The sequence below is a fragment of the Pseudonaja textilis genome, chromosome 3 (assembly GCF_049901715.1).
Source record: "Pseudonaja textilis isolate UNSWEBS1 chromosome 3, rPseTex1.2, whole genome shotgun sequence".
Classification (NCBI taxonomy): Eukaryota; Metazoa; Chordata; class Lepidosauria; order Squamata; family Elapidae; genus Pseudonaja; species Pseudonaja textilis.
In genome coordinates this window covers 129323714-129586897 of record NC_141992.1, presented here as the reverse complement: position 1 = coordinate 129586897, position 263184 = coordinate 129323714, and the positions used below count along the sequence as shown (strand labels likewise).

Below are 263184 nucleotides of genomic sequence, written 5' to 3'. Positions count from 1 at the left end.
TACTACTGCTATTCCAACTTCTACTTGTGAGTCCAACTACTGGAGAAATTTTGGCTGATTTACTTCCACACAAGTGTACACACATCCTTCCCAGCGCCCTCAGTTGTGTCTCAGCACAACTTTTATAGTCAAGGTTTCTGTGCTGCTTGGGAGAGGGTTTAAAGAGGCAGGACACAGATGCAGTGGTGAGATACAATTTTTTTTACTACCAGTTTTGTGGGCGTGGCTTGGTGGACGTGGCAGAAGGATACTGTAGTCAGAGGTGATATTTGCCAGTTCTCCAAACTACTCAAAATGTTGGCTACCGGTTCTCCAGAACTGGTCAGAACCTGCTGAATACCACCTCTGAACAGCTGCCCAGGTTTTGGCACCCTGCCTTCTTACAATCATCATGACTTGCAACCCTAATGGTCAGGCTCCATTGTGGTCATGAGGCAAGGAGGCAAGGCTCAGGCCTCCCACTCCACCTCCACCCCTGCTTTATTGCCAAATCAAGATTTACACAAATGCGCTCAAAATGTTTTAAGAACATACACTCAGAAAGAAATGTGGTGAATAAACAAAAGAGATTCAGTTAGAAATAATTAAAATACATATCAACTTAATTTTACTACTTATTTATTGCAGGGGTCGCCAACCTTTTGGACCTCAGGGACCACCAAACTCATAATTTAAATCCCACGGACCAGAGACCCTGGGAAAATCCCCCCAAAAGTCTGCAAGAAACTTCCCCACCCCGTTTTCCTCCGGATCAATCATTCTTTATTTGGGATCGCAGGATACTGTCTCCAGCTCCGTTCTCGGGGGAGACTTTTGGTTTCATGCAAAGAAAGCAGCAGAAGCAGCAAAAGCCTTTCTTTCTCTCTCCCAAACTTCACCAGAAATGAGTCTTTGCTGGTGCAGCCTCTTGGAGCAGGATGCCTTGCAGGGTCCCAGAGTCATTTCTGGTGAGTTTGGGGGAGAGAAAGAAAGACTTTTGCTGCTTTCCTTGCGTGCAGCCAAAAGCAGAAGCGGAAAGAAGCAGCCAGGTGGCCAGGCGAGGCACGTGGGGCAAGGTCCCCCCTCTGCCCTTTCCCGCCTCCCCTCACTACCTCATGTTCACAATGCAAGTGACGCAAGTCTTGTGTTCCCATGGGCCACGTGGGCAGCACAGCCTTGTGTTCACGTGCAGCTGGATTAATTGCTTTGGGGGGTGCTTTGGAGATGACATTTCTCTGCAGACCACCAAAATTTTCTCGCGGGCCACCAGTGGACCATGGCCCACTGGTTGGCAACGATTGATTTAGTGCATCAAAATGCACCTCATCTTTGTATCATTCATATGAATCTGATCTTATATTTAGTACAAGATTGAATTCTGTAATATCTTTTCCTTTCTGAGTGCCACTGAACAACTTTATACTGATTTATAATACTCAAGTTCAAAGGAATGTTTTAAGTCACTTATGAAGCTAATTTCTTCTAGGATACATTTCTTGAAAATTATGTATTCCTAATTTTCCACATAATCACTTCAATATTATAATGCCAGTGTTATCTCAGTCTTCCTACCATTTATATCTTGTGAATTTGATTCATAAAAATTTCCCATGGCAACAATAAATAGAGTCCGCTACTGTCCATTGTTCTCCAGTGTAGTGTCTGTACAACACCTCTATTTGTAAAAGAAAAGTCCACAAAAGAGAGTATATTTGACAAAGGTGTGAATAAAACATGCATTGTATCAAGGAAGGCTCTTGAGAGTTCTTTGGACTGCAAAATCAAATCAGTCAAACCTAAAGGAAATTGCCCGTGACTGGTTTTTGGAAGGGCAGATACTGAAGCTGAAGCTTTGGCCACCAAATAAGAAGAGAGGATTCATTGGAAAAGGCCCAGATGTTGGGAAAGATGGAAGGCAAAAGGAGAAGAAGACGGGATGAGATAGATAGTGTCATTGACGGAATGAACATGAATTTGGTCAAACTCCAGGAAACAGTGGAGATGAGGAGGCCTGGTATACTATGGTCACAAAGAGTTGGACACAAATTAGCAACTGAACAACATCAAGGAAATAGGAAATTTTCCTTTAAAATTGCATTGAGGAAAATAAACATTTCCTAGAGGTTTCACTAAAAATAGACATTGGGAAAAAGCATTAAAACCCACATATGTAACTAATATTTCATTATGTTTCATTATGTTACAGAAAACAGCAGACAACAAATGGAAAGAGATTAAGACTGAAAAGAAAACCCATTTAAAAAACCATTCTGATGAAACAGAACAGTGTCTTGAAGATTAACATAGAACACACACACACACATCCTAAAAGCAGATAATGGAAAGAGACTGGAGAACTGCCGATCTTTGGAATAGCTTTCCAAACTAGGTAGCTCATCTGACCTAATATAACAGCACATTCCAATGTTTCTCTTGATTATTATAAAGATGATTTACAGGTAGACCTTGACTTACAATCATTTGTTTACTGACTGCTTAAAATTAAAACGGCAGTGAAAAAAAAATGACAATGACCATTTTCATACAACCTTTGAAACATCCCATGGTCACATGATCAAAATCCAGATGCTTGGCAACAGGCATGTATTTATGACAGTTGCATGTCCTGGGCTCATGTGATTACCTTTTGAAACATTCTGACAAGGAAAGTCAATGGGGAAGCCAGATTCACTTAACAACTGTGTTAGTAACTGTGATTCACTTAACAACCATGACAAGAAAGGTTGTAAAATGATGCAAAACTCAACTGTTTTGATTAGCAAAGGAAATTTTGGGCTGAATTGTGGTTATAAGTTGAGGACTACTTATATACATTTTACTTACGTATTATAAAAACACCAACACTGCTTATATGTATTCAACTTAAGCGCTTCCAAGAAACAGAATCCATACTGGATTCCAATGGGACAGTATATGCATCTTGGGTTTTTTTTTATTGGTATATATTTAACATTAGAACCATTATATTTAACATTTTATTCTGTATCATGAAATAGATTCTTTGATCTGTCCTCATATCAGTACAATAGGCTTGTAGTACACAGTAAACGATAGTATCCTCAAATCTATTTTATGCCTTTTTGTTTCCTCCAACATTGAAAATAAATTACGTACAAAACACAGACATCACTAGGTGTGAATCTGTATCCTTTATTCAAGATTTCATTCATTTCTTTTCATTCCATCTTCCTAATAAATGAAGTCTAATTTCCATTCAAAATTAGAGAAGTAGCAGAATGACATTGTGCCATATTTGAGTAACCCTAACCCTATTCTGTTACTCTTAATCTTACATCACTTCTATAGGTAATTAATTAATTCAATAGAAGTCCTCAGCTTATATCTTTTTGCAATAATGACCATTTGAAGTTACGCCATTGCTGAAAAAAGTAACTTACAACTGACCCTCACATGACAGACTCCTGGTGGTCATGTGATCCAAATTTGAGTGCTTGGCCACCAGCATGTATTTACAATAGTTGCAGCATCCCAGGGTCCCATGATCACCACTCGAAATCCTCCAAGCCTGCTTCCGACAAGCCAAGTCAATAGAGGAAGTCAAATTCGCTTAACGGCCATGGGGATTCCCTTAACAACTGCAGCAAAAGGTTCATAAAGTTGAACATGGATCACTTAACAACCGTCTCGTTTAGCAGCAGAAGTTCTGGGCCCAATTGTGGTTGTAAATTGAGGGCTACTTGTAGATGAGAAAGGTGAAAAGTTGCAGATAAAGCCAGGGGAAAGCTGAACTTTTGACTCTTTGGTACTCATCCATCAAAATTGTTGGAATAATTACTAGCACCCAACAAGTTTTGGAAATATTGAGATAATACACAGCTGGTGAGTATAAAGGGAAAACTGGTAAAATATTACCGTGTTTCTCCAACAATACGACCTCCCCCAATAGGAAGACCCAGCATGTTTTCTAGGCATAAAATGAAATTAAGCCCCTCCCCCCCAAATTTAGGCCTATTTTAAAACATGCAAAATGGGGGAAAGGGCAGGGGGACTTGTCGTTAGGAGCGCCCCGCGGGCAGCAATTCCTCGCCACCAGCTGCTCCTAATGGGCGATCATGGCAGAGCGCAGAGAGCTCCCTACTCCTGCCAAGCACCTTTGTGGCAGACCCAAGACCTTCAGCACCCGCCGCTGTTGATTTCCCTTCTGCTCATGCCGCTGCTGCGTTTGGAGCTGCCACTTCCATGTTTGGAGCACCACTGCTGTTTGGAGCTGCCGCTTCTGCATTTGGAGCTGCTGCTGCGTTTGGAGCTGCCGCTTCCACGTTTGGAGCACTGCCGCTGTTTGGAGCACCACCATTTGGAGAGCCGCTGCCACTCCAAACACGGCGCAGCTCCAAACGCAGAAGTGGCAGCTCCAAACATGACGGTGGTGCTCCAAATGGCGGCGGCACTCCAAATGGTAGCGGCACTCCAAACACGGAAGCGGAGCTCCAAACGTGATGGCAGAATGGGCAGAAGGGAAAGCAACAGCGACGGGTGCTAAAGGTCTTGGGTCTGCAGGAAAGGTGTTTGGTGGGAGTAGGGAGCTCCCTGCACTTCGCCATGATCACCCATTAGGAGTGGCTGGTGGCGAGGCTACCCGCAGGGCGCTCTAGATGAGGATGCAAGGGGGGGAATTAAGTCACTCCTGAAAAGACAGCCTAGCCGTTTTTCCGGGGCTCAAAAAAATATAAGACCCTGCCTTATTTTATGAGAAACATGGTATTAGTGGGTTGTTGTTGTTTTTACAAAATTAGAATTTTAGCAAATAAAAGTATCATAAACATTGTCTAAAATTGACTTCATTTCATAAAAATTATTACTGTAGTTTTACACATTTTAAAAGAAACACTGCATACAGCAGCATGTCATTAATGTCAAGAGATGTCCCTCGAGACTTTGGAGCCTTAGTATTCCAGAATCAATACAGAACAATATAATTCCAGCCTCAATACAATCCAAAGGACTGTATTCCATGCCTCAGATATGGATTAAGGTCATTTGATGATATTAAATGAACCAGTCACCTTTTCTGAGTATAACAGGAGGTGTCAAACTGGATTTCATTAAGAACCACATCAGGATTGTGTTTGACGGGGGGCAGGGGACATGGCCAGCTCGACATCACTCGTGTCGGGGTCGCCTGTGGTGGTCCGAGTACTCTGCTAGTGAAAACGGGCTTCTGAGGTCCATTTTTGGTTGCAACGGCTTCCTGTAACCCTCTTGTCAGTGAAAATGGCACTCAGGAGTCCCGCATGCAGCCTTTGTGAACTCCGTTTTCAGCTGCAACGGCCTCCCGCAACCCCCTGCCAGCGAAAATGAAGCTCTTTTTTCACTGGCAGAGGCACTGTGAGCCGCCCCTTTGCTGTTTCCAGATCAGCTTTGCGGGCCAGATCTGAGCAATCCATGGGCCATATCTGTCTCACAGGCCTTGAATTTGACACCCTTGGTGTATATTGTTCTGGAATGACTGGGAACAATGCTAATGCTAGATTGTTGTTAAGTTACTTTTCTAAAATAGACAAGCCCACCTTCTCTGCCTGTCTTGAGAAAAAGTGCTCACGAGCAGTCAATCTTCTTTCACACCATTAATGAGAATATGGGGGGAGGAGTTGTGGGCACACACAAAGTGCTAAGTTTTATTGTTTAATTTGGAATCATGAGCTTCATAGTGATTCAAACACTGAATGATGGGGCTGTTCTATAAGTACAACTCACAACTTGCTACTCATTCAGTGGCAAACTTTTTAAAAAAGATGACACAACCCATGCAGGAGTGTATGGTGCCATGAAGTCTTACTGAGACCAAGAGCAACTGCAATTTCCTTTCGAAAAATGTAAGTTCTTGGACAAACATTGAAAGGATGAATATGAAATATTTAAAATGAAAAAGAGAGAGGCAGAAATCTTATCTGCAATGTGAGGATAGACAAAACTAACTTCTGTTTTCCTGAACTTTCATCTGTATTTTCTGCAGTAAAGGTTAAGGCAGCTGTGTTAACATTACCACTGTACATAAACAGAAGCTACCATTCTAAAAACAAATTCTATGGACGAGTCTTAGGCAGCATGTGTCAATTCCATAGGAACATCATCCTTGGCATCCGGAAGAACAGCAACGACACAACGCATCTCATCTCTGAATCCCAATACACTACCCTTTTCCTGGAAAACCAAAATATTCCACATAGCCTTAATTCAATTGTCTCCTCTACTGTTTTTATATTGGAGCAAAGAACCCCCTTTTAATCCAGTAGTCGGCAATCTGACATCTCAGCAACCAACAGAAGGCTTCCTTTGCTTAATTAGCGCTATCTGCATCTGCTTTCCAGATCACGGTTCAGTGAATGGTAGTTGTGTCAGTTCTTTTGACTGAATATCAATAACCAGCATTCGTCTGCATCAATGCACCATTTCCTTTAAGAATATCCTGGCTTCCCTTCCTCTTGTACAGGCTGTGAGGCTTCATGAGAGGTGTGCTTCTTCTGGCTTTCACAATTCTCTTGACCAATCGGCCCAAAAGTCCTTTTGTATCCTTCTACGGTGCTTTGAGGTTCTCCAGATTCCATGCTGTAACACATATTGATTTCAGCGCATTTTTCTTTATACTGGTCAGCATTGCCTGCAAATGTCTCACAGCGGTTTAAGTTTTCCTCTTGCACTGGGTTCCCCAGGCTGTCGTCACTGGATCCAGGAGTCATCGACCCTTCCTGGGAGTTCTGACTAACATAGACAAAAATAATTTCACCCTTAAAATTCATGACTTGTCCACTTGAAATGAATGTAGAGTTCCCGTTTCCTGTCACATTTCCTAAAAGGGGCCAAAGCAGAGGGAAATAGGTGCAGACATAATTAATAGGACAGTAAGAGAACTGCAACTAGTCAATATTACAAGGACGGACATAGTTTTGTGCAAAAATAAAAACTGGTATCCCAAGGCAACATCAACTAGAGGTAAAATACTGTCTTGTTTACATTTCTGAAAACAAATTCTCATTCAAATTACTCCAGCAGATTAATGGGGATACCCTTTGAAAATAGCCAAAATGGGACATTTTAAACATATACCCAGACCACAAGTACTATAAATAAATACTACCTGTATTTGGTACTTTAACACTACCAAAGCATCTAATCAGAATTAAGATATTGGCAGTATACTACAGGTTTGCACATTCTACCAATTAGCATTATTTTGGCATCTGGTTTGCATAAATTGCACTTAAGCCATAATATCCTTACTTTAGGTTTAGTTCAAACTAAGCTGGTGTGAACCCTGCAAGTCAGTTATAGTTTATGGTTTGGTTTGTTGTATAAGTTCAGCTAATTGTGATTTAGCCAATTATCCATGGCTTAATATAATGAGTTATGTTTAGATTGGATAATTTATCATATAATTAGAGTCTATTTTATTCCCATGATAACAAACATTAAGAGCAGAACACAGGATAGACACAACATGCTAAGACATTGTCTTTTGTCTTAATTTAGTATATTTTATGAAGGCAGTCGCTGTGTGCATTCTGGCAACTCTAAAAAGACCATAGAAATATTTTTTGAGGTCTACCTCTCTACCAATTATCTCCAAATACCTGACACATTCAACATATTAAAAAAACGCATCAGTGTGTTCATTTGTTTAGCTTAGAAAAGAGCATTATTGGTGGGGAACACTTGAGCACCCTGATCATTTAACCACAATTAAGACATTGATTAGTTTTACATTTCTGCACCAGACTCTACTGACCCCATGTCAGGAAAAAAACTTAGGAACAATTCCTCCCCTGCTTCTTGATGAAGTGTACATTTCCATTAGCTGTAGAAAAAAAGGAGGTGATGCCCATATTTTAAAAATACAGAAAATATTTTACAACATTTTCCAAGTCAATCTCTTAGAGAAACATTTACTTTTCGTATGATAAATAGGGGCGGCTGCTGTGATTTTTCTCATCAACTTCTGATTAATAATTTAGAATGGTGTGCAGAACCAAATAAATGATGGACTCTTGGTCCAAAATAACCAGGGTGTGAAGCAGGGGTGGGATTCAAAATTTTTAACAACTGGTTCTGTGGGCCTGGCTTAGGTGGTAGGCATGGCTTAGGTGGTCATATGACTGGGTGGACATGGCTTGGTGGTCATGTTATTGGCGGGGTGTGGCGAACTCAATATCACTCACATCGAGGCACGCATCTCCTCGCCTGGCCTCTCATGACTGTGGAGATGCTGCAACAGTCATAAGTATGAAAAATGGTCATAAGTCACTTTTTTCAGTGCCATTGTAACTTTGAATGGTCACTCCACACAAGCAAAGTACCAGCAAAGGAAGGAAAAAAAAACTCCAGAGAAGTTCCTGAGACAGGAGGTCTAGTCCTGTCAAGAATGTAATAAGGGTTAAGGGAGAGGCAGTTTCCGTAAGCAACACCAGAATGTTTCCTTCCTGCCTTCCTTACAGGATTAGGCCAGTAATTTCTTCTAACAACCGGTTCTCTGAACTGCTTAGAATGTTAACAACCGGTTCTAGCAAATAGGTGCGAACTGGTAGAATCCCACCCCTGATGTGAAGTAGAGCAAGGAAAATTCTGAAAATGCAAGAAAATTTCCAGGCCTCATCCAATATTATATGAATGTTGTGTTCACTGCATGAGAGACTCGCCCATCTGCTTTTGAGATTCCTCCAAAAATTTGAATTAAATTTGGAGAGTATGCAGATGTTGAAGACGGAAGGGTATTCTACTGATGGATCCCACTGAATGCAATGCTTGGAAAACACTGGGATTGAGTCTGCAAGTGGTCCTTGTTTAATGCATACTTGTTCAGTGTCTGAACTTACGCTGGTACTGAACAGTGTTACCTTATGACCAGTCTTTGTACTTATATCAATTGCTGTGTTCCCATGATCACATGGTTGAGATCCAGGGGCTTGGCACCTGGCTCGCAATTACAAGAAAAGTTAAGGGGCGGGCCATACGGAAGTTCTCACAATTACAAGACAAGTTAAGCCATCAGGAAGTCCCAAATGGCAGCCCACTTAACAGTCCATGTGATTTCACTTAACAATAGCAACTAGAAGTGCCAGACTCTCCATTGCTAAGTTACGTGGCATCATGCATGACCATTGCATCACCTAGCAACAAAAATTCTGTCCCAATTATCCTCATTATACAGGTCAAAGACCTGTAAGTACATATGTTGATAGTTAATACTTGTTTAGTCTTATAGAACTCATCCTTTGTTTCTAAGTGCAATTTCAAGATGCTGGTTGTTACCTATAAAGCCTTACCTGGCATACAGCCTGGTTTGTTGAGCAGCCAGCTGTCTCTTAGATCATTGGTCCCTAACCCCCATGCCACAGCCCACTACCGGGCCGTTGGCCTGTTCGAAACTGGGCCTCAGGAGAGATGGTCAAATGTGAGTGGAGATTCACGTGCAAGCACAAGTGCCCTTTGCATAAGTGTCCTCTGCTCATGCGAGTGAGCCAAGTGCCTGCCACTCACGTGAGTTGAGCTTTGTATGTGAGCGCAAGCATCCTCCACTCACTCGTGAAGCTCCATCTGCATGAGGGCACATGTGCCCACCACTCATACAAATGGAGCTGCGTGCGTGTACCTGGCCTGCCATTCACACTCCCCTCCCCCTGCTGGGCTGAGCTGCCAAGCTGGAAAGGTTGGGGGACCCCTGTCCTGTAACATCTGCCTGCCAATCTGATCCTGCAGGAATGGCGCTCTCCAGGTTCTTTCGATTAAACACTGTCATCTATCAAGACCCTGGCAGTGTGCCTTCTTTATAGCACCACCTGCTGCCTGGAATGAATTTTTCCCAAGTTTAATGAATTGTCGTGGTTATCATTGTGAATATTCCATATTTTGTTTTACAGGATAACTGTCAAGGGACAGAAAATAATTATTCATCAAATCATCCTGAACATATTGTCCAAGTGATTGTATACAACCATTTTCTCTACACTGACATTAAAGTACAGTGCCTACTATTATAGCTAATAGCTTGTCAACTGTAAATGATGAGGACTGTCGCCCAGCATATTTGGAAAATGTACAATATAGTATAAAGGATGCCATTAAAAAGTATGACTAATATTTTCATCTCCTTTAGTTGTACCTCTCGATTTGTAACTGGAGGTTCACTGGGAATGTTTTTTTTTCCCTTTTAACCATCACCACAACATTGGCTAGCCAGCTAGCTTGACCAAGGTAAAGAGTGCCAAAAAGCATACTTTGTTTGCTGGGTGGAGAAAAACCACTGGCACCAGAATATAATCACACTGGGTCTAAGTCATTTCCAAAATCCCAGAGAAAAAATAAATGTTCTTGCCTTATTTAAATGATCTTGAAAATTAACTGCTAGATTAACATGCAGAACCAACCTTACTATGAAGCAATATGAAGTAATTGCTTTAAATACGATTTTCCACTTTTCTGCCTCTACCTTACATTCTTATACTGTATTCTCAAAAATGAATAAAGAACAGATATAATTTCAATGTTCAGATATGTATAGATCGAAGGTCCACAATGCTTTCATTTGACTTGCCTTTCTTCTTCGTCTTCTGCACTGACCCCCAGAATTATATATACTGCTATATCTACATAGTCTTGACTTCAATATAGAAATTGTTTGCTGTAGATTTAATTTCCCAACATAATCTACAGAACTGAGATCTGTTAGTCTCCCATACAAATAACTAACAAAAACTTGTCTTTATTAAGTTTTTTTTCAAGATAAGGTGGGTGCTGCAATCTGGTCTGTAGATGCTTAATAATATCTACCCCTCATTAACAATAAAAGTGGGCAGCGTGGTGGCTCAGTGGTTAAGACACTGGGCTTGCTGGCTGGAAACAGCAGCCCAAGTTTAAGACCTGAGTGCCACACAATGTGTGAACTCCTGTCCTCGACCCAGCTCCTACATACCTAGCAATTTGAAAGCATGCAAATGTAAGTAGATAGAAAGGTACCACTTCGGTGGAAAGATAACAGTACTACGTGAAATGTAACAATGTTCTCGGATGTCATGCTGGCCACATGACCATGGAAATGTTTTCAGACAGCACTGGCTCAATAGCCTTGAAATGCAGGTGTGCTCCGCCCCCTACAGTCAGCCATGGCCAGCGGAGTAAAATCCTCAGGGACTTCTTTACCTTTTTTTTACAAACAACAAAGTGGGCTTCATATATAGAGGGCTTACCAGATGCTGCTGGTGGATCTGAAACATTGTAGTTTGACTCAGATGTTCTTTTTGTATTCTGTTCCTTTCCGTCAGATGAGTCACTTTGGTCTCCGACATTGTTTGCTGACCCATTTTGGTCTCCCAGAGAAGATTCCATACCACAGGTGCCTAGCAGAGCAGATCCATTTTCTTTTAAGGAATCTGTGGCATTGTCCAGTTTGTTAGGAGGTTGTCTACAAGGTGATCTGGCAAAGCTATGCTTTTCTTCAGACATCAGTAGGGAAGTACCTGTATCTTCATAATCAACATCTCTCATCTTGGCACAAGTGGAATGATTACAAGAACTCTGCAGGTATTTATGTGAGGAAGCATGAATAGGGTCCATTGCACATGATGTGTCCAAGCAACAGCAGTGCACCAATTCCTCCAGCTTTTCGGTTCCTGTGAAGAAGTAATTCAAGCTATCATTCTCTCCCACTTCTAGCGGTTCAGAGAAGGGTGATGCTGGTTTGCTATCAGATTGACTGACTAAAGGTAAGTAATGCTGCCCATTGGATACTTTGTCCGTGTATTCATCTTCCATAGGCATCTGTCTAAAGTGGCCGTCCTCTGAAATGGTAGTTAGAAACAATGCTGGGAAATTTTCTCTTGATCCATAAAGTATTTGATCCGGACCATCTTTTTCACTCAGGAGATGATCACATGGGTGATGTACCTCATCCGGAAAGCCATATTGGTCGAGATCCAGCAAATAAGTCTCTCCCAAAAGCTGAATGCCAGCAGGATGCGCTACATTTGTGTTTACAAATGTATCACAAGAAGAATCCTGCAAAGAAAAAAAATATATAGTTTCCTATAGTAGTAGTGATAATCTGTTAAGTAAACCCAGCAAACTGCAGACCAATTGCAATAATTTAAAAAGAAAATTCTATGGCTTAAAACCAAGGGAGTCTTTGTGGTTCTGTTTCTTATACTTTCATCATTTCCTTTTGACCTTATGTCAACCAAGCTGTTTTACAAATTACAACTTTATTTCATCACTTAAGAGTTCTCCAACACACAAAGATATCAGAAGAGAGCAGCCAAGAAAAAACATGAAAAGGTATAAACATTCATAAAGCCTTACAATTTACCTTTTTCCCTTTTATTTGTTGGCATATTTCCTGAGCCCAGTATTGTAAATCTGCTGGAAGGAAATATAGAGAAAAGTATTCAGTTAGATTCTAGAATTTTAGCAGAATATTAATGAACCACAAATGCAACCATATATATTATGGCTAGCTGTATAAAAAAAAATCTTTACAAAAACACTTATAAACATTCAATACTTAAAAATAGGATCGACCTATTTATTCACAGTGAGCTATCAGATTGAGACATATTAGCATACTATATAACATTAAATTTTGATCACAGAGTGAAGCGTACTTAAAGCCTTTCAATAGACTTGTACACTTGCTGTAATTGTGTTCACTGACAAGAGTAAGTGAAAAAGATGGCACACATATGCACAAATTAGTTTGCATAATAGCTCATTCTTAAATATTGTCAATTTGTTTTTAAATATACTTTGCTAAAAATAGTTTGCTTTTCGAAGGGTTTGTGGTAAAATGTGAGTTGCAAAGTGATTCCCAATGCCCCGCTTCACTCTACAAATGGAAGATGTGTCTATCTCGACAATCTATCCATGACTAAAACAGAACATTCCATATCAGTTGGGTCTTTGTTCCATATCATGTGCCATCAATTTATGACTGACTTGCTAATGACTTAGCTGTATGTGGGTGATTGGTTGGCTAGTCTGTTGCAAGGAATATCACATGAATTACCAAAAGAACAATTGTATATATATATATAGTACTAGGAAGAGTTTAAAAAAAACAATTGAAGTAACACTAATCATGAGTTTACTGAGAAATGTATTCTATGGATTTGGTTAAAAAAAATATTTGGTCAACAAACTGCTTGCTTTTTATGTGGAAGAATGCATTTGTTTTTGCTGAAATAATGTCATATACAAATTCAATTATTAGACAAAAAAGTTAATATGTCCACTGTCTGCAAATAAAAATATCTTTCTCTTGCTCTAAAATTCTAAATGATACATACAAAGTTATTAAATTCACAAACTACTATGCCTTAATTTTGTCTAGGAGCTACTACCTAGTGCCCTTCCTTTCATTTAGAGGATTCTTCCCAGAGAGCAGAAGCCACTTAACCTTGACTGACACTCAATGCTGAAATTGAATTGTTTCAGGTTGGTCCATAGCTTTAAACCAGCGCCCAATTCAGATGTGAAGCCATTTTGTCCAACTGTATGTAGTTGCATCAAACCAGCCTCAAAATCCTATTTTCAGCTTCAAAAAAAAATCTATTGATTATGAGTGTGACGAAGACAAATAACCCTGTTACAGCAATTTCTTATAAGGAGTCCTATTATTTCAGTGGAGGAAGTGCAATTAGTTGCAATTAAATCTTCCTTTGAAACAGACATAAATGTTTGTGTGCCTGTCAGCCACCCTTCTAGAGCCTGACACACAAGATGATATAAACGTGAAAATCAACACACTGCGCAATACTTTCATAATTGCAGAGTAGATCGGGGTTACACAATTGGCAGCCATATGTGTCCTCCTCCCAATTTTTCATGCAACACAGACATTATTAAATACATAGGCAGTAATCACAATCAACTCTATTTAATTTAAATTCTAACTTAAATATATCAAACTTGGATTTTGTCCTGCCTGCAGCAACTTCTTTGCTCTGCCCTCACTTTTCCAGTTGCAGCTGCCAAAATACCACACAAAAGCCAAGTGTGACCTCCAGCCTAGAAAACATTGCCTGCTTCTGCATACCCTTGGATCACATGGGTACATTTGTGAAAACTGAAATGGATGTCCAAAACTTAGAACTTAAACGATATATAAAAACAAAAAAGTAAAAAAGTAATCTGGCTTTTATAATAACCAAATTAAGAGATTTAAATAAAAATGTCTGTTAACTGTAGTTTTACAATAAGGTAAGAAGTTGTTAGGTGTTACATACCTGTCAGTAATTTTCCTTTACTTCGATAATATACAGTAAGGATAATTACACCAGCCAAGGCAATGAGGAGGAATGGAACAATCAACACATAAAATAATTTCTTGTTTTCTGGAAAATGACAATGAATTATAAAAGCTTAGACTCAGGAAATATAATTTTGGACCAGTTTATTTAAAAAAAATACAACCCTGCTTTTTAGTCAAATGCTACAGGGAAACATTGTAGTGGTTGACTGTTAAATTTCACTATCTTTCATTATTGAAAATAGAAACATCATAGGGCAAATTAGAAGCTGGTTATAGTTTACAGCAGTGGTCGCCAACCAGTGGGCCGGGGACCGCTGGTGCTCCGCAGAGAAATGCCACCCCAAAGCACCCCCAAAACAATTAATCCAGGCTGCGTTGGAATACAAGGTTGTGCCATCCACATGGCCTGTGGGAACAGAAGGCTTGCATTGTGAACAACAAAAGATAGTGAGGGGAGGGAGAAAAGGACGGAGGGAGGGAACTTGCTCCACGTGCCTCTCCTAGCCACCGAGCAGCTTCTTTCCGCTTCTTTCTTCTTCTGCTTTTGGCTGCATGCAAGGAAAGCAGCAAAAGTCTTTCTTTCTCTCCCCCAAACTCCGCCAGAAATGAGTCTTTGGGACCCTGCAAGGCATCCTGCTCCAAGAGGCTGCACTGGTGCGACAAGTCTCACAAAGACTCATTTCTGGTGGAATTTGGTGGAGAAAAAGAAAGACTTCTGCTGCTTCTGCTGCTTTCCTTGCATGAAGCCAAAAGTCCCCCCCCCCCCAAGAACGGAGCTGGTATCCTGCAATCCAAAAAAAAGAATGATTGATTGGTAGGAAAATTGGGTGAGGAATTTTCCTGCAGACTTTTTTAGGGATTTTCTCAGGATCTCTGGTCCGCAGGACTTAAAATTATGAGTTTGGTGGTCCCTGAGGTCCAAAAGGTTGGCGATCCTTGGTTTATAGTATGTGCAATTTTCAATCTATGCTTACACTATTTGTGTCCTCTGAGATAACACGCACATACATACACACACACACATGCTGTGGGCATCCAAGATTAATTTTTGGCCATGAATTTTCATGCTGGGAAAAACAAACATAATGTTAAGATAGTTTGAAGGTATTGTGCCTGGCCTTACTCATTTTGGAGTAAGTCTATACTACGATCTGTCCCAAACCATTCAGCTATAATTCCAGAAATGGGTCCAAGTTGTTGTTGACCATTTGTTGAGAGTACAACACATCTGAGAGCATAAGGGGCAAAAAAACAAGAGTAGCCTCTGTCCTATATGCACATATTTTAGCCTAGTGGTTTTCAATCTAGCTGGTTCTGTGAAGTAGCCTAAAAGATACTGAGTCTTTACTGATAGTCCATGCTTAATGATGGCAATTAGGATCAGAATTGCCAAGCAACACAGCCAGAAAGTACAATTATGTGCGGTTATGTGACTGCACCACTTAGTGGCAACAGTTCCAGCACTTCCTATTGTTGTCATTAACCAAATTCCATGCCTTCATTAAGGGTGTTATCATGTGGTCATCTTTTGTAATCAGCCAGCTTCCCCACTGACTAGCTTGTTGGAAGCTAGAGTTTTGAGCCGGTCACCAAGAGCCTGGATCTCAATCATGTGACTGCAGGGATATGGTAAGAGCACCAATTATGAGGACTGGCTGTAAATACCACTCGTTCAATGCTGTTTTAACTTTAAACAGTCACTGAACAAGCAGTTGTTAAATGAAGATTATCTGTAACTGCATCTTTAAAACTTACAAATGATAAACACAAGAACAGAATGGATAATAACATATGTCTTTCTTTGAAAAACTGAAGTTTTTACTTTATATCACAGCGGGACACAGATTTTCTCTACACTGCTAAATGGCATTTAAGATATGAATTTTGGGAACCAGTGTATTAGCTAATAAATTTGTGGCTTATGTCTATGCACTTTAACTTGATTAAGTGTTTCCCTTTTTAGGCCTCTTGTATTCTGGTTAAACTAGAACTGGGCAACCTGTAAACCCAGCCTCAATTTTGTTAACTCAGAGATTACCCTTGGATTATGTTGTCAAAAACTGGCAGGAAAAAAATATCAATTTCTGATAACAGGGTTTCTTTATTTTGTATCTTTAAATCTTTGCAAACAAATATCTATGGGCAAATATCCACTATTTCAAGCTGCCCACAACAATAATCTGTTGAGATTCCAATGACCTTACTGTGAAGGTCTTTGTCAAGCGTGAAAGGTCAAGTCCACACCTGAAAGTCCAATTAAACTGATTTAATGCTAAAGTCTATACATAGGAATCTTTTCAACTAATGGTTAACACTTGTTTGGAGTTAGATAAGAATTCAAAGAATTCAAAGAGTCTGCTTGTGGGCTATATAGAAATTCTGGGCTGGCCCCTTTTTAAACTTCACCTCCAGGTTCTGCCACTCCTTCTCCTACATCTTTATCTGTTCCTCTCCATCTAGTTTATCCATTTTATTCCTCTTCTTCAACTTCCCTCAACTTTGCCAAACAGATATTATTTTTCTCTGTTGTTTGCGGACATCCCATACTCAGACTCTCTGAGTTATGTTTGCTTATTTTTCCAGGCTGGGTATTTTCAGTGTTTGTGTCAGATAATCCTGTAGCTACCAAAGACTGACCATGCTGGTCGGCTCTGAAGCACACTACAGGTAATCCTATATACTCAGAAAGTCTTCCTGGCTGATAATGCTGCAGTATCCAAATTCCATCAAGCTGATAGTGCTGCAGTATCCAAACTGACAAGCCCAGAGCATCCTTGGCCTATCCTGAAGGTTGTTCAGGATGGGATGTATATAGCAGGCAATCTGCAAATCCTCTAACCTGGAAGCATTTCAACCTGCTTCCACGATACTGGAATTTTATTTATTTGGATTGAATAGCTACCCAACTCCAATGGACTCTTACCAGCAGTGAAACCCTACCAGGAGCTCCTGCTCCTGCTAACATCACTGATAGCATTATTGAAGCTATTGAGTAGTTCACCATATCATGAGATGCAGCCAAAATATAGGGTAACTTTATACCAGAAAATCTTAAAATAATATTACTGTGCAGCTAGCGCTTTTGTATTTACCATCTTCTGAATGTGTTTTCTCTTGTATCTTACAAACTGCATCAGACCAGCTACTCCCAGGAATCTTGTCTTCAGTACCCAAAGCTGTGCAACTAAATTAAATAAAATGGAAAGTGATAAATCATATTGCTTTTGGATGAGACATGAGAATAAAGTAATGTACGTTTTGCAGAAACAACTTCTTCTTCAGCCTCAATCACAATAATACACGGGCAAACAACTACTCCAAACTCAAGGTAAACCGGTCCAAACTCAACTGCAGAAAATACAACTTCAGCAACAGAATGGTCAACGTCTGGAACGCTCTACCCGACTCTGTTGTTACAGCCTCAATACCTCACAGCTTCAACTTCAAACTGTCTACTGTGGACCTCACTCCATTCCTAAGAGGTCCTTAAAGGGGGCATGCATAAGCGCACCAGCGTGCCTGCCGTCCCTGTCTTACTGTCCCCATTTATCTGTATTTACTCCCTTTGTTACTATATTCATACTTATACTTGTTATCTTGTACACGTTTGACAAACAAGCAAACAAACAAATAATAGCATAAAGAGGTAGCGAGGCGATGCTTAGGCTGTAATTACAAAATCTTAGAAGCCTGATTATACTTTACTTCCCCTCCCTTCTATATCCCAGTGAACTAGGGAGAATCCTACATGATATTTTCCAAATACTATCTTTAGAGAATGTTTTAACCCCCTTGATAATTCTTCCCTATTTCCCCCAGAGTCACCTGGACTCTCTACAACCTCTCCCATAATTCCCCACCATGTGGGAATGGTACAGTATATTAGGCTATCTGATCTGGAGAGAAGCAGGCTGCAGAACACTGTCATTGATATTATGACAAAAGAGGAAAAAGAAAGCCAATTTCATGTATAATATCTAATATCTAATGAAGCTCATAACTAAATTTATAAATATTTTTTCCTACACTGTTTAGTCCTGTTAGTCTCATATGGGACTCTGAGAATTAATGATCAGTAAGGAGGTCTGCTGGTTTTCTACAGCAAGCCATTTGCATACATAGATTTAACACTATGCCAGAATTTTTAAAGCAAGTTTTGTTGAACCAGGTTATCATGACATATCACAGTGACATTATGCCATAACAGATGGGTTTACAATAAAGCATTATGGTGATCTCTAATCGCTACTTGGTAGAAACAATTTTAAAAAGTACTTTAATTTTTTTTTAGGGTAGCTCCGTTTGCGCAAGTGGCGTGCACACAATCCTGTTGCTCACTTAAATGGAGTATGCATGTGTGCTTGCCCACTGTTTGTGCAAATGAGGATGTGCATGCACGTACAAACTCACTGGCAGTTTCTGTGGCCTGGTTGCACTCACAGCTCATTAGTCGGCCACAGCCCACAGGTTGGAGGCTCCTGGGTTAAATGGCCTTTTCATAATTAAATGAACAATTAATTTTTCAGTTTATTCAATTCATTTTAACTAAAAAGAAAAAGAAGGAATGGAAGAAAAATGAATTTCCTTAATTTCAAAGAGTAGACAATATTCCCACTTCCTTTTTTGTTTCACGATCTATTTCTCATTTTCCTATTGCTGTGTTTCTCAACCTCAGCAATTTTAAAATATGTGGACTTTATCTCCCAGAATTCCCTAGTCAGCACGTTAACCAAGGAACTCTGGGAGATGAAGTCCATATATGTTTAACGTGCTGAAGTAGAGAAACACTGCCCTTCTGCAAGTCTCAATTTTACATAAAACACAAATACTTATGGATTACTGCTGAGAAAAGATGGAAATGCAGCCATTATTACAAAATTAAAATAATTTTAATATACATCTATTCATGTCACTAAATATACATGATCAGGCAAATGAAGATTTATAGATTGTAATGTTCAGAGACTAATAACTGGCAATGACAAATTATTTCATTTTCTACAACCAACATCAGTGTTTCTAAATACAATTCAACACCGACATCCAAAGATGTCCTTTGTGTCTTTGTTAGAGCACTGTTAAATGTATATGAAACTTACTTTGTCCAGGCTTTGCATGCATCAGTTGCAGAGGAGACATTAGAAAAATAACCAGTGGGACAAGGTACGCACACTGTATTCTTATCTTGCTGTACTGTGAAAGTATAACAACACACTGAGCAGAGCACCACTTCTCTGAAAAACACCACTTGAAAACAATGTGCTGATAATATTTAGGATACATTTTTGCACACACAGAAGTGTTACAATTTGGAACACTTTGGCCTTTTTGGCTATTTATTTATTGGATAAAATATAACACTGGTTTTTAAATGTAACTTTCAAGGCATTGGAAACAAGCACACTGATTATTTTTGCTTATAAGGAGGTTCATATACATATAGATATACACCTACACTTTCATGCTGTTATAATACCAAGAATGTGCTAAATAACCAACATGTTTATTATTTCTACACACTATTCCACCCATGATAAAACTGTTAACTAACAATAAGTCAAAATAATATTTTTTTAAAATAACATTATAAAATTAATTGAGGCATATCACCCAGGACTGAAATTTACCCCAATTTCAGTGGCATAATTTTAAGTATCTAATATTCAGCAATGTTGGAGAGAAAACTTCACTCCAAGAAGTTTCATTCTCAGGACACTTCCACTGTCAATCCAGCTCATCAGTAGTACATTCAGCAGGGTTGACTAATAAAATAAAACTTGAAGAAATGTTAATTGAAAACTTACTAGGAAATTTCACTCCAGAACCAGGAGAGCATTTTGTGTTTCGCCGACAACAATCACAGTCTCTGTTCCAATGGTAGCCAGCAGTACAGGCACATTGTCTTTTGAATGTGCTGTTTCCTGGAATCACTTCTATTAAAGCTCTTCCTTTAAATGCAAAAAAGGGGGAAAACAGGTGGAAATTAAAGTTTAAGTCATGTATTCTCAACCTACTTGACATAAAGTTTGTATCATAACAGACACACAACTGAGCATTCTTTTCAAGTGAGGCAATGTTACTACTTGCATAATGTACAGATTCCTGATTCATGACAGATTCTGAATGCTGCCTGTTGCAATTCAAACGATAGGGAAACAAGTAAATATGTGGTAATTGGTGAGAATTGAAGAGACTTTTATGGAAAAACTGAGTGTTCATGATTTATTGCAAAAAAATAGTCTAGAATTCAATGTCACAGTCAATCATGATGTTGCTCAATGTTGTTGGAGGTTATAAGGGTCACACAAGACATCTTTTTACAGAGGCTAAAGGGATTATTTAAATGGAGATGTCCCTTTTTTTGTAGGATTTCAAATAGGGTGCCTAAATGAACTCAAGTAACATCCACCTTTTGCTTGCCTTTCTAAGAAAGGCACCCTTACCTAATAAAAAAAAAATCACAATATAGTTATAGTCCTGTATTTTAAAGCTGATAAAGTGTCCTTGAATTAAGGGCTGATGAAGAACATTCTAAGCAGGGATCCCCTACTCCTGCTCCATGGCCACGGCATTCCAGAAACCAAGCCGTGCAAACAAGTGAAGCCCCATCCGCAGGATGCAGGCAGCACACATAACCATGCCGTCTCCGGTCCGTGGAAAAACCTCTCTCCATGGAACCGGTCCCTGATGCTCAAAAGACAAAGGTATTCTTTCTTTTTTGTTTTGCTGTATGTTTTGCTTTAATGAGATGTATGTGTCTATGCTCAGCTTGTGGCATGCTTGTGTCTTTGTATTGAATATTTCACCATCAGCTCAAATCAATCCATTTCAGGATGATTTGAAGAGAATCTTTTGGAAAAACCGAACGTTTACTGCAGAAAAAATGGTCTAGAATTGAATGTCACAGCTGAGCATGATGTTATTCAATGTTGTAGGAGGTTATACAGGTCTCTTCACTGAAGGTTATGTGTTGTACTTTAGAATAGAATAGTATAGAATAGAATAGCATACTTTGTTGGCCAGGTGTGATTGGACACACAAGGGATTTGTCTTAGTGCAAATGCTTTCCGTGTACATAAAAGACATTCATCAAGAATCATCAGGTACAACACTTAATAGTTATAGGGTACAATAAGCAATCAAATCATACTAGGAAACAGTCAATATAAATCGTAAGGATACAAGCAACAAAGTTATAGTCATACAGTCACAAATGGGAGGGGATGGGTGATAAGGAGTGATGAGAAGATTAATAGTAATAGTAATGCAGACTTTGTAAATAGTTGGGACATTGTTGAGGGGATTTTTTGTTTAGCAGGGTGATGGCGTCCTTGTGTCTAGTTGTTCTGGTGTGCAGTGCTCTATAGTGTCATTTTGAGGGTAGGATTTGAAACAGTTTATGTCCAAGATGTGAGGGGTCTTTAAATATTTTCACAGACCTCTTTTTGACTCATGCAGTATACCGCTCCTCGACTGAAGGCAGGTTGGTAGTAATTGTTTTTTCCACAGTCCTCATTATTCTATGGAGGTTGTGTCTGTTTTGTTGGGTTGCAGAATCAATAATTCCTCTGTAGAACTGTATCAGCAGCTCCTTGAGCAGTTTGAGCTTTCAGAGTTGGCGCAAGAAAACATTCTTCGTTGTGCTTTTTTATGACATTTTTGATGTTAGGTGCCCATTTTAGGCCTTGTGATATGGTAGAACCTAGAAATTTGAAGGTCTCTACTGTTGATACTGTGTTGTCTAGTGTTGTAATAGGTGGTAGTATGGGAGGGTTTCTCCTAAAGTCTACCATCATTTCTACAGTTTTGAGTGTGTTCAGTTCCAGATTGTTCAGGTCACACCACGAGGCAAGTTGTATGCGGATTCATCGTTGTCTTGAATAAGAGCAATCATTGTTGTATCATCTGCAAACTTCAGTATTTTAACAGATGGATCGTTTGAGATCTAGTCATTGGTATATAGGAAGAAGTGGAGAAAACACACAGCCTTGGGGGCCCCCTGTGCTAATTGTACAGGTATCAGGAGTGATTCTGCCTAGCTTAACCTGCTGCTTCTTTACCATGCTGGTCCAGTACAGACTGATAGGTGTTTTCAACTACTCAGTCAAGGGTTAAGAGAATGTAACTGACCTAAACTCAGGATTGGAATCTGGGTTCAAAGATAAGATCTAAACTTTGATGTTTGAACTCCATCTTGATTATGTTATTTATCTCAGACCTCATCAATTTGCCTTCTGGGATATTTGTGTTTTGCCAATCTTGCTTATGGCAAGATTCTTGTCATCTAATCAGCCATTTTGTGAGAGTTGTCCTGACATCCTAACATTCCTGAGCGATTTTGATTAAAGCTCAAAGAGATTTTGGAACCTCTGTCCAAAACCTCTGCACATCTCTGTTTTCCAACTGTTCCTGTCCTGCCACCTCTACCAACTCAAAATACAAGTCTTCATCTGTTCTCCTAAAATTCATCTTCCTGACAAATGAGAAGCAATATAACAGTCCATGTGTTCCCCTTACCCCTATCGCATATTTTATGAAGAAAGCACTTTTCCTCTTCATTCCAGATGTCCATATATTCATTTGAGCCACAAGGTTTGCATACAGTCTCTGAAAAGGCAGTGCATTTTTTGGCCATGTACTTTCCTGAGAAGATTAACAGAAAAGAGTGATTAAATGTTAAATACTTCAGAATTAGCAATATTGGCTCTCTCAGGCCTATATGCATCGTCTCAGTGGAGTCAGCACATGGGAAAACATGGCCAATTACGACTGAATAAGTGGGCTGAACAATCAAAACACATTATAATGCCATCACTTTAGATGCTTATTACATTATCAGAATCAAACACTTGCTTAATCGGATTGATTTAACAACAGAATTGGACAATCCATAGTGAAGCATGTAGTTAGCTTGGATATGAGGTACTAAACAATCGCTGTCTATCTAGAACATAGGATTTCAAGATGTTTTTAATGTATAATCTCCCTGCCTTATGCACAAGAACTTATACAGTAGATTGTTCAGTTATTGTTTTCCATTTGTAATACAGGTAGTCCTCGACTTACAACAGTTCACTTAGTGACCATTCAAAGTTGCAACAGCACTGAAAAAGTGACTTATGACCATTTTTCACACTTATAACTGCTGCTGCATCCTCACAGTCATGTGATCAAAATTCAGATGCTTTGCAACTGATGCATATTTATGATGGTTGCAACGTCCCGGAACTATGCAATCAGTTTTTTTGCTTCTGACAAACAATGTCAGTGGAAAAGCCAGATTCACTTAACAACCATGTTACTAATTTAACAACTACAGTGATTCACTAAACGACTGCGGCAAGAAAAGTAGTAAAATGGGTCAAAGCTCACTTAACAAATGTTTCACTTAGCAACATAAATTTGGGGCTCAATTGCGGTTGTAAGTTGAGGACTACCTGTATTCCCACATTTTCCCATTATTTGTATTTCAAAAATTCAGAGAAAAGGAAGAAATAAGCACACAATGGCTTTTCACATTATAAGAGAATCTGCCTGGAAGCACCACAAGTCTTTCAAGTTCTTCCTTGAAGGCATCTTCTGGTTGGTTTTAAATGCTGAAGCTATGATTCATTCTCTTTAAATAGCTTCTGTGATTCAGAAGCACTGTGTGTTCTGAGCACGATCACTTAGGAGGAAATTGTCCAAAATGAGCTGAATTCAGAATACTTCTTGCTAAACTGATTTACCCTTTGAGACTCAAGGTTTTCCCAACTGCTGTGTAGAACCAGTGGTGGGATTCAATTTTTTTTACTACCGGTTCTGTGGGCGTGGCTTGGTGGGCATGGCAGGGGAAGGATACTGTAAAATCTCCAGTCAGAGGTGGAATTTGCCGGTTCTCCGAACTGCTCAAAATTTCCCCTACTGGTTCTCCAGAACTGGTCAGAACCTGCTGAATACCACCTCTGTGTAGAACCCATCTTCCTAAGTATCAGTGTGGGATACATGGCATTGATAAATCAACCAATGCAGGATACACAGTTGAGGGTATAATGCGCAAACACAGTTCAGAGTAGCCTCTACATCTTCCTTCAAATAATACAAGCTATTTTGAAATTTTAATTGTTTTAACCAGGAATACAAATCTCTGTTAGTTATCTCAATAGGTAAACATTCTACAATTTCCTTTTTCAAATCACCCTACCAGATTCAATCTGCATATAACAAGATAATAATGAGCTGGTTATTATACAGATTCCTAATTTTATGTGGAAAAAATTGTCTGAATGTGAGTGCAAAATTTATGGGCTCAGGATTCTATTTTTCCCTCAAGTGGAGCTCTGCCCATACTCAAATTACCTCAAAGATTTCACTTTACTATATTGAAATGGAAAGGATTACACACTCCTATAGTAATCCTACTAACTACATTTAATTAATTTTAAATGTATACTGGTAATCCTCAACATACGACCATAATTGAGTTTGGAATTTTGGTCCTAAGTAATTATGGTCATCGATGACCTGGCACAAAATTACAACTGTTCTTGGAATCATTAAGCAAATCACGTGGTTATTTGATGAGCCATGTAGTCATTAAGCGAATCCAGTATATCCAATGGGTGTTTTTACTGGAAAACAGCAAAAAACATCATAAATTGGGATAATGTGACTGCAAGACTCTGCAATCAGTTATAAATGCAAGATAGTTGCAAGTGTCTGATATGTGACCACCTTACGTGTGTATGTTTGTTTGTGTGAAGATATCATAACTTCAAGGACAAGTCATAAGTAGTTGTTTTCAAAATCTGTGGTAATTTCAAACAATTGTTATACAACAGCTCGTTAAGTTAGGACAGCCTGTAACTCACTCTTTGAATCTTTGCTCCATAGCTTGGCATTTAAAACCCAAGTATGTGTTTTAGCCTCAAAATGTTTGCACAGTTCTGCTCTTGAGAGACCTAAAAAGTGTTATAAGAATGCAGTTTACCCTCTCCCTAATAAGAGACCAGATCTTTTTTAAAAAACAAAATAATGAGATTATTCTTTTACTTAAAAATCAATTTTGACTTAAGTGTGAAAAGAATGCTGTTAGCGCACTACCTGGTTCACATTTGGTGCAGCATCGGCCAGAATATTCATACTGTTGCTCACTGCTACAGGAAGGCTTGACTTGTAAGTACAACTGGAGGATAGAACAGAACAGTAAGAATACCTTAGTTGCTTTTAGTTTAAGACATCTTTCAAGGATACCCAAGTTTTATTTCCGATTGTGTTTAAAATATACATTTATATCATTACAATGACATCTATCTCCGTTAATTTGGTACTCTTCAGGTATGTTGTACAATATCTTCCACCATATTCCCAACTAGGAGAATGGATGTTATAAATCAACATTTTAGAACAGCATAAATTTAAAAATAGCTGTACAGATAGTCCTTGTGTAGCAACTGCCTCGTACAGCAACAGTTTGTAGTTAAATGATATTAAAAACATTTGCAACCAACGGTCATCTTTATGATCTTCACATCTTTCTGTCACATATTTGCCAAGTTACCTTTTTCTGAGCTGCTTTTCTTAGGCAGGGGTCTCCAACCTTGGCAATTTTAAGACTTGTGGACTTCAACTCCCAGAATTAATCCTGGGAATTGAAGTTCACATATCTTAAAGTTGCCGGGGTTGGAGACCCTTGTTCTTAGGAGAATAGTGCTTCCCTAAAAAAGTCTTCACAACAAGTTAGTAAGCTCAGCAATGTGACCATAATTAGTTGATTGGAACCCTCCAACTGCTTGTAGCTGCTGCTTGGAATTGACAAAACCTTAATAAGTTTCACACTAAAGGTTTTTGTTGGTCTCCTAAGCCAAGTGCACAATTCTTTTATTGACCAAGTGTGATTGGACACACAAGGAATTTGTCTTCAGTGCATAAACTCTCAGTGTACATAAAATTACATTCATCAAGAATCATAAGATACAACACTTAGTGATAGCCATAGGATACTAAATAAGCAATCAAATACTAGTGCATTCCTTTCAATGTGTATTCTCCCAAATGTGTGTCTGCTTTATACTGTTGTAACCCCTTCCTTTCCTCTGAATGCAAATACAAAAATCAATCATCTTGCTAGTTATTTAGAATTAGTATTCTAAATGGTGGAGAGTGGAGCAGTTGAGCTCTGGAAACCCTCCCTGCCATTTACCCAACAATTTGGGTTTGTATCCTTCTGACACTGTAAAGCAAAGGAAAGCTGAAATAAAATTGTAAGCACGCTTGTAGTCCTGTGATTTTTTTTTAAATAAAGTTTTATTTGGGTTTTCACACATACAAAATACAAGTAAAAAATCTTTTTTGAAAATAACATGGTCCCAGGTTGATCTTCTTTATACAGACACAAAACTCAATTTCATGCTCCTTTTTGTATTCTATTCCATATCTTATACTATTCTACATTTTCTATATAGCTTTTCCCCTCTTTTAATTTTCTCAATTTTATTTTGATTATCGCATCTCAATTCAAATCATTATATTTATACTTTTGTCTGTTCTGTTTCAATTTCATATTATCTTTTCTCATTAAACAAGTTTTCTCCTGTGGTTACTAATTGGAGTATGACACCTTTATATCTTTTAATTACATCCATTCAACTCTTATTTAAACTTCAATATATACCTTAAGGTTATGACCTTCAATATAATACAAAATACATAACTTCCAATCAAATTCTGCTTGGTACATTCTTATAATGCACACTATATTCTTTTTTTTAAAAAAAGATTGTAAATATATGTAATTATAAACCCTCATTTCGTTCCAGTTCAGTTCTATCATTAATAATCATTAAAATCTTAACATCTTTTACACTTCTTTTCAATTAAATATCGTACTTCCTTAAAAACACATATAATCTCCATAATTAATTTTTCCCTTATTTCTCTTCAGATATGTTTTATAAATCATTAAATATACCTTTTATTACATTTATTGACAAGCATTCCACTGAATTACGATAACTATTTTATCAGACATTTTAATCATATTTTCATATTTTCTAAAATTATTTCTGTTTCTAATATAACCATACTATCTTATGTACCTTTGCAGAATCCCTTTTTTCATTAAATTTTCACCCATTATCTCTAAATAGGCCCTGTTTCTCTGTATTTTGTTTCTGTCCTTTATGACTTATTTTCCTTTCTTCCCTCTCATCTTCTCCCTCCCCTTTTTATCCCCTTGTCTCTCTATTTCTAATTCTTTCTTCTGCATTTTCCTCTTCTGTTGCTTTCTGATTTTATACTTATTTTTCACTCTATTTTGGGTGGGGGAGTTGTTTTTCCCAATCTTAAACTTTCCATTTTCTTTCCTCCCTTTCCTTCCCCCCCCCATCTAAGATTACTTGTTCATTAAAGATGGCTTCTTCTTTGTCGCAATCTTCTTGTTCTGCAGGCATTTCTTCTTGTTTCTCATAATTCCAAATCTCCATTTCTAAAAACTGAAATACGAAGCCAAAAGAACCTCTCCCTTCTTGTGCATCTTCTTTGTACTTTTTAAGTTCCATTTTCAGTTCTTCTAAAAGTGGAGCCATTTTAAACAGTTTTAAACAACCACCCGATTGATTTTAGTCATTCAAAACAATAACCAAGAATCCAGAAATCATCAAGTAATCCAGACAGTCCCGAGTTATATCTTCTTATTTCTTTTTTGACTTTCTCTTCCTGGGGATTTTGTTGCAATATTTCAGTTAGAATGTATCTTTTGGAAGTCTTGTTGAGATTTTGCTGTAAGTTCTTTTTTAATTCCAGGCAGTCTCCTCCCTTCCAGATCCTGCCCTTTTATTCTTTTTCTCTCCTTTCCTGTTTTCAAAAGCTGTTAATTATCCAGAAATCTTTATTATCCCTTTGACTTTTTATTTTCAGCATTAAATGCCTATTGATGTCACAGTGGATTTTTTTCCAATTTCTTACTTAAGTCTCTTAGCTGTCAGTTTAGGAAAAGGAGAAAAATACAAAAACAAATCTTTTCCCTTTTCTCTCTCCTTCGCAGCTTAAAAATCTTCTTAGGGAACAATGTTATTGTTTTTTAATAGTTTCAATTCCAGCGTACCTTATTTGTTGCTTTTGCTGTTTCACCCAGTCAACCAAAACTTTTCTCCTCTTATTTTCCTCCTGCACATTCTTTTCCGGTCGAGTTCTTCTTTGTGGTGGCCATTTCTGACCACCGCTGCAATCGCCTTCAGGAAAGGGAGTAATGGCCAGCTGGGGAAGAGAGATGCGGCTTTCCTCAACCCTGCAGGCAGTCTCCCCGCTATTCACCACCTCTACGGGGTGGCTTAGCCCCAAAGCCAGCCGGCTTGGGGAGCTCCAGCGGCTAGCACGGATCGAAGCCTCGCAGAGACAAGGTTTCGGTCTGTCACTGGGGAAGCTCAAACCGGAAGTCTTAGTCCGGCGATATTTTTACTTAGCAACTGAATTGTCAGTTCCAATTCTGGTTGCTAAACTAAAGGACTACCTTTATATGAATATATATAACTGATGACTTGTAACTGCTTTTGGACCTATTTTCTGCCTTTATGTTTAGGTTTACCATATCTGGATGGCTAAAATACTAGATGGCAGCAAAGAGAAACATCAAATTCTTTGCTGCCATTTACAGGTCATCCAAATTTTTGCAACTGGATTTATCTCCTCTTTGACTCCCATTCCTTCTAGGCAGCTATTTTAGGTAGTTCCATATAAAATGATAATATTAAGGCAAACTGTTTGCATTAAGAAAAGTAATATAAGTGCATAATGAATATGGAGATGTCAAACTAATAGCAAGAGCATATGAAGAATGAGCAGAAAAGGACATCACAACCCAACTGTGTCACAACCCAACTGTGGCTGTCCAAGATAGATTAAAGACTTTAAAAACCTATAGGGGTTTTAAAAAGTAGCATTTTCCAGAATATATATTTGTTTTATCTTCATATGTCTTTAGTCAATCGCATTTTGAAATATTACACAAAAACTCGAATTACCACTTTCCTGGGCATATATGGCAGATGCTTCTTTTATAGGCACATATCTTTTTATATAAATTATGTTGACACTGGGGGTGGGGTGGGGTGGGAAATATAAAAGAAGCTTCTTCTGATAGTTCCTGGTTAAACTTCCAACTTATAGTTGAGTAACTTCCAACACATCAGTTCTTTGTAAGTAAACTAAATCAGTATTAATACATGCTTCATAGAGTTTCATTTCATCAGAAGATAATGAAAGTGAGATGGGGAAATTCCCAATTCTCAGCAGTTATAATCTGCTCCCTCCTAACTATGATAAGCAATGAACTATACTTTTGTGATACTTTGCAGTAGTAGTTTGGCACTGTTTGAACAACTTACTCAAATAGTCACACCATCAATGTACCTGGACTTGATTAAAAACTAATGCACTAATGTAATCAACAAATAAGGCAACTCCTTAGCAAAATTTATAACATAACAAAATAGGTCTAATTTTACTGAAGCTTTGGCAGGAAGTCTTTTATGTAAGCATTTTATTCAGGAAAGGGGAGAGTTACAAAACTGAGCCCCTCTGCAGTTTCCCATACAGAAGGGCCTCCACAATCTCAGGAGGCTCTCTCAAAAATAATAATTCCAGATCTCAAATCTAGGAACATAATTGAAGTTAGTATAATCATTCCTATTCCTCCTCCCTATGCACCTCAATGCTCCGCTACTGGAGATTGTCCAGCAAACGCTGGACAGCCAATTACCTGAGATGGTATGAAAATCCCTTCCTGGGCCCTATGATTTGCAGTGTAGAATTGGAGCTTGGTGAAGCGTGATTTCAAATAATGAAATGATACAACCATGTCATGATATCATACTGTAGAGGTAGTCCTCAATTTACAATTGGTCATTTAGTGACCATTCAAAGTCACAGTGGGACTGAAAAAAGTGGCTTATGACTGTTTTCGCTTACAACCATTGCAGCATCCCCATGGTGGTGTGATCAAAATTTGAATGCTTGGCAACTGACTCACATTTACGACGGTTTCAGTGTCCCACAGTCATGTGATCACCTTGTGACAAGCAAAGTCAATGGGAAGTCAGATTCATTGAGCAACCATGTTACTAACTTAAGAACTGCCATGATTCACTTAACAACTCTGGCAACAAACCCGTAAAATGGGGCAAAACTCACTTAACAAATGTTCTCGCTTAGCAACAGAAGTATTAGGTTCAATTGTGCCCATAAGTCGAGGACTATCTGTAACTATATAATTTCTAAAACAGTTAGCTAGACAAAGGAGTTATTATGAAGAAAAATAGACAAAGGACTCAAAGCAATTGATATATTTTTATTCTGATGAGATTACCTATGAAATGTTTGCAAAAAAATTACCAAGCTCAGATAGAACTAAGGATCCCATATTTTATTATTTGTAATTAAACTCAGCTCAATTTCTAAAGAACAAATGGCAGAGAACAGCCATTTTTCTGATTTGTGTTCCTTTCTGGTGCTGCCCATCACTACAACTATCACAATGTCTTGCATGATGTAGATTTGTGAGTAATTAAAATATCCCATAGGTCCTGTTCAAGTAAACTAACTTTGTATGAGTAAGTATAACTACCGTATATTATAGCACCTTCTGTCAAGTCACCTAAATGTTTTGATTTTGTTCACATCACCAAAACACATGAAATTGCTTATGTGGCTTTGGCCATTGTGGTTTATTCAATAATCTTGATAATTAAGGACAGGTAGAACTTTGAATGACTAGGAAACTGAGCTTCAGCCTCCTCCAAACAGCTCTAAGGAGTGAAAATAATTTAATATAAAATGTTAATTGTCTAGTATTCTTGTTAATAATATGTCCAAACTCTCGATTTAAATAACACTGATTTTTAAAAATAATAATTTCAATGCAACAATTCAGCAGAAAAGGGGCTAAGGAAACATATGCTATCATGGAGATTCGATCCAACATAAATCTATTAAAGCTATATCAATAGGACAAAGTCTGTGACCCATTACCATGTGGTGACATTATTATTCTGGATATCTCAATTGATTTACCACTGTTAATATTAATTAAGCATATGCCACGTCTCTTATGCAATAGATTATTTGCAATAAGATATGCAAATATCCTAGGGGAAATTTTACAACAAAGTCAGAAAAATAGCAATAAAACAATAATATCTTCAGTACAAGGTTCATCATATCCAGGCAAATGGGAAGCTGTCACAAATAGCTGCGGCAGCCACAGAGACAACATGTCTCCAAATTCTCAAAAGATGACAATATTAAGAGTAAGGACCTGGAGCACCCACCTATCCAACTTAAGAGATACTCTTAAGGGACAGGAAGTCCTGCAATATGCACACTTTTTTTTTTACTCAAGCACCTGGTACTTACAAAGTTTGCATTCATAAAATGTGATTTGAAATAAAATCATGCTTTGTTCAGTCTGAAAGTTCCTCTTTATCACAGAGATTTAACAAAGACGTAGAGGTAAACAAGGGCAAAGTCCTTTACTTTAAGGAACAATTTGTAAAATGCCAAAGAAAACAGAGTCAAATTGTAAAGAGTAGCAGGAAACCTACACACACTCAAACCAGTTCCTTTTTTTTCTTTCTTTCTTTTTTAGTATCATAGTAACTCATAAATCGATTCTCCAAACTTTTGTAACAAAAGGAAGTCTTGTTGCTACACGTTTTAAACTACTCTCTACCTTCTTTGAAGATGAATGTTTCTATAAAGAATTCGTTTACTTCCTTGATAGCCAGTCCACAATAAAGCGATATAGTCTTTTTATCGCTTTATTGTGGACTGGCTATCAAGGAAGTAAATATATTATGATGTACAAGCAGACACCCCCTCCCCCCAAAAAACCCTACCTTGCCCCTTACTTATCTTGATGAATTTATTGGTAGACTTTTAATGCTTTATAGTATAACACAGTACATAAGTACACTAATGCATTGCAATATAAGTATTTATAACCAGGATAAAGTTGCATTTAATTCAGTGGGACTTATCTCCAGCTTCAGCATGCACAAAATTGTAGTTTTCACTTCTAAGTCAGATGTATTTTTTCCTCTACAAGAAATCCGTCACTTCAGCTATATTTAACAGTAGATATATTTAATAATAAACAAACCAGAAGCATTTTAGCAATGCTAGTGAAAATAATATAATGGTTCTCCTAGAGTTCCCTCTATTTGTGCGGTCTGGCATCCCTTCTCCCCTCATATTAATTTACTTTACTATTTTACACACACACACACACACACACACACCACTTTGGGACATGCATCTAGCAACAGGCCCCTGGACATAGTATAAAATGTTTCAAATGAATAAAAAACAGCCAAAAGTAAAATGGATAAATTGGTATCAGATGATGTAGAAATTAGATGAAATACATAAAACATGCATTGATTAATCATATTTTTTATTACCATAGAAGAAATTTCCCCAAAGAGTATACTCTTGTAAAATGTTCCTTTTAAGTGGGTTACACTCATACTTCCACATGGGGTATATATTTGCAAGATCTGTCGGTCAGAATCCTGGCTAGCAGAGATCAATTAGAAAAATCCTAACTTTATACTCAATACTATTCTTTCCCCGTTGTCCGGTACTGTTGTAAAAATACATAAAGAAGTCAGTACAATAGGAAATGACTGTATCAGCAGAATCCAACTAACTACATTTGAAAGGATTTTTCAAAAATATTTTAAAAATTATGAAAAATTATTGTCATGTGACAAGCAAAGACATTTTGGAGTAAGACCCATATTTTAATACAGAAAATTCTTAAAATAAAGATAAAGATGAAACCAGAAACTTTTCTTTTGGGTTTAGTGGAAAAAGACTTGGGGAAAATTTTTTGGAACTTTGATCTTACAGTTTATGTTGACATCAACAAGGCTACTATACCCACAAAAATGGGATGACATTTCGATTCCCACCTTGGACAAATGCCTACAGAAGCTGATGGAGTTGGCAGAAACAGTTAAATTGACTGTTTTGATCAAAGAAAAGAATATAAGTACTTTTAGTGCTACATGGAGACCGCTTCTGGACTTTGTGCTTGAGGTGGAAAACAAATGAAACGTTGACTTTGGTTTTTATTAGACTGATCAGTAAAGAGATAAAGTTTTAATAGAAATGGCTAATTTATATTATTATGGAAAACTAAAAAGTTGGGGTTCGATGTTAAATGCTTTATTTTACTGCAGCAGAGAGAATCAGTATTCAATGCTTCTTTTTTTCTTTTTCTCCCTCCCCCCTTCACTTCTCTTCCCCCTTCTCCCCCTCACTGTCTTCCTATTTGGTTTGGCATTTTTGCATTTTATTCTATGATCTAATTAAAAGTTTAAAGAGAAAAAAATAGTTAAAAATTATTAGTCAATGTCACTTAAATTGTGCATCCACAGGCCACTAAACTTACTTTTCGCTCAGTTGATTGTGAGCAAGGCACATTTTTGATAGAGGATAGAGTTGCACTATTCCTCCTTTTTTTTTTAAAGGGAAATAAAACCTGACCAAGCAATCTAGGGAATTTCCATGGGTGTTTTGATGGACCTATGTGAGCCAATAATGTTGCAGATTATTTTTTTTATAATACTAAGATCATTTAAAAAGCTGTTTGTTTCAACTCCACCTGTTGTGCAAAGTAACCATATCAATTTGAAGTCAGCAAGACACAACCTGCTGTGATAAGCTGTTGTAAGTACCAGATGGAGTATAAAAACCTGGCACCTTTAAAGCATACAATTAGCTGTTCAGATGGATCACGGTTTTCAATTTTGTCATTAGACAGTAAAGGCCATGAGTTTTGACTTTTTTATTTTAATAAGATCTTGGTGGAAGACTCTTAATTACACTAGATATCAGCAATTAACCAATGGACCCTAATAATCAGCCCAGGTAGCTTGATTGTAGAATGAAAAGCTATTTTTGTTATTCATTGGTCTTTATAAAATATTTATATAAATATAATATTTATTCAAAGAGCAGTACACTGTTGGGGTAATATAATCCTCTTCCTATCTATCTGAACAAGAACGGTATCAATAGATGAATATCATTACATGTAGTCCTCAACTTATGACCACAACTGAGCCCAAAATGTATGTTAAGTGAGTTTTGCCCCATTCTACAACCTTTCTTGCCAAAGTTGTTAGGTGAATCACTGCAGTTGTTAAATTAGTAACATGGTTGTTAAGTGAATCTGGCTTTTCCATTGATATTGTTTGTCAGAAGGTCACAAAAAGGGATCACATGACCCCGGGTCACAGCAAAGGTCATAAGTATGAATCAGTTGTCCAGCACTTGAATTTTGATCACAAGATCCTGGGGATGCTACAAAGGTCATAACTAACTTTGAATGGTCACTAAATGAACTGTTGTAAGTCGAGGATTACCTGTACTCTTTTTTTATTACAGGTGATATACAGTGGTCTTGCTCAAACTATGGCATGCAGTTATGATGCCACCAAGCTCCAATTGCAAAGTTGGATCTTGAACTCAAGTGGATGAGCAGAATGACAGTTTTTTTACCGTTCCTCCACCATCAATAACTTTTTAATCAGTTTAAATTTTTAGTGTGTGTATATCCAAAACAGAAGTGAAACTTGGTGGAGTTAATTTTGGGGAGATAATTTTAGTTTTCCTAGGAAGTTCCATTTTCAAGCCAAAGGATTTTCTTTCTGTTCACTGAACTTCATCTCTCTCTCTCTCTCTCTCTCTCTCCCTCCCTCTTTTAAAAAGGCAGTAATTGCTGGGAAAGAATAGCTATTTATTCCATTATAATATTTATTCCATGCTCTGTTAAAGAATTGAGGAGACATGCACAACTACCACATATACTTGCATATAAGCCAAACCTTGATTTTAAACCCAAATACATGAAAAATGTGCTACCTGTGGAAAAGCTGACCCTCACCATTTTTCTATGTTTTTTTTTCATAATTTCAGAAGAAATTTCCCATCTGCAGATAAGCGAAGCCCTATTTTTGGGTGTGTGTGTGTGTGTGTTATTCTTGGTTTATTTGCATGTACAGGTAATTCAGTTTGTTTAGTGACCCTTTGAAGTTATAATGGCACTGAAAAAAGTGACTTGTGACAATTTTTCACACTTATGACCATTGCAGCATCCCCCATGGTCACATGATCAAAATTTGGATGGTTGGCAACTGACTCATATTTATGCTGGTTGCAGTGTCCTGGGGTCATGTGATTACCTTTTATGAGCTTCTGACAAGCAAGGTCAATGGGGAAGCCAGATTCACTTAACAACCATGTTACTAACTTAACAATCACAGTGTTTCACTTAACAACTGTGACAGGAAAGGTCATAAAATGGGGCAAAATTCACTTAAGAAATATCTCACTTAGCAACAAAAAATTTGGGCTCCGCTGTAGTCGTAAATCAAGGACAATGTGATGACCCAGGGTGGGATACAAAATAAACAGTCACATAAACAGTCCCTTTTATTCCTTCACTTTGCTTCAAAGCTCCAAATATCTTGACTGGAGACAAAAAACTCTTCCACAAGCAGTTATGGAAAGGAGGAAATGCTGTTTAAATTAAAAATGCTTGTAAATCATAAAGAGTAAAACAACAAAAACCGCACTGAAACAATTAAAGGAACTAGGCAAGATAAGGGCTTGAAGACATCCACAGATATCGGAACACACACTGGGAAGGACGCCAAACTCAGAGAAGAATGACAAACTAGAGATATTTCCACGCTTTGCTTCCAACACTGGCCCATACGCATGTCTGTCCTTTTAACCAGTTCTCACAACTGCAGCCCATGAAGAGGATCAAGGCCCTTTCCTCCCCTATAGATCATGACATTCCTGTCTCTCCCTTATCCTCTCCTCCCTGCGTGCCCTAGGATGGAGAGGGGATGGGCCTGGGTCTTCGTCTGACTGCCCAGCCGGCCTCTGCCCTTCCCCAGCCTCCTCCACAATCTCTGGAGTCACACTTCCACTCCCTGTTGGCTGTTTCTCCTCTCCCACAGAGTCAGTCTCCAACAGGGGCATGACAGATTACCTGTATATACAATATTTCTCAAAGACTACAAAACAATGGATTATGCTTAAATTTTTAAACAAAACTGAGAAGTTCAAGTCTGGATGACTACTACATGATAGCAAAGGCCACAACTCCTTCCTACCATCTGGTTGCTGCTTGGATTGTTGCTGCTTAGATGTAGTATCCTTCTGATTGCATATTGCATCACTAAAGGACCTTTCTTCAATCCAGATAATTGTTTTGTAGCCATTTTAGTTTTTATTTAACTTAAAGTAGAAGAACAAATGTAGGAAGTCTGCTGTAGCAAATCATCTTGAAATGCACATTGCTAGGACAGTAACTTAATCACCTTTACAATAGTAAATCTGGTATCGCAGATTAAAGAAAAGCCCACCTTTTTTTCCTTATGTTTCATGCCCCTATAAATTTTATTTTCATATATCTTACATTTATGAATTATATTCATTTAATAAGACTGAAAAATGTAGCACTAGCAGGTAAGAATTGCCTATTAAGAAAAAGAACCTGAAACATAAAATATTAATTGTATTCAGTCACTACTTAATCAATATTAACTGTAATTAACCATTTGCCTAATTGAAGTACCCAAGGGTAGAAACTGTGTTCTGTTTATTTCATCCAAAATCCATATGGTCATGAACCCTTAAAAACTCAGGAGCTGGCTTAATTTAAATAAAACATTTCATTTTCTCAGATATGACCTAAAAGAGACTCTGCTGCTCCACATATTCACTTCCAGGTCTATAATTCAAAACAATTCTTAAACCATGAAGGAAATGGTTTTCATGATGTCAACTTTCCAATGAAGCTTTTTTAACCACATCACAAATTTCCATCCCATAAAGCAAATATACAATTAGGAAATGCAACAAGCTAAAGCAAAACGAAAAAAAAAATCATTACTTCTCTTTTTTTTTTTAAAAAAAAAAAAAGAGGGATGTGAAAACTTTAAAATGTGAGGAAATCAATGCACCGGGAGTTGTCTTCGTATAATACCCAATAAAGATAGAGAAGCTCATAATTAAATAATTTAAATAAATGGTCAAGGCAAAGTTTCCCTGTTCAGTCATATCCGACTATAGGGGGTGATGTTCATCTCCATTTCTTTGCTGAGGGAACTAATGTTATCTGAGGATATTTCCATGGTCATGTACCCAGGAAGATGATTCACTGAGGCACAAAGAATAGAGTTATCTTCTCACTGAAGTGGTACCTATTTACCTACTCGCATTTACATGCTTTTGAACGGCTAGAGGAGGAGGAGCTGAGGCAAGAAAAGAAGCTCACTCCATCATGCAGCATTCAGGTCTTGAACCTGGGGCCAAGCTCAGTGTCTTTAACTGGTGAGCCACTTAAATCATCTAACTATCTGTAGTTAACTGAAAAGTTTAAAAAATGAGTATGCTTCAAGTTCAATTTTTTAAAGGAAAATTAAGCACATGCTTCTGCCTTTAGTGGAATAAATATATTTCAACTACTATATGGATATACAGGATTAAATGCTATAGCGCTAAAGAAACATAGCATAAAAACTCTCATTTCTTTTAAATCCAGTTTGTTAAATGTCATAGTGATCATGATTCACATAAAAAATTAAGAATGTTTACAAGCTGAGCTCACATATTTTGTTAAGCCAAATACAAAGACCATAATGAATCCAGCTTTTGATTAAAGAGCAAGCCCACTCATTGAACTGTGATTTGTTAATAAGTAAGCATGTGTAGAATGTCTTAACTTTTAGACAAAACTTCTATCCATGCTTGCTTATTAAGAAACCCCACTGCATCTATAATTTACTTAATGATAAGTGGTGATTAGGTAGCTTCTTTTAGCACAGATAAATCTCACTTGTACACAAGGCGATAGTGGATGTTAGGAAACTCATTTATTCTAAAATTATAGTTGACTGCTACAGTTCATGTTAATTTGCAGAAATTTTAAGTTGTAGAAGCAAAGGTATCAATGATTTTAAAAGAATATTTAGTTAAGTTTTTAGCAGTACCATTGTTAATTTTTATGATTAAATAAGCAGCTTGATATTTCATTCAGTTGTATGAGCCCGTCAAATTGAGAGCCACTTTGGTCTAGTGGTTAAGGCACCAGGCTAGAAACCAGAAAACTGAGATTTCCCACCTTGGGTACAAATCCTGACAGGTGACTTTGGGCTATTTTTGGTTGATCTGAAAAAAGTGGATCCTGCAGTTGTGTGAAAACACTAGGGAAGAGAGACTCTCACTTAATTCAGGAATAATAATATTGCAATCAGAAAAAAATTGTAGAGACAAACTGATATACAAACATTTTATTCCCATGGAACCATCCTGGTGTTTACAGCAGTAGAGCCAGTACAATGTTCCCCTTGTATCTCAAACCTATCTGGAACTTTTGTTTGCATTTCTGATTTTCTTTCTCAGCCTTTTTCAGTTCCATTGTCTTTTTCCTAATAATATTTCTAGTCACTGAATTTTCACTTAATCTGTGGGATTAAGTGAAAATTCTGTTTGGGAGCTGGAGTGAGCATCTTCCATCTTTATGCTTTAACCTTGCAAATATAAATTTCATTTAACTCTGTATGTGTACACACACACCCAAAATGTATAGTCATGTATACATGTATGCATGTCCATGAAAATCCATACAGAAGAAAAAAAATTACTGGCAATTACTTTATTCAGAACAAAAAGGTGGAGCAATTGTCCACTGGCAGATTATGATACCCTGCAGTCCAGACTATTTGCAAATATTACCAAGATAACTTAGTCTGGACAGGACTTTCTTAAACTGGTTTAGACTCAAGTCAGCATGAACACAAGCCAGAAGCAAGTTCAACCACAAGTGCAGCTAGACCCTCCCTTAGAGCACTCTGATTGCCATAGAGTTGACTGGGGCTACCAACCATGGGAAGATGGGCCTATGTGTGGCACAGGGATCGATACTTCCTCTCCTCTTATTTAACATCTACATGAAGCCAAATGCCAGCATGGAGTTAGGTGTCAATAGGCTGAACAAAAAATGTGGTGGAGATTCTGCCCATTGCCTGGAGCTCTAAGGACATGGGGTCAATCCTAGCAAGAGAGAGTAAGCTTTGGATGAAGAAGCTTTCCAATTCCAGCCACTCTTTGTTTTTGGTCTTTAATAGAGTTGCGCAGAGCTGGTTTGCAATCTGGGGACCTCTGGAATACTCACTCATGCCTTAGTCACTTCACAGTTGGATTATGCCATTGCATTCTACATTGATTGTCCTTGAAAGCCATCCAGAAACTTCAAGTGGCCCAGGTATGAGAGACATGTGGTTTGTACATTTAATATCTCTGCTCCATGACCTGCATTGATACTGGTTTGTTTCTAGGTGCAATTCAAGCTGCTGGCTACCAACTTTGAAGACCTTCATGTTTCAGGGTCAAGATATCTGTGGGACTGATACCTCCTTCTCTGTGTGGTATTTGCTGTCATTTGAGATCTAGAAGAATAGGTTCCCTATAGATTCTGACTCTTTGGAAATGCCATCTGCAAGGATCCCATAGTTAAGCCTCAAGAGTTACTGCACCAATTCTCAGGAACAGATTCACTCAATATCACACATGCCCCACTCCTGTTAATTTTCTGTAATGCAACAAACACCTGGTTGCTTCAGGACAACTTCAATGTTTGAAAATATGTTCTTCTTTTTAGAAATTGAAGGGATATGAGTTATGACTGTCCTCCGATATTTGAGTATTCTGTATAAATACTCAGTATTTGGATATTCTATATTACATGTTTGCTGTTGTTTAGTTTTTAACCTTTTTTTAATCAAAGGTTATCCATTCAGCTGGCTTTGTGCCTAAGGAAGGACTAGAACTCTCTGTCTTTTGGTTTCTAGCCTGGTGCCCTAACCATTGGTGCATTATACTATTATGTGCAGGATGAAAAAAATATTTTAAATGCTCTAAAAAAATAAGCTTTCTGATTTTAGAAAAATTGCTAATTATTCGTATACTGCTAATAGTAGTAGGAGCAATAGCTTCACTGTTATGTTATATATTTATTACATCATCAAAACTGTGTTGGCAGCAGAGGTCTAATCTACATTTAAAAAATAGCCAGTCCAGAGAAAAACATCATCCTTACATAATTCTATACCACAATATTATTAATACAAAATATTTCTTCACATGCTTTGCTTTACTGGTACCTTCATTTTTGCACTATGATTTTTTTAAAAAAATATGTGACTGCTTACCTTTTTGAATTAATGTATTTTTTCTCCCTTCCCTTTTCCAAAAGTGCAATTATAACACATGGAATGAATAACAATATTGTTCTTTACACTATCTGTCTATAAAAAAGAATAAGGAACTTGTTGTCAGGATGTGGTTGAATCCTAAGATTTAGTAAGACTCAGGGAGGAAGTAGTGACTTGAATTGCTGACAGTACATACAACTGTAATAATTAATACGAAAACATTTCGGGAAGGCATAAATTTTGGTGCTCTTATATATTCAACATCAAACAAATAAAAGAAATAAATCTTACCTCATGCATTCCCCTCTTAATTATCAGGAGGCAAAGCATTATGCAAAAATAAAAAAACACACAAAACCTAGTATGATTTGTGGAAACAACAAAAAGATTAGGATTTCCAGTCATTTTCTCTTCTTAATCTAATGGAAAAAAAAAAGGGGGGGGGAGCATATTGTACTTCATGTTTCATCCTTGACCCTGAAATCAAAAAAGTATAATGTGGAGATATTCATTAAGATTTTTCTGCTTGTCATCTCATCTCAGTTAATTGTAAAGCCAAGATAACTAACACTGACTGGTCTTGGAACTAACGTGTAAGAGAACAGGTTATGGGGCTTAGTGACATACTCTATTACACATTATTTACTCTTTCTCTCACAGATATTACAACGGCTGTTGCATGTTTTTCGCTATTTGGCACAATGCAACTGCAACAATTACGTCTACAGTATTGCACCTTAATTATATTATCATTAACTGTAGCTTGATCGTAAGGCTTGATTAATGCAGTATGGGGAATGGAATTTAAAAGATTGGAGTCCTTTTCTGTCACTCTAAAGACCCATAGATTAATGTCGATGTTCTATTGTGGATTGTTCCATTCTATATTGCATATTTGTGTGTGTGTGTGTGTGGGGGGGGAGATATTAAAGCTTTACCAAAAGAATGAACTCCATTGCAAAAGGTGCATTTTGATTGCACATTAATGGATTCAATCAACAGTTTCAGAAATAATATGGAAAGTGTCAGATTTATAATTTTAGTTTTAAATGTTAAGTCTTCTCTTAATAATTAGAGAATACTTGTATAATTTATTAGTTCACTGAACTCTGAATCTGGAGAACACTTTCAAACTATTATTAATCACATTGCAAGTTAATGAATTACTAACTTTTCTAGACTTTTAATTGTTTTCCTTATTAGCTTTCACAACTCTTAATTAATATTATATCGTTATATCACACATACACACACAGAGTAATGCATACAAATTGAATGCTTATTATATATCTGTATTTTATGCATATGGAAAGACTAAATATAAATCAGTGATAAAGTAAAATGGAAAACAGATTATTATAGCATAATACCGGTACATACCAATGAATACAGAATAAAAATAATTGAATTATGGCTTTTCAATTCATATATGGATAAAATAAAATAAACAACAGGACTTATTTGAGATGATGGTTTTAACATAAGGGGGAGCCCAAAGTATTAAAACAGGGTCCCCAAACTTGGCAGCTATGCTGGCTAGAGAATTCTGGGAGTTGAAATCCAAAAGTTTGGAGACATCTGTATTAAAATAATAGAGATGTACCAAGATCCAGGTTCAAAGGCAAAATGTAACTCAGAATGTACCTGGTAACAGATGTATTTAAAGTGGCTGTATCTTTTCCTGGGCACATGTACATGCCCTCTGCTGGTGGCACACAATTCCCAGAAAAAAATGTTTTGGGTTTACGATGTTCTCAACACATTCACAGATGCTCCGGATCATACTTTGCCTTTCAAATATATTTAGAAAACAGTGTAATTATAAGGAATAGTAATTATAATGAATTTTTAAGAGTCCCAAAGTGAAATGTTGGGATCTTGATATTTATTGAACTTGCTTTTCTTCTTGTAGACTTATCATTACTAAACATCATTAAAACATCATCAAAATACTGTCAATGTTAGCTAGAACGGCAAGCAAATATCTGTAAGAAAAACACACAGCTCAAGGAACACCAACCCTGCCATATCCTTGAGTCTTCAAAGCACTTCATACACATTATATGGACTTTCTAGAACAATATATATTGGTCCAGTATTGATTCTTGGGAGGGTAAGAAATACTACTAAGATATATTACAAGTAGGTGGCTGTATATGATTTATAGTTATTGGCTATGTTAATAAGAAAGGTAAAATTGAACACAATTACTTCCTCATCCATAGCACGTTCTATACTAGGAGTATAGTACTACTATGTACTGTATTTGACTTATTCTACACTTAAGAAGCACAAAAGCATTTAATAATGTATATGCTTGACCTTTCTAGAAGAATAACATAGATTTCTTCAAAAATTTCTTGAAGATTATCACATTTAACTCAGAGCAGCTCAAACTTCTTGAACATTTTAAAATATTTTAAAAAAAACAAAACATTTTTTTAAAAAGATTGCACTTTAGCTGAGAATAATGGAGTCAAACCTCAGTGGGAATGAAACAAGAGACTCACCCATACACACACACACATGTATATATATATATATATAAAACATCTTAATGTTTAAATACAGAGTAGTTTACAGGGTAGCTTCTCAAGGGAAGTGGTGAAAGCCACAACACCAGAGATTTTTCCAGCTGGAAATCTGTTCCTAAAGACTGACAGAGGTCAAAACCACTGCTGGGTGAACTATACAAACTGTTCCCAGTGAAGGTTTGAAAACACAAACATGAGTACTGTACAGTAAGCAGATAGTCGTGCTTTGTACGCATACTAATACACTATTTTTCAGCACATGCAAACTACATTCTACAATACTCTAATCTTCCACTATAAAGCTTTACTGGGTGCACATATCCTGAGAAAGATGGCAAGGAATGGCTTGTTTTTCAAAATTTACTGAAGTAAGAATACTAGCATGAGATTTTACCATGAGAGTTGAAGGAAATTGGAAACATTAAAAAGAATGTTCCTTTTTAAAAAAAAAACTCTGAAGCTTATTATGCTATTCTTTGCAGAATATATGTCCCTGCTGAAGAGGGCTTTTGATTTGCTGGAATATATCTGTACTTAGTTTGTTCATTTCAGTTCTAATCCTTGATTCCCCCTGTGTACCTGAAGAAAGAGGAAGTCCAGCCAGAAGAAATGATTTCTTCCTCTCCACCCCCACTTCTACTACAACTCATCTATCATTACAATAACTGGAAGAAGGTCCAACTTGTGCATTCAAATTAATTCCTTTAAACTTAGTGGCCTGGTTCACATACTTTGCTGAACTACAGTTTCTTAAATAATCCATAATCAATTGCTTTCATGTGCACAACATGCTTAACCACAAGTGATGGATGGCAAACCCTTGTGGCAAGGTTTGTACAACATGTGAGGCTGAACCGAAGACAAAATTACAGTTTAGTACAGTGTAGTGCAACTATCGAGTAGAGCTTGTTTCACAAAATATTTGTGTAGGATACCAGCACTAATACAATGCAACAGTGAACTGATTGTAGATGAAGTTAGCAGAGATCGGTTGGAATCAATGGGAAAAGTTAATAATTACTATAATTATAATTTTCAGCCCCATTAATGTCACTAGGAATTAAAGACAATTAATTATCCACTTCTACCCCACCTCTGAGGATCTATGCAAAAAACAAGACAGGATTTCAGTGAGAGCATTCCAAGTGAATGTCTATGAAGATTCTCACTCATCCAAGTCATACATGGTTGTTCCAAAGGTGCTTTTTCAAGAGGCCGCTGGATTTTTTGGTTTGTCCTTGACGACGTTTCACTTCTCATCCAAGAAGAAGTGAAACGTCTTCAAAGAAAAACCAGAAAGTCCAGTTGCCTCTGGAAAAAGCACCTTTGGGATTCCAAGTGAATGCATTAATACAACTGAACCGTTAAGCCCGCTGTTACTTGCACCATTTACAGGTACAGCCCATCCTTGGTGCCAATATAAAAGACCCCCCCACCCCAAATCTGCTGTGTGGCGGAGGCGTGGGGGGCGGCTGTTCCCGGAAAGGAAAATATCTATATACGATCGCTAGGAGTCTAAAACGACCCGACGGCACATAATCGATCTTAATCAATGTAAAGAAAGACCCACGCTCGCAATCACAAATGCACAGAGAGGTCAGAGAATGAAGCGACCTATATGCGTGTGGTTTAGCTTTCGAAACGGACGGTCACCGAATAAAACCAACCCAGCGGGAAGCTCGCTCGAGGAGGTGCGAGGAAGACCCCCCCGCGCGCCTCCCCTCGCATCTCGCCGCAGCCTTACCTGCACGCCAGGTACGACAGTGGTGAAAAGAAGCGCTAGCCAGCAGCTCCGCGGAATTGCCATAGTCGGTGGAATCACCGGGGCTGAGCCGAAAACAAATTTCCCCGCAAGCCCAGGCGTCGAGCCACTTCTTCCCTGGCTCGAGCGCCAGCCCGGAGTGAAGAGCAGAAGGCGGGGAGGGAAAGCCCGCCTCTTCGGCTTCGGCGGCTCATGCGGTTTTCCTGAGGGCGGAGGGCGGGCTTTTCCCTGTCAGGTGCCATATAGATTTCTTTAGTGCTCCGCCTCGTGAGGGGGAATGCTGTATGCTTCCTGCCTCCGCGCCAGTGAGGTTGCTTCGTTCAAAGCGGACTTTGCTTCGCATAGAATAAATCCTTCCATTCCCTACCAGTCAGAGCTGAAGAAGCTTCTTGGATGAGAAGCAAAATGTCTTCAAAGAAAAAATAGAAAGTCCAGTTGCCTCGTGAAAAAGCACATTTGGGACCACCATGACCTGGATGACTGAGAAATCTGCATAGACACTTTGCTTCACTAGTAGCCTAACTGGCTCCGACTGAGCTTTCCCTTCTTTCAAAATAAAGTAAAGAATACAAGGTAGTCCCGATTGACCAGCACAATTGAGTCCAACGTTTCTGTTGATAAGTGAGGCAGTTGTTAAAGGAGCCTTTGCCCCATTTTATGACCTTTCTTGCCACAGGTGTTGAGTGAATTGCTGCCTAAGCTAGTAACACAGTTTCTTGCCACAGTTTGTTAAGTAAATCTGACTTCCCCACTGACTTAGCTTGTCAGAAGGTCGTAAAAGGGGATCTTGTAACCAACCCCAGGACATTGCGACCATCATAAATACGAGCCAGTTGCTAAATGTCTGAATTTTGATCACATGACCATTGACGCTGCAATGGTCGTATGAAAAATGGTTGTCACTTTTTTCCACTGCCATTGTAACTTTGAATGGTCACTAAGTGAGCTGTTGTAAGTTGAGGACTACCTTTATGGCCACCATACATTCTGCAATTCTGTTACTGCGCTTTGCCTTTCCACTATTTCCACTTCTGCCCTCCAATTCAGGACTGCCTCTGCCAATAAAATGGCCTATTGTGACATTTATCCATTTGTTGATGAAGTCCGACTAGTTGGTGTTCTTTCTCAAACACAACAAGAATTAAACAGTCTCTAGCAGTTGTCTATGCATTATTTCCTGAAGTAATTTTCTTTATTATTTTGGATCTTTAAAAGATTTTTGTTTCTTTCCAGTTAGGGACGGGTAGATTTTGCTTTTTTATGAGAACTAGTGGTAAAGAAGAGGGAAGGTTGTCATTTGCAAGGTACTGTATGAAGGTCTCTGCTGGCCTTAATGCCCTTTATTAGATAACTAAGAATTCCAAATTATTTAAAGCAGTCGTTGATTATATCCATGAGTGAGAGGATGAAGGATCTGAGTGGGAGAATATGCAGCTCAGGTTGTGGTAATTGTTTCCGCATGAAGACTTTTAGTAAATAGTCTATATTCTGTGGATTATTAATGTTTCAAGCATATCCCATTTAGGTTGATAGCTACGCATGCACACACACACAGAAGATACATATTCAATTCTTACAATTTTTTTTTAGGTTAGATGCTTCTTTTACAAGACATATTAATTTATTTGGTACTTGGGATAAAGTATGAGCATTTTCTGACTCAAGCAACATCTGTTCTTCCAATGCAGTTCCCAGAATTTTAGTTTAAACAATGTTAATGTCTTCCTCTTTTTTTTACATACTCATATGATTCCGCAATTTAAACATATTAGTTGCTCAACCTTAATGCTCATTTTGAATTAGAGTTGTATACCCTTAATTTTTTTTAGATTACTGACTGTAGATACTTTAATATTTTTCCATGTTTAATTTCAATATTCTAAAAGTGTAATCGTACCGTTGTACATTGCGCTTTTCACATTAATTGCAAATTGCCAATGAAAACCTTGGAGCTTACTTAGTTTTGATAACAGAATCCATGCATGGAGTATGATAACCTGTTGGAGTAAATCTATATTAACAGGCTTCTGTGGGAGATGGATTGAGATTCATTTTTTGTAGTGTTTGCCCCGACAAATGTTCACACGAGGACAGTAGGACAGGGAAGCTATGCAATCTTGGAGGTAGGCTAGTGTTATGAGTCCACTGCTTTAACATAGACCTTTGTCATGATTAATATCAATAGCCTGTTTTATTTTTAGAATAGAATAGAATTCTTTATTGGGCAAGTGTGGTTGGAAACACAAGGAATTTGTCTTGGTGCAAGTACTCTCAGTATACATAAAAGAAAAGATACATTCGTCAAGAGTCAAGAATCATAAGGTACAACACTTAATAATAGTCATAGGGTACCATAAGCAATCAAATCATACTAGGAAACAGTCAATATAAATCGTAAGGATACAAGCGATAGTTACAGTCATACAGTCACAAGTGGGAGGGGATGAGTGATAAGGAGTGATGAGAAGATTAACCGTAATAGTAGTGCACACTTTGTAATAGTTGAACAGTGTTGAAGGAATTATTTGTTTAGCAGAGTGATGGCTTTCAGGAAAAATCTGTTCTTGTGTCTAGTTGTTCTGGTGTACAGTGCTCTATAGCTTCGTTTTGAGGGAAGGAGTTGAAACAGTTTATGTCCAGGAAGTGAGGGGTCTGTAAATATTTTCAGAGTCCTCTTATCTTTATATTGTTAAGGAAATAACCTTGAGCAGAACTAAGAAAGCATACAATTGAGGTACCACCTGTAAAATATCCTTACCTTAAATATAAAGGTAAAGATATTATTACAAACACTAATACCTTGATTTAAAGATAAAAATAAATTCTGACCAACAGAAGCCATTTAGTTCGTCAAATAATGTTGAATTCTGGGATCTGACTACAACTTGCATCAATTTGTTATTTTGTCCAATTGATTCTAATTTTCATAATACTTTTTGCTTCTCTTAAAGCAATGCATTTTTCTATTCAACAGATTTACAGTGTTAAATATATCTTTTTCTGAGATATGTGAAAATCACTAAGGACTAAACAATATAAAATGCAGAATAAAGCACCATTAATCTTGTATTTATTATTAAGCCTATTCTTTGGAAACAACATTCTGTGGCTAAACTATATTCTATATCCTGTAACCTTCTGGAGAAATGTGACATAACAGTTGTTTGTATCTTAACAGTTGTCTTAGAAAGTTTTTTTTACTGCCTTTTGCAGTTAGGTTTTTCTTCACTCATCAATTTTTCAAATTGTGGGAGGAAAAGGAAGTTATTTGAAAGCTTAAATTTACCATTTGATAATTCTTTCTGCTTTTAGAAAAATCATAGCTACTGTTTTAAAATATTATCAGGTGCTTGTGACTATAAAATATTAGTGGCAGAGACCCTTGACATTAGAATTGTGATTCCTTTCCCCAACTTTCAAGTGTATTATTAGTATTATAAAATTAAATGTAAACTATCTTGCCTGCAAAATACTTCACTTGCTGAGCTTGTGAATATTAATGTAATTTTTCAGAGGCAAAATTATGTGAGAATATTTTAAACAATTTTAAGAAAATATTTGTATGAAAACAGTGCTGGTCTTGCTGAAAAAATACTTTACCTCATTGCCAGCCAATTGATTATATACAGTTAAATTGGTGTTAACTCAATAACCACATAGATAAATTTTCTCCAGGAGGATCTATCTTGAACTTGGTCCTTCAGGTCTTCTATATAGTGTATCCATTGAGTCCATCCACCTTGCAGATCATCTTTTTTCTTCTCTTTCCTTTCACTTTCTCTAGCATTACAGACTTTCCCAAAATATAGAATTGCTTAAAGTGTGCAAAATATGATAATTTGATCTTGGTCATTGTGCCTCAAGTGAGGAAACTCTGAGTGGATATGTTCTATGAACCATTTTCTTGGTTATTCATAGTATACTCAGACAAGTCCTCCAATATTCTTTTTGTTTCTTCAAAGTTCTTTTTTTGTTTCTGTACAGTGGTACGAGGAAAATTATTGCCTGCATGCCCTCCGAGGTTTCTTCCAATTTTGTTATTCTGTTATATTATCTGATTGTTCTAAGTATATACATAACCAGGCATCTAAAAACTTTTCCCAAGCTATTAAGTGCTAGTCTGCATCATATTTCTTGAACAGTTTTCTGAACTCTTAATAGTTGACCCTATAATGCAGATGCTATTTATCACTTCAGTGTCTTCATTTTCAAGTCTAAGGATGGTTGCTATAATATTTTGTTAAATTTATTTGCCACTATCTTACCATGGGCTACTCTTGGAAGCTTACAACAATAAAGACAGAAATGAAAAGAGTGTAAACAAAAGTAAAGTAGTAGAATAAAATAAACAATGAAAAGAACACGATAATACATCCATATGATAACAAAAAGATGGATGAGTGGAGAGCAGAAAGCCAGGAGCAAGAGGTGGTGGTGGAATCTGTTATCAATCCAGCAGCCATCTTCAGCCTGGAATTCCCCCATCTAGTTTCCAGGATAACCGGCAGAACCAGATCTTCAGACACTTGTTGAAGGACAGGAGAGAGGAGGAGATCTTACCTTTTATTAGAGATTACCTTATACTAGTTGTCATTTGTTTGGTCTTTGTATTTAATTTTGGATTAACTTCTCACTCTGCTCCTTATTAAAGCTTGCAAATCCTTTGCATTTTTCAGTTGTCAAGGTAGTGTCATTAGCATATAGTGCAGATTATTGAAGTTTCTTCCTTCAATTTTAAAACCATGCTCAAGTTCTTTCAATCCAGTTGCCCTCAATATATACAGCATTCTCCACATATGTTGAATAAATTAGAAGAGAGTATACCTTGCCTCACTCATTTGCTAGTCTGGAGACAGTCTACACCACCATGTTCTGTTTATTCTATGGGCTTCCTGAGCTGTGTATGTTTTACCATTGCCAGCTGCACACCACAGTACTAAAAAAAGAAACTGTCACCTATTTGAAAAATGCAAAATATTAAATTCTCCTCCAACTGCAGCTAACTCACCTGTGAAATGAGCGCTCCTTAGAGACTTGAATATTTTTGCAATCTACTTTTGAATATTTGGCATAAAAATGGGTTGATATTGCATAAGACACCATGACACTTAGTACACATATACTGTAACTTTCAATTTGAACAGAAATGCTTAGATATTAAACATTAACTAGAATTAATATTTGCTCAGACTTTCTTCAATAGTCATGCAGAACTTCAATGATTATGACTTTTGGCAGAAAAAAAAATCTCTTTGACATCCAGAAAGAAAATGCTACCCTGGGTAGAATATACTCTGCTTGAAAGACAAGTTTCAATTTTATGCAGTACTGTTTACAAAGCCGTATTTCAGTCTTCTACCTACAGCAGTGATCTTTGAACTAGCAGATGTTACTGAGTTATAAAACCCTCGTCATGGTTATGGAAACTGCAGCTGCCTCACCTCTAACGTGTCTCAACAGTCATTGTTTTCTACGGTCTCTCATACTGTTGCCTTCATTGTGTGTACATGTGCGTGAGATAACTTAAGTTGGAGCTGCCTTAAGCTGTTCTTAGCTGTAAAAATAATGTTTTTCACCTTATCTCAACATCAGATTTGCAATGGATACAAGCAACAGTCCACCATTTTGTCAATGGAAGTCAGTTTACCTCTGGGGAGCAAAGTGTGGATATGTTTGGCACCCATTGACTCCATTGGGTGCTGGTGCAAGCACATCATTTTGCCTCTGGTCTCTAGGCATGATCTTCTAGGCCAGTTCTGCTTTGGTTATGGAAGGGAGCCAGTTCTTTCAAACTTCCTCCTCTTGTGCCTACTTATCTCTGCACCAATCTAGTGCTTAAGAAACCTAGATCAACCTCTCTTTATTCTGGTTCACAGAACTGTGAACAACTTTCTATGTGTTTTCAACTGATAAAATAATTAGGTGCTCCATGTATGCAGAACACTTGTGCAAAACCAGAATGAATTTTGACCGATGTCTAAGCCCACTTTAAGTACATGTCAAAACTTTCTTCCACACTAGGTCTTCCCATGTTGAAAAGAGGACTGAAGTTTTATCACAGCTGGTTACTTTGGGTAGGAGGAAAAGTAAATAAACGTAGAACGTGGTTGTCAAACTCAAGGCCTGGGGGCCAGATCCACCCCACAGGGTGCTTAGATCTGGCCTGTGGGGCTGCCCTGGAAATAGTGAAGGACCAGTTCATGGTTCCTCTGCCAGCAAAAACGCATGCGATCCTCAGGAGCCCAGTTTTCACTGGCAGAGGGTTGCGGGAGGCCATCTAAGCTGAAAACGGAACTCAGATCAAACACAATGTTGCCTGATGTTGCCCTCAATGAAATCGAGTTTGACATCCCTGACCTAGAGGCATCCAGCAATGTCTATTGTTAATGTGCCTTTTGCATTATAGGGATAGCATTATTTGCCAGTAGGACAAGGATTATTAGTAGGGTAGCCATATTTATGCTGGAATAATATTACATATTACATTTATAGGCCATCCAACTCCAAGCAATCCATATATATGGTTTTCCAGGTTGGAAATCCTGACATCTGAAGTATGTAAGAGAGGTTTTCGCTAATCGACTTGATGAACAGAACAAATAATTCTATCCCTCATGTGGCCGAGTATACTTGTTACTGCAGTGCTGTGAATGAAAACCTATAGTTAAATGGGATTAGGCAGTAGCTGCAAAGAGAAATTTCAGCAATTTTTATACTTTAAAAAGATGTATTTATATAATGGACTGCATTATTTAGAAAAATAAAAATGATTGTACTCGATTAAAAAAATATTGTTACGTGAATATTAAATGCTCAAATATTAAATGTCAACACCCTCAAAACAAATGCCAAATCACTTAGAATTGCATAAATAAACCTCCAAAACAAGTATGCAAAACATTTTATTTAATTCAAGAAAGAACAGGAGAGTTAGCCACTTGTACTTCTTCTGGAATGCCCCAGCATTTCATTATCAGATGGTCTCCTAAAACAGCATTTGCAATACAGTTAGTACAACTGGCAGATAGTGAGGTGAATACGCATTCATCATTCATCCTCATCGGACTTCAAAATGGGTATATTTGCAATTTTAATGCAAGATGGATTCTTTTCCAAGTGGATTCTCTCTTCTGATGAAGATATATTGGGAATGTAAAAATACTCCAGATGCAATCCAGTCTAGTACAGTGAAAAACTGATGACATATGCATATGCACTTTTTTTAGACAAGTTTTAATTAATATTTTTCTACTTCTCAGCACAGAAATCCCGAAGTATATAAGGCAAGCTTTCCCAACCTACTACCTATCACAGAATCTGGAATGCAACTTTTATCAGCTCTATCCAGAATTAATTTTGGGCACTGGTGGATGGAAGTAATGAGAATTTTAATCTAGCAATGGGCTAAGGATATTTGTGATATTTCTTTCCAAGATTAATTATTGAAGTGTGTTAATCACAATTAATTTAAAAAAAGCAATAACAGAAAAGCTATTCCTTTGCCTTGAAATAACAGCGAGCTCGATCTTGATAATGTCTATAACAAATTTACTGATACTTATACTAGGATTCTACAAGTGTTTCAGGTCTGTTTGTCACTACCCCAGATTTAACACAAAAGTAATAATTTCACTAAAATAGGCACAGCATTAGGTAACATCTTCTTTTTATTTTTGAAAATAATGTGTATGTGCATGCATATTTACAAAATCTGTAGTATGGAGAAAATGCAAAAAGGGTTGAAAGCTGTATAGTGGACCAGATTTTGCATCTGGATATTTATAGAGCTATGAAACAATGGGTGGGCTTAGATTAATTCACCACTGAAAAATGCTACAAGGATAGCAGATCATTACAGTTGCAATTTTAAAAATATCAGAATGTTAAGAGGATATGGAATTTCATTTAAAATTTAATAAATTATTGCTTTCAGTCATTTCTGTGCTACTTGGGGCATTGGATGACACATTTTATTTCATCCTTGCCCTGCAAGATTTAAAACCCAAGTTAAACAAAATGCTAGCCAATCTCTTTACCACTACAACCAGTCCTTTTGCCCAATATCCTATAAATATGTTTACCTTATGTAGTGCCCAGAATGTTTTATGTCAATTATTTTTTGGAGGGGTATTTAAGTAGATGTTATTTTAGCAAGGACACACTTCAAACACAGGGTTGTTGTATGCAGAAACATGATGTTGGCTTGAAGCAATTATGTAGAGCAGTATCACTTAAAAGTTTATTCTAAGAAGGCAATATTAGACTCATTCATATGAAAGAAACCTTCATTGAAATCAGTATGGCTTTCATCAAGGTACATATGATTAAGTTTGCACTATTTATTTCTCCTCCCCTTCCCGCTATAAACTGCCTTGCAGAACGGTTAATACTAAGCTGTTTTATACATATTGAAAATGCCAATACATGTTTGAGAGACATTTTAAAAAATCTGCTGTATTCATCTGTTTTGGAATATAGTGTAGTACTAGTAGTGCAAGGAATTCCGTGGTACATTATATCCTCCATTCACTTCTGTAATTCAAATATACAATAACTTACAAAAACAATCCAGGAATCAGTGCTGGTGGCTCTTACCTTTCATTTTAGAAACATTAAAAAAGCTCTGCATTACCCCTCTTATAACTTAAATACATAAGTAATCTCCACTTTTATTACTTTATAACCGTGACTTCAAATTTACATTATTTTAAGTACCATCATAACAGTTCCATGTATAATACAGATATCAGCCAAGAACCCATCAGGAAATTAAAAAAACCCACTATATATAAAAAATGCTGGAAAGACAAGAACACAGGACAGAGACTTGATACAGACTTCAGTTTTATAATCAACCACATTTTGCCCCAAATTAACAAATATGTAGCAATATTCAAGAGCAGTGCAAATATCTTTGTAGATTAGAGTAAAATTATACTACAAGAACATAATATGGAAAATAAAAAGACAAGTACTTCAAGTACAAGGAACAAGTCTTAATGAGGTCTCTCAGTATTAATGTTCTTTAATTCTTAATTCCAATTTACTTCTTCCTCTGGAATACATTAGCCAGCATGGCACCTGAAGTGGTTAACTGGCCCATTTTATTCAGAAACTTGGTCTTGGTATCTTCACTCACAAGGCTTGCTGCAATTGACATAGAACTAGGGAGAAAGAAAAGTAAGTTGATCTATAACACTGTCGATTACAATCTAAAGTAGTTGGGCAGAAAACATCCTCTGACACTTTGAAAAGAGACTTTGAAAAACTGCTCCCTAAGACAGCAGTATTAAACAGAAGATCTGATTTAGAATAGAGTAGGATAACAGAATTGGAAGGGGCCTTGGAGGTCTTCTAATCCAACCCCTGCTCAAGCAGGAGACCCTATACCATTTGATACAAATGGTTGTCCAATCTCTTCTTAAAAACTTCCAGTGTTGTAACATTCACAACATTCTGGAGGCAAGTTATTCCACTGATTAATTGTTCTAACTGTCAGAAAATTTCTTTAGTTCTAGGTTGCTTCTCTCCTTGATTAGTTTCCGTATATTGCTTCTTGTCCTACCCTCAGGTGCTTTGGAGAATAGCTTGACTCCCTCTTCTTTGTGGCAGGCCCTGAGATATTGGAATACCGCTATCATATCTGCCCTAATCCTTCTTTTCATTAAACTAGATATGCTCATTATCTAATTTGGTATAAGATATTTATTTATCCCAAATAAGTTTTTTAAATTGTAATCAAAATAATTTGTCATTATAATAGAATGATTGTTTCCAAACTTGAAAGATTTTTTTCCCAAGATGCAAAACTCAGCTGCCAATTAAGGGTATATGTTGCTTCAGTAGGAAATTCAAACCCTCTGTGGAATGATACCATTGAGTAACAAGATAGAATAAAATTCTGGAACTCAACCTGTTTTTAGTTAAAATTTATCCATAAAACTGCATTTCTGGCATGTAGTTGTAGATATTAAGAATAAGATCTGAAGAGGAAAGGGGAATGACAGATTAATTCTCAGAACAGTGTTATCAGTTGTTCCAGGATCTCTTAAGAATAGTTGTTCCAGGTACCAAGAAACAAATTATTTTTTCCCAACAAACTTGGGTTTCCCATTACATCCCTTGGAAATCAAACCAAAAGGCAAAAGGACTACTTCTTATTTCTTTCTTATTTTTTTATTACTACTGGGATTTATACAACGTTTTAATAAAGTGATGTGAATGACTGACTTTATTTTATAACTGTTTTTCAATTTTCTTCCACTATATTAGCCAATGTCTTTTCAGAAAAGAATAAAAATTACTAAATGAATACAAATGTTCTGCTTTGATAACAATGCTTTATCAATAGTGTTGCCCATATAATTTGGGCCTTGTATAAAAATAAAAGCCTTACCCTTGTGGTTCTTGAGCGCTCCTATTTTCCACTTTCTGTTCACATTCTTTTATCATGGAATTTAAAATTACCTAAGATGTAGCAAAAGACAAATGTTCAGAACAAAGGTAAGATTTATGCCAGTTCATGTTATCTAAATGGATACAGTCAAACTTGAGAGGTACATTAGACTTCAATATTTTTGGTAATATATTAAGAGTGAATGTTCTACAACCCAACAAGACAGATACAACCTCCAGAGAGTAATTAGGACTGCAGAAAAAACAATTACTACCAACCTGCCTTCAATCGAGGACCTGTATACTACATGAGTCAAAAAGAGGGATGTGAAAATATTTACAGACCCCTCACATCCTGGACATAAACTGTTTCAACTCCTTCCATCCAAACGACGCTATAGAGCACTGCACACCAGAACTTGACTCAAGGACAGTTTTTCCCCAAACGCCATCACTCTGCTAAACAAATAATTCTCTCAACACTATCAAACTGTTTATTAAGTCTGCATTACTATTACTATTAATCCTCCCATCCTTTCTTTCACCCATCGTCTCCCACTTATGATTATGACTGTAACATTTCTGCTTGTATCCTAATGATTTTTATTGACTGTTTCCTAGTATGATTTGATTGCTTATTGTACCATATGACTATTAAGTATTGTACCTTATGATTCTTGACTCTTGACAAATGTATCTTTTACGTGCACTGAGAGCATATACACCAAGACAAATTCTTTGTGTGTCCAATCACACTTGGCCAATAAAGAATTCTATTCTATTCTATTCTATTCTATTCTATTCTATTCTATTCTATTCTATTCTATTCTATTCTATTCTATCCTATCCTATCCTATCCTATTCTATGAAATATTGATGGCACAATGCTTAAAATTAATGAAAACTGAAATTATGGTATACTTCATTACTAGTGAGATCAAAAAAATGATATATTTTATTTTACGTAATAATTTAAGCTCATGGATTATATTTTTAGCATTAATTTAATACTTGCATTTCACCTTAAAATTATTTCTAATTTGGCAGTGTTATGCTAATAATATAGATTTTTTATGTCATTATAAACATTAAAAATAAAATTGAAGCTCATACATTTACCTCATGCTCCGGCGAGAGAGCTTCCATGTCATTTCTTAAACATCTGAGTCCAGGTAAGAAATGACTGATCATTAACTCTTCTGAAATAACTAAAATGTAAAGCAGTTAAGGTCTGACAGAAAAAAAAATGGCTTGCAATCTCCTTCATCTCAAGTCAAAACTGGAACATAATGTGCAAAAACCACAGTATGTTTAGTTAACTACAAAGGGTTAACTCTGAATGTTACTAGTTTTAACTTTTTTTCAAACAACATAAAACAAAGAGAAATAAACTAGTTCTAAGTATTGTATTGAATTTAGTTATAATTAAGACTTAATTTATTTACAAAACAAACAAAAACCAACTTCCCCCAAAACCCTTCATCCCTAGCCAATGACTGGCTAGCCAATGACACAATCTATGAATACAACCCTGATAAATCAAAATACACTGGAAAGCAAAATAACATAAAATCATAAATTTAAATGAAACAAGTAGTAGCCCTGTTAGTAAACACGACAGACTTTGAAAATAACCCTCTTTCTAAATATAAATAGGTGGGGGGCACTCTAACCTTGGGGAATGAGGTATTCCAGAGTTGAGTTCAACAGTCAGGGGTTTTCCCTTTCCTGAAGAAAGGGACTGGGAGGGATTTTGTCTTGACCTGAAGGCACGGGACAACCAGACTCTATTCAGAGAACACAGTATTACAGATAAATCAAACTTAAAGGGCTTTAAAAACTTTAACCAGCATTTTGTATTTTACAGAGAAGCAAACTATTGGCTAACTTGTACTCAAGAGTACAAATGTATTTTGCTGACTTTGCAGTCCTGACATTTCTCATCTGCGGCATTTTCCAGCAAATGAAATTTCTTAGTAGTCTTCAAAGACAAAAAGAGGATGGGTGAAAATATGTGATAGCTCTCCTATTATCAATATCTCTCCATCTATTCCTTTTTTTATGCTTAGTTCTGCTTTTATCTTTTTTTTAAATAATTATTTTATTATTGTTTTAGGTCTATAAAATGACTGTTTTATATTTATTGTTTTATGTTGCTCAATCTCGCTTTCCACGAGATGAAAAACCATAAAAAATTAATCAACAATTTTAAGTGGGGGGAAAAAAGAAAAGGGGGGAAAGAGAGTGAAAGGTTTAAGACTAGAAAAAACAACCAAAAAGGAGAAGAATTTTAAAGATAAGTATAATATTAGAAAGCAACAGAAGAGGGGATTACAGATGAGAGAGTTAGAAGTAGAGAGACGAGGAGGTAAAAAGGGGAGGGGGAAGAAGAGGGGGAAGAAGGCAAGGAAAAGAAGCTGTAAAAGACAGAAACAAGAAATGGAGAAACAGGGAAAAGATATAAGGATTTTAACCATAAGTTTGTTTAGAGATAATGGGTGAAATTTTAATTGCAAAAGGGATTCTGCAAAGGTACATAAGATAGCATTGTTATATTAACAGAAATAATTTTAGAAAATATGATTAAAATGATGGATAAAATATTTACTGTAAGGTAGTTGAATGTTTGGTAATAAATAAATGAATTAAAATGATTGAGAGAATTAAATGGGAACATTTTTAATTATTGGTAATGATTTATAAAAATATAAGTGAGAAATATGAAAAAAAAAAGAATTAACTATGGAAAGTTCATAAGTGTTCCCAAGGAAGTATGATATTCAATTAAAAAGAAATGTTAAAGATGTTAAGATTTTAATGCATATTAATTGATAGAATTGAATTGGAATGTGTTTATATATATATATATATATATATATATATATATATATATATATATATATATATTTTTTTTCTTTTTAAGAATATAGTATGTATTTTAAGAATGTATCAAGCAGAATTCGACTGGAAGTTATGTACTATATTGAATGCTATAATCTTAAAGGTATACATTGAAGCTTAAATAAGAGTTTGAATGGATAAAATTAAAACATATAAAGGTGTCATACTTCAATTGGTAACTACAGAGAAAATTTTTTTAATAAGAAAAGATAATATGAAATTGAAACAGGACAGACAAAAGTATAAATATAATGATTTGAATTGAGATAATTAAAATAAAGTTGAAAAAAAATTAAAAGCGGGGAAAAACTGTGTAGAAAATATAAAATGGTAATAAGATATGGAATAGAATATAAAAATGAGCATGAAATTGAGTTTGGTGTCTGTATGAAGAAGTGATAACCTGGGACCATGCTATTTTCAAAAAAGATGTTTTATTTGTATTTTGTTTTTGTGAAAACCCAAATAAATTTTCAAAAATAAAAAAAATAAAAATAAAATTCCGTAAATAAAATAATTCCACGTAGAATGTATGGCAGTCATATAATATAGAAATAATTAAAAGGACTGTAAGATATGATTTCTTATGCATATTCTTTTAAATATTAGTTAAAATACTGCAATTAAAGAATAACTAAAATGTTTTCAACCAATTTCTTAATTCAACCTGCTGAGCTTCTTTACCTCAGATTTTAGACAATATTGCTACTCTATTCCACAATGTTTATCATTTCTATTACTGGGGGTATAGCTCAAACTTTGGTCACTTGTGTTTTTTCTCTTATCCAGAGTACACTTTGGGCACAGTAGGGAAGAAGGGAGAACCTATAATCACTTATTGTTAAGAGTCCACTAAAAAAGAGATGGCTTACATTCTTATATCTACCTTCTGAAACTACAGAGTTCACTTGAACAATATTGATATGGTGTAATTTATTTTTTTAACACAAATTATTCTTTCTTTTTTAATTTACTTTTCTTAAAGTTGCATTTCTATACTCAAGACTTTTATAGTCTTGGACACTTCCTCAGTATGCCTTTAACTTTCTTATTCAAATGCCAAGCACCATTCTGAATGTCAATGAAGGCCAGCCAGCCATAGCTCTTATCTCAGCCAGCCATAGCTCTTTCCAGCCAGCCAACGCAGAAGCAGCAAAAATCATACTGTAGTCTGCCTTTCATTTCATGGCAATAGCTTTTTATTGATGGAAAGAAAAGACATTGTATGGGGAGCAGCAAAATGTTCCTCTGCTTAGCAGAAAACTATACGAGCTTGGTTTCCTAGAGGGAGAGAAGGATCCTAGTGATAGGAAGAGGGATGAGTTGGGAGATTATCTCTAATAGCTGCCTCTCCCTCTAGCTCCAAAGGAAGAGATGAAACTGAGCTTACTTTCACTGAACTCTTAAAGCACTATGGCATCATTGGTCTTTGATCTATATGTGTGAAAAGACCTCAATGACAGTATGCATTCAAAATCAATATCCATAAAATGCTGGTCACATTTTGTACTCAGCTGAAGTTTAGAAATACAACATTCTGCCAGAAAGGGACAACAGCTTTTTTGATGTCACAAATTTCAGAGCCAAGGAGGCTATGGAGTACAAATTCTTTTCAACTATTGGGTGGGACAGTTAAGAATGTCCTTAGTTTTCAAGTGGATCAGTTTCAGAAGGTGGAAAAGTATCTCCATTCAGAAGAGCCTGTGTACCACTTTTGACTCTAAAGGGAAGGAACTCTTATTTTTGCCACTGCAATGTAGGTGTTTTTGTGCAATTATTAAAAGTTGTTTAATACTCTGCTAGAAAGTTCCCTGAAGATGGGCTCCAGCATGAGTCCGAAAGCTCAGAAGACAAAACCTCTGGTCCCAGTGACTGACCCAGATTGGATCCTGCAACATTATCTTGGGACACATATATTTGCCTTCATTCATAAAACCTGTTTAATTTGTCTGCTTTTAATATTCTCAGCAAAACCTGATGGAAACATTACACTCAATATTACAATTTGTGAAGAGACGGGAGTATTTTTCAATAGTTTGTACAAATATCAAATTATAATTTCAAATCAAATAAGGATACAACAGCAGGAGAGTGCGCTATAGGCTTCAAAGAGATGCGTAGCTATGTCCAGTCGTTTTGAGTCTGCAGATTGCTGATTATTAACCAAGGCAAGTTTATGCAAATGTGGAAGAACAACTGGAAAGAGGAATATTTGGAAAAAAATGATAATAACATTACCAAAGTGTGAAAGCATAAACTATAATTGTTCACAAACTGAAAAAGAGATGTCTTTATGTTTGTTATTCAAACTCACATTCATCTCTAAATCTTGGCTCAGCATTTGGACCGACTCTTCCAAAGGTTTTTATTATTTCTGTGTGTAGAGAGTGTTGGTCTTGGTATTGGGGATCTTCCAGGAAAGAGGCCAACTGCATTTTGACTCTTTCCAAAAGCTTAAAAGTAAACATAATTTATAAGATATGAAAACTTTATTGGAGAAATAAGTAAAAATTAATAACACTCAAAAGTAAATAACTTTTAATATTTTACTTGTTAAAACTTTTCACTTTTAACATTTTACTTGTTACTTGACTTTAATATTATCAGATTTGTTAAAAAAAATCCTAACATTAATACTTTTATCTCTTAATCAAACCTCATCCTCAACATCTCCTTTGTAGAAAATCCTTCTCTAAAATGTATGCACTTTAAAAAAATGATGCTGAATAAAGTCTCCTGAATGCCCATTTTCAAATTTCTAGATTCCATTAACCCCAACAAAACATCAATATGTAATTAACTCCATAGTACAAATATGTATTTATGTATTTAAAATAACCTATTACTACTTATTCAGCACACAGCTATGACTCAGTACAAATGTTCAGTTCCATTTCCTCTACTATGTTATTTTAGAAAATAAGGAACAGTCTGAAATTATACAAATGCAAACTCTGCTATATTTTTTCACCGTTAGAAACAGCTTTATTTGTTAATTCGCAAGTTTTTGAAAATATGGGCTTCCCATTCAATGATTTTTTTTGCTGAGCATGTTATGAAATGAAATTTAAGAATGAAAAAATGTAAGAATAAAAAATAACATTTCTTGTTATATATAGTTTTTACTATAGCTTTTTATTATATTAAAATATGTTAGGCTTCATACATCCAAACAAAAAAAGCAAAGCGAGACTTAGTCTATGTAACCATGCAAAAATCCTCCTCCTCGACTGCATAATACGGCAGAGCATTTAAAAGAAATCTCTCTCTTCCAAGTTAACTTTATCAAAAATAGGCTGGAAGTTCACATTCTTTGGTCGTTCTATTTTTTCCTTCTATATTATGTATATTATTAGCCTATAAGCCTGAATATAAAGAGTGGCTTTGAAAAAGCACAACAGCAATTCTGGACACATGCAGTAATAATTACAATATTTTTTATTTTCATTTATTTGCAATGACAGAATTTGGTGCCCTTTCTTTACTATTTCAAGATTTTAATAACTCTATTATACATAGGCTAATCTTTTTATCATGAAAACAAGATTTGAAAAAATAACCAGATAGCAAGGAGTTTGCACCAGGGGTGGGATTCAACGGGTGTTACTACCGGTTCGGTGACTACGTTTAGTAAAGAATAAGCTTCAGATCAATCCTAGCACGACTTAAGTGACTTTGGGTTTTATGGCCACATGGAGCCAGTTTTCCATCTTTGCTTCTGAACGTAGCTGTACAATATCAAACAGAACTAGTGTACAATGGGGGGCTCGGGCCCTCATGAACCCAGGAGTCCTATTTGAAGGGCAAGTGATAGCCATAGCCAGGAGGGAACTCTTTCCTGGACTTTCATGGTCGCTCATGCCCTAGTCACCTCCTGAATGGATTATTGTAATGTTTTCTACATGGGGCTGTCCTTGAAGATTATTGAGAAGCTATAACTGGTCCAGAATGTGGCAGTTTAGGGAGCTATAGGCATTGATGTGCCATGTTACACCTCTGCTCCATAAGCTGCACCAGCTCGCAGGGTTTGTGGCTGGAATTCAAAATGCTGGTAGTCACCTATGAAACCCTTCATGGCATGGGGATGGATTATTGATATGTCCCTCATTAGTTCTAGTTATCCTACTAAGTCTGAAATGTGGGCATGGAACACTATTCCCATGAGGATTAGATTTGTTTCAACCCTGCTGGCTTTCAGCAAGCCCTGAAGCCCAAGATGTACTTAAGAGCATGGTATTATTGTTAATTGGGTTTATGACCATTAAAGGTTTTTATACTTTTGCTCTTGCTTTTTATTGCTTTTAATGTGTTGGTAGCTGCCCAAAGTTGATATGCAAGATGGGTGACTATAGAAATCAGCTAATTAAATGAATACTTACTGCTCCAAGCAGGCCACCAAACAGTTTGTGAACAATGCAGAGTGTGATTGGGATGAAGATTAGAGTACATGAAATCATCATCACATATAATTTCCCCCTTTTTAATTATGTACTCCATTTACAACTTAGTCTTAGAGGGATTCCATCAAGAGCTGAAGTATGAGGAGGCGAATTATGTGATGGGTGCTGAGTACAGGCAAAAGAAGATAAAGACAAAATCTCTTTGGTGTACAGCAAAATGGAGGCAAGGACCTTGCTATCTTGATTGTGTCTCCATCAGTGGGATAAAACTGCATGTATGCAGCTACTTCTTGCTTAAGCGACTGCCTTGTACTGTGAACATTTGCAGTTACAACAGTGATAAAAAAATAATTTTATGACTAATTTTTGCATTTATGAGCTGAAGTAGGATTGTAAGCAACCACTTAGCAATCACTTTGCCATGGCAAATTGTGGTTGCAAAACAAAGAGTACCTGTATTGCACATTGTTGTAAATAACTTTCTGGAATGAAAAGTTGCTCATTTTAATTAAAACTTTAACCAATCCAGATATCTTGAAAACATTCTTCTTTTTAACAGAGTTCAAATAATTAGTGATTACAAACTGGGAATATCCTAGTACGATACACAGAAATCTTACCTCTCTCTGAGTGACTGTTTCCATGATGGTCCCAAAAGCAGGAATTGTGGCTATTCTTACAGAGCTAGGAGCAAAACAAAGCAAAACAGATACTCGGCTCTTAACAGTAAAATAAATGTTTAATTAAAAATAGAATAATTTTGAAGGTATTAATTGCTAGCAGTGACAGGAATTAGACCAGGAAGTAGTATCAAAATTAAAAAAAAAATAGAGAGAAAGACACAGAAAGATTAATTCAAGGTCACATTCAGAAACTCACAATTCAGGATCACTGGACAAGGTAACAAGGGCCGGAGCAACCCGCTTGTCAACTAAGGCTTCACGCATGCCTCGAAGAGTCAGCTGTAAACCAGTCAACATGCAATAAAAATGGTTTTAAACTGGAAGGATAACTAAGTTAGCTGTGACTGAGGATGGGCAGGCAGAATCACCAGTCTTTCTAAGTTTAGTCACCCACACGGGGCATTAAAATAAGTAAGGACTCTTCTCATGCTTTAACATTTACTGGCAGTCATGTATTAGTGAAATTAGCATCCCTCTTCAGCATGGAAGAAACAAACAGCAGTATGATAACATCTGAAACATATTCAGACACTTTATTATTTAACTATAAAAGTTGTAATAGTTTTGTTTCAGAAAGAATTAAGTTTAAGGTTGCATTATTCTTCCAACTATTTTACTAGTTAGAATTTCGAATAAGTTTGAGCTTGCTTATAAGAATAAAGTACTTAGTCTTTTAGTTGTTAAAGATATTGAGTATATTTAATACTTAGTAATTTTTTTTTTAAAAAAAGTTGAATATTAACAAATGCATTCTGGTGGTTTATTTCTTGACAAGTTGTAAGAGGGAGCTAGTTGTAGAAGACAGTTGGGGAAACTTACATTTCAGGGTCACTGGAGAGAGTAATGAGAGCAGGAACCACTCTCTGAGCTACCAGAGTTTCATGTACCCCCTTCACCAACAGCTGAGTGGGCAGAGCAGAGGGGTTTATCACAGGTGATGCGCGGAAAAAGTGAGCACAGTATCATGGGAAGAACAGCGTAACCAAGAGGAAGAGAAACACAAAAGGCAAACCAAAATTAGAAGCAAGTACAGCTACGCTAAAGTGCTCTTTTAATATAACTAGGCAGAAGGCAAGATGAAAGTGTTAAGTGGCCCAAGCAGGCAACAGTGACCAACTACAGAGCTGTTAAGACAACAAAAGATCCTGACAGTATCCTGAATGTTAGTGTTTACATTTCAAAGTAATGTTTGAAGTTTATAAAGGTCCATTATGGCTACCTTGCTATAGCTCCACAAAAAAAATGGAGTTATTCTGAAACATAGGAATGTATCATGTTCATTAAATGAAAAAACAAACAAACCCTAAGAACAGATAACTAAGAACTCCAAAACAGTTCTTGTGATTTGTGAGCATAAACTGAGCTCTATTAAAAGATAAACATGTCGGTAAACATGTAGAAAATGGCAACAAATTCTGTTAGGGTTGGCCTGGGGCTGGCATTTGAGCATGAAAACCTGACTCAGCAAACTCAGGTGTGTTGGAATATTTTAATCCCAGAAGCAAACCATCCTGCTCTGAAAAAGTATATAACCTTGATTTTAATTGTCTGTGTTTCTATATGAAGAATGTGTATAGCGTCAGGGATTCTGTAAGGTATAATTGTAAAGGATAGGAGGTTGGGAAACATTTTATTGGAAATCCAAACAATGCACGATTCTGATTTCTAATCATTAAGAGTATTTCATCAGCTTTTTTTAAAAAAATAAAAGTTTTTAATCCTAACCATGGCTTTTAATTACTTAGTACATGTATACCTAAGATAAAAAGAACATAAAAAAGAAGCTTGAGCTAATAATAAGAAGATAATGAGAGCCTAGATTCTCATTTTAGAAGGTATTTTGATTTTAAGATATAACAGTAGGATTTATTGATAGAAAGCCACAATGGTTACTTGTCTTGTTATAAACCAGGGGTGGGCTGACTTCAGTCTTGTACAGTTTTTGCTTTTATATTATAACATTTGTGTAGAACCTTAACATATTTTAATTTAAAAAACAAGAGTACAATTTCAGGATATCTAGTAACTAAAAGTATAATTAATTTACATTAATAGAACTTGAATCGGTACTCTTGCATAAAATTATAAATGCCTGGCTATACCAGATAATGAGCTACTTAGTCCTGCAATCTATGTAAAACTTTAAACACTCAGCAGGTAATAGGTAATAGAGAATCAATGCCCACCCATGGTTTTAACTTATGTACTACAACAGAGATTCAAGTTGATGTCCTTACTGTGCATGGATAGTGTTCAAACCAGGATCAAATCTAGATCAACACACAGCACTCAAGATTATGTTCAATTTAATATTAATGCATGACATGCAAGCACACACAAACATACAGAGCAAAACGGAAAACTAAGTCAAAAACAGCATGTTAGTTTAGACCAACATCAAACACTTGCACTTTGCCACTACCCAATTAAACCTTTATATAACCATATTAGAGCTAGTTATAGATGTATGTTGTTGCTATTTCAGCTGAATTATAAAAAGAAATACATCTGGCATAGGAATTAGCACTTATAACACAATTAAAAAAAAAAGTAAACTAGAAAAATTTATTGGCACATTTAGCCATTTTCTCCATTTGACAATTGTCATTAAAAAAAAAGGTTAGGTGAGGAAAGAGTCTCACAAAATAATAATGCAGACTAGCCTCTGGGTGTATTTGAAAACATAAATACAATTCAAGTAAAGGTTGAGTTCCCAATACTCTCAAATGAGGCCAACTTATTATGAGAAAAATATGTGGCAAAACAAAATAAATCCTGTTTTTAACCTTATATGCTTTGTCACTTGCACTATTTTTTAAGATTTAAATGGCCTTTAGAAGCCTCTTATGTGCAAGCAACACATTGCTAACATTTCTATTTAATTTCTTATCTTGAACTGTATTGCTATAAATTCTTAAAATTAAGATCTTTGTGCCTGTAGGGAAAATGGCCAAGATGGCCCATATGTATTGATCAGGGTAAAAAGATTTATTTTAAAACATGAAAATGCTCCAAACAGTCATATCTATTCATTAAAGGCATGGCCTTATCTTCCCATTAGAATTTTCAAGGTACTACTAAAGTGACATTGGTAAAAACTGAGGAGTAACTTAAAACAAGTGGATAATCTGATACAAAGCTGAAAACTAGTATCTCCATTTTGCAGCTTGAACAGTTTGCTGCATGGTTAGATCAGGAACCATACGTGAATTTTTTTTTAACCCCCTTTCTTTCAGTTCTGGCTACCAGCAATATCAAGCAAAACAAGAAAAGCATGCTGTACTTTTCCTTATTTAATATTTATTTTTAATCACAATACAGGCAATTTCAGATGTTGTCATTAGAAGCAATTGTACATTTTTATAGCTACTGTCCAGTTCACAAAGTATTTACAATTGATGGCTGGTTTGAACACTGAATTCAGCACTGAAATGATTTCTCAGAGCTAACAGAAATTTTTAAGCAAGCAATGCACCAATTCAGGTCGGAAATAAAAATCTAATTTGGTCTGTTCCCCTGAAATGTTTCACAAAAACATGTAACATAGCAATACTTTAGAAAAAGAAATCAATGATGAAAAATTCATTTCAAACTATAGGATTAACATCCTGCTCCATCACACAGTCCACAACTACTTTAAAATACTTTAGAACAGAGTATAATATTAAAATGTACTTTTAGGAATCTAAATATATTAGATCAGATAAATTATTATTTTCCCTGACAATATTTTTTAACATAACCGGTATCCTCTTTAAAAATGGATGTATTCTGAAGCCCCATACCATATCCTCTTGACTGTAAGGCTACACCTCTGTCTCACATCTAGAGTCTTTGAGAAAAAAGGAATTAAATGGTGATAGGCACAGGGAAGGGTAACCAATATTTCTGGAGGGAATAGAATTAGTAATATCTAAAATATGTTTAATAAACACTTACCTCAAACATTCTGGCAGCTGTACATCGAACAAGTGCTGAAGTATGGACAACTCCGTACCATAATACAGTTAGCAGCAATTCATGGTATGCTGGGTTTGCCCTGAGAACACAAAACAATAAGATCTGAGCTATAAATTGCAATTTGCTTTCAAACAACTCTACTTATTTTGCACTTTCCTTCTCTCCTCAAATATTTTCTCAAATTTCTCAGCTAACCTGAATCAGTCTGAACAAAAGCAAAGTGCCTGCAGTTATTCATGTTTAACCACATTTATCCCCAAAAGTGTATTTTTAGAGTAGGAGCACTTTAGAGCAAACATTTGACTATCCCAAATGTTACCATTTACAGATAGTTCTTGACTTACAACAGTTCACTTAGTGACAGTTCAAAGTTACAATGACACTGAAAAAAATGACATGACCATTTTTCACACTTATGACCATTGCAGCATTCCCATAGTCATGTGATTTATATTTGGATGCTTGACAGCTGGTTCACATTTATCATGGTTGCAGTGTCCCTGGGTTATGTGATCATCTTTTGCTGACAAGCAAATTCAATGAGGAAGCTAGATTCAGTTAACAAACCTGTTACCCACTTAACAATTGCAGTGATTCACTTAACAACTGTGCCAACAAAACCCATAAAATGGGGCAAAACTCACTTAACAAGTGTTCTCACTTAGCAACAAAAATGTTGGGTTCAATTGTGGTTGTAAGTTGAGGACTAGCTGTATACTGTATGGACTACATGAACAAGGAGAGTTCAAATATTGGTGTCATGTAGCAGGTTGATCTGACACTGCAAATTTCCAACGATATTTTCAGTATCTTTTTAAATTAAATATATATATTTGTACTAATTACCAAATTGGTTTATTATGGTTCTGAAGCTAACATATAAGCTTTTTCTCCAACTAATTACAAGATAATCTGATAATATTGCTACTGTATGTCAGAGCACTAAAGACTGTAAGACACTGCCATTTTTTGATGGAAAAATGTCACAAAACGTAACAGCATTCCTGTCCCGTAGACACATAGATTATAGCTTTATAATGCTATAATGCAAATGTTTAAGAACAGAATTCCAAAATCTTTGATATTAAATTCTTATATCTGAAGTTGTATATAAACAATTGCCCCTTTATACCAGTTTGAAGAATATACATTACCCTAATTCCACAAAAGATGCTTTTAGGCTATCAAGGGGAGCGTGAGATAATGAAAGCATAGTCATGACATCTTCTAAAAACCCTACTAACAGCTTGCGATCTTCTTCCTGAAAGTAAAGGTTTAAAAACATAAATTTAAATTTTGTGTCATATTATCAGAAACTGGATCATATTAAGATCTTAACTATAGGAAACCTATTAATATTTTGGGACCCATGGCTCAACTGTGCCCTTTGATCAGGAGATACTGTCCTGACTCTCAGCACTTTGTTCTAAAATGGGATAGGATGTCTATTCCCTGTCATGTAATACCAAATCATTAGTCAGAGAACTACAACCAATGAAATCAGTATTTTTACTGAATCATCAGTTAAATAAATATAGATTATAATAACTATATCCTTAAAGTGTGAAAACATGTACAACGCATGCAAACTAGCAACTACTACATGCTATGAACAACAATAATTATGCATCTACTGTTCTTTCTCAAGGCATATTCCTACAATACTGAATACTTCATTTTGACTTAGATTCTTCTGCTATATTTGTCATTCTAGCCAACCTTAATTTTTAGTTAAGTTTTGAAATTGTATACAGATTTGGCCACTTCTCTATTAAAATGAAAATATGAAATAATGATCGAACCCTCCCTGCAGCTTATATCAAATTCCAAAGTTCACAATTAAACAAACAGGGATTATTGTATGCTTGTATAACTAATGGCTTGATCTAATTCTGTTCCTTTTACTAAAAGAAATACTGAAAATATTAATGCATTCATTTTATAATACTGAAAATAGTGATACTTTATTGGAGTACTGGTGAAATCTAACTTTGCATGATAAAAAGTTAAATATAACTTTTCAAGGTTTTTTCCCTTGAATTAGAAGGGGAAAGGACTTTGGTGGTAATAACATTGTATATTTTTTAAAGAAATGAAGTCCCTATTAGAAAATAACAAGTTTTCTATTCCAGTCATCTGCATTCACCGCCCCACCACCCAAAATCTCTTGACATTTAGAGTTGACATTTTTGATAGGTGAGATGGAGTGTGCAAGGTTAATAAAGGCAAAAAAATGGAGGAAAAATTTTATTCAGAAGTAGCCATAGAAGGAAGGTGAAATTTCTTTCTATACACTTTTGGAAGTAATATAATTTAGGATCTAAGGAAAAGCGGAAGTATTCTTTGACTTAACGTTTTTTTTATTTAGAAATTTTAAATAAAGATAATTATTGTCTTTTCCATGTCTTTTCCATAATTTCATAATTGAAGAACAGGTTTTACCTGGATATAACATGTAAGTACACCTGTTGCGTAAATAGGAACTGTGGCTTTTGTTAGTACTCCATTCCCTGCTGCAGCATCTGAAATTAAGAAAAGTCTAGAAGTTATTTATGGTGCTCAAGTTGATACACATTTATCACCTTTTCATCAGTACCTGTCAAAATCTTATCTAAATCGGTCAACTTATCATAGAAACCTTCCATTTTAGAATCTTTATCAAACCTTGAATGTATTTGCGCATATGAAAACCAATTCATCTTTATACCTTGTTCCTCTAGTTTTTGTACAGATTTGAGTTCACCCTTTTCATTCAATATTTTTGTATATTATAGGATAAGTAAATGCTTCAACAGTCGATAACCAGACTGTAATTTTCAAATAACATTGTCTTATAATCTTCTCCCAGTTTAACCACAGAGACTCCTTTATATAATGTCTTCTAAAATACCCGTGTTTTAGTTCCTTTATACCATAAAAAAAGCATGCCACACCAACAACAAATCATGTCCTTCTAATGTCAACAATCTAGTATTTCTTAATGTTATCCATAGTACAACTCCCAATTAGGCAAACCAAATCCTCCTCTAATTCTAGCATCTTGCAAAAGTTTCAACTTTATTCTCACTTTCTTACCTTGCCATATATATTTCAACACAATTTTATTTAGATCTTCAAAGTAGTCTTTTCCAAGCCTAATTAGAATTGTTTGAAAAAAATATAAAATTCTGGGCAATATATTCATCTTGATTGTTAAAATTCTCCCTATTAGTGACAGTTGTAAATTTTCCCATTTCGCCAGATCTAGCGCTATCTGCTGTTTAAGTTTGATATAATTATTCTCTTTTAATGTACTACATCTTGCTGTCAAATATATCCCCAAGTACTTGATCTTATTCGTGACCTGAATTTTCAACAGGTCTGCCAGTTCTTCCTTTTGTCTTAATATCATATTCTTTGTCAAGATCTTTGTCTTATCTTTATTTATTTTCAAACCAGCCACCTTTCCATATGCCTCTATCTTTTCTATCAATTTTGATGTTGTTTCTAAAGAGTCTTCTAAGATGAAAACCAGATCATCTACAAATGCTTGCAGCTTAAATTCTTCCTTTTTGATTTTCATTCCTTTTATATTCTTTTCATCTCTAATATTTCTGTTTAACACTTCCAAAATTAACACAAACAACAAAGGTGATAGTGGGCACCCTTGTCTTGTTCCTTTTCTTATATTGATAGAGTCTGTCACTTCTCCCTCTATCATTACCTTTGCCGTTTGCTTATAGTATATAGCTTCTATTGCTTGAATAAATTTTCTAGCAAAACCCATCTGTTCCAATAGTAATAACATGAATCGCCAATTCACGTTATCAAATGCTTTCTGTGCATCTAGAAATATCAGAGCCATTTGTTTTTCAGGATGTGCCTCGTAGTATTCCAAGGTATCCAAGATTACTCTCATATTGTCTTTAATTTGTCTCTTTGGCAGAAATCCATTTTGATCAGGATGGATAAAATTATTTAAATATTTTTTAAGTCTTTCTGCCAATATTGAAGCAAAAATTTTATAATCTGCATTTAGTAGAGAAATGGGTCTATTGTAATGGGTCGGCCTCCTCTTTTGGAATAAGTGTAATATAGGCTTCTGACCATGATTTAGGTATCTTCTTCTTAACATAATTTCATTTATAACTTCTAGCAATGGAAGATTCAACGATTCTTGTAATGTTTTATAAAATTCTGCCGGAAGTCCATCTGGGGCTGGTGCCTTTCCATTATTTTGCTTCTTCAGTGCTTCAGTTAACTCCATCATCGTTATATTGCTTTCTAACATTTTTTCAGTCTCTTTAGGTATCTGAGGTAAATAAGCATTCTGTAAGTACTGTTTAACTCTTTCCTCATCAATATTCTCTTGCGTATATAATTTCCCATAGAAGTCTCGAATGATTTCCTTCTTCTCTTTACTACCATGGCAAACTTGGCCTTGGTCATCTATTAATTGCAATATTTTCCTTGATTCTTTCTCCTTTCTCAATTTGTATGCTAACCATCTACCTGGTTTGCATCTTCAAAGTAGTTCTGTTTAGCACCTCTAATTTTCTGTGCTAATTCTTCTTTTTCTATTTGACCCATTTTGTGTTTAATTATATCCATTTTTAGCTTGATGTCCTTTTTCTGTGGCATTTTCTGTAGCTCTTTTTCAAGTCTTTTATGCTCATCCTCTAAGGCCTTAGAGGCTAGTCTTTTCATAGTATTCCTTTTCCTTGTATAGTCTATTATCAAGCCTCTAACATATGCCTTCATTGTATCCCATACATTCCGAATAGATGTATCTTCTTTTTTGTTTTCTCTAAAGAAAAAAGCCAATTCTTTCTCCATCCACTGTGTGAAGTCTTTTTCCTTTAAAATAGTATTATTTAACGTCCATCTAGATCTTCATTTTTGTCTTTTCCATTTAATTGTCATTGGATTGTGATCTGCCCAAGTACTTGTTTCAATATTTATTTCTTGAATATTAGTTATTAATTCTGTTGACATCCATATCATATCTATTCTGGACCATGATAAGTGTCTATTTGAATAGAAGATGTATTGTTTAGTTTTAGCATTTCTTTCTCTCCATGTATCTTTTTAGTGCATTTCATCTACCATTTAAAAAAAAGATTTAGGGAGAGTCTTTCTGTTTTGCTTTATTGTTTTCTGTGCTGTATAGTCCAATTTATTGTCTAAAATTCCATTAAAATCTCCCATCATAACTATATTAGCATAGTCCAGTTCGATTATTTTCTTATGTAATTTTTTTGTAGAATTCTTCTTGTTTGTCATTTGGAGTATAAATTGCAATCAGGAGTGTTTTCATATTATTGTCCATTATTTCCACCATTAGTATTCTTCCATCATCATCAGTATAAATCAATTTTGCTGGGGTGGTCTCTTTGATATATAAAACCACTCCTCTTTGCTTACATTGTGTCAAGGAAGTAAATATTTTCCCTAATCTTGGCTGTACCAACAATTGTTCATATTGTTTTTTAATATGTACTTCTTGTAGACAAATTATATCAAATTTTAATTTCTCTAATTTGTGAAAGGTTTTCGTTCTTTTAACGGCTGAGTTAAGTCCATTTATATTAATTGTAATCAATTTTTTCTCTTCCATGGTTATATTTTATAGTTAGGTTTAGCAGCTCTTGTAGATCTTAGTTCACGTTGTTCTTTGGCTTCCACCTTTCCACCTACTGCGCCTTCTTCTTTTTCAGTCGCCATTTGGCAGTCCTCTTGGAATTCAATTAGTGAGATCTTTTTTGCTGCCTCTTCCTCTTTCCTTCCAAAAAATTCTGTATAAAATAATTACACTTTCACAATTGAGTCAATTCTATGTCTCTGTTCTTCCCATGTGAACATTAAACCTTCTGGAATCAGCCATCTATAATTCACCTCTTTTTAAAGTAGCATTTTAGTCAGGAATCGGTATTCTCTTCTCATCTCTCTCACTCTTCTGGGTATTTGTTTCAAGACCACAATCTCCTTGTCTTTGTATTTCAATGTTTTCTCTTTTCCCCCTTGCAATATTTGCGTTTTAATGGCTTTCTTTGTAAATCTAATGTGAACTTCTCTTGGTAATCTATTTCTCATCGCATATCTTGTGAAAACTCGATAAACCTCATCTATTCCATCCATCATCTTCTCTTCAGTTATTTCCAAAGCTTCAGCCAGTATTTCTATCATTATCTCAGCTAAGTTTTGTCCTTTTTTTTCCTCTTTGTTTTGAAATCTAAGATAGAATTCTGATCTATCCATCTCCCATCTCAACATACCGCTTTTATCTTGTTCAACCACCGTTAATCTATTATCAATATCTCCAATCTTCTTATATCTTTGTTTATCTTCTTCTTCAATTTTTTGGAATCTCTCATCATACTTCAACATCATTTGTTGGAGTTTCTCCACTTTTTCAGCAGTTTTCCCTGTTCTTTGTTCAATGTTCTCTGTTCTTTGTTCAATGTTCTCTATTCTCTTTTCAATATTCTCTGATCTTGCTTGAATATTTTGAATTCCTTGCATAATTATCTGCAGAGTCACTTTTTCTTGTTCTTTTTCTTGCTTTAACATTGTCTGTATTGAACATTGTCCTCTGGATGGTGGAGAGGAAGAAGCAGAAGTTGAAGAACCAGGAGCTGTAAATTTCCTAGCCATTTTAAGCAATTCAAAATCTTCAGGTTCTTCTAAACCTTAATCCAATTGTGAAGTAACCAATTATAATTCAAAATAAAAATAGTAGAAAAATGAAGTCCAGTAATAATGATTTTAAAAAAAGAAAAAAAAGGGAGGACAAAATTTCTTCAGGTTCTTGTATACCTTAATCCAATCAATAGTTAGATGAAGAAAAAGGCCTAAGGGGAAAAAAAAAAGGAAAAGGAAAAATTCTTCAGGTTCTTCAACACCTTAATCCAATTGAAAGGTCTCAAATAGAAAAGAGTGCATGAAAATAAACCAGAAAGGTAGATGAAAAAACAAAAATACCAGGAAAGGAAAAAAAAAGGCTTTTAAGGCTTTCCCTTTAAAATAAAAAGCAAATGTAGAGATTGGGCTTCCAAAGAAAAAAAGAAAGACAAAGAGAAGCTCCAACAAAGCCAAAAACCCATATAGTTATTACAAGAGAAAAAGATAAAATGAAATACAATAAAGCTGGTGAGGAGGAATAGCACAACTTAGAAAATGTAAAAAAGGGCACACTGCACTTTGTTTAATTATCCAAGGCTCTTATTATAGCTCTCTTCAAAAACTTATCACCTTTTTCCCCTCCTAGATTTCAACACCAGACTCCAGCTTGATAGAAACCCAGAAGAGCACCTGCAATAATACTCTCCCATGCTCTTCCCTCTATCTTATCAAATAGCAATGTCCTTGAAAAAGAGTCTCAGTTCTTTCTTTCTCAGCTTTGTCTGCTCACAGGGAAATAAAATATTTTCAAGCCTCTAGTTGGCAGTGTTACAAAGTTTCTTTGCTCTCACTTTCCCCCTCCTTTTCCGAGTAAGATATAATAAGAATTAAAAAAAGAAAGAAAAAGATATTTTTAAAAAAGAAATAACTAAAGGGAGCCTCTAGCTTAAAATATTACAAATCAAAAAGGAGAAAAAAAATAGATGTAAACAAAAAAACCAGTCCAGTTTCAAAATACAAGATCGTGTATAGAAAATCCAGCAATGAACAAAACATTACTTTGACATTCCTGTTTAAAATTGCCGCTTAATCACTTCTGTCAAGACTTTTACAGATTTTTTCTTTTCCTTAGGGTGTCCTTTCAGATCTTAGAATAAAAAAAAAGTTCTCACCAAACCGGCACACTCTCTCTTTCTATTCTCTTCCGTTTCGGAGCTGTCCCAACTTCAGCAGCTTTAATGGCTGCCTCTTTGCCACTGGCAAGAAGAGCTTCTCCTGGATCTACCAGGGACTTTGCGGTATCCCTGGGATCAACAGGATGCGCTCTTCACTTTCACCGTCTCTTCGGGACGGTTTAGATCCAATAGGACCGTTCAGGATCAAAGATATCGGCAGCGATCTCAGTCCTCCAAGATCGCATGCCGTATCGTCATGCCAGCTCCGCCCTCCAAAAGAGCACTGGGGTGGGGTGGGGTGCTGCTGCTGCAAAAAAGGAGTCATGTCCACACAGTCATATGGCCACGACCACAGAACTGATAATAAAAATATAGCAGGGATACATCCCACCCCTGCTATATTTCCCTTCTTGTTGATGAAGTGGCTCTTTATCAAAGCAATGAAATGACTGATCAATATGACCTCAACCCATAAAATAAAGGATTTATAATGAAATGTTTCCTGTATGTAGTATGTTTGATGTATTTGTTACTTTTTCTTTTTTTTATATATTAAAACAATAACTTTTTTCAAAGTTCTTTCAGGCACTTAGTTATACTTTACCTTTTAAAAATAAGTTGAATTATGTTTCAAAATCTTATTTATAAAATGGTCTTGATATTTCTTTCCAATTAAGCATTTAAGAACAAATTTATAGGAAAAATATACCTACCAATGTTTTCCTCAGATAGCCGTAAAATTTCCTGGAATTGTGGTTTTACCTAAAACATGGAACAGAAATCAAAGCCACCACTTTACTTTTCTTCAAAATTGTAAAGCATAATGAAATAATTGGATGTTAAATAAGATTGCTTAAGGAATCCTTTAAAATATTTGTATCTATATTTCCCTCATACATTAATTAAGCATTAAGGACGCTGGAAGAAAGGCTCTAGAAAAATGAAACACATTTTATTTTATATTTGTCTTTTTCATTTTTTTGACCTAGAAATTAACAGTTATTCATTTGGAAATGGTCTTTCAAAAACATTTGCTATTTTACCTGAGCCATTGTTATTTAAATCTTGGAAGACAATGGCTGATATGTACAGGTAAGATATTAGCTGGAAAAGCTAATTTGTAAGTAACAGCGCTATTAATAAATGTAAGGATATAAAAAAATTAACCCGTCACCATTTTGTTTAATAGGGAAAGGATACTTTTTTTTGACAGTCAGGTGATACAAACAGAATGTATAGAACTCACAGTGTTAACAGTATCACCAGCCTCTCCGTTTTACACATCATGCTGTAACATTAGCCAAAAACTGATTGCAGGAAGTCTTTGAGTATAGATTTACACAACTAAGCTTCCATGAGCGCTTCAACTGAATGTAGCTTTGGGGGTTGCCTAGAAGCTTTTATGCGTAGAATTCTACATAGCAGCTTTGCAGCATGCATGTGTGGGAGTGCCGGAAACCGGAAGAGCAGTTCCCTGGTGCTCCCGTGTGCGCGAAGATCAGCTGGCCAGTGTGCATGTGCACACCAGAACCCGGAAGAGCAACAGGCAACGGCTGGCGTACCCGGAGAGATGGCTCTGCATGCCACTTCCGGCACGTGTGCCATAGGTTCGCCATCACTGACCTAGATGTAGCATTGGTTATGTTATATTGCACAGAAAAAAAATGTTTCTGTGGAATCTTTGCTGCTCTTTGAGGTTGGCTGTTTGCTAGCAGATATTTCATTTCCCAACTAGGTGACATCTTCAATGCAAGTAAGTTTGGCATTTGCTCCTTGTCTACATACAATAGTTTGCCCTCCAGGTTTTGATAAATCAGCCATCATTAGACACATAGAAATTAACCATATTTACATATCATACAAAAGAAACAATAAAAAGACCAGAATACGTTCTTTTCAGCAGCCAACTTTGAGATAATCAGGACCTATCTAGGAGAAAACCATATATTTACCAACACTGACAGGGAAAGCTACTACACTGATGATGTTACGTAGTTGAGGAATGAAACATCTGCAAGCAAACATCAGAGTCAGAGAACCCTGAGCTACATATATTTTCTTCTAATGGTATTTTATCTCCAAAGTATTATGTCAACAACTTTGTTTTTAGAGAAACAATTTTCTCTGCAACCGGGTTCAAAACTAGGAAAAGGAAAATAAATTGAGGAATGAAACATCCACAAGCAAACATCAAGGTCAGAGAGCCTCAAGGACTCCACAATTCAACCCTAAGCTGCATACATTTTCTTCTAATGGAATTTTTCCTCCAAACTTTGTTTATAGAAAAACAGTTTTCTCTGCAACCTGATTCAAAACTAGCAAGAGGAAAATAGAAAAACGTTTTCTGTTACTGATTATTGCTTTTAGAAGTGAAGTGTTACATTAACATATGAAATCATAGGCAATCACATTCAGAAAATTTTAAGAACATTTGTTCAGCTGCTGCTGCTATTTTAGTACCATGTACTGAAATATTTGGCAAGCATAGTTTTTTGAAAAGTTATCCCTGCAAGGGAGAAATTATTCTGCCTTTCCTCAAAGATCTGGATAAGAATGGAAGCCATTGAAAAATTCCCTATCTTTTATCTAAATGATGTGTGAGCCTCTTTCACCAAGGTTGTTAGTAGGTAGAGTATTGGTGCCTTAATATGCATTTCAATTAGTGTAACCTAATCTGACAATCTAAACTTTCTGGCAAATTGCATCTATTGGATTTTAATTACCTACTTTGTGTTTAAATGGATAATTGCACAGTACAGTGGAAAAATGTGCTGGCAGACACATTTTCTAATGGTGGTAAAACAAAAGCATTTAAGGTCTACATGCTACAATAGAAAAAGCATAATTAACAAGAAAAGATTATTAATAGATAAGGAAACATTAGGCAAAACCATGATAAGATTATACCTTTGTATTGGTGAAAATTTTTCCAAATGTTCGGCAAAGTCGCCAGAAAAACCTTGAGAATTCATGAACACATGCTGTTGAAGCTACATTGATTTTACCAACAATTTCAATAAGTTGAGGCAACCTGAAAAATCAAGTTTAAGATTAATGTAAGCAAGCTGATTCTTCTTCAGGAAGACTCTGCTGTTCTTGGTGTTTAGGCCCAAACAAGTTATTTTATTTTTATTTACAATTTTAATGTGATTACAAATATAAACTTGTATTATTCAAGCTTTCTAAAATTAACTAAGATATATCACAACTCTTTTTTAAATTTTATCGGTTTTTAAAAACAAACATAAACAAACAAAACATAAAAACATCAAGCTGTCTTCCATAGGTGTACATACAGTGTGCCGGTTGGTTTACAAATTGTTTTGTGCTTCCATTTTGTAGTCTTCAATTACAATTACATTACATATAATCTCATATTGTCAATCAAAAACTAAATACCTTAGTATCATTGTTAATCAATCATTTGACTATACTTTTATTCATTCATGTTTTACAAGATAACCATAATTTGCTTAATTTATTGTATAACAGTTCATATTATCATCCCAAATCTATCCTAAAATCATTTTGTAGTTATAATAAAAAAGAAGTACATCTTTATATAATTATTATTTTCTAGAAATCTACATATTTCATTACTGTACTTTATTGTCTAACCATTGATAGAAAAGATCCCAAATTTTATAAAATTGTTTATCCTCTTGTTCTCTAATTTCAAATGTCAATCTACTCATTTCAGCACATTCCAATATTTTCTTAATGATTTCCTCATGTGATGGTATCTTCTCATTTTTCCAGTTTTTAGCAAAAACAATCCTAGCCGCTGTTAATACATTTACAATCAAGTATTTCAAATCTTTACTATATATTTCAGGTAAAATTCCCAATAAAAATATCTCTGGTTTCAAGTCTATATGTTTTTTCATCATTTTCTCCAACCACATGTGGATTTTAGTCCAGTATTTTTTAGCATCCGCACAAGTCTACCACATATGGTAATATGAACCAGGTGTCTGATGACATTTCCAACATTTTCCGGATTTATTCTTGAACATTCTTGCTATTCTTGTCGGGGGGAAATGCCACCTGTAAAACATCTTATACAAATTTTCTTTATATGCTGTTGACATTGTCATTTTATAATTTTGAGACCACAATTTTTGCCATTTCTCTAAATCAATCCCATATCCAAAATTCTTCCCCCAAGCAATCATAGTTTCTTTAACTTGTTCTTCTTCTAGTTTAATTTCTAATAGATATCCATACAATTTTTTAATCAGCTTTTCATCAGTATCTGTCAAAATCTTATCTAAGTCAGTCAGTTTATCATAGAAACCTTCTGCTTTAGAATCTTTATCATACTTTGAATGTATTTGCGCATATGAAAACCAATTCATCTTTATACCTTGTTCCTCTAGTTTTTGTATAGATTTAAGTTCACTCTTTTCATTCAATATTTCACCATATCTAACTGTTTGTTCCTTTTTGTATATTATAGGATACGAGAATGCTTCAATAGTCGATAACCAGACTGGGATTTTCAAATAACATTGTCTTTTAATCTTCTCCCAGTTTAACCACAGAGACTCCCGTATATAATGTCTTCTAAAATACCCGTGTTTTAGTTCCTTTATACCATAAAAAAGCATGCCACCCCAACAACAAATCATGTCCTTCTTCTTTTTTCTCATTCAGAGCATATATTGCAATCAGGAGTGTTTTCATATTATTGTCCATTATTTCCACCATTAGTATTCTTCCATTATCATCAGTATAAATCAATTTTGCTGGGGTGCTCTCTTTGATATATAAAACCACTCCTCTTTGCTTACATTGTGTCAAGGAAGTAAATATTTTCCCTAATTTTGGCTGTACCAACAATTGTTCATATTGTTTTTTTAATATGTACTTCTTGTAGACAAATTATATCAAATTTTAATTTCTCCAATTTATGAAAGGTTTTCCTTCTTTTAACGGCTGAGTTGAGTCCATTTATATTAATTGTAATCATTTTTTTCTCTTTCATGGTTATATTTTATAATTAGGTTTGGCACCTCTCGTAGATCTTAATTCACGTTGTTCTTTGGCTTCTACCTTTCCACCTACTGTGCCTTCTTCTTTTTCAGTTGCCATTTGACAGTCCTCTTGAAATTCAATTAATGAGATCTCTTTTTCTGCCTCTTCCTCTTTCCTTCCAAAAAATTCTATATAAAATAATTCCGCTTTCTCAATTGAGTCAATTCTTTGCCTCTGTTCTTGCCATGTGAACATTAAACCTTCTGGAATCAACCATCTATACTTCACCTCTTTTTTGAGTAGCATTTTAGTCAAGAATCGGTATTCTCTTCTCATCTCTCTCACTCTTCTGCGTATTTGTTTCAAGACCACAATCTCCTTGTCTTTGTATTTCAATGCTTTCTCCTTTGCCACTTGCAGTATTTGCGTCTTAATGGCTTTCTTTGTAAATCTAATGTGAACTTCCATTGGTAGGCTATTTCTCATCACATATCTTGTGAAAACTCGATAAACCTCATCTATTCCATCCATCATCTTCTCTTGAGTTATTTCCAAGGCTTCAGCCAGTATTTCTATCATTATCTCAGCTAAGTTTGTCCCTTTTCTTCCTCTTTGTTTTGAAATCTAAGATAGAATTCTGATCTATCCATCTCCCATCTCAACATGCCACTGTTGTCTTGTTCAACCACCGTTAATCTAGTGTCCATATCTCCAATCTTCTTGTCTCTTTGTTTATCTTCTTCTTCAATTTTTTGGAATCTCTCATCATACTTCAACATCATTTGTTGGAGTTTCTCCACTTTTTCATCGGTTTTCCCTATTCTTTGTCTGTATTGAACGTTGTCCTCCAGATGGTGGAGAGGAAGAAGTAGAAGTTAAAGAGCCAGGAGCTGTGAATTTCCTACTCATTTTAGGCAATTCAAAATCTTCAGGTTCTTCTAAACCTTAATCCAATTGTGAAATAACCAATTGTAGTTCAAAATAAAAACAGTAAAAAAAAAACCCAGGCCAGTAATAATAATAAAAAAAAAGAAAAAAAAAGAGAGGACAAAATTTCTTCAAGTTCTTGTATACCTTAATCCAATCAAAAATAAGATAAAGAAAAGAGCTTTAAAAAAGGAGAAAAAGAGAAAAAAGAAAAAGGAAAAATTCTTCAGGTTCTTCAATACCTTAATCCAATTGAAAGGTCTCAGATAGAAAAAAATGCATAAAAATAAACCAAAAAAAGTAGATAAAAAAACAAAAATACCAGGGAAGGAAAAAAAATACTTTTAAGGCTTTCCCTTTAAAATCAAAAGCAAACGTAGAGGTTGGACTTCCAAAAAAAAAAGAAGAGAAAAAAAACAAAGGCAAGTTCCAACCCAAACAATTATTACAAAGAAGGAGATAAAAAAAATGCAATAAAGCTGGTGAGAAAGGATAGTACAACTTAGAAAAAGTAAAAAGAGCACACTGTACTTTATTTAATTATCCAAGGCTCTTATTATAGCTGTCTTCTCCAAAAACCTATCACCTTCCCCCCCCACTACATTTCAACACCAGACTCCAGCTGTTGATAGAAACCCAGAAGAGCACCTGCAATAATACTCTCTCATGCTCTTCTCTCTATCTTATCAAATAGCGATGTCCTTGAAAAAGAGTCTCAGTTTTTTCCTTCTCAGCTTTGTCTGGTCACAGGGAAAAAAAATATTTTCAAGCTTCTAGTTGGCAGTGTTACAAAGTTTCTTTGCTCTCACTTTTCCCCCTCCTTTTCCGAGCAGAATATAATGGGAGTTAATAAAAAGAAGAAAAAAAGATATATATTTTTTTAAAAATGAATTAACTAAAGGGAGTCTCTAGCCTAAAATGTTACAAGTCAAAAAGGAGAAGAAAATAAATAGATATGAACAAGAAAACCAGTCCAGTTTCAAGATACAAGATAGTATAAAAAAAAATCCAGCAGTGAGAAAAAAAACCCAAAGCGTTACTTTGACACTCCTGTTTAAAATCGCCGCTTAGTCACTTCTGTCAAAACTTTTACAGATTCTTTCTTTCCTTTAGGAGCTGTCCCAACTTCAGCAGTTTTAATGACTGCCTCTTTGGTGCTGGCAAGAAGAGCTTCTCCTGGATCTAACAGGGACTTTGCGGTGTCCCTGGGATCGGCAGGATGTGCTCTTCACTTTCACCGTCTCTTCGGGACGGTTTAGGTCCAATTGGATCATCCAGGAGCAAAGATATCGGCAGCAATCTCAGACCTCCAAGATTGCATGCTGTATCGTCACGATGCCAGCTCCGCGCCAAGATATATCACAACTCTTAATGACAACATTTTGTATACATTTTTGCATAGAACCATAATGGAATCTGGAAATTCCGGCATTAGTGACAATGGTTGTAAGCTGAGACACCTATATGACCAATCCAATTGAGTGAATGCTGTGGTTGTAAAGTGAATAACACAATCGTTAAGCAAATCCATTCGTTTCTATTATAAAATATTATAAATTGAAGTCATGTGACTATGGAATGTTGTAACTGGCTGTAAATGTGAACCAGTTGCCAAACAACTCAAATGCAGTCATATGAATTCCAGAAGGGAACTCCAGAATGGCTATAAAAACCTTTTGGGGAGGCTTTGAATTTTTACTAAGTGGCTGGTCATTAAGCAAGCACTACCTGTAGTGATAACATGATAACATTACAGGGCAATGCACATCACCAGGAGTCAACTATGAGAATGTGATCAATACTAAACAGACTGTCAGCGTTTTGGTCAGCCTGAAATCCAGCTATGGGCCTGTCAGCGTTTTGGTCAGCTGGAAATCTAGCTATGGGCCTGTGCTGCATATTTTCTGCATGGTATTTTAAATTTTATTTTAAATTTAAAATATTTTAATTTTTAAGTATATTTTAAATTTACACATTTTAATTTTTTTAATTTAAAATGTTCTGAGTTCAGAATTGTTACGTTTGAAACTCAGTATGAGAATACTAAGTGTTCTGGCCATTCCAGAAACATCCACAGCTTTAAACATTAATTTAACATTTAGTTTGCAGCATTTCTAGAATGGTCAGAGCAGTGTTGAAAAATGTCTACCAATGTTGAGACACCTCCTCTGAATCTAAAAGTAATGTTCCTGAATTAAGAGATTTAAATATGAAAAAGTTTTGCATGTTACCTGTAGTCATCTGAAAATGCTGAAACAGATTATAGTGTAAATTTTGAAAGAAAGACATTAAAAATATTATTTAAAAACAAAATTATCAAATGGAACAAAACAAGGAGAACTCACAGTTGATTGACAACCCATAGTAAGGTATCCCATCCTGTGGTACCCTCATGTTCTAACTGGTAATCATAAAGCTGCAACAATACAGCTAGTTGTTCACGACTTCCGATTATAGTGGCCACATCCTGTAGAGGTGATACAGGTCTTGGGAACCTTGTTACTGAAAGCAAGCAACCAAAATATTTATAATTAAAAAATAAAACAGGCTCTAGTTAAATTGATAATTAAAATAAATCCAGGACACAAGAAACAATATTTATATTGTGTTGGGTATATGGATACACCAACTAGGTTTGGGTGAATAAATATATAAACCTAAGTTTAATATGTTTGTAGCTTTAAGCACCAAACTGCAATGTAATTAGATAATTAAGGGTGCGGTTGCAAGCTGCAATAAAAGGCAGTGAGAGAAACGTAACACTTCCTGGTCTCTGGTCGCTGGTCTCTGCTGCCTGCTGTTTACTCCTGTATGAGACGTCTGCTTGTTGGCTACTGTGCTGGATACCGTTTCTACTGAACAAAAGGACTGTTTACTTGGTGAGCTGATATCCTGTGCATACTCAGCGTTGTCTTCGAGAGAAAGGTATCGGGAGTAGAAGATATTTCAACAAGCAGATAAAGACATTGTACTGACTAGTTAATGGACTAGGTTACTGGATGGATATATTGGATAATGACATATGGACTGATTGACACTGCTTAAACTCTGTGTGAATTAAACAACTATTTAAAACTACAAACAGTGTTTTTGTATCCAGTGTGTGTATACTCTTGGGCCCAGCCTCTCTCTCATTTGGCTGCCTGGCTTGACTGCTGCTGTGCACTGTGCTTGGGGGTTTGTCCCTAAACACTAACATTGGTTATGGGCCCAGTGAGCACAGTCTAACTAACCAGGTTATAGCAGAGGTTGGTGTGAGTTGCACATTACTGTACAAACTGTTTGTTGAATAGTTATTTATCTGAAGAGCAATGGCACAAGTAAATTTGCCAAGTCTGTCCATGATATCCAGACTAGATGGAACAAACTATGTTTCATGGTCAATGAAATGTAGTTTACTTCTACGAAGAGAAGGTTTGTGGGACATAATAAAAAACCCACCAGATGTATCTAACTTAGATCCTAATGTTGAAGAGGATGCCAAAAAGATACAAGACTATAAACGAAAGAATGAGCAGGCTTTATGCATCATAGGACTGACTCTCTCAGACCAGCAACTCATTCATATCCGTGGAGAGGAAAATGCTGCAAACTGCTGGGAGAGTCTCAGGAAGATTTATGTTCGAGACAGTGTAGGAGCTCATATCAATCTTACATGGAAGCTGTTTAGAACACATCTTGAGAAGAATGGAGACATGTTAACTCATTTAAACTGTATGAAAAGCATTTTTCGGGAATTACAAGAAAAAGAGCTTATATTTAATGAGTTGCAACAAGTATACATCATACTGTCTTCTTTGGATCGAACCTATGATGATTTTGTGACTGCTTTAGAAGTATTGCCAAAAGACAGTTTATCAGTAACTGAGATTACCGGCAGGCTATTAGAAGAAGCCAGAAGAAGGTTTGAACGTGACCAGCTGAGAGAAGATAAGCCTAATAAAGAAGAGAAATTATCTTCAAAGCTTGTAAGAAACCAGCTATGTAAAGTAAAGCATCCGGAGGAAGAGAATTTATCTTCGACGGCATACACAATTAAAAAGTGTTTTAATTGTGGAGGCAGAGGACATTTGGCAAGATTCTGCAGAAAAGGAAAAAGTCAGAATGTAAAAAAGCCAAAGAAATCCTTTGAACTAGCCACGTTTAGCAACTGTGATGTGAAGAATGATTTATGGGTGGTGGACAGTGGTGCATCCCACTGCATCACGAGAGATAAGACAAAGTTTATAAAAATGTCTACAAGCTCTCAACATATATCACTCGCGAATGGCTGGCACCTCAAGGCCAAGGGTGAAGGTATTGCATATTGTCCATGTTTAAACCAGAATATAAAAATGTTGTATGTACCACAGTTAAAGATGAACTTACTTTCTGTAAGAATATTAGACAAACTAGGTTATGTAATTACATTTAAGAATAATAAGTGCATAATTGAAAGAGATAACAAAAGGGTAACTGCAGCTTTAAATGGAGCATTGTATGTCTTACATGATAGTAAGAAAGGGGAGGCACAGACTGTATTTAACAATATAAAGCCTCATAATGAATGTATCCATTTATTGCATAGGGGTTTGGGGCATGTAAATTTTAAAATGCTAAAACGTACAGTAGAGTTATCTGAAGGAATAAGGTTAAAACCTTGTGATAAATATTTGCGTTGTAATGTCTGCTGTGAAGATAAGAGTAAAATATTGCCTGCAAATAGGCTAAATGGTTTCAAAACGAAAGAACCTTTAGAAGTAGTATTTGCAGACATTATAGGTCCAAAGAAACCCAGTATGGGGGGTGCTCGATATATACTGAGCATTATGGACCATTACTCTAGATATGGGTTTTGCTACCTAATGAAAAGCAAAACTGAAACATATCAACATTTCTTCAACTGGTTAAAGTTTGCAGAAAGAAAGACTAAACGGCAACTAATAACCCTGGTGACAGATAATGGTACGGAATTTGTTAATAGCAAATTCCAGAATAGATTAAAGGTAGCTGGAATAGAGCACAAGAAATCTGCACCATACAGACCACAACACAACGCATTTATAGAGAGAAGAGGCCAAACACTACAGGCAATGGTTAGAACAATGTTAACTGATTCTGGATTACCTGATTATGTGTGGGGGGAGGCTGCAATGTGTGCTAATAACATATTGAACAACGTTGTTAACACAACTACTGGTGAAATACCATTCACCATGTGGCATGGCAGGAAGCCTGATCTGAGTTACCTGCACACATTTGGTGCACCAGCATGGGTGCATATCCCTACACAACTCAGGCGTAAAGGGCAACACAGAGCTAAACAATTTTTCTTCGTTGGTTACCAAGCTAACCATAGGGCATATAGATTTTGGGAGAAAGGCACATCTAAGGTGTTATGTAGTGCCAATGCCCAATTTCTAGAGCACGTAGGATGGGATAAGTTAGAACAGGATAACAATAAAGAAGTGATTATTGAATCCTATAGAAATCCCATTAAGAATCCCTGTAACTTTAAGAATAAAGTAAAGAGAGAAATACAGGAAGAAATTGTGCCTATAGAGGAAGAAATAGAACCAATAGCTGAGCAAGATGAGGAACATGAACAGGTAGTAACTCAAAAAAGTCCTCATACAAGCCCTGTAATTCCCAGAAGAACTACACGAATATCTAGACCGCCTGATAGATACCAGGCTAACACAGTGTGCCAGGTAAATAAAGTCCCAAATACTGTGGATGAAATTAAAAAGTATCCTTCTAAAGATAAGGAAAGTTGGTATGCAGCAATGAATAAGGAATTGAAATCCTTGAAGGATATGAAAGTATATGAAAATGTGAGATTACCTATTGATATAAAACCCATTGGCTGCAAATGGATTTTTAAGATAAAAACTGATAAGGATGGAAATATAATCCATAAGGCAAGATTAGTAGCCCAAGGTTTTAGACAAAGTGCCAATGACTATGATGAGGTATTTGCACCTAGTCTTAAAGCAGCAACGTTAAGGGCAGCCTTAGTGTGGGCAGCAAGCAAGAAATATATTGTTAACCATTTAGATGTGGAAACTGCTTACTTGCACGCCCCACTAAGACATACTGTATATATGAAAAAGCCTAGTGGATTTAAAGGTGAAAATAATAATGATTGTTGGTTGTTAAAGAAGAGCCTCTATGGTCTTAAACAATCGGGCTATGAATGGAACCAGTATATTGTAAAGGAACTGAACAATATAGGGTTTAAAGCTGGTTTAGCCGATCCATGTCTGTTTAAGAGGGAGACAAATGGGAAAATATCATTATTATTATTGTTTACTGATGATATTGCCTTGATTACTGAGACTAATGATGAAGCAAATAAAATAATTGCATCATTAGGTAAGAAAATAAAAATCAAGCAATTAGGGGAGATAAAGAAATATCTAGGTTTGAATATACTGAAAACACAGAAAGGTTTTAAGATATCTCAGGAAGATAAGATATCTAAATTGCTAATAGATTATAAGATGGAACTTTGTAAGCCTGCAAAGACTCCAATGAGTCAGGATATTTGCAAAATGGATGCTCAAAGTCCCAAGTTTGATAAGGCAATATATCAATCTTTGATTGGTAGCTTATCATACATTAGCAATTGGTCAAGGCCAGATATAGCTTATAGTATTAATAAACTGGCACGGCATAATAATGATCCGCTTCAATGTCATTGGAATGCATTGAAGAGAATCTTAAGATATCTTAAAGAAACATTACACTATGCACTGTATCTAGAACCAAAAGGTGATCTCATATTGAGTGCTTATGCAGATGCTAGCTTTGCATCAGAAAGAGACACAACAAAGTCGACTTCAGGAACAGCCATAATGCTGGGTAAGACATTAATAGGTTGGAAGTCAATTAGACAACAGCATATAAGTTTGTCTACTATGGAGGCAGAATTCTCCTGTTTATCGCTATTATGTACTGAGTTAATCATGTATAAACAAATGATGAATGATATGGGTATAACTGTAAATTATCCTATAATTGTACATGAAGATAATCAGGCAGCAATTCAAATGGCCACAAATATTGCACTAAAAACTAGGAGCAAGCATACAGATTTAAGGTATCTAAACGTTAGACAATCTGTAAAGAGTAAAATGATACAGCTGGAGTACTGCATGTCGGAGGACAATATAGCTGATAATTTTACTAAAGCCCAAGGTGCCATTAAGCACCTAGAGAGTTGTGAAAAGTATGGGTTTAGATTGTAAGGGTATTATATATTTATATCACCCAAAAGGGGAGAATGTTGGGTATATGGATACACCAACTAGGTTTGGGTGAATAAATATATAAACCTAAGTTTAATATGTTTGTAGCTTTAAGCACCAAACTGCAATGTAATTAGATAATTAAGGGTGCGGTTGCAAGCTGCAATAAAAGGCAGTGAGAGAAACGTAACACTTCCTGGTCTCTGGTCGCTGGTCTCTCTGCTGCCTGCTGTTTACTCCTGTATGAGACGTCTGCTTGTTGGCTACTGTGCTGGATACCGTTTCTACTGAACAAAAGGACTGTTTACTTGGTGAGCTGATATCCTGTGCATACTCAGCGTTGTCTTCGAGAGAAAGGTATCGGGAGTAGAAGATATTTCAACAAGCAGATAAAGACATTGTACTGACTAGTTAATGGACTAGGTTACTGGATGGATATATTGGATAATGACATATGGACTGATTGACACTGCTTAAACTCTGTGTGAATTAAACAACTATTTAAAACTACAAACAGTGTTTTTGTATCCAGTGTGTGTATACTCTTGGGCCCAGCCTCTCTCTCATTTGGCTGCCTGGCTTGACTGCTGCTGTGCACTGTGCTTGGGGGTTTGTCCCCAAACACTAACATATTGTAACGGAGAAAATCACATGTATGTATCCATGCAATCTCTAGAAATGAGCTCAAAAATTTATCTTCTGATAACATTGGAACAAGCTAACTTTTATTGTCACTTCTCTGTCTACACAATGGCACACATTAAAAGGAAATTCCAGTGCCTGCTCTCAAAGAATACACCCCCCCCGCCCTGTATATACACATACACATATACTGTATGTATGTGTGTGTGTATATATATATATACACACACACATACATACATACACACACACACATATACTGTATATGTGTGTGTATATATACATATATACATATTTGTTTTCTTAAGTTTTCGCACACACGCAAATATATATTATATCATATAAATATAAAAAACATATTATTTCCCAAAGAAGCATTAAAATGTCTAAACTAAACAGAAACAAAAATGGTTGAACAATTCCAACAACTACACCAGCATTTCTATGGTATCTTATTTCTAAATAAAGCTTTACAGAAAATACTGAAGCAGGTACCTTCTATATGTGGGACTTCTCCCTGAAGCTTAGCTTTGTTTGTAAAGGGGGCATCTTGCAACACCAATGCAAAAAGAGAAGGTATCAAGGATTGTAAAGCAGAAAGATACATGTGGAGTTTATGTTCATCCAGTCCATGTTCACTTTCCTGTAACATATGCCAGAAATCTAAATTACAACTTGCCTTTTTTTTTTACTACATAGCCACTCAACAGCATTTCCTAAAAAGCATGTGTGTGTGTGTGTGTTTGTGTGTGTGTGAATGTATATGTATAGTTGATCAGTCAGACCTTTATTATGATTAATAACCAGAACTCCACTTAAAGAAGGTAAAAATGAAAAGTAACAAAAGAAGATAAAAATAATCAATACAACTTGTATTGTTTCTAAAACCAAAATAGATTTTACAAACAATACAAGAAATTTTGACCACTTTCAAAGAAACTCAACCATACTGATTTGCTAACAACCGTATAAAAAATAAACTGAATGACCTGGAAATTTAGTCATTAGGGAAAATATAAAATATGTGTTTTTATAAAATGGGAAGTACAATATAAGGATCATATTTTCAACTGCCACGTAGTTAGGACACTCGTTTGATAAATCAGGCAAGCACAGATTTCAGACCCGAGTGCTGCACAGCACGGTAGGTTATGTGGTTAGGTATGTGCTGGGTTGACAATCGGCAAGCATGCATTTGACGACCCAAGTGCTTCTGCATGGTGGAGTGAGCTCCTGTCAATTCATTCCAGTTGTTGCTGACCTAGCAGTTTTAAAGTGAGTAATCACAAGTAGATAGATAGGTACCACTTTGGTGGGCATATTAACAGGATCATGAAAGGAGCCCCAAACCGGGCATCCCCTGGGCAATGGTGATGTGGCAAATTCTTTTATTCCAGAAGTGTCTCAGTGCTTCCAACAAGAAAGCAGCAGCAGTTTTCAACTTCCCCTTTGCCACAAGGACAGAATCTTAAAAGAATAACAGATTTTCCTGAATTTCCTTCATGGATAGCTGTTGCAAGTGTGTCAAAGTGACATGACTGTTTTTCACACTTATGAGTGTTGCAACAACTCCATGGTCATGTGATCAAAATGTGGATGCTTGGCAATGGTCTGTATTTACTATATGACAGTTGCAGTGTCCCAGGGTCATGTGACCATTTTGTGACTTTATGACAAGCAAAGTCAGTGAAGAAGCCAGATTCACTTAACAACTATGTTACTAACTTAACAATTGAAGTGATTCACTAACAACTAAGGCAAGAAGGGTTGTGAATTGGAGCAAAACTCACTTGACAATTACCCTGCTAACAGAAATGTTGGGCCCAATTGTGATCGTAAGTTGACAACTACCTGTATTTATATTTCCACTACTTTTACATACATCACAAATTACAGTACAAAGTTAAATAGGCAACTCAAAGGTCTTAAGATAAATGTTTAGCAGAATAATAAGGAAGATGGATGATGGTCCTGTTCACAACCAAATATATCAACACATCTTTGCCTTGAAGTAAAAGGCACCAAAACTATTTGGTTTATATTAAAACTTCTTGTCTTTCACAAATGATAAAAAATATCTGATTTTTTATATATTTTATGTATTTACCTTGAGTAATTTTTCAATTTTACTAAGCAATGTAGGTATAAGATGCAACTGTAAATTTCCTAATTCTGTAGTCCAAGCAGCATAAGCTGGTAAGAATACTTGATGAGTTGCACTAACCACTCGTTCTGAGGGATCACCCAATGCTGAGAGTAATAGTTCAAATCCCTGGCAATACATGGAAAAACACATGTATGAATGTTACTTAGTTTAAATACATAACATAATGAAATACCAGTAGAATTTTATGTACATTTTAGTAGGCTTAATTATAATTCTATTGAGATTCTGCAACTCTAGGTTGTGGCCTTTCCAAATAGAAAAACAGCAGGAATAAATAAAAAGCAGAAATAAGAAATCTGATCACTCCGCACCTTCACAATCACAACTAGACTCTCTGAAACAGCAAAACAGAAAAGGAGTCAAAGGAGTCAATAGAAAATGTTTTGATTTAAGATTTTATGTGTAAAGATTTTATGTGTAAAATGTATTTTTTTCTTTTTAAAGGAAAAACAGCAAAACAAGAAAAAGTAAATAATTGTTTTAAATTTCTAAAATTACAGAGTAAATATGATTTATATGGTAAGAAAATGAGGAACATCATTCATATAAAAAGTGCACAAGCATTCTAGATACTGATGACTGAATAATTTAAGTATGAAGGTTATTCAGTAATTGTACAAAATACTTTACCCTGGATCACTGTAAACAATATATTTCATATGCTTGTACTCATATACATATAATCAGGCACAATACCTGCTGGTATTTGTCTGGATCATCAATGTATCCCATGATGATACCAAGACTTTTGATTACAGCTTCTCGTACCAAATCTGCTTTATCTTCCATTAGCATCTGTTGTAGCATGGAAAGAACCAATGAACTACGAATTTCTTTCTGAAAATAAATAGTAACCTGGTATTAGCCAGCACTGCATACTTCAAAACTGCAAAGGCCAATTAGTAGCAAGATATTTCTATCAGCTTTTAGTCAAAAATTAGCTACAGGAAAATGGCAAGACTTCAAGAGGATGATTATTAAAGTTATCATATGTTCACCACTCTGTTGTTTCAGATGGTTGGTGGAATAAAAACATGCCACTTAAGGAACCCTCTGACTCAATACTCTTCTATTTAGTTTTACTTTTTAAAAAAGATTAGCTGTTTGTTTGTTTTTACAGCTCCTGAAAAGTGCTTACATCTTGGTTTATATTACATTTTTATTTTTATTTTAGGAAAGGGTACTTTACAAGTAAAGCATGATTTTAAAAAATATGTTAGATGGTTTTAAAACCTTTTTTTTTTAAATGAAAGATTTAAAAAGTTTTAAATAAAAGAAAATGAACCTGATTTGGCCATGAAGTCTTGGTTAAATATAAAAAAATGCAACTGCCAATAAAATATAAATGATAATTGGCTAGTACTCAAAACTTTCTGAATTCCTTCTGGTTTTGGTAGTGTAATTTGGGGAGGATATAAAAATGAAATACTGGGATTTGGCACAAGAATACCATAGATTACTTAATTTTTATAACAGACCATGTTGTTTTTACTTGAACCTAACAATAAGCCAGGAAACATGATAACACTACTACAAACCTCTTCCTTGAATCTCACTGGATTTTGGTTGTAGACCACAGCTTTAATCTCTTGACAATATATATTCAATTTAAAGTAGTAACAACAACAACAACAACAACTGCATATAGAACTCTTACAGGAAGATATGGTGCCAATGCTCCACAAGACTCTGCTACTAATAGCCGCCTTTCTGGATATTTGTGATTGATCTGTGGGAGAAAATTTTTTTTCATTAATATTTGTTAACATTTACTCCTGTAATTTGGTTACAATATTTTTTTTTATAAATCCCGTATTATAAAGTGAACAATAAGAAGTTTCATTTTAGTAACTTCTTCAATTATCTTCTATTTATAGACTGAACAGAAAATTTCCTTGATTTCCACAGAAAAGCTATATCTGACTTTTTACTTGAGATATGGTTTATTCAGATTCTAACTCTTCTTGATTTTTGTTAGCCTGGAATTTGTTCTGGCAGATTTATATTCCACCATATGTGATTTTAAAATGCTACTGATCGTATTATTATGGCTGGAAAAATATGATTTTATAGTTAATTAAATGCAAAATACCTGCTCCCAACACTGTGGCAAGAGTTCAGCTTCTACACGTGTAGGTCCAACATGCTGTGCAAATGCTACACACCCAGTCAAAATCATTTGCCTAGTAAAAAGAAAAAAGAAACAAGCCTATTATGAAAAAACATGTAGTGTAACCTGCAAACATTTAGCAAACAGCAGATGCACAGTCTGAAAGAATAACTAAGATAATTGAACCAGATGGCTCTTTTACTCACAGCCAGTCAACAATTAATAACACGAATAACTTTCAAAGACAAGCTCTTTTAAAAAGTATATTTTTCTTTATTTCTGCCGTAAATGCACACTTTTATCTTGTTTTTGTATACAATGGAATTGACTTTACAAGCAGTCCTTGTTTAGCGATTGTATCATTTAGCAACCATTCATGGTGATGAAAAAGTAATTTTATGGCAGTCAATGCCATTGTAAGCTTCTCAGGCCTGGAAAGCAAACTTGAAGTAATATCATAGTCATAATTCCATTTAGGGACCTTTTTGCTTAATGATTGAGTTACTGGCCCCAATGTGATAGCTAAATGAGGACTACCTGTACAAAAATGCTGCTCATATTTTGGAAAACAAAATAAATGCAGTTATGGTTTTTCATAAGTAAATATATAAAATATACACACTGTAAGAAAAATGCTGTAGATAAAACGATCCACAATGTGAATATATACTATAGCAGAATGAAGTCTAGATAATTTATATTGTGCAACATTAAATATATACTTTATGTAAGTTATAAATTGAAAAAAAGTGAGAGGGAAAGAAAAAATATAGATCTTTTATTAATATATGTAAACACTTCAAAATGCTCAGAACTGTTTATTCTGTTATATAATCAGAAGATTTGGTCTACTGTACTGATGATTTGTTTGAATAAAGAATATTTGCTTACTATCTCCTGTATATCAAATTGGCAACATATAGCTAAACATTTATTTTTCTATGAAACTGAATCTCTATGAAACTGAATCTTACACTATATTTAATTTTAAACATGTTTTTAAGAAATGTAACTATCCACTACCTACCATTCAATACAGGGGTAGAAATAGTCTTCTAAGGTTTATAAAGATGTCAGTTCCTCAATTAGCACTGCATCATCTCCCTTCAAAAATTAAATTCTGCTTGAAGAATCTGCAGTTTGCTCTAAGTCTGTGCTGCAAAGCCAAGATAACTTCTCAGATAATTTGATTTTTTAATATTTTTCTACGGACAGTCTCATGAGACACAACCTGATGATTAGAGCTTGACAATGACTTTTTTTGTTATGTTACTACCCCAAGGCAATATCCAGGAGTGGATTCAAAGTTTGAGGATTAGTCATAAACCTATTTACTATAAGTTTTCTGAACAGGGAATGGATATATAGTATTTATTTCAAACCAATCCATGGTAGATTTATGATTGCTCAGTAATATTATACTATGAACTATTTGAAATTTCAAATAAATTGTGAATATAAGAACAGTAGCTAAAAATAAGGCAAAATAGATGGAAGATACCTAAACATTTTTAAAAATATATACTCAAGTGGTTTATACAAGAGAGATCATTTGAAGAAATCAAAACAAGTTTTAAAAATAAACTATTTTGAAATAAAGAGATTAGATTTCAGGAGAACTGAATGAAAAGTGGCCTATTTATGTGGCCACGTAGTACTGAACAAGGCAAACTTTTTTTTTATAACTCAATGCTATTATGAAATTAAAAAAAAAAATTACATTTTTCAAAGTGGGCAAACATAAGGGTTATTTTGTCATAAGGCAGGGTTAGATCAGATAAAGTGCAGCAATTTGTTTATTTTTTTGTTTTTATAATCAGGGATAGCTCCTTGTAGAATTTCCCCTCAGATATCAAAACAATTCAGACAATAACCCATTGGAAATAATATGCACCCATTCCTCAGTCCTTTATTCTTTCTTTTTACAATCTTATAATTGTTAATTCTGGGTAGCATTGGGATGGCTAAATGGAGCTGAGTGTTCACTGGCCTTCCTGATGCCTATGTGGAGTTCACAGCAGGTGTCTTCTCTTTGCGCTCTGAGAGAGAAGCATCTGCTGCGATCTTGGATTGAACTTTCAACCTTCCAAGTGGGAGGTTAGTGTCTTCACCACTAGGCCACCACATCGCTCCTATTCCTCAGTCCTAAATGCTGAATATATCAAGGGAGTAAAGATTATTAGGAACTTATACAGACACAAGTTTTTTTAATCTGTTGGTCTATACCAGGGCTGTCAAACTTGCATCGTCACAGCAGCATAACCTGACATATCAGGACTGTTTTTCCTTTGCTAAACTAGGCAAGGGTGTGGCCAGCGCATGACGCATCTGGCCCATGGACCACAAGTTTGACAGCCGTGGTCTATACTGATTCTATGAATATTATGTTGCCACTTAGGACATTGCTGAAAAATGCTTATATTACCTTTGACAATTTATATAGCTACAATATTTAAATCAGGCTAGAAACTTATTGAGAGAAAATCCGCAATAAATAAGTAACCCCTGACTTAAAAAGAAGTCCGAAAGAGAAAGCCTCCTGCTAATATAAAGCACACACCTTTGCTCATCATCTGGCCTTTTGATCAAGTTGAACAGTATGTGTAGGAGTTGATCTCTTTCTTTAGGTTCAGGATGGAGGCAAGCTGTACACAGAATGAGTGGAATCAACTCCTAAAAAGAGTGCGAGTAGGAAGGAAAGCAAAAGCTATCAAGTGATGTTAAAGAACATAGAAGAAACATTTTAAACTCTAAAGAGTAATACAATTATTTCACATATTTAATTCATTATCAACACAATTTATTTGCGCACAAGCATCTTATGAACTCAGAAAACATTGCCCATATACATTATAGCTGTAAGTTCTAGTATCTGAACAATCTTGTCTTAATCCATGTTTCCTTACTTGAAACTGAAGGGAAAAAAAGTGGTTTAAACCACTGTAAATGAGATTGAGTATAAGATTGACTTCTCATTAGGTTCATTGCCATACAATAAACTTAATTCATTTTTATTTTGATACATTTTATATAAGACATCTTTATAGCAAAAAGGACTTTATGCCTATTTACAGAAGTTCAATCTGATTTGCAAGCAATTTATATTAGAATTCTGATATTTTAACTACTTCACATATTTGTGCTACTATACAATATGCCTTCCGAATCAAGAAAAATTTCAAAGAAAATTTGTAAATTCAGAAATGTTTCATTTGTCTAGTTCTTGATTATTATTACTTTTGGCAATGTCACTATCGATCAGATATATAAAGGATCATTCTACTGCTGTTAAAAGAAATACTGTATATTTGTTTACATGGAATTACATACACTTCACTAAACTATGGTTAAGTCTGTAAAAAATCTCTTTCTATATAGATAGCTTTTCAATTTTCAATATGTCTAAATCAGATGGTACAGATTCCCAAAGGCAGCTGTGACTTTTAAAAAAACCTCTTTCCTTGATCTTTATGTCCAAACTAGACATTTTCAACAATACCCCAAATTAGTAAAACTTTAATAAGACGAATAGAACAAAAAGTGTTTCCTTAAATCTTTAAACAATGAAAGATTATCTGAATAGACTACTTTAAATTCCACATATTCTCTGCAATTCATTAACAAAAACAAACAACCACTGCAAACATAAGACTCAGATTTTAGAATACTAAGAAATTAAAATATATCCCAATTTATTCCAAGTCTGGAGAGTACATGTAGCAGTAGAGCAATATTTCAGTATGGTAAAATTGGATGCTCAAGTTTCTCCTTCAGAAAAAATGGTATTATGAATTCAAACATTCCTTTATGTTTTTGGTTTATATAGCTTAGGAAACATATAAGTTTAGCATCAAATTGTGGGAATCAAAGTTGTAGACATAGGCTGTAAATTATACATAGTGATTTCTTATGTTGGCTATGTAATGAGACAAAATATTAATAAGAGTTAAAGTCCAAACCCCTCTGGGGGATATTTGATTGCTTATCTCTTGAATCAGTAATTTTATAATCACGTATTAGATTCTGTCCCCATCAAAGTATTTATTCTCATAAATGGTAAGAAAATACAATGTAAAAGCAGTCAGACTTTATAGGTTTTCTCAGTTGACTAGCACTGAACCTCACTATACTGCCTTTCAATAATAAAAAATATAAAATTATCTTGAAAGACAAGAAGACTAACTACATGAAAAATTTGGAAACAAACTATTAATAAAAGAAAAGCTATAAGACAGAGTTGAGCTTCTTTATGTTTATTGCAGTTTCTATTATCATGACATTTCTTCTTCCATTCCAATCTAATTATATAATTTAATATCAAATGATGTTGAGTGTATGAAAAAGGGTTCTATTTTTGCTTGCTTCAGAATTCAAGTCTTTCTCAGCTTCAGTAATCTTGCATTTAATTGGGCCAAACAACCAAAAGAGGTTAATAGGCAAAATACCACCCCATTTTAAAAGTCTGAATCAATATAATAAATTCTTTGAATTGTCTAAAGAGATGAGTATTTTTATAGAATATTATTCCAAGGAATGCAATGCAAAACATTATGGTTGTAAAAGTCTCTCCAAGAAACTCTAGTTTCCAAAAGGAAAAAATCCAAAATGAAAAAATTGTTTACAAATAAAATAAAAATGATCAAAGAATGGAGAATGCCTTGGCTGAAGAGAATGCCCTGAAAGTGGATTAAGACTTTTCTCAACAAAACAATTACCTAACTAAAATAAACACTCTAAACAATTTCCGTATCTCTAAGAATACATATTATTTTTCAAACATACTATAAGAATATACATAAAGAAGGATCTATAAAGGTAATGTAAACATAATTAAGTATGAAAAGAACATTTAGTATTTTTGAAAGTCTCTTGAAATAGACTTGATGAATGGAGATAATTTCACTAGTTTTGTAACAGAAAAAGATGAGACTAGATTTACAAGATAGATCCTAAATATGACAAAACAAGGTCAGGAAATATCTGTTTTGCTAAGTGGAGTCACATCTTGATGCAAGACTGCATAGCAATTGCACAAGGACATATACAATATTAATCTCATGATATACAACTGGGAAGAATTTTAGATTTAATTGATATTTAATTTAGTTAATTCAAAAACTCTATTTGATCACGTTATCTGAATATCCAATGAAGCTGTGGGGTGCAAAATCATTTATAGTTTTTTTTTACACATATACACTTTGCATGTTTACATATTTTTGAATATGTAAAAATATTTAATATTTTGAAATATCAGAGAAGAAGTAATCCTGAACACATATATAGTAAGTAGTATTAATCCTCTTTACAAGTTTGCTGGAATTATGTAACATTAAATTAAAAAAAAGAAAGCAATATTCCTTTTTCTTTACATACAATTTAAGAGTTGTGATTTCAACTGATAAGTCAATATCAAACCTTGAGGTTTTTAAAAGAAAATTTGTAGAGCTATTGGCTAGAATTTTTTAAAAAGTCATAATTCCTAATTTTCACAGTGAACAGAAAAATCAAGTGAAATTAAATTTTGGATTGTCTTTGGCTAGTAATAGGAATGTAGTTTTATATAACAGGCACTTCCTTGTTGCCCCACTTAATATTACCATGGCCTTGCATTGCCTGTAAGGAGTCAGTGCTATTGAATACAAAACTGTGTTGTCATTATACATAAATATTACTGACATACAACTATATACTAGCGTAAACATGAATACGTTCCATGTCTTCTGTCCACACAGAAAAAATCAGGACAAATATTTATTTCATGTTTATTCAACATTATGTAATAAGAAGGCTTATCAAATCTTGGATCAGAAAACTTGTCAAGATGAAGGTCCTCTTCAATATTCTGCAATGAAGTAGAATATTGTAATAAAAAAAAGAAACCATTCAGGTGACTTTAAAAACAAAGTCTATAATGGCATTGTGGAATAATAATGAATTCGCCATACAAAAAGATGTATGGCGAATATATGGATTCAGATATTAGTAACCGATTTTTAAAGTAAAACAATTACTTGCACTTCCTATATTTCTTTTTAATTAAATATTTTTGTTCTTATCTCCACAAGAATACATGTGTAAAATAATCATTACTTGAACTTCCTATATTTTGTACTTCTCTAATTAAATAATTCTGTTCCCATTCCCACAAGAATAGATGTATATGAATTGCTTCAATAGGACTATACTCTGAATTTGATCAAGTGGGCTAAAGATAATAAAAGTTGTATTATTCTGCTTCAAGATCTCTAAATAAATAAACAATACAAATTTCAGGATAGAAGATGATAGGGATATTTATGTAACTAGAATGGAGGCAGTGAATGAAAACTTTTATTGGTTTAAAGGGGATTGGAAAAAAAACTCCAGTTAGAGAGGATTTTTAATCTTAATCTATATAACATATTAGTTACCCTACATTAAAACACCAACATTTTGGTTGTAGTTAGTTATCCAAGATTTAATACTGCACATAGCATTACTAAAAGTGTCTGTATGTAAGTTTTAGAGAAGAAAAATCTGGAATATTAGTTAAGGAGCATAAGTATATGATACTGAAAATTGCATTTTATAAAAGTATTAAACTAAGAAACTACATACTTAGAAAGCAGAAACAGTTCAGAAAGTATTCCCTCAGAAGAGGTACATTCAAAAAGAAATCAGTATTAAATATAAGATGATAATATCGGTCAGTAACTCTAAGGAAGATTATTAGATTCTAGACAGTGGTTAGATGTTTATTATATTTGTGATAAAGTAGTAGTCAAACTTCCAATAAACCATTTCTTTAAATCATCTGACAATGAACATGATCTTGGAAGTATATTTATTGTCATTTTCTAGAAATGAGAATGGATATTTAAATATGGGTTTTAGAGTAGTTTGAAAATATACACAAATAATAAAAAGTTGAAGGAAATTACTACTTTGAGGGTTAAAAACAATATTCAGCAAAATAATAGCTGAAATATTTGTTGAATTTTTAATTCTGAGGTTCTACTTAGCTTTTATTATGTGGAATTTTTAATGGTCATATAAACAGCAAATCTCCATTCTACAAATTGATTCTGAAACTTTCAAAATGGATTAGTCTATTTAGGTATGTAGAATTATGCAGACTTTTTAATTAAATGTATTAAGTCTTTTGAAAATAGCTCTGAGATTCTATCTTCCCTTCAATTGAAAAATATTACTGGATGAGATCAGTAACATAACAAGGTATCAGTCTATTATCTTTTGCAAGGTTCTTTCATGCTATCTAGATTGGTTGATATGGGGCAGATTCAAGGCTGATGCTTTTACCTTGCAGAAAGCTGGATACTGACTCTGTTGGAATTAGCTGTGTGTCCACGTCCATTGGTCATATTCTTTCATGCATATTATAGGATTGGAGAGTTCTCTGCATCGCTGCATCAGTGCTTCTAAACTTCCTTCTATCAATGGGAGTGGAGAAACAATGAGAAACCTTCTTGAATGTCCTAATGCATGTTGCATGTTTAGTCAATGAAGGGGAAAGGAAAGGAATGACAGAAGCAGAAGGACAAGAGGGTTTACTGAATGGGAAGTAATGCGGAAAGAACTCAAATGCTATATATGGACTCCCTACACTTGAAGATCTCTTAGATTTTTTTTAACTTGAGAACTCTTCCAGTAAAAGAGAGAATATAGCTGCCTTTAGTGTGCTGAACTCTTACGCACACTTACCTGAATTGATTTCCACTGCCTTATTTCTTAGTGAATCAAGAGGTGCAAGAATGTCTAATCTTATAAGAAGAATACAGATCAAATTCTTCTGAACTTAAGGATTTGGCTGGAGGCTATTCCTAAGATTCAAGGTATATAATTACTGTGCATATGCATGATTACTATTTTAACAAGATTGCCATAAAAAAAAAGACACGTCCAAAGTGCTAGCTAAATTTATTTCCAGAAGAAAAAGAATGAGAAATAATCTGCCCATGAAAACTGCAGCATGTGATCAATACCAAGGAAAGAGGCTTCCACTTTTATAAATAAAGTGATTCTAGCCTGTTGGGAAGTTATACCATGTGTGCCAAAGTAATGAAATATACATTTCAAAACTTGCCTATTGTGGCATCTTTCACAAACATACCCTGATCATTTACTTCTATTTTGCCATACTTTTAAATGACAACATATTACTTAATATATATTTTTCTGCCCAAAGAGGTAAAAGCATAATCCCAAAGTTCTCAAGCTATAATTCATGACTCTAAGGTGATGAAACTACATGCATAGGTTGGAGGACAATATTTTTCAACCCTAGTCAGGCATGCCAAAGCAAAGTGTAAGCACTTTATGTAAGCACTGTCGAAGCCTGCCCCTGCTTTGCCTGGCTATACCCATCGGAGGCTTGCAAAACAAAAGAACAAGCAAAGCGCAGAACAAGTTTTGACAGTATTTTTACTTTACTTAAGCAAAGCCTAGAGTGAGTTCGGAAGGTTAGCTTGAACTATAGGTCTTACAATAAAATGTTCGAAGACTTATATGCATTAGTGAAGTTCAATTTATTTGTCCTGTATTTTAAGTTTTTAGTATTTCAGAATTTAAAAAAGTATTCAGTTATAAATGAAAAAGAAATATGGCTGAGCTATCAGTACTGCTGAAAAACTTAACATAAGCCCGGCAGTACAAGGTAATGTCTTTTAGTAAAAGGATTATTTCTTACCCAACCCTAACCTCAATCATGATAGGAAGCCATAAATTCATCGACCATTTTAGGGAAAGTTAACTCATTTTCTTGTAAAAAAAATGGTGCCATCAAATGATATTCTCTTTTTTTCCTGCAACGCTGTCCCAATGCCAGTAGATTAAGAGTTGGTCAAACAACTTTTTTCCTCCACCGAATTCAGGATTTCTACAAAAATTGACTATGTAATTTGTTATAATTCTATTACAAAATTTTGGCTAACGTCCAACGATTGTATAGCTATTTCTGCACATTCAATGGGAGTTTAAACTTTAATTTCCTGATAGTACTCCCCTTAGTTGTGTGACAAATAGTTTTTGAAACTGAATAGGCTTTTACAAGTGGGTTATAAGAATATCATAGGAAATTGAAAGCAACTAAAGACTCATAAAGTTGTTGATGACAAATTATACACTCTAAGACAGAGTTCTCCAACCTTTCTGGGTTGGCGGTCCGGAGGGGGGGAGGGGTAGGCACCTTTACACTCACACACGCAAACAGGGCCCTGAGTGTGCACGCAGCATGTGCAGTGATACTAGCACCTACACAACATTTGTGGAGACACTAGCATTCGTGGTGGGGGGTGCACACCCGCACATGAGCGTCCGCTGGCCAGCTGCTCACGCGGCTCAGTGGCCAACAGGCCATGGCCCATGGTTTGGGAGGCCCTACTCTAAGAAAAAAAAAATGCCTTATGACCAAATTGGGCAAACTGCATTTTTGGATTATAGCTAATTCTTGACTTATGATCAATGGAATCCCCAAAAGCTATTTAAGATCTGATTTTTGAAGTTCCAATGTCAACTTCCCTGCAGTCACATGTTCACATTTTGGGAGCTTGGCAACAGGTCCATATTTATGGTCATTTGCAGCACCCCAGTTTTGTGCCTGAGTTTTATGATGGTTTTACTGCAAACTGATGTTTACTTCCAGTTTCCAGCAAAATCTGCCCATAGGTAACAATGTGCTCATTTATTTTCTGTGATGTTTGCTTTATGACCTCATCTGCTTACTGACCGCTGTGAAAAAGGTTTTAACATTGGGCCAAACCACAGGGTGACCCATTTTACAACCATCATGACTTATGGTTATAATTGCCAGGCTCAGTTATGGTCATAATTCAAGGACAACCTATGACTTCATGATGGAGCCCTTTAGAAGTAAGAATGCTCATCTCTAATATTTTCTTGAGGGAAATAGCCTTAAAAAAAAAAAAAAGGATGCCTACACTTGCTTCATGAAAAATATCAGCATATTATGCCCAAGTGCTGAACTTAGAATCCTTTATCTATCTGTTACAAAGAATCCTATAGATAGCAGCTTTAGTTGTGAAGCTTCAGAGAAATATTGTACCACAATTATAACATGAAAATATAATAGCTAAACTAAACAAATTAGCTGCGGAACTGCATAATTGTCCAATAAATGAACCTTCAAATGAACATAAATGGTTAATAAATTTCACAGGATATATGAGGGCCAGCTGTTTTTGATTTTGGAAATAGGAATTAAAAATGATTACAAAAAAGTATTACAAGAAGCTGTTTATTGCAGCCTTGTATAGAACACATTATATCTTTTGCTGTAAGTCTTACTAAAATTATTGAAAAATATTCATGGAATCCATATTTTGTCTAGGAAATGTTTAGAGCGTCTGCAAGTTAATTGGAGTTTTTGATTTATCTTTAAATAGCTAATCTTTATGAAATATAACATGTAAAATTAAGGTATAAATCTAGCCATCCATTTTTTTTTTTTTATGATAATGGAAAGAGTATATGGGAATCAGATTAGCTAGTACTGGAAGTTATACAAAATAAGGAAGGGCATCCCTGGATAAATTATTCCAATGAGGATGACAAGAACAGAAGCATGAGCTTTATGCTAGTGCATAAATAGGAGCCTCTGTTAACCATTAATACTTCTTTTGTTTTAAATTCAGAATTCTTATTAGATTCTAAGGATACTAATAACTTGGTAATTGAAAGTTGTTAGCATTCTCTGTTATTGATTATTTGACTATTTCACATGCAAAAACCAAGATTCTAATATTAATTTTAATTTATTAATTTTTATGAATTAGATATCAAAGTTAGGATTATCTATTTCCACAAATGTGCAAGGATTAAATAAGCAAAAATTAGGACTGCAGAAATATATAATGTTGAAATATAACTAGGAACTGCAAAGACGAACTAAAGCAGCATCCTGGCAAGCTGAATGGCAACAGCCAGAAATTGGTAACTGATCCTGACAATTTAATGTAGCCTATATAGTATCTTCTACTATAACCTAAACATATGTATCATTTCATACAATTAGGCATGCAGCATACATAGTCAAAATTGAATCCCACAATAAAGCATTAACTATTGGAAAATGTAGTAACTGTAACCTGAAGGATCAGTACACATTTCTTGACTTAGTTACCTTTTCATAAAGCTCGTAAAGTTAAATGCCCAAGTGCATTACTAGATATCTAGATTAACAGGTAAAGCTAAGCTGGCTCAAAAAGCAATTTTGAATTAAAACAAAGAAAACGCATATAGAACCAACTCATCTTCAGCTCAGACTTCATTGTATCGTTAGAAATGCATCACTAAGCGCCAAATTCTCAGTTAAAATTACATTCAAGGCCCATGTTGATAACAGCAAGCCAGACTTCGGGGTTCTGGCCTGCTAATGAGTGAGCAATGTACAGATCTTGCTCGAATCACTCTCAATTATTGGTGCAAACTACTGACAGTTCAATCTGGCCATGCTGTCTGTCTGAATATGGCTGTTAATAAGAAGGGTAAACATTTAAATACATGTCATTTTTAGAAATAACATAACAGGCAAGTTCACTTCAATTCAAAATTGAGGTTCTACTCAAATACAACAACACTAGAACTGGGTTTAGCTAATATAAGTAAGCAAACTTAAGGGCAAAACAGATGGACTCACAGTAACAGCCCTGCAAAGTGCCTTAAGGATCTTAAGCAAAAAGATAAATAGCAGGATACCATGCTGTTTTGCTAAAAACTCACCTGACATAGATGTGCAACCATTTTCTGGGAGTAGAAATGCATGCACAAAAGTGAGAAGATGATTGCAAGTAACAGACTTCAGTATAACAAAAAATACATAATTCTAAATGAATAGAAATATTGTATGAAACTAAACAAATATTCCTATATTTCTTACCTCTCGTTTTGCAAGCAGAACATTAGGAACAATATGTGGTAAACAACGTCCAAGCATCAGCATGACACTTTTTTCACTATCAGCAATTCGAGACACCTAAAGTGCAATTTTTTGGCAAAGTCATATACAGCAATTGTATTATACAACATATCTCTGATAACAATGTTTAATCTTTCAGAAATTAGCATACAATTCAATCTAAAATAAAATGCCCACCTTAAACATATTGGGGAAAAGTAAACGCTATCTGTATGTAATTATGTAACTCTTTCAGAGATCACGATGGAATAATGAGAAAGTGCCATTATGTGAATGACTGTCCAAAGGATATTAGATTAGTATGTACCTAGATTTCAAAAAATGGTACCAGACCAAAACACTCATGTGACAATTGGGTAAGGTGTGAAATACATTACTGGCTCAAATCTTAAATTATACAAAGGTAAATGCCTAAGAAAGTGGCCAGAAGTACAATGAAAGACTAACAATCAAAACTGAAATAGGTTCCTTTGCATAATTCTTATGACTCAATAGGAATTAGTATTTTACAAAAATAAATATACCTCTGATCCCAAACGGCTCTCTGCTGACATCTGGCAAAAAGACAGCAATGCTTGATGGAATGCAGGTGATAGCTTCCTAAAATAGTGGGATGGAAAGGAAATATAAACCATACCAAGAAGCTGTTATTTGTACAAATCTATTTATTTCACAAGTAATCATTAGAAAATAAATCTAGAATTCTATATTGGAGCCCGAACAATCTTTAGAGGTATAGCTGATCTTTAACGGGAATCACTGTGTTGTGACATATTTTATTTAATCATAAATTATTGAATAAAGCATAGCTGACTGGAGTTGCTCAATATCCTAAACCTAAAACCATGATTTATCATGTATACAACATGCTAAGCCAAAAATGAAAAATTATGTTATGGCTTGGCAAAACATATAAGCCTAGTCTGTATTTAGAGAAATATAAACTATTAATTTCTGAAACATGTAACTGAAACAGGGAAACAACAGAAAAATAATCAGTGTGTCAAGATTTTTTCCATTACATATTACAATTCCTCATGGTTAACATAATCCTATGCATTTCTTGATTTCACTCCAAATAAGTGACTGCTAGATAGGTAAGAAAACATGGATAACTGATGGCCAATTGTCAACTCTAAAAGACCAGAGAAATATTTAAAGAGAAATCTGGAGCTAAGAATGTTGACATGGAATCTCATAACCTTAATGTACTACATCAGACCTGGTAGGGCAGCTATTTAATTAAAGGTGGAGATGACAAAACAAGAGATCAATTGATTGATCGATCGATCGAATCAGAGACAGAGAGACCTCACAAGCATTTTTGGTGCTGACAGTATAAATTCAGAATCTGAATGTAGTTGTTAAATCTATTCAATGTTCAATACAATATTTTACTGTAAAAACAAAGCATAGATGAATTTAACTAACCTATTAGGTTTATCAAAATGTATGACAGCTTTATTTGATGGGGAACGAGATGGAAAATTTTCTCTTTCTTTATAAGCAAAAGGTATTCCAATATCCTCTTTAGAAGTCCTACATTCAGATTCTTTTAAAATTATTTCTTCTTCGGTTCTCCCAAGTTTATCATTATTAGATGAATTCTTAATGTCTAAATATTTCCCATTATCATCTGGAAGCGTGGGAGGCACTTGAGCTGAAGATGACTGTACTGTGTCACATATCGTTGGAATGGAGATTTTTTGACTTCTCAAGTAGTCTATTTCACTGCAAGAGAGAAAAGAAAAAGCTTCTGAAACAAAAATTATTATGTAATAAATCACTTTTAATGACTTATCTACTTCATGAATAAATTTTATAAAATGTTTTATTGGGGACACATCTACCACCAAATTTAAAAATACAGCAATATTTCACTGTGGCCCAAACTACGTGGAACATTCTTACCACTGGAGATGAGAACTTGGTTTTGCTGAGTGACTCTAGGCCCCATGGGGGCGCTCATTGCTGGAGGTGGATGATGAGGTAAGATCTCAACCTTGTACCATCCATATCTTGGTTCCTGGGATTCCCCGCCCCCCCAATAGTTTTAAATTTTTAATTTGCATTGTTTTAAAATTTGAACAGCTTTTCTATTTATCTTTTATGATCTGTAAGCCACTCAGAGCTGCCTTATCAGGAAGATGGGAAGCATATATATTCAATAAATAAATAATAAAATAAGTTACTGCCATGCTTTTATATTCATATTCAGCATCCCTCCAAGATCTATTTTCTTCACTCCTTTTAATGCATGAAAATAATTCTGATAAAGATAGCTTGAGGCATATAATAGGTTTTGGTAATGAAAGCTGTTAAACTGAAATGCAGAGAAACAAGTTTTTAAAAGCAGTTTAACTCAATGCTATATTAATTTAAAGGCATAATAAACTGAGACGGCTACACTGGTTCGTGTACAGCAAATTGCTTATTTTGTATATATTTTTTTTAAAACAACACTGTAACATACCTTTCAAGTCTTTGTATCTGCTCCATAAGAGACCATTTTTCTGTGCTTAATGCATTAATTTGATCTTCCAATTTCTGCACCAGCACGCATTGCTAAATAAAAGGAATATGACCTAAAAATTAATTTAATTGATTTAAATTGAATAAATGAACTTAATTTGCCATCCTGCAAAATGAATTATACCTCTATTGATTCTGATGTTCCAAATACAGGAATGTTTTCTAGGATAGGAGTAGTTGCCTCTCGTTCATCCTCTTCTGGACCAACTGCTACATCTACAATATCTTTTGCAATAACTTGGTGATTTCCAAAATCACGGTACAGTTGTAGCAAGTCTGGAGGCTTTGGAATGTTCAGTCCTACATCATCCCATAGTTCAAAATCCTTTATATATGCAAAATTAAAATATTTATAAGGTTCCATAAATAAGTATGCAAGTTATCATATCAAATGATAAAATGCAACTTCCAAAAGAGAACTTTAGTTATTGTTACAGGTAACAATAAAAGTAAATTTTACGCTGCTATTACTTGATTATATATTGTTAAAGAAATCAGTTTTAGCTTAAAGCGTATGATATAGATTAAATCTCATTTCTTAACATTTAAATGACCACTACTGACATTTGTGTTCAATGTGTGAAGGTTTCACTGATCATAAATAATTAGATTAGTGTAATCTTTGATATAAACAAATTGCATCATTCATGTAGCACAACAAAAATCTCTACCCACAAGCACCTTTTGAAGCTATTTATTTAACAAAGTTATATGTCCACCCAAATAATTCTAGATGGATCACAAAATATAGATAAAAATACTATATATAAAAAAAATGAATCGCTATCATTTTAGAAATGATTAATTAACCTTATTACAACAAGAAACAAGACATTCATTCTAGCCACCACTAATTAAGCATATTAAAACCTGGTCCTGCTCATTACTTTGGGGAGTACATTCTCCAGCCTGCTATTCAAAATTGTAATGTAGTACCTGGCCTGGAAAATACAGTGTGCCCCTCTGACATATATAAATAGAAGGTGTTTACTTACTGATGGAAATAAGAATATTTAAGCAAGCTAGGGGGAGCCACAAACCCCACAGAATTTAAAAAAAGATCAAGGAGGATAAACTTTGAAAATATCATATAAGTAATTAATAATTGCTACATCGCAAAAATATGAATTGATTAAATATAGGAGAATGAAAGTTCATCACATTTAAGGTCTGTAAATAAAGTATGACTGATTATTGGGAAGTAGGAAAAAGGAATGGCTGTCAGGAACATCTGTACTACTTAATTTTAGGACATTTGTTTCACTAATATAACATACAGGAAAATTTCCTAGCTATACATGGACTCAGAATGTTCCATCAAAAATCAAGCATCAGTGGTGTAGCTTCACAGTAGGTCATCAACTTTTGATCATTCATACATTAAAATCAGCTTTATCAGAACAGAATTAATAATACAGAATAGGTGAATCGTTTGAATTATGATTTATATCAAGAGATAAAAAAGTATTTATTCTTGTATTAAAAAGATGGGCCTCATTATCCATTATGCACACCAGATATCAGTATCCATAATAAACCAGCTCATATATCTATGGATTTTGGTGGAATTATTTCTGCATGTGTTAAATGTTTTTTTATGGGGGACTTTTTAATTGTAGTTATTAGCAACAGAATCCTTGTGACTGATGTTTCAAAAAGACAGAAAATTATATTCTTTTCTATCCTTTTTATGAAATTCATCTCTCCTTCCTTATGTATCCCAGACCTAAGCGGGGAGAACACATTAAAATGGAGTGGGTGGGAACGAACAGAGAGTAATAAAAAAAATATTCCCAGCTGTTTTGGGAATTTTATGTTCATTTTGTTGTTGTTATTTGTTCTAAAACAACGATGCATTTAGATTCAGACCTAACACTTCATATGTTTAGCGCTTTATAAAAGAAAAAGAGAACATTTCAGGAGGGTAAGAAAGAAATCTATTTTCTTCTAGTGCTCTTGGACCAGGTCATCTGGAGTTTAAAACATCAGCCTTACTGTTAGAAATTAGCTTATTATTCCTTACTATGAACAAAGCAATAATTCTACTTTAACTTATGTGAGAGATACACTATATACTATAAACAGGGATTTTTTTTAAAAAAAAAAGTTAAAAATAACTGGACCCTGTTAGGAACAAAAGGAAAAAAGACCCAAGCTCAGAATGTCACAAAGGTGCCACTCCAACTTACCTGATCATCATTCTCATCTGAAAAAGTTATTGAAGTAAGCTTGTATCCATTCTTTAACAAAAATTCATTGACTAAGAAGTTTAAAGCTCTTTTTTCAAGAGGTTTAATTGGTTCCTAGGAAAAATAAATGCATATAATATTTAAACCTTGATGTCATTAAAACATTTTCCTATGATGATTGACAGATATTAAACAAGTTGATTACCCATTTCAAAACAAAACCTACAAGCTTGCACCTCTGTGCCTAAGCATGTTATTTGGTTAGAGATAGGAATGCTGTGAACATAAGCAGATGTAGTACATTGGATCACTCACCTGAATTTCAGGACTTGATTTATAATTTCTTCGTTCCTGCAAAGGAACTTCATTTTCTGAAAATAGCAATATATAAAAAAAATATCATTCTTCAGGCAGTCATGCACCACCTCTTTCTATTTTATCAAAATACAAAAAACTGAGGAAAAGGTTTGTGTACACCACCTGCAGCCTGAGTCAGGTTGGCTCGGAGGGCCTGAATGGTCTCTTTTGCTTTCCGTAGTTCAAACTCCAGGACTGGACAAGGATTTGGATTAAACATACACAGGCATCCAATCAAGAATAGGGAAACAAAAATGAAATATAAAAAAGCAAGGATGGGTGTAAAAATAAAATACAATTTATATTAAAGACAGAGCATGCAATCTTTATGGAACTCATGAACGCATGCAGCAGAGTTAGACTGCAGCAAACTGGTGAAAGATTTCCATGATTCAAACCTAATCTTAGTGACAAGGAGTGCTATAGATTTTAAGAAATAAAATGTACCTCTTTTTGAAAACCTTGAAAATTTCACATTACAGATTATTATTATATTCGAATCTTTTAAAGTTTTACCTTATACAAATGGAAATATGAGGCCATCTTGCTTTGTGGGAATAAGGAGAATGTGATTAAAACTATAGTTCTGTAAAAAAAAAAATGGCGTAATCTGTGATTAAAAAAACAAAATAATTCATGTTAATGCCACTTTACAAAGGATGTTTTAATTCCCATTTTGTGGCATGTTATATGACGTCAGTTGGGTAGAGCAACTTATCGTGTCAACTGAGTTCTTAAATATCTGCAAACTTTGCAAAAAATTATCTAATATTTCTTTTCATAAAGAACATTGATTTCATGATTTAAGTTAGCTGAAATAAATTTATGAGTTGCTTTCTGCCATAGAAAAGTGATTCATAGAAGATTATCCAATCTTTGAACATTTCCTGTAATTGATCTTGGTTAAGACACCAAGGTACATTAACAGGCAATTACTAACTAGCTTTTTTACAGGGATTTCTTTACCATTAGAAATATTCTATACATTTTTTTAGAATTTTTTTTTCTACAAATGCTCCATTTACTGGTAATACCGATAGATTAGTAATAGGACTATATGGAAAAAATATTCACTCAGTTTGCATTTTTCTTCTTCAAAAACAGAAGGCATAATTAGAGTACATCACAACTATTACACAGAAATAATTTGTTTGATGCACAGAATTTTAATGCAGAAATATAAAAGCATAACTGAAGATTTGATGGAAGAGTATAAAAAAAATCTGTAGTAGTCAGCAATGCTGATCTGCAAATATTTCTGTGCAACAAAGTCTAAAAACAATGTGGATATTTTGTATATAAAGTAATAGCTTATAAATTGTCAGTGTTTTCAGTATCTGGATAAGCTTATCTTTTGAAAATTTAATTTAGCTTAAAAGAATTTATGATGGGAAATTCTTCCTTAAAATGTATAAATGCATGGTTACAGAACTATTGCAGATCAGAAATGCCCTGCAACAGGATGATAAAAATGTTTTTTTAAAAGAAAAATAGCAAAAAAAAAAAATTAAAAAAATTGTGGAGAAGCTCAGGAATTCCAATAAGGAAACTGAAGTTCAGCAGCAACACAAATCACTGAGAGCACAGAAATCCAGAAAACTCATCTAACATATACCTACAGTATATCAGATGGCAAAGTATTTCCATTACCCAATTGTGACATCCTACTACACATGGAGCAGATTTTATAATTATGCCTATTTGTTTTATTAAAACAGTTTACTCTGCTGCATGGTTTCTCTTCAGACATCTTAATATTTTGAAACAGCTAGTTAATTCAATAGTATATCCCCAATAACTTATAGCTGTAACAAAACACACTGTTGATACAGAATTAAGTAATTATATTCGGCTCAAATTAAATCAGAACAGAGTTCAACTTAATATGGAACTAAACAAATACTTAATTTTCTGATTTCCATATTCACTTTAGGAAAATGATATAATGAAGCATACCTATCCTAAAATGTTTATGTAGTAATAAATGTGTTAGACTGGGATTCAGGCAGGCTTTATAAGCGTACTATAATTTACTGTCCTAAGATCCTGCCCTTTCCCCAGCTCCTCTTTTGTAGAACCCACCCTGTGCCATTTTTCATAATTGTTACATAGGTGCCCATGGTACATAAATACGCAAGAGACTTCACTTGTTACTCTTTTAAGGCTACCGAATTAAACTGCATTTACTAAAAGAGAGCTACATATTTGGAATTCAAACAGGAATTAAATTTTCAGAGGTTCCACCTCTGTCCACAGTAGTATCTGCAGCAGCTATCATTTTGCAGTGAACATCTGAAGGTTCACTATCTCTGGAAATAATTGTATAATGAATACATATTTTTATTATGTAAAGTTAAGAAATGCAATGTTACGTTTGAAAAGTGTTGCAGTTTTAACATGATTTGCAAAAAATAAATTTCTAAAGTTTTCCAACATGCCTAATTTACAAGGGCTACATTCAAATATCACCTTAGCAAAAGGATACCCAAACTTTTGGGGCTGATGGAATTTTGAAAGTGCTATGTGCACCATCACAAAATGGTACCATATCATATGTAGAGCTGGTGGAGGGGAACAGAAAAAGAAAAGATAAATTCAAAGACGGAGGTGAATGAGGAAAAACAAACAACAAAATAGAGAGAGAAAAAAAAGAAGAAGAAAGAAAACTGATCTATGCATACATACTCAGAGAAGAGCCACAAATCTAACAAAAAAAAAAGATAGACCTTCCCCAGAGTTAGGTTATGCACCCATTGTTTTTTTAGTTATTATTTGCTAATCTCAGCCTGGATTTGAGATGGATGGAAAACAATGATGCTCTGACAATTCTTCTTTTAACAAAATACTTTTTTCCATATCAACATCCTGAGACCAATCTCAAGCTGAAGATTACTATTAAATAAATGAAACAACAAGGTTCTTCTCATTTATTTTCTCGTCTCTAGTTATTAGGACTGTTCAATTCCTTTAAAAAGGAAGCTTCAAAATGTATACAATTATGGATGGGGCATCTTTTTACAAACAATTAAAGCAGCCATGACTTTTTTCTGATTTATGTATCTGCTCTGGAAAGTGATTTTAGTTGTCTTACAACTACTGGGTGTGAATGGTGGCAGATTTGAATAAATGGAATGTTTCATTATGTTGATAACTACTAATATAGGATCAAATGTATTTCCCTATCATTCCCAATATGACCAATCAATACAAACATGCAAAAATGTATTATACTCAGTTTTGCTTTCTACTGTTCTATTAGAGTTGCTTATATTTGTACTAAAGAAGTGATTTGTACATATTTTCCACTTTTTAAAATCTTACCACAAAGTATTTAATTTATATCAGTACATTTTTATGATGCTTTCCTAATGGATAAGAATCTATTTGCAGTAAAATAAAGTAAATTGAGATGTTTCATTATTTAAAAGAACCTGAGCTTCTCAGGAACATTTATACTACCACTGATTTGTGACAAGTATAGTAATGGAAAAATCATGCAAGAAAATAATTTCTATAATGAATTCCATTTTAATATGAAGAAACAAAGATGAGATGCTAACAATGTAACCATCCATTCAATAATTTGTTTCTAGATAATACTCTGTAAATTAAATTTAAACTATAACATTAGAAAGTGTGTGATTTACAAACATTGATACCAACAAAAATTCACCAGGGAGCATGATTTGTGCAAAGCCTACTTAGCATCTTATCTGAAATTTTACTCACCAGCTACTCGCTCATCAGTCTCCCTATTTCCATCATCTGAGTATCTTGCAAAATCCAAGGAATCAAGAGTGCTTATGCTTCCAGCTCGATCTAAAGAAAAAATAAAGGGAAATATCTTTTGATTTCAAAAAAGATAAAACTACACGCAAAGGACAATTTTCATTCAGTATATTAATTTTTCCACAACCTACAACAAATTTCATTCTAAAAAAAAGTGATTTGCAAAAGGTTAAGTTTTATGATTCACTAAAACTGAAAAAAAGTGCCCACCTCTAAAGTTACACTTCAAGTTTAATGCCTATCAACTTCGATAGCCAGCTGGTCTAGTGGTTAAAGCACCAAACTAGAAACCAGGAAACAATGAGTTCTAGTCTGGCCTTAGGCATGAAAGCCAGCTGGGTTAACTTGGGCTACTCATTCTCACTCTCAGCCTAATATACTTTACAGGAAGGAGGAAAGAGTATTATATATATTTGCAACCTTAAGTTATTTGTAAAAATAATAAAGGTAGAATATTAATAAATGAACAAAAATAAACTTAACTTTCTTATATTTTTTAAAAATAAACTTCTCTGTCTTCCTTTCATTTGCCTTTTCCCATAAATATATTCCTTTAGAGACAACTTTCTGAATGCAAACAATGCAGACATAAAACTGCAGTAATGGAAAGAGTGCATGCTTTATAGTATGAATGTTTCTGTAATCCTGAAGCACTGTGATTGATGCCCATTGTAATATGGGCTTCACTGAGTTTCTATTAATAAATTGATAGATTCTGATTAAACAAACCATACCCAACACAATGTACCATTACAGCTTTAGAGACTACACTGGATCACCATTCACTGTTTTTGTTCCCAAAAGTAGTGAACCCCTAGCACAATTAGCTCTCTTTAAGGGGCTATGTTGTACTATGGTTTAAAAACCACCATGTTTACATCCACAAAGCCAAAACTGAGAAGACAATTGATAAACATGGCGTTTTTCCTTGTTTGCCAAGTATACTGCATCCAAGACTGGCTGAATTCTGTTTTCTTTCCTAATGTGGCAGAAAGCTTATTTTTTAAATTAATTAATACTATTTATATTTTAATCATTTGATCAAAGTTTAAATGTTTTTAAGAACTGAATTTTTAAAAATGTGCATTGCTCTTTTTTTGTTTTTATTTCTATTTTTCTATTTACAGTACTTATTTATCTATTTCTGGATATTGAGGCAATAAGACTATAAAACATGAGACATTTCCCCCCCAAAATTCACTAATGTAAACTGGACTGGAAATACTGTCTTGATAGCAACTCATTCCATGTTTAACTCAATATAGTTGGTAAATCCAAACAGGTGTTAGATGTACCTTAGTAAACACTCATTTTCACATGTTCCAAAACTTTATTTTTTTCATATACAAATGCTTGGAAAAATTGAACATAATCAAAACAGAGTCTCTCAAGACAGTACACAAGGCAGCTGCATATCAATACCGATTACACAAGTATGTGTTTGCAATCACTTCAAGAAGTAGCTACTGACAAACATTCCTAGCTAATGATGCCTATTTCGTTGTGAAGAGCTGGAGGTAACAATGAATCACAACAAAAAAGTTGAGAGTAGGAGGCTTCTAGGAGGCAAACTACTCTTAGCTTACCTTTAAAGCCCTCCCACAAACTTTTAAAAATGGGGGGAAATATAAATTTCCAGGCCATTTTGGGTCATTTTTCAAGGTTTGAAAGGATATTAATGCAAACTAAAAATTGATGTTTATCCCAATAGAGTTAAATGGCTCTAGAATGATGGCAGTCAATTTCCAAGTTATAGGTTTGTGGGTGAGGGAATTATACCAATATTTAGCAAAAATAATACTGGAAATGTTTCTAATTGTCATTTGTGGCCATTTATTGAAAAAAAAACATGTTAAAGAGCTTTTGTGTTGTAGGCTGGGTACACATCTATAGAAGTGTGCAAAACTCAAAAAGAAGTTATATATTTACAAGTTACTGACATACAGTCATATTTGGGCAAGCACAGAGTTAAATGTTTTAGAAATGTTCAGTAATAACATTTAAACATGACACAATTCTAAACATGGCACTTAGAAGGATTAAATATAGCCTAGACCATGACTGTCAAACTCCTGGCCTATGGGCCATATGCATCACGCGCTGGCCACACCCAGTTTAGCAAAGGGGAAAAAAGTCCCGATCATCATGTGACACTGCTATGATGCTGTGAGTTTGACACCGCTGGCCTAGACTTTTAGGATATACAAATGAGCTTGTATTTGAGGTGAAAATTTCTACTAAAAACAGAAAACAGAGTATAGAAATACTCTTCTATAAAAGTAATTTTATAGGACACAAAAGGATGCTCATGAGGAGAAAGAAATAACAGATGCCAAGCAGAAAGCAGAGCAGAAGCACAGAAACAATAAATGTAAGAGAAGAGGATAAGTATTTTATGGGACAATGTATTTTATCCTCTAATATCAAAACCAGTTGCTTCCTTTCCATTGTCTTTAATCCCATATGGAATTCTTAAGGATGCTGGAATTGTCTCGACCAACTTGGAAATTCCCTTTACCGAAAAAACTTGCTGAACATAAAATTAATACTGATTTAAGCAGATCTTTAGAGGTGAATCTTTAGCTCAATTAGTATTGACACCAGTGTCCTTGGAGCAAAAAAATAATAGCGGGCTTCATTTATTATGGACTCAACACCCTTTTCTCCCAATTTGTACCATGCTATGTCTGGATGAAGCTGCGAGAACACACAAGCAGAAAACATTTAATCTCCACTTCCAGAGACATAATTAACATTTCGTATTTCTCCTATAATAAATTCTTGCATCTTCTCTTTACTGTCCCTAAGTACCATATTTTTTGCACTCTAAGACACTCTGGACTGTAAGATGCACATTATCTTTAAAGGAGGAAAACAACAAAAAATTCTTTCTCTGCCTCCCAGTATTCATCCAGTATTCATCTGGCTCACGTCCTTGCAGCAAACAGCCTAGTCAGCTTCAGCACGTTATCGCAGCCCCAGCATGTGGCTTGTCAGGGCTCTGCTCCTTTACAACGATCAACTGAGCTGAGCTGCTGCCACTGGCGGGAAACACTGCAGCCTTCACTGCCGAGCAGCTGGTTTGCGGTTGGATCAGCCTCCCAGAATACCGGAAATCAGCTGTTCTAGGCGGTGGGATCACCACCGTCGCCTATTGCCACCTGCCTGATTGCCACCACCATTGGTGGCAAATGGGTGGTGGCAGAAATCCCCGGCGCCTACAACAGCTGATTGGCGGTATTCCAGGCCAGTCCAATCACCAGTCAGCTGATTGGCAGCAAAGGCTCCAGCATTCCCCGGTGGCAGTGCACCAACCCCCTCCCCCCACTGCAATATTTGCTCTAGAAGATGCACAGACATTTCTACCTACTATTTTGGGGGGGGGATGCGTCCTATAGTGCGAAAAATACTTTACTTTCTATTTGTCCCATTATATAGGAAGGCTTTTACACTGGCAAGCTTGAATCTGTTCCAAGCAATGGTACTGTGGGGAATTTTAATGGCACTCCTTACCAATATTATTCAGATTCTTATGTCAAGACCATAGTGCATATATTTATGAAATGTATAATTTGCTACCTATGGAGTATAGAGCTAATTTTTCTTATTATCAGAAACTATTCAAATCAATCTCCCAAAGCAATTGTGCACTATTTTCCAAAATACTGGACCAAGAGGTTTCCAGAATGATGGCCATATTATGATGGCATAATAAACAATAAATTAAAACATTTGGAAACTCAAGAACATTTATAAAGTCAACATAGGAACTTATAATTTACTTAACAATGTAATAAGAGAGGTTACATCTTTCTGGTTATGGCCAGATATTACCTTGAAATTTTTGATCAGTTTCTTCCTGGTAGAATTCTGCTATGAGGAAATAGGTTTCTCTTCATTTTTTATTAATTTTTTGTCACTCAAGGCCACTTCCTTGAGAGGACTTGTGTGACTTTTGTCAGATTAGTAATTCTATTTAAGCATTGCTGAATTTATTGTGATGCTTTAGTTAAAGATCAACTCTCCCTTTCCCAACATACCTAAATCTACGTGTCCATTCTAAAAACCATAGTGTATCAAACTTTTTTTCTCAACTACACATATTTATATGTCAATGTGTGAGACAGTTTCATTTTACATTCTATTAGATTTTTAAATATAATAGAACTATATTCAAAAATGCTGATGTCCACTCATTCATGGGGCAGTCAGAAACATCCTATAATACAAATTTCAGAGTTGCATCTCTGCCAGGACTAGAAAACTACAAGGAGCAAACCATCCATCTTCATGGCTAGGGGAAAAACAAAACAAAGGGGAGTTTCAAAGGTGAGCAAAGGAGACAAATAATAGTATTTTGGAAGACTCTAATTTCTACAAGTTCTAATGGGCTTGTAGAAAAAAAAAATGAGTTTAAAGGGACAGCCTAACCAAATTCCAAATTCCATTCTACACTAAGATTGGATTCAAGGTGGCATGCCAAAGCCACTTCTTTGAAGAAGTCATAAAATTAAACTATGACATCAAAACAAGAGCATTAATCCATATTATCCAAATGGGATAATAATAGCCATAAGCAAAATCTCACATAACGGTGGAGTTGGCATCATTGTTGCCAACCAACAAGAACAAAACATTCAGTCAGTACAAATAATTTGCAAATGTCTTACAACCCTCAAATTAAAAATAAAAGGCAGAATGACCAACTGCTCATCATCCCATGTTACATTCCCTACAGTAATTTGGACAAAGATCAAACGAATGCTTTTATGAAGAACTTAAACAACAACTAGCTCAACTGGCCTACAGAAAGTTCATCAAAGGATATCCACATGTTTAAGTAGTCTCATGTGTTGTGGGTGAAAACTTTATGGGGCTTTTCTCAAAAGAGAAACAAAATAAATATGATGAACAATTAGCAATCTTTATTATAAAGAAGTAGATTAAGATAAACACCTACAGTACTTTGAGAAACTAGCAGGGAAATACAGGACCTGACACTCCGCTAACTTGGAAATGAAAGCAGAGAACAACTACATATTATGTAAAGATGCAAACTTCATCACAAGTGTTAAAGTACAGCACTTATTCAATATTGGCAGTACACATAAGCCAATTTAAATGCCTAACCTGAACATTCCTTTTCAATAGCAATTCTTAAGAAATATGACAATAGGTACAATTCTACTTGAGAAACAAATTCTACAATAAAATTGATGACAATATAAACTTATTAAAAAAAGTTGCAGAAACAAATATTCAGAAAAATAACTGGAAAACATCTTTCCAGAAATAAAATTAGAGAGCAGTTAAGGAAGGATCCAAGGAGAAAAGAAATTTGATATAACTGTACTGTGTGAGCTACACTGCAAGTTAAAGCAAAAACTAAAAGACTGAAAATTACCCAATACAACTTGTAAAAGCAACAGAAAAATAATATCAAAAGGGCTGGAAAAAAAATGCAACCAATGAGTTTTGAAGGAGTCAAGAAGGACAATCACATCTGACTGACAAAAAAACTGAAGCTGAAAATTAGCATTTTTATCTTTTTGCTTCAAAAATAGCCAACATAGAGCACCATTACTCAGATTATATCTAATAGCATCAAGAAATTAATTAGATGTGATTCTCCTTGCAATTTGACAGATTAAAACCAGGAAGAGGGGTCGATGGTTGAATATCCTTTGATAAAGCAAATTCTACAACAGATGGGAAACATCAAAGCAAAATCAGATCCTTTAGCTAATGACGATCTACTGCTGAGAAGAGCAAAACTCTGCAGAAATTTTTTATTAATGCAGTGTGCAATAAAGAAGCAAGTACTACAGAAATCTAGCTCAGACACCAAATCTGGAATGCAGAAACTTATGGTAATTTTAAGATGCCATCAAAGCAGCTCTTTTTAGGTTTGATGGATAAAGAGCTTATGTACAAAGATGGATGGACACAGTAATTCCCACAATGGAAGAATGAATGGCAAAGGAGTTGGCAGAGATGACAAAACTGACTGTTTTAATTAAAGAGAAGAATCTATCTAGTTTTGTTTCTGTTTGGGGAAAAAACTGTTTCTGGACTTTGTGCTCAAAACTGGAAAAAAAAAAAGAAATTTTGATTTAAGATACTGGTAACTAGATTGATTTTATTGTTATAAAAATGGTCTGAAATAGAAATGTAAAACAAAAGGTTGAGGGTGTAACTCTTTTTTTGTACTCTACTGCAGTGGTCCCCAACCTTTTTTGTACCAGGGACCAGTTTCACGCAGAAACTTTTTCAAGGACCGGCGGGGGTGGGGGGTGGGGAGACACTTTTTCAAGGAGGGGAGGAGTCAGTTTGGTGGTTTGCTTGCAGACGCTTCATTACCTGACTAGATAACATCTGATGTTGTTACCTAGTCGGGTAATAAAACGTCTGCCAGCAAACCACCAAGTTCAGGGAGGCTCAGGACAAGTCCCTGCAGGATGGCTGAGAAGCCCCGCCTCTCAGCCCTGCCTCCCTTAGCCTCATCCCTCAGGTGTCTGCCTCGTTCCTCTCTCAGTCGCTCTCTAACCCTAACCCTAACCCTAACCCTTTCAGAGTAGCTTCGGCTGAGTAAAAGAGGCGAATAGTTATTATTCTCAGCCAAAGCTACTCCGAAACAACCAGAAACGAAGGCAGGCAGGCAGAACGGAGCACTGGATTGAACCGCGGGTGGCGGGGTGGGGGTGAACGGGCGCTTCGAAGGAGCTGCGCCGACAGGAAAAGCCACCCTGCCGGCTTCTTTAAAGCAGTTTCTTCCTGGGCTGGTGGAGGAGCGAGAGAGCGACTGAGAGAGGAACGAGGCGGGAGGAAACCGAAGCCGCTGAGCCAGAGAGCAGGACAGGCTTTGGTTGCTTCCTCCCTCCCCTTCTTTCATTTGTGTCCTTGATCCCTGATCCCAGCAGCATTCACCGAAGGCGAAGAAAGCCGCCATTTTTATTTTATTTTTATTTTCTTTGTGGCCCGGTACCAAATGATCCATGGAGCGGTACCGGTCCGCGGCCCGGTGGTTGGGGACCCCTGCTCTACTGCACAGAAAAGTCAGAAATCACTTTTTTTTCTTCTTCCTTTTTTGCACCCCTTTTCTTTCTTCTTTACCTTTCCTGACTTTTGTTTCTATTTATATTTTATCTCATATCAAACTTTAATTAAAAAAAAAATAAAAAACCAAGATGTCATCAAAGTAGGCCAAAAACTATCAATGAGCAGAACATGTATGCATCATGGACCTGGACAACAAACTGATAACTTTGTAACTTTTCCCATATGGATGGAGAGACAAATACATACAAAAAAATCTTGATCCCAGTTGAAACACTATAGCATTGCACTGCATGAAATACAAACAAGTTTTGGTATCATCACTTTGGGCAGTGAACCTACTCAATGAATATGACCCCCAAAGTATGTTCAAATAACTGTTCTAGAAATTACATGGATTGAAAAAAAAATTAACTGCTGCACAACAGAGAGGATTTGAGAATTGTAGAATCCCCAACATACATATAATTAAAAATAAAGCAGTAACCCTTAGGTACCCTTTACGTGGCAGTTTCTGATTTTAAAGGTTTGATTTAATCCAGAGGCCGAAACTCTAAAAGACTCTGCAATGGACTATTGCCATTTATTAACAGTTACTATCATGACAACATTTCTTTCAGAGTAAGATATCAAATTAGTGGGTAGTATCTCTATTCCAAACTCAATAATGGTAAAATGGATATATTTTATATAGGAGTGCAGTATTTTGAATTAAGAGTCAAAAAAGTGTGTTGCCAAACAAATAAGGAAGTGCTGACCTAGCCTTTGTTATAATGTCACAAGATCCTAGGTAAAGTGTATTTAAAGTTTAGGAATTGCAAATAACAAGTATGTGTACATTGATTTGACTCAAACACACTTTTTAAACCTGCTTCTAGCATTTTTAACTCTCTATTTTTAATCTCTGTACTAACTCTGTACTCAAACAATTTACTAGTTCAGACTTCTACACAATAGCAGACTTAGTAGACATGGATGATGTGTGAACGTGTTACATGTTAAATATATGATGAGTGCTTTTGGCAATTGCCCAATGGAACATTTTATTTAAGATCAAACGTTGGGTTGTGCAAAAAGCTCTTTAAACTGTTGTTGGCCGATTATAAACATTATTGACTTTGATAATATCCCAACTTATACTGTTAGGAATTAATTCAATCAAAATTTTGAAGGATGATGTTTCATGTTATACTGTTTTTCTCTTCTGTGTGTACAGAGAACAAAATTGTTACAGGTTGGTATTTTCCTAAGAACACACAAGTATTCTATCAGTTCCCCCTCTTCAAACTATTAGGAGACAGCAGTTGTAATATTTATATTTTTTTCTTGAATAGAAGGAATACAGTACTCTATTAACTGCTAGTCTTGCACTGTGACTATCATTTATCTCTTGTGAATAATATTTTGTCAGCTGGGTTAGTTACTGCTCACTAGAGGCTGATTTACATGTGACTTATGATAAGTGACTTGGAAAAAAAAATCTTCAAGCTTAAATGTTTGTGTAAAGGTTAAATGTATAAGGAAACGGTGAATTCCTTAATGATCAAATACTTGGACAGAATTTCAGCATGTTGCAGACTCTTCTACTTTAAACTTTTTCTTTTTTCTGGTTACATAGAACAGAATGATTAATCGTAAGAATTCCAGTAGCATGCTTTCCCTCATTTATTTTATGTTGCAGTACAGACGTAAGGTGTTATAAAATTAAAAATTAGCTATAGAAGATGACTATATAGTAACAACTAAAAACAGTGAGACTTATATGGGTATGGCAGTTCTATAGTTGTCTAAAATCATTCTTGAAATACTATGTTGTAATGTAAATAAAGACCTGACTTTAAATTATGCCAGCCTAAGAAATGGCCTCTAATTAGTATCAGCCTTTTTTATTGTTCTTTGGGAATAAGAATTAAAGAATATAAAAAAGTAGTTAATTTTTAATTACCTATTAATTTTTAGTTGTGCTAACCTAACATTAAATCCTTGGTGTACTTTGCTAAAAGCTAAAAGTATTTGCATCTGACATTTTTTTCAAGATTAAAGTCATTTGTGCCAATATGTTTAGTTTTGCCTAATCACAATTTTGAAGTACTATTTCATTGACAAGCAAATTACGCAGGATAACTGCTCCAACTCTTGGGAGTAATTACATGAAGTCTCCTGGTTTCTATTTCATTTGTTTTATGAGCTGCAATCATTTCCTCATTTACACTGAAAGAAAATATGAACCATGTCTAATGAATATAAATATACTCTACTTTATTAAAATGATAAATGATTTTTTTTGTTCAAAGGAGAAAATTTTGGGGTTTTCCACTCTGAAATACCTTTTCTGAGTCCCTCAATTGTAATTAGTGGTGAAAGATTAACAGGAACAGTTACTTATGACCAATAGCTAAAACAATTTATACAATCATCAGTGAAGAGAACAAAAGAGGGAAGCAACAAATTGAGAAACAATGTATAGGGTATATACACATAACATTCTGGTTCCCCAAATTAGCCAACATGGTTTAGCCCATGTAGTTAAATCTATGGACTAGTTAATATATTATGTAAACTCAATCATGTTGATTTAGTGAACCATTGTTCAGTTAAGCACAAGGTTTTGCAGCGGAGAAACAAGAAAATTTAGCTAATTTTGTTAAAAAATGTTATGAATGTAATTTTAGCTAAAAAACTAAAGGTAACATTTGTCAGAAGGCTTTTATTAAATTTCAGTAAAAATCTGATGGACAAGCAGGGAGCAATTGGGTGAATCTATATATAAATTTCTGCTGTCAACATGAAAGCAAAGATATCTAGTGAAGCATAGTTCTGCCAGGCAAAAGAACAGGAAAAGATCAGCAAGAAATTCTGGTGTCTTTTATTCTAAGGATATGTTCTGCATATAGATAATGCCTAACGAAGGCAGACAGCTGCAGGATTCTTTGGTAATATGTTAATAGTCAACTTATGACAACTGAGCCCAAAATTTCAGTTACAGAGACATTTGTTAAGTGAGTTTTGCCTCATTTTACAACCTGTCTTGCCACAATTGTTAAGTGAATCACTACAGTTGTTGAGTTAGTCACATGGTTGTTAAATGAATGTACCTTCCCCATTGACTTTGCTTGTCAGAAGGTCACAAAAAGTGCTCACATGACCTCAGGACACTGCGATAATCATTAATATGAGTCCATTGCCCCAAGTGTCTGAATTTTAATCCTATGACTATGGGGATGCTGCAATGGTAGCAAGTGTAAAAAATGATGTCACTTTTTTTCAGAGCTGTTGTAACTTCAGTCACTAAACGAACTATAGTTAAGTCAAGGATTACTTGTATTACAACCTACAAAACAATATCCTATCCCAGGGCAGTAACTCTACTGTATAGTGCAATATAATGCAATATCGGGTTTTCAATTCAACTGTATCGAATCTGAAGGATGTATGTTTGTGTTTTATTTTTATAGTTATAATGTACACTAAAGCTGGCATTTAATTTTGTTCTACAAGGTGCAATGACAATAAACTAAACTAAACAGTGAATATGCCTGATGACATCCCTAATTTACATTAACTAAATTATTAATAAATAAAGTCCTCAGTATTTGCAATAATAGCAAGTACTTAGGAATAAAATCTTATCAAATACTAACAAAAAGCTAACAAAAAGCTGTAAAAGCTGTAAAATCAAACTAAGAAACTACATTACCACTGTCAGCCATCTCCTAAGTTGTATCACATGACTGCTTTACAAAATAATTGGTAATTGTATGCTATTAAAAAATCAAGTATCAAACCACAGATCTTCAGATGCTTAAAAAAGCCCCTGCCTTAAGAAAAATGTGTTTTCTTAACATAATACTAAATCACATTCATTATTCTTATACAATACTAAAATTGGCTTTGAAACTTTAGTACCAGCTATACTGGCAAATAAATATGCATACGAGCAGCTTTAGTAAGCAATATATTTAAAGCCTATGTTTTGCTAATTAGATGTTACACTGTAGTTTTTCAATTCACAGAAGGAAGGTGGTGAGTTGGCTGGTCCTACATTGCCTGTACAAAAATAGCCAAGTCACAAGTATAGTATTGTAAAATTGTGATCCTTGTACCTTATCAGTATCAGATATTGAGCTGATTTTATTTGCTATAAATAAGTCACAATTTATGGTAATCCATATGTTGGCTTAGAAAAAATGTCTAAATAAAAAACTAAACAAATAACATTTATGATTTTAGTGTTATCTGCAAACACTAAAAAGCTCCGTATTTTTATTAATGTGATTAAATAAAGAAATTATTACTCTCCATAGTAACAGAAACATAAAGACATTTTGCAAAAATTCTAATATGGGTGTAATCCTGGCTGCCGCAGATGTTTGTGTGCATGCAGATGTGTTATTTATGGAAGCTTCTCAATAGAATCACAAATGCTGTCCTCTCTCTAAACTGCTGAAATACTTAAAATATTCTACCTGACTTTGTACAGTGATGCATTTCTTGGTAATTGTGTTTCTTAGAAGCATTTACATGGCATCATTTACATAAAGTCTTTCCTGACTCAACATTATTAGACACTTGCCACCTAATGAGATATGTTGTTGACTGCCCAGTGTATATTTCTTCATAATCTTCCAGTACAAACTAGAAATGACTTAACATTTTTAAAAATCACTTAAGGATGATTATGTGTGGCCTTGCCAATGTAGCTGAATTAAATATCACTATATTGATACTAAATCTTGAAAAGATGGAGACATTTGCATGGAAACATTTCTTATTATTCTTACATTGAATCAAACAGGATTTACTGAATATTGTCCAAACATCCTCCCACAATCTGAAGCCATAAGCAATTATACACAACACATACATTTTCAATGAAACTTATATTATCTAACCCAATATCTCAACATTAATTATAGTGCCACAGTATTCTAAAATGAAACATGTACCTGCATTGATATTTCAGGATGTTGTCTCTGAAAGAGCAAGAGCTAAAATCAATAAAGTGTATTAACTTAATATCTTTGTTTTGCCAATAGTTTAGTACAGATTAAAAACTGCTGCTTCTTTAGCTATGACTTTTTAGTTTCTATCGAATTGCAAACGGCAAGAGGAACCAGAAAAACACCAGCTGATTCAGAATTCAGGGCTGGTTTTACATACTGTATTACAATATTGAGGCTTTTGAACTTTGGTGTTACCAAAGACTCCTCAAAATATCAGGGATATTCAAGAAAATAAATGATCAAATTGATTCAGAGTTCTTATTTGTGGCATAAATAACCAGGCTCAAATTATCACATTTTGGACGTATTACGTATAACCAAGCTCTCTTTGAGTAATCTATAATGCTGAGAATGGAAAGAAAAAGGGACCAACCAGAAGCATAGTATGTGGACATGATTACAGAGGTAATGTGTACACCATTATAAAACCTGAAAAACCAGATAAAGGGCAAATCATCATGAAAAAAAATCTACCAACTTGATGCTGGTAATCAAGTTGAGGTTGACTCATTAAGAGGTTGACTCACTAAGAGTCAACGCCAACTTGATTATCATTATAAATCACACTATGTTTACTGCTAGTTTGTTCACTAAATCACAACTGGCTTTAGTGGAGTCATGAAGTAGGGTAAAATAAAACCAAACACATAATGACAGAATAAGATTGAATACCATAGCAAGTTCATATGATGACCTCCTAAAATTAGTTATCAGAGTCTCTCTCAAATTTATCTCTGAACTAAAATATTTGTGAGAAAGGTGAAAGTATTGTATTTGTGTATGTAAATAAAATTCAGATTATCAAAGCAGCTGAACTCACAGGACTGCTATTCTTTGCTACGGTGATTCATGAACTACTTTTAACTTACGCTGTATAATTCAACCCATCATAGCCTTTAAAAACCTTGCCATAAAAATAGAAAAAGCCTCATAATAGGTAGCAGTTGCAATCTATGTCATCTAAATGATCAACATGGTACCAATGAAGGAGACTATTTGTAGCTCAGGGTTGAAATGAGGGGGTCTTTGGTGGTCTCTGAGCTTGTTTTCTTGCAGACGTTTCATTACCCTAACTAGGGAACGTCATCAGTGCCAGTAAGGAGTGCTGTTTGCTGTCAGTTTATATTCTGGTGAATTGTCTGTCTGTGTCCACCCCCACCCACATAGACAGGCAAAACACCAGAATATAAACTGACAGCAGACAGCACTCCTTCGTAGCACTGATGATGATACCTAGTTAGGGTAATGAAATGTCTGCAAGAAAACAAACTTAGAGAGTACCAAGAACCCCTCAGTTCAGACATGGTACTTAATGTGAGGACCCAAAGGTGCTTTTTTAAGAGGGACAAGCATGACCTGGATGACCGAGAATCTCCACAGATCAAGGGTCTCCAAACTTAGCCACTTTAACACTTGTGGACTTTAACTGTTGAAGTCCACATGTCTCAAAGTGGCCAGTTTGAAGATCCCTGCGCATAGGTATTTAATGTGGTGTAATGCAGGTCACACCGCCTTTTGCAAAAACGGGTATTGGTGCTAGTAATGCAATCGAGCATTTCTTCACGGGGCGTTTCTTCACGCATGCCATGGGACGATCCCTGCCTCTTTCCTACGAAGATTTGACAAACGCCCCGACGCCAATTGAGGGGAATTGAAAATAACACACACACACCCAAGCCAAGGTCAACCGAGGGCTGAAACCTGGCAAGGGGAGGGGGGAAAAAAAGAAGAGGGTCTCCTTCTAAGCTTCTCTTTGTTAAGCACGATTATCCACTTACGGAGCTGTCCGGCGCCGGGCTCCTTACCGCCTCCGACCATCGCTATGATCCCGGGAGCTCCTGAGGCGGAAGGAGTCGGTGCCAGGGCTCCGGCGCCGCCCGCACTTTGCCGCTCGAAGTTGCCAGGGTTGGAAAAATAGTCGCGCAGGCGAGGCAGCTCCCGGCCGCTCTCCAGAAGCTCCGTGTGCAATTCCAGAGCTGTCAAGACGAACTGGTCGCGCAGCAGCTGAGCCGCTAAAGCATCCACGGGCACCCGGGGCGGTTCCTCGGCCTGTGCAGGCGGCGGCGGCAACAGTTGCTGAAGGGGTAGCGAAGAGGAGGTGGAAGAAGAGACGGGGAGTGGAGCGCCCGAGACGCCGGGGTCGCTGCTGCTGCTGCCCCCCGGCCTGGTCTCCTCTGGCTCGGACTCTTCGGAGTCACTGAGGAAGGGGTTCACTCCCCCGCCCCCCACCACCGCCATCTTGGGAGAAGAGGAATTTCCCCCAGAGCCGCGCGCTGTTCCGAGCTGCGCCCCAGCCGAACCCTGTTACCACAGCAGCCGGCGACAACCCACCAATCCCTCTCTCGCTCTCTCTCGCGAGCGCGCGCGCCCGGGTGCCTCCTGTCTTTCCGAGCTCGGTTTCCGCATAGGAACTCTCGCGAGATCCTCCGCGCTTTATTTCCGGTTCCTGGAGGTACCGGCAGGCTTGTGGGAGTTAGATTCCCCATCGTTTTAGGGGGAATGGGGGGGGAGGGCGTTCGTTAACTACAGGTCGTCCTCAACTTACGACCACAATGGAGCCCAACTTTTCTGTGGCTAAGTGAGTTTTGCCCCATTTTACGACCTTGCTTGCCACAGTTAAGCAAATCACTGCCGTTGGTAAAGGTCGTTAACTGAAACAGGTTTTTTCCCCCCATTGACTTTGCTTGTCAGAAGGTCGCCGAAGGGGAGCACACGACCTCAGGACAGGGCAAATTATGAGTCAGTTGCCAAGCATCTGAATTTTTATCCCGAGATCAAGAGGATGCTGAGACAGTCCTAAGTGTGAAAAATGGTCATAAGTCACTTTTTTCATTGAAGATGTAACTTTGAACGGTCACTAAATGAACTGTTGTAAGCTATACAGGGCTATCTGTATGAGGCAGCAATGTGCTGCAGCTGTCAAAAAAAAAAGCAACAATTCTAGGCTGTATGAACAGAGGAATCAAGATTATGGGAAATTATGCTACCGCTTTAAAATGCCTTGGTAAAATCACACTTGGAATACTGCATCCAATTTTGTTCGCTACAATATTAAGAAAAAAGATCTTGAGACTCTGGAAATAGTGCAGAAAAGTTTATTGAAGGGAAGGGACTGAAGGCTAAAAGATGAATGTTTGCAGGAATTGGGTATGTTTAGTCTAGTAAAAAATAATTAGGGGTGATATGATAGTGTTCCAATATTTGAGGGGCTGCCAAATTTAACCTAGAACTAAGGAGAAATTTCCTGACGGTGAAAACAATCAACTGGTGGAACAACTTGTCTTCAGAAGTTGTGGTTGCGTCAACCCTGGAGGCTTTTAAGAAGGGACTGGACAACCATTTGTTGAAAATGCTATAAAGTCTCCTGCTTGAGCAGGGGGTTGGACTAGACGACCTCCAAGGTCCCTTCCAACTCTGCTATACTATTGTTGGAAGAGGAGGCTCCCTCTGTTATTTCAATGCCATTCCCACCTCCCCAAGGGTTTGTGCTGCCAAATGGACAACTGCTGCTAAGCAATTATAGAAAACTTCATAAATTTGTTATGGCAGCAGATTCGGAAATAGTGTAATCTCCCAACACTAATGAAGGAAGATGAAAATATTGCAGAAATTCCTATTCTTTATAGGTCAGTAGCTTATTTCCCTTTGAGACCTGAAAGATTAAGTTAGGGATAGATTTTTTTCTATGACACTCTCTAAGGTAGCTAGGAATGGAAAACTTGATGGCACATAATCAATGTTTTCCTTTTGTTAAAAAAAGTTTCAATCGTCCTGAAGAAATAATAGCCTTATTTTTTTTACCATGGGTTGAGACTGTAACTCACACAATATACTCTAACATTCTCTTTAACAATTATTTACCTGCATTCAGGATCAAAGGCTATGGACCTATGGGATGAAACAGAAAAGGTTTATGGAAGTTCTGAGGGCCAGTTTGGTAGCATCGGGCTAGAAATTGGGAGATTGAATTCTAGTCCCACTTTGGGCATGTAGATGACCTGGCTCAGTCACTAGAATGGAAGAAAAAAACAACACTGAAGGTTCTGGATTTGGCTCTAGAGATGCAAACATCAGAACCATAAGAAATTAAGCAGCTCCAGTACTTAAAAGAATATATAGTTGAGCGTATTACAGTAAAAACAAGTGTTCTGTTCTCATGTCATAAAATTTCTATACTTTTTGAGAAGCCAAAGGGTGATTATAGTTAAGTTACATCCTCTTTGCCCCTTGTAATTTCCTCCTTCACCATTTCAAACTGTCCCGAATGCAAGTCTATATTCTGTAATTCTTTATTGTGTAACAGGCAAATTAAATCCCATAAAAGGACACTGCCCTTACAGATTTCGGGATGAGAAACGTGTGCTATTAAACATTTTTACCGGGACTCATGTAATTGTGATCCAAACATATTCTAAGATTTCCTGTCTTTAAAGCATACTTATTTTAAACTTCCAGATGCGTGGATTTCAACTCCCAGCTAGTTGAATTCCGGGAGTTGAAATCCATGCAGCTTAACATTGCCAACACTGAGAAACGTTGCTCTAGTCTAGATCGATTATCAACTCTCAAGAATTCCGATCCGATGCTGGCAGAGTATTTTGGAAATCGTAGTTCAAGATCTCCCCTCAGCCTTGGGAGAAGAGCGGTGAAATGAGAAAGCAGTCCAGCACGAAATCTCCCGAGTTCATCGTGACTCCTAGAGATCCCGCGATACTCTTTGGCTGCTTTCGCGACCTGGGATCTGTGACGCTGCTGAAAACAAAGCGTGGTTTTTTACGGAGCGGTGATCGCTTGTAAGGAGCCCGTGGACGTTTTTGTTTTCTGCACTCCCCCCCCCTCCCCCGTTACTTTCTCCCTACCTGCCAAGCGTGGCGAAGATGTTTTTTGCTGGTCGGTATATGTCTCCAAGGAAACGATCGTCCTCGCAGTAGCCGGTGGAATGAGCGAGGTAAGCAACACAAATAAGAAGTCGCTTCCTGTAATGATGCTGAATGTTCTGTTTCCTGACGCATCTGTTGTCAGCAGGGAGTGTTCGGTACATTTTGACTTGGGTGGGAAATGGGAGACTGGTTATGTCCATGGGATTTGCCAGTAGCTTGCAAACTTTGTGGTTGGCACCCTGGCGTTTAAGCATGCCAACAACAACATGATAAGCTGTGCGTTATTGTAGTAGACACTAATACATTGTCACCACATTGGGTTGCTGAAATTAAGAACACTTGAAGTAATCGAAGTGCGTGTGCATGGACTCAAGTCTCCAACGAAGCTTGACTTTTGGTGCCATCATTGTGGTTTAAGCATGCTAACAACAACGTAATCAAAGTGTGTATGTGCGTGGACTCAAGTTTCCAGCGAAGCTTGACTTTTGTAAAATGAATGAATAAATGAATGAATTCTTTATTAGCCAAGTGTGATTAGACATACAAGGAATTTGTCTTGGTGCATATGCTCTCAGTGTGCATAAAAAGAAAAGATACATTCATCAAGAATGATAAGATACAACACTTAATATAGTCATAGGGTACAAATAGGCAATCAAATCATACGAGGAAACAGTCAATATTAAGGATACAAGCAACAAACTGCAGTCATACAGTCACAAGTGGGAGGGAATGGGTGATAGGAGTGATGAGAAGATTAATAATGATAGTAATGCAGATTTAGTAAATAGTTACTAAACTGTTACACAACAGTGTTGTGGGAATTACTTGTTTAGCAGAATGATGGTGTTTGATAAAAAACTGTTCTTGTATCTAGTTGTTCTGATGTGCACTATAGCGTCGTTTTGAGGATAGGAGTTGAAACAGTTTATGTCCAGGATGTGAGTGGTCTGTAAATATTTTCACAGCCCTCTTTTTGACTCGTGTAGTATACAGGTCCTCAATGGAAAGCAGGTTGGTAGTAATTGTTTTTTCTGCAGTCCTAATTATCCTCTGAAGTCTGTGTCTGTTTTGTTGGGTTGCAGAACCAAACAAGACAGTTATAGAGGTGCAGATGGCAGTGGTTGGATCCCTTGTGTTTAAGGATGCCAGCAACAACATGATAAGCTATGCATTATTGTAGACACTAATATATTGTAAATACATTCAATTGGTGGAGTTAAGAACATTTGAAGTCATCAAAATGTGTGTGCATGGACTCAAGTCTCCAGCAAAACTTGATTTTCGGTGCCATTTTTCTTGACAATAGTATGTAAGTAGTATGCATACAAGTCATGCCTTAGCCATGAAAGCCGTCCGGATGACTTTGAGTCAGTCACTCCTTCTGTCTCAGCCCAACCCTCAGAGTGTTCTGTTGTGGGGAAAATAGGAGGAGGAAGATGTGTTGGATATGCTTGCTCTCTTGAGGTATTTGTAAAAATAATAAAGGCAGGATGAATAAATACAATCTTTTTTTGATTTCCAAGGCTATTATACAGCAGGGATTTCCTGGTGATCTATCCAAGGACTTCTGGATCACATTCTGCCCACCTTAAGACATCAAGATTAGCTAGCTACTGTAACCAAGCAAATTCTTACTGTGGATGGATTGCACAAGCAAAGCTTTCAGAGTAGGATTGCTTGTTTTTGGTTTAGGATTAAGACGTAATGAAATTGTTGCTACTGTGGTTTATGTTTATTGTTTTTGTAAATCGACTTCATTGTGGTTTATTCAGCAAACTTTGGTTAACTAAAAAGGGCTGCAATTTGTGTGAATTCTGCCTTTTTCATGAGAATTCCATTGGTAGATCTCAGCATGCTAACAAAAAATTAAAGCACATTGTTTAAAAATGTGTTTGATTTGAGCTTAAGGGAGTTATATGAGCTCAACCACTGTTGTTTTTATCATGGTTCAGATCATGCATACTTTATGAACCTAGTTCATTATAGTTCACTTAAACTATAATTAAGCAAATTATTACTTAGAGAATAGTTTAGCAAAGCATAGTTTGGCATACAACTTCTATCAGAAAAGAGCTGTCCTACAGGATTGGAATAATACCCTTGGGCAAGATTTGGATTTTAGATGCAAAATTTACCCATTTTGTCCCTTAGCACCTCTGCCCCCAGTTTGAAGTTTATTGAAATATACAGACATAAGCTAAAATGATTACAGTGATGGTACAAAATTTTGCTATCATTCCTTTTCTGATGTGATCAACCCATAGGTAATGCACAATTACATATCAGAACAATCTGAACAGGCCTATGTTCATTTAACAACATTCCAGAGTAATCACAGCCTAGGAAACAATATTTTATGGCTTGTAAAGTACTTTCAGCCATAGGAAAATATTGTATCACCACTTTGTGATGATATGATCACAGTAAGGGTACTTAACAAAGTGTTCATGCTTACGACCAGTTGCCAACCCCCCTGTGATCCTGTAATCATTATTTGCAATTTTCTCTATCGACTTCCCCAGAAAGTCAGTGGGGAAGCTCGCAGGAAGGTTGCAAGCTGCATCTGCCTGCCAAGAGGATTCCCTCTTGTCTTTCGGGAAAGAGGGCTCAGATCCTTGTTATGTATTTTATATGGTGTATATAGTTGTCAGGTGAAGTTCTCATTCTGGTCCTTTGTTAGAGTGGGAAAATACTCTCTCCTGATTGGTTGTTGGCTGATCAGTTTCCTATAAAAGGAGCTGTGTCGGCCAGGGAGTTCAGTTGCCTCATAGGCAGTACTGAGTAAAGAGCTCTTAGAAATCACTCTGGCCTAGCGTCTATTCTTTGCCCAGAACACCTTGTCCGAGTTCTCTTCCATGCACAGAGGGAAGCTGAACTCCTTTTTCAGGCATTCTTTCTCCAACCTTCAGAGACAAGAGGGAGCCAAAATCTGAGCAGAGATACAGCGTGGTACGAAGTGAAGGGTGCCTCAGGCAGATGGGGAGGCACCTAGAAGCCCAACACAGATCATGGACAGGGAATATCAAAGTAAACGTCCCAGAAACTTAGATTGTGCAGTTTCTAATGTAAGAGTGTCCTTTTAAGTGCAACATTGTGTGGCATATAACAAAGCATGTAGCACCTTGGCTTTAAAAAGTTCGTGTCACAAGTGCATAATTGTCACTGTTATGGATTGAAAATCTAATGATTGCATTTGGGCTTTATTATTGTGTTTGGGCTTTCCCAAATTATGATGTTTCGGCTTTCTTCCAACAAATGCCCATTTTCAAAAAGAAAGAGTTAAACTTTTTGATCCCACTTAATTTGGAAGGGATCTAGAAGCCACAAAAGAGATGCTGGAAAGCTGATTCCTGTTTCCTTCTTTGAGAATAATGTGAATACTCTGCCACTGCTTCCGCATCAAAGGTCTTCTAATTATTTGGTGAGCGCTGGAATAGGCAGAAAAAGGTGGTAGGGTAGATATCATGGGGATTAAATTACCCAAATTTGTTCACTATTCCTAGCAACCCTTAACTGAACTGATCTCTAATTTGTAGTATTTCATACAATTTATAAAATAGAGTTCCAGTATTTACCTATGTTCTGTAACTACATTTAAAGAGAAAAAAGGCAGTCCTGTCCTCTAGTGGTTTTCAGCGCGAACAGCAGTGTTTTTTGAGACCTTTGCTCATACTGTATAAAGAAATTTTTAAAAAATGTTGACTGGAGTACAGTGACAATATTATTCTTACATGGAGGTGGAAGAGTGAGTTACAAGAGAAAAGAGGTGGCTATAGGATGACTATGGAACATATGTTTATGTGCAAGTTTCAAGTCAAGATAAAGCTGAAGAACAATATCAGCACTCACAATGTTATCTTCAGCATATTACCACCATTATCAGGAAATACACCAGAAATTGCTTTTAAGCCCTGAATGTCATTTGTAGAGAACCAGTGGAACTATGCAATGAATTCAAGACCATTGGTAAGGATGCATGAAAAGGGAATCTAAAGGGTCAGGTTGAGGTAAGAGCATCCTGGAATGACCTACTCAAGTTGTTGCTAGCAGTCAACACCAAATTTATGCCACATAAGGAATTATTTTATAGTTCCAAGGTGCAACAATTAATGGATCCTTTTATGTGTGTGTGTGTATGTGTGTATATGTATGTATGAATGGCATTCAACTTTGTTCGGGTATTTTCCCACGTCATTGTAGTCGTGCTTTTAAAGTTGTAGCAACGTTTCGGCAGATTTTCCATAGAGTTGTCTCGAGCGTCCAGGTTGGGAGGAGCTCCAGTCTCGGCTCTCACAGGCTGAGCTTGAGATTGAGGAACGCCTCTCACCATCACGTGGTCCTCCGGGCGCTCCCCAGTTTTTTGCTCAGCCTCGTGGCAGCCAGGCTGTTTTTTCCCTCGCTCCTGGTCATTTCAGCACCTCAGAGTTTTTCTTCTTTCAACTTGGACCCTGCTATCACCCAGCACAGGACCTTGAGGTTTGAACTCCCCAGGGAGTCTTTCTTCTTTCAGGGGAATCGCATTCGCCGTCCCTGCAGGGGAAAGCCCAGCGCTTCGAGCGCTGCCCCCCCCTTCGTTTGCTGCCTATTCGCCCCGCGCGAGGTCGCTTCTTCCCTTCCTGCCTTACTGTTTTCGCCGTTTCCCCCCCGCGAATGCCTTCTAGTCCAGGGAATGCTTCCCTGTCTCTCCCAGGGGTCTTCTTGTGGCCTCAGTTGGGAGATTGCCGCCGCTGGGGCTGTTTTTATTACCACGGCCTCCATTTCGGGCTCCCTGTGGCATCCGCCATCTTGGGTGTGCCCAGGAGCCGCCGCCATTTTGTGTGTGGCCGCATGGCCTGCCGCCATTGCGAGAGGCCCAGAACAGGCCGTTTTTCTTATCCTGACTGATAGGCAGACTCCGGACTGCCTTTATCTCTGCTCCTTTTTTCGTTTCCTCTATCCGGCTATTCCGCTTACCAGGGTCAGTTGGCCCTACAGCCCTTCCCCCAGCAGGCGAGGTAGCAGCTCTGCCATCCCCCTTCCCCGGTCCGTCCGGCAGGGGTAGCTGCCTGGCGTTCAAAATTTGGCTGATTGGCTTCTGGGCTAGGCCCCGCTGTGCAACAACGTTCTATTTTAAATAAAAAAAAATTTTTTGACCAAAGGGGTGTGTGAAACGTGCACTGGGATTCCCCGGCCTTTACGTAGGCCGCATCCAGACGTGCAACCGTCTCGCATTCCTGAAACTACTTGTTGGTGGCCCCAGGGCCGATTGCCACTGCTAGAGGCCTACCTGCAGGCTGCGTTGTTTTTGATTCCTGGGCAGATCCTCGGACTGCCCAAATTCTTACTTGTACCTTGCAATCCTGCCTTGGTACTCCTCTAGATATAAGAGTCTACTGGCTCCACAGCCTCTCCCCAGCAAGGGAGATAGCAGCTCTGCCATTCCCCTTCCCCGGTCCGCCCGGCAGGGACAGGTTTTTTTGGCGTTCTTTCCTGGCTAATGGCCTCTGGGCTAGGCCCTACTTCTCAGCAACGTGGCAAAACAACTCTGTTGCCTTTGACCAAAGTGGGGTACGAAAAGAGTACTGGGATTCGCGGCTCCTGCTTAGGCCGTATCTAGACCTATTAATCACCTCACATTAATCAAAAATTTTCCTTTTCTTCTCCTCTCCAGATGGCAGACGACAATACATCTCATGGCACTTCCCTGAAGGCCAAGGCCAAATCTCATCACCTGCGCAAACAAGCACAGGAAGCATCCAAAGCCTCTCAAAGGGATGCCCTTAGGCGACACAGGGCCCTTGAGAAGGAGATTGACAGACGCTCTAAAGAGTCAAGCTCTGTGCCTCTGGATCCTTCTACCCCCTCAACCTCCACCCATCCTCCTCCCTCCTCCCCTGCTTCTGCCTCTTCCTCACAGCCTGCACAGGCCTCTGAGGCCACCTTACCCCCCTCTGCTGTAGGACTACGCCCGGAGGAGCCTCACCCACCTCCCACGGTGGAAATCCCTGAAAACTTGAAACAAGCGATGGAGTTGGCCATCCAGCGGGGATAGCGCAACAGAATCAGCAGCTGGCCGGTCTGGCCCCTCGGCCTGCGGCTCCCGAGGCTCAAGGATCAACGGCCTCGCACGGTCAGGTAGCTCTCCACGGGGACCTGACCCTGCCCTTGGAGATGGAGGCCCAGGAACCCGGGGACCCTACCCTCTTTGGGGACGAGGAGGATCTCGAACTGGGGTCTATCATAGACAGTGAGCTCCTCTCGGGAGCAGGCCCCCTAGAAGGGGACATGTCAGAGGACGAGGGCCTCACTCCAGGCCAGCCCACGTTTTTGGGGCTGTTTAAACCGCACCTATTTAGGTCCCTCCTGTTCAAGGCCAGGAATACCTCGGGCCTGAATCCTCCCCCCCCACCCAACCCAGCGGCATCGGGGGTTCCTCCCGACTCTATTTTCTCCCAGCCTGTGGTGGAAACCGAAGTGATCCCTGTCCCACCCATATTCTCTGACATGGTCTCAAGGCAGCTAGCCTCCTCGGGGCCCCCTCCCCCTCCCAACGCCCAGGACAAGCGGTTTTTCAATCTGGAACCACAGTTCTCTACCTTGCTCGACCCCCGGTGGACGAGCCTGTAGTAGGTCTGGCTTCCCGCTCAACTCCCAGCAAGTCACTCGAGGCTCTCCAGCCCGAGGACAAACGAGCTGAACTGGCCCTGCGCCACGCTCACCTCTCTGACGCCTGGGCAGTCAGGACCTCCACTGCCACGTCCTTTTTCACTAGAACCTCCATCAAGTGGCTCCAGCAGCTCAAGCAGCACGTTCCCACAGCTAATCTTAGAGCGCACCAGGACATTGCCAAGATCCTGGCCGCGGCCGAGTTCTCGGCCGACGCCACCTTCCAGGCTGCAAAATTCTCCACCAGGGCCATCTCGTCCCAGGTCACTGCCCGTCGCCTTCTCTGGCTCCGCCACTGGCAGGCGGATGTAAAAAACAAGGCTAAGCTAGCATCAGCCCCCATCTCTGGGGGGAAGCTATTTGGACCGGTTCTCGATCCATTCCTGGCCGAAACCCGTAACAAACGCAAGTATCTCCCTTCTCTTTCTAGGAGGTCTGACTTCAGAGGTTCCTCTCCCTCTTCTCGCCAAGGTTCTTTCCGTTCCTCCTCCTTCCCCAGGTACTACCAATCCTCTCCCTACAGGCCTCCCGACCGCTCGGCACCAGACAGGTCCGGAGGTACCTCTTCCAGGAAGCCCTCCCGGGGATCCGGGAGAGGTTCGTTCCGTCGTTCCCGATAATGCAGTCGCCCTTAGGTGGCTGCCCCCCCCCCCCAAAAAAAAAGGAAGAAGGAGAGCAAGAAAGCCAATCCCTTTCAGCCCTCTCGCCTAGTCAGGCTCTACTCTGACACTTAACCCCTGCAAAATCCCTTCTCTTCAGCCTTGCCCAAACCATTGGGGAAGCCTCATCCTCATATCTGCATTACCTCTCCATACCAAGACTCCCGGTAGGCCATACGGCTCCCGGACGCAGGCTCCTAGCCTGGAGCACTCTTGTCCTCCTCACCTTGCCCCAGGGCATCTGGCCGGCAACACATCTACCCCCACCCCATGTTAGTTGGGGTTCCTCTTTGGGCTCCCGGCCTTCCACAGTCTCATAATCCAGGTACACGGATCCCTCGCCCGGGTCCTCTCTACAACCCTCATCCCCAGATGACGCGGCCTTCGGTCAGCTGGCCTCTCAGCAGGGCCGACCGTCTCGCCCTGGGCGGATCCGGACCTGGTCCCCACCAGCAGAGGCCACAGTTCGGGAACACTTCACGTCTCCCCTCCATCAGTCTGACCTGGAGTTCTCTCAGGGGGTTTCCCATCAGGGGTCTATCCCATAACACCCCAGGGCGTCACATCGCCATCCTCGCAATGGTAGCCATTCGGTCATTGAGGGTTCCTCCCCTCGACCCCGGCTAGGTCTCCCTCAGGGAAGATTCCCATCCTCGCCCCTGCCCGGGCTCCTCGACCCGGGTCCCTAACAGGGTCCTGGCCGATCTTACCTAGCCTCCTTGCCACACGGCCCCAGTAAGCATCTGCTGGCGTCCCCCGGCAGGGCTGCCTTCTGGACAGCCCCGCCTCCTTCATTAGGCCCTCTTGTTGAGGCATTCCAACCTCCAGGGGGTTCTCCTGTTGGGCATGCCCTCCAGCGGGTCATCAGGGTTCCAGGAGAGGTTCTGTTCCAGACGGGAGCCCGCCCGCAGGACTAGCCAAGCTTTGGTATGTCCCAACCTGGATGCTCGAGACGGCTCTATGGAAAAGGGGCGTTGGTTCTTACCTGATACGCTTCTTTTCGTAGAGCTGTCAAGAGCGTCCAGCCCCACCCATAGGCCATCTGGTGGGAAACCTTGCTGTTCGACCGAGCGAACTAATATTTTTTTCCTGAGTAAGATGAGAACAGGGCCTTCCTTCTCGTCTTCGCAAAACTGGGGAGCGCCCGGAGGACCACGTGATGGTGAGAGGCGTTCCTCAATCTCAAGCTCAGCCTGTGAGAGCCGAGACTGGAGCTCCTCCCAACCTGGACGCTCTCGACAGCTCTATGAAAAGAAGCGTATCAGGTAAGAACCAACGCCCCGCCCCATCTCATCTGCCAAGAAGAAAAAATTGAGCTAGAAAATGGGTTCCACGAGAAGTTGCAAAGATTGATGGAGAAGCACACCCTGAAAATGGAGCATCTACAGCAAGAGCTACTAAGAGAACATCAGCGAGAGCTCCAGGAACAAAAGCAAAAAACAGAGACCGTACTGAAGGAGAAAATGGCCCTGCAGAAGATAGCTGAAAGCTTGAAGAAGCAGGTATCTGAACTGAAAGCCAGGAATCAGCAATTAGAATTGGAAAATGCTGAACTTGGCCATCGGCTACAACTTTAAAAGCACAACTACAATGACGTGGGAAAATACCCGAACAAAGCTGAATGCCATACATGTAAGTACCCACGAAAACTTAAGAAAACACACACACACACACACACACACACACACATATACACTTTAATTTTTCTTATATTTTAGTTGAACTTTAAATATTGTCTTAGCTCAGTTCAATACAGTGGGTTAAAATATTGCTTCTAAAATATGAACTGTGCTACTTCACGTCAAGGGGAGTTTATATGAATTTTTGTTATGAGTGGTAAATAGACAAAACAAAAAAACTGTTAAACAGCAGCCTCCCTTATCTAGGTATCCTCCAAATTCTGTTCCTCTAATCTCAATCCAATGGGATAATAGCTAGGACCATTGGAATGGTAAGATGTATATATGTATATGGAGGACATTCCTGCTTTGGAATGTCTGAAATAGGATTCAAATCTACTAAAGTGAATGATGTAGTCTAAACTATATTTTTAGTCAACTGCTTTTGGGAATATTGCAGATCTTGCTAAATAGAGCCAGAGTTACCTGGTTCAGAACAGTAGATTCTAAAAGATGGCACTAGGGCTTCATTACCTACAAACCTGTAATAAATTGCATAAGTCTCTTAGAGATTTTGCATGGGAATTGTTGATGCAGAGACATAGCTGGATAAATCAAATGATATTAATCGAATATTTAATTCTCAAGGACCTTTTTACCTTGGGTTTTCTGAATTGCTTAGCTGTATTTACAATTTAAAGCAAATGACATGTATTATTGCAATGTAAAATAATCAGTGAAAATCTTGTCTGGAAGCTCTTTTGAGGGACTACATTAGTTACCTAGACGCATACAAATGACGAGTCATTCAAAAAATATCTTATCAAATATATCATGATAGCTCATGCAACATATTTATATTAATTTATGTCATGCAAACATATTTATATTGATTTAGGGTGTGAGCAGAGTGCATGAGTCTTGATTATTTCTACAATTATTTTTTCTAATATTTAAGGTATTGGATCCAAATTTGTATTTATCTATGATTTAGAAGGTCATTTCAGCTGAATGGGGAACCATAGAACCTGGTTAACATCCAAGGCAGTCCTTACTATTGAACAATATAGTAGCAACAATTTCAGCATAAATTTCTTAGGTGACATTTTGGCTTGGTTTGTGCTTATTTATAAATTAATTTTTTCCTATCTCCTTGACAATCTGGATTGAATAATCTCTGATATTTTTTTAAACCTGCCATTTAGAAAAATAGCATCTATTCACACTTTTTAGCAATATGCATGTTATGGTATTTGAAAATGCATTTTCAGTTGATTCTTTTAAATTATATATAGCAGACTTGTAATGCTCATTGGAGCATAGGTTTTTTGAAAAACGTGACTAAAATATTTTTTGTGACTTGTTTCTGTGTTTTAAATATCTCCTTTCATTTGTTTACCCTATTCATCTGACAAATCTTTATAGATGTTTCTTTCTTGTTGAAAACATAAATAGAAATGGCTAGTGAATGGTGACATATTTTATAAAGATTAATATTTTGGCCTTTAAAAAAGCAAAGCAGTGTCAACATCCCAGCTTTGTGAGGCAAACTTTTCAAAAGATATTAGGCATTAAATAGAGTAGTTTTGGGAAAAATAAGATCTGCATTTTGCTTCAGTATGTCTACATTTTTATTCAGCTTAAAAACAGGCGTGTCCAATCTTGGCAACTTTAAAATCTATTGATTTCAATTCCCAGAATTCCTCAAGTAGCCATGATGGCTGAGAAATTCTGGGAGTTGAAGTCCACAAGCCTTAAAGTTGCTAAGGTTGGATACCCCTGACCTAAAGGGACCTGGTTCAATAGAAGGCTGCAGCCAAAATTGTTTTCACCAGTTTATTAGCCTGTAGCTTTACTGGAAGAAATAGGCAGTTCTTTGTCAAGCAATGATGGAATTGCCTGAGAATAACTGCCTGATCTGTTTCTTTTTTAAAAAAAAAATATGTTGCATTCTTGGAGCTTGGTTTAGAGCCCCAAAACTCTAACCTGTGTTTTGAATTGGTGCTTTGAGGGAAGTGGGGTAGAATTTAGCTCTGATCCAAAGTGGCTTGGCAGCTTTTGTAAAGAGCAAGTTCATGTGATGAAGTCCAGTGTCCAAAGTACAAAAGTTCCAAATGGCCCTTTGGAGAGATAGCTAATTGAGATCTGGCCTTCATAGTTCAGGGGTGGATGACTCAGTGGGTATATTTTTATAGATGGTTATTTTTATTTTGATCTCTTGAAGAGAGAATTTTGGGAGTTTTAGGTGGTAGAAAATGTAATAATATAATATCAGAATCATGTTACTGCGTGCCTATATTGAAAAACATTGATTGCCAGTTCTATGAGTACACTGTTATGCCTAATTTAGGCTCAGGTTTTAAATGTATTTTGTCCATTTTCTTTCACATCATTTCCTAATGGTGTGAAAAGCAATTAAGCAATTAATCAACTGCTTTTTGTTGGATATCAGCTTTTGTAAAAGAAAAAGAAAGGATGAGGGAATGAGGAAAATAAATACAGATCTGCAATGCTGCAAAATTGCATCAAAGCACAGCACAGCACAGCAAAAAATAAATGTTTCTGATATGGTTTTTTTCATTATAAATGCCACCTGTTACTTTTATTTTAGGCTTCTAAGAAAGAAGCATTTTTTCCACTAATTACTCTATTTGTGTTTCATTAGTTTTATAATGTTTATGTTTTATTTTAGAAGGTAATTGCTTCTGATTGCCTGTTATTGTTTAATAATTTAATAACTAAATAAGGTAATTAAGCTCAAGATTTTAAATTAATTAGCTGCTCCAATGCTTAATTCAATGTTTCACACAGTGTGGATCTCTCAGCAGTCTGAAAAATCAAAACTGGTTACTAGCCTTTGTTAAAACAGAACATAATATTTTTATGTATTTTATTTATTAAACATATTTGCTGCCCAGCTGTACACAAGGTGACTTTAAAATCCTATCAAGCAAATGTGAGAAATAGTTGTGGCAGCCAATCTATCAATTTTAATTTTTAATATATTTTAAATATTGATAAATGTAATCCATACGAACAAAAACTCTTCTGGGGAGTCCTCCATAATTTTTAAACATGGGAAAAGATCCTGAGAGAAATAAATTTAAGAAACACTGGCTTAATAATGCAGGCAACACCTCAATGCACGTATGTTGGCATTAGGACTAAATAAATCTTTTGAAGGAACTTCTTGACAATATGGGGGAAACACATTAAAAAAATCTCTTTTTTATGGTTAAAGCAGAAATTTTGCAAACTTTCTATGCTTTCAGACTGTCATTGCATTGCAGGTAGTTCTTGACTTGCAGCCATAATTGAGCCCCAAATTTCTGTTGTTGAATGAGATTGTTGTTATGTGAATTTTGCGCCATTTTATGACCTTTTCCCTGCTTTTATTAACTGAATCACTGAAATTAAGTAACTAACACACCTATTAAGTGAATTTTGCTTGTCAGAAGGTGGAAAAGATAATCCCATGATTATCTTGTCCTGCAGCCATCATAAGTATGAATCAGTTGCCAAGTGTCTGAATTTTGATCACGTGACCATGGAGATGTTTGCAATGCATGTAAGTGTGAAAAAGGATCATGAGTCATTTTTTTCCAGTGCCAGTGTAACTTCAAACAGTCAACCAAATCAACTGTTGTAAATCAAGGACTACCTGTCCTTGTGATTGCACAACCTTTTTTCATGAACAAGCAGTCTCGTCCTCCAGTATGCTTGAATATTATTAGCTATTTGTGGATCAACAATGTTTGTCAGGATACAATGATTTCCTACTTCACTGACCTATAATTACTTTTGATTGTTTTTTAGTGTTGGATTCCTTGTTCACATCCTCGCTGACAACATATCGCCATGAATAAGCAACTTTTTATAGTTGCTGGTATTCTGGTACATTGTGTGTTCCTGATCTCTATCTTTGACATTTATTTCACCTCTCCTCTGGTCCATGGAATGACTCCTCATCAAATTCTGCTGCCGCCACCTGCACAACGCTTAGTACTGTTTGTTGCGGATGGGCTACGTGCAGATTCACTATATGCGTTGGACGGCAGTGGCAATTCTAATGCACCTTTCCTTAGGTAACTTTGTTTTTCTTCCCATATTTGTTATAAGTACTGCTTGCTAAATGAAAGAAGTTATTATTCAAGTCTAGGTGTTGAAATTAGATCATTTAGTTCTTATCTTTAAGGGAGGTAAACCCCAAGTACTTAACTATGACATTTTGTCAACTGTTCTAATTATGAGCAATTACATAATGACTGTCTTCCGAATCCAGCCTTGGGTTTGCATATTTTCCTGTCTCCCTCTCTAGCATGTCATGAATGTGTATATTACTCAGTTTGTATTAAAAAACTCAGCAGTGGATAACCTTACTTAATTTAAACCATGCTTTGCAACTGAGGTAAGAAAAAAACCCTTCACCTTTTGAAAGTGGCATTTTCAAGGCTTAGTTCATATGTAATGCTAAGCTATAAGGTAGCACATTTACTCTTGTCTTAATATGCTCTAATATCTATCCAGCATACAATATAGATCAGGGCTGTTAAACTCCCCAGGAGTCATGTGTCATGTGCTGGCCACGCCCATGCCCATTTTAGCAAAGGGGGAAAAAGTCCAGATACGTCTCATGATGCTGCCTTGACGATATGAGTTTGACACCCCTGGTTTAGATAGTCCTCGATTTACAGCTGCAGTTGAGCCCCAAATTTCTTTCTGTTAAGTGAGTTTTGCTCCATTTTATGACCTTTCTTGCCTCAGTTGTTAAGTGAATCACTGCAGTTGATAAGTTAGTAACCTCTGATTGTTAAGTGAATCTTTCTTCCCCATTGGCTTTGCTTGTTAGAAGGTTGCAAAAGGTGATCACATGACCTTGGGACACAGTATAAGTATGAGAGTTGCCAAGCATCTGTATTTTGATCACATGGGGATGCTGCAAAGTTTGTAAGTGTGAAAAATGGTCATAAGTCACTTTTTTCAGTGACCTTGTAACTTTGAAAGGTCACTAAATGAACTGTTTTAAGTCTAGGATTACTCTAATTGTAGATTATTTGTTTTAAATGTAATGGCATGCTGCATTTAATTTAAAAATGGAAGTGCCATTCTGAAGGAGCAGAGACAGAGTATCTGGTTCAGAAGATTATTCTTACAACTTTGTTAAGGCAAATTAATGTCCTCCAGATGTATTGGAGTTCAACTGCTGTCTGCTTAAACCAGCTGCATTGATTCGTTGAATCTGTAGCCTCAAATATCTAGAATACATCAGGTTTTCTATGTCTGACTTTTTTGAGCATAGTTTAAAGCAGGGATAGACAACCTGATGTGTTCTAGATATTTGAGCCTACAGATTCAATGAATCAATGCAGAACTATTTCAGCCGTATAAGTTCTTTCCACTTTTTAAACCATTTCTTTTTCATGGGTTCATAGTAATGAAGATATAATCAGGGTTGGAGGTCATAAATGGAATAAAAAAACCACAATACCAAAATCCCTACAAGTGACTGCTAAACAAGCTAATGAAATAGTACAGTAAGATTACTATCAAAGATTTCTGCTTTCGTGTGTTGAACCTAACGTTTGAACATTTTATACATTTTTAACTCACTGCTTCTATTAAAACAGTCTCTCTGAAACTTGGCAACTTTAAGATGTGGATTTTAACTCCCAGAATTCCCTAGCCAGCATGGCTGGCTGAGGAATTTTGGGAATTGAAGTCCATGCATTTTAAAGTTGCCAAGTTTCAGAAAAACTACTAGATTAAGCTATGCATGTCATGTAAAAGTGCTTTAATATTATGCTTGAATTGAATTACTAGCTTTCGTGTCTAACTTAAATATGAGCATTCTTGTTTTTACAAGCTGAGTCCCTGATATCGTTCCCTTTTTTTCATGGCATCCTAAAGTAGATCCAGTACTTGAAATGTAAGTGAACTATGCCATCAGCCTTTTAATTTAGAATCAATCTTTCTTTCAGGAATATCATAGCTTCAAAAGGCAGTTGGGGAGTATCTCATACTCGTGTTCCAACAGAATCTAGACCTGGGCATGTTGCTCTAATAGCTGGATTTTATGAAGATGTCAGTGCTGTTGCCAGAGGTATGAAACATCCAATTTATTTCAACAAAAAAGAAAGGACTTTCTATATCTTTTGCAGCTCCTTTTCCTATATAATGAACATGGGAGCTGCTGTGTGTAAATTAGATTGTCAATTTGTGGTAATTTTCTCTGTGTCCTATAGCTATTTTATTATTCTAGAAGACCTCTTATATAAAGAGAAATGAGATGGCTGGGTTAAGTTGTAGTTTGATTAGTTATGCTTTATTGAATTACTGTAATCATAACTGGGTAAGCTCATGCTTCATCATAAACCATAATGTGGTTTATTTCGTTTTAGTATATTAAAGAACTCAGTCTATGTCTTTGAAATCCACCTATTTTAAATTTTTGTAAATGGGAAGGAAGCTACTACTTTATAGAATTATGGCAGTATGTCAGTTTTCCATTATGAGAACACAACTTAAATGCAGTCAGGTATTATGAGTTTGAGACTAGTGTTCAACTTTTATTACTGTATCTAAATGATATTTGCAGTACAATTCTGTGTATGATTACTAAGAAATAAATTATTAGTTTTAGTGGGGTCTGTTCTCAGATAAATATGAACAGAACTCGTCCTAACTCATTCTCATTCTCTCTCCGTATACATGTATGAATTGATATATACCTCTGTGTGTGTGTTTGGAAAGAAGGATTAGTTTTTATTTTCTCATCTTTGGCTCAAGGGTACATAATGTATTGCTGATTTATTACATTATAGTATATGATAACGTATTTTTAGCTCAGGGAAGTAAATAGAGTTTGAAACAATAGCTTGTTGGCTTCTTGCTTACAGTTATGCTTTAGTATGATGTGTGAATGAAGACCTATAGAATAAAGTAAAATAACTATCATTTGCTTCTGGTTTCTGTGATTCCTGGCTCATTTTTTTATGCCGATTTTAGACCTTAAACAAATTCCTGGAAATGCAAGAAGACATTTGAGGAAACAAATGGAAAACAAATAAAGATTACTCAGAAGAATCCAGTATTGTTTTATTTGTTTGAATTAATGAATAAGCCATAATTAAAACAAGCTACAACTTTACGTAATACTATATATGCATAAGACCTTTCTTTGAAATTTCCAATATCACTGAGGTTTTTCAGATAGATTCTTCAGGCAATTTTTAGTGAACATTGGCATAAAAATAGATTGAAAATCTATTATTTCTGTGTCAGGAATTTTGAAATATTTTCACATTTTCTATACAAAAGTTACAATTTTCCCATGTTAAAAATAAGTATGTACTTGCTAATTAAATGCAATGTTATGGATTCACTTTCCCCAAATGAATATAATACCTTTATAGCTTTTAACAACTGGCACCAAATCTTACTTTTCCCTCTTTAAAAAAAAAGCAAATAACTTTGACAGTGCATTTTTTTGAGTTACAGGATGGAAAGAAAATCCAGTGGAATTTGATTCTATTTTCAATGAAAGTAAATATACTTGGAGCTGGGGAAGTCCAGATATTCTTCCTATGTTTGCTAAAGGTAAGCTTATGTTAGCGTTATTGATTCTTCATTTATAGAATAGTAAAGATTTATAATTAATTGCAATAACCAATAATTGAATGTTCATTTCCCAGAAAAACCCTTTGTAGCACTTACAAAGTTTGATCATTCTTAATTAATGACAACATGCACCTCTGTGCTAAATGTTCTGCTGATGAACTGTAATTGCAGATACTGTTTTGGGATTTTCAGTGAATTTATTCTTCTGACTATTTTAGTCCATGTGTGTTTTTAAAACACTGCCTAAATCAGATGAGTCACATGCTGGGCATGCCCACCCCTTGTTTAGCGAAGGTGAAAAAAGTTGTAATGACAATGTGACGCCACGTGTTTGACATCCCTGGCCTAGATAATTGGCAGATTTATTTTCTTCAAAAAGTCAACAAGTTTTTACAATACATGCAGTACTGTGTAAGTCTTGGGCTGCCATGAAATTTGTTGTTGTATCAATGGTATAATGACCATATAATATAATGCTTTGTTTGATAAAGTGTTTGTTACAAGCCCAAGACTCCTCTTGCTAGCTTCCCATCATTTTGGTAGTTGTTTACATATCATCTGGAAGGAAAAATTATTTTTAACTAAATTATCCATCTAAGTATATACGCACTTTCTAAAAGTTGGTGTGAAATAACTCTAGGTACTTTAAGGTACATTTAAGTGAAGATAAAATATGTTTTGAAAAGACTTAGGGAAACTGAGTTAAAAATATAGCTATCCTTTTCTTCAACTGGAATGTTTGGTTGCAGGTGCTACTGGTGATCACGTTTACACCAACTGCTATAAAGCTGAAAGAGAAGATTTTGCAGCTGAAGATGCCACTATACTGGACACTTGGGTTTTTGACCAGGTTAAGGTGAATAAAAATCTTTGTTTTGCATCCCTCTTATATGACTGGCAGAGCATAATTTACAAATTTGTGCTATCTCCTTTATTCCCTGTTGTTTCTGATTTTTTTTTTTAAACTGTGGTACATTTTAAATAAAGTGGGTTTTTAGGTAGTCTTCAGCTATCTATTATAGGGCAATTTTATGTTGGATTTTCTTGTCATTTGCTCAAAGGTTTGTAGTATAATGTGTCCATATTTCCATTTGAAGAAAGAATTAGAGGTTTCTGTGTACAGAATACAACTAGAATTGATGTCTTTAAATTATGAATATTCTTACCTTCTGCTTCCTAAGTACTCCTTCAGTATTTTTACTTAGGATTTATTTTTGTTATAAAAGTCAGTGGGAAAAGAATCTGAGGAAAAATGTGAAGATGAGAATCAATGTTAGATACTCCCATTTGTCTAAAAGGCATTTCAAGGGTGTGTAAGTCATTTAGATTTAAGTTACCTTTTTGAACATATTTTCTGTAGAAATGAATATAAGGACCACATTCTATAGAGGAATTTATCTAAATGTCTTCCTTCCAGGTTCTTCTGCGTGATAATTGCTGACACAATAGCAAGTTCTAACTTTCTGGTTAGAACTGTTTCTGGTGCTCAGAGTAATTTACTTGGTTTTCTGATCTAGGATTTCTTCAACTCGGCTAAAAACAATGAAACATTGTTTTCTAAACTTCATGAACAAAAAATCATTTTCTTCCTGCACTTATTAGGATTAGATACAAATGGTCATGCTCATCGGCCTCATTCAAGGTAAAAATGTATGATTTATATTTTTTAAATATACAAGTGAAACTCAAAAAATTAGAATATCATGCAAAAATTCATTTATTTCAGTAATGCAACTTAAAATGTGACTTTATGAGATAGACTCATTACATGCAAAGCAAGATAGTTCAAGCCATGATGTGTTATAATTGAGATGATTATGGCTTACAGCTCATGAAAAGCCCAAATCCACAATCTCAGAAAATTAGAATATTGTGAAAAGATTCAATATTCTAGGCTCAAAGTGTCTCACTCTAATCAGCTAATTAAGCCATAACACCTGCAAAGGGTTCCTGAGCCTTTAAATGGTCTATCAGTCTGGTTCAGTAGGAATCACAATAATGGGAAAGACTGCTGACTTAACAGAAAACCATCATTGACACCCTCCATAAGGAGGGAAAGCCTCAAAAGGTAATTGCAAAAGAAGTTGGATGTTCCCAAAATGCTGTATCAAAACACATTAATAGAAAGTTATGTGGAAGGGAAAAGTGTGGAAGAAAAAGGTGCACAAGCAGCAGGGATGACCGTAGCCTGGAGAGGATTGTCAGGAAAAGGCCATTCAAAAGTGTTGGGGACTTTCACAAGGAGTGGACTGAGGCTGGAGTCAGTGCATCAAGAGCCACCACACTCAGACAGATCCTGGACATGGGCTTCAAATGTCGTATTCCTCTTGTCAAGCCGCTCCTGAACAACAAACAATGTCAGAAGCGTCTTACCCGGGCTAAAGAAAAACAGACCTGGTCTGTTGCTCAGTGGTCCAAAGTCCTCTTTTCTGATGAGAGCAACTTTTGAATCTCATTTGGAAACCAAGGACCCAGAGTCTGGAGGAAGAATGGAGAGGCACACACTGCAAGATGCTTGAAGTCCAGTGTGAAGTTTCCATAGTCTGTGTTGATTTGGGGAGCCATGTCATCTGCTGGTGTTGGTCCACTGTGCTTCATTAAGTCCAGGCTCAATGCAGCCGTCTACCAGGAGATTTTGGAGCACTTCATGCTTCCTTCCGCAGACGAGCTTTATGGGGATGCTGACTTCATTTTCCAGCAGGACTTGGCACCTACCTACACTGCCAAAAGCACCAAAACCTGGTTCACTGACCGTGGAATTACTGTGCTTAATTGGCCAGCAAACTCGCCTGACCCGAGCCCCACGCTGCATTGAGGCAGTAATTGCTGCAAAAGAGGCCCAAACCAAGTACTGAATACATATGCATGCTTAAACTTTTCAGAGGTCCGATATTGTTCTATGTACAATCCTTGTTTTATTGATTGCATGTAATATTCTAATTTTCTGAGATTGTGGATTTGGGGTTTTCATGAGCGGTAATCCATCATCATCACAATTATGACAAATCACGGCTTGAACTATCTTGCTTTGCATGTAATGAGTCTATCTCATGTATTAGTTTCACCTTTTAAGGTGTATTACTGAAATAAATGAACTTTTGCACAATATTCTAATTTTTCAAGTTTTACCTGTAATATAAGTACAACAAAAGCTATACAATTTTAAATACCTTTAATTTATATTATCCAGTGATTCAGTGGATTCAAGACTTGATGTTACTTCCAACTTACGATCAAATTATTTATAGATATAGGTTACAGTATATATAAATGATTATGAATTATGCAAATCCTTTATTGAAAGTGCTTTGTAAAATTTGTATAAACATGTATGAGAAGTCTTTATAAGTCTCTTTGGTGTTTGGCTTTCTTTTTTCTTTTCCTTTTATTGTTCTTTCTTTTTCCTATTCTGTTTACTAAATAAAGGCATTTTTGCAGAGTACACTTGATATGTGAGAGAATTAGCAATGTGCCTAAATCCTCCATTGAAATTAATAGGATAAAAAGTATGTAACTATATTTGAACAATTTCTTTTGTGTGGTTTAATTTTCAGTTTTATTTTAACTGGGTTAATTTTGTTATAATGATTATATCTATATCAAGTGAGAGATGAATTTATGACTCTGGAAAAAATGGGTTAACTCATTTATGTAAAATCTGTAGGTTAGACAGTTTGCTAACACCTTGTACCATAATCTTTCCAAACTTTGTGGTAAAGCTTTAAGCTTTTTAATAATTCTCAAATTAAGAAGCTTGATGTGTTAGACAAGTGAGGGATTACAAATATCTTCTGACACAGCATGAAAGAGAATGGGGCAAAGTTGCTATTGAGGAAAAGACCAGTTTGATAAGCATGGCTCCTTCTGCATTAATAATAAATGTTACTTTTTTATATGCTTGATGGAAGGACTGGAACATTCTATATTTATAAGAAGTGTTAATGTCTTGTACTAAAATAATAATGTAATAGTAACTCCTTAAAGACAGAACAAAGTGAAAAAAAAGAAAAATGTTTAAACTGGACTATATAGACAGCTGGAATGTTTTCCCACAGAAGTTATTCCTTAATCACCAAGTTCTGCCATGGCAATTCCCATGAAGTGGAATCAACATGTTTGAATTGGAAGGCCATATAATTTATTTAATAATAAATAAATAAAGCAAGCAAGTTATGGCATGTAAGTTTGATGTTTTCTTTCTTTCTTTCTTCATTTTCTTTCTTTCTTTTTTTGAGAATTTGAAGTCTCAAAGGATATTTTGGGAAATGTAACAGGTTAACACCATTACAATCTGAATGTGCGGGTGAAAAAATGACAACTTATAATAAAAAAATATTTCAAACAGACTTTCATCCAAATAAACTATTGCATTTTGATTCTTTTGATCATTTTGGAATGTCATGTTTGAAAATTAAATGCTTGGAGTGCTTTACATTCAGTTGTCTAATGTGATGTGCAAAGAAAGGAATAATGTAAAAAATAAACTAGACAGAAAACATTTAATGCTTTTATTATTATTCATTGGTCCTATTTTTAAATCTTGTGCAAATGTACTTCTAGATTCACAATTACAATCTTTTGCTTTTTCTGTAGGGAATATAAGAACAATATCAGGAAAGTTGATGAAGGTATACAAGAAATTGTTTCAGTGGTTGAGGGCTTCTATGGAAATGATGGCAACACGGCCTTTATCTTAACTTCTGACCATGGAATGACAGACTGGGGTGAGATTTTATTTCAGAACACTATAAAGGTTCAGCTCAGAAAATCTTTGTCCATTGTGGTATTCCATGTTTTGCTTTCTTTATTCATCACACAAGCCAGTATTTTCTTTACATAAGATTATTTATATTTTGGAATTTAAATATTTAGAAATGTGCTATATTTATATTCACAGCACTATTGTCATTTAGAAACAAAGAGAATAGATATTACAGATGCAGAGTAATACAGGTAGTCCTCAACTTATGACCACAACTGAGCCCCAAATTTCCATTGCTAAGTTAGACAGCTGTTAAGTGTGTTTTGCTCCATTTTATGACCTTTCTTGTCACTGTTGTTAAGTAAATTACTACAGTTGCTAGGTTAGTAACATGGTTGTGAAGTGAATCTGGCATCCCCATTGACTTTGCTTGTCAGAAGGTCGCAAAAGGGGATCACATGAACTTGGAACAATGCAATGGTCATTAATATATTCCAGTTGCCAAGGGTCCAAATTTTGATCATGTGATCATGGAGATGCTACAAAGGCTGTAAGCGTGAAAAATGGTCAGAAGTCACTTTTTTCATTGCTGTTGTATCTCCAAACAATCACTAAATAAATGGCTATAAGCCAAGGGCCGCTTGTCTAAATATAGCCTAGCATGACTACATTCTCAACTGAATCAGTCTTATCTTAGAAGCAGCCTAGTATTGGAGATACATCTGAAGCAATCCTTTTATAACTGTTCCATCCAATGTTAAACTTGGAAAAAATTATTAAAGGAGTCTTTAGGGCAGTGGTGGCTAACCATTTTGGGCTCCTGTGCCAAAAATGGTGTGTGTGCTTGCACATTCACACTTGTGTGCCAGCACCCAGAAGGAAATGCGTGCCCCCCCAAACCCTATGCATGTGCATGCAATCCCCACCTACCCACCCCCACCACCCCCTTACATGCACTGCACCTCACAGCTGATTTTCAGCTGGTTTGAGGCCTTTTTCGGCCTCCCAGAGGCTTGAGGAAGGCTTTTGCAGGCTTCTGCAGGCTTTGCAGGCCGAAAACTAGCCCCATTTCATCACTTGCAGTATTTTTGGAAAAGCAGGAAGTGATGAAATGGGTCTAGTTTTCGGCCTGCAAAGCCTGCAGAAGCCTTCCTCAAGCCTTTGGGAGGTCAAAAAAGGCTTCAAACCAGGCAAAAATCAGCTGTGAGGTGCGAGCATGCACAGTAAGGTAAATTTGCCTGCAGCTCGCATGCTGGCACAAATGGCTCTGCGTGCCATTTGTGGCACGTGTGCCATAGGTTCGCCATCATGGCCTCAGGGTATCTCAAGATTTACAATAGACAAAGCATATACATTATCTGCAGATTTGGTCTTTGGTATATATTCATATCAAACCATTAGTTCATTTAAAAGGCAAAAGTGAATCAGTGATCAATTGGGTGTTCTGAAGCTTATTGTGGGGAGTGAAAGAGAGAGAGGTATGATAAGAAGGGAAAAGTCATTGTCAGGGAAAAGAGGAAAGTTATTTTATTCTTAAATAGCCACATCCTTCCTGAATCATGGGCATATTATGAGGTCCCAATCAGTGGTGGGTTTCAAAAAAATTTCCTACCAGTTCGGAGAGTTCACTTCATGCACGCATGCGCAGGCTTCAAACACAGCCCTCTATCTTAACACTGGTGAGCTGTGCTGTTTTTTTAGCTCAGCTGAAGCGCGGCAATTTGCTCTGCAATGTGAATCAGCTGAGCTAATAAACAACAGAATATAGGAGAGGGTAAGAGGTAAGAGTAGGGGTGGGTGGGCTGGGCCAGCCAGAGGTGGTATTTGCTGATTCTTTGAACCAGTCAAAATTTTTGCTACTGGTCAGAGCCGGCTGAATACCACCTCTGGCCTCAATAGATTACTTTGTTAGGAATACAGATTGCCCATCACTGAATTTAGAGATATTTCAGTAATAACACCTAAGATGTTCCGATTGAAAGTGAAAAAAGCTCAGTGTAGATGTGACTAAGCTACAAATAATAAATGAAAGCAAATTGAGCTGGAATTAGGAACAAAAGAACCAAAGCTTAGACTTTAGTAGGTGGTTTACAAGAAGAAGAGAAACATCAAGATCATATAGGATGGGTTGACTAATGTGTAGCCAGGTCCCTACTACCTAAGTAATCATGCTTAATGATGAGAAATGCAGGAGCAAAATATAAAGGGATTTCAGAATGATGTTCAAGCTAAGAAATGGGAAGAGAAAAGTGGCAGACTCATTTTAAGCAAATGAGAGATCTTGAGTTATTAAAAATGATTAAAAAATTGGAGTGACAATTAAGCCTGATGAAATTAATGAGCAAACAGTTTGTTATACCGTGTTTCTCCAACAATATGGTCTCCCCCAATAGGAAGTCCCAGCATGTTTTATAGGCATAAAATGAAATTAAGCCCCTCCCCCCAAATTAAGGCCTATATTAAACATGCAAAATGGGGAGGATGGCGGGGGGGCTTGCCATTATGAAGTACTTTTGTTGCATACCAGGATATGGTGCTGCCTGCGTTGACCTCGACGTTAGTGGGGCACTTCATATTGGGAGACCTTCCGCCACCATTGCTTTCCTTTCTCCTCGTTCTGCTGCAGCATTTAGAGCTACGCCGTGGCATTTGGCGCAGCCACGCAGTGTTTGGTGCAGCCACGCACGGCCAGTCAGGGCTCCACCCTGCAACCGGAGCCCGGTGGAGACACTCGGCTTCAGGCGCTCCTGTTGCCGCCTTCCCAGGCATCGTTTGAAGGCAAAGCCCATTCTTTTAAAAATGATTCCGTACTACCCCTACGACAAAGCCTCCCCTGCCCAAGAGGGCAGCCCAACCCCACGTGGGGAGGCGAATCTCCCGGGGCCACAGCTCAGGATCGGCCAACCTGGGGAGAAGCGCCCAGCCGCCATCCCTGCCTGGTGCCGGGCAGAGTGCCAAGAGTTTCGCCTGGGGCGCCCAGCGCCTCTCCGCTGGGCCATCCGCTCATCCTGCCAGGGCTGCACCGAAGCCAGGAGGGCTGGGTAGCCAGGAAAGCGAGCCGCAGGTGCACACCCGCCTGCCAAGAGAAAGAGACGGGCCGACCCGAGCTTGGCTTCCCAAGTCCCTCCAGCCTGACCCCAAAGGGGCCACTGGGAGAGGCTGCCTGAGGCAGTGATAGCACCCACCCATCCATCCATGGACAAGGAGGCAAGGCGACGGCAGCGCTGCTTCCCTGGTCGGCGGGTCCGGCGGAGAGATCCTGAAGCTGCCCATCCTTTCCACCCCTAGCCCAGCCCGTCCCCATCCCCATGCATCTCCAAAAGAGCCAGCAGCTCTAAATGCTGCAGTGGCATGGACATCAGGCAGAGGCACTCACTCGGTGGGGCTCAGCTCGGAGGAGGATGTGGTGCAGGCTATCGCCTTGCCTCCCTGTCCACGGATGGGTGGGCGCTATCACTGCCTTGGGTGACCTCTCCTGGTGGCCCCTTTGGGGTCAGGCTGGAGGGACCTGGGGAGGAAGGCAAGCTCGGGGCAGCCTGGCTCTTTAGCTTGGCAGGTGGGCGCGCACCCGCAGCTTGCTTTCCCAGCTCTGCCCAGCCCACCCAGCTCCGGCGCAGCCCTGGGGGGGGTGAGCGGAGGGCTTGGGGAGGCGCTCGCTGCCTTGTCCAGAGCTCCGCCGCTGGGTAGGAGGGCCTGCCTGTCAGCTGCACTGGGCAACCCAGGCGAAGATCTTTGCACTCTGCCCAGCGCCAGGCAGGGATGGCGGCTGGGTGCTTCTCCCGGGGTGGGCCGACCCTGCACTACGGCCCCGGGAGATTTGCCTCCCCACGTGCAGTTTGGCTGCCCTCTTCGGCAGGGGAGGTTTTGTCGTACCAGTAGTAGGATGATATTTTTAAAAGAATGGGCTTTGCCTTCGAACGATGCCCGGGAAGGCAGTGACAGGAGTGCCTGAAGCCGAGTATCTCCACCAGGCTCTGGTTGCAAGGAGGAGCCCTGGTTGGCCCTGCGTGGCTGTGCCAAATGCCGCGTGGCTGCGCCAAATGCCGCGGCGTTGCTCCAAACGCCACAGCAGCACAGGGAGAAGGGAAAGCAACGGTGGCGGAAGGTCTCCCGATATGGAGTGCCCCACCAATGCTGAGGTCAACATCCAAACCGTCGCTGCCTGCCCGCCCGAGTATGCAGGGGGTGGAATTAAGTCACCCCGAAAAGACAGCCTAGCCGTTTTTTCAGGGCTCAAAAAAAAAATAAGGCCCGGCCTTATTTTGTGAGAAATACGGTAGAAGAGTTGACAAAACTTTTACTATTATGTAAAGAAATGAAGTGCCTGAGGCATCTGTAGGAATTTGAGTAAACCTTAGTTTTAGGTTGTTGGTTGGTAGTAGTAGATACAGAGAAATGCTATATGAATATATAATTGAAAATCCAGATTGGGGCAATCCTTCAGAAGCCTAAAGGCAGTTGTAGGTAAACTGTGAAGCAAAAGGGAAAGTTGCATGAAGAAATAATTTGAATGGTATTGAAGCTGCAGACTGCCCTCTAGATGAGCAGAGTAGGGAAATGGTATTCAAAAGCCAGCTTTAAAAATAATAATAATAACAATAATATAACGTTGGCTTATTTTCTGTATGTGTTTAGGGACTCATGGAGCAAGTCATCCATCAGAAACATTAACACCCCTAATTGCTTGGGGAGCAGGAATCAAATATCCTCGGATGGTTACCTCACAGCCATATGAAGACACATTTTTAAAAGGTAATTATTTGTGCAATTATTGTGCAATTATTTGTGTAATACCTTTTTTATACAGACAAAAGGACAGTTTTTAGTGTTATTAGCTGCTGCTGCTGTTACATTGATAAAATCCTCATTAAATGAATGGGGAGTAAACTTTTACTAGAAACCATTATATTTAGGTGGATTCTCACAATGCTCAATAACATTTGAGCCACTGTTTTTCATATTCATAATGCAAATCCTCCTTTGCAGAAAATAAATTTTACTTGAAACTTTTGATTTGTGGGCCTGATTTTATGAGCCGGATGTAGTTTTAAACAGGGCTAGTTTGGTCCCTTGTCATCTTTAATCAAACTTAATTAAATAGATTAATGCATTTAAATTAATTGTAAATTAGCAGATTTTCAGATGACTTTAATTTTTCTTCATGATACCTGAAATCATCAGCATTCTTCTTGTTTGCCCAGGTGTCCTGCTTCCCACATTTAATCTTCACTTTGCTCATACTGTTTAACATCATACTCTCTGTGAGTATGAATCATTCTTGTGTCCAAGGTTGATTTTCCTATATTGGAAATGTGAGGGATAATTAAGTTTAAAATTAACTGTGTAGTGTAATAATCCAAGATAAAAATAGGCATATCTTCCACCCCTTAAAAGAACACATTAAATGAAGTGCTAAGATGAACCTAACATTAACCAAATGTAAGAAATTACTCATGGATGCTGAACACATTAACAGAACTGGTCATCTCATGTCCAACCAAGTATTCAGGTCATCTTTGTAATGCTGTTAGTGTTTTTGGGACTAATAAAATAATAAAAATGAACATAACAAGCATATAGTTCTAATAGAATTTTATCTACTATTTCTGGGGTGGGGAAAAAGTAATCTTTGCTAGAAAGACTATTGGCTGTTTAATTAACTAATAATCTGGATTTGGACAATGAGCCACAGAACTATGGCCAGATTGGTTAAAGAAAAATGCATGATTTTAGAATGTGCTGCAGCTCTCTGCCTTAACTGTTTCTGGATCATTTTCTGGTTTACTGTATTTTATTTAGTAAATTTATGTGGCTGCCCATCTCACTTGAAGTAGATTACCTATACATAAAGCTGACCCTAATCAGTGATTTATCAACATATAGCTGTCCATCCAAGAGAAGGTCTTGGATATTCTGATGTGTAGCTTTTCCTTTGTGATTCTTCAGATTCAGATTAAAGTGATTTGTGTACCCGTGAGTAAATTTCTTAATACTATATTCTGCCACTTGAGCACAAATATATTTTAATATAAAGAAAAGCTATCAGAAGGATAAGCTTATAACTGCTAAGTATCAAAAGAGTTATCTTTTCCCCTCATAAATTATCATTCTTTTTTCCTCACTTACAGAATGGAAGCTGGAGATGTGGAAACGCCAAGATGTGAATCAGGTATCTGGTTGCTTCAAACCCACTGTTTTTTTAACTTACTTTATTTTAAGATGGTACAAAGAAACATAATTATGATAATAAGTTATATTAATGGGCAGGCCCCTCTGCCTCCAGTTTTTGTCAGTCAGTCAGTCAATCTCTGTCTGTCTGTCTGTCTGTCTGTCTGTCTGTCTGTCTGTCTGTCTATCTATCTATCTATCTATCTATCTATCTATCTATCTATCTATCTATCTATCTATGTCACTAATTCATTCTGTTTGATGCTTGTTTTATTAATTGTTTATAGCCAAAATTTGAAATGGGTTTACCTGCTGATAGTATAAATATGGGACATGCTTTCAGCACAAGAACTGCACTATAGTGGGAATATTATATCTGTAATACCCTTCCTGGTTTCTAAAGCAACATTGCTTGCCCATCCATTGTTACCATTATGGAGACAATTTTGTTTGCAGAGCATTTATTCTCAGTGCTCTGTTGACACAGATTGAATTCTTACGAACGATGCATAATATAAGTTCCCATCCATTAAACATGGAAACAATTTTTTAATTATCTGAAAGGATGTCATGCATATAGAAATGTTTTATGAAAATACATCATAAAAGAGACTTCAGCTTTTAATTTTGCTTAAGTATGCATTCAAAGGAGACTTTTTTGTCTGCTTGTAGGCTGACATTGCACCACTGATGGCTTCCCTTATTGGAGTTCCTTTTCCTCTGAATTCAGTGGTAAGTTAATATGCTATTTTTCTTCTCAATGGAAAATGACCCGTGTTGAAATTTCTCTATAGACCAGGTTCACATTTTACATGAAACCATGGTTTGTTTAATCACATTATTAAATGAACCACAAATGGCTGGATATATACAAAATCATGACCTTGCTTCCAGTAAGGGTCAGGGTCCCTCATGGACAGATTGGTGAACACTATTGTGTCCTTCTCACCTGGGTGATTTCTCTCCCCTCACCCCAGTCCCTCCTTAGATTCTTCCTTTTAATTAAACTTATATCAAAATAAATAGATAAGTGCAAAGATTAACTTCAAAATATACAAAGTGCTATCACTGAGCAACAGTATAGAGAAACTGTCTCACTGAACCGGTTGTTACACTGGTTGAATCCCACCCCTGGTTAACTTGAATACTGTTTCTGGGAGCAAGAAATTTAGAAGAAATATTCTGTGATGTAATAGGGAAAGTGTTGAACCAGGGCTAGGAAGAGCCAAGTTCAAGTCTTCTCTTGACTATAGAAACTCACTGAGTGATTACATGATTATCTACGTACTTCATAGGATTGTTGTTTTAGGGGTAAGAGAAGACTTTAGAGAAGCAGGTATAAATTTAATGGATAAATAAAAAATAATACATACTTTTGGGAGAAATTATGCATTTGAAAATTTGGTTTATATTATCTTTAGGGAAGAAGCCTTAGTCATACTCATTCTTTAATCTATGTGTGCTTGGAAAAATGTATTTTATTGGGGGTTCAGATAATTGTTACTTTGTGTGAGTGAGTGTGTGTGTGTGAGAGAGGGGGGGAGGGAGGGAGGGAGATTAATAATTCATTTGATAATTGAATCACTTCTTCAATTCACAGTCACCCTCTTTATGACTTCATAGCAGCTGATTCATGAAATTATAATCCCGCATGAAATGAACTGAAATGTCTAATGTTCCACTTTATAGAATGGAGCCCTGAAATTGTATTTTCAATTTTTAATAAGCAAAACACTTGCCTAATAATTGTCATATCTATCAACCAACCTTTATAAGGAGAAGTAAGGTTAAAATATTGTGAATGAATACACAACCTCTGAGAGAAGAGAACTTCATTTGTAAACCAAGATGCTTTTATCTGATATGCAAGATGACTCTCTCTCTCTCACACACAATGGGGTAGCTAAACCCATTTATTTTTTGGAAGTTATCTAAAGGGGTCAGTCTTACATAGCATTCTGTGGACAATTTTTCTTTTCTTCAATGTGCATGAAGGGTCCCGTTTCAAAGCTGACATTTATGCTACTATTAGTAGAAGATGTGTACTGATTCATTGTGAATAATATGGTTCTCTAATTCTGAAGGTACTGTTTTACTTTATGTACTGTAAGATGTCATAGTTCTTAGTAAAAATGCTTGCTTTTCTGGGCCTGGATTATGCTGCTAAATATTAATTCTGTTTTTTGGCCCCCTCAGGGTGTTTTACCTCTTGAATACTTGAATAATACTGCCCAATTTAAGGCAGAGAGCATGCTTACCAACGCTGTCCAGATTCTTGAACAATTTAAGGTACGTAAGCTATTGCTGAAATGTGTAAACTGCACATTCATATGAATATTTCCAGTAGAAAAATCAGATTGTCATAGTAGAAATAGAAACAACATAGGAAGTTGTAGTCTATACTTACAATTTAGTATGATAGAAGGATTGTTGCTAAATGAAAAACAGTAGTATTATGAAAAAAAACTAGCTTAAATCCTTAAAACTCTTTTTTTTACTGGGACAGCCAATATTTTCCATTGTCTTAAAAAAATCTAAATGATTCAAGGAACTTGTTAATTAAAACATAGAATTTAATTTCTATGGGTCGAACTTCCATAACTGATATGAATTGATGTCATTGAAAGCGGTGCATTTTAATCAAGGTGTAGAATTGCTCCTATAATTCAATTCTGATGTTATTAGGACTGGCATACTTCCTATTCCAACCACTAGAAGATGATTTAAGAGTTGAGATTTAAATTTTGGTTGTCACTATTTATTGCTTCCCGTTACACAAAATGGAGGTTAGATCTTTAAGCTGCTTGACAGCAGGATACTTCAAGGACAATAGGTTCCTCCAGTGTGAAGATCTAGTAATTAATATTATCGTGGAAACCTTGCCTGAAATCAGGAAATAAATCCTGTCAGTTTTGGAAATCATTCCCTAAAGACGGTTGCCTTGCTCCCTCCTAATTGCTTTTTATTCACATTGCAAAGACTTTAATTTTGAGAAGGGTTTTGAGGAATAAATTGTTCTTTGTGAACCACTTTTACTATTGCTAACCTCAATCTTTAAGATATATGTTACTAATTTATTAATTTTAAATTATTTTGACATATAAATGGCATTGTTATTTAACTTAGCTATGATTAGTAGTCAGTTAGTTAGTAGAACAAAATGAAGACCATATCTTTGTTTCAGTCATTCATTTTACACAAAACTACTTTGTTAACAATGCTGCTTGTTTTTTTCCTGTGTGTTCAGGTTAAGATGGCTCAGAAGAAGAAAACTACATTATCATTCTTGTTTTCACCATTCAAGTAAGTACATGTTCCATTCTTAGAATATATCTTTTAAAGCAGTCATAAAGGAAGGAATACTATATTGAAACTAAATTTCAGTCAGATAAATGAGAGTTGGACAAGATTAGTATTTGGGGGATCAAATAAATAGAATCCACAATTTAAAATCAGAGCCCTAGCTGAATTTCATTCTAGACATAATTGAAAGGGAAAGGGAAGCTATGATGCAATTTAATTCTAATTTTAATTTTAATTTGATTCTACTTGACTGATAATTATTTTGCTCAATGAACTAGATCTTTCTCAATCTTTAATGTTTAGACAAGAACAGTGAGCTTGGAGATTTTATAAACTAGTATTTAAAACAAAGTACCGTATATACTCGAGTATAAGTCGACCCGAATATAAGCCGAGGCACCTAATTTTGCCTCAAAAAACTGGGAAAACTTATTGACTGGAGTATAAGCCGAGTTTTTCAGCACATTTTTTGTGCTGAAAAAAACCCCCTCGGCTTATACTCAAGTGAGATTCCCTCTGAAAAAAAAAATGGTGTGGAGCTCCAGATCTGGGCAGCCACTTCTCTGCTTCCGTGTTTCCTTTGCAACTTGTAAGCATGGGGGGTAATCGGAAGCAGAAAAGTTCTTGCATGAGGATATATTGTTTTTTCTTTATTTAACTGTTTTTAGGGGGTGGGAAAGACCCACCGTCATGTGAGAATGCTCAGACATGAAATCTATCCGCCTGAAAATAAGTGTGTGTGTGTGGCGGGGGGATTTTAACAGAGGGAAGACATAGGAAGAAGGCAAAAGTGACGGAAGATCCTTCAGGGGAAACTGAGGGGGAGACTCACCCTTGGTCCAGATGAGCCCCCTTCCCCGTCCCTAAGGAAGCAGAGGCAGCCAGCAAGGGCAGGCAAGCCCCGCTTCGCGGACTCCGTCCGTCCTCGCTCCCACCCACCCACCCAAAGCCACGAAGTTCCCCAATCGCACAGCCCAGAATCGCCCTCCCCTCAGGGGTCAGCAACGACGCCCGGTGTTTCCTGAAACAAGAAGCTCCGCCGTGCAATGAAAGCTCCCTGGCTCTAGGCTCAGAAAACAATGCGAGCCAAGGTGGCTTCGTTTCCTCAGCCCTAGCTGCTTTCAGTCCGCTCGGGAGGAGGAGGGGGAGGAGGAGGTGGTGGCAGCGGCTCGCGTTGTTTTCTGAGATGCAGAAAACAGGCGGGCCAGTCCATAGCATCAATGCCTTCGTCTTGCAGGAACTGCTGATACACTCCAGCCACATGAGGTCTAGCATTGTCTTGCATTAGGAGGAACCCAGGGCCAACCACACCAGCATATGGTCTCACAAGGGGTCTGAGGATCTCATCTTGGTACCTAATGGCAGTCAGGCTACCTCTGGCGAGCACATGGAGGGCTGTGCGGCCCCCTAAAGAAATGCCACCCCACACCATTACTGACTCACTGCCAAACCGGTCATGCTGGAGGATGTTGCAGGCAGCAGAACATTTTCCATGGCATCTCCAGACTCTGTCACGTCTGTCACATGTGCTCAGTGTGAACCTGCTTCCATCTGTAAAGAGCACAGGGCGCCAGTGGCGAATTTGCCAATCTTGGTGTTCTCTGGCAAATGCCAAACGTCCTGCATGGTGTTGGGCTGTGAGCACAACCCCCACCTGTGGACCCTCATACCACCTTCATGGAGCCTGTTTCTGACCATATGAGCAGCCACATGCACATTTGTGGCCCGCTGGAGGTCATTTTGCAGGGCTCTGGCAGTGTTCCTCCTGTCCCTCCTTGCACAAAGGCGGAGGTGGTGGTCCTGATGCTGGGTTGTTGCCCTCCTACGGCCTCCTCCACATCTCCTGATGTACTGGCCTGTCTCCTGGTTGCACCTCCATGCTCTGGACACTACGCTGACAGACACAGCAAACCTTCTTGCCACAGCTCGCATTGATGTGCCATCCTGGATGAGCTGTACTACCTGAGCCACTTGTGTGGGTTGTAGGCTGTCTCAGGCTACCATTAGAGTGAAAGCACTGCCAGCATTCCAAAGTGACCAAACCATCAGCCAGAAAGCATAGGAACTGAGAAGTGGTCTGTGGTCACCACCTGCAGAACCACTCCTTTATTAGGGATGTCTTGCTAACTGCCTCTGCTGTCCACCTGTTGTCTATTCCATTTGCACAACAGCATGTGAAATTGATTGTCAATCAATGTTGCTACCTAAGTGGACAGTTTGATTTCACAGAAGTGTGACTGAGTTCGAGTTACATTGTGTTGTTTAAGTGTTCCCTTTATTTTTTTGAACAGTGTATTTATTAATTAAATTTATAAGCTGCCCATCTTACCTCCAAGGTAACTCTGAGAGTTTTATAATCATTTAATGGAGAACAATATTTCACTATGGTATTTCAGAGACAATAACTTGTTATTTGATAAGATGTGAGAATTTCCCTAACTTGTTGTCTCTTTCAACAACATAATTCTCTGGGCTGTAGGACTGGGAAATAAATCCTAATTATGTCTTCCCCTTGATATTTAGATAAAGAGCAAATCTTTAAATAGCCATTCATTATTTTTATTTGGAACAACCAATGGCTTAATTCATTTTTCTGTATCCTTTGCCTTTGCCACATAACCGGGTGAATATTTGTTCTAAAAAGAAATATATGTAATGGCTGAAGACATTACAGACCACATTTTCCTTCCTCTAGTTCTTAATTGAACCCCAAATAAATTTAATTTAAATGTAAAATAGAGAAATATGCAAGTAGATCTACTGTTTTTCTTCTGAATCTTAAAAAAAATATTTTTAATATCATGAGGTACTTACAGAGTTTGAATCATTATGGATAGCAAGAACTTAATTTCCTATCCAAAGAAATTTTTTTAAAATCTTTAATCTTAGGCATCTGTTCTTTTTTTGATATTGCATGTTAAATTTTAGTTTCTCCAGCACAACCACCGGAGAATCCATCGATGAGTTGACACATGCCTTTCTGCCCAGAGACTGAGTCCATAATCTTTGCCATACTCCTTCTCAACTGTCACTTTCCCCAGTTCATGACTCAGTCTTGCCCTAGGAGGTTGTGGCAAAGATTGGCTCGTAGTTCTCCGGATAGAAACGCTGCTATTTATTGTAATTTATGAATATTCATGCATATGCATGTATGCCTATTCCTTTTGCTACCTAAAATGCTAAACTGTGGTTGAAAGTTAACTACAACAGAATCTATTTTAATTTGTAAAATGATCTACTTATTTAGAACTTCAATGCACAACATTTAAAATACTTTGAAGTGGGAAAAGTTAATACATCTTTACATGTAAATGTGAATCGTCCAGATAAAATATAATGCAGGCCTTATAATATTGTGACATGAAACCGCATGGAGCCATGTGGCTTAATCCTAAAAAACCAAACATACAAAAAATTTAAAATAGCAAGCAATAGCAAGAAATTATGCTGTCAAATTCATTGTATTAGCAAATTGTTTGCAATTATGGGCATGAAAATGTAGAAATAGTGCATCTAAAAATAGTGATGGCAGACATAGATTGGATGAAATTTCTTGAGTTTATCATAATGATATATTGTATTGCAGATTTGAGTTCTGGACTATAAAGATTTTTTTCTAATAGAAGACAATTGTGTAATAGAAATAATAATAATTTTATCAGTTATGCTCTTCATAGGAATCCATTGCATCTCATAAGGGACAATTTACAAAGCATTGCACAACTAACACTGTTGTTTAATCTTGTAATTAATTGTCCACACATTGTAACTTATAATTTGAAAACTAAGCAGCTTCTATTCAGCAGAGTTGTTAAGCCAGTTTTAAAGGCTATGGCCATTGCATATAAGTTCAGATGAAAGATCTGGTTAGCATTAGTTACAATGATCCAGTTTAATAATATTCTTAATATTAATATATGCAATTACTAATAAGACATTCAGCTCTATAAAATAATATGCTGCATAATGTTCAGTTTTATATACTTTGTTTTTGTAAAACTTGATTCTTGAACAGACCCTTCAGGCTCTTTAATTTATCCAGAAATTTTTGTTTGGGCTGTATCAAATCTCTTGCTAAAAGTACTTCAGAGATATTTCAATTTTTGATCAAAAGTAATTACTGATAAATATGTATTTACTAGAAACTGATTTATCAGTAAAAATACTGCAAACTGGTTCAATTGATTGCTTTTAAAAGAATATAGTAGTGCTATTTATTCCCTCTTTCCCAAAAGAGTAATCAAACTGATATATTAAAATATTCTGTCTTGCACAGGTCTCTCTCTGAATCAGAGCAAATTGATATTCTGAGAAAAACAAGGATATCTATTCAACATGAGAAATATGAGGAATCTGTAAGTAACTCCTATTAGAACCTATTTCCTTTGGATTTATGTATGATAATTTTAAAATATATTTGTTATATTTATAGCTTAATGATGCTACATGATGCTTAATGATGTTTTTGATGCTTAATGATATTTTTCTTTTTGGTTCATTATCTAATGGTGTAATTATACTTTTCTAATATGTGAGCATACATTTGAATCTCATCTCAGATAGTCTTATAAAAGCATCTGTCCTTCATTCTGAAAAGCTTTGCCCTTAAATTCTATTGCCTTTAACACAGAATTACAATAGTGTAATTCTGTGTTAAGAGCAATAGAATTTAATTGGCTACACTCTGAATCTGTCATAGTAGGTCTTCTTTAACATTTATAAGAATTCCCCTTGACTTGTTATGGATAGTCTTTGTTTAGTGACCACAATTGGGACTGACAATTCAGTGGTTAAGCGAAACAGTTTTCATTTACAGTAAATCTTGCGGTATGCAAAAATAAATCAAGTGATTAAAGCAATATTAAAGATCTAACAAAATCATGCTCATGGAGAAGAATTCCTGTATACCAATCTCCTGCAGCTAAAATTAAAATCTTTGTTTGCTGTTTGTTTGTTTTTTCTTTTTCAGATATCCCTTTGTAGAAAGCTGATTAATCTTGCTTTAGATGGGCTCTCTTATTACCATACATATGACAGATTTTTCCTTGGCTTGAGTATCACCATGGGTTTTGTAGGCTGGACATTTTATGTGATTCTGATTATAATAAAATCAGATACAAGCATGACCAGTGGTATAACAAAAAATAAGGTACATTTTTGATTTGCCTTGCATATTAGATTATTGCATAAATAAATCTATTTTGTCTACAAAAATTTAGCACTGGAATTTTTGGCATATGCCTTCGTTATAGAAAAACGTATAAAATGTTTTTAAAAATGGAAATTTTGGAAAGAAGTTCCTTTTTAGGTTTCCTTAAAATATGTTGCAAATTGGATTACATTTTGTAACCTATTGAATATTTAGATCAGACATGGGAAATCTCCAGAGATTGCTGAATTAGAGCTCACAACAATCTTGTTATACTGTCCATAGTTCAACATTTGGATGGCTATAGAGGGTCATCACCATCATTGCTTCGGGGACAAAACTGTATTTATAAAAAAATATCCAAAAAGAATTTCATTAATTCTGATGAAAATATATGTTTTGAATACGAGTGTCCACATGTGAGCATGTATTTGATAGTCCCCTTTACTTGAGGAGTTTAGGGATAAATTTATGTTTGTATTAGTGGAAGAACTTTACTCTTATTTCTGTATGGTAGAAGTAAACAGATTTTGCTGTGGAAAAGACCTTGCAGAGAAAATAATCTTGGTGAATCTTCTGATTTGCATCTAAGAGCAGGTAGATAAATGGTAACTGGGGCCTGCTGCCAAAAAGTAATGGTCCTGGCATGGACTACACTGAGATGCTTTTAATATTTGCTGTATATTGCAAAACTTGGTGAATATTTGGAGATGTTTAAATAGATATTTACAATGTTACAATAATCAAATATCATTAACATTTCTATTTTCAGGTGCCTGATAAGTTTTTCCAATATGGGTTTGCAGCTATTGGAGTTTTGATAGCCTTGTTTCTCTTCATTCAAAGCTTGCCTTGGACCTACTACATATATTGCCTATTACCAGTCCCTGTATGGTATGCAGTTTTAAAAGAGTAAGGTTTTAAAAATAAATTAATGTCTGTCTCTCTCTGTTTCTGTCTGTCTCTCCGTCCCTCCTGTATATGTTTGTGTGTGTGTATGTCTGTGTAAGTGTGTGTAAAGGGGGAGAATGTATCCATGTTCCTGGATTTGAAGCTATTTGGGTTTTCTCATTTCATTTAGTGCTTTTCTAAAACACTTCACATTGCTTTCTAAAGGTGAAATGATGGATGCCAGGGTTTCTGTGTGAGGTTTTAAAAATGCATATTTATAGTAGATTCACATGGACTTTTACTAGCAAGAAAATGAAAGAAAGGGATGGTTGACATCTGAAGTAGCAGGAAGGTAGACTGGTAGATCAACAACATCTGATCTTGAGTCTTTCAACAGTTAGGGATGCTGACTTTACTTCAGTATGTGCAGCAAAGTAAGAGTAATTGCATTTTTTTTCTAGACTCATTTTAGGAAAGAGTGTCTTTAGTGCATTCTGTGACAAGCAGACTTATTCAGTTGTGTTTTAATTTTATGAAATGTACTCTTGTGAATACTGCTGGAATATATCTATGGTTGCCAGACAGGACATTATTCTACCTTGGGATTCACAGGGTATTTTACTATTTAAGAAACCGAACTAGTAACGAGTTCACAGTGGTGCTCTCAGATGCCATAGCACAAAGTTTGAGAGCCACTAGAGACGCTGTCAAAAAATTATTGAAACACCAGGGGGCACCATAAACCAGAAAGTTGGGAATCTTTAGCATAGATAAAGCAGATATTACTGACAGATAGTTTGAATTTAACTACTTTGGAGAAATTAGTTCATGTTTGTGTTTTAATTCAATCTTCCCAATCTAGCGACCTTTGGTTATGCTAGAATGTACCATCCCTCTCAATCGGGAAATGTTGCTTCACTTTTATTTCTTATTTTTATGTAGCTTTTGGTCTAATAAGAAATTTATTTAGCGTAATATTTTCCTCTAGATACCCTGTTATCCATGTATTGATCAGATTTCTCTTGAATGTTCAGCGGGCTCAATTTGCTGGATTCCTAGTAATATATGCCGTGGGGATTGAAATATTAGTAAGTAATTTGGCTAATAGCCTTTTAATATTATTTGTGTATAATTTTTAAAGATACTGATGATTAGAATAAAAGCACACAATGAAATAACAGAAGGATCAAATAAAAATATTTTTTGAGAAATTAAGAATTATGGTGGAATTTTGTTTCTGAGGAGAATATCAATTCTTTACCTTATCTATTTTTTTCTCCATTTGTATATGTTTGTGTGAATTAGGTTTTCTCCTTCTTCTATCGCTCCACTCTCACTTTTGGCCTGATTGTCTTTTCTGTGTGGCCTGTGGTCATTCGACTGTGGATCCAAGCAAAGGTATTTTCTGCATAGGGAGATTTGCTAGACCAGTTATGGCCAGTGTCCCACAGAAATGCACACTTCCATGTAACGTTCATGAGTGTGTTATTTAAATTAAAAAGGTATCTGGAAGAGTCAATTTTTTTTAGTATTGCTAGCCATAGTTAGTTACCTTCTTTGCAAGCTAGATATACTATTTTGGAAATCTTATGCTGAAGTCTAATTTTAAATGAGAGTGGCTTTCTGTGAAACAATCTATGCTTAAAGCAATCCAAATGCTAAAGATAAGTTTAAGTTAGTAATGGGTGGATGCTTCTGCAGCCATAGTCCTTGACTTGTAACAGTTCATTTAGTGACTATTTGAAGTTGCAACAGCACTTGAAAAAGTAACTTATGTCCATTCATCACACCATCATTGAAGGGTCCCCATCGTCACATGATCAAAATTCAGATGCTTGATAACTGATTCATTTCTCCAACGAGCTGCTCTGATCCCCTTTTGCTACCTGACAAACAAAATCAGCGGGGAAGCCAGATTCCCTTGAGAAATATATAACTAATTTAACAACTGCAGTGATTCACTTAACAACTGTGGCAGGAAAGGTCTTAAATTGGATCAAAATTAATTTTGCTTGCTTAGCAACAGAAATTTTGGGCTCAATTGTTGTAAGTCAAAGACTACCTATACTAATACCAGGCCAGATTAAGAATAGAAAGCAGCTTGGTGTAGTGTAATAGTTTGTGTACAAATTCCTGTTTAGTTATTATCCTTACTCAGGGAACCAGGGCCACGTAGTGACTTTCTATTTGGTGATAATATTACACTGCATTATAGTATTAATATAAAGATAATCCTCGACTTCCTATCCCAATCAGAACTAGGATCATTAAATGCACCTGATTTTGCAACCTTTTTTTTATTCAGTCATTAAGCAAATTCAACTTTTCCCATTGAATTTGCTTGATTGAAGTCCCTGGGTAGGTTTCAGTTGGTAATCACATAACCTCAGGACATTGCAATCATCATAAATATATGCTAATTGCCAAGTGTATGAATTTTGATCATGTGACTGCAGGGAGGCTGAAACAGTCATAAGTGCAAAGACTGGATATAAGTCATTTTTTTCAGCACTACTGTAATTTCGAATGATTATGAAATGAATAGTGGTAAATCGAAGATCCCCTGTACAACGGCCTAAGTTATTTGAAGAAAAAGTAAAGACTTCTTTAAGTCAAATTCAAGTCTCAGTGACTGTGTAACTTTCCTAACAACAGACGGAAGTATAACTTTTTCAAATGTTTGTTTTGACTTCCAAGTTTAAGGCCTATCATCCTGGGATTTATTTATGATTTCTTATTCAAGTACTAATATAGCAATAGCAATAGCACTTAGATTTATATACCGCTTTATAATGCTCTGATACTGGTTTTCTTTTTTGGGTTTTTTTTTTTGAGTTCAGCTGAAGTTAGCTTTTATCTGAACTTGTAAAACAGCGAAAAATGCAGTAAAGAAGAAAATATGGAGGGGTGCTGAAATGTAATTCAGTTTGAGACAATCATTGTGGGAGCTTCATCACTGGAGGCTTTCAAAAATAGACTGGATTGCCATTTGTCAGAAATGGTATAGGCTCTCCTGCTTGGGTGGGTGGCGGGTGGTGGACCTATAAGATCCCTTCCAACTCTGTTAATCTGTTATCTAAATTCAGTGAAATTATTAATAGTGCAATACAACTTAGAGATATTCTGAAATACTTCTATGTCAGATCAGTAGGGAAGAGTTTAGCATATTTTTGTAGACTATACCATCTCATTTTGCACAGAGCTATATCACACAGGTATTAATGGCAGTTATTTCCACATTTTGACCTCCTTGTAGTATGGGTGACAACTTACTCTTGTTATCTGGCCTGCCGAATACCCTGCCCTGCACTTTACACTACGCTATCTTACAGTGATTCTTTCAAGTAATATTGAAATTTTATATACATTCCCAAACACCAGAAATTTACATTTTGAATTCATATAGTTTTAGGCAGAAATTTATATAACTTTAGTTGAAATGCTTCTTACATACATTAATATTTAAACATTATACTTCTATTTGTATGTGTAACTTACTTGTTTTTTACCATAGGCAACAGTGCTAAGATGGATTCTCTCGTGTTTACTCCTGGCAATCTTTCCCTTGATGCCTGTGATAGGAAGAGAATCAAATGTCTCTTTAGTGTAAGTATGAATCAGCTTTCTTCATATTACCACATTCATGTAATCATGTTCTAATCTAATTCTTGTGTCTAGAAGGGAAATAAGTTATTGGAATGCAAGTGATTTATTCTTGAAACCCAAAATTAAAGTCACATAATTATGATAGTGGGGAAAGAGGCAATTATTGATATAAGTTTTTGAAGTTCTCAGATGCGAACCTCATTATCAGAACGCTTCACATTCTCTTCTTCAAAGAAGGATATTCTAAAATAGTGTGTTTGTAAAGTTATTCTTTTGGAACAATAATTCTGATGATCCTTATTCTTGTTTCAAACTGAAGATTATAATTTTCTTGTGATTTCTACTTTAGATAGGCTATAAAAATTATAGTGTAGACCAGGGGTGTCAAACTCGCAGCCTCACATTGTTGTCACATCACGTATTGCGATTTTCCCCCTTTGCTAAAATAGGGCTGGGTATGGCCAGCACATGACGCATCCAACCCATGGGGCACGAGTTTGACACCCATGGTGTCTTATTTTTCTCTTATTTTCGAGCTTCCCTTTTATCAGTGAAAACCGATTTTTAAAAAATGTGAACAAAAATGGATCTAGAAGTTTACACATAAGCCTCTTACATCCTCAGAACAGATGTAAAGAAGTGATGAGTCTCTAGTCACATGCTGGATCCATGTATCACATGCTGACCCAGAGGGCAGTTTATTTGGTTCACTTTCAGCAGCAGACTGTAATAGGATCAGATAGAAATTGAGAAATGGAAGAGAAAGAACAAGTATGAAGCAGCAAAGAAAACACCACCGATGTTATTTTTAAATGAAAAGCATGTACTATCCTGTAAAATAGATGCAGGAAACTTAAAACTCCAAATACCATGGAAATCTTTTTAGGGATATTCCATTATCTGATCTATTATCTAGTGGTTGAAACACCAAATTAGAAAGTGGGAAACGAGAGTTCAAAGTCCTACCTTGGCCAACCATGGAAGTCAGCTGGGTGAATTTAGGCCAGTCACTCTCAGCCCAATACATTCATGGGTTTTTGTGGAGAAAATAGGAGGAGGAAGGTGTGTTAGATATGTTCACTGCCTGGAATAATTTTAAAAAATAATAAGGGTGGGATACAAATAAATAAATATAAGAATGGATCTTGGTGACAGTTTTTTTTTAAAAGAGCACCAAGAATCCATTCTGAAGTAAATCTAACCTTTTTTTTTAAAATAAAAGTTTTATTTAAGTTTTCACAAAGCATACGAATACAAATAAAATATCTTTTTTTGAGAACAGCATGGCCCCGGGTTATCACTTCTCCATACAGACATGAACTCAATACATATTTATCTTATACACTCTAATTCATATCTTATAACTATTTTCACAATTTTTTCAATAGCTTTTCCCTTTCTTTACTTCCTATAGCCTTATTTTAAATTATCTCATTCCTTTCTTAATTCAATTACATATCTTTTTCTAATTTTTAAAATCTTTCTAATCAATGTTTTTATACTTTCGTCTGTCCTGTTTCCAATTTTATATTATCTTTTCTCTTAAAACAAATTTTCACCTGTAATTACTAGACTAGAGTGTAACACCTTCGTATCTTTTTTCAAATCTTATTTAAAAATTTAAGTTACATCATTGCAGTTATAACATTCATTTTTTAACCTCTATTTTATAACACATACCTATTTTCAATCAAATTCTGCTTGGTACATTCCCTTAAAATACACACTAAATTCTTAAAAGAAAAAAAATATGTATATATATCTATGTATAACGATAGTAAATGGAATAATTATTCTATTCAAGTACAGCTCTGCCATTAATATTAATAACACTTTTACATTTCTATTTCTTTTAACAAGCATTACTAGTGATATCAGTTGTCTTTCACTTTAATCATGTATATTTCATATTTTATTTATTACTGTCTTTAAATAAAAAACCAAACAATAGTTATTAATGGTAGTCAATGAAGTTATTATTGTTATTCAAGTTCACCTTATCAACTGATAAAAATTTTCCATGTTTCTTTTCAGTTTTTTTTAGACGTTCTTTTTAAATCATTGAGAGCCTTATTCTCTTTACAAACAAATATTCCACTACACATCAATAGAAATTTTTTCTATCACCATAATCATCTAACATATTATATAACAATGCTATCCCATGCACCTTTGCAGAATCCTTTCAAGTTAAGGTTTAACCATTGTCTCTGTGTCTTTTAAATAGGTTTATACCTTTAATTCTTGTACGTTTTTCCTGTACCTCTATATCTTGTTTCTGTCTTTTGTAGCTTGTTTTCCTTTCCCTCTTCTCTCTCTTCTTCTCCCTCCCATTTTTATTCCCTTTTCTATCTGATTCTCCCTTATGTGATCCTCCCTTCTGCTTCTTCCTGATATTATGATTACTTTTCAAATTACTCTTTTTTTTTTGGTTGTTGCTTCAGTACTTAAATTTTTAACTCCCTTTCCCCCCTTTCCCTTTTTTACCCCACTTAAAATTGCTTGGTCATTGAAGATGGTTTCTTCGTTATCCCGCCCTTCTTGTTCTTCCAGCATTTCTTGTTGTTTTTATAGTTTAAGATCTCCATTTCTAAAAATTGAAATACAAAGCCAAAAGATCCTCCTCCATCTCGTGCTTCTTTTTCTTCTTCTTTAAGTCTCATTTTTAACTCTTCAAGGAGTGATGCCATTTTTTAAAAATGTTAAATAACCCCCAGTTGATTTTATTTTATTTCATTAGGATACTCCATCCAAAGTTCCAGGAATCATCCAATAATCCAAAACTGTTTCTTGCTTCTTTTCTCACTTTCTCTTTCCAGGGGCTTTGTTCTCTTGTAACCAAGTTTCAGCTACAATGTATCTTTTGCAAGCCTTGTTAAAATTCCACTATCAATTTTTTTTTAAGTTCCACGTGGTCTCCTCCATTTTCCAGATTCCACCCTCTTTTTTCCTTTTTCCCTCCGCTACTATCTTTCTTTTTTTGTAAAGAAAGTTTTTAAATTATCCAAGAATCTTTATCCCTTTGACACTTTATTTTCATCTAAGAATAGCCTATTAATGTCAAAGTGGATTAGTATCAATTTCTTATTCAAATCTCTTCTTCTTAATGTTCCAAGTCAATTAAAACTGTCAATGTTAGAGGAAAAAAAGCCAATTCCATTTCCTTTCCCTTTCTCTTTCACAGCTTACAATCTTTTTTAGGAATGATGTTAGTCTTTAAAATTCAAGTTTCAGGTACCTTAAATAGATGTTCTCCATTCAACCGGGCCAGTCAAACTTTCTCCTTTAAAGTTCCTCCTGCACAATCTTGTCCAGTTGGGTTCTTCTTTAAAGTGGCCATTTCTGACCACCGCTGCAACCGCCTTTGGGAAAGGGAGTAACGGCCAGCCAAGGAGGAGAGATGCGGCTCTCCTCAACCCCACTGATGGCTCCCCCTTCTTCACCACCTCTACAGGGTGGCTTCAGCCCCAAATCCAGGCAGCTCAGGGCGCTCCAGCGGCGAGCACGGATCAAAATTGCAGACGATCGCGATTTCGGTCCGTCGCCGAAGAAGCCCAAACAGGAAGTCCTGAAGTAAATCCAACCTTCTTAATGTTTTTTTTAGAGTCAGTGGTTTAGAAAAGTGTTGGTCAGAGTTTTAAAAGGCACCAGCAGCAATGGAACAGTATTAGCTTTTTTTTTTAACCAAAATAATTAACTGATTATTTAAGGGCAGCTACTAGCAATAAACTGAATGCAAATTTGAAAGCTTGCTGTATTTGTTTTTTATTTATATAGTAAACAAATTTATATGGTCACCCAACTCACACACAAATGACTCCAGGTAATATTGAATTGTGATAGGAAAGAAGATCAGCCTTAATAGATTCGTCAGTTTTGAACCTTCTTTTTGACTCCTTGGAGCTTAGATTAATGTCTTATTCATGTTACATAGTTGCGCTTTTGTGATTAATTTAATTTTTTATGAAATGATTCCAACAGAAATATTTTGAAAAGCACTCACAAATAGTTTATCTTTTACAGAACAGCAGCTGGCCTGCTAATTATATTGATAGCTTTGTCCTACCTAGTGACATTTTTTCGGAGGAGCAAAAATAAATATTTGCATCATAAAGATCTCCAAATATATCTATTTCAGGTAAGCAAGTTCTATAAATGTGCATTGTTGAGAAGTATAACTTTTGTTGCTTTGAAAAATTAGCTTTTGTATATTTTGGGGGCAACATCAATTTTAACCAACTGCTTTTCAGTTATTTCAATTACTTTTTAAATTTACATTAAAAAAAATCTGCTCACTAGCCAGCAATTCCAACGAACAAAATGAATTCTTCATATACTTTTATATATACTTTTAAGACATGGAATCCTTCAGAGGTAGTACTCTTTAGGACAAGTGGAGAACCCTTCACCATAATGATGCTAGAATTAGGTTTAAATACAGAATCTTAGAAACAGCCAGAAGCTTCCAAACCTCATTTATTAGTAACTTCATTAAGACGGAGACTTTCAGAACAGTCTGAATCATTTCCTCCAAGTGTCTGGACTTGGACTTAATATCTTGGATAAGCTATCAGTGTGTTCCCTCCCCAAACATTGATTGCTCATGTTTAATATTATTTTTATTATTCTCCAACCTCCCCACAGTCTCTGATTCTGAGCTTTAGTCATGAATTAGTCATAGAATCAGTTTTGAAACAGGTTGGATTGAGTGTTTAGGAGAATTTATGTTGACCAATTTAATAAACTCATTATTCAAGATACCAAGCAAAACACCAATAAAATCAGTAGGGAAACTTGCCCTCAATTCCCATCATCTACTCATGCAGACTCCCTCACACAACATTGCTGGAGTTGTGGTCTTCACTCACATGTTACCTCCAAGATAGTTCTCCAAAATGGAGCATCACTAGCTGGGGGAGCCAGGTGTATAAACAGATTTTCTCACAAAACAGTCTGTGACTTGATGTCAAACAATCCTAGGAAAAAGGGATTTGCTAAGCTTCATCTGAAAGATTAAAACATGTCCAGTAGATGTCACTGTAAATTTAAGATAAATGAAGAAATTGAGAGAAACTAATCCAAATTAAAATATATAAAGAATTGTCATTGTGTGGTTTTAATATAGTCTTGGAATTAGATATTGGATTTTTTTCCCTCACATTATTTCAATTCTTGCATCACAGTGTAAAGGTTTGAAACATTACAAAAAAGTACTATTTCTTTTCTTGGAAATCATATACTTTAATCTTTAATCACCTTAGATTAGCCCAAAACAAATTACAAAAGTGTACTATTATTTTAAAAAATTGGGAATCATATAATTTCATTTTATAAGAGCCTTGGGTTAACCCAAAATCATCCTACATGAACTCCTTATCTCCCCAGAAGGCCTCTGGTAAAAAAAAAATCTGATACAGGTAGTCCTTGATTTATGACCACAATTGAGCCCAAAATTTCTGTTGCTAAAGGAAACAGTTGTGAAGTGAGTTTTGCTTCCTTTCACGACCTTTCTTGCCACAGTTGTTCAGTGAATCACTGCAGTTGTTAAAATAGTAACATGGTTGTTAAGTGAATCTGGCTTTCCCCTTGACTCTGCTCTTCAGAAGGTCGCAAAAGGGGATCACATGACCCTGGGACACTGCAGCTGTCATAAACACGAGGCAGTTGCCAAGTATCTTAATTCTGATCATGTGACCATAAGATTGTTGCAAGGGTCATAAGTGTGAAAAATGTTCATAAGTTGCTTTTTTAGTGCCTCTGTAACTTTGAATGGTCAGTAAACGAATGGTTTTAACTCAAGATTAGCTGTTGTTAGGAGAGATCAGTAGGGTTGTTTTTTGTCCTTATACAGATGAAACATAACTGCTTCTGTACCATTATTTTGCGGTCCTTTCTAAACACATTAAGAAACTGGCTTTACTTTCCTATTATGCTTGGCATAACTGGCGCCAATTTATTGTACCTTTTATTTGGTTCACTCCTCTTACTTTTATGTAAGGAAATTGCTTTATAACAATGAATTATTTTAATGCTGGATTCCTTTTTTTTATATAGAGAGAGATATAGAGAGAGATTGATTTTGCATCATGCATACACTGTTTTTAATAGAGCTAAAATACGAACGTTATGCCATTTTATTCATATTTGAGTTCAAAGTCCAAATGATCTCACATAGGAACAGTGGGAAAAATGACAGGCAGCCTGGCAACTTATGTCTTCTATGAACTGTCACTGATGATGACACATCAGGCAAAGTTCAATAAACCAACATAAAACTTGATGCCAAATAGCACTTGCTTGATGACCTCCTCTAATTACTTCTCTAATCTGTAACTCTGAAATGGATTCCTATTGACAAATCTCCCTTTTAAACAAACTTCGTTGAAAGCTTCCCCCCCCTTTCCCCTCCCTGCTTTTTTCTCTTATTTATTCAGTCAATCAAGCATGAAATGCAGTTATGCAAGTACAAACCAACAGTTTGCTCTGGCAGTTCCTGAATGCATTTATGGTGATATCCAAAATACAATGGGGTTATACAATATCTTAACGAATAATGTTATCAAACGAAATTTTAAGCAGTGAGTGATTTTGAAGGTTTCTCTACCACTCCCTTTGTACTCAGTTTCTTTTTATTTAAATCGCCAATTGAAGTTGATTATAATTCTTACAAAAGTGCTAACATTCCAGGTTTTTCTTTTAAAGACCTAGTCTAGTTTGAATAGCCATTTTTTTTTGCCTTGCTAGCATTCCTTAATGACTGCAATAAAGTAAAACTCTTCCGATGAGCTATTGATAATTTTATTTTGTTATTAGTTGCTGAGTCTGGTGGCATCAACATACATTGTGAACAGTACTCATAGCAGTCTTCAGAGCAAACAAGGATTGCCTATAATAAATCAAGTTATCAGCTGGATGACATTGGGTAAGCCTACCTCTCTCGACAGAGATTATTTTGGATAAAGATCTGTCAGGTACATATAAGAAATGCTGGTTTGCTGGTCTTTCTGCTATTGCTGCACATGTTCTGCCATTGAAAAACATGATTATACTCTGATAAAGATTTCTAATTACATAAGTACAGGAATCCATATGCATCCTCCAATAATGCAAGCAGATTCAACACACTATGCAGAATATTTATTTTGAAGTAGATGAGAGATTGCATTAATTAGCGGTCAAGTGCTGAGTGGGTTCAACATAAGCAGCAGTGGATTAAGGGACTAAGTTTACTACTATTATTGATCCTGGAACTATATAGTAGTTGCAAAGAATTGAGAAAGCAGCTAACGAAGCATATTGGGGGCGTGAATCCCTCCGTTTAATTCTCTTATTGGAAAGAAATAGTAATTTAAGGGAAAAAAAGACACTGCATAAACTTCCAAAGAACTGCTCTAAATATGGACAAATAATAATATATTAGTGTTGAATAAGTGTCCATCTCTTCTCGGTTATGAAGTTCACAAGCTCTCACCTAATTTTCCAGATAAGGTTGTTGCAAACAGAACAGGGCTGAGGACACCCACATGCACTATGCTCTAAATCTGTTCTGTTAAGTGCTGCATATAGCAATAGAGTCAGGCAGATGCCAATAGCTTATGAGCAATCCATTCATTCCTCAACAAAAGAGGATCACTAATAAACATAAAGCATTCATTCCTCAAAGTAAGGCTGTGCCTTAACAATTCCCACCTGTCCACCCCCTGCACTCGAAAATTATATGAATTTGAACTGGGGATTTTCCAAGTTTCTGTAAGCCAGAGCTTCCTGATACTTGTTCTTACATGTGATTGTAGTGCATGAGGTTTCTGCTTTTGCCTGCTGCTGCCAGTTAAGGGTAGACAATCCTGATCTTCATAAAGACTCTGCAGGTCAGGCTTGTTTGTTTTGAAAGCTCATTCTTGCCACTTCAAGCTGGCTGCTGTTCTCTCTGCCCTTCCCAATGTTTGCCTTTTGTCCATCAGTTCCCTAGGAGCCAGATCTGACATTTGGAGAGTGATCAAACCTAGAAGAGGCACGTTAAGTATAAGAAGTTTCATAACAGCTATAAGCCAGGGTTGGCCTTGTGAGAGATTTGTTCTCACACTTAAAACAAATACATTTTGGATTTCATCTAAAGTACAAGATCCTTATTCCTTGGGGTTGCAATTTCCTTTTCCTTTTCCTTGTTCTACCTGTAACTTCAGCTTTTCTTCATTCCGGCCCTACAATTTGTCAAAAACACATTTTAATGTATCCTTCTGTTCTAAGTTGCAGTCAAAAACAAAACACCCCACCCGCTTAAATAGTATACGTTGTTCCTTGCTGTATCTCCTTCCAGAATATTTTGCTGGATTGAACTCTTGCTGAATTTTTTTTTTAGTTAAAATCAGCATGCGAGCTATTTAGTGTAATGGGCAACAAGATATTTGTTGTTGTTGCTAATTGTTTTTAAAATTATATTTTCTGTGGTATATTTTAGGTACAGGTAGTCCTTGACTTACAGCAGTTTATTTAGTGACCATTCAAAGTTACAGCAGCACTGAAAAAAGTGACTTATAACTGTTGTTCACAGTTATAACCTTTGCAGCATCCCCATGATCATGTGATCAAAATTAAGATGCTTTGCAACTGATTCATATTTATGACTGTTGCTATGTCCCAAGGTCATGTGATTCCCTTTTGCGACCTGACAAGCAAAGTCAATGAGGAAGCCAGATTCACTTAACAACCAAGTTACTAACTTATCAACTGCAATGATTCACTTAACAACTGATGTAAGAACGGTCATAAAATGGGGCATAATTCTCTTAGCGAATGCCTGACTTACCAACAGAAATTTTGGGCTCAATTGTGGTTGTAAGTGGAAGACTACCTGTATTTGCTGCAGCCCAATCTGATTGTGGCCTAGCTATTAGCAGTGGTTTTTGAAATCTACCTTGAAAGAATGTTATCTTGCTTGGCTCTTCTTCCTTCAGAAATAGGAAGGCTGGCTGTGGTTTCTTATCTGATCTTCATTTTCAGAAGACTGATTTCTTTCTGTCTAGTCCATACGAATTAAGGCAGTTATACAAATTCCAAGCCTTATAATTAATTATAGAGCCTTGGTTTAAATACAGTGTGGTGGCAATGAAGAAGGGCTAAAATTGGGCAGATCTCAGTTCTAATCTAACCCCAGCCATAGAAACTGACTGGGTTTAGGATCACCCCAGAGTTTTGGGTTGTGGGAGGTCTTTGCCTTTTGCTTATTAATTGATTCTGTATCTGGAAGGACTGATCATATTTAAAACTGTGTTTAAAATTAAATTGTTTTTTATATCTGCAGTGTGTTTATTCTTTGTATTTTCTTCCTTTTTTTGGTTTGAATTCTGAATTTTGTCATTCTTTATTTCTACATTTTAAAGGAAATAATTTTTTAAAATAAAAAATTCAGGCCATTCACTCTCCCTCAGCCTACTTTATCTCACTGGGTGGTTTTGTGAGGAAAAACAGAAGAAGGAATGCTACAAATGCTGATGTGAGCTCCTGAAGAAAGTAGATAACAAATCTAAGAAAATATAATATTCACTCTGTTTTTGTAACTAAGGCTTGAGAAATAATTAATCAGCCACAGAGTGAACTCTTTGACATCTGATTCTTTCCAGTTGCACAATCCTAGTCTTTTGATGTCAGGAACCTCCCATCACCTGACTGCTTTGATCTAGGTTCTGTCCCATCTCCCTTCGAATATTGATCTTGGTGGAAACATGATCAGATGTTCTTCGTGCTGTGTGCCAAGATGAATAAAGATCTTGAAAGTTTTGCCTCTGTACTTCCCTCACTTACCAGCTGATATGTGGGAAAGCAATATAAGTTCCAAGCAGAACTTATATTGAACAGAACTTTCAGTCCACTTTGCTATCCCTTCATCCTGGTCTTTGTTTTCTTTCCATTCTACCTAGAAGAGGCAGGTGTCTTATGACTCTAGCTCATTCATTCCTCCTCTTTTTTTTTTTTAATCTTCTAAGTTGTCTCCTTTTTTGTGCTTTATCCGGCATTAGAGCACAGGTTTGAAGCAAGCATTGCAGGCCTCTGTACTTTTAGTTTCCAAACTGCCTGATGCAAATGCCACTTAAAGAGGAAGAAAATGATGAACACAAATTAGCATCCCCTTCCTGATTGAAATTCAGAATGGCTGTACTCACTGCCCAAAACAGTTTGTGCGCAGCATGAACTATTTGCAATGCAGTTTCATCAAAAGGTATAGAAAGTGAATTTCTTCTGGCTCCTCTGTTTTAGTCCTGTAATTTCCAGGGATGCAAATGCAAACTAGCCAATAGTTTACAGGTACATGGCTTTCAAATTTAGGATGCTGTTAAAGAGACACTAAACTATTTTTTGTTTGACAGATAATATTCTATTTCTTACAGTTTCATCCTTGATAGTGCCACTCCTGAGTCCCACTTTTCTGTTCCTGAGGCTGTTGAGCATACTACTTTCTCTGATGTCAACTTATCTTCTCCTTAGCACCGGGTATTTTTTTTCCCTTTTTTAAAAACATAAAAGATAAAGTTGCCCTTAAATTGAATTTGAGCCCTGATGATTCTATGCAACAGATGGCAGCACTTTGTTTGAACTTGGAAGCTAAGCTGGTTCAGGCTTGGTTAATATTTGGATGGAAGCCCAGCAAGAATTCTAGGCATCTTGGATAGACTGGGAAATTGTCATGGGAGAAGGCAATTGCAAACTGCTTCCATAATGTTGCAAAATAGACTACATGGATTTGTCGGTATGATGGCTGGGAATCTAATCTGATTCAAGATAATCTTTACTTGTATTCTGTATGTGTAGATTTGCTTTGGATTTGGGGAAGGTTATGCAGTTGTGAGAATTTATTGAACATTGTCACATTTTTGCAAATATATTATTTCATTTATCCTATAAGATAAATACTTCAAAGTATGGTGCATTTTCATGTTCACACTTGGAAATAACTCGAATTCCATGTCTTCCAATTATTTTAAATATAAGTGATATAAAGTATCATCACTTGGATTTGTTTTTTTTTCCCCTTCAGAACAGCTACTAGCTTTCTCTATGCTCCCTTGGTTATTCTTTCTTATACAAAAGCATGATTACATCTAGATAGAAATAAGATCAGTACCTTAGACTATTTCCTTTATATTCACTTGCTGTCAAAATATGTGCTGATGTAGGTATGAAGCTCTCTTCCCTCTGGCGTTGGCTTTGTTGATGTTTGTGTGGATAGACATGGAACAAGAAACAATCCAACAGTATGGAATTTCATTTAAACCTAAGGTAAATGACTCAGTACACACCTCGGGAAAAAATGCTGCTACCCTTTTCCCCCAGCAGTTAAAATCCCAACTGACTCATGAGCCTGGGAGTGTAGCCACAGAATCCCAACCACTTCAGTGCTCATATTTTTAAAACAGAATGCAGAAACAAGAGAAGTCCAGCGGTTTCACAGACACTCATTAGCTGTAGCCAAAGAGATGGCTAGATTTCCCAGAAGCCAGTGTGTATTTCACTAGGGCAAATCTGACTAGTTATAGTCAGAGGAAACCAGAGCTAAGTGATCTGGTAACATTAGAATGTTTTGAAAATACTCACAGTCCCCGACCATAAGCCCAGTCTTCATGAACTTATGGGAATTCTTTTGAAAAATATCTGAAGGCTATCGTCAGATGGTCCGGTCCAGGCAATATTTTTATATCCAGGGCCCGTTTTTATTTATGAACACTAATGGTTGCAGGGCATTGTTGTTAATACAATTATATTCACCAGATTGAGGGAAGTTGGCATTTTGGGGGCCACTCTTAGGGTTTAATGAATGATGATAGTTCTTGCAGTCACTTACTGTATCTGTTTGCCCCTAATTTCCTCCCCATCTCTCCCATTTTTTACTCTGGGAGTAAAAAATGAACGCTAGAGTGCCATATACAGGTTCTATTTCCTTTTCCCAGTCCAAAGAATGATATAAATCTGACCATTCTTCTCACATCTCTAGTCTTGTCCATATAGTATGGCTATTGAGCAAGCAAATGCAGTCGTAAGCTATATTGATGGAACCGTAGTATCTATGTTATAAGAAGTGATATTATTGATGAACCAATATGTTTCTCTGTGATTGATACTTAATTTATAAGCTTAAGGATTGAATTAATTTTATAGTGTTACTAAATGCACAGTATATAAATCTTTTTACTAGTTTGCTTTTTTAGTTTACTTTAATTGCTATCTTTTTTATTTCTCTATATATTATATATGTTATTTATTTATTTATTTTATTGATTGATTGATTTGATTTGTCAATCGCTTACAAGATACAGGTATAAGAATAAACATAGTTTTGAATACATGAGATGGATACTTATAAGAAAAATAAAAAGAAACAATAGGACAGGGACGGTAGGCATGATTGGTACGCTTATGCACGCCCCCTACAGGGCTCTTAGGAAAGGGGTGAGGTCAATAGTAGACAGTCTAAGGTTAAGGTTTTTGGGGTTTGGGGAAGAAACCACAGAGTCAGGTAGAGTATTCCAGACATTGACCACTCTGTTGCTGAAGTCGTATTTCCTGCAATCAAGTTTGTTGTGGTTAACCTTGAGTTTGTATCTATTGTTTTCTCTTGTATTGTTATGATTGAAGCTGAAGTATTCATTTGCAGGTAGGACATTGCAATGTATGATTTTATATACTATATTTAGATCGGACTGAAGGCAGCATAGTTCTAGGTTTTCCAGGTCTAGAGTTTCAAGTCTGGTGACATTCTGCAATGAGTAGAGGAGCGGAGAACTCTTCTGGTGAAATATTTCTGGACTTTCTCAGTTGTGTTAATATCAGATACATGATATGGGTTACAAACTGATGAGCTGTATTTGAGTATTGGTCTAGCAAATGTTTTGTATGCTTTAGTTAGTAGTGTGATATTATCAGAGAAGAAGGTAAGTAGGATTAGATTAACAACTCTTAATGCCTTTTTGGCTATGTAGTCACAGTGGGTTCTCACATTTAGATAGTTAGAGATGAGTTCTCCAAGGTCCTTGACAGAGTTTGGATCCTCAACAAGGTCTTGACTATTTAGCTTGTATTTTATTTTCTGATTTTTTTGCCAGTATGTAAGACAGAGCATTTATTTGTTGAGATTTGAAGTTGCCAGTTTTTTGACCATTCTGATACATAGTCGAGATCTTTTTGAAGGGTAGCAGTATTGTCTGTGGTGTTGAATAACTTTACATCATCAGCGAAGAGAACACAGTTGCTCTTAATATGATCACAGAGGTCATTTATATAGAGTATGAAGAGAGATGGTCCTAAAACACTGCCTTGGGGGACACCACTGTTGACAGGTACAGAATTTGATAGAACACTCCCAATTTTGACCATTTGTTGTCTGTTTTACAGGAATGCTTCTATCCAGTTATGTAGGTGTCCAGAGATACCATAAGATTTTAGTTTTAGGAGTAGTTTGTCATGTACCACTGAATCAAAGGCTTTACAGAAGTCTATGTAGATTGTGTCTATTGCTTTGCCCTGATCAAGTTGTGTAGTCCATATGTTTTTGCAGTGTAAGAGTTGCAGATTACAGGATAGTTTTTGTTCTGAAACCAAATTGTTTATTAGAGAGTAGGTTTTTTGTCTCTAAGTGGAGGATAATGGATTGGTTAATAATTTATTCCATGACTTTACAGGTGACGCAACATAAGGAGATTGGTCTGTAATTTTCAACTAGGCTGGGGTCTCCCTTTTTGAAGAGGGGGATGACCGTGGCTAGTGACCATAGTTTTGCCAAGGAGCTGGTCCTGAAAGATATTTCAAAGATTATGCTTAGAGGTTCTGCTATGGCAGTGGATAGCTTTTTTAAGAAGTAGGCACATATTCTCTCTGGTCCAATAGATAGAGATGGTTTTAGATTGCGCAGTACTTTTTCAACAATGTCTTCTGTAAAATCGATATGTATTAGGTCATTATAGTTGTCTGTGGTTCGACTAGGAAGTACTGGGCTTGATCCTTGCTGTTTACAAATACTGAGCCAAAGAATCTGTTAAAGAGGTTTGCTTTGATGGTGTCATCGTTGAAGGATTTAAAAAGTCTACAGATTGCTTGGAAGAGCTGAATATGTTTAGAAAAGAAACTATGATGGGCAACTTCAAATACATAGAAAGACATCATGTTGAAAGATAGAACAGCCTCATTTTATGTGTGTCGCTATGTAATTTAGAACTAGAATAATAAAAACTTGTTCCATAATAATCTGCTAATATCTGCCTCTTTGTCTGGAGTTATTAAAGCAGAGAGGGCAATGATGTATCAGCACAATGTAGATTGCATTCTGCATTGAAGATTCCATGTTAACTGGAAATGTACAAGATGCATTTTTAAACTCCTTTCTTTATTTCTGATTCTATTTATTGAAGCCTCTGAATCCAGGGCATGTGAGAGCAGTGGGCAAAAGATGCTAGAAGCCTATCAGAGCAAAACAAGTTTAACTTTCAGTATGAAACTGAAATATCTTTGCTCCATAAAGGTCTAGAGGATACTGCTAGAAAGCAAAATCATTTTTTCTGGATTAAAAAAAAACAAGAGAGCCAATGGATAGGTCAGAGTATTATTTCTTTTCTTGAGGCAACCAATGCAGTTGACTAGTTACCAGTATTTGAAAAGTAACTTTTTGTAATAATAATTGAGATATGACAAAGTTGCAGAAGAAGTGTTTTTGTGTAGATTTTCTGAAGAATCACTCTTTAACTTTTCATTTGATCTCTGGGATATATACTTTTAATATGAATGCAATCCTACTTGATGCTATGTTACTGATTTCTCTTTTTCTGTTTTTGTAGCTTGCTGCTCTCAGCTTTTCTTACACTACAGATACACCCCAGTTTCGACCACTTCATGTGGATGACATCAGGAGGGCTTTTTTCTTTGTATCCTTTGACATAGGAGAAAAGATACTCAGCTAGAGCAGAGTGAAGGTGATCAAATATCTAACAAAAGTATTAAGTATCTAACAAAATGAAATTCAATGTAGAGAAAAGTAAAGTCCTACACTTAGGCAAGAAAAAACAAAAGTACACATAAAGACTGGGTGAAACTAGGCTCAATAGCCGTAACTGTGAGAGGGATCTTGGAGTCTTAGTGGACAACCAGCTAAATATGAGCCAGCAGTATGCAGCAGCAGCCAAAAAAGCTAATGCAATCCTAAATTGCATTAACAGAGGGATACAATCAAGATCATGTGACGTACTAATACCACTCTTTAAAGCCTTAGTAAGACCACACCTAGAATACTACATCCAGTTTTGGTACCACACTATAAAAAAGATGTTGAGACTTTAGAAAAAGTACAGAGAAGAGTGTTGAGGTAATTCCCCGTTAGGAGAATGAGCGCATACAGGGAGACGTAGTGAGAGAAGTATTTGAATAATACGCACACAGCACACAGATACACTGTACAGTAAATGTAGGTTTTTACTTCCAAATAAACATATAAGCAAAGTCCAAACAAGCAATCCAAGTCATTCATAGGAAAATCAGTCAGTGTTCATTTCAGGGACAATTCCAATATCAAAGTCCAGTATCAAAAACAGTTCAGTAACAGACTTACATCAAATCCAAGAATAACAGTCAAGAAGGAAAAATGGAGGAACGGCAACTCTTTCCAACAGAAGGAAACGGAGACTCACTCACTTCACTGAGACTTCCTGAGACTCTTCTGAGACTAAACAACCCAGGTTTCTGGCTCCATCTTACGGCCATTTGCGGAACCACACCCAATTACAGTTTTTGCATGCTCTTAAAAGATACAATATTAAAATGTCTATCCTGGTTTATATATTTCCCACCCAAATAGCTGTTAGGTGACTTACATTCCTAACAAAGAGCAACCAGGATGATTAGTGGACTGGAGACTAAAACATATGAAGAACAGTTACAGGAACTGGCATGGATAGTCTAGTGAAGAGAAAAACCAGGGGAGACATGATAGCAGTGTTCCAATATTTGAGGGGCTGCCACAGAGAGGAAGGGGTCAAGCTATTTTCTAAAGCGCCTGTAGGCCAGGCAAGGAGTAATGGATGGAATCTGAATAAGGAGAGATATAACCTGGAAATAAGGAGAAACTTTCTGATAGTGAGAACAATCAACCAATGGAACCGCTTGTCCTCGGAAGTTGTGGGAATGCCATCACTTGAGACTTTCAAGAAGAGATTGGACTGCCATTTTGTCAGAAATGGTGTAGGGTCTCTCGCTTGAGCTGGGGGGGGGGTTTGGACTAGATGACTACAAGGTCCCTTCCAACTCTGATTATCTGTTATTTTTTAACAGAATAATCTATTATTTTGTTTAAAAAACAGTTGCTTTTAGGAGGTTACTGCCTAAATGATTAAATGTTTTAAAGGTTATTTTGATAGACTTATTTTAGGATTGTGGTTGAATTACTATCACAAAACAGTCTGACAACAACGGCATTTTGACTTTTTTTAAGTATTGTCAATCTATAGATTTATTAGTTAGAAAGTGTTAGATACCAATTAACTTCATATAGCTTCAAGCATAAGAATAGCAAATCTTATTTTCCATGCATTTAGGTTTTTGTACTTATAAGAATTAATCAAAAATCTGTCTGCCTTTTTAAATAATTATTAATTGTCCATAAACATTCTTGAAAATAGAACATTTAGGCTAATATAAAGAGTTATTTGGGCTTAGAAAATATTAAATATTGTAAGATATAACAGTTAAACAAAATTTAATATTACCACAGAATATTCTGTTTTTACAGGGTTTTTTTTTTACAGTCTATACAGAATTTAGTTTCAAATGAAATTAAAGGTTTCACATCTAAAGTTAAAGTGTTTATACAAGTTTTGAATAAACTTGCATATTTAACAGGCTCACAAGCTTGGTAAATTTATAGATTACAAAAGCTATTTAAGTCACAAATCAGTTTATATTTATTTCATTTCTTTTTTAATCAACACTGATTTGAAGGCAGAAGAAAAAGAAAAGAAAAAGAAAAAAACCCAGGAACAGTCAACAAACAAATTAATAAAATGAGTACATATATAGCATTCTAGATGTCTATATATTAAGCTTTCAACAGTTAACAGCTGGTATATTTTTTTGCTCATGAATTATTATGCAAGCTTTTATGTTTCCAAAAGACTGTCAGGTCATCTGACCCCAATCTTTCTGGCCTTCAAGACCTCATTCTGGACATGACCTGTTTTTCTTTGTTGAAACTACCTGATGGCCGTTTTGTTTTGCTTTTCTTGTTTGACAGTGAAAGCTGAATGACTGGAATAGTAACTTGTCAAGAATCTTTTCATCCTGCAGCTATTGTTAGTTCCATTGAACTTGTTTCAAATTATACGGACCCAATACAGTGTTAAAATTTAGAAACAAGTGAAATTGGTGCACCAGATTTGCTATGGAGTGTAACCTCAGTTATCCCGAGAGATGGGCTGGCAACAATATTTTTTTAAATTATTAGTAATTTAACATCGAGACAAATGTCTATTTAGATAAACAGGGGCCTCCAGGTACAAGAAATTTGAATTCTTCCCTCCTCTTCTTGCCACACATATAAACTAATGTCTCAATAACTATTTCATCTTAAAGCAACCAAAAAATGAAATATCTATGCAAAGCAGTGATTTGCTTTTCGTTCATATATGTATATGGATTTAGTAGCCTGTAAAGAGCTGGCTGCCATATTAATCTCATTAATAGTTGCAATTCTGGCTGGTGTTCTCAGATGAATATTATAAGTCATAATTTTGAGTACATACTCAAAAAATTGCAATGTATATACTTGTTAGTTCCCATATCAGGAAATTCTAACCTTTGTAAAAAATGTTGTGGCAAATGATTATGCTTTGTTACCTTGTTGAAAATATAGCATTTTCCTCAACTTGATGCAGGTTTTTTTCATAGTGACGGCCTTTTTCGGCACAGGAAATATAGCTTCTATTAACAGGTAAACTGATCTAAACTGATGTTAAAAGCAACCATCACAATCCCTCCATTCTGTTCCGCTTACTTGTTTCTACACTAAACAATTTAAGCAAATGCCTTTATAATTGTGTGCAATATTGCATATTCTGGAATGTTTTATGTTTTATATTAATCATGATGAGGAAAGAATATGCAGGATCAGAAATTTTCTCTATCCTTAGGGAATTTCGCCAAATATTTTCTTCCATTTGTAAAGGGGAGAATACGGTAGCTGATTTTTCTTTCATCCAATAGGAAAGTGTGTTTAGGTGATAGAGACGGTAGAGTTTTCAGCTAAAGCATTCCATTTTTTAAATACCAGGTTAGATGCTGGTACAAGTATCTTTTACGAACAATTTAAATCTGGATGAAAGCTCTGTCCTGGCATGCATTATCTTACTGAGGGAGGGGTGGAGACTTAACATTTTCCATCTCTTTCATCAGGATACTCTAATATCCCAACAATCTGGGATAGAGGGAGGGAAAGTGAGTTGTGAATTGCAGGAGTTCCATCTTATTAACTCAAAGCTCTAGCTGATATTGTATAAGTGCTTTTTGCTGTTTTCTCTGTCTTTAAATACTCAGGATAGAGTAGCATATACACGTGGTCCTCAACGGCCACAATTAAGCTGAAAATTTCTGATGCTGAGTCATTAAGTGAATTTTACCCCATTTTATGACTTTTCTTGCCACAGTTGTTAAGTGAACCATTGTAGTTCTTAGTTAGTAACACGGTTGTTAAGTGAATCTGGCTTCCTCATTGACTCTGCTTGTCAGAGGGTTGCGAAAGGGTATCCCATGAGCCCGGGACACTGCAACTGTCATAAATATGAGGTAGTTGCTAAATGCCTGAATTTTGATCACATGACCAGGGGATGCTGCAACGATGGTGAAGGTGAAAAATAGTCATAAATCACTTTTTTCAGTGCTGTGGTAACTTTGAACGGTCACTAACTGAACTGTTGTAGGTTGAGGATTACCTGTAGTTTGCTATGTAACAAAGTCTATTTCCGACTAGCTGATGGATGGATGGATGGATGGATGGATGGATGGATGGATGGATAGAGATAGATAGATAGATAGATAGATAGATAGATAGATAGATAGATCTGCTTATCAGGGGGCTTATCTGTTGCCAAAATGGTTGCTTATGCACAGTGTCGCACTCATAATCAGAATTTCAACATGTCATTTGTGCTCTTGATAAATAAATAAAACTGCTTATCAGAGCTTTACCTCTTCACAAAATAATTGCTTCTGCAAAGTATGGCAATCAGAAACCCACACAAGAAAATCTAACTGGAATGCTCCTTATGGTACTTATCCCACAAAGCTCTCTCCCACCTAGGTTAGCCTTGTCTTGAGACATTAATGGAGCACTTGGGTACAACCATCTCTACGTGTGTTTTCTAAAATTCTTTGTGCTAAGATTTTTTTCCCCTCATGTATTATTTTTGGAAGTAAAAGTTTATACTGGAAGCTGACAATCTGCCTTTATGAAAGAAACATGTACGTGGGTGTATAAATTCAAGTGGGCCAAAACTTGGACACCAAATATGGTATTGTTGCCGATTATGGACATCATGCTGAGAGCCCTAAATATAATCCTTTCCATGTGAAAAAAACAACAAAACCAGTAAGCTGGCTCACAATTAGCAGCCAATCATTACAAGGAGTGGGTTATGTGCCAGGTGCCTTTGTAGGTATCACTTGTTTACTTACAGATCTAGGAATGACTGATAGTTATCAGTGGAAAAGGAAATGATATAAGGAAATACTTTGTGATATCTGTGGGGCTTTAAAAATATTTAAGTAACAGGTAGAAGGCTGTCATTTGTAGACTTAAAACAGTAAAGTTCAGCTCTAAAAGTAGAAGCAGTATAAACTAGCAGCGTATCTCTTTTGCTACATAATAGTGTCACATTTTTTGTGATTGAGACAAAGGACACATGCTGTTTGCTGTTTCCTTGTGGAAAGTATTGGCTACAAAAATGCATACCAATAATGTTTTGTTCTGTTCTCATTCTTAAACTCTAGCTTTGATCCAACCTCGGTATATTGCTTCTTGACTGTGTTCAGCCCTTTCCTGATGGGAGGCTTGCTATTGTGGAAGGTCAGTAATTGTCTCTTATACAAAATGTTATTTATTAGACTAGATAGGCCAGGGGTTTTCAACCGCTGTACTGTACACATTTATGTGCCCCAAAATATCTGCTGGTGTGCTACATCAATAAACCACAGAAAGTGACAGGACATACTACACAACTATGTTAAGTAAAACCCCACCTGCATGACGTCATCAAAGATGGAGTGGCTTACTTTCTCTTCCCGAGTCTCGGCAGCCTGTGATGTCATGGCATTTCCGGTTTCACGACCTGGAAGTCCCACCTATGTATGAGATGTATGTAGTAAGGTCAAAACTACCAGGATAGGCTATAGTTCTACTGTACACTTGTCACTATACCTTAAAGTTAGTAAGGTTCACTTTCCAACAAATAATCTTTTAATTATTTTTCACTTGTTTCGACAATTTGTAAACCTCAGAGAGTCATCTTGTACAGGAGATATGTGTTTAGAAATTTAATATAGAGAGATAGATAGGAAACGAAAAGAAGGAAGAAAGGAAGGGAAAGAAAGAAAAGAAAAAAGAAGGAAAGTAGGAAAAAATGCTACTAAAGAAATACACAATACTTCACATCGATCTGTATTTGCTGCTGTTACTTGTAGTAGTAATTTCAAGAAAATCTCTCCCTCCCTCCCTCCCTCCATCTATCTATCTTCAACACCCATAGCATAATTTCCAGAGTAAATAAGATGAGGCCATTCTGGAAAAAAAAGAAAAAAAATGCATGGAACTCAGGAATACCATCCTTTAAATCTTATACTGTCAATATAATATAAAATGGATATAGTCAATCTTAAATTGTATTCTGTGAATTTGTTGTAGCAGAAATTATCAAAGTTTCCACAATGAAAATAGCACGGGTGGTTGTTCTGGGACAGAGGAATGTGTCTACCAGTAGTGATTTTCCATATCACTAAACAGCTTCTTAGCATATATATGGAAAATGTTCCTTGAAAGTAGATAATTCATTTTAAAAAATGTCATTTTGTAGTCTGTTTATTTTAATAACCTTTTAAAAAGGTTTTAACATAATGCAGCAGCCCATATTTGCCATTGACTGAAAATAATGTTTAGTTTAAACTTAAACAACACTGAACTGTTAAAAAAGAACATATTGCAGTCTCTGCATTCAACCTGGTGATCTTTGGCTCTCTAAGTATTAGCAATGTTAATTTGGGCATCCTTTCTTTTTGTTTTGTTTTGTGGGAACCTGCCATCAGCTTAACAGAATTGTGTTTATTGAACAGATTGCAATCCCCTTTGTTCTTGTGTCATGTGCATTTGAAGCTATTCAAGTCACAACCCAGCTATCATCTAAAAGGTAAAGATTTTCTGTGCGTGCACTTACTGAATCAGAAGTTGTTTTTGGATTTGTAATGGGGGAAAAATTAAACTGCATGTAGGCTGCTACTTTGTAAATTCCATCATTAGATACAGTTCCCGAGTATTCCCCCCTTCAGAAAGTATTCAGTTTTTGTTAGATTTCTCTTTATGTGTGTCAATATATATAGACACACACACACACACACATATGCATACACATACATACACATATTAAGTTAAGATTTCAGTCTCTGCATAATGAACAGGGATTGATACCTTTTTAGTTCCACTCAAATGCTGAAAATTCACACATAACAGAATGAAATGTTTTTTCTTATCAAAGTAGGGTTTTTAAATCATTCATGAGAGTTTAAATGCAGAGTTTAAGGCAAGCATGCCCGTCTACACTGATGAAGTAACATATTTTGCAGGCAAATGCATACAGAGGACAATACTTGAACATCACTGTCCAGTTAATAGGATTCTTCTCTTTCCTCATCTCTAAAGAGAGAGGGGAGTAGTTTGAATGACTGAAGAATTGCAGTTTGGCATACATATACCTCCATGTGGAGAGTCTGCATCAATGATTTAAGTTATGTCTTGGAGAAGAAAAATGCAGATCAGCTCTCCCTCTGTGCGGTGGCTGTTCCTGCTGAGTAGGTAAATGTTTGAACCTAGCTGTAAAACTGAAACTTACCACATTCCAAAGCAAGAAATTTCAGTGCCATTATTAGTGCAATCAATAGAAATTGATTTTGATTTTGATGTTCTGTGCATCTGTCAAATCTATGCAGAAGAGAGGCACAGATCCTCACTGCTGATCAGATTCCATCAGTGATTTTGATGGTATCCAGCTGAGTTATCTGTTTTGCAAAGAGAAGTAAGCTGCTAGCATGAAATGTTTTTTTTTTGTCTTGTTCTAATGGCCTTCTAAGGTAAAGTTAATTTACAAAACTGATCTTGATAATATGACCAGATATAATTTGTTAGAGGCTGTGTGATCATCTTGCATTAATGGCATAATGCAGCACATTTTAATGAGTTTTCACACTCTAACTGATAGCACTTTTATAATTCTTACAAATTAAATTATTACAGTTAATGACCCATTTCTTTTTTGAGCTACTAGGTCAGCTACGTGCAGCATTTTAGCACAATTCTGGAGTAAAACTGTTGGTGATTTAGAACAGTATCCACATTCAAAATATTTCAATTATTTAATGAAAAGATAATGATAATGCAAATGTCTTCAGTGGTATTTGCATTTACTTGTTCCTTGTCCTTTATTTTCCATTGAAAAGTGCTTTCCCAAACAAATATGGTCTTGGGTACCTCAGATACAGGTAACTTAAGCCTAAGGCGAAAGGGAAATAAATACTCAATGATCTTTGAACCTGGTGGGCATCATTTTAGGTCTTCATGACTGAGACACAGTGATAAATATTAGTAAATGTTCTTGTGCAGAACCCATCATCGTCAACCACAATTGAGCCCAAAATTTCTGTTGTTTGTTGTGAGTTTTGCCCCATTTTACAACCTTTTTTGCCTCAGTTATTAAGTGAACGAACGAAACCCAACAAACATTTGTGTTTGCAAGCTGTGCAATTCTACATCTGGTAGTCCAGAGATATGTGAAAGTGCAGCAGAGGGGCATTGTTGGGCAAAGCTTCTTTGTGTGGGGTACGTCATAGAAACAGCATCCTGAGAAACAAGCCAATTTCTAGTCTGTAAGGATGAGTAGATAATATTGAATAAATGGAGAAAAATGGTTGTAATTCTGAATTAGACTAGGGAATCATGACTATCACGGTTATTAAATAGCCCAAGAGAAAGAGAAGAATCAGGTGTAATTTGGTGTTTCTTGTGAAAGAATTGGAATATAAACGTCATAAATCTTTGTGAAATTTTGGAAACTTGAATTGTACAATTTAGTAGGGTTCCATCAATCAAGAGACCGTCAGGTCCCTGAAAAAGGTAGGTAACAGTTACATAATAAATTATGTAGAGGAGTCATTAAGTGTAAAAAAAAAAGGGGTCTAATTTTGACAAGTCATACAAATCAGCCTGTTTTAAGTCTGCTCGTTTCCCTGCCTGCCCCATGTTTGATTCTGAACATGCAGTATGGCGGTTCTGGTATTCTTAAGACATGCAATACTGAGAAAATAGATCAAAAGAGAACTACACTGTACCTCAGAACACATCTTGTGTTCTTCGAAGCTTTATTGAACTGTGAATTATTGTCCTTTTCTGACACACTGTTTGTTTTTCCCCCCTTAGGCTTTTTCTCATTGTTCTTGTGATTTCAGACATTATGGCTTTGGTAAGCTACTATTGGACATTTTGTACAAATAAGATCAAAACCCAGAGAGCTTTGCTAATTCAATCAAGGGATATCTGAATTAGCTTCAGACATCAAAGTTCCTTGAATTAGGTCAGTGAGTTGACTTTGAAACCCTGCATAAATTGCAGAAAGGCCCTCTCTCCACACTATAATTCTTTGAAATAATTTAATGAATGATCAAAAAAGTTGTAAGTCTGTATTATTACTTCAATTCTTTTATGGGTCCATTAAGTTAGCTATTACTAAGTTTTCATCTACTTCATACAGAATTTTAAAGTCTGAGTAAAAGAAAATACCAGATGCATCTGCATGCGTACTTTAATTTTTTAAATCATTTTCTTCCCTGCTTTCAGAACAAAAAAGAGTCTCCTTTCATTTTTCAAAGGAAATATTAAATTATCAAGCAAGATGTAATGAGAAATACCACCCAGGATGGGTTGAATAAGCCAATCTTTGTACATGGTGGGAGATTTGGGTGGGTGGATGAAGATCCATCAAATAGGTTAAACAATTATAATAAACATAGCATTTTAAAAAATTTAAAACTATGTTCACCCTAAAGTGTATACAATACTTGTAGTGTATACACATATCACAACTTGGCTAGAAGGGAGGTGTCTTTGGAACAGCAGTGGAAGAGGTTTATGCTTTCAAATCTATGTTCCCTTATTTCTCCCAGTGGAATTAGTTAAATATGACACACCAGCTGTTGTTCTATCGCACCATAACTAAATTGTTTTGATTGAACTGGTCCAGGAAATCTCATAAATAGGAGGAAATATTTGCAAATCCCAGGCTACTTATTGTTGAGTCCAAAATAAAGGTGAAAACTTTTTAAACTGAGCTTAACTCTTGGCTACATTTGTGTAGTTTTCTTGGCAGCAATATAGAAAGGTCTTGCCGTTTCCTTCTCTGTGTGTATATGTGTGTGCTTGTTTGTTTCAAATTCTCAATATATCGTACAGACATGGGATTTCCTGGTGTTATTCCACCTTATTTTATTCTGGAAGCAACTATGGTTGATTAGGTATTCCTACCTAATCTGTAGAATCCTCTTAAATGCCATCTCCTAAGTTGTACTTGTCAGCATTTTAAAATGGATAAACACGTAATAGCTGTGTAGCAATATAACTAGATAACTACCTTAAACTGAATCAGAACTTTTGTCCATCTGGCCAAATGGTGAAATAAGTTAATAGAATTATTTTTATCTCCGTTGCTTTCTCTTCTACTAGTACAACTGCTGATGGTGAAGAGGAGACTGCTTTGCCATATTCATGAGATGGGGGGAAATTTACACTAATTTTTAGACAATAAACTGTAATCACTATCTCTATGGCTTCTTCAGCAAGCCTGCTTTTCAGTAATGGTATCATTTAGGTTGATCATTAATGCAGCTATAGGGAATTAAAGCTGAAAGAGAAGCGACTAGCCAAAGACCATTTAGAAGGCTGAAGCAGATGTTGAGAGATTGTTCCAGTAAGAATCATCCCATCTCTGCAAGCAGTAGCCAGCAAAATAGAAAGGAAAAGCCGGACATGATTACACTTTGGGTCATTTTTAGCAAACATGATAAAGAAAAGACAGGTTGGTTGCTCTTAGCAGCAGCTGTCTATTTGTGGAAATATCTGTCTGGGCTCAAGGAGTTCATAACCAAATACAAAATTAATGTATTCAGTTTCCTTTTGGAGATGGGAGTGTGTGTTTTTAAAACCAGTCTTCACTTATAGCAATAGTCTGTACTGGTCCTGCAGGGTTTTTTGGCAATATTTCAGAAACATGTGCCCTTGCCTTCTTCCTAGAGCTAAGAGAGAACGACCGGCCTAAAATCACCAATCTGGTTTTGTGCCTAAGCCAGAACTAGAACTCACAGTCTTTAACCACTATACCAGATTGCTACCCATTCACTTTCTTAGTGAATGTGAATCAGGCATACAGTATGTACTTGTTTTTATTTACTGTAAATACCATCTTTTGGAGACTGGCCTTTCTTTTCTTTTCTTTTTGCAGATAGGTTTATATGTCCTGAACAATTGACTTCAAATATACATTTCAATTTTGTCACTTTTATTGGGCAATGTACATGTATTGAATATAGTTATGTTTTTTTCTCCCCCAGCACTTCTTCTTTCTGGTTAAAGATTACGGAAGCTGGCTAGACATTGGAACAAGGTACAAACCATTGGTTAGCTCCTCCCGCGACTTCTTCTTCCACCCTAATGTTACAAATATGTGTGGTTTACCCGTCCAACAGTTTGACCAAGAATGTTTCGTAAAATGCTGCTTGTTGTTTCTAGGCAAAGAAAATGGATTCATTACTTTCCAATTTCTTACCCCTGTTTTATTTTTTCCTTCCTCTCTCTCTCTCTCTCTCTCTCTCTCTCTCTCTCTCTCTGTGTGTGTGTGTGTGTGTGTGTGTGTGTGTATTTGCCTTATTAAGTTGGGTAATAGTATGTTGCTTGGGCAGCAATTCTCAAGCTGTGAGCCATGATCTCCTGTTTAAAAGAAAGTAGACCCAACATTGACAATAGGGAGAAATAATAAGTGAGCTAAGGGACTTGCAGAAACATATGTAATCCTAAGAAAGAGGAAAGCATGATAAATTTAAAATAACTTTGATTTTATTTGCATACGATAAGGCTTAGAGAAGCTTACAAGATTGATATCAACTCTTTGAGGTTGACCAGGTCAAGAAAAAGGTATGGCAGAGATTCCAAGAATGTTTTTTATTGTTGTAGGGTAGCACAAAGGAAATTTGAAATCCTATATAATTGATACCCTTAATTTATTTCTATCTTCACTGCTGTCAATGTCACTTTCTTTTTCCCTCTAGATTATTTTTAATTTATGTAACACTTATTTGAAGTGCTACATTTTGAGGTGAATTACATCTTTTTAAAAGACAGATAATCTGCAGTCTTAAACTGGAACTCCAAAGCATGGGAACACATATATTTGAGCACTTTCCCTTGTAAAACAACTTCTGCCTCTGAAAAACTAGTGCTTTGGCTAATTTACTCTTCTTCCCATCTATTTTCAGGCTTTGTTTTGTTATTTTAGCAGTGTCATATAGATTGTGTATGGAGAAGTGTTCAGATGTACAATCTCATGCTAGCATGAAAAGTATACTTCTGGGAGAGTTTTGCTAAATGATTTTTCTGAATTTAGAAAATTGCCTTTCAATATAGATATATTTTTTAAATTCACTAATGCATCTAATTCCTTGTCTTCTCATAGTCATACATCCACATATGCCATTTCTGTTAATCTGCAGATTTTTTTATTTACATTCAAGTAGGGGAGGGGGGTGGGGTTGTGGTTTAATAATTAACATCTTTTTTTTTTGGGGGCAACACCCTATATAGAGAGGGGGGGTGTGGAATTGGGTTGGGGTTTATTACTTTATATTATAGGGGACGACTATTATAAGAAAAAAAATATTGTGGGATTTTTTTAATTGTATTCTTTTTATAAAGAATGTGCATATTCAGTATTATAAACATAATCTGTGCTTGCAATGTAGGTCATCAAATCCTGTCATGAAGTAGGAGCTTGAACTTTTTCTTTACATTCAAGACTGGAGTCGCCAACCTTTTGGACCTCAGGGACGACCAAACTCATAATTTTAGATCCCAGGGACCACTAACCTGTTCTGTGGGCATGGCCTAATTTGTGGGTGTGGCTTGGTGGTCATGTGACTGGCTGGGCATGGCTTGTATGTAAATGTTATAAATATTTATATAAATATTGAATTTTTTATTTAAAAACAGAGCAACTTTTACTCAAAATCAGGCAAAGCAGGCAGGCAGATTGAGTTGCTCACAGAATCACAGATTCATTCAGAGATCTATCTATCTGCCATTGGCTAGCTCAGTCTGTCTCATAAAATTTGCTTGCAAGCAAACTCACAAAATTAACTGACAACACACCATGCATGTAAATATTGATTTTCTTTTTCATATAAAAAAGAGCAACTTTTACCCAAAATCAGGCAAAGCAGGCAGATTGAATTGCTCACAGAATCATTCAGTGATCTATCTATCTGCCATCTGCTTGCTCAGTCTCTCAAATTTGCTTGTCGTTAGTCTGCACTGAATTTGCTTGCAAGCAAACCTTCAGTCCTAAGGGAGGTTCGGCTGTGCTAAGCCGAAGATCAAAAGACTAGCTAGAAAGCAAGAAATCCAACCATTTCCTGCTTCCTAACTAATCTAAATCTCCTGGCACAGCAGAACAGATGATGGTCGGAAAAAGGAAAAATACCAATTTAGCAGGCAAGTTTACCCAGTAAGGAGTGAGTGGGGAGGGAGGGTTCCCGCAGGCCATGTGGATAGCGCAGCCTTGTGTTTATGCGCAGCCTGGATTAATTGCTTTGTGGGGGTGCTCTGGGGGTGAGATTTCTCTGCGGCTCACCAAAATTTTCTCACGGCCCACCAGTAGGCTGCGGCCTACCGGTTGGCGACCACTGTTCAAGACTATTGAAAGAATTTAGTTCATTAATTGATGTACACCATCCATGTTTTACATAGCTGTTTCATGATACATATCCAAAACAAGAGCAGCTATCACGTCCCTGTCGGAGTCTGAATCCGAGGAGGAAGATGAATAGCTGACAGGGAGCGGGAATGTGGCTCCATTGGCTGTGGAGGAAACTTGGGGAAGGGCAAAGTCCAGCTTGGCAGAGGAGGAGAATGGTAGAACAAGGGAGAGTTCAGAGGAAGGCCCAGGCCCACCCACTCTTCATTCTAGGGTACGCAGGGAGAAACGGGGAAGAGAGCAACATGGGTTGCGTGGCTTATGGGGGAGGAAAGGACCCTGATTCCCTTCGTTAGCCACACTGGGAAGAGAGTTTAAAAGAGATGCAAGCTGAGAGTAGCGTCTGCTGGGAACAAATGTGAGTTTATTTTGTGTTGACTTTGGTTATCTGCGTTCCTGGCATCCTCCCAACTGAGCTGAATTACTGCCATTCCTTCATCTCTGGAATTCCTTATCTTGCCCTGCTGGACTAATTACCTCATCTTGCCTTGATTGGACTTATAGTTACAGTTTTTGTTGACAACATTTTGGACTTGAATCTCTGCAGCCAAAGGCTGTTCCTGGGAGAGATTTTCTCCAGCCCAGAAGGTAACCAGGACATTGGGAGCAAAGTTGGAGCAAATAAAGGGACTCCTACTTATTATCTGACTGTATTGCCTTTGTGCCATGCCCCGAGTCATCACAGCGGCTTTGGTTTCGGTGCTATACCAGTATAAGTGCTCATCTTACTTTAGGTTTTACACAATTAGTGCAGTTTCTTTGTCCTTGCAGTCTTCATCTCTAAAATACAGTATTTGTCTAGTTTTCATAAGTCTGAAAGACTTTTATGCTTTTTATTTTACTATTTTTTTCTGGCACTCTGTGCAGAGTATCTATGACTTTCTCCCCTGAGCTGGGAAGAACATCCAGCTTCAGTCTCCTCTTGGATAGGCTGAGCCTCCTGCAAATTAAGCCCAGCCTATCCAAGAGGAGACTGAAGCACCTCCCACTACTGGATGTTCTTCACAGCTCACAGAGAATGGGCATATCAGGTAAGTACCAATACCCATTTCCCCTAGTAAACCGGCCTCTGTGAGTTGTTGATGAGCATATTTGGAATTTGAGAAGCATATTCTTGTAATTCACACCAAGTGGCTTTTCCCCTGTGGAATGTTTTGTTGTTCTCAAAACAGCTGCACTGGTTGACCTGGCAAATCTGCAATTGTATTTTCAGAAGGTAAATTAATTTTTCTGGAGATAAACCAATGAGGAAGCTGTCTGTCAGCATTTTTCTCACCATTTCCACCTTAAGCTTACTTTCCTTTTTTTTTTCTGAACAAGAAAAAAACCAGATTTGGTTTGAAGTTGACAGATACATTTTCAAACAAATGATTAGATATTTTCTAACACTAAACGAAACTCATGGTTCAATGATCGCTTAAATCAGAGGTGTCCAACCTTGGCAACTTTAAGACCTGTGGACTTCAATTCCCAGAATTCCCCAGCCAGCAATACTGGCTGGGAAATTCTGGGATATGAAGTCCACAAGATTTAAGGTTGTCAAGGTTGGATACCCTTCAATGATACCTGACAAAGTTCCTTTTTAATGGGAATTATGAATAGATAATTATTCTTCCTTTAACTCAGAACTAAGGCTAACATAGTTCCACGGTTTTCTTTATAGAATGCTATAAAACGAAATGGCATTTATTTTCCTCATGGATCAAGACAGAGGCTGGACATTGTTTTTAAAATGCCCTGACCTGCTACTTAACTTTTAGCTACATATGAACGTGTAGTCTTGGAGGCATAACAGTTAAGCTCTTTATATAAAAAAGTGCCTCTAGGTTTGCTTTTGATGCCTGCCTTTCACGATCAGGAGAGAATGGGAAGAATCAGCACAGGAATCATTTAAAACTTTTAAAAGTAGTTACTTCCTGATGCATTAACCAACCTCTTCAGATCACAGCTTATCCCCCTCACTGATGTTCCTTCTCTAATCATGACTAAAGATGAGCAATTTCCGAATCATGCTGTGTCCTCATCCTGATTAGCAGTGCTCTTTGTAAGCTTTGATTGGCATGAATGAGAATGCCTTGTTCAGACTCTGCTAGGCAATGCTAGCTCAGCGGTAGAACCCATGCCTCCCTGCGCATATGCACAACCAAGTTTCAGCTCTTTTCTGGAACACGATTCTGTACCATTCCAAATGGTCTCGTTTGATCTGAGGTCCAGGGTTTTTATTGCAGCTTAAAGGCAAAGGGACAGAAATAGATGTTAATACATTTAATTACTTCTAATGGGAAAAGACAGCTACTATCAATTGTGTTCCTCGTTCGAAAGTCTGCTAATGCAATTGATGTCTATAGGTAAGAGTGAAACTTGTTTGACTTTTACGGGTCTGTCACCTCTGCACTCATTAACCTCTGTTTCCGTAAAATGTGTTCAAGAAATGCTTAAAGATCACATGAAATCACCATAAGCATAGAGAAGTCCCCCTGGTTTTCTATTCTCTTTAGGTATTTTGATATTCAAACAAGTGTCTACACTTAAGAGTGTTCTCTGGAAGCGGGATGCACTTTATATCCAGCCTGTATTAACCAGAGAACATAGCCAAGATTTATTTATGGTTATGTTCTCTAGGTAATTGTGATCAGCATGGAAACCACATTTGGAATATACGCTATGCTCTAGCTAAACAGTGACATCTGTTTGCCAGTTGCATTGCCTAGGGAATGGAGCCCATGAGTGTGAGCAGGTGCCACTCCTTGTAAAACATTAGCCTGGCTTAGCATGATATATACCCTGGCTCAATGTTTATTGTTTAAAAATGCGCACACATGCACATCCAACTTGAGCCATATTGCATTTTCTAAACACAGTTGCCTTGCCTCAAATTATTATGCTTTATTGCTTGAATGTTCAATCCGATGATTATCCACTGCAGTCCTTAGGCCATCAGGCAAAGAATCCTAGCTTATGCAGAAAACAAATTAAACACAAGCGAATAGCTGTTGCTTCTAATCCATGCTATGCTTGGTCATGGGTTTCTGATAGCAGAGTTGTGATAAACTTCCACCTAAAGTCTACAACAAATTGTTCCCTTTAATTCTCCATTGGGAAAAACGAGAAGGAATACAGTCACGTTCAAATAAGACATTAAATACTCTTGTTCCTATGGATCATCTTTATTGGGCAACTGCTATGTAAAGTAGGTATACATTTGTGTGTGTGTGTGTGTGTGTTTCATTTGTTTCTACATGGAACAAATATATCAGTTCATTTTAACCATATATCTATAAATCTGTCTCCATCTATCTAGCTATTCGCTTTCTAAATTGTCGACTCTTGACAGGATTTTATACTAAGCTTCCTTCCTAACTACTTCAGTAATATATAACTTTTGGAATGAAGTTCCCCTTGGCAGTTTGTGTTCAGTATGGCAAGTTCTGCACTATGCAAATAAACCCGCTTTCCTCATTTCAGCCATTCATTTAGTAGCATCTTACGATGCTTAACTAAATGTCATTAAAAATATTGTCTCTGTGCCAAGGTTCTTAGTGTCTAAAAACGACACAAGTAATGGTTGTTACAGGTACTGGGCGAAAATATGCATTTAATTTAGTTCCTGAAATCAGTTTAGGCTTGGTTTTTGGTAAGAATATAGAGCCACTGAGTCAAAGAATTCACAGAAAAAATGAGAATAATTTAAAGGAAGTTAAAAGGTGAATCCAGGAAGAAAGAAGAGAGTTGTTTGATTTGCAATTTAGCAGATGATTGATTCTGGATACGTTTAAAATCAAAATGTCAAAGAATCAGTTCAAACAATTATGAATTCCTATTGTCTACTGATTATGACGTTTCAATTGTTTGTTTGACATTTAGCCATATAACTACAACAGATATTTCTCACTGACTCTCTAGAGTTAATATAAGCTGAACTTCTGACTATGAACAAACAAAATATGCAGTCATGAATTCCTTTTAATTATTCAGAGTAATTAAAATTTCATCTGCGCTTAGGAAGATTAAAACACAAATTGGAACAGTCATCAAATAATCTCTATTTTTTAAACATCAAAACTTAACTGTGTAGACTTATGCTTTATTCCTCACTTGCATATAACTTTTGGGGAAGGAAAAGAAGATACTAATATAGAATGGAGAACTTATAAGGTTCCACGAAGTTCTACATTAAAATGAGAACAAATTCAATAACAGTTTCATTAACTTGACACTACTTGGAAATGAAGAAAAAAAAAATTCATTTGGATTACAGAGTTAATATTTTCCTCCCAGAGAGGTTGTGTTTATTGTAAGAATTTTGGGCAACTCTATGGTGTTAGTCAAATTGTTGAAAGAATGGTTTCTGCAGTTTGATTATCCTACCTGTCTATTATTGACTTTTTTTAATGCAACCTGAGTAATGTTGTTGGTTGGTTCTCAGAAATGTTAAGGGATTGAGGGCAAATTCTGGGCCGATGTTAAAGTCAAGTGGCTTTTAATTCATCCTTTGACAAAGTGAATCAATTAATGGACCAGCGAAATGCTGTGGACATAGGATACCTGGATTTCAGTCAGGCATTTGACAAAGTAGACCACAACCTTTTCTTTAGTAAGTTAGAAAAATGTGTGATAGACAGCAATATCACCAGATGGATTTATAACTGTCTGACAAACCACACTCAACATGTAGTCTTTAATAAAACTACATCTACATGAATGGAAGGAAGCAGTGGGGTACCTCATGATTCTATCTTAGGTCCAATACTCTTCAATATAGCAATAGCACTTAGACTTATATACCACTCCATAGTGCTTCACAGCCCACTCTAGGCGGTTTACAGAGTCAACATATTGCCCCCAGCAATCTGGGTTCTCTTTTTACCAACCTCAGAAGGATGGAAGGCTGAATCAATCTTGAGCCTGGTGAGACTTGAACTGCCAAACTGCTGGAGTGCAGTACTCTAACCACTGCGCCACCGTGGCTCTTCATAAACAATTTAGATGAGGGACAAGAAGAGGAACTCATCAAATTTGCAGATGACACCTAGCTGGCAGGAATAGACAATACTCCTATCTAATAAAATGAATGTCAGTAGTGAGAAAAGTAAGGTTTTATACTTAGGCAATAAAAACCAGATGTATAGGTACAGAATAGGTAAAACCTGGCTCAATAGCAGTAACTGTGAGAGGAATCTTGGAGTCCTAGTAGACAATCACTTAAATATTGTGTGCTGCAACAACAATGTGCTGCAGCTGCCAAAAAAGCCCATTGCAATCCTAGGCTGCATTAATGGAGGGATAGAATCAAGATTATGTGAAGTGTTAGTAACTTTATAATGCCTTGGTAATACCACACTTGGAATCTTGCATCCAGTTTTGGTCGCCATAATATATATATATAAAGATGTGAGACTCTGGAAAGAGTGCAGAGAAGAATAACAAAGATGATTGGTGGGCTGGAGGCTAAAACACATGAAGAACACTTGCAGGAATTGGGTATGTCTAGTCTAATGAAAAAAAAGGACCAGGGGTGACATGATAACAGTGTTCCAATATTTGAGGAGCTGCCCCAAAGAAGAGAGAGCCAGCCCATTTACCAAAGCACCCAGAAGGCAGGACAAGAAGCGATGGGTGGAAAGGGGACAACTAACATAGAATGAAGAAGAAATTTCCTGACAGCGGAACAATTAACCTGGAAATGGTTCTCTTCCTAAGTTGTGGATGCTCCATCATTGGAGGTTTTTAAGTAGAGCCATTTGTCCAGAATGATATAGGGTTTCCTGCTTGAGCAGGGGATTGTTCTAGGAGACCTCCAAGATCCCTTTCAACTCCATTATTCTGTTATATAAACCATGGTTAAGCTCTGGTGTTACCTTTTTTGGCCCTGACTGAATGATGGATATATTTTTTTTAATTAAGTTTTATCTTACATTTTCTCATTTGTTATTGAAGCTCCCAAGTAAGGTATTTGGCATCAAAATCTCTATGGGCCTCTTGGGAAGTGATGGGCAACCTAGTGTCTCTTTTGTATTGCAGGCAGCAAACAAATTAAATAAACCAAAAAAATAAAAAATAAACTCTACATGTAGGACATTTGCAGTTCTGTGTTCCAGTAACTTGGGTAACCATAATTTTCCAAAATGTTGTGGGAGCCTGTCAGGCATTGATGCATTATGATCTAATGTCTAGAAATAAATCCATCTATGACTGGCATTCTTTCTGCAAATGTCCTGTTAAAACCAGCAGCTGATAGATTGCAAACTGTTTCTTTAAGCATACCTGCCTAAGATTATACGTGTGTGTGGATCCGTGCATGTGTGTATGTATATAATTTTAACAGTAAACCATGTTCCCTTAGATTATTTGATTTGTAATCTGCTTCTTTCTAACGTATTATTTTCTCTTCATTGCAGTATTAGCCATTATGTCATTGTGATGTCCTTCACTATTTTCCTGATGCTTTTAAGTGGAGTGGCTCAGCTGCTCACTACAAAGAGACTGGAGCTTTGGGAAGGAACTAAACGCCATTCATTGTGACAAATTATTGAAGGACTTGTATTGATAGAATCTTCATTCTTTCAAGAGACAGACAGAATTATGAAATTGGCTTCTAGAGACTCCTGAAGAACTTGATGCAGAAGAACACGAAGTAACTTGTCATCTTTTCTCTATGGAATTAAATTTTCTTCCTTCTTTTTCCTTCAAAGGAACTTCTGGTTTCAAAGTGAACAACTACTATGTACAACCTTGCTTATTGTTAAGGGTAAATGCTGTGCTTGTGTTTACAAAAGGGACTCAAAAGGATGATAGGAAGATGAACTTTGTTTTATTGGTTTCTCTAGAAGGCAAGACAATTAGTTTCTGAGCTGCTAACAAGCTAAGTATTGTGCCAACTTTTGGAACAAACAATAGAGAGATAAATTTTTGCTGTGATATATGGCAGACTTTTCACTTTGGAAATTCAAATCAGGTTTAAAGATGTATATTTTGGAATGAGATCGAAACTTTAAAGGTACTTTTTTAAATTGTGTGTGTATGAATGGAATTTCCATTTTAAGATGCAGACTAATTATATTTGTTTGCTGCTATTGCTTTCCATCTCTTTTTATAAAACATACAAAAATAGTTTTCATCATACACGGATGATGTATTAATATTTGTCTTATTTTAATCTCACAACTGCTTCATTTGCTCAAGGCCACTCTGAGGAATTGTCTTAGCAAATACTGAAAACCAGCTCTACCTGTTCAAACTCTCTTTGTAACCATCAAACAAACTATATACCTACCAACTAAACCAGTTGAACTATTTAGAAAACCAGTTGGTTGCTCAAGTTATGTGCTTGAGACCATATTTGCTGAACACCAGGGCAAGGAGTTCATTTTTATAACAAATGTTTTCAGTAGTAGCTGTTCAGTTAAAACTTATCCTCCGCTCTCATACAAATATCAGTTGGATAAGAGCTGTGTGAGATTGTTTCACAGCCACTGTTCAGCACAGGAGCTGAATTTGTTTCTCTTTCAGTATAATTTAGCTTTTGCTACTGTGGTGCCTTCTTGAATAATTTGAAGCATTGACTGGAAAATGCTTCCCATGCTCTCAGACAGAGGCTTTGTCCTGATCTTTCTAATCATCTTTGTCCTGATCCTTTTAATTCAATATATTCAGCAATTGAATTGAGAGTCTTCTGCAGGGAAAGCCTGTAGTATACCACTGAGCTACAATTTGCTCAGTATGAAATCAGCCATTCTCTACAATTACACATTTGAGCTAAAAAGTCCAGGGCAATACAATACTGCACTGTAGTACATTGCTGGGGGAATAGACATGCAAGTGCATATAGCTCACGAAAGCCATCATTATTCAGACTTCTAATTTGTCAGTAAAAATAATGGTGTCCATGAGAGATTATACTGTAGCGTAGGAGCCTGCCATAATTATAAGGAACTGGGGAAAAAATCTATGAAACGCGCACACCATGGTAGCTGTCAAAACTGGAACATATCAGCAACCTGTTCATCCTGAAAACTGCTGTAGCTCTCCAGCCTCTTGGCTCTATGTCAGTAAAACTCTAGAATCCAGCCACCCCAATAGGAGTATCCATTTGATAGTAGACAAAAGCATTGATTTGTATCCTTGAAATGGGGGAAATAACATGTCAAAAAAAAAATACTAGAAAAATTCATCTGCCAGGAGCTGGCAAGGTCAAGAAATTTGATCCAAGGTTTGAAAAAAATGTTTTCGAACATGTAGAGAGGCATGAATCTGTTGCCTTCTCTCTTCAACTGCCATACAACCTCAGAAAAGATGATTTTTGTTCAAATAGCGGCCAATAGATGCTGTATTTGTCTTGCTGAGCACCTTTTTTGACTTCAAATTCCATGTGCGCCATACACCTTTAATAATCAGTATTGCTGCATTGGTTAAGCACTGGAAAAGCCTTCCTAATAGAACAACAACAACAAAAAGGAAAGAGCGTCACAGCTGGAAAAAAAAAACACCACCCAGCAAATAAATGCCATGTAAATATTTTCTGCCAAAATAAATAATTTAGATTTCTAGAGAAACAAAGGATAGAACTATGCTATGTAGGCGCTGTGGAGAATAAAGAACACCCACTCCAAAATCGAAGAAGAACTTTGTTGGAGTGATGTGATAAACAAACGCACATTAATGCAGGTTTCACGTTTATAAACACAGAGTGGAAAAGTATCCACTCTGACTTCTTTTTACTCCTACTGTGCGGTAGAAGGTTGATTTGCTAATTCAATTAGTATTGTTTTGGTTGAGTTACAGCGCCACTGACATTAGTTGACTTCCTCTGATCAAGTTTTAATCCTATTAAGGGTGAACACCTTTCAGGGCTTCTTTATACATCCTTAATGGAAAACCTGAGGAAATTATTCCAAGACTTTTTCTGGGTGAAAAGTCAGGAGTGTTTGTCCTTGCTATTTGAAATTTCTCTAGCTCCGGAGGGTTACATAATTCTGACAATTTAGGCTCTTCTGGTTTGAGCTTCTTCGGCAACAGACAGAAACCTCGTCTCTCCAAGGCTTCGATCCGTGCTCGCCACTGGAGTGCCCCGAGCCGGCTGGTTTCGGGGCTAAGCCACCCCATAGAGGTGGTGAAGAAGGGGGAGACTGCCTGCAAGGTTGAGGAGAGCCGCATCTCTCCTCCCCAGCTGGCCATTACTCTCTTTCCCGAAGGCGGTTGTAGCGGTGATCAGAAATGGCCACCACAAGAAGAACTCGACCGGAAAAGAATGTGCAGGAGGAAGATGAGAAGAAAAAGTTTTGGTTGACCAGGTCAAACAGCAAAAGCAACAAATAAGGTACCCTGAAATTTAAACTTAACAACATTGTTCCCAAAGAAGATTCTGAAGCTGCGAAGGAGAGAGAGAAGGGAAAGGATTAGGTTTTTTTTCTTCCTTATACTGACAGCTAAGAGACTTAAGCAAGAAACTGAAAAAAAAAATCCACTTTGACATTAATAGGCATTTAAGCTGAAAATAAAAGTCAAAGGGATAAAAAAGATTTCTGGACATTTAAAAGTTTTTAAAAGCTGGAAAGGAGAAAAAAAAAGAATAGAAGGGCAGGATCTGGAAAAATGGAGGAGACTGCCTGGAATTAAGGAATGGAACTATAATTAAAAGGACGTTACAGTGAAATGTTAACAAGATTCCTCAAAGATACATTTTAATGGAATCTTGGTAACAAAATAATAGAACCCCAGGAAGAGAAAGTGGAAAAAAGAAGCAAATAGAAACAGCCTTGGATTATTTGGATTACTTGATGATTTTTGGTTTTTGCATCTAGATGACTAAAATTAACTGGGTGGTTGTTTAAAAGTTTTTAAAATGGTATCACTTTGAGAAGAACTGAAAACAGAACTTAAAAAATGGAAAAAAAGACGCACAAGACGGGAGAGGTTCTTTTGGCTTCGTGTTTCAATTCTTAGAAATGGAGATCTGGAACTATGAGAAGCAACAAGAAACGCTTGCAGAACAAGAAGATTGGGACAAAGAAGAAGCCATCTTTAATGATCAAATAATTTTAAGTGGGGGGGGGAGAAAAGGGGGGAAAGAGAGTGAAAGGTTTAAGATTAGAAAAAAACAACCAAAAAGAACAATTTGAAAGATAAGTATAATATTAGAAAGCAACAGAAGAGGGGATTACAGATGAGAGAGTTAGAAGTAGAGAGACGAGGGGGTAAAAAGGGGAGGGAGAAGAAGATGGGGAAGAAGACAAGGAAAAAAAGCTGTAAAAGACAGAAACAAGAAATGGAGAAACAGAGAAAAGATATAAGGATTGTAACCATAAGTTTGTTTAGAGATAATGGGTGAAAATTTAATTGTAAAAGGGATTCTGCAAAGGTACATAAGATAGCTTTGTTATATTACAAATAGAAATAACTTTAGAAAATATGATGGATAAAATATTTATTGTAATGCAGTGGGATGTTTGTTAATAAATAAATGAATTAAAACGATTAAGAGAATTAAAAGGGAACATTTTTAATTATTGGTAATGATTTATAAAAAATATAAGTGAGAAATATGGGAAAAAAAGAATTAACTATGGAAAGTTTATAAGTGTTCCCAAGGAAGTATGATATTCAATTGAAAAGAAATGTTAAAGATGTTAAGATTTTAATGCATATTAATGATAGAATTGAATTGGAATGGAATGTGTTTTATATATGTGTGTGTGTGTGTGTGTGTGTGTGTGTGAAATTGTATCAGGACAGACAAAAGTATAAATATAATGATTTGAATTGAGATAATTAAAACAAAGTTGAGAAAATTAAAAGAGGGGAAAAATTATGCAGAAAATATAAAATGGTAATATGGAATAGAATATAAAAATGAGCATGAAATTGAGTTTTGTGTCTGTATGAAGAAGTGATAACCTGGGACCATGCTATTTTAAAAAAAGATGTTTTATTTGTATTTTGTTTTTGTGAGAACCCAAATAAAATTTTCAAAAAAAAAATAAAATTCTGACAATTTAGCAGCCTTACCTTGAACAATTGATTGCACTGTGAAACGTCCTATTTGCCTCTATCTTTTGAACATACATAAATCCTAGATTCAGTGGTCTTTAATTCCAAGCCAAAAATCTGGGAGAACGTGAGAACCCAGGGAAGGGTAATTCCTTTCCATTAGATCATTAGGAATGAATTAGCCATCTCAATTGTAGACTGAAGTTTGAAAAAAGCAGTTTTTGTGTGAATATATATATGGTTACACCGATTAATTTCCATTGTTTATTACGTTCATCCTTGATTAGTAGTTTGGCCAACAGAAGTCCTTGAGTTGTTTACAAGGATTAGTTGGGTGCTTTCCAAATTGTCGTTCAGAGAATCTCTACTACCTTGTCAGCAGTAGAACACCTGAGTAATATAGCCTAGAGTAATATAGCCTAGAGCCGTGATGGCAAACCTATGGCATGTGTGCCACAGGTGGCATGCAGAGCCATTTGTGCTGGCACATGAGCTGCAGGCAGACTTACCTCACTGCACATGCGCATACCTCACAACTGAGTTTTGGCTAGTTTGAGGCCTTTTTCGGCTTCCCAGAGGCTTTAGGAAGGCTTCTGCAGGCTGCAAACTAGGCCCATTTCATCACTTCCTCTTTTTCTAAAAATACCAGAAGTGACGAAATGGGCCTAGTTTTCGGCCTGAAAAGCCTACAGAAGCCTCCCTAAAGCCTCTGGGAGTCCGAAAATCAGCTGTGAGGCGCACTGCAAGTAAGGGGGCAGCAGGGTGCGGATTCCGTACGCATGCGTAGGGGGCGTGCATTGCCTTTTGGCATGTGAGCACGGACATGCAAGCATGTGCACAATTTATGGCACAGGAGCCCAAAAAGGTTAGCCACCACTGGCCTAGAGCACAGAATCAATTTATGTGAAATTCTGGCAATGGCAATTGAGTTTGATTGTTCTCCTGCTGAATCCTTAAAAAAAACACATGGTGATTAGCAATCAACATGTCAGCAAAGTCATCCCAAAATTATTTAACTTATTGGGGCAATCTTGATAAGCTTTTAAGGTTATATGCAGCAGTGGTGGTCAGTATGACAACTTCTTTCCTTGTTTTTTCATTGCTTTTTGTGGTGTATAATCACCAATAGGATGATTGGGATAATTTAGCATATTTTGCAAGTTTTTTTTCTCTTTCAGTTATTTAAGATTATATAGAAATAGTCTATTGAACTGTGTTTTGGAAATGCTATAAAATAATTGTGTATTATTTATTTTATATTATTTTACATTATTTATAATGCACCCGGTCTCCTAGGACCCTGGGTGGCATTCAGCAAGGAAATAAAAATACACAGCCAAACAGCACACCTTCACCCTCAGGCTCTTGACAGTTGCAATTTAACAGGTTACTTACAAATTAGCTGCACTGCTGCTCCGCTGATTATCTATAATTGCCTTATTCCAAAACAAAAGTTCTCAAGTGGTCACAATTCCCCAAGAAGGTAATTGGGAAAGAGTATTATAACTAGAGTATATATTATAACATGAACAGCCATTTTACCTTGTGACCCAGCATCAGATATATCAGATGCACACGTCAAACCCTTTGAAGCTGCCTCGTTATAATTGTGAAATTTGTATATTCTACTCTTCCATTTAATTAATTTCATTTAAAAATGAAATTAATCTGGCTTCAGAGTTGCATTTATTTCAACGCTCTGGTAATTTGTTTTAAGACACCTGTTTGGGAGATCAAGCTGCCTAACAAACAGGATGAATGATCTCCATAGGAACAAGGGTAGGATTCTGGTGGTTTGGACTGGTTCGGCCGAACCTCTAGCTCTGAAGATCAGCTGGCAGAGAACCGGTTCGCTCCGACAATCATGTAGGCCCACCTGCCCGCCTGCCCCTGCGCTCTACGGATCTTTATCGTCCCAGCTGATCAGCATGGAAGAGCAGATTGTCGCTCCTCAGCTGTGTTACTCTTCCGAAGTAACATAGCAGGTAAGGATTTCTGCATTGTTCATGCACGCATAGCACGTGTCCGCATGCAAAGCGTGATCACCAAACCAGTTGTTATACCAGCAGCATTTCACCCCGGCATAGGAAGTGCATGTTGCTACCTGTAATTGAATCATTGGCACCTTCAGAACCATCACTTATAATTCTACTATATCCTCCTGATTACATCAGGATTTGGTGGTATTCCTAGATACTTTGATTCTAGATGCTAAGAAATGGTTCTTCTACCTATTGAGCTCTGGATCTATCTTGACTCTCATATTAGTTAACATCTATATGATGTGGGAGAAAGTCATTAGGAGATTGGAATTAGAGCTCTATTCTAGAACATCCTGGATGGCACATAATTGTCTCATCTCCACGAGAAAGGTTGTGAAATTGAGTCTTGTGTTTTGGATGAAAGAAGGACAAATGGCAGTTTAATTCAGAAGAAAGTACAGTAGTTATTCATCCCACTTCAGTCAGAGTTGTTAGATTACTGGATGGAAGAAGTATCTGGAAAGAGGCTTTCTCTGGGTTAATTTGTTATGCAGGCTGTTCTCTTCTTTTTCTGAAAAAGTGGCCTAAGTTACTAAGAAAGGAGAATATTTGGCCTAAGATAGTTCCAGACTAAATTAAAATAATGTGCTGTCCATTGGGCTTCTTTTAAGGCAGTTTAGAAAATTCAAATGCTTTTGAATGCACCCATTAAGCTGCTAATTGGAAGAAACTGATGAGCCATACAGTTACGATTATCAGTCTGTTTCCAGCTCCATTTATTTCCATGTTGATTCTAACCTTTAAATTGGACGATGGACAAAGTTGGAAACTCACGACTCCAAGCAGAATGACAACACTGAAACATTGGTAAAGAGCTGAATATTTCGTAAATACTTTATTTGTTCCCTTAGTTTTAGTGGAATTTGGTTGGATCAGAGACTTTAAGGTACAATGAGATCCTTAAAATTAAATAGAAATACAACAGATCCACCCCATTCCAACTTATCCCTTCTACAGTCAGGTAGATGCTCAGACAAAGTGTGTGTGGTAAATAGCTATCCAAAGGCAAGTCAATGGCAGACAACACTGGGAAATTACTATTTTGAGGCAGTAGAAGTCTAGAAACTTACCACTTCACTCCCTTTGCCTAACATTAGGTTGTATATTTATTAAAATAAGAAGAATGAGCAAGGAAGGCCTAAACAAAGTTGATTGACATATTTGGAAGTAATGCACACAACTATGCTACTAGAAATAATCCTGTGAGTATTTAAAGATTTCTCCCATCAGTAAAACTTTCTAAATTACTTTTTAAATGAAAGCATTTGTGCATGCACGTGTATGTTAAAAATGAGTCAAATAAAGACACTGGAGCTTTGATTTCTCCTTGCTCTTCCTTGTTTGGCAACAAATATCTCAAGTATTTTGACAATGTATAGTTTTGATGATTTACATGTTTGTCTTAGAGAACTTAAGGTGAAACAAGGTGTGCATCCTACACACTTATAGTCACATTCTTACCAGGAAGTTCATTACAAGGGTAGAATAATGTCACAATTACTAAGCTAAGCAATCACCCTTAAATGTGTTTAATTTGGGCTAAGTCATGGTCAATATTAGATATGCTTATACTTTTAAACCCAACTATAAAACATTTAGAAGTGTCAGTCAGAGATGCTGCTTTCCTTGCATGAAGCCAAAAGTTTATTTCTCTCTCTCTCTTTCTCTCTCTCCCCCTGAAAACAGAGCTGGAGACAGTATCCTACGATCTCAAATAAACAATGATCGATCGGTAGGAAAACAGGGTGGGAAATTTTCCTGCAGATTTTTTTTTTTTAGGGATTTTCCCAGGTTTTCTGCTGCTTTCTGCAGAGACCCTGGGAAAACATCAGGAAGCCACCATCAGTCAAAATTCATATTAGTGGTCCACGAGATTTAAAATTACGAGTTTGGTGGTCCCTGAGGTCCAAAGGGTTGGCAACCCCTGCTTTAGAAACTGCAGATAGTTTTGAAAGTAAGGAAGAAAGTGTAGGAAGCATCTGAAAATGAGGAAAACGTTAAGGAACACTATTCATAGGAATGACCCGAACAAAATGGAGGGAGATTATTTATTTTGGTGTCTTATTTTTGGAGGGATCCTTATTAGAGGACTAAGTTGAATCCCTAGATATATTACAATCCCTACATACAAATAGTCCTCAATTTATTTAACCCAATTGAGCCCAAAATTTCCACTGCTAAGCAAGACAGTTGTTAAGTGGTGTTCCGTTTTACAACCTTTTGCCACCGTTGTTAAGCAAATCACCTCAGTTGTTAAGTAAATTGTGAGATTGTTAAGTGAATCTGACTTCCCCCATTGACTTTGCTTGTCAGAAGTCAGGTGAGAAGGTTACAAAGGGTGATCACATACCCACAGATTCAGGCAAAATATTAAAGCAAACTATGCTCTAGGCATTCCTGTTTATCCCTCTGCGATTGGGAAGTCAGTAGGCATGAAATTAGTCATAACTGTTAATAAAAATCAAGATAAATAATTATTAAATTAAATAAATCTTCCCATCTAAGTTTTCAGAACTAGTGTGTAATTTCTGTGTGCAATGTTTAAGCCTAATATATAATATTTTGCAGAATATCTGTATTTTCTGTTTTGAGTATTGACCTATTTAGTACAACCTATTAACTTCTGGATGGACTTAGAGAAACCTCGCAATGAAAAATTCTTTATCTCTGTCCTCCTACTCATAAACCGGGTGGAAAAATATTGTGATTGAGAAAAATTGCAAGATAGCATGGTAGAATGAAGATGTGTAGCTAGAGGCTCTGGGTTTTTGTTTTGTTTTGTTTTGTTTTAGCATCAGCAGATATTGGTCAGGAACAGATAGGTTCAAGTCTCCATGCATCCACCTGGTTCAGGGGTGTCAAACTCATGTCATGGTGTCGTCACGTGATGTATCACGACTTTTTCCCTCTTTGCTAAACAGGGCGTAGGTGTGGCCAGCATGTGATGCATCTGGCCCGTGGGCTACGGGTTTGACACCCCTGACCTAGTTAATCTGGTTAACTACCACCCTGATGACATTCAGAGGCTATTCAAAACCTTCTCCCAGCATCAACAGGTGGGCCTTGTTGAGTCCTATTGGATTTGGTATTTTAGTTTAGAGGGCGTCTTCAGAATACTCATTACTTTCTCTTCTTTGTTTCATAGTCTAAATTACCCAGAATACTGGGAGTTGGGTAGTTCCTAATCATATGTATCTACAGCAGGGGTAAAATTCAGCCATCTCGCACCACCTCAGGAGAGGTGGTAGGGACGATTTGAATCAGTTAGCCCCACCCACGCACATCCGCCTTCTTCCTTTTAGAGACTGAGTCCCACAAAGCCACGCCCACAGAGCTAGGCCACAGAGCCAGTAAACAAAAAATTTGAATTTCACCCCAGATGTACAGGTAGTCCTCACGACCGCAACTGAGCCCAAAATTTATGTTACTAAGTGAAAAAAATTGTTAAAAGTGTGTTTTTCCCCATTTTACGCCTTTGCTTGCCACATTTGTTAAGGGAACCACTACTGTTATTAAACTAATAACATGGTTGTTACAGGAAATGAATCTGGTTTCCCCATTGACTTGCTTGTCAGAAAGTCACAAAAGGGGATTGCTTGACTCCTGGACACTGCAACCTTCATAAATATGAACCAGTTGTCAAGCATCCGAATGTAAATCACGTGACCATGGGGATGCTGCAATGGTCATAAGTGTGAAAAATGGTCATAAGTCACATTTTTCAGTGATGTTGAAACTTTGAACGGTCATTAAATGAACTGTTGTAAGTCGAGGACTACCTGTATATATAATTGGATATTTCTCAGGATGTCATACTATATAGCCCAGAACATCTAAGATCAGATTCCAATCTTATGGGAATTCTCCATAAATATACTAAAGCTATTATGCTTTCTCTTTTAAGAAATCTCTTGTGTATATAAGTGTGTAAAAAATGAAGAAAGCCAGTCTAAAAATGCAGCGATAAGCTAATCTAGTATTTTTTATAGTTGATATTTCACACCTTCCTAGGGCTGGATAGTGTGCATCATAGAGCAGGGGTCTCCAACCTTGGCAACTTTTAAGACTTGTGGACTTCAACTCCCAGAATTCCTTTGTTTTGCTGGCTGAGGAATTCTGGGAGTTGAAGTCCACAAGTCTTAAATTTGCCAAAGTTGGAGGCCCCTGTCCTAGAGCCCTGAGACTCTGATTTCCAATGCTGCTTCCTGGAGAAAACTTGAAATATCCAAGCCTTCCTTGACTGCAGATAATAAAGATAAATGTTGCATTTGGCCCAATGTGGTCAAAAATTAGACAACTGTCACAGCAGGATAGGCAGTAATTATTAAGATATGTGGGCGTGTATTTAAGGTTAAATGCATAGATGCAGCACATGCATTCCCGGCTGTCACTTTTTCACATTTGTGATATTTGTTTACCCTCTTTTTGTCCTGTAATGTCACCTCCCTTTATTTTTGCAGGCGTATCCAACACATCAGTCGGCTGCCTACAGCAAATTCATTAGGAGACGTCTTTTGACAGGAATAGCAATAGTTCTTGACCGAGAGCTATGAAAGCTGTTAGATGATCAACAGAAGGACAGCCCTGGAGGGCAACCGCTGAGATAACAACAGTTATCTAACTTTTACTAAGTTTTATATAATATTATCCAAGATATTCTTAAAAGGATTATTAATACTTCATCACCTTCAGTGCTTTCTGATATCGTGATTTTATGGGATTTAGAAACCATGCTTCATTATGCAATTCTCATTCTGGGGTCCTCCGTTCCTGAATTTTTAAGTTAATCACAAATGAAGTACATGATTGTTCCGAACACCTTGGGTGCCAGTTGCAAAGAGTGTAACTTGTGATTTGGAGTGGTTTCGTGAAGATTAAAAAAAAATGGTGTTTTGCCACCTTGGCAACTTTTAAGGCATGTGGACTTTAACTCCCAGATTTTCCCAGTCAGCTGTTGGTTGAAATCTGCACACTTTACAGTTGCTGAGGTTGAAAGAAAAAATGATCTAAATTCTCACGTTCATGTTTTTTTTTCCTCCTTTGTCTTAAAATCATCCAACAAGAATTGGTCTTTGATAAAGTGTCAGACGTACTTTTTTTTTAAAAAAAATCTTCCTGTGAGTTTATTGGAGGTGGAGTGGGTTGAATGGGATTATATTGGGCGAATTGTATATAGATCAATTAGATTTATAGCATAATTGTGTGGGGAGAGGGAAAGGTGTTTCATGATTTGATGTCAACGTTTATACTTGATTTGCAACAAACATGGCACTCATGTCCTTACAGAGCAGAGTTTGTATGGTTAGTGAACTTTTATTTGGAATTCCAAGTACCCCTATGGTTTTATGAGTCCCAGGCCTCTCCTTTTTCCCCTCTCTCTTTTTAGCACACTTAGACTCAAAGATGGCCAAACATTTGGAGAGGATGGAGGTCCACTGTCTGGATAGAGAAGTCCTGCTGAAATCCTTTGAAGTCTTTTATAGTCTTGCCAGATGCTGGGCTAAATTACCCCGCATTACTGTTGATTTACACACTGTGTCTTTAAATCTTTTATCTCTCCAGGCACATCTTCACAGTTTTTGTTTTTCTAACTCCAGGAGTTTGGAATATCAACTATTTAATCAGATGTGAATGTGACTTTCTCTTATCCAGATATAATGGCTTCTTGAGCTCCCTTTCATCCACCCTTTTGTAGCCTTCTTTCTATTGTTATCAATTGTTATGTGATGTCCGGTGGCTCTGAATGATAGAAAGCGACAGAAGCAAGCAACTCAAAAAGCAAAAGCAACTAAATATAAATCATGTTTTAAACTCCACCTTGTGGATAATTGGACATCTCTGATTTTAAGTTTAAATTGCATTGAGGTTGAACCAGACATGGTTCTTTCCTGCCAAAGTAAGTTTATTTAGGAAGTGCTGACTAAGCATAGAGGTGGCAAGCCCATTTATTGTTTCACAAAGGCAATATTCAGAAATGATTTGCAGGTAGAAAGGAACCCATAGGGCTTTACTTAAATTTTAACACTTTCCACTGGATTATGTTGCTGCATTTTAGCTGCAAATTGTGAGCTTAGGCACTTGTGTATGAGGAAATGGATCCTGCATTCTTCTGAAAGTGCTGTGGCAAATTTTGCACACATTCAGCCACGCTTTGAAGTCCCAGTGATGCCAAAAGAAGAATTACGCACATGCATAACCCTCTTCCATTGAAATAAATAAGACTAATTAAAGGCTGTTCCAAACATTCCTCTCTCCTGAGATGGGTTTTTAACTGGTGGAACAAAGGCATTCTGGGATGCAATCAAATGTTCTCATTCTTTATTTATTTGTGCCATTCAATCACACAAAGCTAAGTGGCTGACAAAAGCCGTATAACAACAATCAACACAAACCAAATGCATATAAATATAAAATACGTATATAAAAATATGAAATGCTGTTTTTTTGAAGAAGATAATTCTAATTTTGATATCTAAGATTTCACTCTGCACATTGGAATTTGTTCTCATTATTTAGTGATCCTTTATGTGTACTGATTCCAGTGAAAGGGACATGATGGAAATCAGTTGGATAAGATGTAACAATATTTTCATAACTTGTGTTCTAAATACTCGTGTGACATTTCTCCACCCATAAAGTCCCTTCCTTGACTTTCTTATAATAGCAAACTCTCTTGGAGCATTTTTTTCTAATTAATTTGTATTTGACTTTCTTATAATAGCATGTTCTCTTGGAGTATTTTTTTTCTAATTAATTTGTTTTCAGTTTTGTTCCACCCAAAGTTAAATATTCATAAATCCTCCTAATTTTCATGGGAATACTTTAAAAACCACATTTAAAGATTTGCAGGGTACTTGGTAGGATTTTTAAATGGCTTTCTTGGTTTGTAATTTGTACTTTGAGTCTGTCATTGTTACAAAGGACAATAAAAGGGCTATTTTGTATCTTTGAGATCTTCCTAGAAGGTTGGAAATACTTCAAAGCAATTTTAGAATGACAGGCAGCCTAATTCCAAAATGAGTTTGAGTCAGAAGAAGAGTAGAGTAAAAATAAATATTTACATGGGTTAGATTTTTAACTATTATCATAGTCATTTAGATGTTATTTTTAAATATCCACTAAAGCATTTAGGTTTTATTTTTAAATATGTCTGGATATTTAGTAAAGTACACACATAACAATGATTAACAGTTTGTTACTGCATTCCATCCTGTTACATTGTAGACCAAGGAAGTAAAAAGAAAGGTATTGTTGGAATTGTGATAAGTCTTTGAAAAGTAATCATTCAAAGCCAAGAAAATCAACTTTGGATATAGCACTAAATGGATGCATTTTGCTTACCTGTCTGCCATGCTATTTGCCAAACTAACAAAGAGGAAAAAAATGGCAAGGTGGATATAGTGGTTAAGGCACCAGACTAGACACCAGGAGATTGTGAGTTCTAATCCTGCCTTAGACATAAAAGTCACCTGGGTGACTGAGTCAGTCTCTCAACCCAATTCTCCTCACAGGATTGTTGTTTTGTGGAAAATAGGACAAAGAAGTATAGGTATGTTTGCTGTCTTGAGTTATTTATAAATATAATAAAGGCAGGATGAAAAAACCATTCTAGGATATCATATACCTTATACTGTCTAATTAGCTAGTATAGTAAGCTCTTTATAAAAAGCATGTTCCACATAAGCTTTAAATGGGATGCACTGCTTATTATTAACCTCATAAATTAAACCTCATTGGATGGTTGTACTACTATTTAGGAAAAAGGATGCAGCCCTGTTTAATCAATTACATTTATGGAAAAGAATCATGGAAGAGAAGAGAAAGAAATTATTTATTTACCTCAGGCACGGTTAACATATGGTGTTCATCATTAACACAGCAAGTGAGGAAATTGATCTATAGGATAATCTACAAATTATTGACCCCCCATAAGAGTTGGTACTCACGCTGCAACCAGATTATGTAGCATAATTTACTTTGTGAATTAGATCCTGGATTATGAGTCTTTATACAATCACTTGCCAGATCTTATAAGGTTATTACAGCTAAGTGCTAACCACAGGATTCCTACCTCATGCTAACTTCTACAACTGGATGCAGACAGATGCAAAACTAAAATGAAATCAACTAGACTATATTATTATTTAATACAAAGTATGAGAATAGCTTTCTAGGAGAATGATTAGAGAATCTGGAGACAAATTATTGAGAAATGTGGATTTTAAAAATAGAAAACCATGACCTGAGATTTGGATGGCATATTTTTTTTATGGTACAATAAAGTTAAGGGTAATGTGGATTTTTAAATATAATTATGTTAGCAGTGCCATATACTGATAATATGGAATAGAGTACAAACCCAGTCTGTGTCTATAAACACTTTTGTGGATTTCAGCACAAGAAGCATTTTATTGAAAAGAAGGAAGGAAAAAGAATTAAATGTTGTATTGAGAATTCTTAGAACAAGAACATGGAAAATATAAGATGAAGTCAAAAGAGCAATTGTCCACAGAGGGATTTAGTTTCAAATGGTTTCATATATAATTAGGAGAAAGATTTAAAGTAGTGAAAAGGATATTTGAAATTGAACACGTAAGACAGAATTTGAAACTGAATTATGTGCAAATGATGACCGTGTAATTGCTAAACCATATAAGCTTTTATTGAAATTTGAAATGGAAGAAGGAAAGTTAAAGAATATATGACAAATAGATGAACAACTTTGGTGGTAATATACAATGGATCAATGGGAATATATATGGTTGAAACACATCATGTTACAATTTAAAAGACATTTTTAAATAAAATCATATACAATTGATTATGTGACATCAGAAAAAGTTTCTGTATAAAGGTACTTAAAACTTATGTTGGAAATGTGGAAATATGAAGGACCATTTTATCATGCTTGGTGGTCTTGCAAAAAACAAACAGGAAAGTTGCTGTTCAAAATGCACACAATACTTTTTTGGTTGGGACTAATGATAGACAACTAGAAATGACCTATTGAAGATTTTTTTTTTAACATGGTAATGGACACAAGATTGTTATATGTACAAAGATGGAAACCATCTGAAATACCCACAATAGTGGTTGGTGAAGATAACCAAATTTGCAGAGATAATAAAATTGACTTGCTTAATTAGAGAAAAAAAGGCAACAGCTACATCTGCTAGCATCTGGAAACACTTATGGACTTTTTGGAAAAAATGAACTTGTGATTTATGATTTTGATTATTAGAAAGGGTAGAATATATGGGGAAAGGATAAAATGTAGCATCTTTGTAGAATTTATAACTACTATAAAGAACACTAGAAGCCCTTTATAGATTTTTTTCTTTTTCTTCTCTTTTCTTTTTTTTACATTACCTTTTTTAAAAAATGTATTGTTTTTAACTGTGTAAAAGAATTCCTTCAATAACAATAATTTTTTTTAAAAAAGCTTGAAGACAAAAGCTGGAAATTGGACTCTAAGCATAAGATCATTGTGGCATTGTGTTCAGTGGCAATAGAATTAAAAGATAGTTGGCTTGTCTTGATAAAATGAAGTGTGTAGTACATTTATTGCCTAGTGTGAGACACACTGAATTTCAGAGCCTTCCTCTCATTTTTTTTTCCCTTCACCTTTTCCTCCAGATCTCAGCATCAAGGAAAAATGACTAAATGCTCCAAGCCATAAATCATTTCCTGGTGAGAGCATTGTTTCAATATGTCAAAAGTTCTCAGAATGTTATTCAGTGTTTCCAGAAAAAAATTGGAAAGCCATAATGGATTTGAAATGAGTGAATTGACATGTGAAACAGCAAGTTCCATACTGAATCCTTAAAATCTACCATGATAATAAGAATTTGGAGTTGCACCTTCTTTTCCTATCTGGCAAATAGAAAGTTCTTCCTCACTTAACACCTGAGGACTTTGGAAAATGCTTCTTATCTAAAATTGAAACCTTCTAGGCTTCAGTTTCTAGTCAGTCACTAGTCTTGACTAGACTTAGTCAGCAAGTCATTAATATTGTCTTTGTTATTTGTAGTCATTCTTCCTCTAGCTCACAGGTCTTCAAACTTCGGAGACCCCTGCTTTAGTTATTAATTTTCTCCACTTAAAGGAGCGTTAAATAGTTTCAGAGGCTCTTTAAGCAATGTGCCTTTTTCTCCCCTTCTCTACATATTTCTTCTTTATTTTTTCGTCATTTTTAATTAATCAATTTTCATCCTAAAGTGGCTGTTTTCCCAGACATTGAAATATGCCTGCTATCTTCCTCTTTTTCAAAAAATCTTCTGGGGATGTTTTAGTTTGTTTTAATTTTACCCACTGCCATTTCCATGATTTTTCTCAAAGAGTTGATGTAAGTTTCTACTCTTTCACTAGTGCACATTCGTCAAGGTTATTTTTATTATTATATTTTATTTTTATTTTTTACACATCTCTTCAAGTGAGCAATGTGGTTCCAGGCTACAACATTCATGCATAGTCATAATTACATTTCCAACTTTCCTATCTAATTTTATATCAAATCATTATTCTGTTGATCTTTAAATAAATTCTTACTTCATATTTTCAATTCATTAATCCAATATCATTTCATCCTCACATATATTTTCCACTCTTTATCCCTTATTATTTTCATTTGCAGCTTACTACCTATTTTATTTTACATTATTATCTTCTTTAACTTTCTCAAAGCCAATGTATAATAAGCCAAAAAAAAGAAGAATAAAATAAAATATATTCAGGATCCACATGGCATTTCCTCCCAATCTACAATAAATTTTATATTTATTCCAGAGATATTCATATAACCATTTTCATATTTCCTCTTTGTTTCCATTTAACCAAATTTTACCTATGGAATTTTATTAAGTTTTCATTCCCCTCCTTTTTAAATATAATAATCTCATTACAAATACTTTACAATATAATCATTTCTGGTTTACCATGTTCTCTGTTTTTCTAATATCCTTTATATAATCAATTACATTTTCTCATTAGTCAAAGTTCTATATAGTTTATTGCAGAGAGATGACACTTTCCTTGATTATGGATGATTTGCTGTTGGCCAAGCCTAGCCATGCTTCTTCAGTACTGGCATGGCTGGACTTGTCTATGGCATGTGATGATCTTCATTATCAAATTCTGCTCCCTTCCCCAATCCCGGACTTCTTAGAAGTGTTGTTGATAACATTTTTCATTGGTTCTTATCTGTTCTTATCATTCATTTTCAGTTACTGTACGTGGAAGTGTTTCTATTCTCAACCCTTCCCATTAGCTGTGGCCATTCTCCAGGTCTGACCATTCCTTCTTATTACAAACATTCCTCGACTTATGGCCACAATGGAATCCAGAATTTATATGGCTAAGTGAAAACTTATTAAGTGAATTTTGCCCCATTTTACGACCTTTCCTTGCTACATTTGTTATGTGAGTCACTTAACATGTGATTACCATGTTACTTAAATTAGTAACATGGTGTCGAGCCTCAACTCCCTTGCCACAAATTGCAGTAAACGTCCACGTCGCTGAGAGGTTGATCTCCGCCGCGATTTCCCAATGTCTCCGCTGTTCCATCGCTGTTGGATCACGTCTACTCAAAGCGACTGAGGAGTGATGATGTCACCAGGAGAAGCCGCTGAACTGAGGAATAGGGGAAACCAGCGTCCAGCAATTGTTTCATTCATGGACATTACTGTAATTAAAGACTGTAACTGATGTAGGCGAGTCGGGGTTTGTGTGGGCAGAAGGTGGTTGGGCTGAGGGTATTTAGGTAGTGCTGAGAAGCGGATGTTCTCAGCACTACCTTCACGAGGGCTTACTCAGCATTTTAAGAGTTGCCCTATTCTTAGTTGTGGATTCTTGCTGTTTATTTCTATGAATAAACAAACTGAGTTTGATTGACTGCATTTTTCCTATACATATCTACTGGACTTGGCCAGGACTTTGAAACACGGTTGTAAAGTGAATCTGACTTCCCATTGACTTTGCATGCCAGAAGGTTGCAAAAGGGGATCACACGACCTGGGGACAATGCAACCTTCATAACTATGAACCATAACTATTTATCCGAATATAAATCACATGACCATGGGGATGCTATAATGGTCATAGGTGTGAAAAATGGTCATAAGTCACTTTTTCAGTGCCATTGTAACTTCAAACGGTCACTAAATGAACTGTTGTAAGTCAAGACTACCTCTTTTCCATTTTTACCTACTTCTGTTCATTCTGACTACTTTGTCTTTAGGTTCTCTTTGTTTTCAGTTTAACTGTCATATTTAGCTTGACATACGTATCTGGATATATTATTCTACGCCTGTCTTGGATGATGCAATGTGAATTTCTCATTTTGTCTTGTTAGGGTTTCCAGCTGGATATGTCCCTATCACCTTAATTTAAATTTGGATGAGACTGAACTTATTATTTCCTATCCTGATGATCCTTTTTTCTGTCATTTCTTTTAGTTTTCAGGGCACTTGCTAACTTATTTCTCTTGTAAAGGAAAATCTGGAAGTTCTTGATAAGAAACAATTTTTAAAGCCTTCCATCAATAATATTACAAGCATCTTCAACTTGTATTTGGTATTCAATCATTTCTTACTGTTTGGATGGCTAAGCAATTGGTTCGTGCTCTGTGGTGTCTCACCTGGATTACTCTAGTAGTTTCTTGGCATTCCTGAGATTGCTGTTCATCCTTTGGCATGGATTTTGAATTGCACAGTTTGTGTAAACTTGGAGTTCTTCCAATTCATCCTTTCACCCCCTCTTTTGCAAACCTTTACATTGGCTCAGTAATGCCTGCAGTACAAGAGCAAGGGGGAAAATCAAACTGACAAAAACAGGATTGCTGCATTGTGATGCAATAATCCAGGGCTTTTCTTATCAGTGACAGCAGTCAATCCAGACTAGAGGGACAGTTAACTACCACCTCCCAATACTTACTACAACTGGGGTGAACCTTAATATTATCATAGATAATATTTCTGCATCAAGTCACTTTCTTGAAGAGATAAACTAATGTAAGTTCTCTTTCAGGATTTAATGGAATCTTGGACTTAGTCCCCTGGATGTGGCCCAAGCTTTCTCTCTTTGATCTTTCTCACTTTTCAAGCAGCAGTAGCTTTTGAAGGATCTCTTTCCAAATGTCCCTTCTTCTTGCTGAGATAGTCCTTCATCTGATGAACATCTCAAGCTTTGAAACAGTGGAAACTCTGTTGAGCACTTTCTAGTCCCATGAGAACTACTACCCATGCCAATCTTTGGGCTGGAATGCTATTGTCTGGGTTTTCCCAATTTCCGGCCATCCTACGCTTCAAGTCTCTTATTCTCTACTGCATCATTTCAGTTCTTTCTGCTTGATTATTCCAATACAATCCACAATGGGAAAGAGGAATAATCTTGTGGAAGAACAGCAACTAAGACAACAATCAGGGGGGGAAATGGAATCCAGAACAGAGCTGTATCTAAGCAACCATCTCAAATAAGACCCTCTCTAGTTCTCAAGAAGGTAAAGAGTTGGAGGGGTGCAACGCATTCAGATTTGCATGCTTCTATTACTTGAATGACTTTGCTTTCCTAGTCTAGGGTGGAAGGCTGATACAACCAAAGTAGAATAGAAGGAAGGATTAAGCCCAGTTCTTCAGAATCTCAGTAGTATTACTTCCTGTTTCACTATTTCAAGGAAGGCATGGAGGAGCTATTAAGTATGGACTTGGAGAAGATATTACCAGGGGTGGAATTCTACCGGTTCGGAATGGTTTAAGTGAACTGGATGTTAAATTTGCATCTGGTTTGCTGAACCAGTATTTGAACCAACCGGCTGGCCTCGCCGACCCTGCCCCTCCCAGGAGTTTCCACGCGGTCCATTTTTGATGCAGGTAAGTGCAGGATCTGTGCGGAGGCTTGAGGGGGGGAGGGAAATGGGCCTTTTGGAAGTACTGGAAATGGATGTGTTTCTGGCTTCCGGAATGCCTCCAGAGCCAGAGGGAGACTATTTTTGCCCTCCCAGATGCCCGAGGGAAGCCTCCGGAGCCTTGGGAAGGCGAAAAATGGCACTACCAGAAGTACCAGTAGACCATGCCGAGCATGCCCATGCCCATCAACTGGGCAGTGAACTGGTTGCTGAGATTTTGAATCCTACCCCTGGATATTACACACAGAGAATAAAGAAATTATAAGAAAGAAACTTGAAATTGCCTATTCTTTATTTTCTTTAGTATAAATGGGTCAAAGAGAAATTTGGACAAGCTTTCAAGCTTTTGTTATCTTGCTTTAAAACAGGGGTGTCAAACCGAAGACCCGGGGGCCAAATCTGGCCCACAGGGTGCTTAGATGTGGCCTGCAAGGCCGCCCTGGAAACAGCAAAGGACTGACCTATAGTGCCTCTGCCAGTGAAAATGGAGCTCCGTTTTCACTGGCAGAGGGTTGCAGGAGGCTGTCACAGCTGAAAAGAAGAGCCCAGGAGTCTGTTTTATCTGGCAGAGCTCTCAGGCCCCACAGGCATCCCAAACACAAGTGACATTGAGCTGTCCAGACACACCCTGACCATGCCCACTCTGGCCCCCTGAAGTCAACACAATGCTGATGTAGCCCTCAACAAAATCGAGTTTGACACCCCTGCTTTAAAACAGCAAAGGTAGCATTCCTGACATCCCTGTGGTGTTTGTTTTTTGAGTTGGCCAGTCTTGAAGGATTGACACAATACGTCTATTTGAATAATTTGCCAATTAAAAACTGAGCCAGATCATCTCTCAGTTAATCACAGGCGTGACAGTCTTAAATACCACATTTCCTTCATTCTCTATGACAGGGGTCTCCAAACTTGGCAACTTTCAGACTTGTGGACTTCAACTCCCGGAACTGAAGGAGTTGGGAGTTGAAATCCATAAATCTTAAAGTTGCCAAGTTTGGAGACTCCTTCTCTATGACACCCCAAACACAACTATCATTGAATTTGTCACTGGCCTAGATTTTTTTTTAACCCATCTTTATTCAATCTCTGGCTAGCATCCATCTTCTCGAAATTCCTGTTCAAAATGTCTAGACCAGCCCCTGAATGACAAATTTGCAACCTGCCTTCATTTCCCTCAGTAATTAACGTTTATCCCCATGTGATACAGTTTCTATTGGGGTCTTCTCTTCAGAAGCTTTCCACTATCCATATGTTTTAATTCTGGTTTTTAAGGCACTGGTGTCTTCCTCATCACCAAGATGTGAGAGATGTGGAAGAAAATGTTTCAGAGAGGTTCTGCCTTAATTAATTAGTAAAACTCAGACTAGGAATGCACTCTTACAGTTTTCAAGTCTCATATAGCTGGCAAAGCAAGAAAGCAATAAAGTAGTAGCACATATTTTCCTAGTTGAGGAAAAGAACAGAATCTTGAATAGTTTCTAAATATGCTCTGGGGAACTATGTATGACCCAGAAGCATTGCTAGTAATACAGATTATGCCCAAGGCTGATGTTTTGCTCTGCAGCAGAATAACACTTCCAATGTATTCATTTTTATTAATAGAATCTAAGCTAGTGGAGCAAGGAAACTGAACTTAAGAAGATATCCAAAAGCATTCCATTGCATAAGGATTCCAGATTCCTTGCATTAAAAGAAAAACAAATGTAATCATTTTCAAACTTTTAGCATCCCGTTCTTAATCTGAATTTGTTCTGTGAAGGGTACTTTGAGCCAAAGAGCACATAAGTTATTTGAGTTGAGGAACACATTACAGTCCTCAATTTATGATCACAACTGAGACTAGAAGTTCCATTGCCAAACAAGATGGCGGTAAAGTCAGCGGTGCTCAATTTTACAATATTTTTTTGCCATTATTGTTGTACTTGTTAAGTGAATCACATAATGGTTGAACAAATCCAGCTTCCACACAGCCTTTTTAAATTTTATTATCAAATTTATTGGCCAGCTGGCTTTGTACTTAAAGTGGGACTAGAAATCACAAACTCCCAGTGTTTAATCTGGTGCCTTAATCACTAAACCAAACTGGCTCTGGATATTGAAATTAAACTGCATCATATTGCTGCATTTTAAATTCACTTGTACCATCCTTGCTATAAGCTCTAGGTGAGAACTAATCAATTAATTTTCACAGAGCATTCAAAAGGAAAAATATTTCCCACTTTTTGACCTTCAGACACTACCTCCAAACTTGAATTTTGGGTATTAAAGATGGTGTCATATACTTCTGTTTTGTCCTTGTGACTCTTCGCATTACAACACATATGCCAACAACTGGTAGCAAAGTCTGATATAAGAATAATGTTTGGATGTGGAATTTCATAGTTACACTATAACTATGATGTGTTGTTACCTTAGAGGTAAGACATGAGAATACCATGGACAGGCAAGAAAAATATGGTTTATAGAAGAAATCAATCCAGAGTTCTCACTTGAGACACAAATAACCAGGCTTAAATGGTCAAATTTAGGACCCATCAGGAGAAAATCTTTCTGTCTTAAGAAGTCTATAATGCTGGGAATGATTGAAGAAAAGTGGACAACTGACAGTAAGGTGAATGAACTCAGTTACAGAGGCAATGAGTGTACCATTGGGAGAGCAGAAAGACCAAATCTGGGAAGATCAATCTAAAGTCTATGTGGTCATTGTCAACATTGACTTGATGATCCATCCATCCATCCATCCATCCATCCATCCATCCATCCATCCATCCATCCATCCATCCACTATACGAGTCATTGGAAATAATGCAGGTTATTCAATGTTATATATCTGAATGGTGTTGTGATTGTGGAAAGTATTAAGCCTCAGATCTCTTGTTAACAAATTCTGGTACATAACTGCTTAATTTCTAGTAACAAATTGTGAATAAAGTGGCAATACCCTTTTGCTTTCAAATTGTCTGACATGTAATAGATGGAAAAATCAATCCTTTTTCTGCCTAGTCCATTATTCATTTCTCTCTGCTGTGGAATGGCACTTTTAAGATTATTGTTCTCTTCCTATTGTTCTACTCTCATGTTTTTAAAATAAGATAATAATACCAATGGGAAAATGAGCAGGCAGAGACTTAACTTCATTATACTTCCTTTAATTAGAAAATGGATAAGATTTTCAGGGGCCACCCTGAGCCGAGAGAGATGAAAGCATGAATGAATATATGAATTAGTCTTATAGGGGAGAACTTGGTTTCTGAATCAGAAATAAAATTTTTTGGGGGGGGCAGATGCAGTATAGTTACCCTACAAGTTCCATAGCAATATAGCCTATTACTCCAGATGTTTTAGAAATACATACTTGCTCGGCGTTCTGGTAAGTCTAATATATGTTTAGATGCTACCAAGTGGAGGAAAATTTTATGTTTGTGTCTTTAATCTATCTTTGGAAAGTTTCTCCCTGGGAACCAAAATCTAAAATGTAATTAATTTCCTAAACCTGTGAAATGAACTGGAAAAAAATGCATAAAAGGCAGACCTATTAAAAATGGTGTTATAAATACTACAGTAATATAAATGCATTCTGCATTCACCCACATAGAGTGTTAGACTATTAAATTTTTCAGATGCCCATGGCTTCTTTTATGTGTTAATACTTGGGGGATGCAAAGGAATATGCAAGTCCAGATTGACTTCCTATGTTTTTTCATGCATAATCATGGTTAGAAAGATGGGAAAATGTATCATCATTATTCTGAGGAAGAATTTCCCCCGCTTTCAACAATACATATATGAATATTAGCAATGAAGACTGTGAAAAGTCAATTATGAGAGCGTATGCAAGTTTCTTTCTGATTTCCTCCAAAGACATTATGTATACCACTAATTAGTTTGGAAAGTGATGTGCCTCTCTAGACTGATTTTGTTGGTGCCTTTGCACACTGAAAACTACTTCCTGCCCATATCAATGATCTGCAAAGCATAAACTGAATCTAATTATGAAAGTATAAAACACCCAGTGGTTCAGCTAATATACTATATACATGTTTAACTGACATCTGATTATACACTGACAACAACACAGTATGATTATTCCACCGAATGTTTGAATATAGACTCTTGAGAGTCCCTTGGACTGCAAGGCAGATCAAATCAGTCAATCCTAAAAAAATAAAAATAAATCAACCCTGATAGTTCTTTGGAAGGGCAGATACTGAAGCTGAAATCCAAATCTCATTTGGCAACCAAATGAGAAGAGAGGACTTGTTAGAAAAGGCCCTGATGTTGGGAAAGATGGAAGGCAGAAGGGGAAGGGGACAACAGAGGATGAGATGGTTAGATGGTGTAATTGATACATTGAACATAAATTCTGGCAAACTCCAAGAGACAGTGGAGGACAGGGGGTCCTGGTATGCTATGGTCCATGGGATCACACCAAGTCAGACTCAATTTAGCAACTGAACAAGTTCTATAAATCTTTTTGTAGCTTCAGACTGAATCTTCAGGAGAATTCCAGGTCTATTGACCAGTTGTTAGGGCTAATAGAATATACACAGCTGCCCTCACCCCCATTTTTAATCAAAAGACAGTACAGAGGTATCTGGAATCTCATCTACCTAACTGTGAATCACATCCTGCTCTAAATTACAAAAGCACATCTAATTTAGAAGATAATTTAGTGAGTAACTAATATGAAAGAAGAAAAATGCTACACTGAGATAAGTGTGGACAAAGCAATATGCTTCTTTGGTTTTAAAAATGAAAGTATGTCAAACATGATAAAAGAAGAAATAGTTTACATTTGGTATGCCAAAATATTTTTGTTCTATATATTGGGCACATCCCAAAACAATTGACTTGGTTGTTGGAGCATGGTAATACAATACAGATTCTGGTTGAAAATTCTCCCTAAGAGCTGGTCCTATACATTTGAAGGTATAAAATGTCAAGAAAATGGCTAGCAAATCTTAAGGACTATAATTAAGTATCATACAGTATATAGATGATATGTAGCATATACAGTATATACAAAGAGAAACTCACAATATTGAGTTTTTATCGGACATGAGTTGAGTAACCTGTGGCTTGCCTGATGTTGAAGCGTTTCGAATCCTAGGGTCATAGTCGTGTATGTGTGTCCAAAAGGGTCAAAATTGAAGTGTGTGTGTGTGTGTATGTGTGTGTCAAAAACACTGCTGCATAATTCACTGAGATTAACTATCTCAAATTGATGCTGAATATGACAACTAACTACTGGATTTTCTGAAAGATTTATAAAATCCTTCTGGGCTCAGAATAAGCAATGGTATTGTCTAACTTCACTGACATCAGAGGTTGCAATGTAGCTGGAAAAATATTTTAAGTCAGGAAAAGGGTGAATATAGAACTCTGCTTATCAATACGTTTAGCAGTCGTTTTCCAGGGTGCAAAGCAGGAATTTTCTCTGCCTTATCTAAAGATGTTAAAGACCTTCCCTGAGTGAGGCAACAAACAATAGCAAGCTGCATTGCTTGACTGTCAGATCAGGAGAGACTTAATCATTGTTCTCATCCATCAGGGCTCTTCTGACTTAAATCTTGTTGAGATGGAGTTGACAAAAATAATTAAATTAAGATTGCAACCTGACGATGATGAAGGATGTAAATGCATATCAAGACAGAGAGTGCTCTTGAATAGGTGTGTGGTATAAATGCACACATAGGGATGCGGTGGCTTAGTGGCTAAGACACTGAACTTGTTGATCAGAAAGGTCGGCAGTTCGGTGGTTCAAATCTCAAACACCACGTAACAGAGTGAGCTTCCATTACTTGTCCCAGCTTCTGCCAACCTAGCAGTTTGAAAGCATGTAAAAATGCAAGTAGAAAAATAGGGACCACTTTAGTGAGAAGGTATAACAGTGTTCTGTGCACCTTCAGTGTTTAGTCATGCTGGCCACATGACCACTGAGAGGTTTTTGGATAGCGTTGGCTCTTCGGCTTTGTAATGGACATGATCACTGCCCCCCAGAGCTGGAAACGACTAGCACATATGTGTGAGGGGAACCTTTACCTTATAAGTACACACCTGTATTCATAACCCACAAGCTGGTTGAACATTTTATCCGTTAATTCCTTAAAAGGCAACTAACTGAACAATGCCTTTTGACTGAAGAGTAATTCATTTGATTCAGACGCAGATACATGGAGCAACTGAATCGGGATGGTTGTATAAAAGATTCTTTGTTTGATTTGGTACAAGATAGGACTGCCACAAAGAGCTGTTAAACTCTTTCAAGAACATTACTGTGTAGACAGTGCAAAGAGTGAACAGCAGTGAACAGCATTTTGCTTCAATGGTGGCTATAGAGGGAAGAGTCAAAATGGGCAAAAGCAGAGGTGGTATTCAGCAGGCTCTGACCAGCTCTGGAGAACCGGTAGCGCAAATTTTGAATAGTTCGTAGAACTGGCAAATACCACCACTGACTGGAGATTTTACAGTACTCCTTTCCCTGTCACACCCACCAAGCTACTCCCACAGAACTGGGAGTAAAACAATTTGAATCCCACCACTGGGCAAAAGGGTAATTACAGATGGGAACTGAAGGCCTGCTTCTTTGTGTGTAAAAGGAGGCGTGCAGAAAAATCAAAGTTTTGATTGCAATGCCCCAAATGCTTCTTGACTGTTCTGATGGGCCCAGTTTTAGGTCTTTGTTGCAAGCAACTGACAATCTAAAATTTTATTTGTAAATATGTCCGTGTATCTTTTTTGTGTGCGCACTTTCAAGTCAGCACTGATTCTTGGCAAACGATTCCCTGCAATTTTCTTGGAAAGCTGTTAAAAGTGGCTTGCCATTGCCATTGCTTACTTCCTGGGGCTGAGAAAATGACTGCTCCGAGGTCATTCATCTGGCTTTGTGTCTAAGATGAATCTTCTGTTTTCTAGCCTGGTGCCTTAACCATTATACCAAATTGGCTCTCAAATTCAGTATAGGGGAAGGAACAAAACAAGCAGGAAACAACGGCAAGTAAAATAAATAGGAAGAATGATAGGCTGTTCCCCTGATACCCTAAAAAAAGAAGAAGATTCTTCTGTTTTTTTTCTTCCTTTTTTGCTCTTGAAAATATGTCTAAGCGTTTTCAACTGGAAATAAAAGAACAGAGAGTGACAAAATGTTCAGAAACTCAGAGGACCATTTGATGGTTATTTGTGGAAAGCCCTTCCCAACGGTAACACTGTCATCCTGGAATGTCTTTCTCCCTGGACTTCATGAGACAATTACAATTACATTGTTCATGTACCTGAAGAGAATATTTCTAGCTCAGCGTTAAAATTCTTCATGCTCTCTGAGCTTGGTTGTTTTCTTGCAGACATTTTATTACCAAACTAAGTAACATCATCAATGGACTAGGTAGCCTTGGTGCCCAAGCTCAGAGAGCACCAAGGACCCTACATTTTTAAAGTACCCATTAAAGGTGTTTGGTTTATTTTATTCTTTTTCTTCCCTTCAGTGCTTATCCTGAGCATTAGTTTTGTATTGTTTTAATCTGTTGCTTGTAACTTATGCTTTTAACTCAGTTTGAGATCTGTAGTAATTTGAAGCATGCGGTAAGTTTAAAAAATAAAAATAATAATAAATAAAGTACAATTCCCCTAATCTCTTTCTTTTGGCCGTACTGGCTTGGTCTGATAAGAGTTGACATCCAAAATATCAGGACACCAGATTGCTGAGCTCTTATTATTTGGTCTTCATTACCTATTTAACGATTCTGCCTAAGTGCACACAGATGCTGTAAAAACTCTTGTCTTATGCCCCTTTTCTTAGCTGAAAGTCAATGTGATGAATAGCAACAGAAATCCCCTAGGATAAAATAATGGGAACAGCCACTGGAATTTTCTCAACGCACAAAACATTTCCAATCTTTGATGTTACAATTTTCCCAGCACTTTCTGCATCCTTTCCAAGAGTGTGATTACTTCAATCTTTGTCTTTTGGCGCTGATCATCGTAGTCACTGGCCTGAAGTCTGAATTTGTTACTGATCATCCTGCATGCTGCATGTTTGGTCATGTTTTAGCAGCTCCTTTGTTGTGAAAATATGCAAGGAAAGAACTCAAGCGATAAGCATACATAGGGAAGTTCAGAAAGGACACATGGATGTTCTAGAAAAGAGTTGGGAAAATCTGTCAGAGTCAAAATACAGTACATGATTCCTTAACAGGATTGCTATAGAAGTTTGCTGGGAATTCTTCTGTCCTAGTGAAAAATCTTCTGCTCTAGCAGGGTGCGGACATACGGCCTTCAGATGATACCCTTCCCCCATAGCCAGTAGTAAGAGATGTTATAAATTATAATTCTGTCTCCTGAACCATAGGCTATATCAGCTGATAGGCACTTTGGGAAATCAAAACAAGGACTCACAGAGCTAGCTTCCCATTGTAGAGAGTTTAGAAGAGTGTAAATATTATCTAAAACTAAGTCATTCATCTTAGGAGCTGCCTTATGATGGTAGGCATGGTCTGATCCTATGTGGACACTGGTCTAATCCTGTGCTTATCAAAAATTGCTAGAAATAGAATGTAGGGTCCATCTGCAAACTACATTAAGCTCGACTTTATAATACATCATAAACATACCACAAATATCAGAGGCCAGAGAACAATAGTTAAAGAAAGCCATTGCTCTCCTGTCATGTTCATATGGGATTAGATGAGCCAGTGGTCTGATCCAGCAAGGCTCTGTCTACGTTCTTAACCTTGTCTGGAAGTTGAGTCATTGGCACTTGGACTTTTCTTGTTGGTTCAAAACAGTTCACTGCTTATCCAAGTAGCTTGTTTAGACTTGTACAGGGTGATGTATAGACCCAATCACATAGTTGTGGAAAGGCTCCAGTTCGTGCCATCTGCAGTTCCAGAATTATTTTCTCTATGAATAGGGTGACCAGAAAGTCTCCATTTAGGAAGAGGTGCTGACAGATTCTCCAATTCCACTGGAGCTTTTCTTTTGAACAGGATATTTCCCAAGCATGACTTTATTTTTTCCTGGAGAAGGTGACTTTTATTATGATGACAGCCCAATCTTCTCTGGGTGAAATGATGCTTCCTGGTGCATTAATAACAAATGGGGCAAATTAATCAGAGACTAATAACAAGATGGGAATCCTTTGGGATGGAAACTGCACCCAGGGAATTAGCAGCCCTGTCAAGTAGCTGGCTAAACAGGAAAGAAAATATCTCACCTGCTGCTTCCCATGATTTCTGCTGATTTGTACTTGGCTGCTGAGCACAAGGGAAGATAAATATTCTACTTCCTGCTGTTTTTTTTATTGATGGTTTTGGTACATAGGCAGGTCGAGGGCTGTTGGAAGATTGCCAATAAAGAGTGGTATCCAATCTGAACCCAAGGGCTAATATTAGGATGCTTCAAAGGCCATTGCTTCATTTTGCAAAATTTGCAAACTCAGCAGCCTAAATCTACTGAGAATTAAACAAACAAAAAGCAGATGCCCTAGAATGCAATCTTTACCCAAATGCAATTCCCACTGAATTTAGTATTTATATTATTTTCTGATTAGGATGACTTAGTCATCCAGGTCATGGTTGTCCCAAAGGTGCTTTTTCAAGAGGCAACTAGACTTTCTGGTTTTACTTTGAAGACATTTCACTTCTCATCCAAGAAGCTTCTTCAGCTATGAACGGGGTTCTCTAGATTAGTTAGAGAATGTGGATAGATATCTTCTTCTTCTTCTTCTTCTTCTTCTTCTTCTTCTTCTTCTTCTTCTTCTTCTTCTTCTTCTTCTTCTTCTTCTTCTTCTTCTTCTTCTTCTTCTTCTTCTTCTTCTTCTTCTTCTTCTTCTTCTTCTTCTTCTTCTTCTTCTTCTTCTTCTTCTTCTTCTTCTTCTTCTTCTTCTTCTCTTCTTCTTCTTCTCCTCCTCCTCCTCCTCCTCCTCCTCCTCCTCCTCCTCCTCCTCCTCCTCCTCCTTGTCCCCCTCCTCCTTCTCAACTTTTCCTCAAAAATTTCAAGGAAGTGTGTAAAAAGAACATACATAAATACACACACACACACTTGTTTAATTTAAACAAGAAGTTCCATAGAGCTACTTCCTTACTGGCAACTCCACTGTCCATATTCTTCAGCCTCTGATGTGGTATCCCCAGAGCATGTCCAAAAAATTGACCTGGAATTGTGATTTCTACTGGGAAACAGAACATTATTAAACACATGTACAATTTAATGATTTTCATTTTCATTTAAATACATTTATGAATTTTTCAATTGAAATTAAATGAAACATTTTCTTGATTTGGCCTACAGGTAGTCCTTGACTTATGTCCACAGCTGACTCGAAAACTTCTGTTGCTAAGTGAGATGGGTGTTAAGTGAGTTTTGCCCCGTTTTGTGACCTTTCTTGCCAACAGTTGTTAAGTGAATCTGGCTTCTCCATTAAATTTGGCTTTCTCAGAAACTTTGCAAAAGGTTACTACATGACTCCAGGATCCTGCAACCATCATGAATATGGGTCAATTGCCAAGTGTCTGAAATTTGATCACATGACCATGGGGATTCAGCAGCAGTCATAAGTGTGAAAAATGGCCATAAGTCACATTTTTCAGCGTTATTATGTTGAATGGTCACTAAACAAACTGTTGTAAGTCAAGGACTACCTGTATTTTTTAGAGTATCATCTGATTTATAACATTTCAGCCAAATGTGAATTTCAGTCTTGAAAATATAGTGCTCTTTTATTTTAATTTAAGTTTATTTGAACTGCTCTTACCCTACCTTGTTGGAACTAAAAAACTGTTGGATGCAGCAACCTTCAGAGCTGCACGATAAGCCAAGTTGGAGAACAGGGAAGGAAATATTTGCTTTTCTGTAATCTTTCTCCACATGAAAGGCCAGCTGCAATGTTACTATGTCTTTTCCTGAGTCATAGAAGCTACATATGTGAGACCTGAGCTGTGTTAAGCAAGATAGGCCTTGTTAGTTTCCACAAAGGAAGGAAAAGATCTTATCTGATAAAGAGAATGGGGTGGGAGAATCATTTGGGTTCCCATTTATGGCATTTCTACACAATAGCGAAATGAAATGAGCTTATAGGACCACTGAAAAACATGGCAAAACTTACAGGGATAATAGTCAATGGCTTTGTAGTGGGTGGGTTCTGCCTGTATTCCTTTGAGTGTGTGTTAACTCTTGGCAACTGCTAAGATGGGTCCTTGCAGTTTTCTTGGCAACATTTCAAAAGTAGTTTGCCATTGCCTCTTTCCTAGTGACTGGCCCAAGGTCACTCAGCTGCCTTTGTGCCTAAGACAAGACTAGAACTCACGGTATTCCAGTTTCAAGTCTGGTTGCCTTAACCACTACAGCAAACCCATGTTTACCTCTTTTAAAAAGTTCAGTAAAAGGAAACGGTGAAAATTCTATGTTTGCCTCTCTCTCAGCTTTTACTGTCTCCACTCTAATCCACAGAAGTCAGAACGGGAATGTTGGACACAGTCCCAATATAATAACACAAAGTAATATATTGCTTGATATTATTATCCAGTCATTTCAAAGCATATTATTGTTTCTTTTTGCATGGAGTTTTGTATTGAGTTTCCTAAAACCACTTCTTTCAATTTCAATTTTCGTTCCAATTCCAAGTTTGTGGTTTTGTCAGCTTTACCCTCATGGCATCATTTTATACTCAGATTTATATAAAACATAACAGATTTTCATTATTTCATGATAGCATGTAGCAATAGCACTTAATACCACTTCACAGTGCTTTACAGCCCTCTCTAAGTGGTTTTACAGAGTCATCCTATTTCCCCCAACAATCTGGCTTCTCATTTTACCCACCTTGGAGGGATTGGAGGCTGAGTCAACCTTGAGACTGTGAGAATCAAACTGCCAAATTGCAGTCACCCAGCAGTCAGCAGAAAGCCTGCAGTACTGCATTTTAACCACTGTTCCATCATGGCTCATAATGTAAAGGGCTTACTCAGAATCATGATGAATTGCAGTAGAATGTGTATATTGACAGGTTAATGGCATAAGGCATGATGTCACATTACTATCAATACCCGAATTGCTAATGTAGATTAGCAATATTCTACAATAAGTTTTTGAAAAGTGAAATATTTCCTCTTTATATTTCATGTGCATACTGAAAACTTTAAACTAATGAAAGTACTGTTTTGATTAATTATATAAATTAAATATTCAGTAAAAGAACACACAGATGGAGTGTGTTACTGAAATCTAGTAGTTCAAGTTTTAATATTTTTATTCCATATAGTGATGTACACTGACAATCCATGAATCAAATAATTGGGCACTGAAATATACTTCTTTTTTTCTTTTCTTTCTTTTCTTCTTATACTTTTTGTTTGAGCATTCCTAGTACAGGTAGTCCTCAACTTACAACAGTTCACTTAGTGACTGTTCAAAGTTACCATGGCATTGAAAAAATGACTTATGACAGCATCCCTGTGGTCATGTAATCAAAATTCAAACAGTTGACTCATACTTATGACGGTTGCATTGTGACTTTTGACAAGCAAAGTCAATAGGGAACAGACTCACTTAACAATCATGTTACTAACTTAACAACTGCAGTAATTAACTTAACAACTGTGGCAGGAAAGGTCATAAAATGGGGCAAAATTCACCTAACAACTGTCTCACTTAGCAAATTAGAAATTTTAGGCTCAATTGTGGTCATAAATCAAGGATTACCTGTAATTACATTAGTATTATTACTTTATATTGTATGACATGTTTCCATTTAAAATCTGGTGTTTGCAAATTTAGCTATTTAAACACAAAATCCTGCTTTAACGTACATTACAAAATTCTAATATTGTGTTCATCTCAAACCGAAAGCCTTATGTCTTAGGGCAGGAGTCCCCAAACTTGGCAACTTTAAGACTTGCGGACTTCAACCAGGGGTGGGATTCAAATTTTTCAACAACCGGTTCTGTGATCATGACTTGGGGGTCATGTGACTGGGTGGACATGGCTTGGTGGTCATGTTATTGGCTGGGTGTGGCCAACTCAATATCACTCACATCGAGGCACTCTTCTCCTCGCCTGGCCTCTCATGACTGTGGGGATGCTGCAACAGTCATAAGTGTGAAAAATGGTCATAAGTAACTTTTTTCAGTGCCACTGTAACTTTGAATGGTCACTCCACACAAGCGAAGTACCAGCAAAGAAAGAAAAAGAACTCCAGAGAACTTCCAGAGACAGGAAGTATAGTCCTGCCAAGAATGTAATAAGAGTTAATGCAGAGGCAGTTTCTGTAAGCAACACCAGAATGTTTCCTTCCTGCCTTCCTTACAGGATTAGGCCAGTAATTTCTTCTAACAACCGATTCTCTGAACTGCTTAGAATGTTAACAACCAGTTCTAGCGAATAGATGCAAACTGGTAGAATCCCACTCCTGACTTCAACTCCCAGAATTCCTCAGCCAGCTATGCTATGTGGACTTTAAAGTCTACAAGTCTTAAAGTTGCCAAGTTTGGAGACCTCTGCCTTAGGGCTACCTAGTTTTTTACAGACTGAAATATCACTGTATTCCGCAGTACGTATAATAAACACTATTTTGGCATTTAACTGACTCTCTTTACCTATATGACCCTGGTAGGTGCTTTGATGCAAAAAAAAAAAAAACCTTCCCAATGAAGCTTTAAACAGTGACACAATTTCTTTTTATAAAAAAGGCAGGTATTTTAGGTGCAACTTCTCCTGCATGATTGCAAGTCAATGAACTTCAAGGCAAGATGAGAAAATCCCATTTATAGATGCCCACCAGAATTGGATCTTGAAGGGTTTACAAGCCAACATATGAGTGAGACATAAATTCACCAGACAATAGCTGAGAAATTCAACAGCTCTTAAAATGGCCTTAAAACAAAACAAAAAACCCCAAAAGCAATCTGTTCATCCTTTATATATCACGCTTAGGGTTTTGGCAAGAGACATGCTGATAATGTTTATAGGCTTAGCAGCTGTATTATAGGTGTGTCATCCTTCATTTTCTAAAAATAAAATATGAATGTTCTTTTCCTTCAAGGCCCATGTTTATTGTAAATATAATAAAAACACATTATCTTTTGTTTATGCGCATAAAATATTTGTTTGCTTTGTATGTTATAAATCACTGTAAAGATCTGCTTATCTTAGCTCATGAAACAATGTTGTAGTTTTTAACTGATTGTGAAAGCTACACTATATTCTCCTATTACAATTCAAGGACATGTAGGACAGGTACACAAATTCTATGCCAGTGGCAAAAGTCAACCTTAAAATGCCAGTGCCTTACCAAGAAAGAGCCATAAATTGCTACCACAATATAAGATCACTGAAGGAATTTTTCTGGGTCAGACTGTAAAATTCAACATTTTTCTTCTGATAGAGGTCAACCCAATGCATATGGCAAGACCATGAAGCAGACAGCACAAAGCAAATATATTCCCATATTTGTAGCCTCACATTTTAAAACAACAGGAAAATCAATCAGGATATTGTGGAAGTGAGGGCAGTAATTCTTAGAAGAAGTTAACGCAAAAGTGATAGTGGAGATCTGCCATAACTACCACTGTCAGATAAGATAGCACTAGCTAGCATTTAAGACTTATATACCGCTTCACAGTGTTTTACAACCCTCCCTAAGCGATTTACAGAGTCAGTATATTGCCTCCAAAATCTGAGTCCTCATTTTACTGACCTTGGAAGGATGGAAGGCTGAGTCAACCTTGAGCCAGTGAGAATCGAATTGCTGGCAGTCGGCAGAGTTAGTCTGCAATACTGCATTCTAACTACTGTCGGTTAGGCCTGTCAGCTCCATACAAGGACAGTATGATTGAAAAATGTATTGGTGTCCAAGCCAACTCAAAATTAATTTTATTATATTTTAAAATTGCATCTTTTCAGACAAGTATATTTTGAATTCCTTTTGAATGGAATCATAGTATTTATTTGCTAAATTTGTCATATTTATTGTTAGGAAGCAATGGTTAAGGCAGTTCATGCTGATAAGGTAAAAAGTAGAATACAAAACATTAATTAAAAAAAAAAGAACCCAGCGATAGGAGTGGGCTGGATTTTTCATCTAGCTGAATTTCATCTAGCTAACTGTGTGGGAGAAAGCTTTTCTGAAATTTGGGATGAGATGGCCACTCCAGTAAGGCCACAAAGAGCTATCTGGGGGTATCTTAATTATTGCTCCTGATGCTTGGGATAGCTCTGAAAGAATTAATGTACATATAAATTGTGTGCCTATTAATCCTATCCATGCTATAGGAGCCCTTTTGCTTAAATGTTCACAAATAGACCAAGTGTTGTTGTATATAGTCTGCATAGAAAGGACTTTGTCAACACAATGTGAACAGCAATCACAAGGAAGAATGATCCTGCCTTCCTTTCCTTGTTAGCAGATTCAGATGAAGACAGAAACATGATACCCAATAGCCCATTTTCATTTGACCAATCTAGACTATTGCATGCTTTATAGAAATAAATTAGGGCTGCTACACAATTAGATTACAGCATTTAATTGGATTAGGAAGGACCATTTAGTTTATGAAGTCTGATCAAGGGCTCAGTGCTGGAATTCCAATTAAAGCATCCCCGAGAAATGGTCATCCAATTTCTGCTTGAAAAGGAAAGGAAATTATCTTTGTCTTTCTTGGTCGGTCCTACCCATGGATCTGTTCTTTTCCTAACATTCAACTTAAATCTGCATTAAGGTCATGGTTTTTGTGTTCTGTACTCCACAATGATGGAGAACTTCATTGGCCTGACATTTTACCAAGTAGTTGGAAAATACTATTGGATCCTTCCTTAGCCATATTTTCTCAAAGTTAAAAATATCTCAGTCTCTCCCCTGAGGATTACTTTTATCCCTGATAAATCTTTTGCTCTTCTCATTTTGTAGTTGTTCCAATTTAGCTGAATCTTTCAACTAAACTGGATGTGAGGTGCCCGGAACTGAATATACAGTATATTGTATATGGGGTGTGACCAAAGCAGGATACATGAGCGCTCTTCCTTCCTGGATTTAACTTCCGGTGGTTCTGTTGATGCTAACATTCTTTTTGACTTTTTGGTGTTATTTTGTTTCTCCTTTAGAATATTACAGATCCTGTCAGGTTTTGTGCCCCCTAGAAGTTAAAACTGCTTTATCCAATTAACGAAAAAGGGTATCTAAGAAGAATCAGACAACTTAAAGTTGAGGAGAATTTAATTCAGATTAAAGTAGGTTGAGTGTTCAGATTCAGTTACCTAAACGGTCTTTTCCAACTCCATGATTTTAAAGAGAAATATTGTGTCTGAGTTTGTACTCTGTGGTGTCCCACTTAATATTTCATTCCACTTGGATGAGCTTTTTTTGAGTACCAGTTCCAGACCAGCTGTGAATTCACTGAATTGTGATGTCATCAAATCAAAATTTAACTAGCCTACTAATCAAAATGTCACTGGGTATTTTAGCAAATGCTTTGTTGCAGGGTGTTCCCAGATAAAAAAAAACTGAAATAAGAGAACCCATATTCCTAGCAATCATTGCATCATCAAATTGCTTACTGATCAATCTCTTTATGAACTGTGGAATCTTTTCAGGTATTAATGTCAGATTGATCCATATCTATCTAGATTCCCTCCCCCCTCCCCTTTAATGAAGTCAAGGACCGTATCTGTGCTCCTCCGATCTATTGTGCAGAGTTCTCAAAGACAAAAATAGGGATTTGGCATCAACAAACTCCTCTAGTACTCTAGGATACAATTCATTTAGCTCGGGAGATCTGCACTTATTCTAAATCAGTAACTTTTCTCTAACTGTGGCTCATTCTACATGGACACTAATTCATGTCCTTCATTATATTTGTGTAATTGTACAACAATGCACTGTATATTACTGTATATAGTTGTCCCCGCTGTCTCTATTTTCCAGGCTCTCTCTATTCATTCAGCTGGGGTATGTGCCAAAAACAGAAGGAAGTCTGCACCTCCCTTTTTGTTCCCTTTTCACAGTGAGTGAAGAAAAGGCAGAAAGCCAACTGAGGCTAGATGAGCATCAATGCATGGAGGGGTGAGTGAAAGAAGCTGAGGCAACATATTGCCTTATCTTCTGGAAGGCGGAGGAATTCTGGAAGTAGGAGGTCCTGTGCCTGCAGAGAAAATGTTGCAAAATTCCCAAACTTTTTCTCTAAAGCAGTTATTATTACCTTTATTGTCAGAGTACAAAATGCGTACAATGAGATTTTTATTTATTTATTTATTTATATTTGTCAATTGCTTACAAGATAATAGGTATAAGTAAGATTGGCTGAGCCTTCCTTTGTGCACTCCCCCACCAACACAACTCACAGTGAGGACAGAAGTCCTTAACCCAGTCCCAATCTTATTACACTATGTGACCTTGTTGCACAACACACCAGCCCTGCAAGTTTGTCATACTATGTTGACATGAAGTTATTTTCCATTCAGAAGTCTGACATCCCATGGGTTGAAACTGTTCTTCAGCCTGTTGGTGCGGCTGGCTATGCTTCTATATATCCTACCCGATGGTAGGAGAGTGAAGAAGTGCTGACCGGGATGTGAGCCGTTCCTGAGAATTTTCCTCATTCTTCTAAGGCAGCGAGCCCTAGCGATGTCATCTAGTAGTATCAGAGAACAGCCCACCATGTTTTGTGCTGTGTTCACCACCTTCTATAATGTCTTTCTATCCACGTCTCTCAAGCCAGCATACCACACCGTAATGCAATATGTGAGGACGCTTTCTATTGTGGATCAGTAAACGGAGGTCATCAGTTGTTGTTCCACTTTATTCTTTCGCCATGACAATTAAGTTGTGTAGTTCAGGGGTCCCCAACCACCGGGCCCCGGACCGCTACCAGTCCATGGAACATTTTCTACTGGGCCACCAGTTTGCTTGGCGCCGCCATCTTGTTTCAATGAGAAAGTACTTCCGGGTGAGCTTTTCCGGTTGGGAAGTGGCGTTTGGGTCCTGAAGGAATTCTCGCACCTTAGTTTTATCGAAGGGGGCGGCGGCTTCAAATGAAACTAAGGCGCGAGGATTCTTTCAGCACCCAAGGCAAGGCGAGCTGAGCCGAGCGGCCATCCTGAAGCCATTCCGAAGCCCATCGACAAAGGTACAAAGCAGGTGTTGAAGGTGGCGGGGAGAAGCAGGGGACGGCTGGCTGGCCGGTTGCTTGGCTCATCTTGCCTTGTCATGCATGCTGATGCCAGTACCGGGTCGCAGATCATTTTGTGATGCCGGTACCGGGCCATGGCACAAAAAAGGTAGGGGGCCACTGGTGTAGTTTAATCAGCTTGGACTTCCAAGATGCAGAAGAAAAAAGAAAAAGCTTGAGCTGGAATCCTGCTCCTTCAACTAGCAGTTCACAATTTCTTGGCAGAAGTGACATTCCGTCTCTGAAGAGACAGAAGCAAAATGGAGAGGAATAATTCTGCCTTCACATTCTACAATCACATTCCAGTCTCACATAGTCACTGTCCTTGAAAGTTCCTCCTACTTGCTCTACTGGTTTAGATCAAATCAAGGATGGATAATTCTCTTGTGCCTTCTTCTGCCATTTGAAGGAGAAAGTGATCAGCAAGACAAGTGAGTATTTTTTCCAGAAGGACTATGCTTGGCAGAGTTTGTCTCCCAACTGATGCTGGAGTAATTACATTTCCCATCGCTACATGGTACTTCAAAAGATCTTCAGTTTGTTTTTAGAAAACATCATCCATAGTTCTCCTCAGTTCAATGGATGTGAATAATACAAACTAGTATTTTTCTAATTATTTTAATAGAGATGTTCTTACCACTAAATTTATTCTCTTGAACTTCCATGGAGGCATGAGTATTGAACATAAATGCAGCTCATCTTTTCTGTTGCTTCTACTCCATACCCCGCCGCCCAAATCCTTGTTGTTTCAAAAGTTCAGGTTCCAACTTGTATATTTCTTATATTCTGACTATTCTAACAGAAACAATGAAAGCCAAGAACTTTATCAATGAATTCTTTAATATATCCCACTATTGTTAATAGCACCTCATTTATTCATGCATGCATAAGTTCTTAAGTAATTTTTTTTAGTCTAAACTTTTCATCTCTTGGTCTCCATAGGCTTCAAAGTAAAATTCGCTTAAGTTCAACATAACAGTGTTGGTATAATGTCGGGGATTTGCGGTTCAATGTGTGGAGTGTGAAGGATGTGTGTTTGTGTTTATTTTCATGGTCATGATGTGCACTGAAGATGGTGTCTGATTTCGTAGTAGGTGCAATGACAATAAAAGTAAACTAAACTAAACATACTTCAGCCAAACACAGTTGCAACTGTCCAACAGACCTTGTGCCAGCAACCCATCATCTAGGTCAGGGGTCCCCTACCCTCTGTCTGTGGACCAGGACCAGGCCACAGCACGCCAGCAACCAGGCCAGGCAAACAAGTTAAGCCCCATCTGTGAGATGCAGGCAGCACATAAAACCATGGCACCTCCAGCCCACAGAAAAACCTTTCTCCACAGGACCAGTCCCTGATGCCCAAAAGGTTGGGGCAGGGGTGGGCTTCAAAAAATTTAACAACCAGTTCTCTGCCCGGTTACTGAGTGTTCGTGGCCATGGTGGTCGTGGCCATGGTAGGTGTGGCCTAGTCAGCCTCTTGCACCACGGCTGGGGAGGGGTGTTTTCGCTCTCCCCGGGATCCAGAGACTTTCCTTGAGCCTTCGGGAGAGCAAAAACGGCCTCCCTGGGCTCTGGAGGCTGTCTGGAGGCTGGAAACAAGCCTGTTTCCAGTCTTCCGGAACTTCCTGGAGGCCTGCTTTTTGCCCTCACCATGCCTCCTCACTCCTGCACTTACCTGTGATCCAAAACGGGCCATGTGGGGCCAGCCAGGGGTGAGATTTGCTGGTTCGACAAACTGGCCATAAAATTAACAACCAGATCACCTGAACTGGTGCGAACTGGTAGCAGCCACTCCCTGGGTTGGAGGCCACTGATCTAGGTAATATAGACTATGATTCTGGATCTTATCTTTTAATATTATTTGCATAAATAGACAATATTTTTCTCCTTTTCCAGTCACTTTCCATGTATTGGGAAGGCTGCTCTCAGAAAATGGTACATTTTATGACTAGCAAGTTAATCTGGTTAATATTCATTAGTGTCTTCTAGGGGTCATCAAGTTCCGGTATTCCTCTACTTAAAACCACAATTGAGCTCAAAATTTCTGTTACTAAGCAAGGCAATTAAGTGAGTTTTGCCCCATTTTATGATCTTTTTGCCACGGTTAAGTAAATAACAGAAGTTATTAAGTGAATCCAGTTTCCCCCCATTGACTTCCCTTGTCAGAAACTGACTTGGAAGGTTACACGTGGTGATCACATGACCCCTTGACAATGCAACTGTCAAAGATGCATGCCAGTTGCCAAGCCCCTGCCTTTTGATCATATGATCATGGGAATGCTGAAATGGTTGTACAGGTGAAAACCAGTCATAAGTCACTTTTTTTCCAGTGCCGTTGTAAACTTCAATCACTAAATAAATGATTTTAAGTTGAAGATTGCCTGAACTACATCTTTTCTTTTTGTCGTCGTGTAGGTACTAGTTATATTTCCTCAGTTCTTCAGATCTGAAATATAAGCTTTCAGGAATCTACATTTAAAACGAACCAGTAATATTTCAAGTGTATTTAGTGGATTAAAATGGCAACCCCATGTTTATTCGCTAAAGAAATAGATCTATTGAATACAGTGGCACTTATTCTTAATAATTTAAATCAGAACCAATATATGTAGGGAGAGGGCTTAATCTATCCTTTACTATCCAGGAAGAAAGCATAGCATATAAATATTATGCTCCCAATCATTCCCTTTTTTTCAGTACAAGCAGTGAAAACCTGATAAAGTTAATGCAAGGTATATATAATTCAATGTTGAGTTAAACAGCATTATTTTGTGGTGTAAAAACATTTTAAAAACTAATTACTCTAACCAGTGCTGTTGCCCAAACTTGTTACAGATGTATTGGTAACTATAAAAATACTAAAAAGAGCAAATCTAAACAGGCTCAGTAAGGAAGTAAGGAACATACATATGAGACAACATTTATATTAGTTTGAAGGGGGAAGAATCAGTACATTAATGAATGAAAACTGCACCTGTAGATACGGTAGATATTAAGTTATCTTGTTCATGGATGAGAAAATAGAACCTGAATGACTTATTCAAGGCCACTAAGAGCTTGGAGTTAGAATTTATAATCACAACTCACCTAAGTTTCATATTGCGTTAAGGCAAGAAGTTTATACTTCGTGCTACTTCTTTCATAAATATATTCAGTGCCTCTGCAGGCATTCAAACACAGTTTTGCAGTCCCCTTTTTCATAGAAATTCATTGACAGGGCTGGGAGGTATTCCGCTGTTTGGAGAGACACCTAGAGATTCTAAATGTTTCTGAAATATTTTCTTACTAGCTCGATACCCATGCTTCACTATGAAACTATGTGGTTGGGCTTAGTTTTGTGGGAGGAAAATAAGGGGAAAAAATTCTGCCTCTGCCTACCAGCATCTATTGGTATTCATCTGGCTAGCGTCCTGTTTGGAAACTGAAACAGTATTTGCTGTGTGAGCAAAAAGAAGATAGCAAGGAGCCTGGGTGTGGCTTAGCTCAACTGTTCTGTACTAAAGCTAGTTGGTGCTATGAAACTAAAACTGAAACTCCTCTCTTCTGCTTGTATTTTGCATTTGGAACAGATTTCTTTTCAGGTGGGGAGGGGGAGTAGAACTCCTTAGCAACAGAGTGTGTTAATAATAATATAGGAAATACTAATGCTCTGATGGTCATTTCGAAAAATCCTTTCTTAGTGAGCACCTAGAAGCCAAGAGGAACATACGTGCCAAATTTCAAGTTTGTAGGCTTTACAGTTCTGGAGATTTTGTGATGATGTGTGAGTGGTATTACACTTATATATATATATATATATAGATTTACAACTATAGAATATTTTGGAAGCAGATTTATCAGAGTGAATTCTTCCCAGTTGTCTACCTGAAGTCATCTTCTGTTGGAGGATTTTAAACCAGACTGCCTGAGTCTTACTAAACATAAATAACCCTGTGAAGAGAAACTAAGTTCCTTGAAACTTCCCACCGATGATTTGTTACCTGAAAATAGTCTAGGAAGATAGTCCCAATCTAACTTCACTTTTATTTCAGTGGAAATTACAATAATTGTTTCTGAATGTATATCTATTCAAATAACTTCATTATGAAAATGAAACCAGTTTCTTTTTCGTCTTCTTTCTTTGGTCAGCATTATCTATAAGTTGGCCAATGAACTCTTGTCAGAAAAAAAAAGGAAGGGAGGAGTAGAAGGAATGATTAAATGGGCAATCCCAGAATTGTGATCAAACCGGCCCCCAAACAATTGCATGTCATAAGGAATAGCTTATCTCCTTTTTAATTTTGTGTTGGTTAAGCAAAAGAAGCAATCTAGCTCTCTCCATTCCACAGAAAAGAGCCAGACTTATTCTACTGAATACACAGCCTATCCTGGTTTTGGTGTTATCTTCAGAAGCATGTCCGATCTGAAGTTATCTTCTTGCCAAGCTGTGGGCTATTTTATATTAGCCTAGAGTTGTAACAGTGGTGATAGGAAATGTCACAGGAGACTGATATGAAGTTGAGGAAACATTTGGGTTTTGGTTTTTTTTTTTTTTTGGGGAAGGTTAACTGACTGAGGAATTCTAGGAATTGAAGTCCACACATCTTAAAATTGCCAAGGCTGGGAAACTCTATATGCATATTTCGTGACTCAGGATAGAAGGCTTGTATATTTCCTAGTTCAAAATATGTGATGCTGATTATTTCTTTATTTGTTGGAGGACGGTCAGGCACAGCTCTGGGACTTCCAGCTGGTCACTTTTGTAGCAACCAGTGAATTCAACCTGAAATCATGTAATGCATGTAAGGGACAAGGAGACAGAAAAATGGATCATTTAAGAAATAATTATGTATTCTGAGTTTTGAGGTAGAACTCAAAAGAGGAAGCCTAAATCTCTTAGCTAGATGCTTGTAAGCTTTTTCAGAAGAAGCAAGATTTTATTCCGCCCCCCCAAAATCAATTTAATGTGATCATAAACAGATAGCATTTCAAGTTAGGGTGAAAAATAGTGAAAAGGGTAAGAAAAAGTGTTATATCTTCCTTTGTAATGATATTTTTTTTACTTGTTCCTTAATGTACAATACAAAGTGTCCTCAACCTCCTTGCTGGTTGACAATTGGGGCCATTGACTCCATCACTAAGTGAAACATCACGTGACCACAGCCAGCTTTAAGACCTCATTTCTGGTCCAATTATTCAGCAAGCGATTGCAGGTCATTAAGTGAGATGTTATGTGATCATGACTTGTGATTTTACTGCCGGCTTCTCCTTTGACTCTACTTCTTCGAAACTGGTTCTGAAACACGCAAATGAAAACCATGTGAATGTAGGGTGCTGTGGTAATTGTAAATTCCTGCTGGTTATGAAGCATCTAATTGTCGTTCACACGATGGCAGGGAGTCTGCCACAGTCTTAAGTACAAGGACTGGTGGTGCCAATGGCGCGATTTGCCAATTCTCTGAACTGCGCAAAATTGTAAAAAATGGTTTGCCTGAACTGGTCCGAACCAGCTGAATCCCACCCCTGCTGATCTCCCTTCCTACCCTGTTTCTCCAACAATACGGCCTCCCCCCGTAGGAAGTCCCAGCATGTTTTATAGGCATGAAATTAATTTAAGCCCCTCCCCCCAAATTAAGGCCTATATTAAAACATGCAAAATGGGGGGGGGGATGGTGGGGGGTCTTGCCATTAGGAAGTACTTTTGTTGCACACCTGGATATGGTGCTGCCTGCGTTGACCCCGATATGAAGTGCCCCACCAATGCCGAGGTCAACATCCAAGCCGTCGCCGCCTGCCCGAAGATGCAAAGGGGGGGAATTAAGTCACCCCCGAAAAGACGGCCTAGCCATTTTTTCGGGGCTCAAAAAAAAAATAAGACCCGGCCTTATTATATGAGAAACACGGTAGCTTTTTCTTATAATCCTCCAGCATGCCTGAACCTTGTAGAAGAGGAATCCTGGAAGCTATTTTTAGGGCTTGGTATGCTGAGAGATGGAGCAACGAAAAACAGAACAGTATGAAAATGTAGAACTAACTCTACCAAAGTTGATATGGCTGAAGCATGTTCTCACTTATTGAAGGTATTAATGCATCTGAGGTTCTCCCATAATGATACATACAGGTTGTTCTAGGATTTATGATCACAATTGAATCCCAAATCTCTGTTGCTAAGTGAGACAGTTAAGTGAGTTTTGCTTCATTTTACAACCTTTCTTGCCACCATTGTTAAGTGAGTCACTGCAGTTGTTCACTTAGTAACACAGTGTGTTAAGTGAATCTGGCTTCCCCACTGACTTGATCAGGTCGCAAAAGGGGATCACAGGGCCCCGGGGCATTGCAACCGTCACAAATATGAGACAGTTGCCAAGAGTATGAATGTTGATCACGTGACCATGGAGATGCTACAAAGATTGCAAGTGTGCAAATGGTCATAAGTCCCTTTTTTCAGGGCCGTTGTAACTTGTATAAGTCAAGGACTACCTGTACTGACCTTACCAGAGTACAGTACATTCTGCACCACCCCCCCCATACACACACTTAAGACTTAGGATAATTTTAAAAGGGGCTTTGATTATAAAGTGAAGTCATGCAATGAGTTTTTACCTATTTATATTTCTATGACTTTTAATGTCTGCAACTAATCAATTGGTTTATAATTAGCTATAGCCTGCACTTGCGGTCACTGAACGTAACATATAAGAATTAAAAGTCTTATTTGCTTTAGCAATGTGAGCTTGACGATGTAACTCTTTGCAATCTTGGTGCTGAAAATAATAAAGCCATATGCATAACTGCCGTGTGTGTTTCATAAATGAGACAGTGCTGCTTTAAACTATGAAATTAAGTACTGCTTCACAGAATGGGATGCCAATGCCCTGTAGCAGCTTCTAACAAAAACCAATATTAAGCCATTGATTCTCTCATGCTTTCTAGTAGGTATTTACATTACTGGATTTTGATCTGTCTACCTACCCGTCCACCCACCTTTCTATTATTATACAGTAGTGGCCAAAATTGTAGAAACCTTTTAGGAAAAGTGTCTCCTTATGTATTTTATGCCATCACTACCAAACAGGGAGATTTTGGTCTCATCACTCCAAATAACACTGTCCCTTGTTCCTCTGTCCAGGTAACATGGGTTTTAGCCCAATCTAGTCTTTTCCACCTTTGTTTGAGAGATAAAAGTGCCTTTTTTTCCACGGAATTCTAGATTTTAGGCCAAATTCCTGCAGTCTGCGCCAAACAGTCCTTGTACTCAACTTCACATTGTATTGCGTCATTTCATCTTGTATACACCCAGATGATTTTCTTTTGTCACGTAGGCACAGTCTCTTAATTCTTCTATCATCGTTTGCTGTTGTGTACCTTTTCCTGCCTTTACCAGTGTGATTTTGTAGTGACCAAGTCTCCTTATCCAGTACCTCTTCAAAAACTTAGAAATGCCACCCTTGGTTAAGTTTCCACCCATTTTTCTTCTAATTTCTTTATAACCGTGGCCTTGTTCTCTTAATAATACTATTTTACATCACTTTCTGGGCAACCAAACTCTTTGCACCATTACTTTAATTTTATTACAATTTACATGCTCACTAAAGAACACAAAAACCCCCAACCAACTTGATAGCGATCACATAACACAGTGACAAATGTCCTCCTCTCAGCTTCAGTACATGACATCAATAACTAAATCCTACTGTGATCTGATTGGCTCATTGCCAAAACAAGATGACACCTGATTGGCTCTCTAAACACTCATGCTCATTGGCTACAATCAGATGAAGGAAGGTTACTTGATATCAACCTAAGCAAGTTGTGCTTACTTTTTCTGGCTATTTGGCTATAACTTTTCATAAAATACATATAATTGAACAAACTTTGTTGCATTACCTTCTTGATTAAATTATCTTTCCATTGATATATAATTTTATGGTACTACTCCAAAAAAGTGGTGTTATTAGCCATCAAAAATACACTTTTCCCAAAAGGTTTCCACAATTTTGGTCACTACTATAAATGGTTGAAGGGGAGGGTTTTTCTCTTAATAAAAAAAGTCATATTTTTTAATTGGTCTAGGTCAGGAGTGTTAAACTCACGTTGTCATGGCAGCATCATGTGATATATCGGGACTTCCCCCCCCCTCCTCGCGAACCGGGCATGGACATTGCCAGCATGTGACTCATCCGGCCCGTGGGCCAGGAGTTTGACAGCCCTGGTCTAGGTACTTGAACAACACAAAAGAAAGGAAAAATATTTTTTTTCTTCTGTTGGCTTTAGAGATGGATGACTACTATTCATACAAAAAATGTGCTTTCACTTTATCCTATTATTTAGCACGGTAAGCAATAATGAAGACAGAATCAAAATTAATACCTTTAAAACAAACTTGATGCTGTGTTATTTGTATCTAACCACACCCTGCTAACCCTGGAGTTGCAATCTACTGAAATCTGAACAAATAGTAACATGAATCAGATAACTAAAAAAAAAACAACCCACCACCACCACACACACAAAAAACACAACCTCTGAAGGGTTCACCAGGAACAAACAACCGGTGGATGAAGCTCAGAGACATGCATACTTGGTGCACTGTAAATTATCCAATTCTGTTTAAAATCCCATACATACACTATGGGCAATTTGGAAAAAAGGCAGATTCAACCAAATTTTCTGATTATAGGTGACCGAGATAAAAGAACAATTAGAATCAATTACCCTAGGAAGATCTTCTTAGTTATAGACCCAAGCTTCACAGCGGCTTCCAGAGGATTAAAAAAATATATACAATGCTCCTATTTCTTTCTCTCTTTTTTCCATTAATTTAAATGTAAAGGCAATTTGTTTGTTCAAGCATGATTGATAGTATAAATAAGGGGGGAAAGCCCTTATTTGCTGGAAAATTATTGTAATTTTCAGTTGAGTTTGTACCTAATATACTTTCAAACAATCATGAAATCCAGATCAGAACAAGCACTAACACCACTGAAATCAGGTAGCAAAAAAAAAAAAGAAAAAGAAAAAAAGTTTATGTATTAAATATCAGCAAACATCAAAAACAGTTAACTAGCAAAATGAGACAAAAAGCAGGCATGAGAAACAGGCAAGAATTTACATTATCTTATCTGTTTAGCTAACTTCTATCAGAAGGCAAGTTTCAGGGCCACTGGAAACAATAGTATAGAGATAATTAGTGTGGCCTTTTGTTACTCCACTTTTAACCCTTTTATGTACATAATGGCAGCACAACAGAGATTGAAATAGGACACCAGGTGAGCTTTTCCTCTATTCCATACCATTAAAGACACAATTTGGTGGACAGGGCTGATGCATCCCACATTATTTCTATTATTGCTAATAGAAATGGAACATTATTGCTCCAGAAATTAGCATAACCCTCAAAGGAAGTAGCCTCTGGTTGTTCAATTTTTGTCTTAATTTTGCTAGATTTCTATTTTAATAACTGATGATGATTGATATGTTATGGATACTTAATTTTTTTTCTGTGGCTTCCAGTTAAGAAACAGTAGAAACACATGGATTTAAAATAAAGTAGTAAACAAATTTATGCAATGCATCCTGAGATTATTGGACTAGAAAAGGCTTAAGCATCAGTCTGTTTTGCAGAGAATTGTTGAATCTCTTCATGCATAGGTTATTTATTAGCTGGCATAACAGACAAGAAAATTGGAAAACAAAAGAAACAGTGGGTCTGTTTGTAGATTATTGTTCATGGTTTGGAAACATGAGGGGATTGTGGCTATCTGATTGCTCATCATCAAAGAAAGCTAGGAAAAACACTTTTTATATTCCCTTTTGTCAACAAAGCAAATCAGAGACTGCAGGAAATACAGTGAGCAGATTGCATCTGAATCTACCATGACTATTATTGGCTGCTTACTTGGGGCAATAGGGTGGACAGATGGAAGTTTATTTTTGGCAGTGTGCTTATTTTTTTGATATCAGTCAGATCAGAAGCACAATGCTGATCCAAACCAAGAAGTTAGGTTAATTATTATTTTTTTAGCATAAAGAGTTTGACCAAGTTTTAATTGTGATATTTGACTGTCAGTTTACCTTCAAGAGCATAGGCAACCTTCTACAGTATAGCTAAAACAATGTTTCTCAAACTTGGCAATTTTAAGATGTGTTGACTCCAACTCCCAGAATCCCTCAGCCAGTACACTAACTGCTAGGGAATTCTGGGAGTTGGAGTCCACACATCTTAGATGTCAACTTTGAGAAACACTGAGCTAAAGCTTCAGTGACAGAATGATCACTTGAAACCCAAAGAGCAGGGGTGGGATTAAAAAATCCCAAACAACCGGTTCTCTGCCCGGTTGCTGGGTGGGCGTGGCCATGGTAGGCATGGCCTACTGGAACTTCCGGGAGGGCCGTTTTTCACCAGAGGCTACCCTTGGGCCTCTGGGAGGGTGGAAACAGCGTCCCCCTGGCTCTGGAGGCCCTTCAGAAGCCAGTAACAGGCCTGTTTCCAGACTTCTGGAATTTCCAAAAGGGTCATTTTTTGCCCTATCAGAGCCTCCATGCAGACCCTGCACTTACCTGCATCCAAAACAGGCCACATGCAGACTCCTGGGAGGGGCGGGATGGAATGGGCGGGGCCAGCCGGTCGGTTCAACTACCAATTTAGCGAACCAGATGTAAATTTAATATCCGGTTTACCTGAACCAGCCTGAACCAGCTGAATCCCACCCCTGCCAAAGAGATTCCTCAACTGTGAATTTATCTCTATAACCAAAGGAAAGCAGGAAGTGACTTACTCTCAGCAATCTTTGTGATTGGTATGGCTGAACAGACCCAAGAATTATTAGTCTCTAGCAAGCAGCAACTTACAAGGGCAGCTGTTTCTGGAACATAAAAAATAAACTAATAAAAAAGGAGGAGAAGACTGTGCCAGGAGTCAAAACAACAGGAGCAAGAAATCTAAATGATTCTCCATTTTCCTTTAGGTTTATAATCTGCTTGTATTAAGAAGGATTATCCCAGACTTCTGCAAAATTCCTTTTTCCCCTTTCTGTTTTTTTTTTTTTTGCAGGCAAAAATGGCTACCTAGTCCTCTTTTACCAAAACTGGTTATCTAATGGCTCATCTGTTGTTTTTGTCTTCTCTTTTTATTAACTTTGCAGAGAGAGCATCAAATCAGAAATAGTCTTACTGTTTTCTCCCCTGCTAATTAGAAATGCTCCCTGAGATTCCTTGAAAGGGAAATTCTGTAAGTATAGACAGAAGCTTCCTCCACCTTCCCTGGAAATAATAGCAGCTTGAGGAATTGCATGACTTATTGTTGTGAGGGATGTTGTTGATTGTTACGTTCTTGTCCCTCAGCCACCACCTTTTGGTGGTCAGTTTGGAGGAAAAGCAACTGAAATGCCTTTAAATTCCTGCTTCCCTTCTAGTTCTGGATTTCTCACATATAAGACTGTATCGTATAGTATAGCACAACACATTGCCATACTGCTCGGAGCCTTGAATATGCAACATAAACAAGTCAAGGAAATGGCCTGGAGGAACATTCTTGGCATGTTTCCTCAGTATCTTAAAATGTTTATTCTCCCTGTCAGGCTGGGATGTGGTGCCTAGCCTTTTAAAACTTTGGAAGCTGCCTGAGATCTTTACCCAGGCAGTTAGTTAAAATGCTAAAATATGGTGTGTGGAGATTTCTCTTGCTTTCTTACTATTGTGAATGTTCTTGGGACTCATACTATCCCTCATTAAAGCTGAGCAAATTCTTGCTGGCTACGATCCCCAAATATGGTCTCTTAACTTTGCTTAACACAGAGTTAAGTATGTGTTTTTGCTTCACCCTTGTGGAATTTGCAAAAGCCTTAAATAATATTCCTGAGGGAAAGGAGCTGCTTGAATCATCTACAGGGAAGGTGATCTATCTAAGCATTTTTTGCTGCTTGACAGAATGAATGAGCTTCTGCAGGCAGCTGGTTTTTAATACAAGCCTTTTTATTTGTAGTTTGAAAGGGCTGCAAACTGGTCATTATATAACTGGATTTTACTACTGGAAAGGGGAAAATGCTTTCTGTATACAGTAAATGGTCACTGCCAAAATAAATTGGCTTGCTTTGGCTGATAGGCTACTTGATCATGAAAGAAAGTCCATTTGCTGCTCCACCTGAGCAATATTAATTTGTAAGAGAAAAATCCTTTAAATAACTCACCTTCAACTTCCAAGCAATTGGCCCTGATAGATGCTATACAAGCAGCAACCAAGGGTAGAAATGCATGTGGTAATTGTATGATGATGGCAGCAACCACCAGAGACCTCCATTTTACTTTTCTTGTCCTGAGACACAAACCTGGACACAATGAAGGTGTCAGGATTCCAGCAATCGCTCTAATTAAATAATGATTCTCAAGCCAAACTTCAAAAAAACTTCAAAGGATTCATTAGAGGCGACATACTGGCACTGCCCTGTATAAAGCTAACTCTGGCACATGTAATTTACAGTCACCTGCGACTCTGTTTCCCCCCTGCCCCCTGGGTGTCTTATAAACCAGATTCTCCAATTGAGTACTCTCACAGGCTAAGTGTCATTCACATTCTCCAATTAAATACAGTATATTTGTGGGCAAAAACTCTGGTATTTTAGTTACAATCTTTTAAAGATAAGAGTTGGACTGTACTTTCACTTTCAACTGTTCTTCCAGATTTTCTTCCTCTCCCCCCTTTTTAAATGGCAACTACTAAAACAGGCATAGTATTGTTTTATGAGTCGAAAGAAGGATTTTTGTGTTGCCTGGTACTTTATTTGGGATGGAAGCATCACAGGAGCATAAACGTCTTCCTTGGTGGAAGATTTACGTTACTGATAGTCCTCGGTTTAGGACAATTGATCCCCAAATTTCTATTGCTAAGTAAGACAGTTGTTAAGTGAGACAGTTATTAAGTGACTTTTGCTCCATTTTATGACCTTTCTTGCCACAGTTGTTAGGTGAATCAGTGCTGTTGTTAAGTTAATAACACGGTTGCAAAGCAAATCTGGTTTCCCCATTGACTTTGCTTGTCAGAAGATCGCAAAAAGTGATCACATGAGGCCGGGACACTGCAACCCTCATAAATATGAACCAATTACTAAGCATCCAAATTTTGATCATATGACCATGGGGAGGCTGCAATGGCCGTAAATGTGAAAAACAGGTCATAAGTCACTTTTCTTAGTGCTACTGAAACTTTGAATGGTCACTAAACAAATGGTTGTGTAGCTGTTTGAGGATCCACTGTCAGCCTATAAGTTATGGGGAGCTATTATACACAAAATAAGAAATCAGACATACAGCCATTGGTATCTATTAAGAAGGGGACCTCTAACTAAAAAGCTCAAATTATTTCTCAACCTGTGGAAAACCTGGGAGAGAAAATACTTCTTGGGATGACCCAGGGTAGAATACAAAATAAACACAGTCACAAAAAACAGGTGAAGCCCCTTTTATTCCTTCACTTTGCTTCCAAGCTCCAAATATCCTTGATTGGAGACAAAAAAAAACTCCCACACAAGCAGTTACAAGAAGGAGGAAATGCCGTTTAAATTATAAAGAGTAAAAAACAACACGAACCAGGCAAGATAAGGGCTTGAAGATGTCCACAGATATCAGAACACACTGGGAAGGACGCCAAACTCAGAGAGGAACAATAAACTAGAGATATTTCTATGCTTTGTTTCCAGCACTTGCCCGTACGCATGTCCGTCCTCTTATCCAGTTGTCATAGCTGCAGCCCATGAAGAGGATCAAGGGCCTCTCCTCCCCAGTAGACCACGTCTCTCCCTTATCCTTTCTTCCCTGCGTGCCTTAGGATGGAGAGGGGATGGGCCTGGGTGCTCCTCTGACTGCCCAGCTAGCCTCTGCCCTTCCCTAGCCTCCTCCACAACCTCCGCAGCCAAACTTCCATTCCCTATCGGCTGTTCCTCCTCTCCCTCAGAGTCATGACAGTTCTCTTTTCCACAGGTTAATATCCAACTTGAGCTTGGATTGCTTCTCGACAGGGGAAAGCAGAAATAGATCATAGCATTTTGCTGACATTGCCAGTCAGTCTATAATACATGTTGATTTCTTCAGCAGATTTTATGGCATGCAATCATATCTGATCAGTGCAACTGATACAACTTTAGAAACTGTTATCTTTTAAAAGAAAAGCCACTATCTTTATGTATCTGTCTATTCCAAAGATCATTACTGTAAGGAAAAGGCTTTTGCCCATTACTTCTGGATTGTTACTCCCTCGTTCCAACATATAGAAGCTAAAAATGAAGTAATTATACTGGAATTCATGTTCAGGAGAGACGTACTGAGTTATGAAGTGTGATGACAAATTGTTAGAACCGATAAACTATTTCTTAAGTTCTGTAAAAAATTTAAGAAATTAGCACTTCTGTAGAATATAGGTAAACATACAGGATTCAATTATTTTTTTCCTAATATGTAGCCCTTTAAAAATATAGTCAATCTTTCTGATACTTTTCTTACACCAAGTATAAAAAAAATTCTGGCTCCATTAGTCATTTGATCAAGTATTTTCAAAAATATTGTTAAAAATATAAACCCAGCTCCACTGATCCTTTTCTCAACAGCATACACTGTAAAATAGAAGTTTAACTAAATTTAAGCAAGAATGCTTTTCCATATAGACAATACATCATCCAGCTTGGCAAATACCAGTATAATTATTTATAATCATGAATATCAAATGTAATCAGTTATAATAATGATATAATGAAATATAATAATTTATAATCATATTTATAATCATATAATCAAATATAATCATTTATAATCATGGCAAATATAATCATAGGTTTCTAAGGGAGCCCAAAAATTATAGACAATGTAAATAAGCAGATACACAAAAAGAGAGAAATTAGAAACCTAATAATCTTTTTCCTTTATTTTTGGTATTTTGTTAAATTTGCTTTTTTATTTTTTCCTTTATCAACATGTACATAAAACATTAACAATACAATGGATACCTTAACATTAATTAATTGGCTGAAGACCAAAACCTTTATTGTATAATACATACTTTGATGCAAAAGATGTTGTATTCAATTCTGGATTTAAAAAAATACGATCCTGACATACAAAACTGTAATTAACATTGTCATGATAACTCTTTTTTTATCCTCAATAGTCTAAGTTATCTCAAGATTAAATTGTTAATAATCATCAATAAATACTGTACAAACACCACTGTATCAAAAAAATATAATGTGTTAACAATACTTTAAAAAATAATAGTGCAGAAAAAATGGAGAACCCCTGTGTTAGCAATTCAAATTCGATTATGAAAAGCAAAATATTTATTTCCTATACCAGGGGTCTCCAACCTTGGCAACTTTAAGACTTGTGGACTTCAACTCCCAGAGTTCCTCAACAAGCTTTGCTGGCTGAGGAACTCTGGGAGTTGAAGTCCATAAGTCTTAAAATTGCCAAGGTTGGAGACCCCTGTCCTATACAACCCTAACATCAGTATAGTTTATTTTATTTAAGAAGGGGTCATACAAAATAATGTATCAGAGGGTCTTTTCTTGAACTGTTAATAATTAATGGGTAAATCTTACAAAACAGCATTAGCCCCCTCCTTTCAGAAAATAGCATCAAATAGATGAAAAATATCACCCATCGTAAAAATATTATGTATAGGTGTATAGTTAATGTTACTATAACGCGAAGTTGATTCACAAATACTTGTTTATCACTATTTGCCTATAACATCAATGGAGGACTTCAAATACAGTATCTAAATGACTCATTTCGGATCCAATTACCTCAGAAGGAATTTTGCACTATCCCAAAGACAAATACGGTATTTTCAATAGTATCTGCTCTCTAGTATTAGTCAGAGGAATGACTTTAAGTGAAAATTTCTGAATTGGGGGGGTGTTGTTAATCAAATATTGCATCAAAAACTTTTCCTTATCTTCCTAAAATAATAATACTGCACAAATCACTTGTCTAATATTTATCTGCAGCACTTCTGACCGAAATGTGAAAACAAATATAAATTTATGTGAAAACATAAATTTGGTCTCTGATTGCCTCCCATTCTTGCTTGAGAAGAAAGCAATCCAGGAAGGTGTTTATCATCTACATTTCTTAGTTTATAAACCTACTGTATTTTCAGTACAATTCAGTACTTTCCACATGTAACATACTTTAGCATCTGTAAACCAAAGTGTAATCTGGTTACCTGTAGTTCATCATATCTGGAGAGTATACCAGATTGGGGACTATTGTTTTATTGTTGACCAAGCTTTAGGCTAGTGTTTCTCAACCTCAATGCGTGCACCTCAATTTCCAACATTGCTGGCTGGGGAATTCTGGGAGTTGAAGTTTATACTTCTTAAAGTGAGAAACACTGCTTTAAATTAATTCTTCAATTTTTTTTAGTTAAGGGATATCTACCAAGGAAAAGCAGCTTGACACTAGGCTTGCTTGCAATAGTTCTAACACGGGTAGTCCTTGACTTATAACAGTCCATTTAGTGACCAAAGTTACAACAGCACTGAAAAAGTGACTTATGACTGTTTTCACACTTATGACCATTGCAGCATCCACATGGTCACATGATCAAAATTCAGATGCTTGGCAAGTGATATTTAGGAGGGTTGCAGTGTCCTGGGGTCATGTGATCACCTTTTGTGACCTTTTGCCAAGCAAAGTCAATAAGGATCCAGTTTCAGTTAACAACCGAGTGCAATGATTCATTCACAGGACTTAAGAACTGTGACAAGAAAAGTTGTAAAATGAGGCAAACTCACTTAACAAACATTTTACTTAGCAACATAAATTTTGGGCACAATTGTGGTTTGTAACTCAAGGACTACTTATCTTCAAAGTTAGCATTAGTGGTGAGGTAATCATAGTACACATCCATGGAGAAGAGTGATAGTAATAAGACTTGTGAAGTTGAAGGAAGAATACTCTCTGAAATAACTTAATCAGTAGTTTATGTTGTGATCCCTGATGGTTGTCTATGTAGGTACATGAAAGGCTGTAAAAGTATATTTATTTATTTATTGAATTTATACTCCTGCCTATTTGCCCATGGCAACTCTAGGTGGCTTACAGAATGTAAAACCATATTTAAAATAAAAAACAGTAAAAACTAACTAAAAAGAATCAAATAAATTAATAAAGTACAACAGAACAAAATCTGGGAAAAAAATAAAAAAAAACCACCCCCAACTCCCACCTCCCGCCCTAACAACAGCGGATGATATGAGTCATTTGATGGGCTCTATCCTGCTCAGGGTTCCCCAGGCCTGCTGGCACAACCAAGTCTTCAGTGCCTTCTGGAAGAGTATTAGTGAGGGGGTCATTCTAATCTCTGGGTGAATGATGTTCCCGAGAGAGGGAACCACCATGGAGAAGGCCCTTCTGGATCCCACCATGTGTATCGCCCTCAGGGATGGGACCTGCAGCTTCCCCGCTCTAATGGGTCAGGTAGGTGACCAGTAAGAGATGTTCCCTCAGATAACCTGAAGCCATGAAAGGCTTTAAAGGTGACAACCAGCACCTTGAATATGCAGAAGTTAACCATGAAGTTGTTCACATGTTGTCACTTACCATTTGAGCACCCCATCCCAAATCCATGTTAATCTTGAAAATTAAAAAAGTTCCCCATTCTTATCTTTATGAAAGAAAATGGAAAATATAATCCAAGGTTATTGTTTTATACTATGGCCTGTATATGAAATTTTATGGAAACTCTGCTGTACAGCAATAAGGGGGTTATAAACTCAGAGGCAATTCATCACGTGGATTAGACAAGTACACAAATCAGATATGAGTTCTGAGTGAACTATGATAAATGACTCAAACAGGCCCGGTGAAGTCACTGCAAGCACGCATCTCATCAGTATGGACTGATGCAAGCAATACCAATTATGTCAAGTGAACCATATCTCATATTATTTTCTGAAATAGGTGTACTTTAACAAATTTATTCACAAAGCGTGGGTAGTATCAGGGCACCAATGCAATTGTTTCAAACTCTGAAACTTTTTTCTTAATTTCCAGTCCATATATGTCAATATCTGTTGCTTCTTTCATATGGTATGTTGATGCAACTATTATCTTTCCAGATGTCCCAGCTTTTTTCACCCTCATTCATGTAAACAAATCCAATGTGGTTTTATGTTCCCTACTATGTCTGCTTGGTCTTCCTCCCTCTGAACCTGTGTATATATACAGAATATGTCCCACTGAAGATAGTGAACTTTATTTCCCACACAGATATTCATAGCATCTTCTGCTAGCATCAAAAATGATTGCATGCTTAACAATGATAATTTTAATATACTTGCGCAGTTTAATATTTTGAAACAGCAATTTAAAAAGTTATTTGAAACAGTTAAATAATGGATATATATTTTCTGGATATTAAGCATTGTGCTTTTGCTTAATTAAGGCAGATGTAACAGAGGAGATTTTCAGGGACTCAGTTATAATGTTTACAATTAAATGATGCACCGATTACTGAGAATTACAGGCTGCTGGAATAGTCCTGGCAGGGTCAAGATCTGTGATGGTGTGTAGCTACCTGAAATTCAAAAGGAAGCAGCTTTTTTTAGAATGGAGATAATGAAGATCAATGGCTCTTGTTGCATTCCTTGTTGCAAATACAGCTAATTAGGGATTAAAAGGAAAACAGCAAGAAATCAGTTCAAGCCAAGAACCAGCTGGAAACCAGAAGTATGTGACTTTCAG

At 36.8% G+C, this 263184-nt stretch overlaps 3 protein-coding genes across 12 annotated transcripts; 1 reads left to right on the top strand and 2 right to left on the bottom strand.

The window, feature by feature from the left end:
• Nucleotides 1-5609: 5609 nt before the first annotated feature.
• On the bottom strand, nucleotides 5610-44998 carry TNFRSF11A (TNF receptor superfamily member 11a). Of its 2 annotated transcripts, none has more exons than XM_087930752.1 (10): nucleotides 44803-44998; nucleotides 25337-25418; nucleotides 22772-22897; nucleotides 20059-20202; nucleotides 19354-19447; nucleotides 17347-17438; nucleotides 14229-14336; nucleotides 12314-12363; nucleotides 11199-12006; nucleotides 5610-6808 (listed from the first exon to the last, which is right to left on the bottom strand). In XM_087930752.1, the coding sequence occupies exons 1-10, from the start codon at nucleotides 44863-44865 to the stop codon at nucleotides 6417-6419; spliced, it is 1959 nt and encodes a 652-aa protein (XP_087786878.1). In that variant the 5' UTR covers nucleotides 44866-44998; the 3' UTR covers nucleotides 5610-6416. The 2 variants fall into 2 exon arrangements, with proteins under 2 accessions (XP_087786878.1, XP_026556861.2); XM_026701076.2 differs by having other exon boundaries at nucleotides 12314-12366; nucleotides 44803-44980.
• Nucleotides 44999-51705: 6707 nt separating this feature from the next.
• RELCH (RAB11 binding and LisH domain, coiled-coil and HEAT repeat containing) lies at nucleotides 51706-128267 on the bottom strand. Of its 9 annotated transcripts, none has more exons than XR_015743086.1 (31): nucleotides 128179-128267; nucleotides 127626-127923; nucleotides 113729-113818; nucleotides 110123-110194; nucleotides 109958-110013; nucleotides 109643-109756; nucleotides 107578-107778; nucleotides 107395-107486; nucleotides 106353-106652; nucleotides 105446-105521; nucleotides 104883-104978; nucleotides 95547-95659; nucleotides 92969-93059; nucleotides 92534-92605; nucleotides 91573-91713; nucleotides 90817-90981; nucleotides 89205-89352; nucleotides 83184-83340; nucleotides 77842-77965; nucleotides 75648-75696; nucleotides 69602-69681; nucleotides 68314-68420; nucleotides 67139-67238; nucleotides 64019-64101; nucleotides 63396-63478; nucleotides 63137-63200; nucleotides 60431-60569; nucleotides 60196-60312; nucleotides 56335-56423; nucleotides 55217-55287; nucleotides 51706-53984 (listed from the first exon to the last, which is right to left on the bottom strand). XR_015743086.1 is itself a non-coding variant. In XM_087930755.1 (31 exons), exons 1-31 carry the CDS (start codon nucleotides 128251-128253, stop codon nucleotides 53864-53866), a joined length of 3525 nt encoding a protein of 1174 aa, XP_087786881.1. In that variant the 5' UTR covers nucleotides 128254-128267; the 3' UTR covers nucleotides 51706-53863. The 9 variants fall into 9 exon arrangements, 6 of the variants coding, with proteins under 6 accessions (XP_087786881.1, XP_087786879.1, XP_087786880.1 ...); XR_015743084.1 differs by lacking the exon at nucleotides 128179-128267 and adding an exon at nucleotides 104726-104749 and having other exon boundaries at nucleotides 127626-128172; XM_087930755.1 differs by lacking the exon at nucleotides 63396-63478 and adding an exon at nucleotides 104726-104749.
• Nucleotides 128268-130307: 2040 nt separating this feature from the next.
• On the top strand, nucleotides 130308-207827 carry PIGN (phosphatidylinositol glycan anchor biosynthesis class N). Its single transcript, XM_026701071.2, has 29 exons — nucleotides 130308-130795; nucleotides 143470-143738; nucleotides 145632-145753; nucleotides 147151-147249; nucleotides 148020-148126; nucleotides 148788-148912; nucleotides 151864-151994; nucleotides 156608-156724; nucleotides 158101-158141; nucleotides 158813-158872; nucleotides 160337-160429; nucleotides 161388-161443; nucleotides 165720-165798; nucleotides 166413-166592; nucleotides 167365-167504; nucleotides 168472-168571; nucleotides 168789-168881; nucleotides 170998-171089; nucleotides 175113-175227; nucleotides 177903-178011; nucleotides 181475-181577; nucleotides 182261-182363; nucleotides 185909-185995; nucleotides 188993-189048; nucleotides 191103-191178; nucleotides 192438-192511; nucleotides 194791-194833; nucleotides 196974-197026; nucleotides 205786-207827. The coding sequence occupies exons 2-29, from the start codon at nucleotides 143512-143514 to the stop codon at nucleotides 205907-205909; spliced, it is 2805 nt and encodes a 934-aa protein (XP_026556856.2). The 5' UTR covers nucleotides 130308-130795; nucleotides 143470-143511; the 3' UTR covers nucleotides 205910-207827.
• The last annotated feature ends 55357 nt before the right edge of the window (nucleotides 207828-263184 follow it).

Bases quoted from the DNA above. Each gene is read 5' to 3' on its own strand.
- PIGN (XM_026701071.2), top strand. From the start codon at position 143,512: ATGAATAAGCAACTTTTTATAGTTGCTGGTATTCTGGTACATTGTGTG. The intron at 160,430-161,387 runs GTACGTAAGCTA...CTGTGTGTTCAG, and splicing joins AGATTCTTGAACAATTTAAG to GTTAAGATGGCTCAGAAGAA. The intron at 182,364-185,908 runs GTAAATGACTCA...CTGTTTTTGTAG, and splicing joins GAATTTCATTTAAACCTAAG to CTTGCTGCTCTCAGCTTTTC.
- TNFRSF11A (XM_026701076.2), bottom strand. From the start codon at position 44,865: ATGGCAATTCCGCGGAGCTGCTGGCTAGCGCTTCTTTTCACCACTGTC. The intron at 19,448-20,058 runs GTAAGTTTTCAA...ATACTTTCACAG, and splicing joins TTCTGGAGTGAAATTTCCTA to TACAGCAAGATAAGAATACA. The intron at 17,439-19,353 runs GTAAGTTTCATA...TATTTAATTTAG, and splicing joins GCATGCAAAGCCTGGACAAA to TTGCACAGCTTTGGGTACTG.
- RELCH (XM_087930753.1), bottom strand. From the start codon at position 128,085: ATGGCGGTGGTGGGGGGCGGGGGAGTGAACCCCTTCCTCAGTGACTCC. The intron at 110,195-113,728 runs GTGAGTAAAATT...ATCCTTGTCCAG, and splicing joins GACTGATGAGCGAGTAGCTG to TCCTGGAGTTTGAACTACGG. The intron at 56,424-60,195 runs GTATCCTTATTT...TTTACATTTTAG, and splicing joins TAGCGCACTCTCCTGCTGTT to TTATTTCAGAAGAGTTAATG.